Source organism: Podarcis melisellensis (assembly GCF_964234715.1).
Source record: "Podarcis melisellensis genome assembly, chromosome: 6".
In the NCBI taxonomy this organism is placed as follows: Eukaryota; Metazoa; Chordata; class Lepidosauria; order Squamata; family Lacertidae; genus Podarcis; species Podarcis melisellensis.
Window position 1 is genome coordinate 71670932 of NC_138538.1, and position 218175 is coordinate 71889106.

The 218175-nt window shown below is 43.1% G+C and overlaps 1 protein-coding gene and 3 long non-coding RNA genes across 4 annotated transcripts; 2 read left to right on the forward strand and 2 right to left on the reverse strand.

The window, feature by feature from the left end:
• Positions 1–54892: 54892 nt before the first annotated feature.
• On the reverse strand, positions 54893–198037 carry TGFBR3 (transforming growth factor beta receptor 3). Its single transcript, XM_081914167.1, has 17 exons — positions 197882–198037; positions 177224–177400; positions 138727–138911; positions 115459–115596; positions 98030–98213; positions 94244–94412; positions 92472–92619; positions 87390–87579; positions 85773–86083; positions 85034–85183; positions 82833–82973; positions 81395–81565; positions 74460–74756; positions 71417–71537; positions 65730–65771; positions 63362–63469; positions 54893–60490 (listed from the first exon to the last, which is right to left on the reverse strand). The coding sequence occupies exons 2-17, from the start codon at positions 177282–177284 to the stop codon at positions 60372–60374; spliced, it is 2535 nt and encodes an 844-aa protein (XP_081770293.1). The 5' UTR covers positions 177285–177400; positions 197882–198037; the 3' UTR covers positions 54893–60371.
• On the forward strand, positions 62862–64955 carry LOC309371546. Its single transcript, XR_014169177.1, has 2 exons — positions 62862–63267; positions 64741–64955. It is a non-coding gene; the product is annotated as an uncharacterized lncRNA (long non-coding RNA).
• Positions 198038–204949: 6912 nt separating the features above from the next.
• On the reverse strand, positions 204950–208130 carry LOC309372145. The gene is made up of 2 exons (XR_014169424.1): positions 206344–208130; positions 204950–206173 (listed from the first exon to the last, which is right to left on the reverse strand). It is a non-coding gene; the product is annotated as an uncharacterized lncRNA (long non-coding RNA).
• A 3599-nt stretch (positions 208131–211729) lies between these two features.
• On the forward strand, positions 211730–216695 carry LOC309371541. Its single transcript, XR_014169168.1, has 2 exons — positions 211730–214294; positions 216496–216695. It is a non-coding gene; the product is annotated as an uncharacterized lncRNA (long non-coding RNA).
• The last annotated feature ends 1480 nt before the right edge of the window (positions 216696–218175 follow it).

Sequence of the window (218175 nt, forward strand, 5' to 3'; positions counted from 1 at the left end):
CATCACCCTTTTGGTCCCTTCTAACCTATAAGCCCATGAAAGCCTTAAAATGGGGGTGGCATTATTATTATACCAGTATGGATGACATAGGGGATGTGGGTGGCGCTGTGGGTTAAACCACAGAGCCTAGGACTTACCAATCAGAAGGTTGGCGGTTCGAATCCCCGTGACGGGGTGAGCTCCTGTTGTTTGGTCCCTGCTCCTGCCAACCTAGCAGTTCGAAAGTACCTCAAAGTGCAAGTAGATAAATAGATACCGCTCTGGCGGGAAGGTAAACAGCATTTCCGTACACTGCTCTGGCTTAGTGATGCTGGCCACATGACCCGGAAGCTGTACGCCGGCTCCCTCGCCAATAAAGCAAGATGAGCGCCGCAACCCCAGAGTCGGTCATGACTGAACCTAATGGTCAGGGGTCCCTTTACCTTTACCTTTTACGGATGACATATGGAGTGACACCCCAAGAATGACTACTACCACTTTTGGATTTAGCAGCTAAGTTTGGACAGCCAACCAAATCAAGAAACCAACAGCAGAAGCTTATACATTTTTTTCAAATGGAATTTGGGCCAGATGCTTTTTTTTCTGCCTCAGGGCATTTATGAATACTCTGGCAAAAATCAAAAGGCCTGCTGTGCTCATTTCTACCCACAAATAAGACTTTTCCACTGGTGCTGGAGCACTTCCGCAGCGAGTGGAATCTGACGTTTGGCACACACATTTGTCAACAGTGGAAACGCCTCTGGGATCAATTTTGTCCTCCTTGGTTTTTTGCTTCTGAAATTAATTAAACAAAAGACTGTGTTGAAAGTACAGCAAATCGAGGTAAATCACAACAAATGCTATTGCTGAGTAGATATTAGGGTTGCCATATTTCAGTAAGTAAAAATCTGGACACAAAAGTTGCCTTGCTGGCATATGTCCAGATTTTCCCTGGACATTTTGCTGATTTCTGCCCAGACACTGTTTCTGACAGCAATGTTCCGTGTATGGCCGGGAAATTCAGGACGTTTGGCAACACTAAAGAGGCAATGAAAAAAATAAAAATAAAGAGGCAATGAACCAGAGGTCATGATACTGTATATGCCATGGAGTTGCTATCTACCGTATTTTTTGCTCTATAAGACTCACTTTTCCTTTCCTAAACAGTAAGGGGAAATGTGTGTGAGTCTTATGGAGTGAATGCAGGCTGCGCAGCTATCCCAGAAGCCAGAACAGCAAGAGGGATCACTGCTTTTGCTGCGCAGTGATCCTTCTTATTGTTCTGGCTTCTGAGATTCAGAATTTTTTTTTTCTTGTTTTCCTCCTCCAAAAACTAGGTGCATCTTGTGGTCTGGTGCGTCTTATAGAGCGAAAAATACGGTAATAATATATTGAAATAGTGTGTATTCTTGTTCTCCTTAGCACATCTGCGTACGTTTTGAAGCTTGCATGCTTGCTTCCCTTAGGACTCAAGTGACTGGGGCAAAAGCTGCTTTGCAATCAAATTTAGACAATTTCACCACAGAGTGCAGCTGAATCATATTGAAATTAGATGAAGACATCAATGCAAAAGGTTGCCCCAAAGGTTCTGCTTTCTCTTCCTGCCCCTTCATTCGTAAACAGTTCTTCTTGCATACCATAAATATTATATGGTAGCACTGCATGACAGCACTGCATCAGAAATCTGCCCATTTGTAAAGGATGTACCATATTTTTCACTTCATAAGGCGCACCTAGTTTTGAGAGGGGGAAATCAAGAAAAAAAATATTATCCCCCCCCCCCAGCCCCAAAGGGCAGCGGGCAGGCTGTGCAAGGCTAAAGAAACCAAGACAGTGAGGGCGTTCCATCCCACTCGCTGTCTTGGCTTCTGCCATAGCCGCGCACAACCTTTCCAGCTGGGAGAGGCTGCGCAAGGCTAAAGAAGCCAAGACAGCAAGCGTGATCCATCCCGGCCGGGAGAGGCTGCACGCGGCTATGGCAATTCCCCCACTTCCCGCAAAAGCCCACAGGAGCTGCGCTCCCTTTAAGGAGTGTGCGGCTCCTGCGGGTTTTTCTACGAGGAGGCAGAAGGGACTGGCTGGGTCAGACCCTTCTCCCTCCTGGGGAAAAGCCCGCAAGAGCTGCATGGAGCTTGTGTGCGGCTCTTGGGGGCTTTTCCTGCCTGCCTCCCCCCTGCATTCACTCCATAAGACGCACACACATTTCCCCTTACTTTTTAGGAGGGAAAAAGTGCGTCTTATGGAGCGAAAAATATGGTATATTGTACAGTGGAATGTACAATCGTTTAAATATTGTAACTTTTCCCAGTTGGGCGAAACATTCTTCAAGTTCTTTCGGATACTACTGGACCAAAACTGCTTTCTCTGGCTTAGTGTCAAAAAATGTACAAAGAGGAAAAGGGAAAATAAGTGTGATTGGGGGGGATGCATGGCTGTAAGGATGGAATAAACCATTTAAATTGCTCCACTTGCATTTCATTTACTATGAAATGTGTATGACGTACAATAAAACTGGCGAATAAATTAGGTCCAGGGATTTCACCAAGCATGTGGAGATGCCACTCCCTGTGGTCCTCTAGAATATATAGAATAAACATGTCTCTGTTGATTTTCTTCCTCCACCCACCACATGCTGTTCCTTGGAACGTCCACAAAACACCAGTTCTCGTTGCATTTAAGAAAATAAGAAAAGACAACCCAGGTAGAATAGTAGAACTTCCCCTATGTTTAAATAGCAACCCTGAAGAAAGATGAGCTTCTGTCTTCCGGGTAAATCTCGTTTGCCAGTCAAAAGTGAGAGAAATGCTGTTTTAATAGAACACGAACGCAGGGAGAGCTGCCAAATTTACCTAACCCTGATGCTTCTGAATCTCATTTGGCCATAATGGTTTTGTTTTAGGAAGCTTTGAATACGTTCTGCAGCATACATATTACTTCATTGAGTCTTCTTGGGGCGGGGGAAGGCAGCTAATAAGCACTTTGATAAATGAAAGGAAACAGAGGCTCACTCTGAAGGATCAGTTACCGTATTTTTCGCTCTATAAGACGCACCAGACCACAAGACGCCCCTAGTTTTGGGAGGAGGAAAACAAGAAAAAAAAATATTCTGAATCTCAGAAGCCAGAACAGCAAGAGGGATCGCTGCGCAGTGAAAGCAGCAATCCCTCTTGCTGTTCTGGCTTCTGGGATAGCTGCGCAGCCTGCATTCGCACCATAAGACGCACACACATTTCCCCTTACTTTTTAGGAGGGGGAAAGTGAGTCTTATAGAGCAAAAAATACGGTATGTGTTTGGAAATATCAAGTGGTAGAAGACTTCCTGGATGTCGCTTCAAGTCACAAGTGGACAATTGCATGCTTCAGTGCAGTCCCAAGTCAAAAACAATCTAACCCAGAATGATGAACTCTTCAACCCGTTACAATCAATGTGATTAAAAAGGCTTACTTCTTTTCTTTTCTTTTTACATTATGGAAGTGCCTCTGGAAAGCTAGCGTGTCAAGGAGAAGAATGCTAAGTTAATCTTCCTGATGTGCTACATTTCTATGCACATGGAGCTTTTCTTCTTCTCTTACATTTTTGGATGGGACAATTAATTTTGTATCTGTGTTACACTATACATAGCCTGTGATGGTCAGACTGTTTAGACTGGGCTTCTGACTACTATACTTCTTACACAACAGGGGCAGCCAACGTGGCGTCCTCCAGGTGATTTGGTACTACAACTCCCATCATCCCTGACCACTGGTCCTGTTAGCTAGGGATGATGGGAGTTGTAGTCCCAAAACATCTGGAGGGCTGAGTTTGCCTATGCCTGTCATAAACTATGTTGGCTGCAGCTGATGGAAACTGGAGTCCAATAGCATCTAGAGCCATGGTTCCCACATGCCACACAGGGGGGCAATTTGATTTTGGGGGGGCAAGCAATTTGAGAATGAGTTATTAACCGTGAATGGCCTTTTAAGCTTCCTCCACATGAATAGTTCACTTTTTGAATAATAAGAATTCTATGTCATGGGTGTGTGTGTGTGTGTCAGGATTTTAGAGATTCTTAGGTGAGGCAAACTCTCAACCCATCTAGCTTGAGTTTGTAGTCAAGAATAGTTAGGGTTGCCACACGTCTGGATTTTTCTGGACACGGCTGGGATTTGGGCAGCCGAATGGCGTCTGTGTAGATTTTTGCCGAATCGGCAAAACGTCCAGGAAAACCTGGACATACGGCAAGAGGTATTTTTTAAAAAAATCCATAAAAATTATGAAAAGCCCCCAAACTTAATTTTTTTGGGGGCAGATGTTCCCCTCAACAATTTTGACCCCTGTCCAAAAAAATAGCTCAACAACTTTGTGCATATTTTCACCTTTGAGGATATGGCAACCCTAAGAATAGTTGGACCATTCTCACCCAACTTGGCATAAACTTCACCTGACCTTAACTAGTAATTCCCTTCCTATTCCTAGTGGAAGCCCACTTAAACAGTAGCAAGATCAGGAGAGATTTGGGGAAATCAAAAAGAGGAAAATATCTGTGGCTTGCTCCAGCCAAGCACATATTCTTTGAATTATTGGCTAAGTGGTGTCATCCAAAGTTACAATGTAGGGTTTGGAAAAAGCAAAGTCCATGCTTATTATTTTACTGGAAAGCTTAAGGGGTCTCCTGGAATCTACTTTTAATAAGTATGGGAACCTTTTAATAAGGGGCCAATGGGAAGAAAATGCCAGGTAGAACAATTAGAACAAGCTGAACGTGACACAGAAGCTGAAGGGAGAGTATTTATCTTTCAGATGGCTGGAGGCGGAAAGGCTTGAAAATTAAAGACTTCTGCACTCTTTGGCAGGAGCCCTTCACTTCAGAGCAGGAGGCTTCCAGCGATGAAAAAATTGAAGATGCTCTGAGGAACAGGATGAAAACAGTAGATCATGTTGGTCATAAATGTTCTCTCGGTAGGGATGTTGCTATAAATGCTATAAAGTTTGCCGAGAGAGGGTTAAAGCATGTGATGATTTCACTCCTACTGAAGTCAAAGGACTTCTACTTTTTTGGCCAGGTTGTATGGACACAATCCAGTTGAAAATACTAAAATCTACATCACTGAAATGTGTTCCCCAGCCTCTGATTCCGTGGGCGCTCAGAGTAGGTCACGATAAATTGATAAAAGTCTGTATAAAGCAGCAATGACTACAACAAAATCCCATTTTTGCGAAACCTCCCCCCTAAATAAATTCATACATGACTCAAATTTTGGTTTTGGTTTTTGGCAGAATTTAGGCCACTTTATTGATTACAGAAAGCGACTGGTTGCATAGGCTCTGGTTCGACTAGCTCCCTGCCATGCAGGTAGCGCTGACCCAGGGTTCCAGCGTAGGTCAACCAAGGGTGAACACTTGGATAAGCGGAAAGCTGGGAACAGGCTATCTCCACCACCCAAATGTCCCCCTGGACTCAGGCACGGGCACAACCCCCTCACAGGGGTTGACCAAACCATCGAGTCCCTGGATTCCTTTAACAGAATACCCTTCACATAGGGATGGCGAGAGCCTTCTCTCATCCCTCTCACCTGAACCAGAGCCTATCCGCAAGCTTACAAGTTGCTACACAGCAGGCAAAACCCAAATGGCAACAGCCAATCAGCCAAGTGGGGAAAATTCCTGCCGTGCCCCTATCCCAATGACAGATGATACACGATGGCATAGCAAGGTGAAGCGCAAGCCCTAAATATAGGGAGAGGTGGGTGGGTGTTCTGAATGCACATGTCGAAAGAGGAAGCTCTGGGTCACGTGCATGGGCATAAATAGGTCCCTCAAACCGTTTGGACTGCGTCCCATTGGCCAGATTGCATCCACCTTCGAGGGACCAATCGGTTGTTGTGGTTGACCAGTAGTACCCACCCACCACACAGGGTGTCGGTTGCCCAGGTCTCACCGCAATACATGCCCTCTTTAAGGCAGGACCCAATAAAACAATATCCCCTGGAAAAGACCCTGATGTTGGGAAAGATTGAGGGCATAAGGAGAAGGGGACGACAGAGGACGAGATGGTTGGACAGTGTTCTCGAAGCTACCAGCATGAGTTTGACCAAACTGCGGGAGGCAGTGGAAGACAGGAGTGCCTGGCGTGCTCTGGTCCATGGGGTCACAAAGAGTCGGACACAACTAAACGACTAAACAACAACAAAACGATATCAGCTATTGGTCATTTTCAGGTGCTGGGAGGCTACGGCTCAGCTTACTGGTATCTTGCAAAGGGACCTGCAATGACTACCAATCATCCTATCACCTGTATCAGAGACAGCACGCAGCAACAGTACGAGAGAGTTAGTGCCCTCATGTCCTGCTTTTTGGTTTCCTATAAACCACCATGGACAAGAGGATACTGGACTAGTTAGATCTTTGGTCCAGCAGGACTCTTCTTAAATTCTCTCATTTCATGAGATAGCACAGAAACACCATCTTAAACTCCTATAAAATGTAAGGGATCCAAAGCGAGGTCCGTATAGTTCAAATTCCTCTGTTGCTGCCCACCCAGAATCTTCATAGTAATTACGGTGCTGAACCCTAACCCTACACAAAGCTATTCTGGGAAATGTATTTTTGATTCCCCCACCCCCAAATGAATATAAGGAACTGATTTCAGTGCCCCTTCCCATCCCACCCAGTCCAATAACTGTCTGCCTCTTAACTCATCTAGAGAGATGTTAATTACGGTTGCCATAAGTCCAGAATTTCAGTATCTGGAATACTGCAGCTGCAAGCAGTGTCCGGCCAGAAATCGCCTAAATGCTCAGGAAAATGGCAGCCCCAGCCAGCAATTCCTTTGCTCAGCAATTTTGGGCAAAACTCAAAAAAGCTTATCACATACACAGCCCAACGACAAGAATCCACCAACAGCATACAAATCAATATGGCTAATCTGATCCAAAAACACCCACCCACCCCACTCGCACATGAAAACAAAGTTCACCACAGCCCATCTGTTATGTACTGAGTTGAATAGGATCCAAAATGCAGCAGTCTGATTGGTCCTAGAACAATAGGATCCAGAATGCAGCAGTCTGATTGGTCCACAGGAGCCACCCAATCCAGCTCCAGGTGGAAGTGAATCCGCAACCTGATTGGCCTACAGGAGAATCCAGGAATTAGCCAATCATGTGGGGCCCATTGTGTAAATAATGTATATAAAGCAGACATTCTGGGGGAACTTCCATTCCTCCTCACCACCATGAGCTGAATAAAGAGCATGAAATCCACTCTCGACTCCAAGTATATTTCACAATCACAAACAAACAACCACACCCTAGGCCATGGGTAGGCAAACTAATGCCTGGGGCCCGGATCTGGCCCAATCGCCTTCTAAATCCGGCCCGTGGACATTCCAGGAATCAGCGTGTTTTTACATGAGTAGAATGTGTCCTTTTATTTAAAATGCATCTCTGGGTTATTTGTGGGGCATAGGGATTTGTTCATTTTTTTTCTTTCAAAATATAGTCTGGCCCCCCACAAGGTCTGAGGGACCGTGGGCCGGCCCCCTGCTGAAAAAGTTTGCTGACCCCTGCCCTAAGCCAACCTCAACCTCTCTCACCACCAAAAGAACACAAGCGAATAGCAAAGAACCCGCACAAGCAACGCTGACACAAAACCCCACACATACATTAAGTAAAATAGAAATACCCACCCCACCCCCACCCACCATGGTCCCCTCCACCTCTTCCCCCTTTTCTTCCTAATGTAACACTAATGTCTCAACAAATGAAACTGAGCTGTAGAAAATGTAACTTGAAAAAAAGAGGCATTGCACATACTTCTGTAAACCAAGAAATCTTTAATAAAAAATGCATTTTAAAAAAGAGAAAAGGCTCACCAACTTTTCTGTCCGGATGTTTTAATGGCAATACTATGTTACTTGCTTTTTCCCTCTTGCATCTGGTGAGCATGCAAAGGAAACAGGATAATGAGAGCAGGAGAAATCTGAAATAAATCTATCGATTTCCTGCTCCAGAATCTGCGCACAAAAGCATGCTCTAAACAAAGCACTACTCATAATACTTAAGTTAGATTACCCAGGGTATTACATGGGACATAATTTAGATATGCATTCATGAATGCAAGAAACCAGCACAAGGTGTAGTGTGCAAAGTTGAAACCAGACCAGATAGATTCCATATTATTTAAAGCCCTAAAAACTATTTTTTTTAACAAAGGCCAGATATTGAATTGAGCAAGGGCCAACAACCAAAGTCTTTTCTTAATGCAGAAAACAAGACACATGGGCAGAAGACTCTCTTCTCCAGTGCAAACAGCAACTGAGGCATTGGCAGAACGGAGAGTCGGACATGACTAAATGACTAAACAACAACCTTCTTTGATTAACTCATCTCTCACAACATACAATCAGTTGCGTCTGACTAATAATCCTTATGTAGTCTGACAACTGTTGTGGGAAGGGGAATACTTGCATACCCTCCAACATTTCTCCAATGATAATACGGACGTCCTATTCCATAATATTTTTTTTACTATTTATACCCCACTCATCTTATTGGGTTGCCCCAGCCACTCTGGGCAGCTTCCAACATAAGAAAACATTAAATATTGAAAAAGCTTCCCTAAACAGGATTGCCTTCAGATAGCTCGGGAGTCAGATAACTCCATACCCTCCAACATTTGTCCAGTGAAAATAGGGATGTCCTAAGGAAAAGCGGGACATTCTGGGATCAAATCAGAAACTGGGATGACTTCTCTAAATCAAGGATGTCCCTGGAAAATAGGGAAACTTGGAGGGTCTGTACTTGCCTGTAGTTTTTCCAAAAATTGTTTAAGGAGACCAGGAAAATGAAAACACCATTCCACAAATTGTTTTAGAACAAACAGTCCATAAGCTGAATTCTAGACTATGACTAGACTATGCCAAGAAGTAGAATGTTTTTTTGAGTCAGCTGTTCCTGTTATTATAAACCTATAATGCCAATAAAAAACTTTTCGTTAAAAGAAAAACCTTGCCTTTAAGGTGATAGCTGAGGAGTTTCCAGGCATGCTAGTCATGTGATAACATTGTTAATGTTTCACAAAAGTATTGTTTAGATGGCTAGGGAAAGCGGGCGATGAATTCATGAATTTCCCAAATCACCTAAATACATTTTTCTTCCGATTCCAAGAGACCAGAAGAGACTATTCATCTATGCTGCCTGGACTTTGTTAGCTCAGAGATGGAAAGAAAACACAGTCCCTACCAGAGAAGAATGGCAGATAAAACTGATGGACTACTCTAAATTGGCAAAGCTGACCAGAAGATTTAGCAATCACGAATATCTAATTTTTAATAAGGAATGGGGGAGATACATAATTAATATTTTTTTAAAAACCTATTGTAAACAGCTAAAAGTATTAGTAGGATTGATATGAGACTTGTAGCTAAAAGTTGAATGGTGGATTAATTAAAGACAAGATAGAATTGGAATAACAGATGAGATGCAGGAGAAAATGTTGACGTAAGAATCTACACAAGGGGAGAAGGGGAGTCAAAGGGGATTTATTGACTGTCTCTTAATTGTTTTCCTTCTGGTTGTTTGTAACCTGAAAACCCTAAATAAACTTTAAATAAATAAATAAATAATTCTTCCGTGAAGTATGCAAGAGCTGTTTATATCTCTCTATGCGCATGTGTAACCAATCTGGATTTTCATTTAGCTGCGGCAAGTGAAATAAGAAACTTCAGCATCCCGGTAGAATAATCAGTGGGAGTTTCTTCTTTCTTTCGAAACACCTCACACACTAATTTTGCAATGGCTCACAAGACTGGCAAAATCAACCACTCAGAGGTTGTGTGTAAGCTAGAATCCTATGTCTGCTTACTTACTTGGGAGTAAACCCCACTCAACCCAGTGAGTCTTTCTCCTGAGCAGATGTTCATCAGATGGCACTGCCGTTTATTAAAGTATACTAAGCACTTTACAGATCTAACTTTTTTCATCTTCAAACAACCTGCTGCAAAAGTGTTGACCAGAGGTCTTACTCACATTTCTTAATAATTTTATCACTGTAGGGATAATTCACATATGTGAAGGGTTTGCTTTATCTCCATGCAATCTCTCCATTGTGTAGAAAGGCATGCATTTCTATGATCACAACAGATGCAAAAATAGGGTAGCCATATGTCCAGATTTTCCCTGACATTACCAGGATTTCAAAGGCAGAAATGACATCTGGGGGGGAATTTCCGAAATGTGGCGCTTTGTCCTGGATCTTAGGCAAGTCAATTGAAAAATCATGTTTTATAAATGCAACAACTTTTGGGTTTTCATTTAAGAAAGCTCAACAATTTTGAGGCATCAAGCTTTTACCATGTACGTACTTTCACAGACTTTTTTTTCTGTGATTCTCTGCATGTTCTAGAGTGAAAATTTCAGGAAATAAAAGCCCACCTTCCAGCAGTACATGTCATTTTAGTACTTCACTGTTCCTCAACACATTCTGAAATTCAGTGAGAATGGGCTTTCCAAAAACTGGTGGCCCCAACTGGTGAGTTCACAACATAAGTGTTTTTACACATATAATTTTAACATGTGAATCTCCAAGAAAATTTGATTTTTCAAAAATGTGCAATACTTCCACCTCAAAAATGAAAACAGTTGGGGGAAATGTCTCTCTGAAGGAGGAAAGCAGGCTTTCAAGTGTATTTATAGAGAAGCAGAATCTGCTCTGCTTTCAACTGAACTCAACAGAAGGTGGAATAATTTTGTGTGAGTGACCATTAGCATCTAATGTTTCATTCGAACACTAAAAGTATTTTCATACATGGGGCTCAACTCACCTTTTAAGGGCTAATCCAGATGGCCTATTTACTCAGCATGCATCCTGATTTATTTGCACAGAGCCTATAAGGGACGCGGGTGGTGCTGTGGGTTAAACCACAGAGCCCAGGACTTCACAATCAGAAGGTCGGCGGTTCAAATCCCCACGACGGGGTGAGCTCCCGTTGCTCGATCCCTGCTCCTGCCAACCTAGCAGTTCGAAAACACCCCCAAAAGTGCAAGTAGATAAATAGGTACCACTCCTGTGGAAAGGTAAACAGCGTTTCCATGTGCTGCTCTGGTTCGCCAGAAGCGGCTTAGTCCTGCTGGCCACATGACCCAGAAGCTGTACGTCGGCTCCCTCGGCCAATAAAGCAAGATGAGTGCTGCAACCCCAGAGTCGGCCATGACTGGACCTAATGGTCAGGGGTCCCTTTACCTTTACCTATGAAGAGGTTAGCCTCTCTGTGGTCTTTATTGAGCATTCATTCTGACTTATTTTCAGCGTGGTTGCCATACGTTGGGAATACTGCAGTCGGAACCATTGTCCGGGCAGAAATCAGCAAAATGTCTGGGAAAACAGCAATGCATGTCAGCAGTGTCGTTCTGGGTGATTTTTCTTAAAAACAGCTCAAAAACGTCAAAAGCTTTCCCCGAAAGCTGAACATCTTTGCCCGCCCCCCAACAACTTTGCCAAGCTTAACAACTTTTTGGAGCAGATTACCAAAAAAGCAGCTCCAAGGAGCGTTTCTGCTGCATTCCTCCTCTTTTGCATTCCAAACGTCAAAAGGCCTGTTGCTTTAAATTGAGTCGTTGTGCTCGGGAGACAGCGTGCTTTGATCTCCGTTAATTGCACAAACCTATATTTCCAGTATGCACTTGAATCCCTTCTGTAAAATACAGCTCACAACAGCATCACCTCTTTCAGAAACAGGACACATTAACAAGGAATATCGCCCCCAGCTTGTGATGACAGCTTCACAGTGAGGAAATGAACCGTCCTCCAGCGGTTCCCAGGCACTTAATATATTGTGAATAAGAGGCTCGAGGCCAATTTATTGTCCCAGCATTTGCTTCTGCTGCCTTTACCCCTTCATAGAAACTTAATTCAAAATGTTCTTGCTTGATCTGTGACTATATTTTTCAGGCACAATTTTCTAATTAAGAACTTGTATTTCGTGTGCCTCCTCAAGAAGTCTGGAGGGTTGCAACACAAGAACAGGGCCTTCTCTGCAGTGGCTCCTCCATCTTCATACCTTTTCTGGTCCTGGAAGACCAGGGGAAAGGGGAGCTGGTTGAAGCAGGAGCAGGAGACACCCTGGCTTCTTCACCAGCCGGACTCATCTCTGCCTCTGGGCCTCCCTCCTCTCCAGCCTCCACTTCTGCCTCTGATTCTGGACTGCTCTCTGCCACAGACTCTTCCTGCTCACTAAATCCTGTTACTTCTTCAGCTCATCCTCCCAGGCTGCTTCCTCTTTTCCCTCTGACCACCTCACCATTATCCTACCATCAGTCTCCGGGCTTTGAGCCTTCTTCCCTTGGGGGTTCCCCAGCTGGCGCCAACCACCACTTCAGCCAGTCAATGATATCTAGTATCATACACTGTCCACAAGCTAAAGCACCATTTCACTGCATTTAAATGCATACCTGTCTTGGGGTACGCAGCCAAGGTTGATATTGGTCATGTGAAAGGAAATGCCACATGAAAGGAAACAAGAGCCAGGGCGGTGCAGGGTTAAAGTGTTGCACCAGGACTTGGGAGACCAGAGTTCAAATCCCCAATCAGCCACAAAGCTCGCTGGCTGACCTTGGGCCTGCCACTGTCTCCCCATATAGCCTCCCTTGCAGGGATATTGTGGTGAAGTTTTCTGAATGCACGTCCCATGATGGCCACTTATCTTCAGTTACTAAAGTGCAGATTGCCAATGTGGAAGTTTTGTTCTCTTTGAAGCTGTGGACATGATTGTTTCTAAGGCCTTAATCCCCATAAACATTTTCAAATCTTGCAATACAAATTCCCCTCTCCATTATTGAGTGGTTACATATCTCCATAGCATAGATAGATATAGTCATACCTTGGAAGTCAAAGGGAATCCGTTCCAGAAGTCCTTTCGACTTCCAAATATTCGGAAACCAAAGCGTGGCTTCTGATTGGCTGCAGGAAGCTCCGGCAGCCAATCAGAAGCCGCGGAAGCCCAGTTGGACATTCGGGTTCCAAAGAACGTTTTCAAACTGGAACACTCACTGCCAGGTTTCGATCGTTTGGGAGCCAAAGCATCCGAGTACCAAGGCATTCAGGATCAAATGTATGACTGTAGCTCGCTAGCTAGCTAACTAGAGATCAAGATTGGTAATTTTATGATTTTTATTGTATAAAGGCTGAATGAACAAAGATAAACATTGATAAGAGATAATTAGAAGGTTGGTCTTATGTGCCTCTGTCCCTACTTGTGGTGTCTCGTGGGTGGTGCTGTGGTCTAAACCACTGAGCCTCTTGGGCTTGCTGATCGGAAGGTTGGTGGTTCGAATCCCTGCAACGGGGTGAGCTCCTATTGCTCTGTCCCAGCTCCTGCCAACCTAACAGTTTGAAAGCACGTCAAAGTGCAAGTAGATAAATAGGTGGCGCAGCGGTAGGAAGGTAAACAGCAATTCTGTGCTCTCTGGCATTCGTCACAGTGTCCTGTTGCACCAGAAGTGGTTCAGTCATGCTGGCCACATGACCTGGAAAGCTGTCTGTGGACAAACGCCGGCTCCCTCGACCTGAAGGCGAGATGAGCGCCGCAACCCCATAGTCACCTTTGACTGGACTTAACCATCCAGGGGTCCTTTACCTTTACCTTTTTACTACCAAGTAAGTCCCAACGGGACGTGGGTGGTGCTGTGAGTTAAACCACAGAGCCTAGGACTTGCCAATCAGAAGGTTGGCGGTTTGAATCCCTGCGACGGGGTGAGCTCCCGTTGCTCGGTCCCTGCTCCTGCCAACCTAGCAGTTCGAAAGCACGTCAAAGTGCAAGTAGATAAATAGGTACCATTCTAGCGGGAAGGTAAACGGCGTTTCCGTGCGCTGCTCTGGTTCACCAGAAGCGGCTTAGTTATGCTGGCCACATGACCCAGAAACTGTCTGCGGACAAACGCTGGCTCCCTCCGCCTATAGAGCGAGATGAGCGCGCAACCCCAGAGTCGGTCACAACTGGACCTAATGGTCAGGGGTCCCTTTACCCCTTTACCTTTACCTAAGTCCCAATAAAGCAAGAATTGCACTCCTAAAAAAATTTACTTGTTGAGTTAAATGGGGTTGCATTTCACAAGTACAGGATTGCACCTTAAATTATTCAGATTAATATGTTTGGATACAAATGCTAAGGATCTGCTGCCAACCACTTTTGTCAGTGTATTAACTGGCTGACAATCTACTTAGAAATGAGAAATTGAAAGAATTCTCAGTGCCGCAATGGCCTTTGTGCTGTATTTATTTATTGAAAGGCATATTTCATTTTTTGGCTTGGTCTCCAGACAGTTCATATTCCTTGAAGAAACTGATCCAGCGGTAGCACCATGTCAGAATATTTTCACTCCAGTAAAATTGCATCGAATGGATACTTTTCAACTTGGAACATTTTGTTCTGCAGATATTGAAATAACACGGACAGAACCCTAATTAATGATTTTTCCATTCATCTGCTTTGAGTTACATTTGTTTTGAAGGAAGTCATCTAGGTAGGCTTTACAGATTAAAGAACTAACCTCTAATCTAATTAACATACAGCTTTTACTAGCTTTAGCTTTCATTTAGAAAACCTCAATTGTTCAAATAGAGAATCTCTTCTGGGATTTAACAACCTTGAAATTGTTTGTAATCCCAGGATAGGTTTTAAGAGGACTGATCTGTTTGCTGGGTCCAAGACTTAGCTCATATTCCTTGTGTAGCCATCAGAACCACATGATTCCTCATTCTACTGCAGGCAATGTTAAAGAAAATTGATTGCGATCCAGGAGACAGAGGGGAGAGGTGACATCACCCTTTTCTCTTTCACACTCAGGCCTTGCACAATGACACAGAGCACACACATGTCCCCTCCCATCTGCGTGTACACATAGGTCTACGTCTACAACAGCTCACACAGGGTTGCCATATGTCCTCTTTTTCCAGGACATGCCCTCCTTTTCATAGTTAAAAGTCGGCAAATGTGTCCTCTTTTTTGCTCTTCAAAATATGGCAAGCCTACTTAAATAGCTTATCTGACAGTGAGAATTAATCATAATATTTCTGTCTTAAGAGACAGTTAACATAACCTCCACAGGACATTGACAATGACTTAGTTCACCTATAAAAGTAAGTGATGACATAGCATGAATGACCAATGGTGTTGATTCCCACAGCAGACCTTCCAAGTATCCCTACTTTCCAGAGACATTCCTCATTTAGAGAAGCTGTCCTGGTTTCTGATTTGGATCTGGTTCTCAGTGTGATTTCGCCAAATTCATTCATCGAAAGGGAATAAAAAACTGAGATTGCCATATTTCAAAACGTAAAAACCAGGACACCCCAAAAGTTGTGGAGCTTTTTTTAGGAAGACCCCAAAATGAATTTTTCTTTAAATTATAGTCGGCTTTCGGATATCCTGGTTTCCCCCCAACAAACAAGGAACATTAATGACAAACTGAATATCTAATACAACATTTTGCTATCCTTCAGGCTGCACTATCCACTTTTCAGCCTTACAGTAACATTTCTTCATAAAAGGCATTTGGGTACAGGGACTGCATTTAGATTTTAACGTGCAGTACGTGTACAGATTCCACCCACCCACCATATGTGCATGTTGGGAACCATTATTGTTTGGGAAAGCCCTTCCCAAGAACCATTAGATGGTCTCATTTTCAGTGGCTTAAAATAAATTTGTTACTACATTCCCCTGAGTGTGGCCTGATGTCTTCAATTAAAAGGAAATTTTATTTCATCTTCTTTAATTAAATCCAATCATGTCTTTATTGCACAGTGCCTGTCAGCATCTTTCCTAGACTTTGCTGGGGCTGTTTTTTGCACAGTTCATAAATCATTACATAATTCAGATTGGATACTACTTTCTTATTGTGAAAATCTGCATTGTATATGAAACACTTCACTGTCTATAATAATTCTATGGGCATAGTCATTTCATGTTTTTTTCTTAGGACATGATCATGTCACATATTATAAAAGCAAGCATCTTTAAAATACACCTGTATGCTTAATGTGATCTACCATCACATCTTGTTATCCACTCAGCAGCTGAAAACATAGAAGCTGTTCATCTTTGCTAGCAAAGATGGGCAACATTGCATTTAAGTTGACATTTCTTTTTAATTTGTGGGAAATTACCCAACACAGATGCTCTCATTCACAAACCATGTGAGTGTGAGAAACTGCGAATGATTGGGATCAGACCTACCTGGTCTGATAAGAATAAGCCAAGTATGCTCTTGTGCATTAAAGTCCGCACAAGCACCACAACAACAGCAACAATTTATTTGAAAGCAGAACAAAACAGTTGGGGCTATGTGTACTGAAATTACCCAATTAGTCCAAGGTGTCTGAGCTTTTTGGCTAAAGGCCCATCTTTTCTGTTGGCCAACCTTCTGAGGACAACCTGCCATGACTGGTTAGGCAGAATGTGCTGATGTGCCCGTCACGCGCATGTAAAAATATTACCCGAATGACCCATATGCAATGCAATGCCTGTATCTAGAAGCAACCCAAGTCTGTTTTTGGAAAAGATGTGGGACAGAAAGATTTGGGACTAGATAGAAGTGTTGGGATACTGCCGGGGAGACGGGGGCATCTGGCAGGCCCTCAGCAAGCTCTAGCCACCGGCTGGGGGCCGGGCAATGTCCGGTACAACATCAATCAGCGACACGAGCCTCAGATACGTTTAGCGACTCGGCATGCTCTTATCAGCAGAGTGAATAAATCCTCACAACGGAAGTGGCGGACAGAGACACGTGTAAGCGTTATTTACAGGCGTTTATTCAGCATAGTTCAGGAACAAAGGAAAAACATGTCTGCTTCCCTTCGTCTCCAGCAAACAGCAAATAAAGCAAAAGTTCCCAGCAAGCCTGCGCTGGAAGTAAACAGGCATGTGACACACAGCAGTCATGCCTGTTCCCTTTTAAGATGGAACGGAACTATATCCTAACAAGAAGGTCCCAAAGGAACTCGGGACTCTTTAGTATTGCCCCTTAATGAATGGCTGGGTGTTGCCCTGATTAGGGCTGAACAATGTCAGCTTTTCGACACTGTGGTGTATCGCCAGCCAAACATTGTGGTCTGGCAAAATACCGCTACAGTGGTACCTCGGGTTACATACGCTTCAGGTTACAGACTCCAGAAATAGTACCTCAGGTTAAGAACTTTGCTTCAGGATGAGAACAGAAATCGTGCTCCGGTGGCACAGCGGCAGCAGGAGGCCCCATTAGCTAAAGTGGTGCTTCAGGTTAAGAACAGTTTCAGGTTAAGTACAGACCTCCGGAACGAATTAAGTACTTAACCCGAGGTACCACTGTATGTTTAAAAAACAAGCTGCATTGGCCTCAGCCCATGAGGCACTGGGTGAAACTGCCACAGCTCTCACTCCAGCGCCTAGTGAGCTGGGACAATGAAGCTGGTTTGCAAGCCTCCCCATCCCTGGCAGAACCATCCCCGGAGCTCTCCCCGCTTGCACGGGAGCCAGCGCAGGGCTGGGGGATCCTTTAACTGCTTGGCTGAGGTTGAAAGATGCAGAGGGAGGGACAAGCTGTATATCGGTGCCTCACTGATGTACTTGTTTCTCCCTCTGCGCAGTGTGAGGGCAGAGTGGGATGGTGGTTTCACTCAGCTGATGTATTCCTGGTGAAACCGTGCCGCCGGAGGGAGTCAGGAGTCTTGCCAGGAAGAATGGACGAAATTTAAAGATTATTTAGTTAAATATGTTAAGTTAAATTAATTGGAAAAGCTTGCAAATACCAGATAGGCTTAGGATTTAAATACGTAGTGTGATAAATTAATATGCAGAAATTTAGATTAGGAAAGAAATAAAGATATTAAGTGATAAATAAATTTAAGAGAAAATAATGGCTTTGGAAAACGGTTAAAATGATATACACTGAAATTCAACCAAGGGGATACGAGGAAGTCGCTTAACTATGTTAATAAGATTAGTTTTAATAAGGTTAAGATTTATGTTTGTTTGTGTGCTTTCAAATTTGTGGAAAACCAATAAAAAAAATTGGGGGGGGGAAAGAGTCTTTCCTTCCTTCAGCGAGCGTTGCTGGCAGAGGGACTCAGGAGCGGGGGTGGTTTCACCAGCGATGTACCACAGAGTGAAGCCAACATCACTATCTGCTCCTCACACCAGTCCTGGGCGATATATCGTTATATCGCTCAGGCTTAGCTCTGATAGCATTTGAACGTTGGACAAATTGGCACATCTAGGATGCCCAGGGCAACTGGGGGGGGAGGGGTAGGACACTCCATTTCCCCTTTCAGTGGCGTTTGGAAGCTAGTCTCACCAGTATACAAGCCTTGTCCTTCATTGCTGGTCCTTGCCAACTGAGCATCCATAGACAAGATGGAGCTTGAGACTGAGCAACAAAAATGGACGTGTGGAAAGAAACTGGAGGTAATCAGCCAGCTGTCACTCTGTGTTTTGGAGGGAGCAAAGAGCGAAAGGGATTCCCTTTACTTTCCTCCTTGCTTCTCCCTGATGCTGACTGCCCATGGATCCCTCTCCAAACGCTGGAGAAGAAGAACAAGCGGTAACAGACTTTTCCTTGTTCATGAATCTGTTTCAGTCTGTATTTGGAAACATCTAGGCTAGTGGCCATCGTCACCACAACTTCTCATAATGAATCCCAGAGGTTTTCTGTGATGTAATCTCTCTCCGCATCCTGCATAAGTTGCTTTCGTAGCTGGGGGGCTTCCTTAAAAGCACCACGTGTTTTGTTTCTTTCCAGTCGGAAACAGTCCAAACAGGTGGTGTCCAAACAGATATCATAGATATGAAACAAGAACAAATTATGATGATGGTGGTGATGATACCACCATATTGGCCTGAATATAAGCTGCACCTTTAAAATTCAAGAGGGAAAAAGAAAAAAATACAATATCCAAATATAAGCTGCTTTCTTAACATTCCGCAGGCACTCACACCCATTCCATTTTACCATATGTCTGTTTCAGCAGCAATATCATAAAAGCCAATTTTTGCGAGGTTGTGAATTTAAGCTGCACTTTAACTTTTCATTGTCAGAATTGGGGGGTGGGGTGAGGTTTATATTCAGGCCAATACGGTATATGTGTGTAGATTCCACCACTATCTCTTCTTTGGTGTCCATGGAGATGTAGCCATTAGAGTCAAGCCACTCACACACACAACAAAATGGAGGCTGTAATAAGATGCCTCCCATGTGACCGTAGTTAACTAATCACACGAGAGTTATTGGGGAACATTCCAGAATTAAACACACAGTAATGACCGCTCCCCGCTTAAAACGGGGGGGGGGGCGCCCTTTGCGTGGACGTGCGCAGCCCCTGGATCTGGAGCGGCTCCATCAGCATAGACTTGGCTTTGCCTTCCCTCAGGTGGGATACCTGGAGGTCTCCGCCTACCTCAGTCAGTTGTCCAATCCCACCTGGGGGAAGCGTTGCCAAGGAGACCAGGCCAGGTAGGGGAGGGATTACCTGCCCACACAATAGAGGGAGGATCTTACCTGGGAATGCTCACTTGGCTTCAGAGCTTCTCCCACCCTACCCACTCTCAGTTAATGTCTTATTTGGCAGGTTAACTTTTCTTCACAGGTTTTGCAGGTTAACTTTTCTTCACAGGTATGCGGGCGCTGCTACGTTAAGGTCGCTGTTAAAGGGCCGGAAAGGAATTCCCCTGCATTGGCAGGTTTCGCTTTTCCCGTAGCAAAACGTCACAACTTTGGCGGTATCAGGCCTTGGGCGGAATCCTTTTGTCCATCTTCCTCTTTGCGGTGGCGATACCAGGGTTCCCCGTTAAAGGGGTTTCTGTAGGGAGGCTTTGACCGTACGCCGAAAGGTCGTCATTGCTCTCCCCTGCGGCGGCGGCGTAACGGGGGCGGCTATCTCTGCTTGAACATATGTTCTCCAGAGCCAGCCCACCCCCCCCCACACACACACTGGATAACCCTGATGCTCCCTATGTCCCCAGCTGGGGACTGGGGAGGGAGAACGCCCAATGCCTGAGCCAAGGTCTACCCACATTTGAAATTTAATAAAGTTGTGGCCAATTTAATCCCATAGCACGTTGTCTTGGGTTGTTATTCCACATGACGGGGGGGACCGCTCAGGATCTGGGGACTCCGCCTGTCCACGCAATGTGTTTAAGCATTCCCAATTTCAGTGAATTAAATCACTATACTGAACATGTTCTGTGGAGTGAGGCCCTTGATATCTGCCCTGAAGTCCTGCCTTGATGATACCCACTGCCCAAAATTCACCTCAGGATTCCATCTGGAAACAAAACAATACTCTTCTTAAGAAAGCAGCCGGTTCTTGGTCCAGCAAGAATTTGGTTCCCTTGAGGCTATTGAGATGGAAGGAAGCCAGTGGGAATACTGAAGAGCAGGTCCAGCATCTTGGGGACTAAGCGTTACACAACCAGGACTCGAAAATAGCAGCCAGCCTTGTCCAGACATGACATCCAAGCCTCCAGACAGACAGCTCAGAGTTCAAGTGTCTCTACTAAGCCAAACTGCTTTTCCCACATCAAATCTCTGTAAACACAGCTGGATATTTATCTCCTCATCCCCAAAGACGTTCACAATCCTTTCCAAGCTCAAGCCTTCAGACACAGTTACCTTCCAGGCTTTGGAGCTGCCCCATCATAGGGTTCACCAGCTTTATAAATAAATTGAGGCACATTGCAGTCAAATTTAACCCAGGAACCTCTCATTGCAGGCCTGGAAGATGCCAATTAACTCCAAGATAACAAACACTTCTATGGACTAATACGAGGCAATTTAATAATGAGCAAGCAGAATGCTCCTAGCTATGATTTTATGAGTACTTTGACTGATTTTGGAGTGACCTGTTTTTTACTTTTGAAATATGGCAACTGTGTAAATACTTTTCCTTTTGTAGGTGGTGAGTGATTCTATTAAAACACAGAAACAACAGGTACAGTGGTACCTCAGGTTAAGAACTTAATTCGTTCTGGAGGTCTGTTCTTAACCTGAAACTGTTCTTAACTTGAGGTACCACTTTAGCTAATGGGGCCTCCCGCTGCCACCGCACGATTTCTGTTCTCATCCTGAAGCAAAGTTCTTAACCCAAGGTACTATTTCTGGGTTAGCCAAGTCTGTAACCTGAAGCGTCTGTAACCTGCAGCGTCTGTAACCCGAGGTACCACTGTACTTGTATCTACGTCACTTGTTCTCGAGTGTTTAACTCATTTTAACTGTTTTTGTATTTTATGACGTTATAAGTTGTTTTGCAGCAATAAAACTGCTGGCACATTTGCAAAGCTAAGCAAGGTCTGGTATGATTTCAGACTGGACGGGGGACTATGTCTTGGAATTCCTGCACTGCAGAGGACTAGATATCCCTGGGAGGAGAGTGGTTTTTTTATTTAACAAAACAATACAATCAGGTAACATTAACAATACAATAAGCAACTGTATCTTAATTTACACACACAGCTTAACAGATGTCATCCAAATCTCTGAGATACAGTTTTGCTGGCCCATGTAAAATAACTAGTCTGACACGAAAACTTTTTTTAAAAAAGGAAAGAAAAAGAAAACATGCCCTAGGCAACTTCTTATACATTAAAAATCGAGTTTTTCACTGCCATGCTATTTGAAAAATTCCAAGCCATGATGCATTTGTTGCACACAACAAACTCCAGCGTTCATACCACTAAACAAATATTTTATTCACAAATTTCATGGCTGACATGTTTATAGCCTCTCAGAACCGAACGAAGCTGTATGCTTTGCATCAAGTTTTTATAGGAGAGATAACTTATTCCTTTCTGGCAGCGTTCCTTTCTTTTTATACTGTTAGAATCTACAATGGAAAAAAAATCCTCCTAATTGTAAAAAAAACACACACACCCAAACGATAAACACTATCAGAAGATCATACCAAATAAGGTATGTAAGGATCGTTTTTATTTAAATAAGTAACCAGCTATTTTTACTTTTACAAGCATCTGCCCTATTTTAGTAAATATTTGGTGAAGTGGCTTGATAAAAAGAGCAACTTGCCCTTCTTTAAACTTGCCGTAACTACATCTTTCATTAGTTCGATGAAAGGTGAAGTTTAAAAACAGCCATACAACTCTCCGCTATTCAAAAGAGAAAGACTAAGAGCCGTTATGATGAATAGATTAAGAAATAAAGATGGTAAGAGACCGAAAGAGGACTGGATATGATATATGGATTATATGGGGAAATACCATAACTAGAATATAATCCTAACCAGGTCAGGGAGAAATACTCAGCAGTAGATGTTATGAGATTATGCAAGGTAATGAAAATAATTTGGTAAAGTAAGAAAACACAGTTAAAAGGAAACCATGGAAAGAGTGAAAGGGAAGTAAAAGTTAAGATATATAAGATTTAAATAATGTTATTACCGTATTGGCCCGAATATAAGCCACATCCCACACACACACACCCAATTCCGACTGTGAAAAGTTAAAGTGCAGCTTAAATTTGCGACCTTGCAAAAATGGGCTTTTACGATATGGCTGCTGAAACAGACATACGGTAAAACGGAATGGGTGTGAGTGCCTGTGGAATTTTAAGGGAGTGGCTTATATTTGGGTATTGTCTTTTCTTCTCCCCCTTGAATTTTAAAGGTGTGGCTTATTTACGGGTGGCTTATATTTGGGCCAATACGGTGGTATCATCATCATTTGTTTCATATCTATGATATCTGTTTGGACACCACCTGTTTGGACTATTTCCGACTGGGAAAGAAACAAAACACTTGGTGCTTTTAAGGACCCCCCCCCCACACCCCCGGCTACGAAAGCAATTTAGGAATGAAGGAGTGGAGCGTTGTTAAAGCAGCAACCTGAAAGGCAGAAAACATTTTGGAACAAAATGAAACTGACCTGGAAAATAAAGAAGATTAACGATAAAAAGGGGGGGAGGGGAGGCAGTGTGCGCTGTGCTCTCACTGACCTGGGTTGGCGGCTGAGCGTGAGAGGCCACAACAGGCACCCACCCAGGATGGGTGTTAAACACTGAGTTGAATAGGATCCAAAAAGTAGCAGTCTGATTGGTCCTAGAACAATAGGATTCAGAATGCAGCAGTCTGATTGGTCCTAGAACAATGCAGCAGTATGATTGGTCTGCAGGAGCCACCCAATCCAGCTGCAGGTGAAAGTGAATCCACAACCTGATTGGCCTACAGGAGAATCCCAGAATTAGCCAATCATGTGCGACCCATTCTGTAAATAATGTTTATAAAGCAAATATTTTGGGGAAACTTTCATTCCTCACTACTATGAGCTGAATAAAGAGCATGAAATCCTCACTCGACTCCAAGTATATTTCCAAAGGATAAGCGTCCACTGTGGACCTAGTCACCCAACCCTTGTCAGTGTCTATATATGATTAATAACTCAGCGGACAACAATTCAGATTAATAATGGCCGCAACTTTGTGAGCAATTATACGACAACCAGTTTCCTCTTCTCTTATTATACACAGACAGTAAGCTAAACACGGGCTGTTGTAAGGCATTTTCCTACGGTTGCATTAGCTTTTTTTAGGAAGACCCCCAAACTGTTGAGCCTTTTTAAGGAAAACTGGAAAGTTGTTGAGCTATTTTTGAAAAACAAAAACACGGTCTTTCGATTGACAAAGCATCCCTACTGCGAACAAACAATGAGAGGGGTGTGTGTGCCATCCCATCTCCTCCAACCTTGACCCTCCCATGTTGAGCAGGGAGGTCTGAAGCGGGATTGTAAGATCATTTGGTTGATCATGGCTAAAGTCCTGTCTGCAAGTGGGAAGGCCACCTCAATCATCTTGAGAAGATGACACCCACCTGACTGGGCTGCCTAGCCACTCTCCGTGGCTTCCGACACATATCAAAACATAATAAAACATTAAACATCTAAAGCTTCTCTGTACAGGGCTGCCTTCAGATGTCTTGTAAAGCTTATACGGTTACTTATCCCCTTGGCTTGGGGGTAACATCATACCCTCCAACATTGCTCCGATGAAAATAGGGACATCCTACGGAAAAGCGGGACATTCAGGGATCAAATCAGAAACCAGGACGGCTTCTGTGAATCCAAGACTGTCCCTGGAAAATAGGAGCGCTTGGAGGATCTGCATTTTCTGTCACTTTGCTTATAGCAAAAAATTGAATTCCAATCTTTTGAGCAAGTCTCTGTGCTGTTGTGCAAGATCTCCCAGTCAGTTATAATTGTTCAATCCGAATTTGCCCGTCTGTGTCATGACATCCCACTTGAAAATAGTGACAGTTGCAAGTGGCCCAAGGCACCTGGGAGCCAGCCATGAAGAATGCTGTGTTTATTTAGGCTTTTAAAGTTCTCCCCCACCATTTCCCTTGACACACTTTGCCCTGTGCACCAGTACTTACCCTTTGTTGCAAAATAATTCTCCTCCTTCCCCTTGGGGCCATGAAATACTGGATGAACGGTCCTTTCAGATCCTGCTGTGGTCTGAGACTCACGGCACCTCACACCTGGAATCTGTGGGCTCTCATTCCCTGCACCTAAATACCTATACATACTGCAGTTGCAACGAGGCCAGCAGCCTTCCTTAGAAACAGAAGAGCCGGACAAATCTTTAGTTAGTGCAGTTAAAGCCCCATGAAGCCTACAAATTGGAAACATGTTGCTGATACAGTGCTGTTGTAAGAAGATCGGTGGAAATGAGCAGATGATCTGACGAGATCCGGGCTTCGTCAGAAATCTTGACAGCCTTCGTAAGCCTCACAAAGCTCTATCTGCTCTGCTGCTCAGTCTCTCTTGGTTTGGTGGCATCTTGCCAAACTGTCAAAAAGAAATTGGAACATGCCTTGGCAATGTAAGCATCTTCTCTCCCCCTTTGTATGATGATATGAGACACAGATAATATCCCTTACCCTGGGATACTTTGGCCTCCTGGGGGCTTGCACTTCTGCCAAAGGAAATTTGAAACCATTTCCCATCATTCATTTCAATACCTGGGACTCAAACTGAGATGCATTTGCATCTTTGCAAGAAGGGGTGTGGGCAGTGTCCCCCCCCCCATGTTCAAATATTAAGTCCAAAGGGTGGTATTGCTCATGCCTGTTTTCACATCTACTAGATTCCTAGAAAGTAGGACTGCCATAGGTCCGGATTTTCCCAGACATTACTGGGATTTCAAAGGGAGAATTGACATCTGGGGGGAATTTCCGAAAGGTAGCGCTTTGTCCTGGATCTTAGGTGAGTCTGTCGAAAAATCGTGTTTTGGGGGTGTTTTTGTATTGGAAAAGGAAAAAGCTCAACCTATGCTTTTCTACATTATCAAAATTGGCCCCTCCAAGCTAACAGCTAAAATATACCTTTCTGACTGTAAAACGTCTTTCTCTCAAGAAATACTTTAAGGAATATTAATACTAATAAAATGATAAATGACAGAGAAGTTGAACTCACAAATAACAAAAAAGCACAGTGTTCAGACCTATTGCGCATGACCAATTGTAATTTTAGAAGCACAAGTTTCCTAATATACCAGGCTTGCACAGAAATCGTGTCCTCCATCGTGGAGGGCACGTGTTGCGGTGAGATCACCTAAATTGTCTCCCTGTTGTGGGGTGGGACCGTTTGGATAGCCACAACACCCCGTTGGTTGGCCCTCGGTTGCTGGGGCAGAAATTTGGCCTGTTGGGTCGTCTATTGGCTACCGAGGGTCTATTTAAGCTGCTGCATGTTGCTGGGAACTTTCTTTTTCCTACGACATGCATAGGATCACCTGCCCTTCCATCCTATATTTAGGGCTGTTCCTTGGCCTTGCTATGCCTGTCTAGGGGTTGTCTGTTTTGGAGCAGGGGCCCGGTAGGAATTTTGCCATTTGACTGATTGGCTGTTGCCATCTGGTTTTTGCCTACCGTGTAGCAAATCATCACAACTTTGTAAGGTTGGAGGTTAGGCATTGGTTTTGTGGAGGGGAAGTGGTTGCCTGTGCCTGCCCCTCCATCACTGTTGCTAGGGAATTCCGTTAAAGGAATCCAGGGGCTCGCCTTGCTTTTGTCCAAACCCTGTCAAGGGGCTAGGGCCACACCAGAGCCCCTGGGAGCATCTGGGGTGAGCTGTGAGACTGAAGCCAGCTTCTCGCTCCCCCGGATGCTTTCCCTTACTGACATATGTCAGTAACCCTCTAGAAAGATTCCTTAGAGTAGTCACGTACAACACAGCACAGGTTTAGTTGTGCTTGGCGTGGGTGGCGCTGTGGTCTAAACCACTGAGCCTCTTGGGCTTGCCGATCAGAAGGTCGGCAGTTCAAATCCCTGTGACGGAGTGAGCTCCCATTGCTCTGTTCCATCTCCTGCCAACCTAGCAGTTTAAAAGCACACCAGTGCAAGTAGATAAATAGGTACCGCTGCAGTGGGAAGGTAAAACGGTGTTCCCGTTGTGCCAGAAGCAGTTTATTCATATTGGAAATATGACCCAGAAAGCTGTCTGTGGACAAATGCTGGCTCCCTCAGCCTGAAAGCGAGATGAGCGCCACAACCCTATAGTCGCCTTTGACTGGAGGTAACCGTCTAGAGGTCCTTTACCTTTACCTAGTCATGTACAAGGGTTATTTGTTTCTCTAGGACTTAATTGCTAGCAATTGTGTAGCATATTGCGGCCAGTTAATACAAAGAGCCTTTCTCATCTTGGCTAGACTATTTAAAACTTCCACTGAACCGAGGAGATCAGTTCAATAAAAGAAGAGTGTAGAAGTAGCAACAAAGAAACAAACAGCTGTATAAAATCAGACTATTAAAACGGAACCCAGCACATAGGCTGAAGGAGTAAAAAAAAAAAGACCTCTCTTGTGTTTCTCATTACAAAAGTGGAGCAGCCCTGTCACTTGGGGACTAAAATGGCAGAAGAGGTAAATTGGAAGTTGTTAAGTTGTGGGCGAACATAGCAGACGACACAGCGATTCTTCAAACAGCTCTTCTTTATTCAGATGTCAGAACAGAACTAAGCTGAGGGGCTCAGTCAGCCTGCTTATATAGAGCTCCAGAACCATGTAACTGTTGCCATTTTCTAAAACTATCCAATCACTGAATGTCACTTTTCTATCCTTCATTTGCATACAAACTATCCAATCACTGAACATCACTTTCGATCCTTCATTTGCATAACTATCTACAGTATCCCCCTGCTGGCCCAGGGTGAGAACTTCAGTACATAACAGAAGTCATTAGCATTAGATCAGTAAGTCTAGAGAAAAACCAATATCAAGGAACTCGGAAAGTGCCTGGTATGGAAGCTGCAAGGAAAGGATTTCAGGGCTTATGAGGGTTTCATCCGTTCCCTCTGGAAAGATAACAGCTGTCACTTTGTAAACTTTGAGCGGCCATCCCATCTCTCCGCAAGCCTGCAAACATTCACTGATACAGTAAATCACAACTCTTTATAAGATAACTATTCCTAAACAGAACTAAGGATACAGTCCTAATGGGGATTTTGAGGAGGCCGCCTAAAAAAATGAAATACGTGCCTCAGTGATAATCTCAAAAATGTGCAGTAACAAAACAAGCAGAATAGTTTAAATGAACTATCCAGGAGGAAGAGCCCCAGTCAGTCAACTTTATCCCACCTCCCTTTCTCCAACTCATTTTTCTGTCACCCAATGAATAAACACACTCCCCTACGACTTATGGTCAAAGTGCTCGGAGGGGATCGTTATCTGCACCGCAAAACTGATGATGCTTCAGATTCTTCTGAACAACAACAACAAACTATCCGAGGCTCGCTTGGAGAAGGAATGCATTGGAGAGAACGCCGAAGGGCAGAGGGTTTTTGCTGATGCATCCTTCTCCTATTAAAAACCCAAAATACGAGGCCAGTTGTGATAGCAGTAACAGCGCTGCTCTCATAACCTCCCGCATCCTGGAACCTTTGGAGACAGTTTGTGGCACTTCCTCATAAGCAAAGGCCGACTCCAAAAGCCTGGAATGACAGGCCCTCCAAGTGTCCCTATTTTCCAGGGACATCCCTGATTTAGAGAAGCCATCCTGGTTTCTGATTTGATCCCTGAATGTCTGCTTTTCCACAGGCTGTCTCTATTTTCATTGGAGAAATGTTGGAGGGTATGGGAGCGCCCTGGATGTAGAGTAAGCAGTGGTGAGTACACAGCCTGACTTGGGGCTCAGCTACACAGCTGCAAATGAAACGGTTTAAGTGTGTTGTAAAGTACAATATGCAAATGTGACACTAGATGGGGACAGCGAGCTACGGAAATCTGATGTATTTTTCAAAACTTTTTTTAAAAAAACCATTTTCACAGAGGTTTTTTTTATGTGTGTGTAGATTCCACCTTGGTAGAAGTTCCTCTCACTTTATATATCAACTGGCTGCGGCTGGAAAGGAATCTTATATAGGAAAGTATGTGACAGACATTACGGGGCCTACACCCTGGAACAACCATAAAGCCAAGGTGGAGACTAGAACATCTAGAGGGATTTTAAATGACCACTGGGTTTTTAATGGTTTCAGTACGTGGTTCATAACATCGGACCATCTGGTCACCCTTGCACTATACCGCTATGTTTTATATTACCAAACCTAAAAAATGCCTAATAAACAACATTTCTTTTACTCCCCCTTGCTTAGAGTTGAATTCATTACTTATGAAACCTAATACGGAACATGTGCATCGAATCCACCCATTTATTTACACAAAATTCATGTTTGATTGTAAATTCCACATCCCTGCATCCATTAGACACAGGTTCTCTATTTCCTAGGGCACCCTGGAGATGCCGAGGCCCCCATGCTGGCTCATAAAAAGGCATTCCCAGCTTAAGCAAGCTAAGGGCAATAAACTGCTGACAAAACATCTTTTTACACGCAGGAAGCATGCTGCGGCAAGAAACAAACACACCGCATGGGAGGTTTCAGGGAAAATAAACACAGAGACATGAGAGGGTGAAAGAGCAGCCCTCTCCACGCCACCCTCCCATGCACCAGACCCAACCTGTTAAAAAAAAGTTGCACATTTATTTCTTGGTAATCTGCTTCTCTGTATACACCTGGCTGTGTCCAGTTCACAGCATGTTTGATGGCCTGGGATTCGGACTCGGAGGCTGAACCTGAGGAATCCCAGCCTGCACAGGAGTCCCTGCCTCCAGAACCAGCTGAGCCGGGGCTGGGGGCCTGAGCCTGAAGGGTCCTCACCTGTGCTGGATCCTCAGGTGCAGGCACCAGCTGAGTCTGCTCTGGCTCCTGAGGTGATGGAGGACCCATTGCCTGCAGGTGCTCCACTCTCAGCCCCGTCAGGGGAAGCTGAGGTTGCCTCTGGGTCCGGTAACCCTCCAGCATCTCCTGAGCTGCAGAGGCTCAGGGTAGAAAGGCGTCGGGAACTAAGTTCTCGCAGGAGGAGTGCTTGCCTCCAGGCCAGGAGAGGCGAGTCACCTGTGGATCAGGGCCGCCCTATGCCTCAGGGCAGATAAAAGCTGTCCAGCCCCAGTCCCAACTTGTGGGAGCAACATTGTTGGTAGCTTGTTCCTGCCTACATCTTGTCCTGCTCTTCTGCCAGAGTTCGTGACCTCACCCGACTCCCTGCCTTGGACCCAGCTTCAGCTTTGACGGACAGCCTCCATACCGCACCCTTGACCTCAGACTGGACTCAGACCTTGCCGCACAGTTAACCCTCGGGACCAGCACAGCATGTTAGATGTATTTAGCAACAGTGATAAGGATGCCATATTTTGCAGAGCAAAAAAGAGGATGCTATGATGACTCTCCTTTTAAATACACCCACGATATGTAGGCTACAGAGGCTGTGGTGTGGTGATTGAATAGGACGTCCCTATTTTCATTGGAGAAACGTTGGATGGTATGAATACATTGTAGTGCAAGCTTCCTCAACCTTGGCCCTCCAGATGTTTTGAGACTACAATTCCCATCATCCCTGACCACTGGTCCTGCTAGCTAGGGATCATGGGAGTTGTAGGCCAAAAACATCTGGAGGGTCGAGGTTGAGGAAGCGTGGTGTAGTGGTTAGGACTCGTAAGACCAGGGTTCAGTTTTCCACCTAGCAGTAAAGCTCAGGGTGTGACCTTGGGCCAGTCGCTCTTTCCCTCAGCCTAACCTACCTCACAGGGTTGTTGTGAGGATAAAATGAAGAAGGTATAATGAATCCCAAGGTGGCATCAGGCTCGGCCTTGGATTGGCAGGCTATGAAGAACAAGGAGGGAGAAGAGGAGGATGAAATGGGACGGGGGGCTGAGACCAGGGAATGGAGGTGGGGACTCCCCTCTCCAAGAATCCAGCAGCTCTGGGTGGGGAGGCAGAAACACCAGCTCTCCCCTCCCAGGGAGAGGCATTGATGGGGTCTGGGGAGGGTATTAATCAAGGGTGGAAGAACGAGACTCAGAAGGGGAGAATACAGCCAGGTCACTCAGAACCAGGTGGTGCTTCCACTGCTGGGAACAGGCCCATTCTCCCCCATTTGCTTCTGAATGCTTAATATTCCTGCAAGGGACACAAGTCTTTCAAATAAGCTCACTTTGCCTTTTAAAGCTTGGTGGGTGAGCAGAGCAACCTGTTGGGACAACTCCATTGCTTCTGTGCACTTCTGTGCCTTGGCCTGATCTTGGACTCTTTAAACTTGGAGTGTGGCATTTAGTCTGGCTAGGTGTGTCATTCCCATTGCCTACTCCAAGCTTTGTGGGTGCTGTGACTTATCTCTTCCTTACTTCTGTCATCATGGTCTGAGTGGCAGCCAAGAGAGCTAGGGAGAAGCATCAACGGTGCTCAGAACACATTGGAGGAAAGGTGGAATATAACTGTAATAAATAAGCATATTAAGAAAACAATAAATTATTTCTGTTCCAGTCAGCTCTGCAAGGGATAGGAGTCCTGGGCCATAAGGTAAGGATTCTACTAAAGTTGCCATATGTTAGTTAATCAAAAAATTTTGCTTTTTTTGGCAGTTTGTTTTAAACAAACAAACAAATGCACAACAACTTTTGGGTCTTCCTAAAAAAAATCAACCCCATTCTTCAATATGTCTCAGAAGCATGCATTCTCTGGACGATGGGGGAGGGAGGACTTAAATTAAAAATTACTACACCAGCAAAAATATGTGCTCACTCTGGAAAACTCCCCAAACATGTATTATTAGTGATAATAAAAGAAAGCATTCCTCTGGTAGACTCTTTTCATAGCAACAGGACAGTCTTTGACATTCTTTCTGTTCATAGGAGCGGCCTAACCCCAGGGTTCCACGCTCTGCATTGCCTTCTAATACACCAGTGGAATTTAACATCCTCCATGTATTTTCCCATCATTTCATAGTGCTTTTATGTGCATAAATCTTCTGAACTCTAGTGGGAATTCCTCACTCCCTCTAGCTGAGGAGACCACAATAGACCCCTCACTGCTGCTGACCTTTTGTCTGAGATCTGATTTTCAATAAAAGCTTTGCTTGCATGCTTCTATCCTTTCCTTTCCGACAGCTACCAATAACTCTTCAGCGGCCTATTTTTGTTCTTTCCTGTTTCCTCCGTGTGCCCCAGGTGCTGCAAAACCGGTACATTGGCCTCTGGGAGAAAGGACTCCCAGGCTGTGAGAGGACACCCAGGACTCATCTATACAGCTGCAAATGAAATGCCCAGTAGTGATGTATGGAAGTGAAAGCTGGACCATAAAGAAGGCTGATCGCCGAAGAATTGATGCTTTTGAATTATGGTGCTGGAGGAGACTCTTGAGAGTCCCATGGACTGCAAGAAGATCAAACCTATCCATTCTGAAGGAAATCAGCCCTGAGTGCTCACTGGAAGGACAGATTGTGAAGCTGAGGCTCCAATACTTTGGCCACCTCATGAGAAGAGAAGACTCCCTGGAAAAGATCCTGGTGCTGGGAAAGATGGAGGGCACAAGGAGAAGGGGACGACAGAGGACAAGATGGTTGGACAGTGTTCTCGAAGCTACCAGCATGAGTTTGACCAATCTGCGGGAGGCAGTGGAAGACAGAAGTGCCTGGCGTGCTCTGGTCCATGGGGTCATGAAGAGTCGGACATGACTAAACAACAACAAATGTGTTGTAAAGAGCAATATACAAATGAGACACTAGATGGCGACAATGAGCTACGCCAAATTCAATGTATTTTTTCCAAAACGTTTTTTAAAAAAACCACTTTCACAGCGTTTTTTATATGTGTGTAGATTCCACCCCAGTGAGGAAAGCGTGACTTTGAAACATGTATTAGGACAGATTTATCTGCCTCAAAAGCCCAGTGCATGAAGGGGAATTGTGGTTAGAATACGGCTAGGCCTCTGGCCCTAAGGTTGGCTGGTACTGCTTGCTCCAACCCCAACAACCATGAATGTGGTCTTGAAGGCTGTAAGGCAGAGCTTTCCAAACTTTTCATGCTGGTGACACTTTTTAAGACACGCATCATTTTGCGACACAGTAATTCAGTTTTAGTAGCGAACTGGAGGTTAAACTAGCCCCTTTCCAGCTCCGGAGGAGCACAGGGAACATTCGCACGACACACCTACACACTGCAGATGACACACTAATGTGTCCTGACACACAGTTTGGAAAGCTCTGCTTTAAGGGAAAGCCAATGGACATAGGCCTCTATGCTTTCCTTGGTTCTGAAGCTCACCTGTGGGGACCTCCACCCCTTACAGGATGGGGCCAATTGTGCCACACAATCTTGGGGTCAGGGACAATGTGTATAATTCCCTTTTACACGACACATCTGTGAAGTGGGCTAAGGATGCAAACCTTTCAAATACTGACTGTAGCTGCACTTTGAGCAGCAGTTTCATTTTCAGGTATTAGCTGGTGATTTCTGAACATTTCAGCTGCTGTGAAACCTATAAGATCAAAGCAGGCTGGGTATTTCTGCTCAGTTGCCAAAGCACCCTAGCATTATTTTTTCATTTCATTCCCCTCTTGCATTCAGGTAGGGTTGCTATATTTTGAAGAGCAAAATAATAGGATGCTAAAATGACAACTCTCCTTTTAAATACCCCTACTATATGTAAGCTATAGAAGCTGTGATATATTGCTCAAGGGGGCAGGAGAAGAGAAGAGGAAAGCAAGTTTTCAACCACCAGTTATGTCTGCACCTCATCCAAAAAGTATAGCCAGAGACATTTTGGCAAATTTTAAAAATCCACCAGGATAGAAATTTTACCCCTGAAAAAGAGGACGTGTCCTGGAAAAAGAGGACACATGGCAACCCTAACAGGAAATGCAACAGGGAACCCCCCAAGGCCAAATAGGAGGCAGAGTATTCAGATGTGAATGCTTGGGTCTGTTGCTTTCACTTCCTCTTTACTAAGTTTTAGATTAAAAGTTAGCTTTTGCGATGCCACAAGCGCCTTTCTTGATTTCGCTACATGGTGGCTCCTAAGAAAGAACGAAAGAACGAAAGAACGAAAGAACGAAAGAACGAAAGAACGAAAGAACGAAAGAACGAAAGAACGAAAGAACGAAAGAACGAAAGAACGAAAGAACGAAAGAACGAAAGAACGAAAGAAAGAACGAAAGAAAATAATTTCTCAAAGACAAGAACCCCACCAGTGAGAGAAGCAAAATTAATACCAAATTTTCTTCTATGTAAATGAATCCATATTCATGTTTACAAACTCATATTCGTGACCACGATTCTCCCAGAAGACAATAACCAGATGCCGTCCTAGTAAATGTATCCACATGGATTCTTCCTTGTTTTGTTGCTTATCTACAACATGTGATTGCCACATGTTCCACTGTAGGGAACCCACCAGGAGAAAACCGATCAACTCCACTTTTGTGGCGGTTAATGCAACATCGTTTGGGCTCATTCTACTTGGGATCTCACTTTTCCTCCAAGGGACTCAAAGAAGTATTTTGTTCTTATAACAAACCCATGCAGGGCGGGAGGAGGCAGGAAGGCCAGATGGTAGCCTTGAGTTGCCACACATCTGGAATTTCCCGGACATTTCCCTGGCATTTGTCAACAGGGCCTGGGCAGAAATCACCCAAATGTTCCTGAAAATCCAGACGTATGGCAGCCCATGTTGGCAACGCCAATTTTGCCGATTTCCCCTTAAAATAGCTCAAAAGCGGGGGGTTTTCGGCACTCTTCAGTAAATTGGGGAGGTGATGGCGCTCCTCTCCCCCAACACATCTACATAACAATACCCCTACCAATGCCTAACCGCCAAAACCAAAGGAGTTGTGACGATTTGCTACGAGGTAGGCGAAAAACCAAATGGCCGGTGCCAATTTGCCAAGTGGAAAAAATTTCCTACCAGGCCCCTTAACGACGACCAACCGAGGTCCATAGCAAGGGTAGAAGGGGAACCTTAAAGGGCGGGTGGGTGGGAAACCACATCAGCTGCACAGACCAAAGAGGGAGATCCTGGGGCCGCGCTTGCCTTAAATGAGGGGATGACGCAGCCCGAGGATTCCCCTGATCGTGCGGGGGCTGGAAACAGCCTCTGCGTGCAAGATTGGGGGCATGAAGCCCGCAACCGCACCTCCTCCTTATGTCGGAAGTGGCTTTGTGGGTAGAAGGGGCCAGAATGAAAAATCTGGTTCTGCCAGTTCACAGCTGGAAAGGTTGCATGATTTCCTGCTGTTTCTAACGTTCCCAGAATGCCTTGCAGCAGACCATAGGAAGAACCAAGCACATGTTCTTCAGAGCACCGATTTAAAGAACATTTGCTGGATTTTAGATGTGATTGTTGAGCACTTTCACTCCCCACACCATAATTTTTCTCTTTCCCCCATCCTCCATATCTGCAGAAGTAATGTTCATTGAGATATTTAGTGGCATTTCCTCTGTGAATTATAACTAAACGAGGTAGTTTAATAAGGATCAGAGGGTTGGTTTTTTGGTTTTCATACCAGCAATTAAAAGAAAAGAGATAGAAGGGATGAAATGATCTATTGACGTAAATGATTCCCTTTTTTAAAAAAAATAATGTACACCAGCTACAGAGGGACATAAAAATACTGCATTCGAAGGGCTTTTGCATTATTATCTTGTCTGCTTCTAGTTAGCATCTGGTGTAGATATAGTACCATGTGTTTGTCAAAACAGACATTATTGGTACAGGAGAATAAGTCTGCGCACGTATTAAATGTCATGCTGAAACTTAAACACTCCAAGGAGCAGGAGGAACAAGCAAAGGGTTTTCATGGTGAGGAAATATCTTTATCTAGGGTAGGGTTGCAATACGTCTGAAATTGATGTCCGGGGTGGCGAAAAATCATGGTGTTTTTTTGGTGTGTTTTGTTTTTACTTCACAAAGTTGTTATTGTACTTCACCAGATCTTAACCTATTAGAGTATTTGTAAGAATGGATTCAAAAAATCACTGAATTTCTCCATGGCAAGTCTGCGTTTATACACAAGTTGTTCATATATATGTTGCGGGTTTGTATATGTCTTCAATCCAATCGTAGAAGGGAGCCGCATTTTTATTTTCTAAATCTATATTCTAAATATTATTTTTTTTGTTGTATGAGCCTCAATTTAAGGCCCAGAGACAAATTGGTTCTTTTAAAAAAACGCTTAACAAATTTGTGGTCTTTCTAAAAAAAAAAAAAAAAAGTTCAAAAGCTCAACAATTTTCAGTGGGGTATGTGTCATGGCTTTTACTTTTTTAAATATGGCAACCCTGCTTTTCTTGACTAAATGAATAAGGCCCACTTGAGAGACAAGTTGCTTCTGTCAGGTAGAATGGCAAACGGCAAGCTTTGTTGGGAAGAACGGCAAGATGGCTTATTCTCAATTCCACGGGATGCCAAGCTGGTTACAACGCCATACATTTCATTAAGCACAGGGAAATGACAGCCTAGTCAAAACAGCTTTTGTACATTACGTGCTTGTAACATTAAAAGCTGGGGATTGCAAGCTGTTTGTCCACCTACCTTGCAGACAGCCTAGAAATAGCCGTTGGAAAGGTGGCACCCCCCTCCTCCTCATATACCGTTTGAAAAATGAAGCATTTGGGGCACGCTGGGGTCATGTTTTCCATATGGAGGGAAACAAAGCACGGTAGGCTGCCAATTTTGACATTCTGTTCCAAAAAAATAACATTACACTTCATCTGTCCATGATCCCAGGTCCAAGGCAGTAATAGAAGGCCATTCCTAACATTGCATTCTCCTGGAATGTGGGTACACACACACACACATATATATATGGGACCACCTCTCCTGGTATGCCCCGCGGAGGATCTTAGGGTCCAGAAATGACAACATTTTGGAGGTTCCAGGTCACAGGGTGGTTAGATGGAGCTCAAATAGGGCCAGGGCCTTTTCAGTACTAGCCCCAACTTGGTGGAACGCTCTGCAGGACTTGACATCCTTCCGCAGGGCCTGTAAGACAGAGCTGTTCCGCCTGGCCTTTGTTTCGGGCTCAGTCCCTTATGTTTCCTTCCCCTTATGGTTTTGATGAGGCTGCATTTTAAATTGCATTTTAACCTGTACAGTGGTACCTCGGGATGCGAACGGGATCCGTTCCCGAGCCCTGTTCGCATCCTGAATGGAATGTAAGATGCGATGGTGCATCTGCGCATGCACAGGTCACGTTTTGTCGCTTCCGCACATGCGTTCTCCGTTACTTCTGGTTTGCCGCAACCCGAAAGCGCTCAACCTGAAGGACATTCAACTCAAGGTATAACTGTATTTTAAATTGGTCCCCCCCCCCGCCACCCTATTATGTTTTTACTGTAATTTTACTGTTGTTAGCCGCCCTGAGCCTGGCTCTGGCCAGGGTATAAATAAAAATTATCATTATTATTATTATTATTATTATTATTATTATTATTATTATTACAGTGGTACCTCGGGTTACATACGCTTCAGGTTACATACGCTTCAGGTTACAGACTCCGCTAACCCAGAAATAGTACCTCGGGTTAAGAACTTTGCTTCAGGATGAGAACAGAAATCGTGCTCCGACGGTGCGGCAGCAGCAGGAGGCCCCATTAGCTAAAGTGGTGCTTTAGGTTCAGAAGAGTTTCAGGTTAAGTACGGACCTCCGGAACGAATCAAGTACTTAACCTGAGGTACCACTGTATTATTATTATTATTATTATTATTATTATTATTATTATTATTATTATATAAAAACGTACTGAAACATGAAACATTTTTTTAAAAAACCTTCCCTGTACAGGATTGCCTTCAGACGGCTCAGGGGTCGGATAACTCCATACCCCCCAACATTTCTCCAATGGAAATAGGGACGTGCTAAGGATTGTGTTGAAAAGTTGGGCATGGTGGCTCTTCCTTGGGAAATGGGTCATTTCGGCTCCTCCCTGTCACAATGCTAGCGTTGACACAAACCTGTGCTTTCCTTTGCCGAAAACTCTCATGGGATAAAGGATTAGGGCTGATGAGCAGTTGCCAGATGCATCACGGAGGTGACTCATTCATTGTTGCCAGGAGAGAGAGCCAAGCTGGGTGGAGGGGTGGGGAGTCAGAAGGCATTGACTACAGCGCTATATGGAGTTTATGATTACCATTCCCTGTTGGGGATCCCAGTTAATTCACTCCAAACATGTCCTCAAACTAAGGTATGACATCATCTTCAGGGACTCGTCTCCCCGCAGTCCCCCACAACAGCTAGGCATGTGTTTTGCTGCAGAAACCACGAGGGAGAGTCCGCGTGAAGAGAGAGCAGGGAGGAAACCAAACTGGAGGGCTTAACGAAAAACCAGGGCGTCCGAGGGAGACGCTAGTTTATTGGTGTTGAGGGACAGATAAAATACTTCATCTCATCTCCCAGCTGCTGTGTGACCCAAGTCTTGTCTATGTACCATCGCCGGCCTCGAAAAATGTATCCAATTCCACGTTTTTTATTTCGGTTTGCAAACTTAATCCTTCTGCGCACTTTCCCATTTGACGCATGCAGAGCTCATCTATGTTTTATAATATATATGAAGTTTTGTTTTTTAAAGGGCCGGGTACTGACAACCTTGGCAGTGTTCCAAACTGAACCAGTGCCCGCCATAATGCCTGCACAAACTGACTTTGCATCGAGGGAGTTAAGTCGGGAGAATCGAGCCAGCACTTGTCTCGGACGCTAAATGGCACTGGCTTGCATATCCGTTTTGCATGCCGCCATCTGTTCAGTGTTGATCTTCACGTCAGAAAGAACTTTTCAAGCCCCTCTTTCGTTTTAGAGGGCCGTTCTGCCGAAGAAGGAAATGAGCTGAGGTTCCCTTCTGCTCGTGTGCATCATTAGCAAGAAATATTTGCAAATGTAAGCTACTGGGCCTATCAGGTTACGCAAACCGATCTGTGCACCACCCCAAAGAATGGCCCTCCTTTCGATCCAGGGGGCCTACCTTGCAAACTGAAAAGGAAGGTATTAAAAGCATTGTGTGGTATAGTGCTATTCTATGCTAGGTGTTGCAAACAGATGGGGAAGAAAGGATATTCAGTTTTTCTACAAACCAATGCACTGCAGTCATGATTTGGCCAGCTGGATGCAGCCCACCACCTGTGGACTGTAGCCTTCCCAACGTTTCACGAGCCCCTTTCCTCAGCAGCCCTAGGAGGAAAGTGGAAGTGTTATTATTATTATTTGTTGAGTTTATATTCCGCCCTATACCCAGAGGTCTCAGGGTGGTTCATAGAAAACATTTTAAAATGATGTGGTTTTGCTACAAATGCTTTGTCCCAATAGAAATCAGAGGATCTTAATCACTTTTTCCCTCCTGAAAATCTTGTTTGGGTAAACAATGTTTTGTTGCACTAGGGCCTTTAGTCATTATCAGGAGGGGATGTGGGTGGCACTATGGGTTAAACCACAGAGCCCAGGGCTTGCCGATCAGAAGGTCGGCGGTTCAAATCCCCGCGACGGGGTGAGCTCCCGTTGCTCGGTCCCTGCTCCTGCCAACCTAGCAGTTCGACAGCAGGTCAAAGCACAAGTAGATAAATAGGTACCACTCCGGCTGGAAGGTAAACGGCGTTTCCGTGAGCTGCTCTGGTTCATCAGAAGTGGCTTAGTCCTGCTGGCCACATGACCCGGAAGCTGTACGCCAGCTCCCTCGGCCAATAAAGCGAGATGAGTGCCACAACCCCAGAGTCGTCCAAGACAGGACCTAATGGTCAGGGGTACCTTTAGAGCTGGAAAAGACTGTTGGGGTCATCTAGTCCAATTCTCTGCAATGCAGGTATCTCAACTAAAGTCTTCATAGCAGATGGCCATCCAACCTCTGCTTTAAGACCTCCAAGGAAGGAGAGACCACCACCTCCTGAGGGAGACCATTCCACTGTCAAACAGCTCTTAACGTGAGAAAGTTCTTCCTGATGTTTACTCAGAATCTCCTTTCTTGTAACTTGAAGCCATTGGTTCAGGTCCTACCTTCTGGAGCAGAAGAAAACAAGCTTGTTCCATCTTCCAAGTCTCAGCCCTTTAGATATTTGAAGATGGATATCATACCTCCATTCAGTCTCCAGGCTAAACATACTCAATTCCCTCAACTGTTCCTCATAAAACTAGGTTTCCAGACCCTTTGTCATCTTGGTCTCCATCCTCTGAACGGGTTCTAGCTTGTACATCAGGTGGGGCAAACCAGCTCTGAGTGGGTTCCTCGACATCTGCCCCCAAGTCCTGCTCTTATGGCACCTGGACAGTTAAGTCCAGTCAAAGGCGACTATGGGATTGCGGCACTCATCTCACTTTTCAGGCCAAGGGAGCCACCATTTGTCCACAGACAGTGGGTGGTGCTGTGGTCTAAACCACTGAGCCTCATGGGATTTCCAGTCAGAAGGTCGGCGCTTTGAATCCATGTGCTAGGGTGAGCTCCCGTTGCTCAGTCCCAGCTTCTGCCAACCTTACAGTTCGAGAGCATACCAGTGCGAGTAGATAAATAGGTACCACTGCGACAGGTTAAATGTCGTTTCTGTGCACTCTGGCTTCCACCACGGTGTCCTGTTGCACCAGAAGCGGTTTAGTCCTGCTGGCCACATGACCCAGAAAGCTGTCTGTAGAAAAAGGTCGGCTCCCTTGAACTGGAACTATACACTGGTTTGGTGACGTGACAAGGAGCTTGGAATCCTAATTATAGGGTTTGTTGTCTGATTTGATGTATTGATTTGTAAACTCCCAGAGGAAGGATGAACCAAAGGATATCAGGATCTATTGGTAGATCCATTAGCAGGCATTTCTGAGCCCGAATTGTTTAACAGTAGCAAAGAGGATGTGCAAAAGGATGGTGTCCTCAGCCCTGTTCCAGCCCTGTAATCATAAACCTAGACTCAGAATGTGCTCAGAGACACACTTTGCTTTGATTCGGTATCTTTCGCACCTGGTTCTGCATTGTAGAGCTTGGGTAGACCTAATGAAAAGCTGAGAAGATCCGCTAAAGGGCAAGACATTTTGGAAGGCACACGGTTTGTGTCATACAAAAAGCGATATCACGGTTTATAGTGCGAAAGTGTAACATCTCCTCCCAAAAATAGACCAAAAGAGGAAAAGACTCTCCGGCCTTTTGGTATGTCGAATTGTCATGGTTTCCAAAATCAGCAAGGCTGGCAGGCGAGATTTCTCCCCTCGTCCCTTTCCTGTTCTATCCCCTCAGTCCCTCGGCACACGCAGGTGTTCGTTGCAAAACATGGCTTGCCTGTTCAAACAAGATGTTTGTGCCAATCTCTGTTTCTGAGCCTAAAATACTTGTTTAATTTTTTTTAAAGAAAAACAGTAACCCAGCTGGGGGAAATTCTTTACATGCACCTCTAAAAGAAAGCCAACTTCTCATTTGTCATTATGGCAATGTTTCTACTTTGTTTAAGAATACAAAGTCAGCAACCTTCTCTTAATGTTTTGAGGCTAGGTCATTCCTTTCCCGTTGTTATTTATCTTGTGAATAACATCGTTTCCCCCCTAGGATCATTGATCATATTGTTATGGGCCTTTGTGTCAGATTTCTGTGAGGGAGGCGATCATTTTGGGTTGCCTTGAGGCAATACCAAGACAGAACCTTGAACTTGACAAAAGACCTTCCATAGGTTAGGTTCCTGGTGGTCTACACAGAAGACCCTCTTCCCCTTGTTTGGTTAAAAACCTGCCACTAAGAAAACAAACTATCAAAGTCATGAAATGGATATATATTAGGCCACACCAACTGTGCCTTGAATATGACTTCTGTGAGCATTCCGAGCTGAAATATTGGAAGAGAACCAGATTTACAATCTGGAATATTTTTTAGAATATATATATATATATAAATAGAACAAAATCTTCAAAGCGCTTGAAGTAAATGAGCATGTGTTTCGCTAATGCATTTCCTGTGCCAAAACCAAGGACCATTTGCTAGATGGCCTTGGACAAGACATCTCCATAAAAAAATAAAAATACCAGTACTTAGAAGGTCATTTGCTCTCTGTGTGCAATGTCCGTGAGCTTATAAAGCGTGTTGCAATTCGGTGATAATAAAAGCAATGCACAGTTTGGTCCACGAGGTTCACAGCAGCATTGTATTTCTGCTAAAATATTTAATTTTGTGAATTAGCACAAAATTATTCTCTAGCTACACATTGTACTGTGGGACACAGGTGGCGCTGTGGGTTAAACCACAGAGCCTAGGTCTTGCTGATCAGAAGGTCGGCAGTTCGAATCCTCGTGATGGGGTGAGCTCCCGTCTCGGTCCCTGCTCCTGCCAACCTAGCAGTTCGAAAGCACCTCAAAGTGCAAGTAGATAAATAGGTACCGCTCCGGCAGGAAGGTAAACGGTGTTTCCGTGCACTGCTCTGGTTTGCCAGAAACGGTTTAGTCATGCTGGCCACATGACCCGGAAGCTGTACGCCGGCTCCCTCGGCCAATAAAGCAAGATGAGTGCCGCAACCCCAGAGTCGGTCACGACTGGACCTGATGGTCAGGGGTCCGTTTACCTTTACACATTGTACGTGCATTCTCTTTCCACCTTGCACACAATTGGGATTGCCAACGTGGCCCCTATGGGCACAGTGGTGCCTTTGAGGACTTTCCCTGGTGTCTACAAAGCCTTTAAGACACCCCACCCACCCTTGTCACGAGGCAGTGAGGATCGGTACAATTTTTCTCCCTTGCAAAGTACATTGAACTGAAGAGGGAAGATGGAAAGAGGAGGAACAAAGCTGAACGGTGTTACCTCAGGTTACAAACACCTTGGGTCACAAACACTTCGGGTTACAGATTCCACTAGCCCAGAAGTAGTACCTCGAGTTAAGAACTTTACCTCAGGATGAGAACAGAAATCGTGCAGTGGCAGCACAGTGGCAGCAGGAGGCCCTATTAACTAAACTGGTACCTCAGATTAAGAACAGTTGCAGGTTAAGAACAGACCTCCAGAACGAATTAAGTTCGTAACCAGAGGTAACACTGTATGTGCTTTTTAGGACTCAGATTTGGCACCCAAACAGCTGAAGAGAAAACAGCAGCCGAGGGGGTAGCTCAGCTTCTTGAAAAGCTTGTCATTGTCTAACTGCAATAAATGACTATATGAGGACCAGTGGGGTTTTTTCAGGGGGGACGCAGGGGTATGCGTACTCCTAAACATTTTATGAATCTTTGTACTTTTGTCCATTTTATTGTATTTATTTTTCCTGATTTGAACTATAAAATGGTGATTTTATTGAGTCAAAATGAGAGCACCCCTAAACATATATATATATTTTTAGGGAAAAAGCACTGATGAGGACACTCTTCATCCATTGCTGTCATCCTAGGCGCTAGCTGCATAGCAATACCTCTGAAAGCCAAACGCTTTGTCTGAGATCTCTTCAGCCCTTTCTTCTCATTGCTGAATGGCCTCAGGTCTTTTGGGACCAAACGGCTTCCAAGTCGTCTCTTTCGATACAGCTTGATGGTTCCTCAAATGCATTCTGACCGTGCAGATAAACAATCATGGATAGAATTCTACAGGAATGTGTTGATAGTGCGTGAAAACAGGCGAGATCCAAGGATCCGCAGGCACGCACCTCCAGGTGGTGGAGATGACAGGTGCCATCCTGATCCCTGGACATCTTCGCTTGGTTGCAAGTGTTGGATAAAGGGACCCCTGACCATTAGGTCCAGTCATGGCCGACTCTGGGGTTGCGGCGCTCATCTCACTTTATTGGCCGAGGGAGCCGGCGTACAGCTTGCAGGTCATGTGGCCAGCATGACTAAGCCGCTTCTGGCGAACCAGAGCAGAGCACGGAAACGCCGTTTACCTTCCTGCTGGAGTGGTACTTATTTATCTACTTGCACTTTGACGTGCTTTTGAACTGCTAGGTTGTCAGGAGCAGGGACCGAGCAATGGGAGCTCACCCCGTCGCGGTGATTTAAACCGCCGACCTTCTGATCGGCAAGTCCTAGGCTCTGTGGTTTAACCCACAGCGCCCTACCAAACGCTAAACAAGATGGACCTTGTTGTATTCCAGAAAGGCAGATCTTATATTCTCTTGGAAACTTACAGGGAAGCAGAGTAAATTGGGGAGCATTTCTGAGAGCTCTACTTTTCGCCCTGTGTCAAGATTTGCTCACATGCTATTAGGATTAGGGTCTCGGTCTGAACTATTGTGGAGTAAACGAGAACCTTGTGTGCTCAGCTCAGTATTTCGTTGCTGCTGCTGCTGGAAAACAGTCTGCAAGCGATGGAACAGCTCATGTGCTTCTGATTTGCCAGGGCCCATTTTGAATATGAGGCCAAGCCCATTCAAAATTGTTTCTGAATAAGACTTTACTCACTAATTGACTGGCATGCCGCTGCTGCCCTTAACCTGAAACCACACACAGCCCTCAGAACAGCACAAGTGATTCAGGAATTGTTACCCTGTTACACTGGGGTAAACTTCCTTTTGTAGCTGCGTAGGTTCCAGGCAACCAAACTCGAAGAAAACATTTCTGTTTAGAACGTTTTGCAGCCGAATACGGACGTTGTTAAAGAGCAGCAGCCTTAGGTGGAGGGGCTCGCTTGGGTGGGAGGGGGGCAGCCTGTTTGGTTTGCGTCTAAAGAAAAGAAACAAAGCTGCAAAACGATTTAAATAAAAGCAGATGTTTTGGACGGGAACGAGAACATGTTTGGGGATACACAATGCTAGACGAGTACAACATCGATGAGTAATTCGGGGATTTTATTCAGCATGTCTGGACAACTTGATGAGTTACTAATGGTTTCTCAGGCTCAGATTGCACACAGTGGGGGCCAAACCTGATTGCTCAAACCTGGGTGTGCCACAGTTTTTCGAAAGGAAGATGTGGGCCCCAAAAAGTCCCAGAAGAATCTTCAATCAACCTTCAAGGGAGATACTAAAAGAAAGACAAGCAAGCACAAGAACATCTCTCCCACAACCCAGGTTATGCTATGGAGACACATGAGGCCACCATCTTGCTAAGCAGGTCTGGCTCTGGTCAGCATCTGAATGGGAGACTACCTGGGAACCACATGCATGGCCTTGTGGGTTACATGTTCGTAGAAAGGTGGCATGTAAATGTAATAATAATAATAATAATAATAATAATAATAATTTCCCCAGTCACTCCGGGCAGCTCCCAACAGAATATTAAAAACACAATAAAACATCAAACGTTAAAAACTTCCCTAAGCAGGGTTGTCTTCAGATGTCTTCTAAAGTCAGATACTTGTTTATTTCCTTGACATCTGATGGGAGGGCGTTCCATAGCGTGGGCGCCAGTACCGAGAAGGCCCTCTGCCTGGTTCCCTGGTTCACTTCCTGCCGTGAGGGAACTGCCAGAAGACCCTCGGAGCTGGACCTCAGTTTCCAGGCAGAACGTTGGGGGTTGAGGACACTCCTTCAGGTATACCGGGCCGAGGTCATTTAGGGCTTTAAAGGTCAGCACCAACACTTTGAATTGTGCTCAGAAACATACTGGGAGCCAATGTAGGTCTTTCAAGACCGGTGTTATATGGTCCTGGAGGCCGCTCCCAGTCACCATTCTAGCTGCCACATTCTGGATTAGTTGTAGTTTCCGGGTCACCTTCAAAGGTATCCCCAGGTAGAGTGCGTTGCAGTAGTCCAAGCGGAAGATAACCAGAGCATGTACCACTCTGGCGAGACAGTAGGCAAACAGAAGGTTGCAACTCAGTGGTAGAACACATGCCTGTCGAGCAAAAGATGCCCAGTTCCATCCTTGACATCTCCTGGCAGAGCCAGGAAAAGACTCCTGTCTGAAACTCTGGAGAACAACTGCTAGTCATTGTTGGCAACACTAAACTAGGCGGGTGGATGATCGGACTCAGAATAAGTCAGCTTCAGTGTTTGAAATTTGCCAGCTGCATTTTGTACCTGGCTATCAGCCACTTGCAACCAAGCGAAAATGTCCAGGCAGGAGGATGGCACCTGTCGTCTCCACCATCTGGAGGTGCGTGCCTGGGGATCCTTGGATCTTGCCTATAGATCTGCGGTATCTTATCTGCGGTATTTTATCTGCACAGTCAGAATGCATTTCAGGAACCATCAAATTGTATTGGAAAAGACGACTTTGGAGTCGCCTGGCCCAAAAATGATAACTAGGCACTCAGTTTTTGTGACTGTAACCCTGGCTTAGGGACGCGGGTGGCGCTGTGGGTTAAACCACAGAGCCTAGGACTTGCCGATCAGAAGGTCAGTAGTTTGAATCCCTGCGACGGCGTGAGCTCCTGCCCCTGCCCACCTAGCAGTTCGAAAGCACTTCAAAGTGCAAGTAGATAAATAGGTACCACTCCAGTGGGAAGGTAAACGGCATTTCCGTGCATTGCTCTGCCCAGAAGCGGCTTAATCATGACCCAGAAGCTGTGCTCCCTCGGCCCATAGAGCGATATGAGCGCCGCAACCCCAGAGTCGGCCATGACTGGACCTAATGGTCAGGGGTCCCTTTACCTTTTAACCCTGGCTTAAGGAGCCATTTGGTGCCTATCTTATATATCACTGGTCGGCTTCCATTGTTTCCTGCAGACAAGCTGCTTATTTAGTATTCAACCTGATTTGCTTACACAAAACTTGCATGGTGCTTAGCCTGTATCCAATCTTTATGGGGCATTTCTTCTTATTTGTTTACAGGGAACTTATATGACAATGAGCATTCAACCCGCTTTCGTCCTGTTTTGCTTACAGTGGTTTGTATTGCTTATGTTCCTTAGGAAGAAATCTAAACAAAGATGCAGGTTTATAGTGTTGCTCAGGAATGCTAAGAGGCTAATAAAATAAAATAAAAATCAATGCTATTGTGAAATCAGTGGTTAGCAATCCATGGGGTTTTGAAAGGTTCAGTGTGCCATTTTGATTCCAATTGTACCTAAAACATAGACCCAAACTTGCTACTTCATCTCCAAAATAATCATGGTTACTGTATCTTCAGAGATGTCCAAATACAGAGGCTTGATCTAGACACACAAGAAGCGATTCAGTTAAACGCATTGTAAACTCATACAGGGAAATCCGGTAGGGAAAGACAGGACCCTAACAGCGCCATCTGGTGTCACAGTGTTATATCGCATATACAACGCGTATAAAATGCTTTTTCTTTACCAAGCTAGCTGAATCCAGAGAGAACAAAGTGACAATTTCACACACACCCCAAATCAGTGGCGTAGCGTGGGGGGTGCAGGGGGGGCCGGCCTCACCGGGTGCAACATCTGGGGGTTAGGGTTAGGGGGCGCAAATCCATGGGTTAGGGGGCGCAAATCCACAGGTTAGGGGGTGCAAATTACTTGCCTTGCCCCGGGTGCTGACAACCCACGCTACGCCACTGCCCCAAATAGTAGATAAACAATCTCTACAGTTTAACCTGTTTCATCCCTAAATTTTCATGATAGTTTCTTATCCTTGGGAGAGTCTTAGTGTTGACCTAGTGCTGTTATGTGAACAGCCCTGGGACTGGGTGCTGCCGTATTTGGTGGAGCTGATGGAGCATGTTGGACTGCATTTCATAAAAAATGCCCTGGATCATATTTCTTACATTTCTTACATTTCCTGCATGTCCAAGAGATCTGGCCATAGCTGGAGCTTTCCCTCTTCAAGACCTGACAGAAAAGAAACCTTCCAGCCCTTTATTGATTTCATTTTATTTTATTTATGAACGGCTTCTCCTGTGCTGAGACACCCTGAAGCAATTTATCAATAAACACACTGACAATGAAAAACAATTGGGCATATGTTATAGGAATCCCAAGGTCTCAAATATAGTATAAATGTTGGTAATTGCACAAGGTAAACACACATACATAAGTATAGAAACCACAGGTCTAAAATAGTACAGGAAAGCCATCCAAAAGCCATCTTGGCTCTCCTAGAGACTCTCAAAATTTCCTCTGCCTCCTTAATCCCCCTAACCCTATATCTATGAACCTCCTTTGTACTAATTGTCATTGTTTGCCCAGATGTTCTGCATTGAGGGATGTCTGACCGGGAATCCTGGTTGTCTTATCAAATGCTTTTTTTGTGTGTAAACTGTGTCTGGAACTATGTGAAACTTGCTAAATCCTCAGGACCTGCCTGAGCCACAGTAACCCCACCTTATGTGTGATGTAATTTCTGACAGTTTGTATAGGGGGTGTCCTTCTTCTCCACGCCAAAATGCAAACCCTTAAATGAGATGTTTCTTCTTGGTTCTGGATCTCTCTTGCCTCCTGGCTAGGAGGGGAGGGAACTTCTTTTGCAACAGAAAAGTAGAGATCTGCCTTGCTTTCGCTGGATCCTGCCTCCACCCATTCATTTCTGACCAATCGTGGATATAGGGGACTCATCCCCTTGGGGAGTTGGGCAGCAAAAACCAACCACCCCAAATTTTCTATATCACATACAATTTAGACACAGACTGGGATAAGGGTAAAGGCTTGCTGAAAAGGGGAGAAAGTCTTCAATAAGGGTCAAAAAGATAATAGAACTATCCCCTGCCTGATACGTAATGGACCATTCCAAAAGGCAGAAGCCACTACCCTAAAGGCCTGATTCCTACATTGTATGGAATAGACCTCCTGATGAGATGCTATTTAGAAGAGGTCCTCTTCTGCAGAGTGTTGTGACTGGTGAGGTGCAGAAGAGGTGAAATTATCCTGTAAGCATTCTGGTTCCAAGCTGTATAGAGCATTGTGCCTCTTTCCTCACTCTCCCCTTCTCCAAACTTAGGATTCGCTCCTCAAACTACAGCTCTGTCGGCACCCCTGAGAAGGACTCACCACCAACCCACCCTCTAGATGTAGCTTCTGTATGGTACTAAACTATGGCACCATGCTATCTAGGGAGGAACTGGATGGGAGAAGGAGAAGGAGAAGGAGAAGGAGAAGGAGAAGGAGAAGGAGAAGGAGAAGGAGAGAGCCAGCAGACTACCAGGGTATGTCCGAAATAATCTCCAGCTGTGATGATCTGTAATCCTTCCTAGGTTTTCTTGAAATACAAAATGCAGAGAGAAAAAGAAGAAGCCCAGCAGATGGAGGAATAGGAGAGGATGGTCTGTGCACCGGGAGGACAGAAAGTAAATGCTTTTAACATTTGGGAGCTGGCTTCCCCAATACGAGACGTTGATTCAAAATAGATGGCAAATGAGTTAGGAATGATGCGTTGTGCACAGGTGCTGCCAGCAAAACAGAATTCCAAACCCAGTAGGAACGTCTGGTTCCCTAAAGTGCATCTGGAGCTCAAATGAAGAAGGCCATTGTGTTTCCTGAATGAAGCAGTCTGTCAACAAAACCCAGGGAGTGTGTGTGAGTGCGGGGGGTGGGGTGGGGGGGTGGATGCTGTGGATGTTGGGACTTAATCGTTCAGGCCCAGAGTCCACTTCTAGGGCACACTGTCGTTGCTGCATGCTGAAAACCAAATGTCATCTGATTCACTCCAAAGAGGCTCCAAATGCCAACAACAGGCTGCCTGCAATGTTTGTCAGTGAAAACCCCACATATCGCTGTGGCCCGAAAAAAGAGCCTCCGACACCCTAACCTGCGGGTTCACGGTTTCAGCAAAATCCTGACGTCTTCTGACTCACTCCAAAGTGGTCTAAAACATCAGCAAAATGTTTTGCTGAGAAAACCCTATGTTTCACTGCACCATCAAAAGCTCCCCCCCCCGCAACGTTTGGCGGTGAAAAGCGCACGTTTTATGGCTCCCCACAAAATGAGCCCTTGGCGCTCTAACCCACAGAATGTTGGCAAAAGTCTTGCAGCAGCCTTTCGCGGCGAAAACAATGTCGGGTTTAGCATGACCCTGTTACTCTGGTTAGGGTGTCAAGGACTTCGTTTTGGGGCTGCTGCAGAAAGCTGGTTTTTAGCCGCAAAAAGCTGCTGCAAGACCTTTGCTGACTTTTGGCACCATTTTGGAGTGAATCAGACGACGTTGGGTTTTGGGTTATCCTATGATCCCCTGGGTTTGAGCATCCATTTATCCATGGTGGGGGGCACTGCAAAACACATTTATTTTGCTGCGAAACACTGCAAAACGGTTGTAAAAAATTGGCACCAGTTTTGAGGGGATCCCAGATTTTGGGTTTTGTAATTAATGACGCCGTAGGCTTGGGCTGCTATCCTAGAATCTACCTGCAGTGTTATGATGTATTCTCTTAATGCAGCACTTCAAGGACCTTAATTCTCCTATTTCCCTGCATTTCCACAACTTCCTCAATATGCGTTTTAAAGATTTCCTTGCCATAACTTTAAAGACCTCATTAAACAGCTGCACTTGAATGTTTGTATAAAGATGACTATTGGTTAAATGTTTCCTCTATATACTAACGCCATTAGAAAATCCGGTTTTATTCTACTGGTTCAGAAAGTTCTTGAGCTTTTTAAGGCAGACCCCAAAATCCGGATGAGCAGTGAACAGTTTGTTCTCTTGCCTTTCCACTTAACTCAGTGGTGGAATCAGGAACAGACTACTAACCACAGCAGCTGTGCATTGATTTTAAGCATGACGTATTTAAGAATAAAAATATACATTTAGACAGCAATTCCATTGGACCATGGGGTTGTCCTCAAGAAGTTGCCAACTGTTTTATGTTTTAAATGTATTTCTGTGCTGCTGATGCAATCTACTTAAGGGTCAGGCTGTGGCCCAATACTGAGTCCTGACCCACCAGCTAAAGACAGATGGAGCAGTAGTTTTCAAGCTTCCTACATTTGGAGAACTCTGTCTACCAAGAATTCTCTGCTCAGGAACGTCCTGCAGAGTATCAGATGTGACAGGGACGATGTCAAAGAATGGAAGAGGGAGCACAAATTGCTGCAATTTGCATTCACGTCCAATGTCAAAAAACCGAAAGCCACACATGTGAATACAAACAATATTCTTTCTTGGTGGTTTTTGTTTTTATCCAGAAATGCTATGTAAAGGATGGAATTCTTTTCAACTTTTTCTTCTTTTTTAAAAACATTTTCCTCCCGTTGGAGTTAGATTGCTTTTAGCCACAGACAATAGCAAGACCAAGAATGTGGGTTTCAGCAGAAGCCAAACTTCAGCAGAATAAGGTAAATAAATAAATAAAATAAAGGTAAAGGACCCCTGGATGGTTAAGTCCAGTCAAAGGTGACTATGGGGTTGCGGCACTAATCTCGCTTTCAGGTTGAGGGAGCCGGCGTTTGTCCACAGACAGTTTTCCGGGTCATGTGGCCAGCATGACTAAACCGCTTCTGGTGCAATGGGACACCTTGACGAGTGCCAGAGTGCACAGAAATGCCATTTACCTTCCCGCTGCAGCTGTACCTATTTCTCTACTTGCGCTGGTGTGCTTTCAAACTGCTGGGTTGGCAGGAGCTGGGACAGAACACCGGGAGCTCACCCCATTGCATGGATTTGAACCGCCAACCTTCTGATCAGCAAGTCCAAGAGGCTCAGTGGTTTAGACTACTGCGTCATTCTTGTCCCTTCCAGCACAATAGAAGTAGTTTGAGATGAACACAGGAAGGGATGGAAATCGCTGCTTCCTAACATCTGTTCTGGTAGGCATGAACTGACAGGGTGCCAACCCATTCCGCCCCCTGCCAGTAGAAAGCCCATGTCACTCTTTCCTTCACTAAGTACTTACTCTCACTTAGATTGCCTTTAATAGGGTTGCCATATGTCCAGACATTACCCGGTAAGGGGGGAAAAGCTCAAATACTTTGGGGGTTGTCTAAAAAAAGCAATTTTGGTGGCTTCCTAAAAAGAAAGCTCAAATAAAGCTCCTGGTTTTTACTTTTTGAAATGTGGCAACCCTGTGAGTTGCCCGCTGGAATAGACAGCCCTCTCCAAGTTCTTGAATTTCTGGCATTGCATACGAACACAAACACCTCAACACATTTATTTGTAAAGGGCATAAAAGGTAGGCGAATATATTATTTGAATACAAAGGAATCTGAAGAAGTATTGTGACTTTGTGACCAAAGGAAGAATCAGCATCGCTTCCAGTAAAAGCAAATTCTTTGTCATGTGTCATGTCATGTGTCATGTGCAGCAATTGTCTATCTCAGGTCAGGTTTTGAATTTGATTTATTTCATCACAGGATCATTAAAAGACTGCATTTCCATAAGACCAACCAAGACCCTCTGGTTCCCCAACCCCCTTTGAGGCTTTTTGCCACCCAACATTCTTCTTGGTTCTGTGCAAACCCTTTCGAGAAGTTTTGACGTGTAGATTTACTCCCGAGTAAGCTTCAACAAGATTCCACCTGGAATGCTGAAAATTGCACATTATAGAAAATATGGTTTTATGAAGGCCTAGATTTTTCCAGACCCTCCAAGTGTCCCTATTTTCCAGGGATGTCCCTGATTTAGAGAAGCAACCCCGGTTTCTGATTTGAACCCGGAATGTCCCACTTTTCCTTAAAAGGTAAAGCTAAAGGAACCCCTGACTATTAGGTCCAGTCGTGATCGACTCTGGGGTTGCAGCGCTCATCTCGCTTTACTGGCTGAGGGAGCCAGCGTACAGCTTCTGGGTCATGTGGCCAGCATGACCAAGCCGCTTCTGGCGAACCAGAGCAGCGCACAGAAACACCGTTTACCTTCCCGCCGGAGCAGTACCTATTGATCTACTTGCACTTTGACATGCTTTTGAATTGCTAGGTTGGCAGGAGCAGGGACCGAGAAACGGGAGCTCACCACATCGTGGGGATCTGAAACACCGAGCTTCTGATCGGCAAGCCCTAGGCTCTGTGATTTAACCCACAGCACCACCTGCGTCCCTCACTTTTCCTTAGGACACCCCTATTTTCATTGGAGAAATATTGGAGGGGATGGAGTTATCTGACCCCTGAGCCGTCTGAAGGCAATCCTGTATAGGGAAGATATTTTCATTTTTGATGTTTTATTATGTATTTATATATGTTGGAAGCTGCCCAGAGTGGTTGGGGCAATCCAGTCGGATGTGCTGGGCATAAATAGTAAAATTATCATTATGGAACGGGACATCCCTATTTTCATCGAAGAAATGTTGGAGGGTATGAGTGTCCCTATTTTACAGGGACAGTCCCGGATTTACAGAAGCCATCCCGGTTTCTGATTTGATCCCAGAATTTCCTTAGGACGTCCCTATTTTCATTGGAGAAAAGTTGAAGGGGATGGACTATATTGCAGTTCCGTAGTGTGTGACTGGCAGCTCCTAGCCATTCAGGAATCCTGAGGGCCTAGCAATTAGGAGTGGTCCCCCCTGCCCCACTGAAAAATATCCATTATTTTTTTTAATGAAATAGAATCCTGTATTTGTTTCAACAATATTTTTAAAGTGGAGTGTGTGGCTTAGTCACTGGAACCGTGTTGTCAATCTATAATGGAAAACAAGCAACCAGCAAAAGGTTTATAAAAGAAAACAGAACTACAACCAAGTTTTCCCCTCTAAAATTTAGATATAAATACTCAGAGAACTTGATAGTTACACGAACGATCACATGGCAACTCAGTTCACAGGCTGTTAAGCGTTTGTTTTCCAACGTAGTTCGAAGTGATAAGAAAATGACTCAGTGGACAAAATGAGAGGCGGGCAAGATGCAAAAATCATTTGTTTGTGCCATTGCAGGAGAAAAAATGTTGCTTCGGCTTAAACTCCTTTTCCACACTGGCTTCAAAGATTTCCATTATGCTTTCCAGTAAATGAGAAAATCCATGAAAGAGAAATGTAAGCTCTGACATTTTTAGGCAGGTGGGTGACGTAATTGGTTTCTGCTTCTGGGCTCACTATGCAATCCACGTAAAGGCACATAAGTTCAGAAGGTCTGCTCTGAGGTTAAGGCACTGGGAATAAAGAACAAAAACAAAGGCAGCAAGCAGTCCCCATAAATTTCAGCTGTACGATTACGGAATGACTTGTTCTAGAGTTTTATCAGAAAAAAGCATTGGCCTCGTATGTTGCCTTGGTCTTGGCTGTGCTGCTATATATATATATTTGTTTAGAGTGAAAAGAGTCTGGTCTATATTCCTCTCACAACTGACACTAAGTTAATAGTCTTTGTTATCCAAAATGTTGGTTTCATTCACAAGTGTCTGGCAGGAAACGACACTTTTAAAAATTATGTTCTTTTCGCAATATACTGAGGTTTCAATTTATAACATTTTGAGTCACGCAAACAACAAAACTAGCTGGTTGTTAAAATATTTTTTCTCCTTAAATGCACGACACAACCTTTCTTAAAAGCGTAAATGAGTAAGTCTTCAAGATAATTGAAGGACAGGCTTTGTGTTTTATCTCCAACTTGGAGAAGAAAACTATGTTCTAATAAGGAAAAAAAATAGCTCCTTTGCCTCCAATGCTTATTTCGTATATATCTTCCTTGCCTCTGTGAGCTATAACTCTACACAAACAATGGTCTGTGACTTATTATGAAATAACTTCCATGATTCATCGGGGTGGTGGCATGAAAGAATCATTGCTAAGAGCCCTAGATTAAACATTTTAAACGCAGGGCCGAAATGTGGAAGCAAGCTGTGTCGAAATCAGCGCGACTTAAGAGTGACTCTAAATGCAACATGTGGCTAATGGAAAGTGATCTCACAAGATTGTCCCAGTGCCATCTAAACTGATGTTGCCTGGGCTGTACTTGAATGCCCAGCCCCCCAAAAGCTCTAACAATTATCTTTTCGGGGTGTGTCCTGGTTTTTTTTTTTCTTTTTGAAATATGGCAACCCTAATTCAACTCTCTCCTTCAAACAGGAAGATTCTGTATAGGAAAGCTTTTAATATCTAAGAACTATTGTATTTTAATATTTTGTTGGAAGCCGCCCAGAGTGGCTGGGGAAATCCAACCAGGTGGGCTGGAAATAAATAAACAAATCATCATCATTATCATTTTATTATTATTATTTATTATTATTATTCTGTAATGGCAGCCAATCACAGAAGTGACTCCACCTTTCACACGAGGCTCCCAATGACTAGTTAGGAGCGTGTTTTGATGTGCCTAAGGAGTTTCTGCACAAATGGTTTCTCGTTGGCTTGACATGAATGAAGACACCCTTGTGGGCTTCAGAAGTATTAGACGAAAGCACTGTACAGTGGTACCTCGGGTTAAGTACTTAATTCGTTCTGGAGGTCCGTTCTTAACCTGAAACTGTTCTTAACCTGAAGCACCACTTTAGCTAATGGGGCCTCCTGCTGCTGCTGCTGCGCCGCCAGAGCACGATTTCTGTTCTCATCCTGAAGCAAAGTTCTTAACTCGAGGCACTATTTCTGGGTTAGTGGAGTCTGTAACCTGAAGCGTCTGTAACCCGAGGTACCACTGTAATGATTTTTTTTAAAAAAAGTAATAGAAAAAACTGTTGGGAATGTAAAGGGTTGCTGCTGTGTGGTCTTTAACCATACGGTGCTAAGATATGCTTAATTAAAACTCCCTTCTGGGTCTAGAAGGAGTTCAACACAACTCACTAAGGGGAAGATGGCGCCACTCTCTATCCCCTGCTATTTCAACACATTATGGAGTATTCAAATCCGCTATTAACATTCAAGCAAAACGTATGATTTGATAGCCCTCTTTCAGTAAGATAGAGCTCAAAACAGTTTGTTGTTTAGGGAAAAACACACACACACAAAAACCACATTTTATTAATAACTGTTATACCTTTATTAAGCAGAGAAAATCCAAGGTAACATGGCATGGGCATTATCAAAACTGTACAACTTATCAGTTATAGATTTTTTTTTATTTGGAGATACACACAAATTACAGAAACAAAGACAATGGGGTGCTCATACTGGCCACGGGGATTTAGCAGGTATATTTCTCCCGCTCAGTTAAAAAAAGGTATATCCTTGTATATATATAAAAAGGTAAAGCGTATTGTGTTTTGGAAATGGCAGAGTCCGGATAGCGATTCAGTTGCTTCATGAACACCCCAGGACAAATGAACAAAACAGGACAAGAGTTGCCTCATTAAAACAAATCTACACTTATTCTCACACACTGTGCAAACCGAGACAGGCGGCTTCTGTGGCTCCTCCATTCATTCCAAAGGAATACCATTGGAATCCCATCCCATTGGAATGCATGGTGGATGCCAAGCCGCCATACCTGTTGGATTGCACTTACAATCAGCAGTAGGGTCTTCTTTTGAAGCATGAGGTAGATGCACATAGAAAAGACAAGAACACATCATCATAAACATTTCTTTTTGGAGGGGGAATCACCATACAATCCTCTTTCGAAGTAATACACAGAATTCTGGACTCGGCTACATTCGTCACAATAATACGTTTTGAATGCGTTATAAACATCCAACACCAGATGGTGCCAGAGAGCAAAAAATGAGTTTATATGGATTTTTACATGGACTTTTCTTCTTCTCTTGTAACATATTTAATTTTCTACTTATCTATAGCATTTTAAACCTGCTTCTAGATCCACCCTCTGGGTCAACCATACACAATGCGTGACATGTTGACTTTACGCGACCTTAAAGTAACAGCTGTTCAATGCAAAGATGTCTGGAAAGTCAAACGTGAGTGATTAGATACTGTAAGGGCAAAACAAGGAAAGTACTCTGGTGTGTATGCCGGTTCTGGGAGGAGAAACAGCTTGACAAGTGAGAAATCATTTCTCCTGAAACCCTAATCCTGCCTTCCCAATTTTAGTAGCTTAAGTGGGACTGGCAAGCATTGTGCAAAGGCAAGTTGATGATAAGGCAAGCAAACAAGGAATATGAGGAGCTAATTGCTATAGTATAAAAAATCCAATATCTTGATCTGTTAATGTATCTGAAACAGGAAATGAGCTATGTATGTCATAGGGTATGAAAGGAGGAGGAGACGAAAAACAGGATGAATTCTTTCTATCTGTGTCGGTCGGGAAAGTGTTGTGAGGGACATGCCTTGCTTTTTATCGAGGGTGCCTGAAGAGCAATCAATGGCAAATGGTGGTAACAAAAGCTGATGTCTTAAAGCTATCTGACAAATTCCAAATTAACAAGTTGGCCGGGCATTCACCTGATAGTCTGTGAAGAATTCAAATGTGAAATGTCTGCACTTTCAACAAAAATATGCAGCCTATTAAAACCAGCCTTCAAAACTGGAAGGTAGCCGACGCAAGAGCAATTTTAAAAAGGAAACAGGGAGGGAGAAACCAGGAAATCAGAGACCTGTCTCCCTAGCCAAGTAAACTGTTAAAAGATGATATTAACATTAAGTTTGTTGGATATACTGAAGAACAAGCTTTGTCAAAGAAGAATCAGTATGGCTTCTGCAAAGGAAAGTCCTGCCTCACTAACCTCATAATTACTTCGAATTCTAAACCCTGTAGTTAGAGGTGACCCAGAAGCTATGATATGCTTGAACTTCCAAAATCATTCTGAAATGTGAAACTCAAAATGGAAGAAATTTCCTTTCAGACACACTGAACACACCGAGGTGCAGGCTGGCCACTTGCACAGTTTAACACAGGCACCCCCAAACTTGGCCCGCCAGCTGTTTTGGGACTGCAACTCCCCTCATCCCTAGCTAACAGGACCAGTGGTCAGGGATGATGGGAGTTGTAGTCCCAAAACAGCTGGAGGGCCAAGTTTGGGGGTGCCTGGTTTAACACTTTGTCAGTGAGACAATGCAAAGTTCTCAAAAACACTACTATACAACATGAAATAAAATAGCAGACAACATCAAACATGAAAAGAAGCTTGCAGGAAATAATAAAGGACTTCAAAACATAGAGCTTACATCTGTAGCATAAAAATAGATTTCAATGGCACTGGAAGAAACCATTGTTCTCTCTTATGGCAAAGGTATCTGTTCATAAATTCCCTTTCTCAGTACATGCCTGGTTTATTACAAAAGCTTTACTCAGCCCTCCACTGTTGCTAATATAAGGACTTGACAGCTCACCCTGGAAAACAACAGCAATACTTTGGACCAAATGGCTTTGTGGTTTACACCCTTTACCAGTGATGAGCACAGAGGTGCAATGCAGGTATGGAATTCTCTCATTCACAAGAACTTCCTTTTAATTTCCAAGAATGGATCCAAACCACGCATGAAATGCACACATGCCTTTTGCTCCTCCAGTCTAATGGAGCAGCCCATGGGAACCAGAGCTGTGCTTTATGCATCCTAGTGCATGCATTTCTCTGGATGCGTAGACAGCATAAATTTTTTAGGGATATCATTTGCATCTGGCATTTGCTCTACTGTCAATTAACCAACAGGAATTTTCCATTAGCTCCATAACTTTCCATTTAAGTAAGTATAATAAAAAAATCAGTATATAATAAAGTGAGCATTCTGAAGCATTAACAATTAAGTGCATTGCGGTCAATGAATTAATTATAATCTCGAACATAAGCCTAGAAAAATGTCGTTTCTCTGCTTGTAAATATTGCCTGTTTTGGTTTTGTATGTCTGTAAATATAGATCCAGGTTTTCAGAGTCAATTTTGATAGAAATATTGATAATGCAGCATCTCTTTCTCTCAAAAATATACATTTAATTATTTTACACAAAAATGTAACCTTTCATTCCAACAACCAAGTTTATAATACTTCCGATAATATCTCTGGTTTTAATAAAATCTTTGGGGGGGGGGGAGAGAGAGAAGGGTTAGAAGAGGGCAGAGAAAGAGTGTATAAAACCGTAGAATTCACAGTAACTGAAATTAAACATCTTATATAAAGCCACTTATATTTAAATATATATATATTTATATTTATGCCCACATTTAATGTAGTAAAATATAGCTATGATGGACTTAAAAGACTCTAGTCTTCTTTGAAGACATTTAAAGGTTTTCATACATAGAATATGATTATCTAATACATTCAGCTGAAGGTTAGGCAAAGCGCATTCTTTTTAAATACACAGGTAGCATATTGTTTATCCAGATACCTCCCACTAATCCAACCCCGCAAACACTTTTGAGAATGTGAATTATGTAAGTTCAAATTTATTTATTTTTGATATATTCCGAAAAGGCCAAGAGCCTTTTTATCTCTCGGTTCACCAGCCCCTGTGAAGTTTTGTCACCTTTGCCAGTGTAAAACCCAATAGGCTAAAAGGGTGGTTCAGGTTAAGGGCAACAGAGGAAATGGCCCTGTGTTATATCTAGGCAGGGCTTTCTCCCCAGCTGGAACGTGCCACAATGGCGTTCCGCCACCTCTCAGATGGGCCCTGGAAGCGAGGGGAGAGATCTGACCTGCTTCAGCAAAGCCCCGCTGTGCTTCCTGCTACAGCAAGGCCAAACAAAACAAAAAAGCCATATCCATTGAAGGTTATATGAACTGTTTGCAAAGGGAGAATATCTCTTACTTTGTTTTCAAGGAGGAAGATTCAGGAGACTCTGTTTCAGCTCACAAAATGACAACTCAATATTCCTACAGTTTCAAATTGCAACCTTTGGTTTTCATTTGGGAGGTACTTTAAGGCTAGCGGGAGGCGAGAGTTATAAAAAATATTATGAAAATTAGTACCGGCTTGCTCTTTTTTGCATTCCAAATGCTACTTTGGGAGATATCCAATTGCAACGTTGCGATGACTAACAAGCAACTGGATACAAACCATAAAGGGGCTTTTAAGGAACCCTTCCATTCCTATTCATGGTGAGTCATACAGAACAATTAGCTCGATAGTTTTCTCCTCTCGACGCTTAAAAAAAAAGAAATCACCACAAAATTTTGGAAAACTTAGAAGAAGCAAAGAATGAAGTTCTGACCTAAGAATTTTCGATAACAGTAAGCTAATTGTAGATTATATACAGCAAAAAAGACAATGATATCTATGTATATTTTGTGGACCAGTCCCAAAACACAGAGCTGTAGTTGTCTCCACATCACAACTAGAAACACTTGCACTCATTGGCAGGTCTAAAAATGTGCTTCTAGATCACTGTGAATCAAAAACCCCCAAAAGGGTTAGTCCTACAGCAAATAGGACCATGTTTATTTATATTTTCCTGAATTTTGGCAATGACCACATTTGCAGAAGTATATTCAGGGGCCAAAGGTTCAAAACTGGTCCATAACCAAGCCCACCTTGGAGCACACAAGTGCTCACCATTCACATGTGGCTTTACTATTACGTGCAATAACCCCAAGTTACAGCCCCATGGGCTGTACGGACGCAGTATGGACGCAGCACTTGGGGCATATACAGGTACCCCTCATTCACCATAATTTCAGGGAAGGTTCTGCACACACAATGGAAATGCTCGTAGGAAGTAGTGAAAAGAGAAGCTGTTGTATGTGCAGGAGCTGCACGTGCACATTGGCACCATGTGGCTTTGCATGCAAACTGTATGCAAATTGCTGGCCTACTTGTAGCAGGTGGCAGACACTGTACTGTAAAAGACTTTTGGGCTAAGTCCTGTGCAAAGGTTGGTAGCTCCAATTAATAAAAAATAAATTAAGAAACTGAAATGGCACTAAGTGTTGCATTATGCTTCCAAGCAGGCTTTGGGATGGATAAACAGATGTATACGGAAGTCATCAGGCGTCCCACATGCCATGTTATGTATGGAAACATTAGTTTCTGTTTGCTAAAGGATGGCACAGGCAAATCCCTGATGTGGCGGACAAGATAATGGTGGGCCAAACACAGCACTGAGTTAAGCTCAAAAACCACAGAAACGATCAAGATGTATATATTGCGATAATGGCAACGGGTAATCCTCTGCGCTGGAAGCTTTCTCGTTCTGGTGAGGTGGAATCCCCAGATCAAACGAGACAGAAAACAAAACCTTTCCCCCCAGCTTATGAGACTGAAATCCCTTTACAGACACACCTCGTGTCTCCTTGACATTTGCGGAACCTAGTGCTTATGATTCTGTAAAGACAATGCAGCATTTATGGCGGGGGAACCGGCTAGCGTCTCACGTCGAGAGCCTGCAGATGTTTTCTGCGCAATCCACAGCTGCCTGCAAATAGTAGCTTTGTCGTGTGTGAGCCTAGAGCATGCTGCAAGAAGTTCGAGGACCACAAAGGAAATCCTTCCTCGTTCTGCCAAAGAATCCAAACCAATCCTTTCGAAGCGAACGGCAACAAACAGCTCCTTTTGAACCTCTGCTCCCCTACGTGGTTCCGGGGCCTTGCGTCATGTCCCCTGGGTTAGGCTGCGCTGCTGCTGGAACAGGGGGTGCTTTGTGTGCTGCCGATACTATGGGCTGCACTGCTGTTTTCAGAGGCCGGCGGGGATGTGGGGACCGGCTGTCTTGCTGCCGGTTCTCCTGGAGGAGACAAACAGGAGGGGAGGGAGAAAGAGTTAGGTATTACAAGGAACATCTCCACAATCTTCTGGCCATCACAGTTGGGCTGGATGACCCTTGAGGTTCTTTCCAAATCTACTAATTTGTGATTCTAATTTACATATGTGCATATCATTCATATCCTGCTATTGTTTTAAGGAGCTCAAAGACAGCATCCATTTTGTCCTCGCAACAGCCCTGTGTTAAGAATATAGGACTGCCCCAAAGCTCAACAATGCAAACACAAGTCTCCCTGGTACAGACTTTTCTAGGTTCTGTCTGCTGCACTGTATCACAGTGACCCTTTCCCCCATATTGAGTAAAATGAAAAACTGTGACTTATTTCCACAAGAGGCCTCCAGAAGGGATGGGATAGGAAGGAGTAGAAATAGGGAAAAATCTCAGGGGTCTGACTGGAGACATGAGAAGGGCCTCATCTTTCTCGTGAAACACTTATTTGAGGGACTAGATTAGGAATGATCTTGTGGGAGGTGGATATGCCAAAACACTTATTTAAATGTGTTAAGTTTTATTGGCGTGAATCCATAAAAACACCTACATTTCCTGCAATGCAGATTAGAATTTAGTCTGATGCTTTTTTGTAGCATAATGTACTGCTGTGCCTTTTAGCAGAAAGCCCTCTATGAAATTACTGGGTTCATGCCACATTTTGGGATTTTTCTCAAGTTCCTCACTTGAATGGGTCACTTTATCCTGTATGTACTTTATCTAACTGTAGGTCCTTCCCCTTACATTGCAAAAGCCATCTCTGTAAGCGAAAAGCCATTTTTTCTGGAAGCTGGGGGTGGGGAGCTTCCCGGCACTAAAAATTAGGAACATTGAGTGCCGGCTGGGGGGGCGGGGAAGCCACCCTATTTCCATATTAAACACAGAAAATACAGTTGCTTCCATTCCCTTAATAGGGCCCCTGCAAGCCTCTGCCAGGAAAGTGCTCTGCAAACTGCAAAACTGGCCTATATTCCCAGCTGCTGGGTCCTATTACAGTTTTGCTGTCACCCATTCCACTATTACACAGAGCTGTGCAGCAACCACAGCGCACCAGATATGATCTGTATACATTTTGTTTTAACTTTGTGCAGAATGAATACCTTTTCGTCTTCAGGGGAAAAGGCATGCACAGCTGTCAAAGTTTGAATGCCAAAAATATATCGTCTCGTTTTTTCCTCCCCCTTCCCTCCCTTTCGCCTCTTCCTTTCCTCCTTTCTCCGGACAGCTTTTCACAGATGCATTTTCCCCTTTCATGTATGGGGTTATGCCCTCTTGTCTCGGTGGCACCAATCTCTGCTGGAGATTAAATCGTTTCTCCATCCTCCTCCTCCTCTTCCAAAAGGGGGTGGGGAGAGAACTCAGTTTTTCGCTGCTTGTGGAATGAACATTATTTGCCACGGCCTCCAACTGCAGCACCTCGGCCTCCATCCATTCAGACCAGTACACGGAATGAGCCTAGCAGCCATAAATCTACACCGGCTAGTGAGATGCCCACCAACTGGTGGGAAATGGGAAATGTGGCTGGAAAAATGGGTCGAATTTGAATGAGTGGGTTTGCCAGTCCCTTTTCCCCTATTCTCTGTCAGCTTTGCCTTCCTCTCTTTCCTTTGGCACATGCCTCATTCCCTGGTTGCCATTGGGAGCCTGGGATTTTTAAACATACAAACAGGGCTCGAGAACTAATAGGTCTGCTGGCGGTTGCTGTAACAACAGCCCTAAACCAATTCTGAAGGTGGATGGCATTTGAGAGAATCTCCTAGGGGAAAGTTGCAGGTGCCCCTCTTTATTAGCTTCCAGTTCTTTTCAGCTTTCTGACAATACTTCTTTTGCCACTCCACCAAAGCTATTCAAGAGGAGGAACTGGATAGACTGGTAGACACCTGGGGCATGGTTATAATTATTTTTCTCCCCTTTCTCTTAAATTACAGCTTCTCAATGAATGTTCGCTACACGTTTTAGTCTCCCTCTGTCACCTCTGTTCATTCAAACAGATCCTCAGTTTTCAGAGTACAAAGCAAGCCCTCCCTTGCCATGCTTGGCTCAACATGACCTGCTTTGATTTAATACCCTTTCCCGCTGCTAAACTTAGATTTTTATTACAGTTTTATAAAACAGTTAAACATCCAAAATATACAAATCACGCAAGGCACACAACTAAAATAAAACCCAATTGCAAGTCTTTCCTCCCTGCTGCTCACACTTAAAATAAAAACAATACAGAAAAGTCAAATGGAAACCCATTCCTCTTACAGAGTCAGTTCAAACATAAATAGTTTCATTCTTATTTAGCCTTGTCCAAACCAAAAACATAGTTATGGGCCACCAGTAACATAGCATGGGGGTGGGTGGGTTGTCCTGAGTGCAAAATTTGTTAGGGGTACAAAATTGCTGCACTTGGTGCTGCCTCAAGACAGCTAGACACTTCCGTCACTGGGCTCCATTGAAAATGGCTTCTCCGTGTAAACCAGTGACCTCTCCAGACAACAGAATGACTCTTGTTTTCTTATCTCTGTGCCTGTGATCTCCTGGGTGACGTGGATGCCTTAGGCAGCTGAATGCGCATGTGTACTCCATACATTTCCCTCCTCCGTGTGCGCCTGGGTACTGGCAACCCAGGCTATGCCACTGCTCCTCAGCTTTTTTTATCCTCTGCTGGGCTGGTATTTGTTGTGGCAGTTTATTTATGCTTGGTAGGTACCAGACTGGATCCAATCTGACTCAACATGCTTCCATTTGGCTGCTACCAGCAGGTGACCCACAGTCAACGTATTATGTTATTATGCGATCTGCGTGTGTGTGTGTGTGTGCATGTGTGTGTGTGAGATCGAGAATTTTCATGCTCACCTGTGTGAGAATAGATAAACCACAGTGCTCCTGTCAGCAGCGCACCAATAACGAAGGCTGCAAAGGCAATGCCCACGACTGTCAAAGTGTCCAGGCCGTGGAAGACAGCTGTGAAAATGGAGAAAACAAATTAATTAAATCAAGAAGTACTTCTATTTATAGTCCTTTTTTAAAAAAGGAATTAGAGAGCAAGAGAGAGAGAGCACATTCTAAACAAAAAGTGTGCTTCCCTATGCATTTTGATTATCAGTGTTCAGCAGTTAGTAGCCCATGGGCCCAACAGGTGGGAACTCAAATTTATTCTCCTCCTCCTTCCTTTGCCAAAAACAGACCCTGTGCCTCCTTTCATGCCCACCTGCCTTTGGGCCTCTCCCTATGTATGGTAAACAGCAACTATTCTTTTTCTTAACTGAATAGTGGCATACAAATATTTTTTATAAATAAACAGAGTCAAGGCTTATTTTCGGCCACTCCTCTCTGGAACTCATTTCCGGCACTTCTCAGGTGGGTTCCGTGGCCGTTCTAAGAGAACAAGGGAGGTGTTTGCGGTGAGTTCTGGCATCTTTTTTTCCAGAAAAATAGCACCGAATACAGTACAGTGGTACATCAGGTTAAGAACTTAATTCGCTCTGGAGGTCCGTTCTTAACCTGAAACTGTACTTAACCTGAAGCACCACTTTAGCTAATGGGGCCTCTCGCTGCCGCCGCGCGATTTCTGTTCTCATCCTGAAGCAAAGTTCTTAACCCGCGGTAATATTTCTTGGTTAGCGGAGTCTGTAACCTGAAGCGTATGTAACCCAAGGTATCACTGTAATGCAGGGGAAACTGCTAGTAGGCCACTCTGAGAGCAGATAGGATTGGTCTGCCAACCCCAACTGCCTGCTGAAACGAGCCACTGTATTGCACTTCAAGAGTGCACCAATATTTCTGGACCCAATGCCAACTTGAAGGAAAGACTAACTTCCAGAACTCAGCACATCTGGCAGCGTGACAACGGTGCATGAGCCATGGGAACAAAGCGTGGAAGTTAGATGCGGCCGAAAATGTGGCCCTGAGCCACCTAAAGCCAGCTCAAGTTTTAGGCCCACTACATTTCCTGCTAGCTGCCGCTTGTTTTCAGTTTGTAGGACTAAAATAACTTATTTTCTAATGTTAGCAGACTTATTTTTAAATTCTCATATCCTTCAAGTATGTGCCTTTGGGATAGGGAGGGATTTAAAAATAAAAATAATTAAACCAGTGCCCTGCCAATTTTGCTCCCCAGCATCTTCAGCCTATTAGGTGGGGAGCGGAAAGGCTGCTAAGCTGGGAGGCGGTGCCAGCTTGAAAGTCAGCAAATGCATAAATAGAAACAATTGTGTTTTTTCCACTTTTGGCAGATGTTTTCATCATGGAAATCAGTTCCACCCCATAATATTGAGCTTTCCCAACAGGAGAGGCAGGGCAGTTTGTACGAAAGTGCATCTGGTCCCTGAATGCATCGCTCTGAACACATGCTGGAAAACAACAGCAACTTCCACTCATCCTGATCTTTTACTTCTTTCATACAGACACATGTACATGACGCAATCCTAATTAATTTCTTTTAAGACTCTGTTTTATTATGTATTATTTCTAGGGACTAAGGGCTCAGTGACAAAATACGTTAACTACTACATCTGGAGCTAATCAAGAAACCAGAGGCCTTATAGCTTTTAAGTTTGCAACTAGCTTCCCTGAATGGCCACTCTAACGTACGAGTTCCTGTGCCACCAAAGATGCCAGACAGACCATTCTGTGCCCTCAAATGCCATAAATGTCCACATCTATACTGATGTGTGTGTGCATGCGCACCTGAGCATAAAGCAGCACCTCTCAGAGCAGGAATGGGGAACCTGTGGCCTTCCAGATGTTGTTGGACTACAACTCCCATCATCCCTGACTGTTTCTCTCTGATTGACTTCCTGGGAGGGAAGAAGTTCTGTATCCTTGTAGTAAGTAGTTAGGCCCTTAGTTTCAGAACAACTGTGTGTGATCCAATGGCATAAATGAAGCTCATGGTTGAATGGAGATTTGAACCCCAGTCCTCCGTTCCAAACCTAACACTCTTGCTAACCTCTCCAGAATGGCTTTCTGCAGAAGTGCTATATTCCATAAAAACTATTTGCTCTGCCTCTGCTGTGAATAGTTTCAGGACTAAACACCCGTGGGATCCCTCTCCGGTGATAGATAATACAGACACGCAAGTAATTACATCTGATTCCAGGTCCTTTAAAATGCAAATGAATGCCTTATGAAGTCAAAGATTTCAGTTGATTAGCAGTTCGACACTTTGCCACCAGAACGCTCTGGTGTATTGCTGGAGAAGAGAGAGGCATGTTTAACTTACGTGCTAATCCTTCAGGAGGTTTCGAGTAAGAAGGAGGTTTATCTGTTAAAAGAGAGAGAGAGAGAGAGATGAATGATCCTCGCTTCAGCAAATTTTATACACTACATCAGCAATTCCAATGCAGAATCTGCAACATATTATGAAACCCAGTCAGAACTGATTCAGCCTGGATTAGGGTGTGCAGGGAGAAAACCAAGTTCCCTTCAAAACGTGCACACAGCAGTGTTACATAGGTTTAGCAGGTGGTGTGAAAGCATCTCCACCCAGCTGCTATTGGTTTTCTCCTGCAACAGCTCTTCATCCCCTTTTGCTGGCATCTCCTTCCAGATGATGTTGGATTTGGGACCACCATCTTATTCATTTCCTGTGTGCAGGAGCAGGAGCCTCGTGCACCTTGCTCTTTCTAAGCATAACAGGCTTCAAGCGGCAATCCATACCTATTACATAATGGCCGACCCACACAATACTGTGTATCTGCGGAGAATAATGGCGAGATGATTTGTGAAGAACAATGGGACACATCATTCCTTGCAGTGCCACCTCCCTGCTCACTGTGATCCTACAACTTTTCAAATAAACCTTGCCGTAGCCTAAATTTATTTGTCCTATTTAAAAAAAAACACAAAACCCTCAACATGAGCTGTTTTGTCAATCCTGGGAAGTGCGAAGGAATCCTTAAAGTGGAAAGAATGCAGTAGGAGACAAGGTAGCCTTGCATACATTAGACTTGGCCGACTTTTAATTTTGTTTTTTAAGGAGTTAATTCAGCATTTATGTGGATAAGCAAGGAAATGATTGAAAATGATTGAAATGATTGAAAATTCTCATGCTTAAAGGAAAGAAGCTTCCCTTGTATTAAGGGAATTATTGTTGTTCCTTGTATTATGGAAACTGTTCAATAGGTGATCATCACAGCGACAGCTGTCTTTCATTTTCCACCTACGAGAGGTGCCAATTTGTCAAAAATCCTGCATTGTTTTTGCTCTGCTGCAATGTGATTATTTAATTACACTTGCATCACAAAATTATTTGCTAACATCCCATATCATCTCACATGTGTTCACCGCTGCAGTGTGGAATGAGAAATACTAGGATGCAGGAACCCTGCAAAAGTGGATGGTTAAAAGAAAGCCATGGGCCAGCTCTATGTCAGAGGGACCAAACTGCTTGACGAATTCCATTGGGATCTGGTTCCACAAGGCAGTGAGCTGAGCCTGCAGCAAACAGCATTGTAGAACAAAACCTGGCAGGGTTTGTTTTCTCCCAGACATGCGACATACCACCCCATCAGTACTAATGGGTGTCACGTGCGTGACTTGCAGACATCCTGAACTGGACGTTCTGTTCCGACTCCCTGGCTACAGAGCCTTCAAGCCTGGCTTCTGGTGCCGATCTAACAGGAATGGATCCAATAATTCAGTACAACACTACACACAATAGCTGGCCTGCTTTGCATCAAAGTAGATGATAATCAACGTCTTGGAGATGTAAATGCTCTTGTTTAGGAGTTTTGCAGACCTACTATCATTCGTTTCCCAAGGCTTGCTGTTTGCTTACAAGGGCAGTTAACCCCAAGAAAGGATGCTTTGATTCAGGATAGAGAAAATGCACGGCAACAAAGAAAACATTATCCATACGCTACTGGCCACCACACTGGACAGCTGAAAAATTCCAGGACTCATTCCACCAAACATTTCACAATTAATCCAGCCTGACCTCTGTGCACCATGTTCCGTATCACACTATTGTCTTCTTATCTAGTTGCAAAATACATTTAAAAATAGCAAGGAACTGAAAAAGCCCAGCACTAGATTCCTTAGCGAGTCAGAATTGCCACCCAAGTTACTATCCATCCCCAAGTGGATTGTTCCAGTTATTGAAATCAATGGAAGACCGCAGAGCAGGCCTAGAAAGACTTAAACAGCCATGCATTTTTAATTCTACTGTTTGGAGATCAAATATTTTGGCATTATCCTCAGTTGGATTCATTTGCGTTAAGACCAAAAGAAAAGAAAAAGCTGCAAGACTCAGTGCAGCCTCATGCTGCTAAACAGAAACAGTTGCTCCTCAAAGTCCCCCAAGCAATGCTCTATAGTGTCCCATGAACTGCCGAAACGTCCAAAAAGCACGCTCGGCAGGACTGAGGTTAAAGGAGTGCTGATCCTCGGCTTTTAAATTTCCCTGGAAAGCATTCCAGAATTTCAAACAGCCCTAGCATGCAAGTGAAAGATTTTGCTCTCCAAGCGAAACCACTGAAACCCTCTAATTAAACTGCCATGTGAACACTAAACAAGAGCAGGCAAGGCTGATGCTTACTGAGAGGTCTTAAAAATAAGTTTAAATATGCATCCCTGTTGCTGCTGTTGTCAAAGGGGACCAAGGAAAGGATATTTTGCACAAAGGATTATACAGTGGTACCTCGGGTTAAGTACTTAATTCGTTCCAGAGGTCCGTTCTTAACCTGAAACTGTTCTTAACCTGAAGCACCACTTTAGCTAATGGGATCTCCTGCTGCCACCACGCCGCCGGAGCATGATTTCTGTTCTCATCCTGAAGCAAAGTTCTTAACCCGAGGTACTATTTCCGGGTTAGCGGAGTCTGTAACCTGAAGCGGATGTAACCCGAGGTCCCACTGTACTGTTAATGGTTATTTCTCCACCGTTTACCGTACAAAGAATTGATATTGATTTTTGCAAACACATGCAAATTGTACCCCTACATTTCTGACCTGTCTTCCTCTTTTCAATGTCTAAAAAAATAAAATCTATTTATAGCCGCCTTCCCCTGTCAATCATGTTCCACATTCAAGTGCTGCCATAGTGTAAACATGGGATACAATGGGGTGTGGCTGCTGTTGCACGCTGACAGCTTTTAGGAGCCACAGGTAAAAGCTGAGTGCAGAATGGGGACAAAAGGTGGATAAACTATCCCTGAAGAAGCATGACGTGTCCCCCATCAGATGTACTACCCCTCCCCTAATACCCCATACATGCCAGTAAACAATCACACTTGGGATATTTTTAAGACTAATACGAATCGATGGCTCCTCCAGTTTTCCAGATCTCTGGCAAGTTTGGATAAATAGTAAATTAGCAGTTCCATATGTCAAGATGATTTGATGCTGTCGTTTTGAAAGACAGAGCAAGAGCAAAGTGAGGAAGACAAGAGTCCCTTTACAATTCTCATAAGTTCTACCCACACAAACGCTGCATTTTTGCATTTTGCAGTTAGATTAGCTTCAACCAGAGCCAGGGCCTTTTCAACACTGGTGGAACGCTCTGCCTCATGAGACCAGGGCCCTGCAGGTTCTGATTTCTTTCCACGGGGCCTGTAAGACAGAGTTGTTCCGCCTGGCCTTTGGCTTGGAGCCAATTTGATTCCCTCCCCCTTTCTTTTTCCTTTCTCCTCCTGTGATGAGGCTACATTTTAATGTTTTAATGTTTCAATATTTTAATGTTGTATTTTAATCTTGTTTTTAAGTTGGCTGGGGAGGGCTGGGTATAAATAAATAAAAAATATTATTATTATTATTGCCCATCTGAAATGCTGGAAGCTAAATAGCTGCAAGGATTCTAGAATCAGAAAAGAATGCATATTATGAGAGAGATCATGTGTCAAAATCATGTAGCGTATTTACGCAAATCTAATGTGCCATCAAATCAAATGCACAACTCCGTTTTCAAAACCTTGAAACCCAAAAAGTATTTGCTGGCATTATGTAAATGCACCATCAAATCTAATGCGCACCCTAATTTTGGTGGTGCAATTTGGCCAAAAAAGGTCCATTGCATTTGAGTAAAAATGATATTCTGTTTCATAACAGACATATTGGTATCGATCCCACTAAGAGTTAATGAAACTGACAGGTGGCAAAGTAGTTTTTCCATAGCTTTTGGGCCAAGGTGATGACAAGTCACAATCTTCCTCCAATTGCAGGAATGCACTGCCTTCTTTCCAGACCATTTTATGTTTGGGACAAAGCAGTGGTAAAAGAATGGGATCTTGAAGTAACAATTCAACTATGCTTAGCATAAGTAAGATGTATCGGTGGACAGAGTTTCGGTGCTATATTTCACAGTACTATGTTCCCCTCATACTTTAGAATTAAACAATTGGGACTTCCAGGAAAATATGGCATTATTCATATGCAAATGTGTGCAGATTTAATTGACTGCTCAACTAAATCAGCAAAGTTGGTAAGTTTCCTTTAATCAGGCAACAGACCCAGCTGGAATCTAAGTTCTGAGTGACATCACCAAAGTGCCTTTCAAGTGAATGGAACAAAAGGATTAACTTAAATTATCAAAATTGGTGGTATAGAAAATTGGCCTCAGTCCTGAAGGTCATGACAGCAAGTCCCACACTCCTGCCCTGCAATGGGACCATTTTAGGTCAAGCAGGTGGAGGCTATAGACATTCTAACATACAAAGCAGGACAAATTATTCCCTGAACAACCCACAGATGGTCGATTATGGCAAAAAAATAATAAAAAATAAAAATTGAAGAAAGGCCCTGAAGCATGAGTCCACTGGTGAACAATTTGATATATTTGTTATATTTCCCTTTGAGGCCACATCAACCACAAAGAACAATCAGAACATTTAAAATGCATTATCCCAATACTTACCTTCCGCAACTCCAAACAGGCTGAGGTCTTACACATAAATGGCACTTGGCTTGTGGGGAAAGTGTGTGCAGGAGAAACACACATCCAAGACGATAAACTACTTGCCCACTGTAACAGTCCCCACTTGCACACAGTGGACAGGATCCAAGTAACTATTTAGAAGGGCTCAAGGGCTGAATATCTTTTTAATTATTTTATTTGAATCACATCCTACATCACACAAAACTGCTGTTGAAAATCCCCAGCTCATTTCAAAAGCAGCTCCTATAGGGAGAAAAAATGTGGAAGCCGTCCAGGCTCTGGCTGATGAAGCCATGCTCCCTGTGGCTGCCCGCTTTACAACAATATACTGTACCGGTATATTACCAACAATATACTGTACCGGTATATTACCAACAATATACTGTACCGGTATATTACCAACAATATGCTGTACCGGTATATTACCAACAATATACTGTACCGGTATATTACCAACAATATACTGTACCGGTATATTACCAACAATATACTGTACCGGTATATTATCAACAATATACTGTACCGGTATATTACCAACAATATACTGTACCGGTATATTACCAACAATATACTGTACCGGTATATTACCAACAATATACTGTACCGGTATATTACCAACAATATACTGTACCATCCTTTAATATTTTTAATACATTCGAAGTTTCAATGTAATTATGATGCCTAAATAAATATTTACATACAAGTTTTAGGGGCCTCAGCAATAATGAACTGCTGGAAGCAATTGCACAGAATTATTTAATGTTTACAAATCCCATATTGTTCTAAAGCATCAGAAATGCGTTTCTTTCCCAGCCAAACTGTATTTTCATAAATATGTATGGGAGATAAAAGAGCAAGCAAATGTTAGCGCTCAAAGATGATGGCGCCCTGTAGACTGGGAACAATAACGCCATGTAACAAAACTCTATGTGCCTGAAGTCTTTTTTTTTAAAAAAAGGGGGAAAACATTAAATCAAGTATTAACATATTGTCTAATGAAATGCACTTCTGTTAATAGATTCAAAATGTATTCAGTACCTTCTGGCTTCTCTTTATGAGATATCACAGCAAGGGGTTTGGTGAAGGTTTTCTTATTCTGCATCATTGCTAGGATCATATCAACACTAAGAAAGCTGCAGGCTTCATCAGGAGGGATGCACTAGAGGGATGAAGAGAACAAGTGGCTTGTGAGATCAGGGACTCACTTAAAACTGCTACATTATCAGAATAGGCGCACAGCTGCTTCGCTATCAGCAGCAGTCAGAGATGTTTAAGGAATAGTCAACAAAGTATTATCACAACCCCAAGTCACGGCAATCGTGCTCCAAGGAAGCCCCCGCAGCTGCATTTCAAGAGGTAAACACTGCCTCAATATTTAGATTATTTAGAAGACCCATCCGTCATCGAGGTTGCCAAGGTTCTCCTCCATGTAATGCAATCTTGTGATAGGGCTACTGGTGTAGCTTTTTCTGTGCCCAATCCTATGTATTAAGAAACTGGTCCAGATGTTGCTTTAGCAATGCTGTAGAAAGCATTCTGGGATGTGGTGGCGCTGTTGTCTAAACCACTGAATCTCTTGGGCTTGCCGATTGGAAAGTCGGTGGTTTGAATCCCTGCAACGGGGTGAGCTCCCGTTGCTCTTTCCCAGCTTCTGACAACCCAGCAGTTCAAAAGAACACCAATGCAAGCAGATAAATAGGTACTGCTGTAGCGGAAAGTGTTTCCTTGCACTCTGGCACTTGTCAAGGTGTCCCATTGCACCAGAAGCAGTTTAGTCGTGCTGGCCACATGACCCAGAAAGCTGCCTGCGGACAAACGCCGGCTCCCTCGGCCTGAAAGCAAGATGAGTGCCGCACCCCATAGTTGCCTTTGACTGGACTTAACTGTCCAGGGGTCCTTGACCTTGACCTTATCTTAGAAAGCGTTCTGTCCCCTGATTCCTATCAGCATCTTGCTTTTGCACAGTTTACTATGCAAGTCAGGGCAGGGATATTTTACGCGCCCCCCCCAATCTTTGCCAGCTAAAGCTACTGATGTGACTTAAGGGCAGAGAAACTCACAATGCCAGGGTCCCACTCCCATGACGAATTCTACCAAATGACACAACCAGAGAAGACTGATATCCAACTATACTTATTTGAGAAAGGGTGATCTTATCCACTTAAAACAAATGAAAAGCTTTCCTCCTCAGGAAAAAAATCCCTTCTCCACACAGATATGCTGAATGCTTCCACAGCAATAAATTTTCTATGCAAATGCAGGATAAGCAATAAAAGGAATGCAAAAAACAAGTCAAAACACTCATCTATTTCCCTTCAAAATCCTCATAAGGCAGGTCAAACTAATAATTCACACATGGAATTTCAAAAACAATAGTGTTATTATATCTCAGCAGGATCTGGAAAATTAATGCTAATGCATTGTTTACAGCTAATGCCATGAGCGTTTAATAAATCTGGACCACTCCTGTAGTGGAAAGCAAATTCTGTTTATCACCTGTAACCATTTAGTAGAAAATGCTCATTGTGCTGTCAAGAGCCACAGCAGTTCTCACAGGGAAAAACTCAATAAATATTCTCCCAATGCTGCTAATTGCAAAATGAATTAATATTTATATATGGTTGACTGCTACATTGTTTTGGGGTTGCTGCGGTGAAGGGACATGCTTACATTTATATCTAGAATACATACTTATGTGTACCTGTGACACTTTAGGCACAAAAGCTTCAGTGACCATATTTTATGGAGAGCTAGAACATTGGTTAGGAGAATGAGTTGTGAGCTTGCAAGTGCTCAGTTCGAATTTACTGGTCAAACATAGGCATGGAACTAACTCACAGTTTAGCTCTTTATCCTTAGTATAGGGATAATATAATATGGTCCTATTCCACATGTATATGCAGCATTTAGAAAAAGGAAAATATTCTATAGCAACAACAGCAACCTATTGTTACGCGAGGGGGCCAAAGGATTCCTGGCAGCCACAATTCCAATGTAAAGATTTGCTGCAGAAGTGACATTTCCCCTTAAGCAGTCGTCTGTGTCAGCCAAAATGCCTTCAGGAAACTAAATTCCCATCATATGAAATCACACCTCTGTTTTAATAGCCTGAGATCCCAGAAATATAGCTTCACGTGATTATTCTGGAAAGCTTAGCTTCTTAAACAAAAAGCTTTATTTGCCAACATGACTAAAATGAAAAGCTGCTGTAAAAACGACCCAAAAGGGAATCCTTTTGCCAATTTCTCTTTCAGTGACCAGGTGAGCATGTAACGTTCAGCCAAACCATGGCTCTGCCACGATCTTCACTCTGGAAACCCTCACATTTGTTTGTTCACACCAAGCCACAGGTTGGCTTAGTGTTATATGTGAAATGGGCCAATAATTTTTGCAAGCAAGCAAAATAATTTTGCAAGCAAGCAAACAAGCAAGCTATATCATTACATTTGCTTTTCCTTGTGTAACTGTTAACTGATTTCCCTTAAATAAACCAATGCTTAGCTTCTGTGTCCTGGCATGACAATGCCACACCCTGATGCAAAGCAGATGTGTCATATCTACATGGCGACCGATGCTGTCACCATTTTTACAGCAGCTGATTCTGTCAGATTATAAGACTGGGCAGTTACCACTTCCTCACCTCTCTGAAGAAGTAAACCTGAGCCTTGTTTTACTACTGTACTCGTCTTAATTTAGGGCTGCCATACATCCGGGTTTCTGCCCAACACATCTGGGAATAGGGCTGCAAAAATGGCACCCAGGCGTATTTCTGCAGAATTGGCAAAATCCAGACGTATGGCAACCAGGGCTCAACAACTTTGACCAAACAAACAAACAAACAAACAACAAACCTCAACAACTTTGTCCTGATTTTCCCATTTTGGGGAATATAGCAACCCTACTTAATTGGTTTTGTTAGCGATCTCTCCATGCTATACCTCAACCTATAGCTGTTGGATCAACCCATTCAGTCTTTAACCTACATTTGTGTCTTTCAGTTTAGGCCCAAGATGGCCACAGTCTTCCATGTTAAATGCAAGCTGAGTGGTCTAAATCTTAAGAAAATTTATCAAATACTGACCTTGGCCAGCTCTTGAGTATATTTTTCTTTCTTTGTGCACAAAGTCACCTCACAATGAAGAAAGAGAAGCGAAGTGTTGAATACGGACCTAAACATAAAGCTAAACCGCTTTCTGTCCATTTGTGCATTTTGCATTGGAAAATTAGCTGGGGTGTTGTAGAATGTTACGGATTCATCTTTAGGACAAATGTTTTCAATAATAGTGTACTCCGACATCTTATCAGGGTATGAATGTGGAGATATAAAGCAGGTTTGGATTGCAAAGCTCAGGGATTTTTCAGCCTTGGTCACAGAAATCTGTAGCAGGAAGAAAACAGAATTTGCAATTAATATGTTACATTTGGCTTTTTCTTAGAAATATCAACATTTTTAATGCTTTGCAGTGCAGGTGTGATAACAGTAGAAAAGTCAGAGATTGCTAGCCTTGGCTTATAGGCATTTGTTCCTTGGACCCACCTGGAAATTCCAGAGAAAATATTTCCACCTTTGCCTAATCTCCACTTTAGAAATAGCAGAATGCAGAAGCACAGTTAAAAATTTGTTGCATTTGAAATGGTTTCATAGCACTAAGAATCTTTCAAAATCAAGGTGCCTGTAAACACATTTGAATAGCACAATGCAATCAAACTTATTCATGCTAGGAGTCCCATAAAAGGGATTGTAGCAATATATAAAAAGCAGAGATTAGGCTAGGTGTGTTTGACACACACAAACCTTGCACTGGCCTGGTTAACACATAACCCTAAGCCATGGCTTGTTTAGCTTCATTTTGGTTTATCTGTACATCTAAACCCACTGCAGCCAACTATGGCTCGTTTGTGGAGGGCACACCAGAGTCTGAAGATTGGTTATGGATTTTGGCTTATGTTAACCATGGCTTCATGTAATGTCAGAACTTTGCTTAATCCTGATTTGTTTTGGAGGCCCTTTCCAGAGGCTCACATGACTAGGGAGGTGCAAGGCAAGAAACATAACAAAACAAAACAAGCCACGGTTACTTTGTTTGTCAGTTAGACTTATCCTAGGTTGTCTAACAAACCATGGTTAAAACAAGCATGGCTTCGTGTGATGTGCTAATGTAGCGACTGTGCCTTGACAACTGATTCCATACCGCCCCAAATACCCCAACACTGCCTGAGGAATGGCAGTTGTATTGGAGCTACACTCAACAGTGAAACCATACCATTGTAATAATGGTGCCAGATGTGCTCTGGATATGAAATTACCTTCATATGGTAGACATACAGAGAAGAGCACCTAGAGAAAAGTCAGCCTTAAGCTCTATGTCAGAATCAGAATACAAGACAGATGGTTGCTGCTAAGAATAACTAGTTGGCATGAGTATTTGACATGCCACATGAGATGCCCAACTATTGTTTCAAAAAATGGCAGTTTTTCAAAAATAAATTAATCTTAGAAAACTGAAGAGAAAACCCACTCCATCCTCAAGGAAACCTGAGACATAGGATTTAGAAATTATGACAGCTTTTGGCTGCAATCCTAAACACACTAACTAGGGAGTAAGTGTGCCTTATTGAGCACAGCGGCACTTATTTGAGTAAAGTTGCTTAGGATGGCAGTGCATAACACTTAACAGGTTTTAGCCTATATTTACTTGCTTCCTTGTTTTCTTTAAGCACTTCTCTGCAACAATAAGAGTTAGGAACTTATGGTGAGTTGTTTATTTTTATTATTATTATAAAAAAAACACACAAGCAAACAAGAGCCTGAAGACTGCATGCTATCGACCCATTTGAAATAGCAGGTATGGCTAATAAGGGGCCTTCTGGATGTTGTTGGACCACAGCTCCCATCATCCCTGACCCTTGGCCATGCTGGCTGAGGCTGATGGGAGTTGTAGTCCAACATCTTCTGGAAGGGAACACATTGGCTACCTCTGTATTTATTATACCTCTACTTGGAACAGTCTCTCATTGAAAGGCAAATATGGGGTGTGCATTCTGTGGATTTTTGCCTTCATACAGTTATTAAAGGGGCAAAACTACTGTCCTTAAAAAAAATGGCAACTGCCAATTGCCTACTTCCATATTATTTGACTTAACTTTTAAATTTTTACTTTGGCCCAAAACTCTCTGCTCTGTCTCATACAGAGAGTAGGCCCATCAGAGAGGAACTGTACATAAAATTGCTATTACGAATCCTTTGCCCTTGTGACAATTCAGGTTATAAATTTAAATAATCAAATTTTCTCAAAATAAAAGAAATCGAGGAAAGCACATATTAAAGGCCATTATTCCAGAGATAGTGAATTAGAGGTGCCCTGCGTGTAAATAAAGAAAACCAATCTGTTCAAAGTGCCTGTGCAGAGGAAAAAAACCGAGTTCTTGCAGATTATATCACGGACAATTTATTGACTGTAGAGACTAGCATTTTGAAAACAAAACAAAAAAATAATTTCTGTCACTGTGGGATGGGGAACAGATGTCAGGCACAGATATAAATTTTCCACTGTGTAGAAAGACGAAAACAGAGCTTGTGCCAGGACAGGTGATGAAAAAATTAGAACATCTGTCCAACGAACTAACAGTTGGGCCAACTGGAGATCTGGAGTCAGTGGGATTCATCCAATAATGACAAAAGAAATTACCGTTTTCAGTAGTGTAAAAACAAACTGTTTAAAAAACACCCGGCCTATCCGAAGTGTATTTCAGTGCTGCTTCAGTTTTGTGACCTACGGCACAATCCACACACATTCTCCATTGCGCTGGCACTACTCTTTGTGCCAGAGCCGGAAGCTGAGTCCCAACAGAGCCTATTTGCCATGCAACAAATTGTTGGTGCTGATGGCAAGATGGACTTCAGCTCTTGTGACAGGGAAGAGAGCATCCAATATGCAGCTCCTCCCCAGGGGCCATTCCAACTGCTCCCACAAAAGTATTGCTAGTTGCGTGACACAGTGGTACACGCTCCTAATCTCAGGCCTGGAGACAGTGGTGGCTGAGATGTACCAGAGCAGCATTACACAACGCTGCAAATGCCACAGCGGGGGTGGGGGGAGAGGGGTGCAATACACAAATGGCAAAGGAACTCATTTGTATAGCTGGAAGCTGAGGAAACAATTCAAGTAGGTAAATGGGTTGTTTATTGGGTTGTTTACATTTTAATTTTGATTGTGTATTTCATGCTTTTAGGCTGTGATTTTATCCTGTGAACCTCCATGAGACCTGTGGGTATAGGGCAGTATACACATCACCATCATCATCATAGTAATAGTAAGTTAAAAGAGCACCCAAACATAAAAGTGGAAGCGGTCCTTCCTGTGAATATTTTCCTTCTAATGCATTTAATGGCATTTAAAAGGATTTCCAATAAGGGTCACAATTGTGTGTGGAGCTGGTCTGAGCCCCGGGGCGGGAGTCTTGTTAGAATAAAGCTGTAAACTCAAACATGACAGTGTAAGCCTGGCAGGCCCCCAGCAGGGCCGCCAACTTATCCCTCTGAGGCCCGGGGCAAGTGTCCCCAGCTGCCCAGCCCCACTTCATGGGCCTGCCTGGGAGGGTATCCCTGGGGCCATCATGGGAGGATGGTCACAACTGCAAGGTAGGCAGAGCCCTTCCACCATTTCTTTCTGAGCTCAAAAATCCAAAACTGTATCCTCGCAGTGTCTTTCCCCCCCTTGCAGTCGTATTCATAAAAATCCCATCATTCAGCGACTTCTGTCCATTTTCTAATGAGAAAGAGAGGAGAGAGGAGAGAGAGCACTAAAAAAAGTAGTGTGACTGGGAAATGAAGGAGACATCAGACATTCCGGGGGCACATCACTGAGCTAGTGCGAGTCAAGACCACAGAAGTGCAAACACTTGTTTCACGCACACACTTGTCTCATGCTGCCCCTTCCAGGTTGTAGGGAAGTACAGTAGTAAGTGGGACGTGGGTGGCACTGTGGGTTAAACCAGAGCCTAGGACTTGCCGATCAGAAGGTCGGCGGTTCGAATCCCCGCGGCGGGGTGAGCTCCCGTTGTTTGGTCCCAGCTCCTGCCAACCTAGCAGTTTGAAAGCACGTCAAAGTGCAAGTAGATAAATAGGTACCACTCCAGCAGGAAGGTAAACGGCATTTCCGTGCACCAGAAGCAGCTTAGTCATGCTGGCCACATGACCCAGAAGCTGTACGTCAGCTCCCTCGGCCAATAAAGCGAGATGAGTGTCGCAACCCCAGAGTCGGCCACGACTGGACCTAATGGTCAGGGGTCCCTTTACCTTTACAGTGGTAAGAGCAGGACATATACTTGGTTAAGGACTTCCACGCCCAAATCCATAGTGGGCGGAGCCAAATCTGGTATATCGCCTTGTATCTGTTGCCTCTCCAGCTCAGTGCAGCTGTGTGAACTTTCCAACAGCACGAGAGTCAGTGTGGTATAATGGTTAGAGCCAAACTAGGGATGGTTACATCCGCAAAGCCCAGTCCCTCTCCCTCTCGGCCTAATCCATCTCCCAGGGTTGATATGAGGATACAAAGGTGTGAGTGGCAACAGGGAACTCAATGGGGGAAGGGCAGCATTATAAATATCTGGATCTCAATCCAGCTTTGCCTAAGGTCTGGGACAGATAATACCGCTCTCTTGCAGATAGAATTAAGCCACACTGCTAAACAAAATGGATTCTTATGCTTTGCCGATGTCTCTTTGTACTAATGTTAGAAAAATGTTTTGATTGTGCTTTGCCAAAGAGCCAACGGTCTTCAATGGCTGTTCTTTCACAGAAGTTTCAACGAGGGTGACACATGTATTTGCACTGAGCTTGCCCATGCTGAGAGGAGTTTTTGGTCTCTGCTACAAAAAGCATTCTCTCTCTCTCTCTCTCTCTCTCTCTCTCTTTTTTTTTTAATATAATTTTTATTGAATTTTCAAATTTTAATACAAAACAAAGAGGAAAAAAAGAAGAAAGGAAAAAAAGGAAAAGGAGAAGGAAAAAAATAAACACAAATAGATTCTTTCATAACCCTCTTTCATTGACTTCCCCCCACCCCCACCCATGCATCCCAATTATCAAACTTAATTCAGCAAGTTCTTGTTTCATTCCTTAAACCTCTTCTTATTATATTTGAACTTAATTCCCTTTGTTAGGCCCAACTTATTTATCCCATTTTCTTATATAAATTCTTTTTCTAAGATCGATCAAGGTTCTTATACCATAAATTTCCCCATTTTCATATTAAAATATAAGTCAAAATTATAAAACCCAAAAGTCATAAAATAGTTTTAGAACTTTCTATTTTTCCCCCTCCCTCCTTGTCCGGATATCTGTCCCTTCCTAGATATCTGCCCTCTATAACTCCTAGCCCGGATTCCTCACATCTGAGGCTTCTAACACCATTTGAGTCTCTCTCTGCCTGTTTTGTTGATAATCCTTCTTATTAATCTTCAGCTCTCGAGGGATGTCTAGTGCGGTCTCTTCACCTTCTCTCCAATCAATCCTAGTTGAAAAGACTTGCTGCAGGGGTTCTGCCAGATGTTCCCTTAAATCACATTCACCAGTGCCAGAAAAGAGGAGGAAGTCCCAGTTATATTTCTTCATTATTTCAGCTTCCCATCTATAGTGTCCAAAAACTTCCTCCTTTACTTTTCTCTTTTCAAAATCCATAGTCCAAAAAACTTCTCTGTCCCCTTGCTGCATGAAGTCCTGTTCCTGTACTTTTTGCCCTCCAGACTCCTTGTCCTCCAACTTCAAAGAAACTTTTTCCAGTTCAGCTGCAGAATCTTTCAAGGTCAAATCCTCAGTTCCATCAATAGAGTTGCTTGTTTTTGAAATCAAAGTCGTGAGCTGTTTGTCCATAGCTATCTCTTGCTCTTGTAGAATTCCCACGAGTAAAAGGGCTCTTTCTATTTCTGCTTGTAATTTTCCTTCTGCAGCCATTGTAATGTCTCTGGTTTCCCCTAGGGGGATTACCATTTTTTCCCCTTTACCAACAGTCTATTACTTTGTTGTTACTTGTTGTTACTTAATTTCCAGCCACTTCTGGTTAAATGTAACACCTTTAGATCAGAGAGATATAAAGATACAGTTCTTGTCTTGATTCTGCTGTTTGACAGCTCAGATGACAGCTGTCAAACTCCCTTTCTTTCAGGCTAGGCTAATGCGGGACACTCCCGGATCCCGAGTGGGGGTTCCCAAAAATTTTCCAGATACACCTCTTCCTCCAGCACAACTTAAAAAGACAGAAAAAAGCTTGTTTTCCCAAATTGATGGAATCTTTTATCAGTCCCAAAAGACAAAAAGAAGATCTTTTAAATCCGATCTTAGGCTTTCGCTCCTTGCTTCAGATCGTACATGCAGGGGGGGGGGTGCGGACTTCCTTTTGACACAGCCCCCCCGTTCGCCAAATTATAAGGATTAATTTCTTTTAAAATCCAAATTTCGTTTTACTCACGAGGGTATTTGTTTCAGTCCAAATGTCAGGAAGAAAGTTGACGCTCTCCGGCAATGGCTTGCGGCTTCGCTCCACCGAGGTAGCGGTCGACTCTCAGCGCCACGCCGCTCCTCAGACCTTCTCCGCAGCCTTTAAAAAGGCTCTTCGACTGTCGAGGAGGGCGCTTAAGGTGCCCACCGAGTCACCAGGTCCACAGGTATCAGCACCTGTGGTTTCTAAGGGTCCCCGCGTCGCCGGCGCGGCAAGACCCGTCCTCGATGGAGCCGATTCCCTCCGGAGCTCGGAGGGAATCCGCCATTAAACCGATCGCGTCAACCCGGAAGTCCTCTCTCTCTCTCTCTCTCTCTCTCTCTCTCTCTCTCTCTCTCTCTCTCTCTCTCTCTCGTGATCTCTACAATTTCCCTTTTCAGAAACCGCAAGAGAATACATCTGTCTGCCTGAGGCGACAGCGCAGTTGCAGCTCAGGGCAGGCAAGAACAGACTTAGCCGAGCTCCCATGTTCTCGGAGAACATTTCATGGATTTCCATTTCTGTCACAGTTCATTACCTCAACAAAAATCTGGCCGTTCTCTGCAACGGAGAAGAACCCTTGGGTTGGGGTATGGAAGAGGCCTGTTTCGTAAAGTTCCATGCCGAAGGTGACATTGCCGATGCGCGATTCAGGTGAATAGTACTTAGGAGATTTAGGAGCTTTCAGCTGATGGAATGTGCAGTTGAACTAAAGCAAGCAAAACAAAACAAATTAAGGATGCAGAGAGGAGAAATAACATCGTGGCTGTGGGGCAGTCATAGGGACAGAGGGATTCATCATCAGTGAAGTCTTGCGTAGGGACTTCAAATAGCTCAGTTAGCTAGAGCATGGTGCTGATAACACCAAGGTCACAGGTTTGATCCCCATAAGGGACAGCTGCATTTTCCTACACTGAAGGGGGCTGAACTAGAAGATCCTCAAGGTCCCTTCCAACTCTGATCTACGATTCTATGACTTCTGCTTGTGCAATGGGGCTTTCCTCCTCTCCTTCCCCTGTGCACCCCATGGAATGGGCTCTATGGGGGTTGGGGGAGGAGAAGTGGGATTGTTCTACCAGGCAAGCTGCAATGCTCGCACAGACGGAACAACTGGAGGAGCACCACACTGAATTACACCCATAGTGTTTTGCCAATGCATACAATCATCGGCTGCAGCACACTCACATAAAAGGATATAGACAGGTCTATAGAAGTGTGTATTTCAATATCTGGAAATAAATAGTGGTTCACAAAAATAGAAAAATCAAAGTTTTTGCCAAGGCCCAACTATTCCTCCAGTGCTTGATTCAGAAGTGATTCCTTCCTCCTGTTTTGTTTGGCTCTCTAATTTGCCCGTGCCTGGTACTACAATGACCCCCCTCAACCCCCCCCCACTCCTCTACAGCAATCTAACATGGCTATTTCTGACTTTCATGATAAAAGAAAATCACTCCATCTATTCTATACGTACACAGAACAAAGCAGAAACTTTAAGGGTCCTCACTTTCCTCCAGAGCCCAACAATGGACAACTTTTGTTTTTTTGCAGGGAAGGGGGACAGAAAGGAGGACTAAATCAATATGGGCTCATGGCATGCTTTGAGGTTCTTAGGGCACACAATGAAGAGGACAAAAGGCTTATAAAGGATTAAAAATGATAAAATCATGGGGTAGTTGTTACTGCTCACCATGCAAGAAGGGCATGGACAGAAAGCCTCTAGAACTCCTCTGAAAAGGAAGCAAAAAGGTTTGCTTCCTCTGGCTCCTGCGCTTCTCTGGTATTTTTTTTTTGGGGGGGTGGGGGTACATGAAGGCATATACTGCATAAGCATCAGGAGAAGTTTGTGTCTCAGCTCACAACTGCCTGTGCACCACTGGGACAATTTACTCCACACTCTGGAAGTCAAGATCATAGTGAGTTTCGTCCCTGTTCCAAATTTTCTTTATGCAGCCAGACTGTGGATAATTGTTACATACCCGAACAATTTCAGTCCTGCTGGAAATGACGACGTCTGTTTCATCAGTGTCCCCAGGGAACCCATTATCCCCTGATTCCATGTCTTCATAGTCAACCGCCCAACCACTGGCCTCAATTGGTGACGGCACATGGATAACAATCTTTGACAAAGAAAGAAAAGAGTAGAAAATTTGTCATTTTATCAAAACTGTTCGGGGAGGAGTTCCACCTCACTTGCTCCCTTGAGTCAAAAACATGGATCAAGAAACGTTGCTGGTGGGAAAAGCTAATCATGTTATCAGAGCACCCTTACAGGGATTACTGTTTAACCCATCTGCACCCTGCTCTTCCAAGGTGGTTTCTCTCCTGTTATTCTCACACCCTGTGCATAAGTGAGGCTGTGATGTAGTAACTGGCGCGAGATCCCCACTGACTTTGTAGGGATTTGAACCCCCATCTTTCCAGTAAGCCCACCACTGAATCTCTAAAGGCAAGCTTGGAGCAAGTAAAAGGAAATGCCTTCAGCTTGTTTCCAAATCTGGAGCCTGCTTGAGCAATAAAAGTATTGCAGTCTGGGCACTGGTATGTAGATGAAGATACCAGCAGCCCCGGCTCTGCTTCTGGTAAAGCTATGTACTCAGCATTGTTAACAAGCAATGGCTCACTGGACTGGACTGGTATACACCCTACTTTTCAGTAAATCAGCAATTGAGCCAAGAGTTTTGACATGGTAGTTCTTCTTCTTTTTAAACATACAGACATTTCTAACCCTTCCTTTAAAATAGTTCTTTTGCTTTCTAGTTTTCCTTCTCATTTCTGTATCCTGCTACAACTCCCACACTGGGCTGTGTTAGGCATCTCCTGCCCACTTTTCACACACAAACATTCCCCACATATTCCGTTCCTCTGCATTTCCTGACTATTCAGCTTTTCCTTAACTCAATTTCATCTGTTTGCTCAGATGTCGAGGTTGTTGCTATCCAAAGGAGCAGTTCTACTGTTTTCAGGCATTTACTGCGTAATTCTATATCTGCTTTGATGGTGTTGAAACTGGCCTGAGATTCAGTACTCAGGAAAAAAAAATCTGAGCTTTGGATCTTGAGTAAAACTTAAGTCTTGGCATGTTTTGGGTTAACCCACCATCAAAAATGGCGGGGCAACTGCTGAATTGAGATCCAGATGTGCATTTTTCCACAGCCTGTTGATCCATGGTTTTTGGTTGGGTACATCTCTAGATCAACAGCCAGAAGGTCTGGCCAAATAAAGGATTTCTTGAGTTTTTCTCTTTTTAAAATTGGACTAGGTTATGTCTGATCAGGTTGCCTTCACTGTATTTGAGTTGGACAATAAGCCCTTCAGTATATGCCAAAATTGCCACTATGTGCTGAAATCTCATAAGCCAAGAGATGTCCTTTTCTGTTAACCTGAGCTGGCCAACATCTATTCACGATTATAGTGAAAATGTTGAGCTAGTGCTGAAGATAGAAATCTTCAAAGTGGCGTATGGTTTCTTGCATACCTGCTTAGCTACCTGCTTAGTTCTGCTGTGGAAGTGGCACTGTTTCTCTTCACCTCCCTTCTGGGAGCATGAAAAATCAGTTAAGCATGGCCAGCGCGGCACAGAATCTCTCTGTTCTGAAGGCCCCAAACTGGGCTGTCTCTCTACCCATTACATAAATGAAGATTAGTAGTTACTTTGGACCCTCCAGATTTGTCTCTGAAATGTAGTGGGTTCTGTTCTAAACACAGAATAACAGCTAGCAGGTCTTGCCTTGCTTTCTTTCCCAACAATAGGAAGCAGAGCCTATTAGCCCAGTTGAGTTTACCTGGCTGGGCAAACACAGTGAAGTTGGATTCTGCATTTCTGCTAGAATAAGTGGGGCAGAAAGAGGATGCAAGCAGAGATGACTAGCTACTTTTGCTTTCCCATTCCATTAGAGAAAAAAATGGATGCTCATGCTCCATCAATGTAAGTTCATTGCTTTCTATCTACTGTGGAAAGCTATTTACCTCCTAAAGTAGGGGGAAAAGCAAGAAGCCATCACTCAAGAAAATATGCCTGAAATTGCATTCATATACATGAAACGACAGGGACTTCTTGCTGTTAAGCCTGCCTTTCTATCATTACATTTTTTTTTTACAAGAAATAAAGTATCACCAGAACAACAACAACCCTATGATTGCAAGATACAGACAATTATTTCTGCTGTAATAGACTCACAGAGTTCAGATACACGTTATCCAAGGCATAGGCTATTCGTTGAGTCCCACAATCATGCAGCGATGACTCCAAAATAAAATGGGTCTTGTTTGTCTTAGCTCTACATGTAGGATCCAGCAGAGAGAGTTGTGTACCGATGTAACCGCTAGCCTAAAAAAGGGAGAGATCACGATGCAAAATTACACCCCAAACTACAAATCAGGGCTTTAAATGAAGCATTGGGTTTTTTAAAAATCTGACTATTAAGCATTTTTATTTATCATCTTGCAAAATTCTGTATTAAAATATTGCCCTCCAAAAGTGCAGACTAGTCAGTTTATAGGCTATTCAGTCTGGTGGAAAGGTAAGTATTGTATGCACAAAATAACACACCAGAGCACCACTGCAGTGTTTTATTTTATTGAGAGGTCCGCCGAGATGACTGTCTGTAACTTTAAATGATTTATTTTCCAAAGGGAGAAAAGAAGATAATGCATTTTGGAGCATATTTTAATCATCTTTAAGTTTTGGCTCTGACTTAAACGGGAACAATTGCTTCACAATTCCAGCTGCAGTGAATGCAGTCCTTTGACAGCCTTGGGACAAAAGCAGAGGACTGATCACTGGTTGGGCAGATAATGTCAACCATATGTTCCCTTGTAGCTGTGGGGTTAATACGCAACACACTCCATAGTTTATTCAATAGTCAAATCACTCTATCCTAGTTTGTTCCAATGTGAAATTAAGAAATCATACCAACCTCCAGTGAGTCTTTTGCTACAGCTACAATCATGGATGTGTCATCACACTTCACCGTCAGGGCAACATGAACGCTACCCTGAACTTCTTCTGGTTCTGAGACTTTTGGAAGGAGGTGCTCAAAGCCACGATTGGTCCTAATTGTGTCCACCATATCAGTTGACGGCAAGTTTCCATCATGATCTCGATGGAAGTGGAAGTCAAAACTAACGCCTTCGCTTGAGGGCGCAAGTGGAGCTGGCAGTGGGTTAACGCCACGCAGCAGCTCCTTCAGCTCTGGTGGGAAATGGTCTTCCTCATCATTCATCTCTTCTAGAGAAAGACAGAAATTTGGAGACATTACGACGTTCCTTTAGTTTCTTGTGACTCTGAGCTAAGCTACGCATGACATCAGGGGGTGCCAGCCTTTTTAAGCCTGTGGGTGCTTTGGGATTTCTGAGTAAGTGTTTTGTGCACTGCTCCTCCACTCACGTCTCCCCTGCAGGATTACACACTACTTTCCCAAGGGATATGGTTAAAAGTTGGATCCAGTGGAAATAATTGAGCCTTGGAAAACACATTGAGATGTCAGAGGAAGTAAGAAACAGTATCGCTCTTCCAACTTGCTCCTTCAGTTGTATCTACTTTTAAGGAGATTCTAACTAAACATCAGGAAGACCTTTCTGACGGTATGAGCTGCTCGACAGTGGAACGGACTCCCTTGGAAGGTGACGGACTCTCCTTCTTTGGAGGTTTTTAGCAGGGCTGGATAGGCATCTCATGGATGCCTTAGTTGAGATTCCAGCACTGCAGGGGGTTGGATTAGATCAACCTGGAAGGTCCCTTCCAAACCTGTGATTCTATCACAATAAGGGGCAGTGGCAGGGGGGTTCAGAGACTTTCGTGGGTGACAGGGGAAGACCTCAGGGGTACCATCGCACCCACAGGCACCACACTGTCAAGCCCTGCAGTATGTCAAAAATGCTATTAGATCACTCTGATAGGACCTGCCACTTCTCCTTCTTAACAAAGAAGCATGGGAGGCTTCCAATACATTTTAGGACTGCAGTGAACAGGGAGAGTTGCCATTTCTTGCAGAACCTCCCATGCAGCTGCTGTTTGCCCCCAGAAGGTAATACACGCAGCACTTTCAGGGGCAAATAGCAGACGGGGTGTGGGGCAAGAAAAAAGTCTTCAGAAGGTAGCAGATATCCTTGGTTTCCCTAGCTGAAGCTAGTGACCTTCCCAAAAAATCAAATTGCAAGGCTAGCAACTGTATTTCACCAATGTAACATTCATCCCAGGGGATTAGATCCAAACTTGCCCCCCTGCAAATGAAAGGGCTGCTTCTGTTTGCAGAAGGGCCTTCAATCTGACAGGCTCCCATTGGAGAAACAAGGGTTGGAGGCCATTTTCACCAATTTCCCGTTCCCCCTGTAGCCCCCAGCACCAATTTGGAGCATCCAGTAGGTGGGGTTTCTGCTCCCTGGAAGTCTTGATTCAACCTAGTATCAAAGCATATCTCCTATTACAACTCTCAAAGCTTTAGTGAATCCAAGGCTCTTGAGGGGAGGAAAAGGACCAAGAAGAGTTCAAGAAAAGTGCTGCATACTTGATACAAGCCAGCCTCCTGACTTACCAGTGTCCTCAAGGCGTAGATGGAACCTATTAGCAACAGGTGCTTTTGTATAGGAAGTAACTGCATGGTAGCCATGGTCATAAGCCCACGTAATCAAACTCTCATGAGAGGAGGGAATATTGGAAAATATGTTTTTAGTCATCACCATCGAGCGTTCCGTTTCCTTTCCAAAGCCAACACTGTTTGCTGCCTGCGCAGAAAAGGAGATAACATTAGGATTCTGGATGAGGCTTTTCCAAGTCTTGTAAAACCATGTCAGGAAACTAATATTTTTACCCCTTTCTGGGGTAAAAAATAACATGAAAAGGAACTCCTTTCAACAACTTCTTTTCATCATTTCTGCAGCGAACTTTTCTTCCAGGCAGACTGATTTGGCATCCCACCACAGAATTGTGAAAGGTTTGCCATGGATGAGGCTAATTGCTGGGACAGTATAATTACTTAGAGCCACTGCGTCATGTCAAAATACAACAACCTGTTTTTCTCCCCCCCCCCCTTGCTTCTCAATACAATGATTTTTAGATAAGGGAAAAAAGTTCTTGATAATGTGGAAAGATAACAAGGACTGTAAGTAGCTGTAAGAGCTAAAGCATATCCAGGGCTTGTAGAGGCTGACGTGTAACAGAAATTACATGAAAGCTAATTGAAACAACTTCCATGTTGGGATTGTCCCACTGGCCATCATGACATGTTAAGGGGCTCATTGCATGGATGGCCTCTACTCTGCTACTGGATGTAACAAATCTAAAATATGCGCTAGAACAGTCAAGGGTTCTCCAGATGTTGTTGGACCAGTACTCCCATAGGAGCCAACTCCTGGGGCCAAGATCCCTACAGCCAGGCCCACCCAAAGTTAATGGTCATTGCCATTCAAGTGTGTCATGTAATCTACTATGCAGGGTGGGGCTTACCTCCTCCCTCCAATATTTTATTCAAGTTAGCACCCCTCAGTAATCTCAGGGGTAAACTAAGATCATCCAGAAGATAATCGAGTTTAGAAATGTTACACTGAAAACGTTTCAACTTCACACCAGCCCTCCATAGGCAACTGAAATGTTTAGACTGGCCCTTGATTTTACACTAGGGTGGCCAACCTTTTTTTGGTTCCAAGGGCAACATTCACCCTTGGACAGGCTTTCAGGGGTGCATGCAATTGTGGATGTGGCTAAGAAGGAGTGTGGACACTCCACAATCTTACATACACACATGGGCTATATGGAGGCCCATTACTGAATTTATTTTAACTACAGCGATGTTAAGTAGTCAATAAACTACCATATTTTTCACTCTATAAGATGCACCCCCCCAAAAAAAAGTATGGGGAAATATGTGTGCGTCTTATGGAGCGAATGCAGGCTGCACAGCTATCCCAGAAGCCAGGAGAGCAAGATGGATTGGTGCGCACCGATCCCTCTTGTTCTCCTGGCTTCAGCGAAAGCAATGCAAAGCCTCCTGAGCGAAGAGGGAGGAGCACTCCAGCTGGGCTCAAGAGTCTTGGCGTTGCTTTCTTGTTTTCCTCCTCTAAAAACTAGGTGCGTCTTGTGTGGGTGCGTCTTATAGAGCGAAAATACAGTACAGTGGTACCTCAGGTTAAGTACTTAATTCCTTCCGGAGGTCTGTTCTTAACCTGAAACTGTTCTTAACAGGAAGCACCACTTTAGCTAATGGGGCCTCCTACTGCCGCTGCGCCACCGTAGCACAATTTCTCATCCTGAAGCAAAGTTCTTAACCCAAGGTAATATTTCTGGGTTAGCGGAGTCTGTAACCTGAAACGTATGTAACCTGAAGTGTCTGTAACCCGAGGTACCACTGTATATACTATTGCATAAGATGCCAGTATTTTTTAGCACATAGTAAACAGCAATCGTAGCCTATGGGGGATGAATATGGAAGCCAGTTTTATCGAGTAAAAGCTGCAGGGAAAAGATACCCTTTCCATGTCAAAATGCTTTTTTAAGAATCAGGACGTGGGTCAACCCGCAAAACACTAAAAAGGCCATGCCTGATTCTTTGTGCACTGAATAATTTGCATTTTTGTGAGGATTAATGTTAGCAATATGAATTGTCATCTGAAAAAGAAGAAACGGAACCATTCAAAACCCATGCTTGAAAGCTTCCTCTGATGCTCCTACAGAAGATGCAAAGCAATCTTGAAAACTCTATGTGTTTGAATGGTTTGCTGCAGGTGGTACTGAAAGGAGAGCCATAAACAAAAAGGATAGCAAATCCTGTTTTGGGGAGTGGGCGGAGGAGGAGTTTCTGCTCTTGAGCTCTGCCTGCCTGCCCTGTTTCTGCCCAAAATACTCAAATCTGGATACAATTTTTTTTTACACATGTTTCAAATAAACAGGCAAGTTTGGATTGACCTGCGATTATGACGATCCCTAAATTTTCCGGATTTCCTGCCCTCTCTCTCTCTTTTAAATGTTAGATAAAACAGCTGAACAAATATTTTTCAGAATATAATTGTCATAACTGGAACCTGCCTGTTTTAAACAACTGCGTCCCTCTCTATTCATATAGACCCATTAAGATTTAATGTATCCAAATAGGAGCATACAGGGTCTATGTTTATGTTCTGGCACTATTCTGGCACATAATGTTGGGACGCTTGAATATAAAATAAAAATACATATTCTCAAACTCGACACGGATTTTCCTATGGGTCAGATGCAGTTAATTTGAATGTGGAATGTTACTTTTTAAATCTCTCATCTTCCACTGGTATTTTTGCAGATGGGACTGCTTAGGGCTAATCAAAACAAATTTGGAAAGTAAAAAAGGCAATTCAAAATTTGGATTCATCTCTACCCAGCTTCTTGATGCCTTTGCCCTAGTTCTCTCTGTTCTACATGGTGAGCTGAGAGCACCACCTTCAAGCAACGATCAGTTGTGGCTGGGATGAATAAGACACTTTCTTATTCAGCCAAACGGGCATCAATGTCAGCCTTTGCTTGAGCTGTTGGCTCAGGGCTCCTTCCAGGGTACATTCTGTACTTAAGAATTATATGTGATCAATAGAGGAAACCTACATGTGAAATGAAGTTGAACTGCATCCAATTGGGCTCACTTGAAGGTAAGTGTGCAGTGGATCACAACTTTCAGTGAGATCTTGTGTGTACTTGAAGGTGCAACTCACACAAAAGCATGTTTAAGAGCTGTAGCCTCAGTCAAGCCGAAACTGGAGATCACAGGCTCCCTCAAAACTTACAAGAAATGGGACTTTCCTGTCTATATTCTTTCCTATGATTCTATGCATCAGAGCACAACCAACCCAAATTAACTCCTTTAACTTTCTTTACAGGCAACTTAATTTTGCCTCTCAGGACCCCTGCCATTTCCACTGAGTGAAAAAACATGAGCAAAATTGCAGAGGAGTGAAACCGGTCCAGCTAATAAACAAATAATTGGAAGCACAACTTAATTAAGAACGTTAAAAGAAGCTCTGCTGGAACTGATCAAACATCAGGTCTAGCATCCAGTTTCCAACGGTGGCCAGTAAAATACTTCCAAGGTATGAAGCATTGAATGGGGCATCAAAGCAATAGTGCACTTTAGTAATGCATTTTAAGGAGTAGACACCATAACTTGGCAGCATGCCAGCAGGGCCCAGTAATGTGAAGTGGACGGGGGGCGTGAGGGGGGTATTGCTGACCCAGCTTCCCAACACAGAGGTAGCTGCCAGAAACTGAGGGTCGGAGAGGAGAGGCAGTGTGGAAGGATCGTTGATGTCATTAGGTCCCTTGGACTTCTATGATTCTGTAGAGGGAACACGTCAAGAAATTTTGCGTAGCTCTAACCCAGGAGCGAGGAGCCTCTACCCTGCAGGCCTGATTAGGCCCAGAAGGGGTCCTAATTTGGCTCGTGGGGCCTTTTCCCTCAAACCATGCCTACCTGCCCCACCCCTGATATCATAGGTGAGGGCAGGTAGGAGACAGGTAGAGGCGCGGCCTTCACTTTGACATGTGTTTCCAAAAAACACCTGCTTGGAAACACAATTCAAAGTGCTGTCTCTCAGTGCTCATCGGCTCACAAGATGCAGAGGGAATTAAACTGTGAAGTGTGAAGCTGCTTTGAAATGAAACTTCAAAGGCGTAGATGTCAACCAATGCCATTATGACAGGCAGGGTCCCTGCTCAACCGTCAAACTTTGCCTGTGGGGTTTGTGAAGATAAGAATCTTGGCCCACCAGAATGGAAAGGTTCCATGGCTCTGCCTTAACCCATCGGATCTCTCTGGGCATGTTTTTGTTTTTTTAATAAAAGAAACCCTCAGCTAGAATGAGGTGTTAAAGAAAACCAAAAGTGAAATTCTTCACCCAGTGAGATATGAAAGCTAGGAGCTAAACGGCACCTTAAACCAAGATTATGGGTGCAACAATGGAATGTCTAGGTGCGCTTTTTTATAACAAGAAAACAAAGCTGAAAATGAATGAACTGCAGCTAAAATATTATGTTCGTTTTTCACATGGTCGAGTCCTTCCCCTGCCCACCCCCTAATATTCTTAAGAGGGTCTCTTCTCCAGTCTTCGGAGAGTGGCTGGAAGGGAGGAGGCAGAAAAAGGTCCTCCTTTCCTTCCACTCTGCAATTTTAATCTGAAATCTTAGGCGCAGTACTGGACCCAAAGCTGAGAAACGGCTTGTGCGAATGAAATTCCTAGAACAATGGGAGTTTTAAACACTGTCTTCATCTGCCTGTGAAGAACAGCATGCAATGCTACTCTCATGAAACATTTGGGAATGACAGACAGGACTCTTTTTCAGCTGGAACTCAGTCCCGGCACCTCTCAGGTGGGCGCCATTGCCATTATAAGAGAAAGAAGGGAGGTGTTCATGGTGAGTTCCAGCATCTCTTTTTCTAGAAAAATAGCACTGGTGACAGATGCAATGCACCACCTCTTAATCGAGCAGCACATTACTCAGTACCCAGGTTGGGTGGGGAGAACCAACAACCATGATTAATTACAAAAGTTGAGGAGATACTCAGAGAATATGTCTGTTATCATGTGCTCACTTCTTCACATAAAAGCCTGAGCTGTTAACAGCACCCGTGCCTCCCTTACAACAAGTCATATCTACTTACAATTGCTTCCAGTTTCCCCTTCACGTCATGGGACTTGATGACCCAGTTGACAGACTTTCTGCACTTGAGGATAAGTACAAGATCCCTGACAAGTGTGGTGTCTGGCCGAGATGGTCGAATGTCAATGATGATATCCACCTGGAAAGCACTGGTCGTGGAAAATAAAAAAGAGTGAGGCCCCAGCACACCAGAAATTTTCAGCTATCAACCTTCTTTCAATCCATCATGTTTCCAGTGTCTGGCCAGCTGATTAAAACGCTGGAGGTTATCCCAGACGGTACAACATGTGCAAAACAGACTGTTACGCCACACATGCTAAAACAATTTTACATAACAATGGAAACAAAAATGCTTTTTAGGCTAATAATTACTGTCCAGCAGCAGCTTTGCTTTCTCAATTAGAGGTTGCTGGTTGCTCATTGCCACTGCTTTGGTGCTGGTTAAAGAGAACCGCTCGGCGTTTGTTCTCCCACCCCCGCTATTTCCCCATTTCTTCAGGAAATTTTAAATGTAGGTTTCTCTCCAATTTATTCCATTAATTTGGAGCACATGTCACCCTATTGTACCCTAAAATTATAGCTTGGCAGCATTGTTATGGAAGGAAAAATGAAATAATAAGTGAGAGAAATGCATCTGGTCTGCTGAGCTTTGAAAACAATGGGGAATGTGCAAAAAAGCAAAGTATGTTTGGGCAGTGACGAAGAATGGGACATTTTCAAAACGCAGTTATTAGCTTGGCCCGCTGCTCATCTTTAGGATAATGAAAGCTTAATGTAAATGCATCTGTTCTCTTCACATTACACTTTGGGTTAAATCTGGAGTGCCCTCCCTTCCTTTATTCCCAAAGAGTGAGATGAGGTCTCCTGTGTTCCCCAACCTCTGATACTTGCTGAGGTAGAAGTTAATGAGTATTTCAGGGTGTGATCCTGATAATGGGGGGGGGGGGAGCAGCACTTGAACAAGACCTGTAAGCCCATGATCAACTGAGGTATCTTCTCAAATATTTAGGCCAGAGCCCAACTTTATCATAGAATCATAGAATTGGAAGGGCCCTGAGAATCATGTTGTCTGTTATGTACTGAGTTGAATAGGATCCAAAATCCAGCAGTCTGATTGGTCCTAGAACAATAGGATTCAGAATTCTGATTGGTCCTAGAACAATAGGATGCAGAATGCAGCAATTTGATTGGTCCACAGGAGCCACCCAATCCAGCTCCAGGTGGAAGTGAATCCGCAACCTGATTGGCCTACAGGAGAATCCTGGAATTAGCCAATCATGTGGGGCCCATTGTGTAAATAATGTATATAAAGCAGACATTCTGGGGGAACTTCCATTCCTCCTCACCACTATGAGCTGAATAAAGAGCATGAGATCCACTCCCGACTCCGAGTATACTTCATTGTCCAACCACCTGCAATGCAGCTGTCCCGTATGGGGATCAAACCTGCAATCTTGGCACTATCAGCACCACGCTCTAACTGGCTGAGCTATTGTCCTCCCTGTAGCAGCCTCTTTGACCTTGATAAAATTTGCCACCTTGATTTCTAATCTGAAGACAAATTCTGCGACCTGTTTTGACACCCCCATGTGCTAAATAACAGACATACTGAAACTTTTGTTTCAAAGTGCCGCAATCTAAAAGTATTTATGTCAAATAAACTTTTCGGAGTTTTACCTTTCTCATAGACAGAGGATCTGTTCCTTTAAAGCTGCAGGATGGGCTGAAATAAACAATATTCTTGGCTTGGAGAAATAGGAACGGGCACTTTACCTGTATGGGTTAGAGTCTGGTGTGATTAGTTCAATTATGTGAACTTCTCTTTCTTGATCCATGCTGGAGACAATGCATCCTTCTGCAGCCTTGGGTTGCAGGTATCCCGCAAGGTAGTTCAAGGAAATAAAGTTCTTCTCTATATTGCATGTTGCAGGGAAAAACTGGTCTAAAAAAAGAAGAAGAGATAAAACAAATCATCCTTAGATGATCAAATACGGTTGTAAAAGTTAAAGCTACCATGTGCCCTTCCCCGCTGGATCCCAGCTTAAGGGCTCCCCATTCACCAAGGCTATCATTGCACTACCTTGATTCCATTGTTCCTTTCTATGTGGCCTGAAATGGCTTAGAGTTGCCATAGGAGCAATAAAGCAGTAAAGGCAGGAATAATGCATAACCATGTTGATTGGGAATGGTGCAAGACTTCAAATGGGAGGTGGGAGAAAGAAATGTCAACTCCTCACAATCAAAAAAGCATGAGCTCATTCTAAGGCAGATCCATCCTCCTTTGAGATGGGTTTAAGCATAATTTCCAACTGGGAGTTTATTAGTCTTTGGTTTTCTAACCACAAGCACTAAGATACCTAGCAGGACATCATTTGCAGCAAAGCAGAGACCTTATGGGGCTGTTCCTGTGTGGAAGTGGATCTTCCATCACTTGTTACTGCCTGCCCAAGATAAGGCCTTTTTCCTTGTTTGGGAAAAGAGGTTGCAGGGAGGGGATTGATAGGGAAGTGATAGAGAAAGGGTGCAAAATCCTACTTCGAATCGTGCCCAGCTCAGAGGGCAATGCACCCTTACTCTAATGGATTTTTGGACATATCTCTAATAATAATTTGTCTCTCTATATTAAGCTAAGCACACAAAGGGCACATACAGGAGGCAGTAGTTAACCATGGTTAACAAACTATAGTTTGCAAGCCAATGTCAAACCATGGTTTCACAGCCACATCATTACCTTGTCTCCCGATTGTGGAGACGAAGCCAGGCTTGCCCTGGATCCTAGGCTACATCATTTCCTAGACAGGGGCTTGATCAGGCAAAAAAAACAAACAAAACAAAAAAACCCCACAAAAAACAAAACCCAAACCTGCCCCCCATACCTTTTGCTCCACACCTCCCCATTCTTCATTATAAGTGTTCTGTGAGACTCTCAAGTAGCTGTTCTGTAGTCAGAACCACATTCTAAGCCCTTTCTGTACTTTTGTGCACAGCTGATAACTCTCTACGATGTTAATAAATTATAATAAATTGCAGTGTTCGAAAGCTGTCTGTAAAATGCTCGTAAAAGTAGTGTTTTGACAAGTCATGCTATTCTACTTGCATCTCAAATTTTGTTTTATTGTTCATGTCCTAAGGCAAGTTTCTAAAACAGTGATAATTACAGTGTGAGAGGAGTTTACTTATTTTTTCAGTTTCAGCATTTCATTCACTTTTTTTTTTACTTTAGAAGTGATACTTTCACAAACAAAAATTGTGACAAGATTTTTTGCATGATATATGTCAGTTACAAAATTCTGTGTTTCCTGGTGCAGAATCTGAGTTAAACATGGTGCAGTTGTGGGTTGTTGTCTTTTTACACCTAACTATTTAAAAAAACCACAACCTATAGTAAAATATTATCATGATGAAGGACTGGCTGTAAACTTCCCTCTATCCACTTTCTCTACAACATGCGCAATTCTATACAATTCTATCATGTCACCACCTTTTCTTTAAAATAAACAAAAAGCCTCAAACATTACAATCCTTTCTCTAGGGAAATTGTTCCAGCTGCTGGATCAGATTGGTTGCCTTTCTCTGCACCTTTTCCAGCTTCACAATTCATTCATTTATTAGGCTCAGCGAACAGATCTGTACACAGTATTCCCAAAAGCAGTTGCATCATAGATATGTATAATAAAGGCATTAATGGCAGGGGGTGTTCTCCCCCCATCCCTTTCCATACTAAGCGGTATCTGAATGCTCACTTTGCCTTCTTCTCTAGAGGATCCTTCTATGTGAACTATGAGAAATGAAATCTATTTGCGCAGCTTGACGGAGCACTCCTCAAACATCTGTTAAGTACCCTGCCAGATGGGATCTAAAAGCAGTCACGATTCTGCCAACTCCTCCCACACAAATGAGGGAAAGTGATCCCGAGGTTGACCATGCTGAACTCAAACTAATGTACATAAAGATGCCATGCAAATGTAATTTGCCAGTACTAGTAACGTCATTATTGTAAAACTGAGAAATGGCTTGCCAACGAGTTCTCCAGGAAGAGGAACACAGGTTCTAAGGTGAATCGTTAAAAAAAAGAAATAGTTCCTGCATTTGTGTTACGTGTTTCAGCAATCTCTTCTGATACCGTCAACAGCAAGCAAGGGTTTCGACAGCATTTCAGTTTCTTTCAATTGTTCATTTAAACTCTTTGAGATCAAATATTGCCGATATTTTCTAACTTCCATACCGTTTAGCCAACCTGTAGGACAGACTCATAGCTCAGTGGTAAATCTAGGGTTGCCAAACGTCCATAATTTCCCGGACATAGCTGGGATTCGGCCATCAGAAACAGTGTCCGGGCATAAATCATGTCCGGGAAAATCTCAACAACGTTTGTGACTGGATTTCCACTTTTTGAAATATGGCAACCCTAGGTAAAGCACATGTTTTATATCTAAAATGGCCCAAGTCCAATCCCTGGTACCTCCAGGTAGGGCTGGGAAACACTGGAGAGCTACTGACAATCAGCGTAGACAAGACTGAGCTAAATGGCTTTCTTTATTGCACTGAATTGAAGTTCCTATCATAGTATGTAAGGAATGGTAAATAGCATGGTATCTGATTTGGATAGCAAGACAGTAGGAGGAACAATTGCCAGAGAATGCACTAGAATTTTGTAATGTAAATACAGTAATAGATACTTCTGTATTCTATGTATGCTGCCAACTTGCTTGTCTGCAACCAAGACCTGTACACTGAACCCTACTAGTTTATTTGGGTCACACCTCTGTCTTAATAGGGATGAGAGTGTTTTGCTTCATTCTATACAAATTAGGTGTTACTATCAGATTCCCAGCCAACACGATCCAAAGTTGGAGCAATCTTGAGTGCTTTTGGCTTGACAATGTGAGGACACTCTTTATGAATATATCAGAACCATTCATCATGTATCAGCTTTCCTCAATAAATTATTATTGCCAAGGGCTATACATCAGCAGTAAGATTTCTTCCCAGCTGGAACTCTTTTTTTGAAAAGGTTTAAGTCTAGGATAATGGAGAACCAAAGGGATTACTGTCCAGGAGCTACCAAATGTTGAAAGGAGATAAAGTTTCAGCTCTGAAACTGGAACAAGAAGTTAATTGTAGTGGATTTCAGACTATTGTTAACTAATTAATGCTTTGTGAAATCCTTCTGTGCAACAGAGCTTTGGTAGGAAGACAAGGAGCAATGGTGAATCAGAAAAAGCTACAGAATAAATGTGAGAGTAGACAAATAAAAGGGAAAGACCAGCTGATCTGAACGGGCAGAAAAGTGCAGGCAACAATGCAATATGGTAGCTAACTGAAGACTGACATCACACTAATAATACCCTTAGTATGAATTGCTCAAGGTGAAATCTGCCTTGGTGGTCACAAATTGCAAATTGGAAGGAAGAAGCTAGGATCAGTCCTAATATCCAAATAATGAGTCTGCAGCCACTATGACATGAAGGATTGTGTATGGGGGAATGCTTTCTCAAAAACGGACATGATTGCAATTCAATTCCCCATGTACAATCTTACTAGTTTGGAGACACTTACCTTCACCCACTTTGATGTAAACATTCCTGGATATTTTGAGTTCAGTGAAAGATGTTACTGCCCCATATTCCTTTTGGGCCCACTGTAGCAGATGCTTATTTCCTTGAGGGAGAGGTTTTTCCTCTATTTTTGCTGACAAGGAGAAATTTTCTTTCTCAAACTGCACAATGGAACCTGCTGATACCTGCGGAGAATAGAAACACCTTTTTAATGCGACATCCACATGATGCAGAACTCTCACCCCCCACAAAAAGTCATTTAAACCTGTCACACCAAAACCCGTTTCTCACGGGGGTTCTTTCCGTAACATCTGCTAAACAGGCAATACCGTGAACCATTTGTACAATGCGCTTTCACATTAAACGGAACGTAACAACAAAGAACATGAGATTGAATTCTCCTTGTCTTGTTGATAGTGATGAAGAACAAAAGTGTAGTTGTATGGATGAGGCTCTGTTGAAAATAGGAAAAACTATCACTGCTACTTTGACCAAAACAAAGTGGTGTAAGGGTTTGAAACATGTAAGCCAAATTTTTAGAGATTATTCATAGGCCTTCCTCCACCATATGCTTAAGCCAACGAACAAAACAAAAACACACATATACTACTCAACAAAGAAGGTCCAGAGAATATATTTTCACTCATTACTTCAAGGGACACAGGAGATCCCACTTCAGAAGGCCTTTAAGGTACTGTGAAACTGAGCAGTATCTTATGTAATGAAAACTACATGCAAAAGAAGAGGATGAGACTTGAAAAGTATCAGCTACAAATCTAGCTCCCCATCAGAAACAATCAAGGCTCTGAGGCTGAAGAGTCTCCTGCTAAAGAACTAGACCAGGTAGAGGACTCCAGAGCTTGCTGCTGGAGATCAAGAGACCACTAAGCCTCCCATATCTTAAGGGCCAGAGTCTGGACTCTTCCCTTTGGACTAAGGAACCTTGCATAGGACCTCAATTTCTGGCAGCACACCAGCTGGGGAGGTATACAATGGAGGAGCACCAGTCTTCAGGACAGAGGGTTGGCCCTTTAGGAATCTAAGGTTAACAGCAATGCCTAAAGAGAAGTAGTCTGAGAGCAAGAGCTTAAAATGGCTTGGGCTGCCCTCAACCTTTGTTGGAGCAAGTTGTTTACTATTTGTGGTCCTGCAATTTCTAACCTCACCGGCCTTCTCCATGGGATACGGCACCAGACCAGAACATGACAATAGTATTCTAAGTACACCATAGTTTTGTATAACAGCATTATGATATCAGCAATGTTCAGCCCCTTTCCTAAAGGTTCCTAACATGAAATTCACCTTTTTCACAGCTGGGTTGACATTTTCATTGACCTATTCACCATGAATCCAAAATCCATTTCCTGGTCGGTCAGCGTCAGCTCAGACTTCATTAGCATATATGTGAAGCTAGGAGGTATTTTTTGCCTCTGTGTGCACCACTCAAAATGGATTATATTGAATCACATTTTGATGTCCACTCACAGAGAATTTTTTTGATGGCATAGATATGCCAGAAAGGCCCTATTAGGCTATATGTTGCTTTGCTGACAACACAAGAGGGCTTCACTGCTTCCTACCTAACGTGTCACTTCCTTCGCATCTCTGTCAGCCAAGTGATCCTCGAATGGTATAAACTTTTAGCTCATAGTGGATTAAGCAAACAGCTGGATCAGAATAGAAAGGGTTGAAAAAGTACTGGGAGGTAGTGGGCATCAGAGCAGCCCTCTAAAACTTGACTATCACTTTGCGGATCACTTATTTCAAAAGCTAAACACAGATGGACTCAATGGCCCTTGTGGCCTATTCCAACTCTATGATTCTATGATATGGGATTCAAAGGAGGTTATGCACAGGGCACATGGGTTATCTATTTTAAAAGCTATACTGGGAGCTCATTTCCTGCGTTTTCAGCAGTTTATGAGCTATTCAATCCAGCTCCATCCTATCTTGGAGGAAGAAAATATAGGAAAATAGATAAGTTGTCTTTCATGTTGTCAAATCTCACAGAGTGAAGGATTGCATCATAGGAAACTTATTTCAGTGGGAAAGTAGGACCTGTTTTGAACGAGCAGAGCACAGAAGTGACAAAGGAAGACAGAGGGATGTGATTGTTTCAGAAGACACATTTTCTTAAGCACCCTGACCAACTGACTTGCCACGGCGGTTGCAAATATCTCCGGGACAACTATGTCAACTGTGTATTGCTCCAAATAACAACATGTTGCAAACAGATTTGAAAACACTTGGCTGACTTCATCTGGAGAAACACAGATGTATTCTTAAACAATAGATACATTTCAGCAAAGCATTGTTTACACAAAACTGCAGGGTACTTTTTAACTGTAAAAAAGTTGGATGTTGCTGCAGCACAAAATAGTTCCACACAATTAAAAGTCAGGTTTTGTTTAAAGAGATATTTCAATTTAAATTTTTAATTAACACCATCAGCCATTAAAAATGGATATCTATCATTCACAAATGATGTCCCAGAATATGCATTTTTACGATCCATGTTTGTTTGGCTAATAATTAATAATTTTTACCCGACCTCTTTAATGCATATTATCACTCTGCTGTTTTGTCTGGCTTTATGGCTATTATTGACAAATGCCCATAAACTGAAGCAAAGAAAAGGGTTGTTTTTTTGTTTTTGTTTTAAAAAGCTTTGTAGCCATGCTTGTGGGTGGTGTTCATAGCTGGGGAAGGAAGGGATAAATCTCTGCTCTCTGTGTCCTGCAATCCTGATGACAAATTGGGCTCTTAACTCAGCTGTAATTAAACACGCACGAGAAATGATGTTGCACATTACACGTATTTGTAAAGTATAGCTTGACCCTGAGCCTAAGAAAAATGTCAAGTGTGAAATACTCCCAATTTTATACTAGGCACAGAATGACCAAATATGACCAATCCTGCTTAGAGCTTTCACTGGTGAACTTATTTTTTAAAAATAAGAATCCAGCATTCTATTATTATGGGTTGTCTCCACTGGGGCCCTATTGTACAGCTTGTCTTGTGAAGAGATGCCTCTCATCCCAAGAGTTCATTTCACCCAGACAAATCACAGAAAGCAGCTTAAGAACCCGTCGCCTCCTGCCAGAATAGTTCCAAAAACTTTAAACTAACCTCTGTTTCAACTCTCGATGATTCCTTTCATTTGTTGCCGCTGGTCATGCGACCACCATAAAACATGTCATTAAAAAAAACAAAAAATCTATTCGATGTAACGCTTCATGCATCATTTTAACAAGGGAAACTACATAAGTATACCCTGTCTTCTATAAAGCAAGGGCTCCAAATGTCACTGTTTCATTAAACCATCTTCTGGCAGTGCATCACCTGGTAGTCTCAACATGTCTTTCTTAAGCCCCGACAACGTGTGGCGTGAACATTTCTCCACTTACGGAGAGATCTCTGGAATGGAAGCCTTGGTGAACCATTCATTTTCTGTAGCTGCCATCAGGCGTGGGGGTCTGTGAAGGAACTGCACTACTGGGGAGTGGCGGTGGGGAGAAATCATAAGTATGCCTGAAGACCACATGGCAGGAACAGGTACGTGCAGGTCTACATCCCAACATAGAGAACTGCCAGGTATGCAACATGAGTCAACCTGCCTCATCTGCAGCTTCAAGGAGCTCCCCACTGAAACATGGTGGTGACACTTCTTCCTATTTATAATTAGTTTAGCTTTTGTTTCAATTCCACAAATTCCAGAACTTTTATCATGTAGGAAGCCTTTCCTATAACAGGAGGGAAGTGGGAAGCATGCATGGTTTTCCCTACCACGCATTTTGGCACCGGAAATACCCCAAACACAAAGTTTAGGAGAATGTGTATTAGGGGAAGGGGGCTGTTGTTTAAACTGATCCATAGACAACTGTCAAGTTGGAACCTGCTAGAGAGATGGTGGCTGATCAGCCAAAATTCCACCATAAAGAAGAAGTCTTTTATAGTCCGTCCTCTTGAGAAGAGTCAACATCTAGCCTGAGTACACAGAGTCGGTCCAGAACCTCAGCCTTTTGCCGTCTAGGGGATTTGCTCAAAGCTGAAGCCCTGACAGCTAACCACGCACAGTAGCTATGAACAGGCCCACGGCTTTCTAGTTTAGACCTGGCAGCTCCCAACAATTGAGTATGTCCAAATTCTGCTACAGCATCAGACAGAAAGCAAACAAATCAAGTAGTAGCCTTAAGGCATCCAGAGATCCAGGCTACATGCGGCTATAGCCTGAGGCTCTGAGGGAGTTATGCTGGCTGCATAAACCACACATTAATAATAACAGCTTGATCCTGTATAGGGCAATCTATGAGAGCAAACAAGGTTTTAACAAAATGCCATCTAACATTTGCGTTGTATTATGTTACCTGAGCCTACACCTCCTCACAGAGAGCATACAGAAGGAACCACGCCGTCCATTTGGAAAGCAAAACTGAAATATTTGTTTTGCTGCTGCCTAGAAGAGCTGCCTTTTAAAAATCAGATGCCGCAATCAGTTTGGTGTGTTCTTTCGAGTAGTGTATTCTTCAGTGCTTGAAATCCGAGGGTGCATTTTGGCAAAGTTATTTCCGAGCTAAGTGAGCAAGCTCTGGTTGATATTTTGCTAGGACTTCCTGCCTACCATTTGGAGGATTAAGTCTCCCTTGGAAATAATAATTCTGTGGGGTGATTACTCATCTCTTGCTTCATTTACCTGCGCTGCTTCTCACCCTTGGCTGCCCATCATTGACATGGCAGCCCAAGCACCTGCCCTGTCTATTTAAAGATAAGATTGGCAGAAGGAACTATTGGTTTTTGGCCTGTAAGTACAGCACTGCAACACACTGACTGAGCACATGATCCTCTCATTTCACCCTATTTAAAGGGCCATCTGCCCTTTAAGACTAAGGAGAAGAGAGAGAAAACTCCTGCATGCACAGTCAGCGTGGCTCGGTGCTGCTGCTTCCAACCTGGAATTATAGGTTAACTGATGCTAATTAATTATAGCTTCATACGGCTTGCTTAAAAAAAAAAAAAAATTGCACGAAGTGTTGCAGTCTGAAATCAAGCAGAGGAAACAAGAGCAAAGGAGGACTCTGCTGTGCCTGCCAGGTCTCAAAGTTTTACTATGAGGGCTTAAGGCTACATTCAATGAGCCAAGCACGTTATTTTCTTTGGACTGCGTTCAAGAAGCTCTTCCAGAGAGGGAAAGAAAAGGCAGCCGTCACTTTTGTTTCACCACTTTTCGTCAAACGTTAACTGCTTCCTCTATAGAACGGATCTGTTTCAGGAGAGTGAGGCTGCTCTCAAAGTATCCAGGACGTGAAGGTACACGTGAATTGTGAAGGTAGCATTCCAAAGCCAACAACTGGACTTGCCTGAAATAACAGGAAGGTGCTTAAGGGTTGGCTAAGCTCCTGAGCACCTTTTGACAGAGGCGAGGAGGATATCACGTGATGGCAGAGGAGCATTTCTGAATACCTGCTCGAACAAACGACTCAGGGAATTATTTTGTGAATCTCAACGTTAGGCTATCACCCCAAGAGTATGCCGTTGTAAAACCGTGTGCTGGCAAAGAGATAGAGAACTTTGCACTGGGTGCAAACTTGGAAATCTGCAGTAACAGAGGGAGGATGAAACTTCCTTTTTGAGGGATGCAGGAGACAGAGAGACCTGTGAACTCCGCAGCATGGAAGCACAATCTCAATGAACTTTCAAATCCAGGTCTAGTGCAGGCAGTGGGATGTGCAGTCAGTGGGATGTTTTGTGTCTGGAATTATGTTTCCCACCTACCCAAACTTCTATGATCCCCTACCTGCCAAGTAAACAGGTATGAGGGAGCTTATACAACAATAGAGTAGAGAGAACCCTTCTATGGTGTGCTGGGGCTCTTAATTTTAACATATTTCACTTCCCAGCTGGAGCCCAACGTTCTGTAATTCAGCAAGATCCTGTGTTCACCTGCAGACTACCTATCCAAGGCTTCATTAACCTGTGACCCCAAAATTCAGGATCCCCTCCCAAACTGAAACCAAAGTTTTGTGCTAGTTTAGTGCTGTGTTGTGCTGTGAACCCTGTGTTTTGTGCCACCCCACCCCTGAAACTGAGTAACTGACACTCAAACTGGGGGCTATAAGGACACCCCAAAACCCAACCTTGTTCAGCTGGCAGCACAAAACTTTGGCATCAGTTGGGGGGGATATCCTGAATTTTGGGGTCACAGGTTAATGAACCTCCTAGCCAAGTCAGGTGGCTGGCTAACAACCCCTCTGCCAAGGCCTGTAGTTATGAAAATGTCTCTGTCAATCACTGTAACCAACTCCATAGAGGCACCATCTTCACTTTTCTAAATGAGCACATGATGCACCTACCAAATGTAACCACACACCAGTCATCACACTGAGCTCCAGATAAGGGCAGTTTTTACACAGGAAGCAGCTCATGTAAGAACCTCCCTATTCTGCTTTTCCTCCCTATTCTTTTTCCTATTGACTCATTTGATCTTCTCGGAATGATCTTTTGGCCAAAAGTGTTCTCCTTCCCAAATGAGGCAGCTGACCCTTTGCAGACGAGAAATTCTCTAAATCGGAGAACTTTGGCTGGTCTTTGCTGACACAAAAATCTATGAATCAGAAACCTTTGGATGGTCTTTGAAAATATTAATCCACTGGGAAAAAATGGATTCCGTTGAACATGACTAACATGATAAAAACTACACGTTAACAGCAGTCCTTCTACACAAACTCTTTTCTTAGCTCCATGGGTACGTCTTTAGCTAGAAATATGAGATGATGAGTATGTCTGTGCTTCTTATTCCTTTTGTTAACATATGCCTAATACTTATGAGATGCTATGCTCTCAAAACATGACCAATTATCAATGCAAACAGAACATTGCTAAGTGGTTACCCCAAAATGGAAGAGTTACAAAGAAATAAAGTCACTAAAATGATTTTAAGAGTCTCACAACCTGACCAGAATTAATGGGCTTCATATGCACAATTTCGGGGGCAATATGTATTCTTCCTGCTGCTAGATGTCCCCCTCAATTCAGCTGATGCTCTTAACACCTCTGCTGACTGGGGACTTCCTGTTCTTCATGGTGCTTCCAACATTTGACAAGCCTTTGTTGCTGTGTGCAGCTTCAGCTCCACTTGTGTTACAGCAGAGAGAGACACTTTAAAAACGTATACAGGGTGAAAGGTTTTGTCTTTCAAACTATGCTACGCTTCGCTCCCAATTGTACACAGAACTGGAATTATTCTTATATTTTACTCCCCATTCCTATGAAGCGGCCTGAGCTTTTCAGCTAACTGTGGCAATGAGGTTTCTAAAATGCATTTTCCCTCCCCTAAGACATGATCGCTGCTGAAACCAGGTTTGATTTCCAACAATTCTGTAGGTAACTTCTTACCCACAAGGAATTGTGACATCTCCTTGGATTGGCCAGTTTCCAATAACTGAGGCACATAGACTGGACTTTGCTGTATCTGAAAGGCCAAGCAAGCTGGATTTTTATTCCAAGTGTTGCAATTTGAAGTTGCTAAAGCTTTTTAAAGTACAAATCAAATCAGTGCACAGGAAAAGTTCAGGCTGCACAAAGGAACATGTGTAAAGAGGTATTGGTGCATGGCTAAACTCAGGCTAAGACATTGACCCAGCAAGTGACATGGTCCCTGCACCTCTCTTTTGAAGAGCAGGGTGGCCATAGCTCTTAGTGCAACAAGTGGCTGGAGTCTCAGAAGGGGGCAAGGAACTGGGCACTCCTTCAAGTGTGTTGGGTCTTTGAGGTGTCCTGGGAGAAGGAGGCAGTTTCATCAGAGACTCAGCATCTGATTTACTTCAAGTCACCTGTTACAAGGGAGGAGTCTCCTCACTGGCAGGAGGAAGGTGCCACGGGAAGAGATATGTGTCAGAGGGTGCGCCATCTCCAAGGCCCAACTTTGCATCCCCTAAACCACAGGCTTCTTGCCTGACTCGAACACCTATTGGGGTCCCAATTTCACTCCCCTCATCCCACTAGGACCCTCACCTGTGTCATCAAGCTCCCATTCCCCAAACTTCTCCCATTCTTCCACAGGATCTGACCACCCCATCTCCATGATCTTTCCATGGCACTCATAAGGTGAGAGTGACAATCTCATGGGGTCACCAAAACAGTTCTTAGACAAGTAAGAGTGAAAGAAAAGAAAATTTCTCAAATATGTGAAGAAACTTCCTGAGATACACATGACAAATGGGTGCTGGAATGGGTGGTGGGTTGCTTAACAGACATAACCAGTCTGAATAGAAAGCTACAGAAATAAAGGGAAACAATATAGAAATGACTGTTAAGAATTAAAACTAATAGAATTCCATGATCTACCACTTTCTCCCTCCACTAACCAGAAACTCATTGTAGATCCCCGAAAAGACAAAAAATGGCTAAGTTAAATGTTTGTGGAAACAAAATTTATTTCAATCCAGCACATGTTTTCCCCCAGCAGTTAGATATCATAAATTCATACCAGACTGGAGTTCGTTGCTGACTTTTCTTTAATTTCCCCAGAAAGAGACAGAATAATCTATGCCCTTGACTCTATGGTTGTTTATGTTCCTTACCATAATCTGGTTTTAAAAGTATGCAGATGAACAGAAGATTTGCTCTTGCATGACTGCCAAGGCCATTTTCTGCTTGAGTTATCTGATGAGCAAAAGCCTGCTCAAGAAGGTACAGATCCCCTTATCAGGGACAAAGTGAGACCTCATTAGGCTGTGTCCCAAGCACTACATTTGAGAGGGGCAACAAATATAATATTCAAGATGGCCCTTTCTGTAATCCAATTCCCACCCCTCGCCACCTCCATTTATGTTATCTCTGCTCATCCTCCCATCTCTACTTCATTATTACATCTAATTAAACTAAGAGACCAGCCTAGTGCTTCCTGCCAGCAAAGAAGGGGGGAAATAACCAAAGTGGAGCAATTGTTTGTGTTGGCAGAATAGCAGTAAATCTGTTGATTTTCTATATGTTACAGAAATGTTAAGTGAACAAGTCCAGTGCGAACATTCATGAATATCTGATTTGTCCCAGCTCCCAAGAAGTACTGTGTCATATGACCCAAACCTGCAGGTGGTTGCACTAAGGCATGGGTTGACAATGTGGTGTCCATGGGTGCCAATGTGTCTGCCAGTAGCTCTTATAGCACCAGAAAAAAGTCGAAAGAAATATCCTCTCAAAACTCCACAATGCATGAACAATGCTCAGATTCTGACTGTACTCGCTCAGCCTTTCAGACATCGAAAACATCCCTTAACCCTGCCCACATTTCAGTGGATGCTAGGGCTGTGCACCCCTCCTTCCCTCCCTGCTGTACCAAACAGAGACGGGCAAAGAGCTTCTCTCTGTCAGCAAGCCTAGGGGTCATTTTGTGACGGAAGTCCATAGCACTTTCTCAAAATTCCAAGTGCGTCCAGTGACCCCAGAAAGGTGGGCAAGCCCTGCACTAAGGCAACGTCTGACGGGACTGGAGGTCCCAGTAAACATGGATAAGGAGAGATAGATCAGGGCTGAAGAACCTATGTCCCTCTGCTTGTTACTAGACCCTCAGCTCCCATTAGCCCCAGACAGTCTGGCCAACTGTCAGGGATGATGGGAACTGTAGTCCAGCAACATACGTTGTCCAGATGTTCTCCACTCCTGGGAGAGAACATCTTCCTCCTGGCACTGAGGTGGCTTTGATGTAGATATAGATGGTGATTTGGCAATTGGTAGCTTACTGTGACGTGCAGGCAACTCCTTGGTAATCTGGCTGTCTCACTTGTCCTGCTGCGTGTAAAGAGAGATCTACCATATATCAAAATGCGTAGATGTGTGTGGTAAATGGTCTGTTACATATGTAAATATGTAAGTGCTTTATAGTCATAGCACTGAAAGAGGCACGCTGATCTAGTCACATTCATATTTCTAACATGACAGTCAATATTCTGAACATGCAGTACGTAGTAAAAATGCTTGGGGCAATGATAATTTCAGTGCATCAGTCAGCAACAATTGCTTATTTTCGTTTATTTGTGGGTGTGTGTTTTAAAGCAGATAAAAAAACCTGGTGCATCAAATGTTACTTGTAACTGGAACCTAACATAATTACAAGCCCATAATTTCTTGACCATGAACCCTCTCCCCACCTATTCTAGGCAGGTTTAATGAATCCAAGTGCAGAATAAAATCCCAGTTGGAAGCACTTATATAAACAACACCTTCCATTCTGGCATCCTTAGTTTAATGGGAGATATTCAAAATATTGGGTTGTAGCCGACTTAACTTTCACCCAGAGTAGACCCATGGAAATTAGTGATGCCCATTAATTTCAGTGGGTCTATTCTGAGTAGAACAAACACTGGATATGACCATAGTTAGTGGCCTAAGAAAGTGGCTTTTAATTTCACTTTAAACAGGAATTATTTTTACTTTAAACAGGAATTTAAACAGCTAATTCTACATACTCTAAAGCAGCATAAGGTAGTGGGAAGAAATGAACTGACAAATGAATTAAGCAAATAAATAAATAAAATGCAATTACTCTCTGGTTTGGACACAAAATGAACTTTTTAAAAATCCCATAAAATTATTCACACATAAACTTTAGGAAACTTGCCCCCTGTCCTCTTCTTTGACTTGAAATCATATGAAGGTCACTATTTATTCACGTTTTATCACTAGCTCTACATTTCCTACCCTCTTCTCCTCTTAGCCTAGTGCTCCGTTCACATCTGGGTTGATTTAACAAGTGATTGGAAATGTAGCCTCCTGATTTCCCGTTAAATACTAGGCACAGGAAAAGAAATAGCACTTGTTTTTCAGTGAGTTTTGACAGCCATCCAAAATCCAGTGCACACCAAAGAGCGGTCTGTGGTTTGATGGCAAGGGCCCAACATTTCTGAAGCATATTCTTGGGAGAAGGAAGCAAACCAGGCTTCGCCAGAAATAATGACACAGCTTCACTTTATATTTCTAGAAATGGATACAGGACTTTTAATTGCTAGCCTTAAGCAGAGTAACCATTCATTCTTTGCCACAGCACGTGTGTGCTTTGGATCACCAAGCGCACCATGAGCAAACCCTTTAAAGCCAGTGGGATTACTTACCTGTGCAAACATATAGAGTTAGGAACCAATGGTAGATTGCACACCTCTCAAAGGGCTGCATCCTGAGGGACCCAACCCTGAAAAAGCCCTTGTACATAACCTTTCTGGAATCAATACTCATGAACAAGGAATAAGATGTTTTAGTCATGCAGCCAAATGCCCTGATCCAGAATTCTGAGTATGGCAGGGATGCTCATGAATCCCACCTCAATGACATTAGTGACATGTAGGGACTTGCATCACAGTCCTCAGGCCTACAACATATATGAAGCTAATGCGGAGGGGGGTGTAAGAGAGAGACAGAATTTGGAGGTCCCCAAATTCCGGAAAGCCCTCTCCTCCTAGGTGCATCTTGTCTCTGTACAGTCATACCTCGGGTTACAGACGCTTCAGGTTGCGTGTTTTCAGGTTGCGCACCACGCCAAACCCAGAAGTACCGGAATGGGTCACTTCCAGGTTTTGGTGCTCATGCAGAAGTGCTAAATCACACTTTGTGCATGTGCAGAAACACCGAATCGTGACCCATGCATGCGGACACAGCATTGCGGGTTGCAAACGTGCCTCCCGCGGGGATCACGTTTGCAACCCGAGCGTCCACTGTCTACATTTTGATGTCAGGTCAAGGTGCACTTTTTTGCACAACCTTTGGGGATGGAGGAAGTTACACGGCTTAATTGTGTTGAGCTGCATGTAACCTGCCCCGGTCCCATAGGGGGAAGAGTGTGTTACAAAGGCCTTTGAATAAATATCGCTGGCTTCGTGTCAAGAATGTTCAAAATAGTAAACCATTGCACATGCCCTCTGCTGAATGTTTAAACCCACTAATGTCTCTGTGGCCACGGACTGCATGAAGTATCTAAGGAAGATTCATTGTAGTTTCCATAACAAACAGCCGCATTCCAGCAGGAAAGATCTCGAGCCATGAAAGTCAAAGGGCTACCTCCTGAAGCAAAAGTTTCCACCAGCTGAGTAACACCTGCAAAGGCCACCTCTTCGACATTAGAATAAAAAATAAAAAAGCATGGCTTCCTGCCAATACCTTCATGCGGAAACTTGCTTGAAGCGGGGGGAAAAGGAGGGAGAGGAATTAGCAATAGTGCGGCTGGGATTTCCCTTACCCTCCAGGACGGAACAGCAGGTTGGAGATATTTAAAACCTGCGAGGGGGAAAGGAATGGCTTTCTCCCCTGTTGCCTTTGAGTATCTCTAGGGTTTAAGGGCATCGCTAATGAAACCACTTTGTATCAGATGTTTAATTGTTTTCCTCCTTGTGCAAAGACTTTTCTTTTAACTGAAATGCTAAACGGCAAAGAAATCTGCCACAGCTGGATGAGAAGCCAGAACACTGGCCTCCTATGGGTATGTGAATGCAGTACATTATAGATCCTTAATCTGGCAAAGGGTCAGGTTACGTGGTTAAAGTGGTACATGGGAACAGCAGAGGCTTATTCAGTTTGGCCATGCATTCCCAGTGTTGTTTTACAGTAGGTCTATTCAGATTAGACTTACACATTTACATCCACCTCTGCTCCAAGTGAGATTTGGAAAGTAAGGTGGAATCTACACACATATTAAAAGAACGCTGTGAAAATGCTTTTCTAAAAAATGTTTTGAAAAATACATTGAATTTCCCATAGCTCATTGTCGCCATCTAGTGTCACATTTGTATATCACACTTTACAACACAATTAAAATGTTTTATTTGCAGCTGTATAGTCAAGTCCAAGAAAGCAAGTTCAAGGAAGAAATAAGGCAGAAACTGGCAAAATTCCGGAAGGCTCTGAAAGATGTTCCATGGAGGCATATAAACCCTGCGATCCAAACCCTACTTTCAAGCAGGATCCCGTTTACAGGGATCAGGTGATTCCATGCTCAAATATGAATGATATTTCCCCGTTCCAAGTGGTAATTTCTACAGGAATGGAGTAGGTCAGGGGTCTGCAACCTTTAAGACAAAAAGAGCCACTTGGACCCGTTTCCGAAGGAAAAAAAACTGGGAGCCGCAAAACTCGTCATTATAAAAATAACTCTTTGTCACTTTTTTATTATTTCTTTGTTTGACCCCTCAGAATTACTCCTCCTCATAGAAATAAACGTTAAATTAACAAGTTACCTTTTTGTGTGTGTGTGTTCTTCACTCCCCTTCAAAACAGTGACCAACGTACATGCCCCCTTTCAATGTAGCGGGTGGGCGGGAAGGTGACGCCGGAACAGTGCGTGACTAACGTACGCACCGCCCCCATGCGACACCACAGCCAGTACAGCGCCCGCCACAGTGGGGAGTGTCGGGGCGCACAACGTGCCTCCTCCCCTCGCTAGTATCCGCCCCGGAGCCGCGGCAAAGGTGTAAAAGAGCCACATGTGGGTCCGGAGCCACGGGTTGCTGACCCCTGGAGTAGGTGAACAGGCAGCATGGAACAAAGTGTTTTGTCATGGAACAGTGTTCTGTCATGTGAACTAGTACAATCCTATACATTTCTACCCAGAAATAAGTCCCCCTAGGTTAAAGCTAAAGGCTAAAGCTGAAATCCTATGCGCCCCAATTTGGATTGTATGTATGTGTGCGTGTGTTTCATTTCCAGCACTGCTTGAATGAACAAGTCACCAAAGACCTCAAACAATCTACCCTTCACAGTGATTTACTCCTGCTATTAAATTAATCCCCCTAGTAGAGGAGAACATAACTCACTTCCTAACAAGATGTGAGGGGCTGTGGAGGGGAAGGAACAAACCTAAAGCACATACCAGTTTTTTTCAATGCAAAACAGGTTTTAAAAATCCTCCAAAATCATTATGAATTTGTTCCCTCGTGAATCACATTCAAAAGTACAGTTGTCGACAGGCTGTAGTTCTAGTCAGTCCTCTTCCACATTGTCTATTCACAGAGGATGCACAAAAGGGATAATAAGCGCCCGAGAAAGATTTTACGAGCATGGGTGATAAAAATACAAATAAAAGATGTATAAGAACTAATGTCGCTGAAAAATCAAAGATACGATTTGCAATATCGCTAACGGAGGAATTACATATACAGTGGTACCTCGGGTTAAGTACTTAATTCGTTCCGGAGGTCCGTTCTTAACCTGAAACTGTTCTTAACCTGAAGCACCACTTTAGCTAATGGGCCTCCTGCTTCCGCCATGCCACTGGAGCACGATTTTTGTTCTCATCCTGAAGCAAAGTTCTTAACCTGAAGCACTATTCTGGGTTAGCAGAGTCTGTAACCTGAAGCGTATGTAACCTGAAGCGTATGTAACCTGAGGTACCACTGTAGTTCTGTGATTCTTTCCCTCCTCATAACTCTTTTCTTCTTTTTTGCTTTGAAATAATACAGCAGCTGAAGTTACAATTTGAAGGGGGACTCTGGCCAAAGAGTGGAGTGAGGAGGGGGCTTCTTAACCCTCTCCTATCGGCCCATTTCCTCACCCCTTCACCCACTCTTTATTGCTTTAAATTATCTTTTCCATAATATACAAACACATATGAGGCTTAGTTCTCACAGAAGATGGTACGCCTGAAGCATGTCACGGAGGGGATATCATGCCATTGAATGTTTTGAGAATACAAGAAGATCCCCGCTAGACCAGGCCAAAGGTCCACATCTAGTACAGGACTCTGTCCACCCAGTGACCAACCAGATGCTCATGGGAAGCGCACAAGGTGGACCTGAGCACAAGAGCACTCTCCCCACTGGAGATTCCCAGCAACACGCATTCAGAGGCATGCTGCCTCCAGCAGTGGAGACACAACATAGTCTTATATTCTCTTTGAGCAGGACCAAACAACGCTCGCTAAATTCCTGCACTCAGAAAACCATTGTGGGAGGGGAAAGGCTAGCCTAGAGCCATTTTTCTTGTCATCTATGTTACAGTTGGCACCTAGATACAAAAATTGTAGAGCCTTTTTTTTTTCTTTTTTTTGCAAAATCTCCAAAAAGAAAATGAAGTTTTTGAGCTATTTTTTTTAGGAAATTCGCCCCCAAAACCCAACACTTCCAGGTTGCCATTTCCAACAGGCGAATCCTGGTTATGTCCGAGAGATTCTGGATGTATGACAGCCCTAATCTATGTGAAAGGGTTTTGTTTTTTTTAGTGAGATGATCACGTGGCTATGTGAGCCCCCACCTGCAGTTTGGAACAATTTCATCCAGAAACAGGTTTGACCATCTCATTGAAAACCAGGCCACAAAGAACTAGCCTACCTTACATATGCATGTGAAGGACTTTGAACACTGTATCATTTAATTGATATTAACCACGATAACCAAAAATGGAACTTCCACGTTCAAAGCTGATTTCTCTGATTATTTGATGCTAGAGACAAAATACAAGAGAAGCTAGCTGAGAGGTTCCTGAGAGGTACCCAGATGGCCTCTGAGACTGGCTTTCCACTAAGACAGCTCTCATACTGTTATGTGGCAACTTAACTGAAAGTTTTTAATTCGGCTGCCAGTTGCTCCAGAATACCTTTCTTTCAATCCTTAAAGTATAGGTCCTTTTAGTTCATAATCTTTTTATTAGGAGAAGCTTCATCTCAAAATATTGAGTTTTTGATGGAAAATAACCTCTTCACATTTTTGAATGAAAAAGCAATGTCCTTTTACATCAGCAACAGAAGCCAGAAAGTCTATGAATCATCCAGCTAAATTCTTCCATAGAGACAGACACAATAATTCTGACATTAGTACATCATGTAAGACACACATATTTCTCTTTATAAACAATGGACTTTTTTTTCAAAATTAAAAAAATAAAACCGGGAACGTGCAAGGATTCGAAATACTATGTTTTCCAGGATGTAGTGGCATGGAAAGTCTGGCAATCAAGCAAGAAAATATTCAGTACAAGGGTCAGAGTAAGCTTGAATAATTCTGCATCCTAGACATTGGAGGAACTGTGAGTACAGAACAATCCAGCCTGAGGGTAGACATTTCTGAACACTCTGGCTAGTAAGGAGAAATTTTCTATGTGTTTAAGAACTGGCCACACATATTAATCACACATGTATTTTGCAAACTGACACAGAAGTGTGTAGTAAACTGAACTTAATATTGGGAAAAGGGAAAGATGCAAGAAACAAAAACTTACAGAATAGTTCACTTCTGGATCAAATGGCCATCTCAGGGTCAAGATACACAGGGCACTAAACTGATCTTTGAATCCTGTAGTATAGCACCAGAAGGACTGAGCAATGTGATTCCCCCTACCCCTCCGATATTTGGGCTGGGTCTCAGGCTCAGCTCACAAGACAATATCCACTTCACAACTCTTCTTCCAGATTAGCTGCCCCAAACCAGAGTTTTCTGTCCCACATGCTCATAGCAGGAATAGTGTAATACTACACTATAAGCTGCATTCCAATGAGTTTAGTACATGTGGTAATAACATTTGTTCTCATTACTACATTTTGGATTGTCCGCTGGGTTCCAGATGCAATTTGAGAAAACTCACTCTCTCATTCCAATTCAGGATAAACATCGCTTGCCCTATTTAATGTTGTGGGCTGTGCTTTATAAAGCAGGACTGGACCCCATGCAATTGTTCTACAACCAGCAACAGTAATGTTTGTTTCCGAAATTAGGATGTTAAATAGTGAAGCTTTAAGGACACACCATGAGACATGATATCACAGCCTAAAAATGCAATCCAAACAACCAGTCTGCTCAGCTTTACAAACAGCAAATCTGAACGTCCTGGCAAACTGTGAAGGAGTGATTTACAAAACAGTAGGTAATAGCTGGATCTTTCTCCAGGAGCAACATGCCAGTATTTGAGAAGCACATACATGACTTCATCCTGGGCCTAGTTTTTTGTACCTTTAACAAAACCTCAAATAATAATAATAATAATAATAATAATAATAATAATAATAATAATAATAAAGACTTTCCACTGTGCACCAAGAGGCTTGTCTCAAAGTGATTAGAGATTTGGTTGCAGACCACACAGAAAGCAAGTTGTTTGTTAGTTAACATTTTCTTCCATGCTCTTGCCTTTGGCATTGCTCCTATCATGCCTTCCAGGGCTGATGATCTGTCACAAGGCCACACAGCCTCTCAGAATAGGAAGCCCACTAGAATCGATGATAACACATTAAGGGCAATGCCATAAACCCCATTTTAAACAAGAGTTCAAATAAATAACTGGAGAGAACTCAAATTGCTTCCACAAGCCACCAAGAGCCTTTGCTCTGAAACCTGATAACTAGTTAACATTTCTTTCTATCGGCATGATTTTCCCTTCTCCTTCTTCGAAAGGAGTACCAGCTAACTGAGTAGGGTCCATTATGAAGTGGCTACAAAGCTTCATGAAGTTCCCAATACTTACAGTGAAAAACCTCGAAATCTCTGGGGCAAGTCTTTCTGTTTTCACCTTCCATACCAAGGGAACAGGAGAGTTCAGTATGAATGCCAATGGCCTCTGGTGAATATGAATTGAAGAAATTGGATTCAAATGTAAGGTGACCTGTAAAAAACACAAATACACACCAACCAATTAAAATGTGGTCATTATTTGATAAATATTCCAAAAATAATTAATATATAGTGCCTCTTTAACATTTCAAGTGCTTTGTGTACATTTTCTCAGTAATCCTTATACACAGACAAGTTGATAAGATGATGATGATGATAATTTCTTATGTTACAGATGGGACTGAGGAAAAGCAATGTGCTTAAGCCCACCTGCTCAGTTCATGACTGATGTGAAATTTGAAATAGTAATGTCCTAGGCACTGCCCTAGGCTGGGGTGAGGGGTTAGCAATAGTGTACATCTGCAGAGCCATCTCAAGGAATTTTGCTATCTGTGGCAGAGCAAAATAAATAAATAAATCAAATAAACTCAAAGTAGGCACACAGGACTCAAATCTGGTCAAGTTATTTTGGCACCTGAAACACACAACCCCACAAGTTCCTCTCCACCTCCCTGGCAGTAAAACAACAGTGTCTGTTGCTAATAACAACCAACACAACAACAACAACTATCTATTATTATTATTAGCAGCAATTTGCTGCCCTTATAAGAAAACCCAAAATCAGCAGCCTAAGCCACCTTGCTCTGTTTGATGGTATGGCCAGCCATGGGCATCTGCTGGGCAGGGGACCAAGTGCCAACTCCCAGAGCCCCCTAACTTTGCTCCTCCTTGTTACTGTTGCTGCCTGCAACCACCTTCTCCAAAGAAGTGAGCAGTGGTTAGGGTTGCTGTTCAAAGTTTTTGAGCTTTTGGGGGGGAACATCTCCCCCCAAAAACACACATTTGGGGGCTTTTCTTGGATCTCAAAACCTGGATGTATGGCAGCCCTGGCAGTGACAGAAGCAATGGGATGGAGAAGCACCCTCTGCTTGCCTGGCCGTCTCCCTGTGGTTGGTTTGGGCCCAAAGGGACTGGCGAAGAAGGAGTTGCAAGAGCAGTGAGAAGAGTGAGTGAGAGAGGAATCAACTCTAGACTTCTTCACATGTTACACTGAAAAGAGCGTAGTGTACACTCGCTGATTTGTGCAGCTCAACTACTGAGTACACCGCTTATATATTCTTTAAACATAACATGTGAACACCCTTACCACTCACAGGTGGGGGTAGAGTTGTGGCAGAGGCATGCTTAAGGCCACCTACTGAGTTCAGAACCGAGGTGGAATTTGAACCCTAATTTCCAAGTTCACAGTTTTGTATTCCTGAGCCTAATCCTCATAAATGGCAGGGAAGCTAGGAAACCTGTTTCTGACTGGGAGGACCAAACCCTCAGCAGAGTGCCCATTTTCTCCTCAAATAACCCAGTCTGCAAAGAAGTAGAAGAGGCTGGATTTGATATACCGCTTTATCACTTCCCGAAGGAGTCTCAAAGTGGCTAACATTCTCCTTTCCCTTCCTCCCCCACAACAAACACTCTGTGAGGTGGGTGAGGCTGAGAGACTTCAGAGAAGTGTGACTAGCCCAAGGTCACCCAGCAGCTGCATGTGGAGGAGTGGAGACGCGAACCCAGTTCCACAGATTACGAATCTACCGCTCCTAACCACTACACCACACAGCAATTCCAAAACCACTGACAATTCAATACTACATCCCCTGACGCCCACAGATTAAGTGTAGTCACAATGTATTTATTAGCTGTTCTGCACTGCTGGGAAAAGCCACCATTCCAAAGCCACCAGGGGTTCCTGGCTCCACGGAGCTCAATCACCATATGGTCCCCATCATTTCTAAATTTGCTGTTAACAGACTTCTGTGGGCAGGTTTGGAGATTTTGGTTGGATGGGCCCTGGGCAGCCCAGAAAGGCACAAGCCTCGTGAGCCATTGTGAGGAAAAGACAGGAGCGATTCTCCGTTGCAAAGTCTGGCGTGTGGGCTGAACACCCTTTAGGGAAGAAGTCTAGGAGAAGTCCAGCAAGCTCGGGATGAGGTCTGCTAATGAAAACAATTCCAGGAAAGAGATGAGATATTTTGGATCTTGCGACAGTGTTCGGGCAAACTTAGAAAGACACCTGCTCAGCAGTAAATAATACTTCAGTTTAACTATTATCCTAAAACCTCTTCCTTCATTTTAAGTGGGCAATCATAGTTTTCTGGCTTGAACTTATCAATGTTTGGAATACTGGGCATATTTTTCCAAATTCTCTTCCCCCACCCCACAACGTACTAACATATTTCCTTCAAGAGCTGTATAAACAAGATAATCTAACTTCCTTCTCACTTCTCTTAAAAAATCAAGCACACACCAGGTGACAGTGGCCATGAAAAAGAGGAAAATTGAGCAACCCGAAGGTACAGGAAGTGTCTGCGATTCCACTGGGAATGACATTTGGGATGAAAGGTTATACAGTGGTACCTTGGGTTACATACGCTTCAGGTTACAGACGCTTCAGGTTGCAGACTATGCTAACCCAGAAATATTACCTCGGGTTAAGAACTTTGCTTCAGGATGAGAACAGAAATTGGGCAGCAACAGCGCAGCGACAGCAGGAGGCCCCATTAGCTAAAGTTGTACTTCAGGTTAAGAGCAGACCTCCAGAACGAATTAAGTTCTTAACTCGAGGTACCACTGTACCACCAGTTAGTGCAGAGGTAGCCAATATGGTACCTTCCAGATGTTTGAGATTCCAACTACCAGCACCACACAGCAAGAGAAATGGTCAGAGACGATGGGAGTTGTAGTCCATTTGTAGGGAACCACGTTAGCTAGCCTTGGTTTAATGCTATGTGAACAAGCCTAGGCTCCTTTCAGGGTCACACACTCCCTCTCCTCATCCCTTATCTCTGTCACCCAAAGTCATGGTGGCACAGGCACTCTTCAGGGCTATCTTCTGACACTGCTTCCTTCTGAGAAAGGACACAGAGAGAAGATGGCCTCAAGTCTGGGACTGCCAGCATTGCCACTGCTAATGTAGTGGCAAAGTAATTCAAAAAGGCAGGTTAGGGAAGAAGCCGGAGACTTCCCTGCCTCAGGCGGCACAGTAACTTAGGCCAGCTATCATGCAATCCATCGCCTGTATTCTGAAGAAGCACCGGTCAGGAAAACATCAATAATATGTGCTTACAAAACAACCAAAACCCACATGCACCATCATTCAAAGGATGATACAAGTACAGTGGTACCTCGGGTTACATACGCTTCAGGTTACATACGCTTCAGGTTACAGACTCCGCTAACCCAGAAATAGTGCTTCAGGTTAAGAACTTTGCTTCAGGATAAGAACAGAAATTGTGCTCCGGCAGCGCAGCGGCAGCAGGAGGCCCCATTAGCTAAAGTGGTGCTTCAGGTTAAGAACAGTTTCGGGTTAAGAACGAATTAAGTACTTAACCCGAGGTACCACTGTAGTTTTGGTTAAGATGGAAATGGAAGTTTCAGAAAACACTTGTTTCCTCTTTTCCACTATAGATATAGCAGTCAATAAGAAAGAGAAAGGCCTAGTTGTGAGAGAATGTTATAGAGTTCACTGAGAGCATTTTGTAACTAATACATCCAGCACATGAAAAATGGGCATTATCAAGTGAATAATCTTTCAATATAGGCTTTGCATGCCTCTGCAGTTATTAAGACTCTTTCGAAAGAGCGTTGCAGACACATACAATATCAAGGAGGTAAAGACAGCTGCAAACTTTCAGTTTCCCTGGAGATACCAGTTTTTATGGAAGGCTGAGGATCACCACAGCAACCAAACTACAAAAACAGACCAATGGGCTCGTGCCCCATTATTCTGGCAAAGTAATTTGTATTATAGGAACAGTCTGGGGCACAGATATTGAAAAATGATCAAAGAAGAAAGCACTGTTGAAGTATAATTTGGTTTTGCTGACTTTAAGGCCTCAAATCACACGTTTACAAAGACCGTTACGAAAGTTAATGCTCAAGGTTTTGTAATGCTGAACTAACCACTGTAGTGTGAAGGGATCCAGATTAATTTTCAGCACATTTTTTTCCAAAACAACCATTACAAATTTGTGCTAATAAACCAGGGCAAAAATATATCAAGTTACAGTACCCATATTGAGGCAGCTGTTCAGAAAAGCATTAAGAGAGAAAATGGACTTTCAAGATGAATGCACTTTTTTTGCTTTGTATCTTCAGATCACAAAACTACTACAGCACTATATGTCTTGAAAATATAAGCATTTTATAAATTTAAGTAGCTGTTTGGGTTGCCAAACAGAAAGTTAATCAATTGCAATGCTTTCTGGGAAAGTCTCTAAAATTGCCTTCCCCGGCATAGTACTCTCCAGATGTTTTAAACTGCAATTCCCATCAGCCCTAGCAAATGGTCAGGGATGATGGGAGTTGTGATAAAAATTAATAAATCTGAAGGGCATATTCATAAAGTCTGCCACACTTCTTCAACGCCTTTCAAACCCTGTCTTGTTACACTTTGGCAACAATTTCACCGATGCCACCTCCTTTGTCACAAGTTTGCTACGCCACAACTCATAATAAAACATACATACTGCCAATATATCATTTCTATATTCATAAGCCCCATGCCATTCTCCATGACCCTCTCTTTCCTTTTCAATTTGTAACTTAAGAGTTGGGAGGAAACTGGTTTTCAGGGGCTGGCTTTGGTCCTAGCTTCTCCAACTACTGACTTTTAATTTAGCTATACATTAGATTTTTCACAATGATTGCTCTTAATAAGTTATTTATTCAGTTCTTCTTTTTATTGTTGTTTGTTCAGTCACACGTTTTTGCCCTCATAACCTGCAAGTGTACTATTTTATACTGGACAGAGCTGCTGAAAGGTGAACAATTAAAAAAAAATTTAAATGAGCAACAACCATAGCATGGTTTTATCTTCTCAAGTGTGAAAGATGCAACAACAGTAGTTTATATGGATCTGCTTCACAGGTTCTCTATGCTGCCAACTGATTAAAAAAAGAAAACTGATGGTGCATGTAGCCAACCAGAAGCTTCAACTGGGAGCAGAAAGGTTGGCTTTGCCTAGAATGGCTAGGGAGAGAGAGTGAGTGCATGCAGGAGGTCTCTTGCACCTTTAATAGTTGAGGTCCCTCTTCTTCAACTGATTACTATTTTTCTTTTCCTATAAACCCATAGACTCCCACAAAATCCCAGTTTGGAAACAGCTAAAAGGATGGTTGTGCTCCCCCTAGCTGTCGGAAGACCTTTCCTTCCAAGCAATTTCAAGAAGTCTAGAAGGGAGACAGGAAAGAAGACAGGCTATGGAAGAAAGGGTTAGCAGCACCTTCCAAACATTAGGCCAAGGGCATCAACTGCCAACCCTTACTACCCTAAATTGTTCTGTTTACAGAACTTACATAATGTCCTGAATTCATGTCTGCATTATATAATGTGTCACAAATAATTTTGGTTCCATTCATTTAGATCAGGCTTTCCCAAACTTGGGCCTCCAAGCTGTTTTTGGACTACAACTCCCATAATCCCTAGCTGGCAGGACCAGTGGTTGGGGTGATGGGAACTGTAGTCCAAAAACAGTTGGGGGCCCAAGTTTGGGAAACCCTGATTTAGATCTAGATGGTGATAGTAGATTAACAGCATTCAATACTTAAAATCTGCTCTGGGATTGGGTTCCATTTTTGTTGCTGTAGAGCTTCAGGTTATGGTTTTTAAAAAAATATTTAGTAGAATCTGAAACCCCCAGAGTTATGGTATGTCAATGAAGTATCTGTGCACTTTCTTCTAAATCCCATTATTCTCTGATGATTCTTTCAGACACACAAAATACCCCAAAGCCAAACAAAAGGACTCATAAATGTACATGTCCCTGCCCACGCTGTTCATCTTTCCAGCACATGCAACCTCCCCCAAACCAGTCACGGAACAGCAAAGTGAACTGCTAACAATAGTTTAGCCTTGAAAGAATTATAGAAAAAAGTATCTTTCAGTATAGCAAGAAACACATTGTACCACAATGTGAATGCAATTTCCATATGTGGACAGAATAGAGTTTGCATTTAACCTTAAACAGATGGTTTACTGAAAGAAGAAACCCACATTTTGACAAGTGCCTATTGGATAGACAAATTGCACCATGGCAAATTGAAGACGCAAAAGATAGGATAATTATTCCCCCACAATAATTGAAAAAAGAGAGATGCATTTCACACAAACCTTACTAGCGCCTCACGGAGGCAAGGCTGTAAGAGTCCCTTTCCAAAGAGGTCAGTGCAAAATCAATGTCAAGGGGGGGGAGGGGAATATGAGAGAGACCAAAGGCAGGTGTGCAATCAAGATCCAAAAGAAAGCAATTAGAGAGCTTGTGCCAACAGCTGCCAACCTTAAGTTAGTGCCAAGGCCCCAGTGCCTCAGCAGAACCCAGAATGCATGTCCTGGGCCACCTTTAAAATATCTTTCTTCAGCTTCCCATGCCAAGAAGTGCTGAGACTTAGTTGCCCTTTTAATTTTCCAAACTCAAGTCAGCCCTCCATCAGCGACACTGTGAAAAATTAAGACGGTCTAAACCACTGAGCCTCTTGGGCTTGCCGATCAGAAGGTTGGCGGTTCGAATCCCCACAACGGGGTGAGCTCCCATTGCTCGGTCCCAGCTCCTGCCAACCTAGCAGTTCGAAAGCACGCCAAAATGTGCAAGTAGATAAATAGGTACCACTCCGGCGGGAAGGTAAGCGGCATTTCCGTGCGCTGCTCTGGTTTCAGTGTTCTGCTGCGCCAGAAGCGGCTAGTCATGCTGGCCACATGACCTGGAAAAACTCTGCGGACAAACGCCTGTAAAGCGAGATGAGCGCCGCAACCCCAGAGTAGTCTGGGACTAGACTTAACTGTCAGGGGTCCTTTACCTTTTTACGACCCATCTACCTGGCGGTGCTTAGAGCACTGTTGCTGTTACTGCATATTTCCACTAACAGAGATGGGTGACCATCAAGGGGAACTATGCCAAAGGCCCCCTAAAACCTGGAGGAGGCTTTGCAAGGGAAAGGGGAGGATCCTGCCAGGCTACTATTGGCTCCCCCCATCATTTGGTCTGGCAGAGCTGATAAGTTACAGTATCCCACTCTGGCCATTAGATATGCGGTGCTGCAGGACAGCAAGAATCCCTGTGCATGAGAACTGTCTCAGTGCTGCAGGGGGTAAGGAGTATGGGCATCAGTCATAATGAATACAAGTAGCTATTTGAACACCACTTAGCAATTCTTTTTTGGATACAACTGCCAACTTGCCCAAAATTATGGGCCGACCTCTGTATGTGTACAATCCCATCATCTTAAAAGCGGATTCCCTCGACCATTTTAAGCTGCTGAGACACAGCTGGAGCCAAGGTGGATTGTGTTTCCTCTTCTGGGCGCAAGAGGAAAAGGATGTGATGTGATCATGATGGAGTGGTCCGTAACCATGTGATCCCTTCTGCGCACACCCGCGTCCCAATTTAGCCAGCTATTGAAAAGACCTCAAAACTGGTATGAGGAGACATGGCTATATATCCAGCAGGAGGAAGGGTAAATAATAAAACCTGATCCCCTCAAAATACAGCTTAGCTTCCCCAAACATACAGTACCTGCATGACTGGAACCCAAAAATTATTATGACCTGATCTGGATTCATATCTTTCAATGTCCATATCTAAGAACATACAATGTTGACATGCTTTGCAGTTAACGTGGCTGCCAGTGGGCTGCCATGCCCACCACAATATGGGACAATCAAGACAAGTTGGGGAAGGTGCAAAGAAATGAGTCCTGGAGAGCTGACGTTCTAACCATCAGCTGGGATCACCTGCTCTAGAGAGCTCTCTTTTGGGGCTGGAGGAAGTGGCTTGGATTCAAAGCACTATCTCTAGCATTTAATTTTTTTCAGAAGAAGTGGTTTGCATTGAAAGGGCTTTGAATCCAATCTCATTTCTCTGCAGAGGGGGAAATGCTGCTGTTTTAGGAGCATTCCACTCTATGCAGAGACTTCAAAGGTGCTCCCTTGTAACTGACAGTCAGCTGATTAGGAACCTCTTTGAAGGTGTGCTCCTAGTGTCAGCCAGATCTAGCTCCCTACCCATGATCTAGAGAGCTTGGCAAAGGCTACTCTAAAACAGGGTTTCCCAAACTTGGGTCTCCAGCTGTTTTTGGACTACAGTTCCCATCATCCTTAACCACTGGTCCTGCTAGTTAGGGATGATGGGAGTTGTAGTCCAAAAACAACTGGAAGACCCAAGTTTGGGAAAACCTTCTCTAGAATAAGCATTCAGTTGAGAGAGAAGTGAGATGGCCAGCTCTTTTGGGCATCATAATTGAGAATGAGCTCTAAAATGTACTTGGTATTCCCCCAGTGGTACGTTATGGAAAAAGATTGGCAAATGTGGCCTTTTAGAAGGAGGTGGTTTGCCATTCATGACTGCCATTCTCATTGTGGAAGCCCTGGAAACGTCCAACAAATGTCTTAAGTTCCCAGGATCATTCTTTGGAAACTACTTTCCTAAACAGTTTACATCCCACTTTGCTGCCACATTTTGAGTGAACCATCAATCAAAGTTTGGGGGTTTTTTTAAGGCTTTTGTTTTAAATTAAAATTTGGAAATGTTTTAGGGCTCCTATAAAGTAAGGCAGCTAAAGGAACTGGCAGAAACACAGACCTGGTAAGTCCTAATTTTGCCACACAATATTGCCAATCTCTTTAGCCCTCAGCTGCTTTCCAATTTCAAGCACCTGCTCTGCAAAAACTACCAGAGATCTGCCAAATTATACAGTATTTTCACACAGCCTTTTACGTTGGGCACACTAATCCGGTCTGGTATAAAAAGCATGCAAAAAGTAATAATGAAAAAGCCAAAGCCTAAGGAAAGCCACATTATTTATTTGGCCCTGTGCATAGTTAAAGATGCATACAATTAACATACTTGGCATAATTGCATCTCTTTCCAAACCTAATTATTTTAGAGAACTTCTCTTTGTAACTGAGAGAAGGGAGTGGGGAAACTAGAGACGAAATGGAGAAAATGGTAGAATAGGATGCCTAGCAGAAACAGAGCAAAAGTGAGGAGGCAGAAATAATTACCATAACATGAGGATAAAGAGTAAAAATTGTGCTATTATCTGCTCTGAGCACTGGGACTGCTAGCCTGGCCTTCCGCAGCCATTGCCTACATTTTTCTTTGCTTTTGACTGCAACACTGAGGATAAGAAATTAGCTTTTTAAAAACCCTGACATTTCAGTTCCCTGACATTCCAATTCCTCAGCAGATACTATGTTTGCAGATTTACAGAAAACACACAGTCCTGCAGCAGTTCTAGCTTTAGGTTAATGGTTACCAGCTTTTTAGTATAACCTGAGCAAATCTAGAAGCATGCATAGTAAGTAAGACTGCAGCCTTAGTCCAGCTTCATCCAGCTGCCCTTTACAATCATGGGGTTTTTAAACTGAACAAATGCTACATATATATATATATATATATATATATATATATATATATATATATGGCCAGGAGTTGAAGCTGAGACTACCAAATCCATTGCTTCTGAGCCTTAATACAGATATGGATTTGGAAAAGCAAAACAAGATCTCCTGCAAAGTCTTTTGGTTTACAAAATGAGCATATAAAACCCCTAACAATCTGTGTGTCTCGGCTCACCACAGCACACAGAGGTCAAGAGGATTTTTGCACAATCAAAAGCATCCTTGGGAGTCAGGGCCTGCCTCTTTCACATTTTTAAAAAAGAACCCATTAGCTTCTTTTAATTCTATTTAAAGTCACACGGCCAACTTTTGCCAGCTACCCCACAGAGATCAAGAGACTATTCTCTCAAAAGCTACAGCATGAGGCCTGGCCATCTCATTTTTTTTTTGCAAAACTTTTTTACCACAAAACAGCCCTAGCAGTGGACATTCCAGAACAGAAAGGTGGGGGTAAGTTATTTAAATAAATGAGACTTCACTCTGAAAAATTTACTGCACCCTCTCTCAAATAATTGGCAATTAAACTTCAACAAAGATGATACTGACATGAAATCATACTAAGCATCCATGACAAGGAAGATGTAGATATTTCCAGATGCTATTAGATTTAGGTTGCAGCCCTATGCACACTTACTTGGGGGTAAGCCTCATTGAACGCAATGGGACTTCCTTCCTGTGTATAGGTTTGCACTGTAGAGGCCTATGTGCAGTTCTGCAGAACTGTAGTAGTACCTCCTAAGACAGGGGTGGGAAACCTATTCTTCTCCAGATATTGAAGGACTACAACTTGCCTCAGGTCCAGCCAGCATGGCCAATGGTGAGGAATGATGGGAGTTCTAGTCCAGCAGACCCAGTTCCCAGGTTATCAGGTCATTAAAAATGACACCATTTTTAATGACACCAGGCCACAGAATGACACCATTAATAGGAATTATGAGAGTTCAGAAGCTTTCAACATGCTATACCCAGTGACTGTGTTCTAGAACTTGCAAGGCACCTGGTGCTTTCTGAACATAAAAAGGTTGATACATCTGGAGCCTCTAGACCTGGCAGTCTTGTTGTTTATGTGGGGGAAAGGATCTCTCCTTAAGCTGTCTTACAGTTAGATTTGTTGCGACAGAAATACAGGATTCTTTACTCGGAAAACAGAAGCATCTCTGTGAACAGGTATGTTTTTAGAGACAAAAATTCAGACGGTGCTGCCCATTAAGAAACTGTGTAAACACGGCAAGGGAGTTTGTTCCATTTGCTAGTGCAGTTTCCAGTGGTGGCAAAGGGGATGTTATCGTTCTGATAAAGCCAGCTTTCCAATGGCATATCCGAGCCAATTCGGCTTTCCATCCTCTTCGTGCCATGTACGTTACAGGCTAGACACGTAACAAAGTGGGGATAGACACTTACGGGGCCTGCAATGAGAAGTGACTGTCCGGGAAAGAGATCCTGGGATCAAAACTGATAGCTCAAAGACAATGTTGACCCAGTGAGCAGCAGCAGTGTAAAGGGTGTGCTCCCTGTTAGGCGTAATTGGAAAAGGAAAGGAAAGCAAAACTGCCAATATCACTCCACTGCTTTACAAATCTATGGTGTATGATCATACTTGAGTTCAGTTTCCGGTACCACAACTCAGAAAGGAGATTGTAGAACTGGAGAAGGTCCAGAGAAACTGGCAACCAAACTGATCAAAGAACTGGGTCAACTCCCTTAAGAGGAAGGTTATAACATTTGGGGCTTTTATAATTTAGAGAAAAGGGATGAATGCGGGGAGAATGACTGGGGTGTATAAAAGGATGCACAGAAAGTGGACACAGAGAAGTTTTTCTCCATCTCTCATAATACTAGAACTTGGGGCAACCCAATGAAGTTATATGTTGGAAGAGTCAAGTCACAAGACAGAAAGTAACTTTTTTCACACAGTATAAACTATGCAATTCAGTAAAATTCATGGCTGGTGAAATTCATGGCTGCCAACCTGAATGGCTTGAAAAGGGATTTAGACATGAAGGATAAGCTTCCAGTGTTAAAGGCAGTATGTCTCTGAATACCCATTGCTGAGGAGTACAAGTGGAAATAGTACTGTTGAGCCCCTTTCCTGGTTAGCCACTGTGAGAACAGGGTGCGAGACTAGAAAGGCATTTGCTCTGATCCGGCTCAGTTCTTCCTATATTCAATCAGACTTATTTTCAGGGAAGAATGTGTAGCTTTGCAATCTCACTCCATTACAAAGTGTAAAATGCTGAATAATTTAAAGGTTAATTTAACTAATACCCCTTGACAGGCCACTTAATAAAGAGCAATTTTTGTCTTGGGTTAATTGCAAAATAGTGTTTTTAAGTGACAGTCCCATGGAAGAATATCTGCATTTCTGAAACACCAAAGGTCAAGTCAGTCAACAGATTATGCATTTCTCCAGCTGTGTATGAAAGAGGTAGATCGTTTTACAGGTGTGTGTTTCAGAAAAGAAAAACCTCAGTCAAATGCAGGAAATGTCCAATTTAAAATGAAACGCTATGCTGTTAAAATAAAGTACACACACACACACACACACACACTTAGAGCCAGTATGAAAAAGAAGTATATGAGTCATAGGGGACTTGAAAACATTGGAGCTTTAAGAGACTGGGGCCTAGTAAGGGTGTCTATATTTAAGTATTACAGAATGGAAAAAAATGTGGTGTGTATGTTAGAGTAAAAGCCTTGTGCTGCATTGCAGCATTTCTACTGATTCTCTCTCACTTTGGGCTTATCCACACTATTGTTTGCCCTACAGCTTTCCACTGGGATAACCTGTGGTTTAGCACTGGATTGGAGCAAACACCAATCAGGTTTTCAGCGGATTGCTGTTTGTTCCGATTTATCACTAAAGAGCGAGTTTTCCCTGGGGAAAGTAGCAAAACCACTTGGACCAGTGCCTAGAAAGTACAGGACAAGTGGAAAACTGCTCGGACAAGTGGAAGTGTGGATGAGCCCTTTATTGTGTAACTCAAGCTTGGGTTATTTGGAGCTATAATTTTAAAGCATTTCTAGTTGTTCTATGTAACAGCAAACCAGGGTGTGCCGCTATTGGCACTTGCAAGTGTGAGACTGCAGTTGGCACACAGTTTCTGCTTGCCACTCCCCCTTCCAAGACATGCGAAGGGTGGAGATAATCAGAAGTTTCCGATTCTGGTTGGCAGTCTGCACATCCAAGCACAGCAAATATGGTTTCATCTAATCAAGAGTTTGCCTGCAAACAAGCATCCCAATCCATAGCCATGGTTTGGAATGCTGTTTTTGCAGGCAAACTTTGGTTTAAGCAGTGGCATACCGTAGTTGCCAGTGAGTAGAAGCTTCTGGTTTCTTCCCCCTTGCACACAAAGGAAGGAGAGAAGTGAGCACACTGCTTGTAAAGTCAGCAACTGCTTGTAACCATGTTTTGCTTGTGCTCAAACACTTTCCTTTCTCCCTTAGGAAGAGATTATAGGTTTCCATTCTTAGTTTGTTTAAGTAGCAGTTTTTGGTTTTTATTCTGGCTTGATATATTGGCTTGCTAATTAACTGGGTTTTGTACAAACCACAGTTTCCCTAGTTTGGCCAAAGTGGGAAATGGGAATGGAAGCCCAAGCTTCACACGGGTAACAAGAAACCATGGTTTGTTTTTTCAGTCTGAATTAGGCCAAAGTGTTATTTCACAGCACCCTATCATGACTAGATCTCTAATTAACTAATAGTAAATGGATGATGGTAGCGTCTAACATCACTGTGCTTCTCTCAGTTTCACTATATTCTTGTGCATCTTTCAGGTTTAACTTATCTCCTACTTTTGACCAGATCTTAATGTTAGTGCCAAGCTTTATGAAGCAAATCAGTATATGCAAAACAATTTTTTAAAAAATCTCTTTGGGCTTCTGTATGATCCCATACTCCTCTCCAGCATTTTCTTTAAAATATACATGACTCGTATGCAATTTCTACTGCAGATTTTGAGAGAGAGAGAGAGAGAGAGAGAGAGAGAGAGAGAGAGAGAGAGAGAGAAACCCAGCTGGGGTTCACTCTGCATGAAAATAATTGGTTATTATCTCTTTTTGAGTAAACTATGATTAGCTCCATGTTTCTGTTGGACATGAAGCTCTAAACAAATAGTCTTTTGGCCCCCATACAACTTCCTTTGAAAATTCTGGTGGGTAAATATGAAAGAGTTTTCAAATTAAATGACCAGTAATTTTCTGAACAGTCTTAGAAAACAACCCAGAAGAGACTTCAGTCCAGAGTAAATAAGATGCAGATGCCACATTAAACAAGACATAATTTTCTGTGTAGGCAGGAATACTGCAACTTACTCAATGAATAAGAGGGGCTATAGATGGCTGTTTCTTCAATATATAGATGTTGCCAAAAAACGCTGTGAACTAATCAAGGCAATTAACTGAATCACAGGACTAGCTGTTGCTGCCCTGATAACAGCAAAAAACTTAGCTGCAATTCTGAATGAGATCAGACAATATTTCCTAATTACTGCATGAGTGAAATAAGCCATAACACTTTAAAATTAGCTGGATACATTTATGATGATGAGTGCTACAGGATAGGTTTCAACATGCTGCTTCAACTATGATGTTTAGATATTGGAAATGAGTTTTGCCTCCTGGAATTTGGGTTTATTCTTCTTTCTTTTCACTGTTATAACTGATCTGTAGGGTGGCAGTGATTCCATAGTTTCATTATTATCCTGGATCTCCCCATCACAACATACCATGAATGCAAATCGCTTTCAAAAAGTATATTTTCATAGTTTTGCAATTCAATTCCTACCTCAAAAGAGGAAAATTTGTATGTTTTTATTCTGTTTTTCTTTGTATATCTTTCTAGAAGCTCTGCCCTTTTTCTTATTTTCCCATCTTTAGAAGCTATACATCTTTAGAGGAATTTTTAGAAGCATTCCTATCATTTAGAAGCATTGGGAAATCTTATTCACACTCTGAAGATTGCCTGTGTCATTCAACAATATAAAGCTGAAATATTGAGCTAAGGACAACAACACAGCAGCAGAGCAGACTTTGCATGCAAAAGGTCCCCAGGTCATAGAATCTTAGAACTGTAGAGTTGGAAGGGACCCCAAGGGTCATCTAGTCCAACCCCCTGCAGTGCAGGAATCTCAGCTAAAGCATCCATGACAGATGGCCATCCAACCTCTGTTCAAAAACCTCCAAGGAAGGAGAGTCCACATGGCAATCTCACTGGTCGGCAGTTACCCGGGTCTTCCTTTCCCCCCTTTTTGAAGATGGGGACAACATTTGCCCGCCTCCAGTCTGTAGGGACCTCACCTGTTTTCCAACAATTCTCAAAGATAATAGGCAAAGTCTCTGAAATTACATCCGCAAGCTCCTTTGGAAGTACCCTTGGATGCAGCTCATCAGACCCTGGAGATTTGTAGCTGGGTGTTCCCTAACTATCTCTTTTCCTATCTTGGGCTGCAGCTCCCTCCTTACATTATTTATTCTGTTATCACAAGGCTGGGTATCACTTTCCTTTTGGGTGAAGACAGGGGCAAGGTAGGTGTTGAGTAGTTCCGCCTTTTCTCTGTCTTTTCTTCTTCTTCCCCACACAGAGGACCTACCACTTGTTTGCTCTTCCTCTTACTTCGGACATAGCCGAATAAACCTTTTTTATTATTTTCAACCTCTCTTGGAAGCTTGAGCTGATTCTGAGCTTTAGCCAGGCTGACCTTCCCCCTGCAACTGTTGGCTACTCGTATATACTCCTCCTTTGTGATTTCTACTTTCTTCCATTTCTTATACATGTCCTTAACTCTCAGCTCATCTGCAAGCTCCTTATGCAGCCACACTGGTTTCCTTAGATGCCTCCTACTTTTCTTTCTTGTTGGTATTGTCTATATTTGGGCCTTCAATATTTCTCCTTTTAGAAACTCCCATCCTTCTTGGACTCCCTTCTCACTGAGTATTTCTGACCACGGGATCACACCCAGCAGCTCCTTCAGCTTTTCGAAACTGGTCAATCCCTAACTTCTCTAATTATAATTATCTCAGGAAACATGCTAGAAAAGGCCCTTGTCTGGCTAGCTGCCATTAGCCAAAAGGAGACAATAGTGTGCAAAATGAATCAAAGGTCCAACAGTATTAGCTATCTTCTCAAGTTCATATATGCAATATATGGATTTTAGATGGTAGAAAATTTGTCTGTATAGGAGTTTATGAAATAAGCATCTGCTACCTGCTTCACCAGAAATATCAAGGATCAATTCTATTGTTGGCTTTTTACATCCTGTTTGAAGGTGTACATTAAGCATTGTCATGCTGAGGATGATCACAATTCTAGGTAATTCAGCTGCCAACGTTTGAACAATTTCCATATGTATAAGCACATAATTTTTTTTAAGACTGCCCATAAGAGATTAATATTTTTGTTATCCTTTTCTTTTCTTTTCATTTTGATAATAAGCTGTCTGCTTGAAGCTCCAGGCAGCTGAATTTGCTTTTTACTGATTCAAGTTTTCTGTCTGTAATTAAGGAAGATTTAGAAACACATCCTTATGAAAAGAACGAAGAAACCTTTAAATCTTTAAGCAGCTCAGTGGTAAATTTTATTTATGCTCCTGGGTGTCAATCTCCACAGTATCACACTGCTTACCCAAGCATTAAGCAGCTACTGAAAAGTTAAGTGTTATTAGAAATTCCTTACACCTGCCGAGAAAAGGAGGTCAGTAAATCTGAGACTTTAGGCAAGTGGATTGAATCAATACATTCCCGGGCAACATTTCGAACGTGTAAGAGGATTAACTGTTCAAGATTTCTTAAGAAGGCTCACAAACTAGGCATAATGTAAACTATCAATATTCTTCCTACAGAAATAGTGAAGGACTCACTGTTGTGAGACCCAACTCCAGTCAAGTTGGGTGGATAAGGCAAAGTGAGGTAGAGAGAAACTAAGACACAGAGAAGAAAGCCAGAAACAGTACTTGCAGCCACCAGTAAAAGTAGGGTCCCCAAATTGCTCAGACCAGTGGGCAGGCTAGATCTTGAAACCTCTATAGAGCAGGGATGAGGAAGCACCTAGATGTTGTTGGACTACAACACCTAGTCACTGTGGCTGTGCTCTATCTCCAGAGGCAGAGGCAATATGCCTCTGAGCACTAGTTGATGGAAATCACAGGTGGGAAGAGTGCTGTTGTACCCAAGTACGGCTTGTGAGCATCTCATGGGCATCTTGGCATCACCTGTTTTGGACTGGGACATTTATAGTATATTCTCCCTCCACAGCTCAGTTCCCTTTCATGAGAATCCCAGAAGACGCTCCATTTCCCCTTCAGCCAAAACCCACTCCACAACCTATTAAGGTATTAAGTTATATCTAACCATCTGGAGAATGGGCAATCAGAGGGGTTATACCAAGGTTGGGACCGCTGAAAGCAATACAGGCAGAGAAGTGATAGTGGAAAACACATCCTTAACTTGCCAGCTTTCCCTCTCAGATGCGTGAAAAGGGGTGCCTCTAAAACCAACAGAGGCATTACCATATGGGTTCCTATACAGGAAGAAGTGCCTTAATTCTACCTATTCGCATCCCTGAGATCTCAACAGTCTTTTTAAAAAATACGTATACAGTAGTACCTCATTTCGAATGTAATCCGTTCCGGAAGACCATTTGAGTTCCGAAACATTCGAAAACCAAAATCTCAAAACGGAAATCTCAATACGGAAGCTGCGTTTCCAGTTTGACTTCCGAGGCACATTCGAAAACCAAAGCATTTATGGTATTTGAGTTCCAAAACATTCATCAACGGAGATGTTCGAAAACCAAGGTACCACTGTATATAATGTATATCTCTGTAGGCTACCTTTCTGTGTACAATTCATCCAAGGTGGCTTACATTAAAAAGTTCAACACAACATCTACAAGATACACAAATACAAAATAAGTCAACACCAGCCCCAAAGTTACTAAGCCAGAAGCAGTAGCAGTAATAATAATAATAATAATAATAATAATAATAATAATAATAATACATAGTCTGAAAACAGACCCCATTATTTGGGGAGTAAATCGTACTAAATTCAATGGGCTTTGCTTCTGACCAGACATGTATATAATTACACAGCTGACAAGTCTAAGAAATATTTTAAATCTTGATAACCAAAAAACAAAACAAAAACCACTTTTATTCCTCCTCCAAATTGTATCATTTTTTTCAGCACAGCTGCAAAACTGAGGAATCAGGTGGAAAAGACAGTGCTTTAAAATATTTAGCTGGAAAGCCATGCATATGAAGCTGCCTTATACTGAGTCAGAGCCAATGGTCCATCAATACTGCCTATGATTGGCAGTGGCTCTCTGGGATTTCAGACAGGGGACATTCGCAGTCCTACCTGGAAAAGCCAGGGCTGGATTTCCATAGAGTAGATATTATAACCTGCGTCTCAGCACCCAGCAAACATTTTTGATGCAACTGTGCAAATACTTCAGCTATACATTGTACGGGCAAAAATCATTTCCATTAATTTTATCACGACCTCTCTGCTTGCAACATATAATCATCATCACCACCATCATCGATGCCCCCAAGTGGTTACATTTGACAGACTTCTGTTTTCTGCATATTCGGAGAGAGTGTCAAAAAAACGTTACCACAACATGTTGTATATTTATGAGAACGAGGATAACGGCGGAAGAATGTTTAATGCATGAGGCCTATGAGGGATTTGTTGCAAGAAGGCATTTGCACTCCCTCTCAGCATGTAAAGGCATATGTAATTTAGCAGAACCTGTAATGTGACAAGTTTAAGGAACAAACAAAGCACACACTTCTAACAAGACAACTGGTGAAATGGATTTTCAAATAAGAGCGTCTTCACCATGCTCCCGAGATCACCAGGTGCATGTGCAAGCTTGTTTGCCACCACTTTACATGTTAGCTGGGTATACAAAGAAAAAACAGAATGGAAAATACTGTTTATGTGCCAAGATCTTGGACGTGCTGAACAGTCAACTTATAAATCTTTGCCTTTTCTAAACAGAATGCCAAGCAGCAGGAAACAACTCAAGGGATGAAGCATCTCTGTGCTCAAAACAAGGTGATGGAGGCTGTGGTTTTCCTTGAATGAAACCTGGCCACTAAGCCTCAGTTCTTTACAATGAGGGTGAAGATAACCTTTGCTCTGCTTTGTTTTCAGCCTTGTATCCTAGAAGCAAAGAATTCTGATCTAGCTCAATTGTTTACAGCCTTCTGCTTTCCACTGTCGCCAGCCAGCCTTTTCCTAGTTTCCTGTTCATTTTCTCAGCAGCCATCCCTAAAGGCTACAACAACCCCACTTTTAGAAGGATACGGGAAATAAAGCAGAGATTGCGGATGTGGAATGTGCTATGCCAGAGTACACAAGAGGCCACTAAACAACACTCTTAAAAAACAAAACAAAATAGATATGGAAAACACTTCTGGAAAAGCCCTCTTAGGTGAGTTACTACAAAGCAAGGCAGCTGCTTTGTCCTCGATATCAACCTGTGGATTTATAGTTGAATATTCATAAATTGTCTGCTCCAAAGAAAGTGAAATTAAATGGGAGACTCTATATGGGCTGTAGATTTGCTTGAAAATTAAAAGGTTTTGGAAAGGGGCGAGAGTGGCCACATTTGCATCTAATACTAAGCCAAACATTGCATGCAGAAGATCTCAAATTCAATTGCAGGCATCTCCGGTTAGGGTTGGGAAGAACTCCTGCCTGAAACCCTGGAGAGCCACTGCCAGTCAGTGTAGATAATACTGAACTAGGTGGACTAGTGGTCTGGGTGGACTAGGTGGACGCGGGTGGCGCTGTGGTCTAAACCCCTGAGCCTCTTGGGCTTGCCAATCGGAAAATCAGCAGTTCGAATCCCTGCAATGGAGTGAGCTCCCATTGCTCTGTCCCAGCTCCTGCCAACCTAGCAGTTCGAAAGCACGCTAGTGCAAGCAGATAAATAGGTACAGTTGTGGTGGGAAGGTAAACAGTGTTTCTGTGCACTCTGGTTTTTGTCACGGTGTCCTGTTGAGCCAGAACCAGTTTAGATATGCTGGCCACATGATCTGGAAAGCTGTCTGTGGATAAACACCGGCTACCTTGGCCTGAAAGCGAGATGAGCCCTGCAACCCCATAATTACCTTTGACTGAACTTAACTGTCCAGGGGTCCTTTACCTTACCTAGTGGTCTGATTCAGTATATGGCATTTTCCTATGTTCCTCTGCTGTTCTCTCCCTCTCTCTCATCCCCCATCCTTTTAGTATCCTCTTAACATGAGTGTCACCACACTACCCAAGGATCCTCTGGAGCACAGTCTAGCACAGAAATGGGTGTGCTTAAGGCGATCCAGCATGATAGAAGTGTACAAAATTATGCAATGATTGTGGCCTTGGTGTTTTTTAGTATGAGAATACTTGAGAGACACTATTCTGATCAGAAATTAGTAGCATGTCTGGGACCTTCTGGTTACTGATCAAAATGATGGTAGGCAAGCTTTTGCAAAAATAAGTCAGACCACAATTTGGATTGCTTTTCATTCATTCCATTTGTTTATTGCTAAAATTCATATCCACTGTCTCAGCTCACAGAGACCCATGTTGTGGTGTACAAATGTATCATACCAAATACAAGGATTTATTATTATTATTATTATTATTATTATTATTATTATTATTATTATTAATTATTATTATTATTATTTAAAAAGCTACTAAGAGAACAAATCTAAAAGCCAAGTTGGGTAGAATGATGGAATATTTTTGTAGAAAACAAAAGTCAATAAGGGTAGAATGCCCACATGCTGTGGCTCTGGCCTTGGCCCATCTCCATCCTACATATTTGTGCTGGCAAATCTTTTGGTGATACTTTAAAAAAAAAAAGTCCCTGCAACACCAGTATATAATTAATATCCTTGTTTGTGGCTTTGTGCTGGCACAGCATTCCATCCTTAGACTATAATACTAAAGACACTTAATTGGAAGCAAGTTCTCCTGAAGGCAGTGGGGTGCATACTTTGAAGTTTCTCGGCTCAGGGTTCGGATAAAAGCATTTATTTTCGGGTAATGGGCTGCTGAGAATTTTGCTTCCTCCTCCTCCTCCCATTTGATTCTCTCCCCCGTCTACTTTTAAAAACTTCATGTTCAGCTAATACATACAGCTACATCATGGAGTATTTTCTAGGGCATGTGCTAGCGACGTGAGCTGTCATGCGATGAGATATTTCTCTTTCTCTCCAGCAATTCTCTTTTGATCTATTCTCAGAGCAAAACAACACTGAGCAAGTTTAACATCAAGAACATTTCTTCTTTTTGCTTTATTTTTTTCATAGCAACTAGAACAAAAGTTCTTTTGCTAATCCCTCCATATGACGTCTAAATTAATAACTCATTTGCACATTGCACAAGAACGACTGAATTTAGGAGCAATTGCTTTCTGAAAGCCATTCTTCACAGGCAGTGAAGATCCATTACCAAGGCTAAAGGCATATGAACTTAAAGATTTGTTTATAGTGATTGTGGCAAAGCTCCAAGTGCATTCAGGATAATTTACAACATAAGCAATTTGGCTTTGAAGAAAGTAAAATCCTCTTCTTGTTAAAAATCTGTTTCTTGTTACCCTTTCCTTTCTCGTATCGTAAATGAAGTTAAGCATATTAGAAGTGAGGAATGAACTAACTACTCTGCAAATCTGATGAGTTCCAAGTCCTAGAGCATGTAAAAGGAGTTGATTTTTATTTTTATTCTTATATTTTATTTGTACCCTGCCCATCTGACTGGGTTGCCCCAGCCACTCTGGGTGGCTTCCAACGCATATAAAAACATAATAAAACATTACATATTAAAAAGTTCCCTGATACAGGGCTGCCTTCAGGTGTCTTCTAAAGATTATATAGTTACTCATCTCTTTGACATCTGATGGGAGACTGTTCTACTGGTTGGGTGCCACTACCAAGAAGGCCCTCTGCCTGGAAGATGATTGCTGAAGATTTACCAGAGTATTCTCATGTTTTTATTGATTGTTTGCACTTTTATCCTACCTTTCCTCTAAGGAACCCGAAGTGGTGTACATAATTCCCCTCTTCCCCATTTTATCCTCACAACCCTGTAAAGGTAGGTTAGGTTGAGAGTGAGTGACTGGGCTAAAGTGGGGGATTTGAACCCTGGTCTCTCAGGTCTTAGTATGCCACTCTAACCAGTACGCTACGGACTGACTATGGGAAGGCACATAGAAGAGAGCCCAGATCCACTGGGTTGTATCCAACATTAGCCCTACTCAAAGCAGGCCCAATGAAATTAATGGAAACAACTAAGTTGCTTTGGGAACAGGGAATCTAAAGCAAGTAAGTGGTAAGCAGAAGAATGCTTGATTCTACCTACCATTTTTCCTCTCCATCTCCCCCTCTCTTTGCAAACGGACTTCCTCCCCTCTTCTGGGGAGGAAGAACCCCATTTGTGTTTGTGGGAGAAGAAATGGTGACTAGCACATGAATGAAAGCATCCCTCTTCCTTACCGCTTCCCCCTCTACATTCCCCCTTTCCCAAAGCACCTTCTTGTTTGTAAAACTTAATATCATCAGGGCCTCTTACACATCGCTACAGCTCATTGCGGCATCATGAGGATCAAATATGGGGATGTGATGCCATTAACACACCCATAGTTCCTTGGAGGAAGAGTGAGAAAAATATCTTGCTGAGTAACTGTGACTGGCTTCAAGAGTTCTGCTTGGGCCCAGATCAGTTAAAGAGCCAAGCCTCTGAAGGTCAATACTGCCATCTTGGTTTGTACTTGATGCAGTGCACGGCCTTGTGACCTTGCAGAATCCAACATGAGGGGTGTCCCAGAATCCTATGTGATAATGCGAAGATCTCAAATGAAAATGTTACATCGGTGGTATCTAACACCAAGTAAACTGGCAAAAATGTATATATCAAAATTGAGTAAGTGTTGGAAATGCAAAGAGAAAGAAGGTATTTTCTATCATATGTGGTGGTCTTGCACTAAGCTTAAAGTTTACTGGAAAATGATGTATAATGAATTGAAAAAGATGTTAAAAATAACATTTGGTTTTTTTAAAAAAAACCCAGAAGCTTTCCTTCTGGAATTATAGGGGTAGAACTACCTAAACAGTATAGAAATTTATTCATGTATGCGACTACAGCGGCAAGAATGTTATTTGCCCCAAAATGGAAAGAATGAGTCCTGAAGAAGATTGGATACAAAAACTCATGGACTATGCAGAAATGACAAAACTTACTGGAAAAATATGAAATCAAGACAACAAACTTCTTATAAAAGAATGAAAATGGTTTATAAAATATGTACAAATAAATTGTAAACAGATTAGAACATTGGCAGGATTGTTGTAACAACCTGCAATTTCATAAGAGTAAATAATTAAAGTAGATGAATAAAAGAATAGGTTAAGTTAATTTAGAATATGCAGGAAATGATAAATATAAATTTAAGGAATAGCAGAAAGAGGAGGAAGGAAGTTGAGTTTCAAAATGTTAAAATTATTGTAAAACTATTGAAATGTATATAACTGAAAATCACAAATAATTATTATTATTTAATTTTTTTAAGGAGATAATACTAAGATCTCTGGGGTGGTTTCTTAGCTTGCACACCCTGCTCTCCTCTGCTTTGCGCCTGGCTAGCCAGGCCAGAACCACCATACTCAGAATGTGATGGTTGCGTAAAGGGTCCTCGAAAGCGACACATAAGCAACAGCACGATTTCTCCTTCTTACCTCTCTTTCATGGTGGCCAAGGCCTTCCTCGGGGCTCCTGAGATTGAGGACATGAACTTCTTGTGGCAATCCAACGGTCCCTTTGCTTGCACAGCCAGATAAAACCGTAAAGCTCTCAAGCAAGGCTTGAACTGGGTGGGAGCTATTGACAGGTGACAACACACACTCGTTCGTAGGCACAGGACCTGTAAAGTAAATGACAAATGAACAGGATTTGAGGGGAACGGCTAAGCTAGATTAGGGCAACATTTAGGCAGTTCTCTCATTGACTGTTGGATAGCAAGCTCTGTTATTATCCGAGCTGCCGCAAGGTTTCAAAGTGGTAATACACAAGTTACAAACAACAACATTAATATGAATTAAAGAAGTAGGGTGTGATCGAGGGGAAATCAAACCTACTCTTCTTTCATTGAAAGCAATGTTAAGTGCTTAAGGCTGCAGTCCTATGAACACTTTCCTAGGAATAAGATCCAGGGAAGAAGTGGATTCTCTTAGGCCAGTTTAGGATTGTGCTGCCAGGATACAAACCCGAACACACTTTCTTCGGAGTAAAGCCCCATTGCCCTCGGAGGGACTTACTTCTGGCAAAGAAGTACAGACTAGACTGAAAATCATATGTGGAATTTATAACTTAAACGTAAACTCAATTAAAACTACGCCCTATACATTTTAATGAGTTTTACATACAATTATACTTTTAAAATGGTATTTACATAGGATTATAGCTGTGAGTTTCTTTGCATTGTATCCATTGTTACAAAAACAGCCTTCTGCAATGTGCTTTCCTAGCCTAGATCATTTATAGCGAATCAACTTTTAATCAATTCATGGTTCCTCTACAACACTTATGTGGCACCCATAACCTTCCAGATGCGGTCAAACTCCAACTCCCTTCGTCCCTGACCACTGGCCATGCTGGCTGAGGGTTATGGGAGTTGGGGTCCAACAATATCTGGCTGACCACAGCTTTTCCATTCCTATTATAGCCTGGGGTTGATAAATCATGAGACTCTTAATCTCAGGGTCATGAGTTTGAGACCCATGTTGGGCAAAAGATTCCTGCAATGAAGGAAATTTGACTAGATGACTCTCGTGGTCCCTTCCAACTCTACAATTCTTTTCTAAGCTGTACTGATCTTCCAACAGCTAGTGGTGTTCTAAGCTGTACTGATCTTCCAACAGCTAGTGGTGTTCAGCATTTAGGTGTTAGACTAGGACTAAAACAGGAAAGATTAAAGCCCATCCCATCCAGAAACTGACTGGGTGATAATAGCAAAAGCCTTTCCACTGCCGTATCTTAATCTGTAAAGCAAGAATGTTGACCTCTCCACTCTTATGGAAGGTAAGAGTGCACAGCATTCTGTGCAACAGAAAGTAATACAACCTCAGATTAAGGTGTTCTTAAGAAAGAAATGAATTTAGGGCAAAATTCTAGAATTTTAAAAGTGAGTGTTGCAATGTCTAAGATAAATGGTTATTTATCACATAACTTCATTGCAAATTCAGAACAAATAACTGCAAACACACTGTATATTCACTGTCTCGCTTTTGATGTTGCACTGATCTAGAATGCAAAAACATGAGCCAGGTAAGCCGCCTATGCAACAATGCTGCTTTTATCACTAAACAAACGGACATGTCTGGGTGCCTGGTTTATTGAGTCTGACAGCAATTGCCTAAGCTGATAACAGCCCTCTCACCCAAAACTCAGGGTATATCCTTGCAAATAATCTCTACAACACGGTATAGAACCACACACTTTCACGCTGTGTATAGAGCATTATGGCTGCGGTATAGCAAGACAGCAGGACAGCTGAAGTGTGTGGAGGAGTTTGCATATAAAGTACATCTGCAGGAAGCTAAAGCAAGACAAATGTTTATGGAAAACAGCCCCGTGTCTCCAAATCTATGCACAAGCCTGCAGTGATAGCCAGAGATTTTGTATGTTTTTCATTCCAGAGGTCGCTGAAGAAGTACTGTGGTTTGAGCTCCTACCAGGCACACATCAATGTAAATTAGAATTTTATTCAGTATAGCTGAATACAAGTGTGTGTGTGTGTGTGTGTGTGTGTGTGTGTGTGTGTGTGTAAGCCATAGTTGAATCTTAGGAACTACCTCTGCCCATAGGAGCTTCCCATCACATCTGCAGTACTGGAGATAATCTGGAGAGGTCTACTCCACATATCACTTCCAAAAGACTTCTGCTCTTAGAGCATTCAGCTTTTTCTGCAGTGGTGCTTCCAGGATGCCCTCACTCAAGTAGGCATGTTGAAAGATGCAACATTTCTGAGTTTCAGGCGGAAGGCAACAGCAGTCAGTGACTTATCTCTCCCATCCCACGTTTTGGTAGTGGGTAGGAGAGTGGTTCTCAAAGGGTGTGCCACATCACACTGGTGTGGCAGGAGAGGACGGCAAGTGTAGCAGGAAGATCCATGGGCAATCAAAGAAACATTTAAGCATTTCAGTGTACCATAATATCAAAATACTATAATAACACTCTAGTTAAGCTGGTTGGAACATGTGTAGAAACCTGCCCTGATTTTGATTCATTGCAAAATAAATTCAAAGTTCATGTTCTTTGTATTGTTTCACATGCATTGTGACTTTTCTTTATAACTCACTCTCCGATTGATTTGGAGCCGGCTAAAAGTGATAATCAGATAAATATGAAGATACAACACTGTGCCATTTAGTTCCATAGCCTCTGAGTCATCTTCCCTTGGCAAAGCGCATTCAACATCAAAACAAACCATTTCATGCTGTATCAGCTTCCTTGTCCATTGCCAAACCATCAACCAACTACTATGCAAAATGTGCCAGTGTTTTATTTGAACACCACATCCTGGTCTCCCCCCCGCCCACTCTAAACCATCCACAACCACTGGCATCTTCCAAAACATATTCACCATTCATAGAAAACCCTTCTTTTTACTTAGCTCAATGTGCCTTCATGGCTTCAGCAAATCATAACTAGCACTTCATTTGATTTTTACCCACCCATTTCAGTGCGGTGGAAATGGCTTCCTTTGGCTATCCTCAAAAATGTTTGAAGTTCAGCTGCCTGGTTAAAGAAAGAATGTCACTACAAACATGTCACTAATCACCCTGGAAACTTTAGACAAAGGGCAGAGGTTTGTGTGTTTTTTATAAAAATCTATAGAAGAAACAGAAAACAATCATCAATTTCACTTTGCCAGTTTTATTTTAATTAATTAATCAATTAGGAGGATACCTAATACAGGTGTTTTTAAATTATAGAATTTAAAACATGACAAGTGTATTAAAAGAAAAGCCCTGGTGAATCCACTGCCCTTAGCCAAACCCATCTCTTGGTCAAATAGCAGTGTGACTATGATAGGATTTCTTATATAATCTCACTTAAAATTCCCAGCATGAAGCTGCTGCTTCTGTAAAAAAATGCAGGGTGGCAGGCTCCCTCTACCTCTATACCCTTTGAATCCATATCAACTATGCCACAATTCATGCTCAATGAATGAGAAAGACCTAGGGAACCAGCCCTACCTCGCTCTGCTGCTTAACAATGCCTTAGTCAAGCCACTGCTGTTGTTTGCAATAAAATCCCATAGAACTGCCTTATTAAAAAACTTTTTTTTTTGAAGAAAACAAGTTTTCTCTCCCTTCCCGTCGCTATGTGCTTCTAATAAAAACATGCAGTTCTCATACCAACATCTGGAAATTATTGAATTTAATTTTAGCACCCCGATTTCCCATATCACCAGGCCACTAATGTTTAACGTGTGTTGTGCTGTAATAAAGCAACTGCAATGTGGGAAGAGGAGGGATTTTACAACCTTGAGGTCAACATGTAACCGTAGTGGACTTGATTCTAACTCTTAAGAAAGGCCAGTATGCAGTGCGCTCTATTTCCACAGAGAACAAACTCTTCAAGGCTGTCAGCTGAAAAGTGTGACCAAGTCAAACAAATTGCATGGCTATGTGCTGCAACCTCCAGAGCGTGGTAACTATTTTCTACAGGATTCCCCCAAAGCTCCAAGATTGCCCCAGTGAGATCCAGCGAGCACAGGAAGAAACCACAGATGTTTATTAGCAGAACTTCAGAGGAGAGAACATTTGAAATGCCATGCTGTGTGCATCGCATGAAAGACTCAAGAGCTTTCTTTCAGCTGCTAAAGCAAAACAGGAAACAGCAGGCTTCAGGAGCACCAGGGATATTTGTAGTGTTATTTTTTGAAAAGCTACAAATTGCCATCTACCCAATTCATCGGCCTTTGGGGATCTGGAAGGTACTGGAGGCATTTCATGCCTATAAGCCGCCCCTCATCTGCAAACAAACAAATAAATCTACACTAAATGGCAATGATTGTCTAGAAAGATATGCTGGATCACAAGTCATTTTATACTGCGCCTCTCCCTCGACTAATGAAATTGCATATGAGCAACATGGCCCTCTTTTTTGTCTCAGTTCTGCCTTGTCAAAAACATTGTCTTTATATCCTTACATATGTGCATATATGTAATGCTTTCTCCCAGAGGCTATGGGCAGGGTTGGATGTACTCGTGGCTTGTCATGACCCGACTGGGTGAGCGAGAGAGCACTTTACACCCCCGGCAAGAGTGATCCATCTCTCTCCTGGCAGGAGGTGGGGCGGGTGTCATAAGGAGAAAAAGAAACTGCAGGAAATATTGTTTCCCCACCACTTTCGCTAGAGTGGATTCAACACCAAGTCTTTAATACAACCAGAATCAACACCGTTCAAGACCTCACTAACCTTTTTTTTTTATTACAGTGGTACCTCGGATCAAGAACTTAATTCGTTCCGGAGGTCCGTTCTTAACCTGAAACTGTTATTAACCTGAAGCACCACTTTAGCTAATGGGACCTCCCGCTGCTGCCGCACCGCTGCTGCACGATTTCTGTTCTCATCCTGAAGCAAAGTTCTTAACCCGAGGTACTATTTCTGGGTTAGCGGAGTCTGCAACCTGAAGGACGCTGTAACCCGAGGTACCACACAATATCTGCTGAAAGCTAAGGGGAGCTTAATTTTATATGTGCTTGCTTTTATCATGCATGCTTCCCCCAATCTGGTAGCCTCCAGATCTTTTGCACAACAACTTCCATCCTTCCTGGCTATTGGCCATGCCGGCTGGGGCTGAACGGAGCTGTAGTCCAAAACATCAAGTTGGAGAAGGCTGCTTTAATGGTCTGTGGCCATGAACTATGCAATTGTCCAACTCTCTCCACCTACTAGGCTGTCCTTCCCAGCACACACCCTATCAATTGATTGAATGCATTTATATCTCACTTTTCCTCCAAGGAACTCAACGTGGCACACATGTTTCCTCTTCCTCCCCATTTTATCCTCACAACAACCCTGTGAGGTAAATTAAGCCGAGAATGACTGACCCAATGAGGTAGTGGGGATTTGAACCCTGGTCTCCCAGGTGTAACTACACTCTAACTAGTGCACCACACTGGCTCTCAACTCAACTGCAGTCTGTCTCAGGAAGACATTAGCTTTTTGTAATCTCCGTTTCTAACCATACCTCTGATAATGTTTGCCTCCACAGCAGGCCATAATTGATAGGAACACACATGGGCCAGGGTTAAAATGGTCTAATCTTATCAGCAGCTGCTCCTATGCCCTCTTTGTGGAAATAATGACAAATTACAATTTTTTTGGACCTAGAGGAGTTTCAGAATGTTGCTTCTTCTTACCCACAGCATCCCTTACTTACAAAGCGCCAAGCAAGCAAAGTTGGGAGAAGATAACTTATGGACCAAGGTACAACACTATTAATTTGAAAAGAGATCCCTTTCAAACAAAAGGAGTTTCTGCTTAAAAGGAGAACAAACCTCCTGTGGAGGAGCCTGCATAATGCAGCAATCAAACAGCACATCCAAAGAAGGCTTTCATTATATTTTTAAAGGCATTTCTGCTGAAACAGGAAACACTTTGCCAACATACACAGTACAGTACAAACCTAGATAGAAAGAGAACAACTGCAGTTTAGTTGTTTTTTTAAAACATCTGACAACACACACACACACACACAAAATAAGGGAACGAATAAGAAACCTGATTGATGCCACTCCTGCTGAGTGCTGCACATGCAATACAGGCCAAGATGCAACATCTGTAGCAAGTAATTAGAAGTCTTGGGGGGCAGATGCACAGTGCTCCATACTGGGGCACTCCTCACTTTGCACTGTTGTGGAGTCCATAAATTACTTTGAAAGTGCTTGCAGGCTCCACATAAGCATCTGGTCGGTCTCTGCAGCAAACAGAATCCTGGACTAGATGGGCCTTTGGTTCTGTTCTTATTTGTTGTTGTATTTTAAAAACCTGTAATTCCTATGTTCACTAGGCTTCTGCTGGTTGTTTCTCAGGATTATATCCCTGCACTTTCTGTAAATGTGCTCAGATGCTATCTCGCACAGCTCTGCCTTGCCAGCCTAAGGGCAAAAAGTTTCAAAGCTCAGCTCTGCAGGAATGAATAGTAAATTTGAAAAGAATCAGCTAGAACCTGGAAGAAGATTGATAAAGATAACAGATGCAGTAAAGGGATAACTCGAGCAAGAGTCACTCCCTAAACTGAAAAAAGAAAGAAAAAAGTGAGCGAGTTCATCTGAGCTCCAGGGAATGAACAGGAGGCCTATGGGACACGAGTTGGCCCAGATGGCTAACCAATATTCAGATCCATTGACACTTATGTTTCAATAATATGACGACTTGAATCCCTGGATAAGACTATCTCATCCTGGTATTGCTCAGTTCCAACCTGCTGTCCAAGGTTGACAGGTCCTGGGATGAGGATTCACGGGGTCAAGACAACTCATTGCTTCTTTATAGGTCGCAGAAGTAAAACCATTTGCAATGCTGCTCCATAACTCTGTGGCCTCATCCAAGAGGCAGATGGGGGGGGGGGGAGAGAGAAATGGCAATTGCCAGCAGGCCAGAGATGGAGATGCATCTTTATCTAATTTTAACAGGCTTACTCTCTGAAAACAGATGACACACACACATGCTGTCAGCTCTCCTAACGTTGTTTCTTCTGGTTCCATCTTCTCTCAATCCCTTCCTTCAGTGAGATATTTTAGACACACTGTCTCCTAGTGGCTACTCTTTTGAGAGCAATGGCATGCATGCTACTAGCTATCTGTGGTAGCAAGTCATCATTGCCTAAATCAGTGTCTTTTGTCCTGAACCTCCAATATTTAGCTACATTGGGCTTTCCCCCTTACTTGCCTCTCTGTTCCCCCCCCAAAAAAAACCCTTTCATTCACTTCTCCTCTTGACATACTACACTGGACTGCCTGTAACCAAGAATCATGATATGTGCAGGAAGTAATTCCATGTCACATTCCTGCAAATGGAAGGATTTTGGAGACTCTGAAACGCAACACCCATTTACCCTCAAGAGCCCAATAAAAACAAACCGGGGAGAGGAGGAGGCAAAGCATTTCAGTTATTGAAAATATTTTACAGCAATGAATTGGCGAACCAGGAAATGTCAAGAAAGTGAAAAGACTCATAAAAGCAGAGATGCTGGACTTAACTCATCGCTTTGACTCATTGTGTAATATTTGTGTCAAGCCTCCCCCCCCACACACCAAACACAAGCATATAACCCCCACCTACAGATAACCCATAAATCTGTCTTTGATTTGAACCTTCTTAACTACAGAAATGGTAGGAAGCTGGACAGAAAACAATGGATGGAAGTGCTCTGTTTAAGTAACAAGGGCAGGAAACTTTCAGCTAGTTGCACAGTCAAGTTTCCATACTGAAACTCAAGGGAGAAGAAAACTAAACTCCACGGAGCTATCTCTATACAGAGTATAAATAACCCTTAACAGATTTTTAAAGCCATTGTATTTTAACAGAATACTACCAAAAAGCCCCGACCCAATGCGTAGTAGTATTGTTTATTGTACTGCTGAAACTGAGTCATAATAAGCTCATTTGGTAAATTAAAAGACAATAAGTAAGGAAATGCTAGACATTATAAAACCTGCGGCATGAGTCCAGGACTGGATGTGTATTTATTTTTAAACCAAATTGTGCAGGAATTCATAAATCAGCAAACAAAACTCACACACACACAAAAGTAAACACAGATTGAGCTTCAAGTCTCTCCATGTGGCTGCAGAAATAAGCACAGGTCTGTACATTCCTTATCCTTAAAAAGGGAGAAAAAAGAAAGGGAGAGAAAGTAGCTGCTCGCTTTCTGCACTGTGGTTACAGTCCTGCAGCCAGAAGTCATTAACACATGACACTGGAAACTAAAAACAAAAGATAAGGGAAGATCACAGGATTTGTCTAGTTTGGTAAAATGCCCAGCAAGAGTACAAATGGAGGTTGTGCGTACCTAAACCTAACAGCTGTGTATTTCAACCTTCACAAAGTCCCACTCTGATATCCATAATTTCTTTCCGCACAACACAGCCTCTGAGGGGAGGGTAGCCAACATGGGGCCCTCTAGCTTTTGCAGGAATGCAACGGAATACCATCATCCCTGACCACGGGCTGAGGCTGTTGTAGTCCAGCAACGCAGGTGGCGCTGTGGTCTAAACCACTGAGCCTCTTGGGCTTGACAATCGGAAGGTCGGCGGTTCAAATCCCCGTGACAGAGCTCCCATTGCTCTGTCCCAGCTCCTGCCAACCTAGCAGTTCGAAATCACACCTGTGCAAGTAGATAAATAGGTACTGCTGCGGCGGGAAGGTAAACAGCATTTCCATGTGCTCTGGTTTCCGTCAAGGTATCCCATTGAGCCAGAAGCGGTTTAGTCATGCTAGCCACATGACCTGGAAATCTGTCTGCGGACAAATGCCAGCTCCCTCGGCCTGAAGCAAGATGAGCACCGCAATCCCATAGTCGCCTTTGACTGGACTTAACCGTCCAGGGATCCTTTGCCTTCTTTTCTTTTCTTTTTTTTTAGTCCAGCAACATTATTTCAGCAGAGGGAGGGGCAGGAGAGGAGTCAAGGAGAGCGTACTTTGGACCCTACGGAAGACCTCTGTGGAAGTATGTGCACCCAAGTACACCATTATCTGGTAAGGGAATGTCAGAGAAACAGAATAAAGTGCTGTCCCAATGCAGCCTACATGTCATAATTCTGCTACCAAGTTGACAAGTATGGTGGGTTCTTTGGATGGCAAAAGGAGGAGGACCACTTCTCTCATGGCAGTTTTCAGGCGCAGAGAGACTGTGGAAAACCAGTACTTTGCTTTACACAACTTGTGGTTTCCAAAATACAAAGATTCTCCCCTAAGCTATACATCGCCACGTGGGTGTGTGGGTGAAGCCTCCCTGGGTGAACGGGAGAGGAGAGAGAGCTTCAGCTTTCTAATGAATAATAACAAGTTTCCAAGTTCAACTGAAGGCTGAATTCCTATAATTGACCCTTTAAATAGGAGTTAACTCCCATTCGCCAATCTCATTACACCAAACCTGAAAGCTGATCTTGTTTCAAGAGCTTAAACAAAACAAAACCTCCCTCTCTATAATATTCCAAGCTTTAACCTCGTCTCTGAGAAAATGTTTGGCCAAAAGTTAACAAAACAATGACCACCCCCTACCAGCAAATTATAAAATAGATCTCTGCTGTGAAATAAAAGAAGAATTAACCCAGCTCAGAGGTCCAACAGCCCAATCACTAAAGTTAGCTGTCCTGTTGCATTTATTTTGTAGCTTTTTATTTATAACAAACAAGACATGCTATATGCTTATTAACAATTCTTCTGTGTTGACATGTAAGGTTTTAAATTTAAAAAAAAAGCTAACAAAAATAAGGGGGAAGAAAGCTATTTTTATTTCCCCATCCACCCTTACTGCAATGAAAATTTATTTTTTGTAGAAATCAAAACAGAGAAAATGGACCTATATATTAGCCTGAAAGTTGTTTCTCCAATCACTAATAAAATCTGCTTCTCCACAAATTTTATTAGTTGTAATGCCTTCTTTCATCCTTTTATCATAAGTTAATTTATGCAAGCAAGCCCATATTCTACATGCTTTCAAGTACTAACTGTGATTTCTGTTTTATTTAGCTGCTTTTCACACCTTGCTAGCTATATCTATAGTTACACACCTACCTTCAAAATATAGAAATGTTTTTAAAATAAAAATAATTGGGAAATAGAAAAGAACAAAGAATATGTTTGGATATGTCCTTTTCTCTCTCTGCACATGTATATATGTGTATACTAGATGCATTATTAAGCTTGAGGAGGATGTGAAAGGCTGAATTCTTAATCATGGATGGAAACACAAACAGACTCACATTTCCTGAATAAAAATCTGAGACTGCATTCAAAGCCTTTGCTTTGTTTCAAGAGTCCAGAATTTATTGGGCACAATCCAGCTCTATAGCTGCATGTCCAAAGACAGTGGGCATTATTCAACCCAGTTTCATTCAGAGTAGGTTCGGTGAAATTAACGGACCTACCTTAGCCATGCTCATTAATTTCAGTGGGTCTGCTTTGAGTAAAAGTTAGCTGAATACAACTCTAGATGCACAGATGGAAGTGCATGATCTATGCTGGGTAAGAGAATGGTAGCCACATGGGCTGCATTCACAAGTAACACTAGGTCATGAAGTATGGGTTTAGTAAAGCATCCTGTGCATGAGTCGTACTCTGGTGCATTTAGCTCCATCACCCCTGCTTTACTTAGCTACTCCCACTTGTATCTTAGTCCAGTTTTTTTCAACCAGTGTGCAGCGGCACCCTGGGGTGTCTTGAATGATGGTCAGGGGTGCTGCAGGCAACACTGGCTTCTGTCCCTCTTTCCTTCCTTCCCTTCCTCCTTCTGATGCCCTCTCACGTCTCTGCCTCCCAAAGGCTTGCACAGCCGTTTGTTGCAGCAGCCCTGGCTACAAGCTCCCCACATGAATGGTGCCTCTAGGGCTGGCCGGGGGGGGGGGCTTCCCAGGTCGCTGTGGGACAGTGTGAGGAGGCACCTCTCTTTGGGGCATAGGGTAGCTCAGATACCAGTTGCTGCCCGGAAAACTCCCAAGGAGAGAGGGGAAGAGAGGAGCCTGAAGGAACACTCCACAAGGGAGAGTGTTTGAAAAAGGGCGAGAGGCTGCCAGCTCTGCAAACAAGAGGTGACACAACTGGGCTCCTGAGTCCCACAGGGGTGCCTGCAGAAAGAATGGAGTTGGTCAAAGGAGCCATGGACTCAGAAAGGTTGGAAACATCTATCTTAGTTTCTTAGGCTACACAAAAGTGTAGCAGTAGTAGCTATCACCCTAGGAAAAAATAGTGCAGATTTCTGTCTGGCCCAAGCAGCTGTCCCAACTTAGTCATGGACTTTCCAGGTAGCCTCAGGCAAGTCTCAGAGCTTCAGTTTCCCACTTCTAAAACTGACTGGAATTATCCTTTAGTGGAATTCTCTCTCTCTCTCTCTCTCTCACACACACACACAGCTTTGAGCTTCACTTAACCTCAGTGATGCTAACTATTACATAGACTGGTTTATGTCCCTACAGATTTAATGCCCCTGTTTTGCTTTAACACTTCTCCAATATCTTTAGCAAAAAAAGCCTAGCTGAGGAAAAATCACGATGACAAAAATAAGCCCCAAACAAGATGCATAATCCCATGTAAAGTTGGTTGTAAAGTAGTTTATATATAATGCTAAGTTTACGCAGCAGTTCAATGCCAAATAAAGCAGCTATTTGGAATATCATGAACATTTAAACAGGTTCTCTCTCCTGCCCCATGCCCCCCGAAACCCTTCATAATTTTTAAAGTGTTTTAAAAGTTGCACAAAGCCCAAAACTGCAAGGTTTCACTCTGTTCAGCGATATATGCAAACATGCTTAAGTCACTTGCAGATTTGACTGGTCTATAGTTAACGTTAAACAGTTCTATTAACAGGGACCTTCAGATATCAAACCATGCTTGTTCTTTGATACACTGTTCTTGGCCATCTCATCATAAAACATAGGAAAGGGCATTTTCTTAGGCCATATGCTGCAATCCCTGAAACACAATTTAAGCATCTTTGTTATCATTAAGAAGTACTCAGTCCTCACTTTAGGGACAGGGTAAACTGCAAAATAGGATGCCGTGATCTGAGTTTAGAAACACCAAAAACGCGGACAAATATTTAGAGCCACAGCTGTATTTTCCATTTACAGTAGAAGAGCCACGAGAGAAGGAGCATAAACCATCATCGGGTTACTATAGCAATATCCCTTCCCCACAGAATTTACCACCACAGTTTAATCCCCGTGGACACTGTGTGTTTCTTAAGTGCCTGAGCACAACAAACATTGGCCCACATTCCCAGCAAAACCATGAACATTTTGAAGGTCAGCAATAAGCAGGGGTTGTTTTCAATTAGAAAGCCTGCTTTGCTGGAAGGTTGCCAGAAAATATATAGCTTAGCATTGGCTTAGTGTATTCAGAACCGGGAAAGAATGTAGGTTTTCCATTTTGACCTGGTAAGCATTCAGCCATGCTTATTTTAGTAGATGGAAAAGGGGGTGGAGAAGAGACTTTATTTTATGGATACTATATAGGCTCAATTACAGAAAAACCTTATGCCAAGTTAGAGGACTTCAGCCTATCTATTTTAATTCACAGGCCCAATGGGAAAAAATATACATTGTCCAGATATTTGGGGGTTTCATTTGCCTTTTTTCAACATGGGACCCGTTCTTCTTATCACTGTTTGAAATACTGGGCCAGGGCCAGGCTGCCTTCCCTTGCACCTGTTTTGGACAATTGAGCTATAAAACTGCATCTCCCACTAATTGTTAACAGCTACAGCTGTTCACCTGACAGATCGGAAATCTTGTTTCTACCCTAGTAAACATGGTCGCTTAAGCATTCTTGTTAGTGAGCATGTGATTTATGTTACACCCAAGCACATATATATCATTCTACTCTCAGGAGGTAAGCTCCAGGAATCTGCTGGGTGGGGTGGAGTGGGGAGGAATATGAAGTGTTTGGAGCTTTTATTACATGTAAATATCCTTCTGGGAGAATCTTTTTTAATGCCTTCTGGGACAGAACCCCTTCGTCTTAACCTTGGCTACTTTCCAGCATCTATAAGATGAACGGATACGGCTCTTGAGAACAGCATGAGGCCTGAACAGAGTTGGTTTGCCTTGGTGGTGGTTAGTTCCCCCCGCCCCCTCTTAGAGGCACTTTTATTCCCCAGCTTCATTTTATTCCTAGATGCAATTTGCTTGACGTTGACATATCTCATTTTGTAACAAACAGAACACAGTTCCCATGGCACTCCCATTTGCCTCTCTCAGTAAAATGGGCCTCGTGCGAAAAATGAATCCAGACAAGGGACTGATGATACATGTGCCAGAAACAAACAGCTATTGACGAAATATTTAATTGAAAAATTAATCTGGTTGTAAATCCCATACAGATTGGTTCTATTGGTGTGAAATCACAGAAGACTGGCCTTTCTCCACAAAGTGTTTTCCTACTATGGCTTTGGTCAGTTTTGTCTCTGAAAATATTAAATTCAGCCTTAGCAGTGGCAGAAATCTACTGTCACATAATAATAATAATAATTTTTATTTATACCCCGCCCTCCCCAGCCAAGGCCGGGCTCAGGGCGGCTAACAAGCAATAATAAAAACAAGTTGAATGATTACAACTTAAAACAAAATTAAAATACAACATTAAAATATTGAAACATTAAAATATTTAAATGCCTCATTAAAATGCCTCATCACAGGAAGAAAAAAGAAAGAGGGAGGGAATCAAATTGGCTCCAAGCCAAAGGCCAGGTGAAACAACTCTGTCTTACAGGCCCTGCGGAAAGAAATCAGATCCTGCAGGGCCCTGGTCACATGAGGCAGAGCGTTCCAGCAGGCCGGAGCCAGAGTTGAAAAGGCCCTGGCTCTGGTTGAAGCTAATCTAACTTCCTTAGGGCCCGGGACCACTAGGGTGTTGCTATTTATGGACCTTGAGGTTCTCCGTGGGGCATACTGGGAGAGGCGGTCCCGTAGGTATGAGGGTCCTAGGCCGTGAAGGGCTTTAAAGGTCAAAAGCAGCACCTTAAATCTGACCCTGTACTCCACCAGGAGCCAGTGCAGCTTGAAAAGCACTGGGTGAATATGCTCCCATGGCAGAGACCCCGTGAGGAGCCTCGCTGCAGCATTCTGCACCCACTGGAGTTTCTGGGACAGCTTCAAGGGCAGCCCCACGTAGAGCGAATTACAGAAGTCAAGCCTGGAGATGACCGTCGCATGGATCACTGTGGCCAGGTCGGGGCGGGATGTAACACCCCTAATATCTATTTAAAAAAAAAAATGTAACAAGATCTATGGATCACTTAATCAAAATAAACACTACAGAGTTTACATAAAATCACATAAAATGTTGCTAAGAAAATACCAATAAAATCAACAGACTTCATAAGCAGATAGAATATTTTTTTCAAAAATATAGGTAAAATAAACAGTCTTAGAAACAATATAACAATCAGATGAAATGTCTGTGTAGGTTTGCCCGAACAGAAACGTTTTTAGCAGATATTGAAAACAGTACAATCATAGAATCATGGAATCCTAGATTTGTATGGTTGGAAGGCACCCCGAGGGTCATCTAGTCTGAACCTCTGCAAGGCAGGAATCTCAACTAAAGCACCCATGACAGATGGCCAACCAAATCAAGGTGCACTTTCAAATGTTCAGAGTGCTTCAGATGTACAAGGTAAGTACTGGTAAGTATTAAGCCTCATTTTGCAGATGGGAAAAGTGAGGCTGAAATAGAATGGCTTGCCCAAGACCACCTAGTAAGTAGAACTAGAAACTTCTGATTTCTATCTCAGTTGCTTAACATCAGGGGCATCATTCTACCGTAGGGCCTACTTGAGGCAGCTGAAAATTACTGAGGTCCACCAGAGGCTCTAAGTGGAAAAGGTTGTTTTCTTTTATATCTTCCCCTTCCCACCCTCCACATGCCTCTGAAAAATATGTTAACCCATCTCCTCTAATTTCTTCTCCGTTTCTCCTTTCACAGACCTCTCATCCCTCAGCAATTGGTTGCTTCCTCCATCCCTCCTCCCTGGAACTTTTACAGTCATCTCTTCCTCCTGTAACAACTTCCCTTTCTTCTCCTTGTGCTTCCTATCCCCAGTTCAGATGATGATGATGATGGAAGGAGATATCCCTGCCCCCACCTCAACCCTGAACGTCTCTGTCTCCCAGCCACTACTAAGCATGCAAGGAGCCGCTGGCATTGATCAAACCCAAAGGCTATGGCACTGCTTGGCAGGCAAGTGAGGCAGCTTTGGGCAGGTTGTGGCACTGAGGACCACCTGAAAATGGCCCACTGGGTCCACCGTGTGAGAAACCCTGTGCTGCGCTGAAGCACCTCTTGATGGTACCCTACAGGCAGAAATGTTTTGACATGATGGGTTCACTCTGTTTAACGTCCCACCTAACTTACATTCTCAGGAACAAGGTACCACGAGATTTATCTGTGTTTGCAAATCAGCAATTACCACCCAGTGCTTCTGCAGCATCCGCACACAGCTCTGAGAGGCCAAACCTAAATTACTCAATTTTCTCTCTTCTTTGGGGCTAGGGTTAGGCTTCTGATTAGCTTGGCAATTATATCTGCTCTTTAAACAATGGCCAACGGGGTCTGTAAATCCATGTCATTTTCAAAGAAAGCCAAACATTTGGGTTTTGCACATTCAACTTGCGCTACACCAACGGCCTCTTGGAGTGGCTGCCTGCTGCTATAAGCTTATGACTTACGAGGCAAAACTAATCCCAAAATGAGAGCAGTTTCTCCTTAGGCAACTACTTCAATGGTTTTACATTTAAAGACATCCAATTAAATTCCTGTTTACCTAACAGAGTGTGTTTCTTTTTACTGTTATATTAAAAAAAAAAAAATCACTCACCACCTCTCCATAAAACCGGGGGGTGGGGGTAGGGGTAGGCAGGCAGAATACTATTAAATGCATCACATAGTGAAGAAATGGCAGGTGAAATTAGTAGGAGTTATACAGTAGTGCAAGCCAACGCTGTTGGAACACGTAGAGAGTTTGATTGATTATGGAATGCGTACCGTTTATAACCTCGGGACATGCACTGATTGCCCACTCACATTATAGAAAATAATGATGCAGCCATAAAAAATAATGTTTTACCGGGGGTGGGGGGGGGATGACACAGCTCAAGGTCATTGATCTATTATCTATGTAATAGACGGCTATTCTATTATATGATGTAGCACATAAATTCACTGGGAAACAAAGGTTTTAAGACAGGCAGTACAGTGGGGAAATGGCTGTTTGTAGCATAGCATGTTGCCTTCTTTTGAGCACAGTTCAAGTCATGACAAGCAGCCAAACCTATCCCACATGGAGGCCCAATGTTAGAAATAAAGGAATCTTTTTAAACAAAAAGTCACAGAAAGGTTCATGGATTTTTATTTATTTCATGTTAGGGCTTCACATTTACAACTGCTTATTAATAAGTTGATAAGTTTAGTTTCATAGTTATGCTGACCGAAGGTCTCATATAGGATGGATGGAATCAGGTCTAAACTCTCTTATAACTAAATACAAATAAATACAAAATAAATAACTAGACGGTGCAGTGAGATCATAGCTAGATATCACCCTTCACCTACCTGGGTGACAACACTTACCTGGGTGACAATATCACCATCATTCTAAACTGACTCAGAGGAAAGACTCCATCAACCTAATTCCTCCCACAACCTGGTGTGAAGGCATGGGGCTTTCAGTGACAACCTGGATAAGGAAAAGTGGTGGGAGCCCCCCACCCAAGAGCCCCCCAAGGGAGTCCACAGAAGAAGAAGACTTCTGGTAGATCCTGGATCCTGGTGGTTGGACACTGAAGAGCAGCCTGCAGAAGGGATGAGCTGGGAGGTGCTAGAAGCAGGGGGGTTGAGCATTCAAGAGGAGCCAGAAGGAGGGCCTTTCAGGTCAAGGTCAGAGGCTTAGAGTCACAGTGTGAGTGCAGACTCAAGTCAGAGAGGAGTCAGAGATTGCCCCTGCTACACAGCAGCAGGACAGTCCCAGTCCTGCTGGCTCGTCTCTCCCTCTGACACCCCGCTGAGCAATGGGCCAGACAGGCCCAGAGGAGGAGTTCACCCCCTTGATACAGCCTTCGTCTACTTGGGAAGAATCCAGAGGGAAAGTCTAGAGAGGGAAAGACGAAGCTAGTGTTAGTTTCAGCAACATTTCAGCTAGATTAAGGCGAATCAGAGGACTCTGCTGTGTTGTTATTTTCTGTTAATAAAAAGCTAATTGCATGCCATGCCTCCCATGCATATGCCTGCCCTGTGGTTGACCTGGCTTGCTTGACAGCTCCTTTACACAGCAACCTTGCTTAAGAAAAACACAGTCTAAGCCTGGTGGGTGTCTAGCAGGCTGACTAGAACCTCCTGAACTCTAACATAGAAGAAATATACATAACCCAGGGAAAGGGAACCTTTTTCATGCCAAAGGTCACATTTACTTTTGGACAACCTACTGGAGGAAAAAGTAGAAAGAACAAGAAATATGAAATATACCTTAGTACAGTAGGCTCGCTCCTATCCACATTCACACAGCCTTCTATATTCTCCATCCATCCAAGCAAGCAAGAAACAAAAACACTCAGGAAGGATGGAAAGCAGGATGAATTGAGGGATGTGAGCTAGGAGAGTAGATGTGACCTGGGAAGAGTCCCAGGGCCCAGATATAAGCCTACAGGACCACTTCCAGGCCTGATGTTCCCCACCCCTGACATAATAAAGCAACAAATCTGGCTGACAACCTCAGAACCACAGTTGTTTCCGTTTCCACCTAGCCTTTTGGTTCCATAAATACTGAAACAGGAAGATGATTCTCAATCCAAGTGACCAATACGGAGCAGAGCCAAACTTAAACCAAACAAGAACTTAAGGGCTTACTTGTAGATTTTCAAAATGGCGGAGATGTGATAGTTAGAACAGACAATAATGCACATCGGTCCACTCCACCTGTATACTAATTGCATGTATATGGCTCTTTTGAAAATGTGAAGTCTCGTGAACTAGCCTAAATGGAGAGTTAGGTTGCTACAATCCCACTTTCCCTACTAACACACACAGGGTTTGAATGTCTGCATAGGATTTGCAAATTTTTCAGGTCCCAATATAGTTAGTTTGTATTCATTTGCAAGCACTTCTAGAAAACGGTATATTTACACAAAAGAAGCAACTGAAAAGGAAGCCCTAACCATTAAAAAAAACACAGCTTAACTTTAATTATCTCAAAAATCCTTTGGGGGACTGGTCGTGAAATCATGCAAGTAAATTTTTCCTGTTTGGGGATGTGACTCCCTCCAACACAAACTACTTTTTAGAAGTTATCAAGGAAGTCAGATCTTTGAAAAACAAGCCATGTAAGGAATAAACCGACACTCTCTCTTTCCATCTTCCTTGATGCATGTTTTGTTTAGAAATCACTGCAGCATCGATTTTGATACTTGCTGCTAATACCTTCCACAGCTATTAAGTGCATATGAAAGGAGATGTTTGCCTCCTCCTCCTACTCTTACCCACTTAAAATTAGATACATATCGTTTCCATAACAAGATGAAAACAACATTCACAGGAGACAAAAATGTAACTTTAAAAACTCAATCTGATTTTTGTTAATTTAATGGCCAGCTGTTCCCTTTGCTGTAGTGGAACACCTTGTGAACATTTATGGTTAACCAGTTTCACTCTATTTGTCACTTATATTTCCATAACCTTATTAATACACATACTAATGGAACAATGGTATTTAATATAAGTGCTTCATAGAAGATACACATACATACAGCCATTAGTGCTGCATGTGGTGGGGCAGGGCAGCCCTTGTAATCGTGGTGTGGTTTCACCATGGTTATCTCTATGCACTATAGAGCTGGATTTTATCTAAAGAGTCTGACAGCCTTTCAATGTACATCAAAATTGACAACATCCACCCCTGAGGAGGGCAAACTTGGACTGTCGCAACATTAAACAAAACAACTTGGTAGTGGCCATTTCATTCAAGTATAACCTGTTTTCGGAAATGTATGGCTGTCTAAAATTTATCTAAATTGATCTTTATTGATCATACTCTCAGACACACAAATTTGGCTTTCTTTAGGATGCTTGTAAGACAGCAAACCTCTTGGAAAGACAGGCTCGAGAAGCAAGGAAGCAACTTATGTTATGTTAGGTGACATGAGGCCACTCCCTAGCGGTCAAAGTCAGCTTAATATTGAAGCCAATTAATCTCAATCTGAAATTTAGCAGCCTGCTAATCTTAGTGAGCAGGTTTACTCATAAAAACCTACAGACCATTACATTCAAGTCTTCTCTACTTGTACCAGGAAAGACCACTGAACTTCATAATCCATGCAAAGTACCCATGTTGGTCCTAGAGAAAGAGAGATAAAAGCGAGGCACCATCTTCATGGCGTCAACCAGCATTCAAAATGTTGAATGAAGCAAAGAAATCTTAACTTCAGAAACATCAAATTGAGTATTCCTTTCTTATACTCTCATATTGTCATTTTCTCTCACACACCACATACTTTATTGCTCGTGAGGTGGTACAGCATGTTGGCTAAGAGACTGAGCTATGTATAAAGAGGCTCAAGTTGAACTCTCATCTCTGCTATGTTCTCATCAAGGAAAGCTTCTCTCTCGCCCCCTTCAGTTCTCCCCACATTCTACAATATGACTAACAATTATACTGGTTTACCTTATACTTACTCAGTAACCAACAAGGTACCCTCCTGCTGACATTGTTGGACTCCCATCAGTCCTAGTGAGGATGGCCAATAATTATGAAAGAAGGCACCACATTGGCTCTCCCTGCTCTAGCATGTTACAAGGATTAGGTAATATACACAGTGCTGCTTTGAACACTTGTAAGAATGATACAAGGGACGCGGGTGGCGCTGTGGTCTAAACCACAGAGCCTAGGGCTTGCCGATCAGAACTGCCCATCTAGCAGTTCGAAAGCACATCAAAGTGCAAGTAGATAAACAGGTACCGCTCCGGCAGGAAGGTAAATGGCATTTCTGTGCGCTACTCTGGTTCGCCAGAAGCAGCTTAGTCATGCTGGCCACATGACCCGGAAGCTGTACGCCGGTCAGTAAAGCAAGATGAGTGCCACAACCCCAGAGTTGTCTGCGACTGGACCTAAAGGTCAGGGGTCCCTTTACCCTTTACCTTTGAGAGTGATACATTATTATTATTATTATTATTATTATTATTATTATTATTGAATGTAATTATGAACCAAAGTCCGCTTTTCACTTCCTAAGGAATGACAATCACAGCCAGAATGAAGCCTCTTAGTTTAAAAAAGGGGGAGTACCATATTTTTCCATCTATAAGATGCCCCCATGTATAAGACACCCCCTATTTTGGGGGACTCAGATTTAAGAAAATGGGGGAAGATGGCCCAGAGTATAAGACGCCCCCTAATTTTTGACATTATTTTTAAGGGGAAAAACCTAGTCTTATAAATGGAAAAATAACAAATTGCAGAAAACTTTCTTACACTATTTTATTGTAATTCATGAATTATTATTATTATTATTATTTAATACCCTAAGGTGGAAGGACAAAAATAGTCCCGCAAAAATAGACTGGCAGAATAAGCTAACAGATTACGTGGAGCTAGCAATGTTGACTGCAAAGATAAGAAATCAAGATGTTGGACATAAAAGAAGAGTGGGAATACTTTGGTGAATATTTAAAGAAATATAACTATCAGATAAACTTCCAAGTGGGGTTAGATATATGAGCATTAGTTAAAATAAGCAGAAGAAGGGTGGTAATTAAAGAGATGGATCTTAACAAGGACTAAATAAAACCCGACAGAGGGATGTGTGTGGAAGTCAAAGAGTGTAAGATAAATGATGACAATTGTATAACTGATGTACTAAAATACAATGCATTTTTAAAGTTAATTCATGAATTTATATGCTACCTTTCACAAAAAATACACAAGGCGGCTTTCACAACATCAACACTATACAAAATAGAATAGAAATGAAACGTACATTTTCCAAAATCCCCAGCCAAAAGCTCATACAAACAGCTGACCAACATCACAGCCCTTAATAAAGCCAAGGGTAATTTTCACTCATTAGGACGGGAAACAGGGATCCAAACCAAATACAAAACAATCCCTTTTTCACAGCATGTAAAACAGTCCTTTCTTGTTGATTTTAGAAAGCTGTGCTTTAACTACAATGTTGAGCTTTAATGTTCCATGAGATTATCTAAGAGATTACTGGGCCAATTGTTTTTAAAAGACTGTCTCATTTGACATCCATTTAGAGTCACAAATGAATTAGAGGCATTGCAGGACATAAAAACAGGACTCTGATTTCTGTGAAAAATCGGTATTGGGAGATATTTACATTACTTAAGTTATTTACAAATATATTAACTTTGGCAGCAGGAAGCGGAGATCTGCCCCACACTCACATCCAAAAAATGCCAGTGGCGAATATTAACATTAGATATAAAGCTCTTCTTTTTATTAGCTCACATTGCTGTCCCCATCCTGCTTATAACCCCCAACCTAAGTAATTTTGATACACAAAAATGAGGACTCTGTTTAAATGGCAGCAATGAAGATAATGGAAAGTAATTTGAGCTCAGGGTGGGAGGTAGCCATAATGCAAAATCTAAACATTAATTCTGCCCCTTTTACAGCCATCCCCAAACTAGCCTCTTTAAGCAAGGGCCTATCTGTTAAACCAAGGGTGGAAAATGTGTAGCCTTCCAAATTTCATTGGACTCCAGCTCCCATCTGTCCCAGTCAGCATGGCCAACAGTCATGGACAATGGGAGCTGTAGTCCAGCAACACCTGGTGTGTCACAGGTTCCCCACCCTTGCATTATTAGGACAGTACAATGAACTGATGAAGTCATAAAGTAAACCCAGAGTGCTTTGAAACCTATTCACTATTCCCTCACAGCTTCTGCTCAAAATGGTATCAGGAGCAGGTCTTAAGCTCATGCGTGTTCTTTCCCATATCTGCCATGCTGTTCAAACACTAAGTTTGGATCAAAAGGCTAGGGACATTCTGTGTTCACTTGGCTGTGTTCCATTCATTCATTCATTCATTCTTAAATTTCTATACTGCCCTTCAGCCGAGATCACAGGGCGGTTTACAATTTAAAATCACAGTTTCACAGAATTGTAGAGTTGGGAAGGGACCATGAGGATCACCTAGTCCAAACCCCTGTAATTCAGGAACATTTCTATAACATTCTCGAACATTTACATAATGTGGGGCTTGAACCCACAGCCCTGAGGTTAATAATCTCATGCTCTACCAACTGAGCTAGCCCAAGTGAACCCAAAAATATGTATCATAGCAGCAAACAAAAGCAACCCAAACCCCTACCCCCCAACACAGTTATTATTATTTATTGGCAGTTCAAGCACAGCCAAGGAGGAAGGGGAGCAGTGCCCACAAATCTGACACGTGTTTCTGACGGCATCACTTAAGAGACGTTTTCTGGGAAGCTGAGCAAGGAATTAATTTAATCTGAATGTCACATAATAATAATATTCCCCAGGAATTGTTGCCCTGCAGTGGTCTTTTGTCAACCTGGTGCCTCCCGGATGTTGTGGCCTACAATCCTCACCAGCTACCATAGAAACACACAAGAGAGAGTAGCATCAAATTATTGTTCTCTCTCAGCCCCTTTTCTCCCCCAACCAGGAGCACGGGAGAGAGAAACAGTATGGAGGAAGCGTAACAAAAATGTTTTGTGGCACCTCAAAGTAATTTGGCATGAATTTTCATCCTTGCCTTGTTGCACTTTTCCAGTGAGTAATCTCTTTTGGCTGCAGATTGGGCATCCTAGTAAATTCAGGACAGTACTCCATCTTTGGGGGGAATAAATTAGTGTTATGAGTCTTATTCTCTCTTCTTTCTTGACCTATAAATAATCATCATCATCAAACTAGAAAGGGGCCACCATCACAAAATGAACTCATTCCTACAAGCCACAGCGATAGCCACCATATTGAATGGCTTTAAAAGAGGATTGAACAACATGCAGGATAAGGCCACAATGTTCTACTTCCATCAGTAGCACACTAACTCAGGGGCGAGGGAATCGCAAGCAGAGAGAATGTTATTGCACCCAGATCCTGCCTCCAAGCTTCCCATGGGCATCTGGTTGGCACTGTGAGGACAGGATCCTGGTCTGCTCCAATAGGGTTCTCACAAACACTAACTCTGGTGTTGTCTAGGTCAAGAGTCCTAGCTTACACCCTCCGGAGAACTTTTAACAAAAAGTGAATGCAGAGGTCATGTTTTCTGGCAACTCACTCATCATATATGCTCATGTGCAGTGGGACACATCTAGACAGAAATAAACTTACTCCTGGCAGGCAGACACTGTACGATCTGCAAACTTTCAAAAATGGACAAAAAGAAGAAACAGGGGAGGCCTGTTATGCCTTTGCTACATACTATAAGATTTTAACAACACCATTAAACGGTGCAGCACTCAGAAACATTTCATTAGAATTCTTTTCTTCTAAATCATACCAATAAAATCAAGTATCTGAAGAAGTGTGCATGCACACGAAAGCTCATACCAAGAACTAACTTAGTTGGTCTTTAAGGTGCTACTGGGAGGAATTTTTTTTTTCCAATAAAATCAAGGTTGGTCTGGTGTTCATGTGTTGACTTACTCGCATGCTTCTTGCTGCAGAAGTACAGTTTTGATCTTGTAAACATAAGGCATGGATGGAAATGGAAATCATCAAGAAGACAGCATATTGCAGATGTTGAGATATATTGGCTACATTGGTTTGGACTTGAGAGAGGTAGGTCCAGATTCCTCTTTAAGCCACAGGACTTAGTGAGTAACCTTTGACAAGCCATGGCCTCTCAACCTCGCCTGCATGACAGGGTTACAGTGTGAACACAAAGCTAGACTGTAATGGAGCCATGTCCTTGGAATAAGAAAGACTGAATGTAATAAACACTGCTACTGCAAAGGCCAGAACATTTATTATATCAATACTTTGAAAAATGGCTTATGATACGGTCTTGTTTTGATTTCTGTACTGGCTCGCAGCTAAGAGATAACGCTAATAGTTTGCTGGTACCATTTTTCTCGTCATATAGCAGCCTCTCTTTCCAGTACTTCTTTACATTGACAAAGGAATATGTAGCAGGAGCTACAGAAAAAGATGGGAGGAGAACATACTCATTTAACCAGTTACATAACACATCATGCTTAAGCATTTTTAAGAGAACATAGGTAAAACAGTAAGATGGCTACCTTTTTCTTTGTTTTTGCCAAAAAAATAATAATTGTAAAGCCCTTCTAAAAATCTGCAAGGTAACTGGATTGAGAAGAGATTGGATATCAGTGGTTAAAGAACTTAAGAGATGGCAGAGAAGACAATAATGATGAAGGCCCCCGCTATGACCCTCTTGTGCTCAACTCCAAACCATGTGTCCCTCAACAGAAAGGGTTAACACAGCTCCTGTCACTCTCAGACCTCCCCATCCCCAAGTGTCCCTATTTTCCAGGGACAGTCCTGGATTTACAGAAGCTGTCCCGGTTTCTGATTTGATTCCGGAATGTCTGGCTTTTCCTTAGGACATCCCTACTTTCATAAGAGAAATTATGGAGGATGTGCACTGTGAGAATCTGAGACTGATCCTGAGAACAGGGCCTGTCCTTTATTTTATGTGAAGGCGCTCATTAAAAAAAAATCTGAAATTTTTTTAAATTATTATTTTATGACAGTCCAGTCCAAAGTCGCTTGCTAATAGAACCTGCTCTGAAGCAGGAGCAAAGCAACAGGAAGTCAGAAGGTAGAACATCTGGCAGAACAGAGATAAAAGCCAGGCACAAGCCAAAGCGAGCTGAAAGCTGATGTTATAACGAAGTAAAGGCTTCCAAGTGCTTGAGGGGAGATCTGATGTGTTATCAGAGAGACAAGCTGACCCTTGTCCTGAGTGGACCAGCAGACTCTCATTCTCTCCCCCAACTGGACTTATGAGCATAAACCTGGACTCAGAAACGCTTGATATTCACTAGAGACTAAAGACTGACACTGCTTGGCATGTCCTTTCCCCATTAGACAGGTTTATGCCAAATTACAACTCTTCTAGGATCTGATAAGTACTATGCCAAATTCATTTCCCTGAAAGTGCCAGGGTGAAAATCTGAGGTTCCCAGAGGGAGGGTCAGTTCAGTGGTGGCCACAAGCCATGAGAACAATATGGCTGAGAACATTATTTCAAAGAGGAAAATTGTTGGTAGTAATCCAAAAACAGCAACTGGCATGAGGCAGCATCCAATCAAATCACCACTACCACAAAACACAGGCTTTTTTTATATATAAAAAAGATGAATTTTCAAAGACCATAAGGGAAGCCCCAAAACAATTAAATGCTGCTTTAAAATGCATTAGCACCCAAACACAAACCTTCAAACAAACTACCTCCAACATGGTTCTTCAAAGCCAAATTAAATGAGATAACTGCAGCCCCGGGATGAACTGTTTGGGAAATTTTCCACTAATAAATACTCAGATGTCCTAACACTGACATTTATTCAGAAGCAGATGGATGGCCCAGACAACTAAGTCCTCATCAGAATCCTTAATATGAAGCTTAAGCTGGGCTCGGGGGGGGGGGGTGTTTGTAAATCAAAAGCACTGGGACACATTTCAACTTTGTTATCTGCCAGGCAAGTTACACAAATCTGGACAGTTCACTTGGAACACATGCATCCATTAAAACATATCATATTATGGCATTTATGACCTCCAGACTGGGTTCGCTTCTCTCTTTTGCCTATTAAAACAGAAGACCAGGGTCAACTGTAAACAGAGCGTCATAAAAATGACAGTGCATGCAATACATGAGAATGTGGTAATTGCCTTCCTGGAGCATCCCAAGGTTTATCTGGTCCACCATTCTCCTTATAATGCAGCCGCAAACTTTGCACTTGCTCACATTGCCACACACAGTAGAAGGTCAGTTATGATTCTGCAAAATCAGTCTCTGGACATTTTGTGAATGCAGTCACAAAATGCATTTTGGGGAAGCTTTCAACCTACCCTAAGTGCTTTCTTTCTACATTATGCTTTTGTTGCCCTTATAGGTCTGGTTTGCACAGCACAGTAAGCTACTTTCTGGGGCTTGCAATCACTGTACTGAACTCAGTGCTCCCACGCCAAGTGCAGTGAGTTCAAAGGAGCTCACTCACAATCACTGTACTCCTCCCTGGTCATTTTTGCTCCCAAGCCAAGTGCACTGAGTTCAATGGAGCTCACTCCCAGTCACATGTGTATGGCAGCACTAGGGGAACCTCTGGTCCACATACCTTCCAACATTTCTCAGATGAAAATTGGGACATCCTAAGGAAAAGTGGGACATTCCAGGATCAAATCAGAAACCAGAATGGTTTCTGTAAATCCAGGACTATCCCTAGAAAATAGGGACTCTTGGAGGGTCTGCAATTGCCACCTGAACCCAGGCTCATGCTTAAGTTCTCTCCTTGCTAAACCAAAGTGTGTTCCATTGCTGAGCCCCTTCCATCGTGGCAACAATATTTCCTCGGTTTATCATTTACATCAACATTATGAATGGGCAAGGCTAAGTGGCCTGGAAGGAGTTTTCAACACACCTCACCAATGCTGTTTATATTTGGTAAGAATTGGAGATGGGAGCTTTTGCTTTTCACTTGTTAAAATACTTTTTTCCAGCCATGAACCCGTGACTGAATATTACACCAAAATGGGATATTCCACTTAGAAAGTGATCAACAAACAGCATGGGGGACAAATGCTTAAGAGACCAGCATGGTGACAGTACATACGCAAGTAACTGACAGCTTGTAAAACACTGGCTACCGCACAGGGGAATACACACACCTATCAAACAGCTGGACTGTCTGCAGGAGGAATGAAGTTACACATGAAGTAGTGTAAAAAATATAGCCCCAAGTGTGTTGGCTAGAAATGAAGCATCTGCTGTTGGAAAAACAATTGCTGTCCTGATGTGCTCATTAAAAAATGCTATTGAACTCCCACAGTCCTTGCATATGATAAACTTTTCCACTGGAATATATTTGCCTAGGCCAACATTGTTGTTGTCACTGCTCAAGGTTTTGATAATACGGCAAGTATAAAAGGCATCGAGAGCACAGACACCAGCTGTTCTTTTAAAAAAAGAAATATTTTGTAAATATCAAAAACTGAACGCCTGCTTCATTTGTGGATTTAGAACCTAATTTTATCATTAACATTATTGGCTATAATTTTTTTGTTAATATTATTGGCCAGAAATACTGGCTGCTTTCCTTGTACGGATTCTTTTAAGAAGTATAGGCCTTTAGCAAGGAATACATTTATTCATTCTGGATAAGAGCTCTGCACTCCTGCATGAAATGAAATTATTATTACTATTTTATTGCAGTCCTGTATCCACTTGCCTGGGAGGAAGTCCATCTCGCTTAACTAGTCTTGCTTTTGTGCAAAGATGCACACTGTAGCCTCCCAAAATGAAGCCAATCCCTTGCTTGCATTTGATGCCAAATTTAAAACGGGCCAAATGTAAAGCCCATTTGCCAAGGAACAATGAGATGCATCCTTTAAGACTCCCCAATGTTCCTTTGCAGCTGCATCTTTGCATGTCCCACACCTGATGTCATGGGTGTGGCTTGGGGAAAACAACTGCTGTTGATTCCTAAACAATATTAGGATAACTGTCTGCTAGGTCTAATTTTGCCTGTGGGACAGAGGTTCCTGGTGCTTGATGGGTTGCTTTGTAAGTTACATAGGATAAATTGCATTGCAATTTCTGTATTATAAATAGGCACTTTGTAAATATAGTGCTATATTCCAGAGTTCTGTTAAACTCTATGCAAGGGGTGGGGAACCTCAGGCCTGGGGACCAAATGCAGCCCCTCGGGACACACACCTTCTCCTGAGTCCATATCCCTTACCAGCCCTGCTTTGCAGCCTCCCTGAGAGTTCTTGCCTGGTTGGAATGGGTCCTTGAACTCTGATAATGCCTCTTGCTTGCATGGATGGAAGATAGAGATAAAAACATGTAATGATGGAGCCTGGCGAGTCTCTCTGGGGAGAGCATTCCACAGTTGGGGAGACAATCCAGCATTCCACAATTGCACCAGTGGAACTAATCCAGCCTCCTGCCTATGTGTCCGCACTTTACTGACCTCACCATCTGGCCCCTCTATCTTCCCGGAAGCAAGTGTTGCAGCTTCACGTTACCTGGAAAAAGCTGCTCCTGATGGACAGAACAGTACAGGAAGACAAAGTCCTTGAAATGCCCAGGTTCCAAATTGTTTTAAGGTTTTGTAAGTTATTGCTAGCATCTTGAGCATAGCTCAGAAGCAGATTGTCACACACACACCCTTGCTGCCCTTTCATAGGCAGGTAAAAAACTTTTCTATTTCAGCTGACATTTGAAAACCGACTATTTTTGCCATGCCCTATATTGATTTTCACTGTGCTGCTTTCCTGTCATTTGTGGGGGAGCTTTTGGAGTTTGATGGTAAGATTTTACTGGTGCCTATTTTTGTTTTTAACCTTGATTCCCCCTCCCTCCCAAAAAGATTTTTCATAGAGATATGCCGCAATAAATGAATAAAAATGCATGCTCTCTCATTTTTGCTAGTTAACTACAAACCATTTTTTGCAGGAATAACATAATGAAGTACGCATTATTTGCACCTGGGCGTTTTGCATCTTCAAGTGTATCACCTAGCAGAACTATCAAGGAGGGCAATTACATAGTACAAAGGCTTGTAGCATTTCACAATTCATTTCCTCTCTGGAAATCTCCTCTTGCTTGATTTTCAGTAGCACTCAAGGAAACCTCAGCAAAAACTTCTTTTTGGCACAAAGTCATACTTCACACAGTATAGGAAGTGGAACAGAAGAACAGCAGCAAAGTAGGAAAGGAAAACCTAAGAATGCGATGCAGAACATCTTTTTTGGCTTGGTGCTTTTTGGCTTGTGTAATAATACACACTGAATACCTATTTCTGCAGAATTCCAAATCCTGAACATACCCCACTGTAGATGTTCTACTGCCCTGTAGTATCATGCTTTTGAGAATTCATCTAGCACAAGCTAGTGTCAGATTTAACGAAATGCCCAATTTCCATGTTTACTCAGTGAGCATTCTTATTCATCCTCTGCTGCATCAAAGCCCCAGGGGACCAAATTTGCAGGCAAGCTCTGAAAAAATAGAGGAATTTGTCAAGAGCGAGCCATTTGCCCAGAATATACCACTAGCAAACCAGAGCTTTACAAAAGCCAAACAAGACATAACTTGCACAATTCTGACACACAGAAACAATACCAACAACCTCAAATTGGGGGGGGGGGGAGAAATCTTTAATACACGCTTTAAAAGAGGCCAGTGAAAGAACCATATGAACAGGCAAGCAATATCAGAAAACCATGGGGACTCAGACTTAAGAATCTTCATATACAGAGGTCTAGCTTCCAAGGAAAACAAACACTTCTCTATATCATTTCTAAACCTCTTTTCCAACTTCTGAGGATACTTAAGGCAGGTGATTACAGATATTAGAAGTTAAAATAATCTTGGTGATGTGGGCAGATTAGCTATAAATGCTGGATTCAATAGCCTGCAGGTTCCTTAGAGTCTGATGGTTATCGTCTTTTATGGATCTGCTTCAAGATACAGGTATAAGATACAGCCAATATGGTGCCCTTCAGATGTTGCTGGACTACAACTCCCATGAGCACCAACTAGCAGGCCCAATGGTCAGGGATGATGAGAACTGTAGTCAACAACGTTTGGAGGGCATCTTGTTCATTACCTCTGGAGCATTTCTATTGCTGCATTTGATGACCCGATGTATCAAAACTGGCACAATTTGACCCATTCATTTTATCACCATTCAACCTCTCTGTGTGTGCTGTTTTCTTTTGTTAAAAATATACCTCTATCTTTACAGCACCCTGCAAAACATTACTATTTCCTAAATAGTAAAGGGGAGATATTGTTTTTGATTGTTACCTTGTTATGTATTTTTATAATGTAAACTGCCCAGTGATCCTTGGATGAAGGGTGGCATAGAAATTTAATAAATAAAAATAATAAAACAAGCAAACCTCAAGTCTTTACAAGTTGTTCAAATTAAGAAAGCCATGTAAGATCAGTCCACATGCTATTTCCCCCCTCAAGAAAGGAAACAAGTTTGTATCTTTTACTTTCCAATGAAATCTGACTAAATACAATGAAGGAAACAGTGACATAAATTGTTGAGCTTTATTGAACCTGGAAGATGCTCAGCAAGGGGGAGAGAGAGAGAGAACAAGTGGGTGAAAATTTTCTTATCCTCATCCAGTTCCCATGACACAATTAACAATGCTGTTCAAGGGGTTTCTACTATCTTAACTTCTAATTTCTTTTGCAAATCCACTCTAGGAAGCCCATGAGGATTTTCCTTCCAGAAAAGCAAAGCTTAAAAAAAAAAGACATCACAGCCGTAAATGTGATGTTTATTTTTATTGTCCATTTCCATGCCAATCGTCACCATGGTGTTGCACGACTTTAGAACTGAGATGCGACACAGTTTCCTTATCAGGACGAAATAACAGAATTGATGAAAGAGGGAAAACAGATTTCAAAAAGGGAAAGCATTACTATCCGTTGTTAAAAGAACCCTGCTATAACAGATATGATTATCTTTCATACACAGACAATTTTTAAAAGAAACAAACCTTATAAGTGTTAGAAGTAAGGAGGACACTATCCCACCAATTTGGGGGGGGGGGGAACCCACTGTTCAGTATTATTCAATAACACATAGTAATACTATTGCTATTTAATAATAGTAATACTGTTACGATACAGTATTATCTAATAAGACATGAAGGCTGTTTGGTACCTATCGTAATTTGGGGAAATGATGCAACAATGATGTAAGAACACAAGAGCCTGCCTGCTGCATCTGGCCAATGGCTCATCTAGTCCAGCACCCTGTTCTCACAGTGGCCAAGCAGATATCTGTGGGAAACCCTCAAGCAGGCCCCAGCACAAGAGCACTCTCCCCTCCTGTGGTTTCCAGCAACTGGTATTCAGAAGCATTGCTTCCACTGGCAGTGGAAATAGGGCAGAGCCAGCATGACTGGTAGCACTTAGGGAAACATCAGGAAAACTGGATAAACTGCTGCGTGAATGCAGCCAAAGTCTTTTTTTTTTTCCAATTTCCCCATTGCTTTTCTTTCTTTCTTTTTTTTTTTTTAATTTCTCTGTTTATTAAATTTTTTACACAATCATACAATCATCTACAAACCGCAGCAGAACATACAATAGGGGGTCAAAAAAGCAAAGAGGAAAGAAAAAAAAAAAAAGAAGAACAGAAAAAAAATAAAAAAGATAAAAATGAAAATAAAAAAGAGAAAAAGCACAAGAAAAACAGAAAAAGAAAGAGGAAAGAAGAAAAACAAAACCAAAAAAGGATAATAAAACATCGTTCCGTACACTGTGACTTCCATCCTTCCCGGTTTGGGTTGTACAATCCTTATAGTTTACTCGCTGATTACATTATCATTACCAATGTTCAAACATTACAGGTATTAAATTCCATCCACTGAGATTTTCAACATTCCATAAGTCACTTCAACATAGCCCAGAAATTTACTCCAGTCATTTTTTAATTTAGTATTATTTTGAGATCTAATTCTTTGTGTCAGCCTCGCTAGTTCTATATATTGGAATAGTTTCGTCTGCCATTCTTTAACTGTGGGGGTGTTAGATGTTTTCCAATTCTGCGCCAACGCGATCCTGGCCGCCGCCGTGGCGTATTGGAAGAAGTTTTCATCTTCTCTTTTAATCTCTTCTCCTACCATTCCTAAAAGAAACGCTTCCGGTATCTTAGGGAAGTTGTATTTTAAAATTTTCTTTAGTTCCTCATAAATTTGGTCCCAGAATCCTCTCACCACCTCACAGGTCCACCACATATGAAAGAAGTTCCCCACCTTGTTTTTACATCTCCAGCATGTGCTATCACCGGTTTTATACATCTTCCCCAGACTTGCCGGGGTGATGTACCATCGGTACATCATCTTCTCTAGATTTTCTCGGAGAGTAGCACATGCCGAGAACTTCATACCCTTTTTCCATAGTTTCTGCCATTTCTCCTGTTCCAAATTATGTCCCAGATCTCTGGCCCATTTAACCATGACCCCCTTAACTGCCTCATCTCTGGTTTCCCAGCTTAACAATTGTTTATACATTTTAGAGAGGAGTTTGCTATTAGATTCCAATATCTCTACCTGATATTTCGATTTTTTTTCACTCATCCCTGTTTTTTTATGCTCGAGCCACAACGCATTAATCTGATGATATTGAAGCCAGCTGTTTAGTTTTCCTTTTAACTCCTCATAGGGTCTGATTTTCCATCCACCCTCCAGTTTGACTAGGAGGTCCTCATACGTCCATCTCTCCCCCTCTTGGTTTGTTTTTTTGAGCGTTATAATATCTATTGGGGAGATCCACCAAGGCGTACCGCTTTCAATTACTTTTTTATTTCTGTTCCAGGCTTCTAGTAGAGGGCCTCTGATAATATGATTTGAGAAGCTTTTGTGGGCTTTACCTTTATCTTGCCATAAATAAGCGTGCCAGCCAAACCTGGCATCAAAGCCTTCAAGGTCCAGTAGGTCTGGGTTTTTTAAAGTCGCCCAGTCTTTTATCCAACAGAGGCAGGCAGCATCGTAATAGAGCCTTAAATCTGGGACTGCGAAGCCCCCCCTCTCTCTCGCATCCGTCAGCAGTTTGAATTTAATTCTGGCCCTTTTCCCCTGCCATATGAATTTCGTCAGAATTTTTTGCCAGGTCTTAAAACATGATGTTCCTCTTATTATAGGGATATTCTGGAATAAAAACAGTAGTTTTGGTAAGATACTCATTTTGATCGCAGCCATCCTTCCTGACCAAGACAGTTTTAGCCTATTCCAAATGTCCAGATCTCTCTTAATTTCTTGCCAGATCTTGGTGTAATTATCTTCTAATAAGTTTATATTCTTTGGCGATATCCATATTCCCAGGTACTTAACTTTTTTTACTACTTTAATGCCGATCATTTGCTCCAACTGGGTCTTTGCCACTTCATCTAAATTCTTCACTAGAATTTTAGTTTTCCCCTTGTTTAATTTGAACCCCGCCAATTTGCCAAATTCTTCTAAGATCTTTACAGTATTACTAACGCTGTTCATTGGTTCCTCTAAAGTTAGCACCACGTCATCGGCATATGCCTTTAGCTTGTACTCTTTCTCTCCGACTTTTATCCCCTTTATTCTTGATGACTCCCTTATTTTATTTGCCAATATCTCTAGAACCATAATAAAGAGAAGGGGGGATAACGGGCAGCCTTGTCTTGTGCCTTTCGCTATTGTAAAAGGGCTGGAGAGGCTATCATTTATAATCAGCCTTGCCCTTTGCCCTGAGTATATTGCCTTTATCCCTTCTAAAAAGGGTCCCTCTATTCCTACTGTTTTTATACACCGTAACAAAAAGTTCCAAGAAACATTATCGAATGCTTTCTCAGCATCAATAAAAATTAATGCTGCCGGGATATCTATCTTCATATCCAGATATTCGATAATATTCACTAAGTGTCTGACGTTATCTTTTAACTGCCTATTCGGTAAAAAACCCACTTGGTCTTTATGGATGGCTCTCATTAAGTACTTCTTAAGCCTGCTCGCCATAATATCTGCAAAGATCTTATAATCATTGTTGAGCAGGGAAATTGGTCTATAGTTTCTTATATCCGTTTTCTCTGTTTCTGTTTTTGGTATTAACGTAATATGTGCCTCCCTCCATGAATCTGGAATCCTTCCTCCCTGGAGGATGTTGTTAATAACCTCGCTGAGCACTGGGGCTATATGATCTCCTAATATTTTATAATATTTGGCAGTTAATCCATCGGGGCCGGGTGCCTTCCCGTTTTTCATTCTCTTAATGGCTTCCCTCACCTCTTCTACTGTAATACTTTTATTTAGGTGTTTTTTTTCCTCATCCGTTACATGGATCCCTCCACACTCTGCCAGGTATTTTTCTATTTCTACTTCTTCCTCTTCTCCCTTCTCATACAACTTTCCGTAAAATTGGGTAAACCTTCTTTCTATTTCGGTTGTTTCTTCCACTATCTTATCCTCTACTATAAGTTTATTTATCACGTTTTGCTTTTTCCTCCTCCTTAGCTGCCATGCCAGCAACTTCCCAGATTTGTTCGCCGATTCGAAATATTTCTGCTTCATGAATTTAATTTTCCACTCTACCTCTTGATTTAGTAGTGCGGAATATTGTGCCTGCAGCATACTGGAGGTTTGTTTAAGTCTATCATCTCCTGGTCTTATTGCTAATTTTTTTTCACAATCTTTTAGTTGGGTAAGGATCTCTTCTTTCTTTTGGTTTCTCAGTTTTCTCCTGTGGCTATTTTGTTGTATCAGGAGGCCTCTTAGGACTGCTTTACCGGCGTCCCAGACTACGTCAGGGGGCGTACCCTTATTCCAGTTTAAATCAAAATAATTCTTGAGGGTGGCTTTGGCTTTATCTATCACCTCCTCGATTTCTAAGAGGTACTCATTCATCCTCCACCTGTACGGACCTGATGTATCCTTTTTTATTTCCAAAGCTATTGGGCAGTGATCTGATAAGGTTCTGGGTTGTATTTCACATTCCCTTACTTTTGTCAAAATTGTTCTTGAGACCCAAATCTGGTCTATTCTGCCCCAGCTCTGGTGGGGTTCTGAGAAATGAGTAAATTGCCTTGTTACAGGGTTTTTGTGCCTCCATATATCAATTAAATCAAAATTCTCCACCAAATTACTAAAGGATTTTGGCAGCTTCCCTTGATTCACTTTACCCTTCTTTACATTTCTATCCCATTCCGGTGCTAGGACCCCGTTGAGATCCCCAAGTAAGATTAATTTATGGTCTTCCAATTCTAGTAGTATTTGTTCCAACTTCTCAAAAAATTCAGCTTTATTTGTGTTGGGGGCATAAACCGTTACCACGTTGAGTTTCTCTCCCTGACAGTTAAGTTGAATTCCTACTATTCTCCCCTCATCGTCTTTACAGATTAGTACCGGGTCCCACTTTTCTTTAACATATATCACTACTCCCCTTTTCTTATTTATACCCGAGTTGACAAATTCTACCCCTAACTTCTTATTTACTAGGATATGTCTATGTTTTTTTGCTATGTGCGTCTCTTGGAAACAGATTACATCATAGTTCTTATTTTTTAAAGCTTTCTCAATTTTATTCCTTTTCAATTTTTCATTCAACCCATTCACATTCCAGGATAAGAGCTTCAGTGTAACGGCTATTGTTTAACTCTTAAGTGTATTAAGCACTCAGTTCAGTTTTACAAGTTTAAAATCTAGAGTCCTTGTTCCCTAGGACCTCCTCCTCTCCTGCCGCCTCTTCTCCCACCGCGGCATCACTCTCCTCATTTTCTTCCTCAGCGTCTCTTCCTTCCTTTCCCGGCCCCCTCCCCCTCCATCTCTCCTGTTTCTCATCCAGCTCCACCTCCATTGGCCTGTTCTCTATCCTGCCCAATTCCTTCTCATATCTTCTCAAAAATTTCTCAGCTTCTTGAGGATCCAGTAACCTAAACTTTTTATCTTTGTAGAAAAAGGTGATTCCTTCAGGGAATTCCCATCTATACTGTATGTCATTTCTTTTTAAGACCCCTACCACTTGCCTAAACCCCTCTCTTTTACGTAGCAGTCTTATCGGTATTTCTTTATAGATAATGATGGGCCTCCCACCGATTTTCAGTTTATTTCGATAGCTTGTTTTTAGGATCAAATTTTTCATTTCCATTGAATTGAAGATCACTAGACAGTCACCCAGGAATTTATTTGGCTTCAAGTGTTGAGGTCTCGTTTTAATTCTAAATGCATTTTCAATAGTTTGGGTCACCTCATCTTCTCTTAAAGGATGCCACTCTTAAAGTCTTAAAGGATGCCACTCTTCAAAGGGGCTCAAAATGGCATACAAATATGGATTTCCCTTCCCCCTTATCCTCGTAAGAACCACCTTGTAAGGCTATGTTCAAGGTACTGTGACCTTTGTAAATGAGCTGGGAAACTGAGGACCAAAGATTGTACCAGTTAAATGATTACTCCTCCCCGGCAGGCGAGCTCCACAACCTCCAAGATTGTATAAGAGAGGGCTAATACTGCAAATCCTTTTGGGATGTCTCATGGGAAGCAATTCATAAAAATAATGCTCAAGATATATCCAAGAGGTGAACTTCGTCCCCCCTCCCCAACAACCACTAATTTGTGCTGATGAAATGCAACTTCTGTTTTCCAAAATCATCGAGTAAGATCCTTTCTGAGCCAACTAAATCATTTGTTGATGCAATGGCAAGCAGAAAATAATAATTACCGTAAGGCTGGAACCCTAGATATGTCTACTCAGAAGTAATCTCCACCATGTTCAATGGGCTTACATAAGTGAGAATGGGACTGCAGCTTAAAAGAACTTTAGTTGAAATCTCACTTTGGTTATGAACTCAGCTGGTAGCATTGGATAATCTACCAACTTCTCTGAAGTAGGGGATAGCAATGATGGCTAACGTTTCAAAGTTGCGCCATAAGGATAACTGAGATGATGTGTGTAAAGTCCTTTGAGCAGTTAAAAATGCTAAGTATTGCTATTAACCATCAATATCCTGCACATCACCTTCAGACACATTTGGCCTACTTTTAAATATTTATCTGTCACCAAATAAGATCATTACAACATCCAGGCATCACGTCGTGTTAACGAATCAAAATAAGCACTGGCTGGACGCCTTCGTTGAAGTTAAACCCTGGAGAAAGTCCCAGAAGGTTTAAACACATTTTTGAAAGAGTATTATTTTCCATGCAATTGATGAAAAAGAGAGAGAGAGAAGAGGCCAGCTTGTAATGCACTTTATTGGTCAGACATGTCTTTCCCTGCAGCTGGTCACCATTTCCACAATGAGAACATCTCATATTTAAACGAGACATCCATCCACTGTCCACTGTCTCCCCACTACATCATCTTGGACATCTTGGACACTTCCCTGCTGGACTCTATACTTTTGTGCCAGAACAAAAACCACTTGTTGCTTCAGAAACAGCCCACATGGATTAGAAAACATATGAACTTGCTGCTGGTATGTATTTGAGCCGGCATGTATTTTCATAGTTTTGCTCTAAAACCAAGGTATAGTGTCATGTGTGCAAGCAGGAAAGAGCCTGACCAAAGCCACAGGGCTCTCCCCTGCCCTCGCCCTGTTCCTCCTGTCCAGCTTGGAGAAAGACTTTACTAGCATTTACTTTCAGAGATTCCTGGCTTAACATTGCATATGAATCAGACATCATAGTTTAACGCAAAATCTGCTTACTTGAACATGTCAGCTTCATGGGCCCAGTTTGCATATGCCATGTTTTATAAACCATGATGTAATTTGATTGTCAAAACCTGGCCCAGCATCTTAACTATGGTTTATTAACCACAAAATCCACACTCATGAGCCATGGTTTGTTGGTTTATATACCTTGGCTTCCATTAACCTTGCCTTGGTGTTACATGCCAATCAGGCCATGGTTGGGAAGTTGATTGCTTTGCAACTGACCAGTGTTTGTTTTAAAGGCCACTCTCTGGTTTGCACAGCACAATAAGCCATGATTAGTGAAACCTGAAACTATAAACACTAGGAAAGTTCTTCAGGCAGCACAGGAAGGGAGGCAGAAACTCTCACGCCTGGTGCTTCACTCAGTCTCCTTCCTGTTTGTGCAGATAGCACTAGATCTTGGTTTAGCATTATGTGCAAATGTGGCCAACACAAAGCCAACAAAAAGATGAAAATGTATCAGGACAGCGAAGATTAAAAGCTCAAAACCAATTACTTTAAAAACATGAGCAGTTTGGCTGATCTAACACCCGTCTAAGGAGAAATGCCTTGGCCTTCCGGTGGCTCACAATCAGGGAGAGGTCAAGGCAGGCGTTTCTCGGAAGGGAGTTCCCAAGCCTAGGCATTACTACAGAGAAAGGTCTCTCTTGTGTCCCAGGCAAACACAACTCAGATGTTGAATGGGATGTGAAGGGGAGTTGCTCCAACAAATCTTAATGAACAGCAAGCACACATGGGCGGAAATGGACCATTCTAAGTACAAAAGAGCAGTTCTGCTGGATCAGACCAAACATCTATATCGTTCTATATCACATTTCCCATGGAAGCCACCAACTGCCCACAGGCAGAATACGAACACGCCCATTCTGTTACAATTTGCAGTTTTGCTTGTAGTAGTAGACCATAACAAGGTTCCCAATATTATTTCTTGCAAATGCAGTCACACCAGGGAACATTTACATTGGCATTGAACTAAATGCCTCCTGGTGATTAAAAAAAAAATGCAACCTGCAATTAAATCCAAGTGCTTGCAACATTTGGAGGCCCAAATTGACGTTGAGGCCACTTACCTGCAGAGGCTAAACACCCAATCATCAAAGCAAACACTGGAATAATACAACTTGAAGTCATTCTTGCCACACCAGGGGTCTTCGGATCAACTTTCTTTGTAGTTCTTTGTGCCTGGTGGGCACCCTTCTGGGAATATGTTACAACTATAGGTGTTTTGATAGAGAGTCTTCAGTTACCTGCAAAGAAAAGTTTAAAAATAATACTTGTAAAAGCATGTCTTACAGAGAAATGACTTTCTACACAATACTAAACACAGAGAAAGCCAGCACCCTTAAAAAAAGAAAAAGAAAGAAAACCTTTATACTGAGGAACAATGAAAGAAAAAAGAGTTATATTACAGTCACAGGTTTAATTCTCTCCAAGTCGTAACCCCAAACCCATCACTCATTTTGCATTCCACTCACTCATTCACTCTATTTGGCGCCAAGCCAAAGCCTCCAATGCAAAATCCCAAGAACGCCCCTTTTAATTTTTACAAGCACATCTTTCTGGAACTCACTGTTGCGACAGAATAAATCTGATCATAGGTGGGCAACCTTTGGTCAAAATTTAGCACAATCACTAGAGACCAATTCAAGCAGACTTTGAGCCAACTCCTCCTTACGAATCAAACCATGTCATGGTCTTGACTATACTCACTTTGAAATGATTGTGTGCCAAGAAGCTGCCTAACTTTGCCTACCATAAATGATGGCAGCTGGTGCCGCAAAAATCTTGAGAATCACAGAGGCTATACAGAATTATCGGCACTTCTCAGGTTTTCACATACACACATCCCTCCAATACATTTTACAAGATTTGCCTTAGGGTTTCCACCTCTCAAAATGAGATGAAGCCATTATGAGATGGAGAGGAGCATTCTGCTAGGGTGTGAGGAACCCACTTGGGTGTCCTGAAGCTGTTGCTGGGTCTCAACTCCTATTATAGCCCCAGCTAGCAAAGTCAACAGTCAGGGATTGGCTGCCAGTTCAGTTCCGGGCCAAACTCAAGGTGCCAATCCCAGTGCTTCAAGCCCTAAATGACTTAGGCTCCAAACAGCTGTGAGGCCACCTCCTTTTTTTGCTCTTTTGCTGTGGGGGCTCAGCCAGGGCACCCAATGAGGATCTCACAGTCAGAAGCAAGGCAGGCGTATCAGAAGATGATTACGCAGCATGTTGTTGTTTAGTCGTTTAGTCGTGTCCGACTCTTCGTGACCCCATGAACCAGAGCACGCCAGGCACTCCTGTCTTCCACTGCCTCCCGCAGTTTGGTCAAACTCATGCTGGTAGCTTCGAGAACACTGTCCAACCATCTCGTCCTCTGTCGTCCCCTTCTCCTTGTGCCCTCAATCTTTCCCAACATCAGGGTCTTTTCCAGGGAGTCTTCTCTTCTCATGAGGTGGCCAAAGTATTGGAGCCTCAGCTTCAGGATCTGTCCTTCCAGTGAGCACTCAAGGCTGATTTCCTTAAGAATGGTGAGGTTTGATCTTCTTGCAGTCCATGGGACTCTCAAGAGTCTCCTCCAGCACCATAATTCAAAAGCATCAATTCTTCGGTGATCAGCCTTCCTTATGGTCCAGCTCTCACTTCCATAAATCACTACTGGGAAAACCATAGCTTTAACTATACGGACCTTTGTTGGCAAGGCGCAGCATAGGTTTCCCAAAACTTTATGAGAGGGCAGAAGTTACCCAAAGGTCTGTTTGACAGTGAGAGGTGGTGGACTCTTCCTTCAAGGTTGAGATTCCTGCACTGCAGGGGCAAGATGGCTTGGGGGTTCCTTCCAACTATAATTCTATGATTCTAGGTCATCAGTAAGTCCCTCAAGGCTCCTTCGGTTCTGAAAATGGGCCTGAAGCCACAATGAGATGGGTCCAGATTACCCTTTTCCTACAACCACACTTGAAGCTGACCAGTCACCACTGCCTCAACAATCTTGCCCATCCACCACTCTAAATAGTTTATAAATGTATAGTTCCATATGTATCTATAATTCATGGACAGTGAATGAGGCTTCCACCCATTGTAGTGTTGAAAAGCAATCAAGTTGATAACCAACAGCTAGTCCATATTTTGTTGTTCCAGAGTAAGGTTCCATGTGATTAGAAAGTATCTTGGCAAATTTGTCTACCCCCATGCTAGAGTAAAGGAAGACAGATAGGCCACCAGATGCCCGGAGGCTGACCACTGTTGTTAACAGAATGCTACACTGAACAACATTGGTCTGAGTGTTTCATGTTTTAAACTGTTCCTCCTGCATAGACACACACATGCGCCAAGATCTCTTTGCATATGGAAAGCGTACAAGTCAGGAAGAAGTGCTTTTAAGCAAGCCTTCTCCCTGACGTGTTAACCGACGCTTCCAGATTTTCTCTCTCCTTCCTACACACTCATACACAAATTAAAACCACAGTACTGCACGTATTCTGCAGAAGAACACTTTGCTGTTGACTTTGGAACAAAATAATGTGTTCTTTACAATCCATTCCAATGTGTAACCGCAGATTTACTGGAAGTTCATCTATGGGTTTCCAAAAGTAAAACATGTGAGCTACATGTGGCCAGATTCTTCTTCTTCTTCTTCTTCTTTGGAAACGTAAAATCCTCTTCCGTATAACAAGACTTAAAGTCAATCAACTGACCAAATCAGAAACAAATACATGCACATATAGAAGAAGTTTTAAAGTGCTGTCATAAACTTACAGTGTGGGTTTCTGGAAAACAATTCTAAGCCCCTAATATTGTTGTTTTAGACTGTGCATTTTAAAAAAAGATTACTTTTCCTACCCAAGATAGTCATTAGGCAATATATTAAGAAAGCTCTGTGATTTATGATACTACTTGTAGGCTCTCTTGTGTCAAGCATTCAGGGCACAAGCCACAAATTGCAATACTTTGGGTGCCTCCTTCATGGCAGGTCCAGAGGGTGGCAACACAAGAACGGACTTTTTCTGCAGGGGCTCCGTTTGTGGAATGCTCTCCTCATGGATGTTCGTCTGGCGCCTTCATTATACACCTTTAGGCGCCAGGCAAAAATGTTACTTTTCAACCAGGCCTTTGGACACCTGATACCCTGTTAAATGTGTTGTTAAGGGACATTATTTATTTGTTTTTGCTCTTATTTTTATTATGTATTTTGTATTTTTTATATTGCATTTTTATGTTGTGAACCACCCCAAGATTTGCGGATGAAGGGTGGTACACAAATTTAATAAAGATTAATAATAATACAGTAAATTACAAGGAGAGCTGGCAATGACTTTTAAGGTGTTTATAAGCCCAGAAGATAAGCCTAATTTCTCAAACTATTCAGCAGAATAAAGTTCCAACTCTGTGTGGAATCAACTGCACTTACATTTTAATGGGATGGACTTAACATGTTATTGACCACTCATTGCAGGAATGTCTTAATTCTCATCTGAAAACGCACAAGTGTTTCATGGCAGTGATATATCACACCATCAGTAACGTCTCTGTACAAGTGTCACTGAAATTAAAGAACTATGCATGTGATGACCCTATACTGGAATGTAATCATCCATTATCTCGGCTCTACAAAACTCCTGCAAGGCAGAAGGGGAATGTAAATTTAAACTAAAGAGGAAAAGTTGCTATTTTGGAATAATGTTTTAGAAAAGGAAGAAATATATTCAGGTAGGAAAAACATAAGCAATTATCTGCAACGTTACAGTGTATATGTATCTATCTATAGGAGCAAGTATATATTGTTGCTGTTGCTGAATGAGGCAGATTCAAATCTCACCAGTCCCCTAAATCACACTCTTATCTGGCTCCTAATCGAGCACTGATTTTCATGTCTCCTCCCCATGCTTCAGCTGGGTTTTTTGGCTTGCTGTAAATAATAATAATAATCAGACGCCTGGCTTTTTACCCAGTTTTTATGCTGTTCAAAAATAAACCACAAAACGTTGGCAGCAAGAAGGAAGGAGAGATGAGGCTTTGTGATTGCCACAAGGGCCAACCAATCAGCACTCTGCACAGCCGGCGTTTCTGCTGAAAACAGGAAGCATCAGTTGCTCTGTAACTCAATTATATGAGGAAGGCTGTATTCCTTACGAAAGAAAAGGGCAAGTGTGAATTCATAGTGATCTCACCAGAGTGCAAACTCTATACCTTTCTACACCGCCTTACTGGTCCAGTCAGCATCACACTTATAATGAAAGCTATTCTTGCTTGTTTGTAATCCTTGATGTTTTTATTTTGTTTTTAGGTATGCTGTAAGTCAACCCAGAGTGACTGCGAAAACTTTTCAGAGTTTCAAGATGAATGCTGTAGTAGTAGTAGTAATAGTAGTAGTAGTAGTAATAGTAATAGTAATAGTAGTAATATTGCAGCATTCATCTTGAAACTCTGAAAAGTCTAAGCTCTGTTTGAACTAAAAGCATTTCCCTCAAATTCAGCATTCATTTTAAGCTCTGCAGTTTAACCACACACACACACAAAATAATAAAATAAAATAAAATAAAAAGTTGCAAGATGGCAAATGCCATGGACAATTAACTCCTAGGTCAAAATAGAAAGTTATTTCCTGCACTCTTTTGGTTGGCATAAGTTTTTTAACACATGTGTCTGTGGTTAGCAGTATTATTTATTTATTTAATGCATTTATATTCCACCTTCCTTCTAAGGAGATCATGGTAGCAAAGAGTCGCCCAATTTTATCCCTGCAATAGCTCTGAGATAGGTTAGGCTAAGAGAGTGTGACTTGCCTCACGCCATACAGCGGGACTCATTATGAGTAGAAATTTCCGGGGTTCCAATTCGACATTCCAACCGACACAACACAATTCAATAAAGATAGCTGTGTTTGTTACAGCAAAATGCAGGCCTTCTAAAGACTATATATCTACGGTGCAATCCAAATCATGACTGCTGCAGGGGAGGACAAAACAAAATAGCAGGATCATCACAGCATCCACCTGCTGGCAAGGACAGGAGGTGGAAGGACAGACCAATTGCTGCACCAGTCTTCGGTCAGGATTGGGCCCAGTGTATTGGCACTATGGGCAGATTGGAATCCAAGAGATCCTGGCTCAGCCACTCCCCACACCTGGAACACTGTGTTTCAGGGCTTTCTGCAGGTTGGTGTTGTGGTGATTCCTTTGGAGCCATTTCCAAATGCCCATCTGTTCACACCATGGGCAGAGGCGAGCAGATCTGGGTGGAAGGATGCATCTGCTCTATCCAAGGCCTCCCCTGGCCAAGTGCCAATGGGGTTTGGACTGCAGTGCCCATGTGGCAAATGGTCTCATGGACTAGAGTTCACTTTATCAGATACATGGAATGGTGGGCCTTCATGATGCAAGAAGAAAGAATTGTCGAAATGGCAAAGACAAAATTACCAAAGCAACCTTCACAGTTCCTTGAATAATGCAAAAATGCCAGCTATCATACATGCTACAGTCCATGAATAAAGCATTTTGAAAGCTTTTAAAACTGACACCCATGACCAGTTGCCCAGACAATGAACAGAAGAGAACCGGGAACCAAGAATCACTTGATACAGACGCGCTAAACAGGACACCCTGAATAGGAAAATTGTAGCCGTTGGTTAGATCACTCTTTCTTTAAGGTCAGTACATAATCCAGCAATGCTGTTCTTTGTGGTGCGGAGAGCCTGCTGAAATGGTGGACAAAAAAGAGGTCATGGGAGATAAAGCAACTCCATCTCTCGATAGCAAAGGGCACAACCCTGGCAGCAGTTGGCATCAATGGGGCTTTTACTTGTGAATGTGTTTAGGATTACGGCCGAAGTCAGTCTTTCATTGCACAGGAAAGAGAGAGCGCTGGAGGGTTACATAGCTCTCATAAAGAAGGTCTGCCAACCCCATCTCTGACCTGTTCACATGCCACAACATTTCTACAAGAGGATCCGTTCATAGTCCCCAGTGATTTCTTCCCTCTCATCAAACCTAAAGAGTCTGCAATATAGCATGATTAACAAAAAAACCCCACAAAAATTAAGATGTAAAAGTAAGATGTCAGTATCTCAATCCAGTACATATTACATGGCATTCAGCGGCATGGACTACAATGCACCTTGTATTTCTGTGTACTATATATTAAAGGAATCTGCTATAAGCCAAGCGTTCAGGTTCCCCAGTTCCCTGTATTCTCAAGATAAAGTTGTATGATGCTGAAAATCTCATCTTTTGTCTATAGCCAGAAAAAGTGAAAAATGGTGAGGGACCGGTCTACACCAAGTGCTGTCTTACATTAAAAACTTGCAGAAAGGCAGTCTTTCTACCTTCTGAATGTCATCAAGCTCCAACCAACGTGAATAGTATATTCTGTTCTCGTAAACGAAGTCCCTCAAGCCTTCACAGTTTCCTTCCTCTAGTGATTATGGCTACTTGTTCCTATTCCTCCAACTGTTCTAAAACAAAAAAGAACAATAAATATACTTCAGATTACACACTGACCGGACAACCTTTTTTGTCATTTCTAACAGGAACTGGGCATAACTGTCCTACTGGGTCCTTCATTCTCCGCTTTCTGTGCCGTTCCCCAAATGTCACCATCTGTTTCTCGTATTATCTCCTTCCCGTCCCACTTATTTCCCTGCTTTGCTTTCCACCTATTTGCATTCTATCATCTTCTCAGTCTAACTTTTTCTCTACAGCATGAAAAACAGCTTCCTATTCCTGATCTCCTTATCACAGCAAAGTTCCTAAGGCTCGCTTCCTGTCAGTGTTCATGACCTCCAGCCTCGACTGAGAAAATATCCAGCACAGCGCAAGGCTCTTCCCATTCTGCCAGCATTCAATGACAAGCTAAACCAGGGGTAGGCAACTGTGGAACCTCCAGATGTTGTTGGACTACAACTTCCATCATCCCTGGTCACTGGCCATGCTAGTTGGGGCTGATGTGAATTGCAGTCCAACTACGTGTGGAGGATCACAGTTGGCCACCTCTAAGCTTAACATTACTTCAAAGCAAACCCTTCCTCTTAGAAGTCACTCTGCTGAACTCACTGACATTACTTAAGTGACATTGTTGACTCATGGCCCTCTAATGCCATTCTATTTTTTCAAAAATAGAATCAGCTTTCAGCAAAGTGAAGTAGCTGCTTCATACAGAGATTCTGACAAGGTTTTTTGCCTCCAAAGTGATGCCAATCCAAATGCCTTCCAGCATCTCTGACCATTGGCCATCTGGAAGGCATCCCGACCTACGGTCTTGCTCAGATGACCAGCAGGGTACACTGTGTGTGGGGAAGAGGTGGGGGAGATGAATCACAGGGGCAGACCCCACCCCTGGCCTCTGAACTGAGACAATACACATGGGAGGCCTTACTTTTTGCAGGGTTCTTGTGCATATACAATTGTGCGTGTACAGATTCTGCTCAGAGCTTCAGATGATTGCATGGAGGGCAGGGGCAGAAGAAAGCAAAGAGAGCACTGCTGGATCAAACCAAGGACCTATTTATCTAATCCAGCATCCTATTTCCCAAAATGGCCAAGGTTATGGGAAACCCTCCAAAAGGGGACAGGGGAGCTAGACCTTTCCCCCACTGTTCTAAATGGTAGGGTGGCACCGCCATTAATATTTCCTCTTGCCTTTAGAAATAAGGCATTCAGAAGTCATGTTTAATGGCAAGCAGGAGCCACACTGGGGTGGGGGAGATCGGATTACACCAACAGGCCCCTGCCTTGCCACCACATATTCAGTCCAACTTCAGATCCTATGCTTGTATAAAGACCCAATAGGTAAGGCGAGTTCCTGTTAAAAGGGAAAAAGAAAGTTGTTCAGTTTTTTATCTAAAGCAGGGGTGGCTAATGTGTGGCCTTCCACATGTGGTTGAACTACAACTCCTATCAGTCACAGTAAGAATGGCCAATGGTCAGAGATAATGAGAGCTGAGCTCCAGCAAAGTTCTCAAGTGTATTTATTGCTCCAATGACCTTAGAAACTTTTTGAGTTCATGTGCAGAATGCAAATGTTTAGTTGTTTAAAATGTAAAAATGACTATGGAAGGCATTATTTTAAACAAAGAAAAAAGAATGGCTTAGCTTTTGATCCCAGTGTACATCTCCTCTTCCCTACACAGTGCTTTAGATTTAGAAACAAGTTTCAGATCCTGCAGCATCTGACCTATTTGCAAAATTCTTAAAACAGAAAGCCAAATAAAAAATGCAGCACAGTGTGTTTAGGAAAGTTAAGCTTCCGATACACATTCTTGCCATGGGTATCTGATCTGAAAAGTGTTGTCCTGCAGGCCCTATTTTTCACAGATGATGAGATAATCACTGAATGCCAGAGCCAGCATCCAATCCAGTTCCAGCACTCACCTGGGAAATTTAATCCAGATTATCTTCAGAATGTGATTTGCCTACTCCAAACTGGGATTGCATTTGGCATGCCAGTTAGACACTCTTAGTTATTTCAAAATACAATTATTACTGGGAATGCAGATATGTGAATCACCTTTAAAGTAAAAGCTATTTTCCCCCAAAGAGAAACTATTAAAATTCGAAAGCTATTTTGCAGGGCTGGCCCTACCATTGGGCACAGTAATGTACTTGCTTCAGAAAACTGTTTTGGGGTGTCGTGAAAGGGCAGCAAATTATTAGTTACTTAATTTATTGTTTTATTTTTGCTCTCAGGGATGGGGAGAGGTAAAGTACTTTTGGGATTTTCTGCCTCAGGCGCAAAATAGCCTGAGCAATCTTGCTATTTTGACTTTTCTTTGCAAAGTCTGTTTGATCATATGTGTAAGGGAGTTCCCCATGGGATAGTCCCTCACACATCAAAAATCTCCTGGGTGGGCTGCATGTGGTACTTTGAAGTCAAGTCCCAACTTCAGAATTTTAAAGTGCTCAATCACCTGATGTTACTGTGATATCAGGTGACTAACAAATGGGAAACCCTCCCCACTTGTGAAGTTTGGCTTGCAAGTATAGATCCTGATGAGGATCAGGCCCAAAGAGACAAACAGATTCCCCACCCCTATAAAAGGGAAATAAAACAACAGTATTTTCAAATATTACTGGAAGATTCTCAGGGAGTAATAATAATCAGCCCATGAGCCTTATCACTCGAAACATAAACAGATTCATAAGCTCTTGGAAGAAAGACTGAACTTTGGCTTTACAAAAGCATTTCACTTTTAGGGAGCTAAAATAGGTTTTTGGTTTTGCCCGATGAGTTGCTCTGACGTCTAAGAATTACTGACATGTTGCTGCTGCGCATATCAGGACATTTCTACAAATCTCGGCTAAAGGCTATGGGAATTGGAGAAATGCCAAGATTAGATGTGTTATGTCACTCACAGTTGTGCCCCCTCCTACTCCCACGTGACTCTCGTAACTTTTTTGCTCTTTTCTTTTGCTTAATATATTACTATGTGCTCCATCAAATTACAGGAAGCCACAAAATATACATAATCACATCCTGAAGAGGAAAGCGGCTTTCACTTTTTACTGCCTGCAAACAGCCACCAAATCCATCTTGTTCTCTAACACACACTTTGAATCTAATTTGACAAGCCATCCCAAGGACAGTTTAACAAAAGTCTATTTGAAAGCAATATATGGAGGGCAGAGCACATGATCTCCAAGCACACCTGAATTTACCAGTTAACATGTGAGGAAGGGCCATAGTTCAGTGCTAGAGAACACATTTAGCATGCAAAAGGCCCCACGTTCAATCTCTGGAGTCTCCAGTTAGAGCTAGGAAACACCCCAGTCCACTTCCAATCAGTGTAGACAATAATGAGCTAGATTGGCCAATAATGTGTTCAATATAAGGCAGCTTCCTAGGTTCCTAAGGTTATCAGGTGGTAGAGCTGGGAGCAGGCCTGCCCCAACCATGAGGCAGGATGAAGCCGCTGCCTCAGGCAGTGGAAGTCCCTGAAGCGGCACCCCAATGAGCACTGCTACCTGCCCTGTTGCCTGCATGGCTGGCAGAGAAGTGGTGCCAGCATCAGCACTAATTTCCCACGAGATCTCAGCGAAATCTCACAAGATATTGTGGTGGACACGAGAACTTGCTGGGAATCGGCACAAGCAGTGGAAGTGGCAGGGCAGGGCGAGACTTCCTGTTTCGCCTCAAGTGGCAAAAACAGGATGAGCCACCCCTGGCTGGGAAAGACTTCTACCTGAGACCCTTGAGATGCCCCAATCACCTGGTGAGATAACAGGAATATTCAACTTTTTTCAACCTGAGACTGACTTTTAATCCAAGCATTAGAGGAATGAGTTTGATGTTAAAGTCACTGGTTTGATTCGCTTCAGGTCAGGTAGCAAGTCCTAACCTTCTGGTTGAAGAAGAGAGAGCTCAAAGGCCAGACTATAAGGCAAACTTCATGTGTAGCTAGTGCATTTCAAAATGCTAAGAGGAACATCTGCTTTCCCTCCCTCATTGCTATTCTTCCAACACATTACATAGCCATCTTACATAACGGCTCAGGGATGGTTTTGCTGTGGGGAGAAAGCCTGACTCGTGTTCTTAGCTGTGGCTGTGGTACGTCAATACCCTCTGTAGCCACTCTCTCAGTAGCCCTGCCCTTACAAAATCTTTTCAGCAAATGCCTACACCCCCAGCTTGCCCCTCAAAGGCTGTGCAAGGAGTATGACACTGCCTGTCACAGATGTGCTGTCAGGTTTGGTGCAAACAGATGCAAACTAGTAGTCATTATCTCCAACTTAAATGGAACCTACCATTAAATATTTAAATAAATACGTAGACTTGGTGCAAGCTGCCCCACTATTGCTTGAAAGGGTGGCTAGAAGAGAAACTGGATTACACACAACTAAGTGCTGCCCAGAACAGATCTATTGAAATTAATTGCCCTAACTTGGTAGAGTTCATTAATTTTAATGTTTTATACAATGCAATAAGAAGAATGATACACACACACATCCCTCTACCCCTTGTTTCCTATTGCGCTGAAGCAACTTGAAGTTTTGTCTAAAAATCATGAACAGAAAAAGGTTCACATTATTTCCAACTACACCTGCCTTCTACAAATTGCACTACCCTTTTATTTGATTTGGCTCAGAACATGACTGTACACACCTAAATTCGTTAATCACCCAACCCCAGATGCCTTATATTCAGAATATAAGAATACACAGCAAAGGATCTGGATATCCATCACCTTATGAACAACAAAATCAGCAAAGTCATAGCAGCGGGATACAGTTTACTGCTTTTTCTTCCCAGGGTCAAAAGGTCCTTTTTAAGGCATTGCCTCATAACGGTTGATGTAATTAGCTTTCAGAGATAATAAAAGCTCCTTAGATTGTTTAAATAAAGCTTCACTGGAAACTCCCTATCAAAAAACAAACCATTTTAATCTCTACCAGATTGAAATCAGAAAGGAGGCCAGGTTGCTATAGGAATAAAAAGGCAGTAGTGCAAAGGCTCACACAAAGGAAGTTCACAGATGAGGATGAGACATGTGAATTGGATTGGGCTTTTCTTTCTTTTCTTTTTTTTGCAACTTGAATTGGTTTTGAACATGAGCATTGGCAAGATGTGCTGAACGTTAGCATTTGCAAAACACACCAATGTTAGAGGTTTGTTTATGAAACAGAAACATAGTCCTTTCATGCCTGTAACAAATAAAACTGCACTTTATTTCTGTGATTAAGAAGAAGACGCTCAACAATAAGATCAAGCGAACCAACTTTCAATAAAGGTTATAACCCAGACGCTAAACGCACATAAGTGAATTAGGAAACTTCTCCCACACATGTGGAAAAGCCTTTTAAGCACAACACCTCTAAAACAATGAGCCAAAAGGTGCTTCCTCTGCATAGAAGTCCCTCCTCCCTCTAACTATGCTCTGAGCTAATCATTTACAAGCCTGGAAGTGAAACAGGCGCTTTGACAGCAAGAAAAGGAGGAGGATGCTTTTATCAAAGATCGCCCAGAAAGAGGGTTGAAAGGTCTTGCCATCCAAGAAAGAAGGGGAATCCCAAGACAGGAGCTGAAGACCTCCTAGAGTCTCTGCATGAGCATGTCTTTAACAAAAACTTGCCACGGAACTTACAGACCCTCCAAGTGCCCCTATTTTCCAGGGACAGTTCTGGATTTACAGAAGCCACCTAGGTTTCTGATTTGATCCTGGAATGTCCCACTTTTCCTTGGGACATCCCTATTTTCATCAGAGAAATGTTGGAGAGTATGGAGTTATGTGACCCCCCCCCCCGAGTCAAGAAGATAAGTAACTATACAACCTTTAGAAGACATCTGAAGAAAGCCCTGTATATGGAAGTTTGTTTATGTTTTATGTTTTATTATGTTTTTATATATGTTGGAAGCTTGTTGTTGCTGCTGCTGCTGCTGCTATTCTACAAAATATAAGCGAATCAGAACGAGAGAAAAGGGCACTTGGAGCCTCAGAACACAAATACTAAACTATTAGTATGAGGAAGTAGCTTTCTTTTTTGCCTTGCAGGTCCAGTGAGAAGGGACAACCAAGTCGGATCTTCATCATCTGCATCAGCATTCAGAGTTAATCTAAACCAACCAGCACAGAAGAAGCCAACATGGTGCCCTTTAGATGTTGTGGATTACATCTCTAATCATCCATTAACTTGCATGGCCAATAGTAAAATTATCTAGAGGACACTATGCTGGATACCCCAAACTAGCAAGTTAGCTGCTATTAGTGCTTTCCCCTGATGGCTTAACCATCAGCTTAAATCAGGGGCAGGGACCCTTTTCAGCAAAAGGTGGTGGGTGAGTCTAGAGGCAAAAGTGTGTGTGGGAGAAACAATTATGTTATTTCTACCTTCGTACAGTACACTAATTTCTACACGCAGTCACACACCCTTCTCTATCCTCAATCTAGGAAAGTGAGATGCACTATCAGACTTTAAGGGCACATTCCAGCCAGGCAAACATACTTGAGTACAAAGCAAGGCTAGAGGAGGGTGTGGCTTGGGAAGAACTGCCAGGGTCCAGTTAAGAGAGGATTCCTAAGGTACCCCATCCCTGTATTACATGGATACTCCCATAGGCAAGCTGTGTCCTCTCCTCTCGGCTGCTCTTTATGTGTCCTAAAGGTCCTATAGATCTCTGGACACAGATCTTGAATATTGAACTTTGCCTTCATAGGGATTCACTTGTCTCTGTCTAACCACCACCCCAACAGCCACTGGCTTCAATGGGAAAAGCATTTGCAGTATCAAGCCTTCACTAAATCTACACAGCTGCAATGAAATCAGCCAAAGTAAACTCATAGCCGAAACCTTCTCTGTCGTGACTTAACAGTGAGGCAGAGCCTCTCAGAAATGCAATTTTTAAAAGAAAGGAAAAAAGAAAACTAGCTTTATGCAGATCATGACCTTCAGATAAGCTATTCTCTTGCAATCTAAACAGGTCTCCTTCAAGGTCTGGTATAGCAAATTTAATCTCAAATTCTTATCACTAAACCATCCTTGCATGCAGAAACTGAGAAACTGGTCTGGGCCATCTGCTTAAGCTTTAGTTCAATGCTTCCGATTGAAAATGACGTTTATCAGAGTGAAAACCTTTTGCCTTTGAAAAAATACATATGCTGTTGAGATGAAGTGTTCCCACAATGTATATGAAGAACTGCAACTGGCATTAATAATCTACGTATAGTTGAAGGTTAGGGGTTTTTTGCTTATACCGCAAAAAGTTCAGCACAATAACCTTCTAAATGATGAATAAGGGACTTTGTGTACAGCTACACTAGGAGGATACACACTGCTTTCGGCTGCAATGCATAGATTTTTAAACTTGATGCTCCCAAAGAGAAAATAACGGCATTTTTGATGGAAAGAGACCAAGAAACTGATCCAAAGGTAATCCCCAAAGTGCCTTCAGCATTGTGCTGCTTTTCAGTCCAGTGAAGCTATAAAAGAGCTAATTGCACTTAAGTCATCATACCATTGAATGATGGCCACTACAGAGGCACTATGGTAGGGAGGCAAATGTTTTTCCAATCTGTGGTCCCCATAGGTGGTAGGCCATATTCAAGCCCACACAGACACACACGCATTAACCCACAATGATCTGAAGCAACACATATAAACCCACTCAACAACTCCAAGGGAAAAGCTGCTACTTGAAACACATTTCACATAGCCCAGAATACCCAATTTAGCGACAATGACACTCTCCTTGTCTCCTCACACAATCCAGCCTTTGCACTGCCCATCAACCATGCATTTTGGACTGCTAAATGTTTTCACAATCCCCCCATTGTTGCAAAGGGATGCTGCCCATTGCACACAACACACACACATTTTTTATTCTTTTGCGAACTCTCATACACATGCAGCTGTTTTTAAAGAAGTGAAGAAGCAGTGCAAGGCTGCCTCTCTAAACGTTGCTGTCATTCAAGGACAGTTTTTTTCCCTAAGCCAAGAGTGAAACTGATCAGACTAGAATCTCGTTGCCATTCAGTCTTCTCAGTTTCAACAGCCCCTTGACTTGCCAGGCTAGAAGAATCAACTGCAATTAGGATAGGAATGCACAAGCATTTCTTCCCACAGTGACTCTCTTCCCTCCCATTCCATTTCTACAGATATCAAGCTACAAGTGCTGGATCAGCGCTAGTGTCATTGTACAAAATTAAGGGGGAAGCTGTTCCCAGTGCTCTTCAGAAATACAGTAACTGCCTGCCTCTACCCAGAACCCTCAACACATGTGGGGGGGGGGGGGTTCCCTGAATTAACGTGCAATAGATCTATACTATTTCAATTCTCTAGGGAATCAGTCCTCAAACTGCCTTGCTAGCACATTTTAAAGGTGTAGGCCAGGTTTGGTATGTCTGTGATCCTCCATATATTAAACTACATATCCCATTTTTTCTTACCATTGACCATATTGGCTGGAAGCTGGTGTCCATAACATCTGGAGAACAACAAAGTTCTTCACCCCTGGCCTACTCTGACTGCCAGGGGCTTTCTAGGTTTCAGACAAAGGTGTTTCTCGGTACCTGTTACCTAAGAAACTTTAAACTGGAGGTTCTCAGGATGAAGCCCGAGCTCTTACACATGCAAAATATGTGATCTACAACTGTGTTGTACCCCTCCCATTCTAATAACAGAGAATAATAAATAAATAAAGAGAACAACAATCATCGTCAAAGCGGATCACAAAAACTATGTTTTCTAGAATATCAGTATTTTATAGTCAAAACAACAGCCAAGGAAGGGTGGGAGGTCAGGATAGATCTACATGACAAATGATTACTAGTGACACATACCAACATTTAAAGTCAACATCATGTCAGTTCAATAACACTTGATGAACAGAACTGTGGCGTTTGGAGATCATTGTCCTTTTTTAGTAAGCACCATTTGTAGTTTTCAAGATTTACAACACTAGTTAAAATCGTGTGGAATTTTGAACTACATTCAGCAGGGTCTTGAGAGTCTATCACAGAAATCTGGTGGAAAATGTGCTGGCTTTATTACTAGGCACAGACATAAAACATGTTCTGAAAGGAAGAGGTGAGCTACTCTTGGAAGTTGGAGAGACAAAAGCTCCCTCTGGCCCACTACACTCTATGGCTGGATCATGCCAAAGTCAGATCAATCCCTCCCAGTTGATACAAACATAAGGCTGTGTGCAACTTGTAACTAGTGTTTATTATGAGTGCAAGGAATGAACTCTCATTCTACAACTCTTAGATAATGGGAGTTGTAGTCCAACAACATCTAGCAGGCACCAGATTGAGGAAGGCTGGGAACAGACAATGCTAGGCTAGATTGGGAAATAGTCTGATCTGGTGAAAAGCAGCTTTCTATGTTTCCAATAACAACTTAGCTTTTCCAGGTGTCAAGACCTTTGTTGAACTATATCAAAAATATTTGAATAGAGATCTCATTACCCCTCTGGTTACTTGATTACAAGCAATTTCATAATAGGTTGTTAGGTTGATTTTCAGAATCAAAGCAGAGTGGAAATAATTGCTTTAACATAATGGATTCAGCACTCCTACCTTGCTCTTCTATCAAGGCATCCAGAGCCACAATCCTGTACTTAACTATTTTATTTTTTTTAAAAAAATGAGTTTGCTGCCTTTATTTAGTTCCCTGCCCCCCAACAACACTTGATACCTTTTAGATAATATGTAGTAGATATAGTAATAAGCTCACAGTGTTAGCTGTTCTTTACATGTTTTTAAATTTTTAAAAACTCTGTAACATTTTAATTGCAAAAAATATCTGTGGGAAAACAATAGTATTTATTTTGGCTAGCTCCCATTTAACGTGTCCATTGCCAGGCATTCAGTTCCTTGCTGTGGCAGAGATTGCTTCTGTTCCAGTGTTATGGTGCCTCAGTCTTAAAGCAGCTGAGAAATTAAAGCCAATAAGTTGCTGGCTTACAGTGCAATCCTATGCATGTATGCTCAGAAGCAAGCCCCTTTGTGTTTAATGGTGCTTATACAAAAGAAAGTAGGTATAGGTTTACAGCCTTATAGCCCTTGCAAAACAGAAAGTTGTAGCAAAGGATCTTCATCTTTGAACTTGCATTCCCCAGTTGGTCACTAGAGCACAAGGATAGTGACCTTTAGGGCATGCTGCAAAGTTTATCTTTTCTCCCAGGCTTTCTCTGGGAAAAAAGGACTTTCTCTCAATCCCAAACTGCACATCTGCGTGCTTTTTAAAAAAGCAGATTTGCCACAATCCCATCTAAGCTCTGGGGTAGAGGCTCAATTTTAACATCAAAAGGGATGCAGTGGTGAGCCCCCCCCCCCCCGCCCAATGTTAAATTCCCTGCTCGTGGGCCATGTTGGCTGGGCTGATGGGAACTGGGGCTCAACAACAAACATCTGGAGGACACAAAGTTTCAGAAGGCTCCCTAATGTGCAGGCAGAGGTCTTTGCCACTACCTACCTGCTTATTACAATAATTATTTTAACTGGAGAGGCCAGGGACCAAATGTTAAACCTTCTTTATGCACAAAGCCAAAGTCAGGATTCAACTCTGGCCAGACCTCAACCCCCAATGTCTCTTCCATTGATAAGCAAGGAAGCAGGACCCTCCAGAATGTCTCCATACCACCAATGATCCTGAGGAACCATTGCATCCTGGACATCCTTACTCCATACTGAAGATCTCCCCACCAGCTGCCTGGGTTCCTGGCCTGCTCTCAGACTTCCCCTGTGGCCACAAGAGCAGATGAGATGGTGAGCCATGAAAGAACTTAAGAGTGGGTACCAAAGGACCTGGCTAGCTATCTGTAAGGCAATTCAGGAGGGGGAATCACAAGAAAATTCCCCTGTGGATCAGCACCTGACAGGAAGGAGGTGGAGCCTCCAGGTCTGAGCTGCTTCGTTGCTGAAACAATAGCTTCAAGCTCCAGCCTTCCTGACCTAGAGAAGTGGGCCACTATATGCTCTTCCACTGAGTCACAGTCCCTCCCAACTAAAATCAATAAATACCACTGATTGCATTGTCTTCTTAGAGGAGACACATTGCATACAATATACAAGCAGCAGCATAAAAATTTCAGGGATCAGTCCTGATATTTATTAATATAAAAAAAATTTGGAGATTGGACGTGGACCTTCTACACACAAAGTCGTATCACCAAGCTACAGCCCTTACCCATCTTTAAGCATCACACTGAACACTGTTTTCTTTAGGCATCATAAAAGCCAACCTATCTATCATTTCCATCCAAACGTTTACAATCTGACCCCATGCATATTTACTCAAAAGTCAACTCCCATTGACTTTAATAACACTAGGACAGCACAGTTGATATGAATAGTAACTGTGACAGTATGATATTCACTTTGGCATTGAAAGCAGCTGCACTGATGCTGATGTGATTGTTCAGGGGTCTGTTGAGTTGCACTATTATATTTAACAGATGCTAATAGGATTGCTTTGTAGGGATAAGTGTGACATGGTGAGAACAGCTACCATAAATCAGGTTTTCACTGTCAGACAGCTGAAATGTACTCGCTCTTCTCACCTTGACTAGAAGGAAACTTGGCTTGCTGTTCCTCACTGCATGAATGTATGTTGAGAAAGTTAGAGTGGAAATAATGCTGCTTAATAGTAAAAAGTAGGAACAGGGGATATCATGGCATGCACATAGTTGTGCCACTGTCTGTTGCTGAAGCCTTAAAGTACAGTACGTAGAATTTAGTCCCATTGTTTCCAATAGGACTTACATACAGTTAATGTGTGCACAGGACTGCTTCATATTCAGTTCAATGCGGCTTACTGAGTAAGCCCCATTAAATACAATGTGACTTAATTCTGAGTAGGCATACATGGGATGATTCTGTTAATGACTTTGACACACGCCATTCCTAAGCATTTTTAACTGGCACAACAAGGACCAAAACACCACAGAGAATTTTGTTACTGGAGTTTTTCAGCTTTGTTTTATAAAGGAAAGGAAAAGGCATTTAGATGTTGTGCACTAAAATCAGGCAGCAAAGAATGATTGAAACATAGTGATCTGGTTCACATTCAGGCAAGAGTTGGTAATGATTTGACTGTAACTACAAACTTCTTCAACTTCAGTGAAGTTGTAAAAGATCCCAAGGGGGTAGCAAAAAAGTATGATTGTTGAACCTACATTTAGGAGTCAAGTAATAATACAACATACTTAACTCTGATTCAAGAGTACTAACTGTCAAATCCATTTAAGTTTTGTTTTGTTTTAAACAGGAAAACAGTGATTCCCTCTTATGCACATTTCATGACAAAGAAATGGTCTAAAGTGAGGGACAGCCCTTTAAAGAATCAGCTGGTTAAATACAGAACACTCAACAACCATACATTGGCTACAAACTTTTGATAGAAACAGTCCAGACATGCAAAGCTGTATTAACTTACAGTGTTATCCTTCTGCATTGAAAGATGTAGCCACAAGAATGAAACAGCAATAATCAGAAGGATATAATTTTGTACAACTCGTCCAAACGACATATTATGCTGGTTGTTGCTCTGTCCAATTCAGCCAATACCACAAAACCACAAATGGCAAACCTACACTCGAAAATTCATAAACTAAACTTGCTCTTGCCGTCCTGGAATGACACTGCCTGGCAGCCCAGCTGTATGCAAGTTTACCCCAAATAACTCACTGTATTCAGTGGATATTACTCCCAAGTAAGTGAACATGAGACTGAGAGTGTAACTTTCTTGAACACACTCATTTAAATGCCAATATACTAGTGCTCCTAGGAGGGTTAAAAGACATGTCCAGTTGTCCAATCCTATGCAGGTTTACCCAAAAGCAAGCCCCAGCAAGTTCAATTAGGCTTATTCTCAAGTAGGTGTGCAGCCTAAGTTTCTGTCCATCCAGAGCTCTTCAATAGTATTCATCCACTTGATTTCATTTATTCCTGGTCCACACCCGCAACACAAAGTTTACAAAACTTCCCAGGGTCACACAAAAAGCCTGCAACAAGCTGTGAACAAAACTCACCTAACACTGGTGTTTAAAGAAGTAAAGAAAACGCAGCATTACGCTAAGATGTTTTGGCTACACCATTTAAAAACAGTGATGTATTGCTGTTATATGGGAGCATGGTCCCAGAGACTTTTTATCAAAATGTAAACACAGCAAGAGCAGCATAGTTCAGATGCTTCACAAATCAAAAGGGAAATCATAGCCAAAAACTCAGAAGCATAATAGTAGCAGTTGCGCAATAGTAAACAACACAGAGAACGCCATAAGAACTGCTTTGGGCACGTGCCTGAATGCACAACTGCACAGAATCAAAAAGACAATTTTTAAAAAATGAAATTATGTAAAATATCAACTTCCATCACAGAGATAGACAATTTCCTACTGTGAACTTCGCTCAAAAGCTCCCACTGAGTTGATGCACTTTGGGGGGGCGGCGGCAAGGGGGGTTTATTTTAAAAGTATTCCTGCTGCTTTCATGAAAGACCATGCTGCAGATTGTGCAAGGGGACTGACTGATCTGATATGTTGCACACACACACACCGGTTTTTATTTTTATTTCATTTTGTTTGTCGGATCTCTAACTGGATTTGCGATTTCTTTTAGCTAAATCCATTAGTGTGTCGCTGTTGTCTTTTTTACAGATTTATTTTCACGAAAGATTTTCTTGACTCTCAAAAGTGCATGCCTTGTGTCTCTTTTTCAGGTTGTACGATCTTTCTGTTGTTGTCGTGTGTGTGTTTTTAGGACTCACGATCTTTCTGTTGTTGTTGTTGTTTGTTGTCTCCCTCGGATCTCCAATCCTGCAAGAGTTCCTGCGCCAAGGAAGCGACTCCTCTCGGCGTATAAAAAGTCGCCTGGCATAAACCGCAACCGTTTGCTCCTCTCAGAAACGAACCTATATATGAAACTACCCCATATGTGAGGGGTTTCCGATTTTGTTCCCATTAAAAAGAATGGGAACCAGCTACCATGACATGTTTCCCGCGAGGGTGGAAACACAAAACGTGACTTTTCTTCGCGGGAGGATTTCCTCGTCTTATGCTGTTCTCGGGAGGGAGCAGAGACGGAGGTTGGTCGGCTTCTTCCGAGGGGCTTCAGGTCTTCGCGACGGGTTGAAGAAGGTGGGTTCGTGGGCCGAAGCGGACACACCGCGCGGCTCAAAAACGTCTCTATCCCGGGACTGCCCCGCATTTGCCTCCACACGGCGCCGCCGCTTCCCTCCCCAACCCCCCCCCCCATCCTTGCCCCACACTCTCCCCACAAACACCCCACACACGCCGGGCTCCTACCTGGCAAATAACCGAAGTTCTCCTCTCGGAGCGCGATGCCCCTTTTCTCCCCTTTCCTCCCGGCTCTGCCTCCCCTTCAGTCCGGAGGAAGCGGCGGAGAAGACTCTCCGATGAAGCCTCTCTGAGGAGAGCCGGAGGAACGGACGGGAGTGGCGCGCGGCCCCGCCGCTCAGAGCAGAGAAGGCTTCCCATTGGGCGGAGGGGCGGGGGCGGGGCTCGCGGTGGACACGCCCCTCTCGCTCTTTCTCCCCTCGCACGCCTCGGCGGCTCTTTCACTCCCCTTCGGGGAGCCCCGGAGGGGGGACGGGGTGATGGTACGCTCGCAGTGGCGTTTCCTCACGGCCTCCAGATTATTATTATTTTTTTGGGGGGGGGAGAGTCCTCGTGGCGGGAGGAAACGTGGGAAGACCCGGGTCTTTCGGCTTGGGGCTGCGTCTCCGCCGCTACTCCCTCCCTCTCTTCCCGGGTCTCGGCTGTTTAAAAACACGTTGTGCAATATGTATTACATCTCAGTCTTCCTAAATCCGGACAGTTTCCCTAGCTGTTCCCAACGGGATCCTCTCTATAAAGGTCGCCGCCGGACAAGTCGGAATTATCACTTTCTCCTACTCAAAACTTCTGAAATTAGTCACTGCAACATTTGCACCTTCCCCCACCCCCCAGGGCATGTCCGGTTGATGCAGAATTCCAGGTTTGAGTAGAGTTGCCATATTTCAAAACGTAAAAACCAGGACACCCAAAAAGTTGTTTTTAGGAAACCCCCAAAATTGTTGAGATTTTTTTAAGGGCACCCCCAAAATTGTTGAGATATATTTTTTCTTACCAAAACACCAAATTGACTTGCCTAAGATCCAGGACAAAGCGCCACATTTCAGAAATTCCCCCCAGGCGTCATTTCTGCCATTTAAGGAAACCAACAAAATTATTGAGATTTTTTTTTGGGGGGGGGGAGTCACTGAAATTGTTAAGAATTTAAGGAAACCACAAAAATTGTAGAGCTTTTTTTTTTAGGGAACCACAAAAATTGTGGAGCTTTGTGGAAATAACAAAATTCTTCAGCTTAAAAAAAAAATCTCGTCTCTTTACACCTACTGCCCCGTCCCCTGCCAAGGAAATATTCCGCCAGCGATCCAACTCATTCCTGACCAGTGAATTTAAGACTGGTTCTTGGTGGCATAGCACAATCCTATGTATGTCTATTCAGGAGCAAACCTCACTTAAGTTCAAGAGAACTTGCTAGAAAGGCGGTTTAGGATTGCAGCTTTAAAGTCAACACTGCATTCCTGCAGGATTCAATGGGATTTTCATCCTAACTGTGTTGCATAACTGCTACTCCCCCAGACAGGAACTGCACGCAACAAAAGATTCAAATCATTAACAGCTGGATCGTACATGACAATGCAGAACCGAGACTGCAAGTATTTATACATGATTTATTCTTCGCATCCCCACCACCACCACATTAAGATTTGTCCAGTTGCAATAGGGACAGTTAGTTACTCCCAGCACAGAACAAAGTGAATCACCCCCTTGTTTCTCTGTTACAAATCCCCGCTCTGACTTTTCTCTTTAGTTTAATTCAGTTTTTATTCTTTTAAATCTAATACAACAACTTATATTCCCGGAACCTTTCCACATAATAAATCCAATCTTCCACAACCCTTTCTCATGAAACGGTGTCTCTCACCTCTTCCCATCTTGCCACCCTTTCAGACCCCCCACCTCATGATGCCCAAATCCCAAAAGATACAATTAAATTGACAAATAGATAAAAGGAGTGGAGTGATAGGACAGAGGATGGGGAAGACAGGATTTCCTCCTCCCCCCGCCCCGAGATTCTCCATCAGGTGCTTCAGGTAATCCTTAGAATGCCTAACTCATTAACTTTTACACCCAAAAGTATTCAATGCGACCCTGATATAATATAAACTTAAATATAATACTGACAGTCAACCTGTTGATTGCACAATAAAGCAGGGATGGGGAACCTCAGAGCAGGTGGCTAAATGCTGCCCTCCCAGTCTCTCTCCCTGGCCCTCAAAGACCCTTGGCTGAAAATGCATCCTTGAAATCTGTTAATGTCATTCGCTTGGAAGGTAGGAGGTGTGTGGAAACTAGCCTATATTACAAGGGGAAAATTGACATTAGGCCTTCCACTTTTGCCTCTGGCCCTGCCCACCATTGACTTGTGGCCCTTGGAAAGCTGCCCCAAAGGGAATGCATTCCTCATGCTGAAAAAGGTTTTCCTGCCCCAGCTTGAACGGCAGAAGCATGCCTGCTGTGCTCCTTTGCATTCTGCCATAGAAGCTTGCCTCCCCGTGTGTCCCAATTTAACCAGTGTTAAAGTAAAGGTAAAGGGACCCCTGACCATTAGGTCCAGTCATGGATGACTCTGGGGATGCGGCGCTCATCTCACTTTATTGGCTGAGGGAGCCGGCGTACAGCAGGTCATGTGGCCAGCATGACTAAGCCACTTCTGGCGGACCAAAGCAGTGCATGGAAACGCCGTTTACCTTCCCACTAGAGTGGTACCTATTTATCTACTTGCACTTTGACATGCTTTCGAACTGCTAGATTGGCAGGAGCAGGGACCGAGCAACGGGAGCTCACTCCGTCGCGGGGATTCGAACCGCCGACCTTCTGATCAGCAAGTCCTAGGCTCTGTGGTTTAACCCACAGCGCCACCTGTATCCCTAACCAGTGTTATTGCATCCCAATTTATCCAGCGTTAAGCAGTTCTCATTATCCCCTCCTCAAGAAACTCCCCTCCAGTTTATCCCCTCCAGGAAACTCCTGGCCACTTTCTTAGGCAGAGTTTTGAAGGAACACATGCCGGGAGCAGGACCATTTGTTCCTTGCACTTTTTTAACCCCACCTTTCCTCCAAAACTGCTCAAGGTGGCATAACCTAGTTTTCTTCCTCCCCGTTTTATCTTCACTACAACCCTGTGAGATAGGTTATGCAGAGGCTCAATGACAAGCCTAAGGTCACCTAGTTGACTGAGTGGGGATTTGAACCCTGTACCTTGGTCTCCCATGTCCTAGTGCGACACTCTAACAACGACACCACACTGGCCCTAGCTCTGGAAGAAGAATATGACATTAAAATCTGCCTAGGAGGAAATTAACTCAGAACAGCGATTGCTGCCGAAGAGTCTCAAAATCAAGTAAGTATAAAAGCCAAATTCCTGGGGAGGCTCCTGTTTCTAATCAATTCTATGCTGACTCATCTTAAGTGAATGACTCAATGCTCCTATTTTGTAGCAATGAAGGAGTAAATGAGCGGACGTCGTCTAGCAGTTAGAACTTGAGCTGCCAAGCAGAACTCCCAGATTGGGTAGAGAGACTTTTCCCGGTGTAATAATGCACGAAGTCTTAGGCATGCCATGCACAGCCCAATTCTGTGGCTATTTATTTGGACGTAAGGTCCAAACTACATGTTACATTGGAGCTCTGCGTTTGGGCTGCCCAACATTAATTGTATTTTTAAATTCAGAGCCTCCCCACCCTTATCTGGATCAGGTCCACGGTACGGGGGGGGCCAACCTTACCCCCCATGCCATTGCTCTAATCCAGACCCCCCCTTAAATGCTTTTATTAGGGTTGCCATATTCCCAAAAGTGAAAAGTGTTGAGCGTTTTAGGGCTTTGTCCTGGATCTTAGGCAAGTCAGTTGAAAAATTGTGGGGATGGGGGTTAGCGTTTTTATAAAAAAAAAAGCTCAACAACTTTCTGTCCTGGTTTTTACTTTTTGAAAAATGACAACCCTAGTTTTGAATCAGAATCAACTTCATTTATGGCTGATGTTGAGAGAGACAGTGTGGTAGAATAACCAGGCTGCTTCAATTTGGCTTGGCTTTGTTTTGGAATATCTGTACAGAAGGATCATTTCAGGGGGAAGAGATTCTGATGTAGCCAAAAACAGCAGCACCTACAAACGGAGGGAAGGTATCAGCAGGCTTGGAGAAACACCAAGGTTTGAAGGAGTACAAAATTGTCTTCAGTTTAGGGAGGGAACTAGGCTGGGGAACTCCTCACAAAGCACAGTGAGAACTGAGTGAACTCCTCACAAAGCACAGTGAGAACTGAGTGTACACTGTGGCCACGGAAAAGTGAGTGACTGAGCAGGGGAGTGAAAATGGAATGGAATCACAGAATCGTAGCATTGGAAGGGACCACGAGGGTCATCTAGTCCAGCCCCCTGCATTACAGGGATCTTTTGCTCAAGGTAGGACTCGAACGCATGACCCTGAGATTCAGAGTCTCAGGCTCTACTATCCGGAATAAGGCATGACTAGCTGTAACCCTAAGCAGAACTGATGCAGGTTCCACTTATATCCCAATATTTTCCACTCATTTCACGTCTCCTGTTCTGCGGAATCAGCAGGGGAGCACCATCCCAGATTCATACTTCTAAACTCTTAGGTAAATCTGTGGCAAGGAAGACCATATAGCAGGCATGTGCTCAGGGTGTGATTTGTGAATAAAACAAGCCCAAGCAAGAATGCTGCCAGAACGAGGGTCGGGCACAAGTTGGGGCCAATCTCTCTCAACTTTCTGTTTTAAACTTGCTGGAACGTTCTGCATGTTGCAGCGTGCCACTGCTGTGCCTTATCACTGCTCTGCTACTTTTAGGATGCATAATCTTTCTGTGCGACCAGAGAGGTGTGGGAGAGGAACGTCCCTTGAACTTAAAGTGAAAAGGGTAAGCTGCAGCTGTATCTGCACATTTAAACGTTAAACATTTTCTAGCCTCTAGGACCGTAATCCTAGAGTGTAAGCCCATTGAAGGAAATTGGATGATACTCAGAAATCTGATTTGAATTTAAATACTAATTCCTCTGTGTGCGTGTGCCTAAATGGAGACTGATGACAATACCATTGCAAAAATGATGATCCAGGCATATTTTTATTCCATTCTTTTGTGAGTTGTAAAACTGCTATAGCTTTTGGTCGCAGCGATTAATAAAGGGCACCTGTGCTAGCCTTAATTCAATTGGGGTTTGTGGCTGCTCCACTTTGGGAATTTTGTGGTATTAGCTTTATTTGTGCATCAGGGCACAGAACCCAGAGGATGGGAACACAGTTTGCTGGCTTGAAATAGACTTCACTTCCAATACTGTGTCCTAACTGTTACTCACAAAATTCCTGGAAAAGATCCAAGTGCTTGTTGAGAGAAAGTCACGAATGGAAGTTTTTCCATTAATTCAAAACTTGGGATGCCCCAGGTTACTGGAGGCTTCTTGGAATACACAGTGATGGCTGGTGCCAATTGGGAATGGGCAGCAGGTCAGGAGGCCAACAGCAGGTGGCGCTAGAGCCAATGACAACTAACTTAAGTTTTATCCTCGTCCTCCTGCCTGCTGGGTTCTACAAGGGGCAACACAGAGGGCTCATCCACACTTGGATTTGCCCTGTGATTTTGAGGCACAGGTCCAAGAGATCTTTCTTTTTTTCAAATGCTTTCCCTGGGGAAACCCGCTGTTCGCTTGATGATTGTTCCATTCAGCCGTAAACAACGGATTTTCCCTATGGAAAGCAGTGGACACGTGCCTAGAAATCATAGGATAACAACAACAACAACAACAACAATTTATTATTTATACCCCAGCCATCTGGCTGGGTTTCCCTGGAGCTAAGGGACTAAGGAGCAGGAGGAAGGTGACAGGCAGTGCTGCTCCCTAGACTAAAAAGGTAAAGGGACCCCTGACCATTAGGTCCAGTTGTGGCCAACACTGGGGTTGCGGCGCTCATCTCGCTTTGTTGGCTGAGGAAGCCGGTGTACAGCTGCCGGGTCATGTGGCCAGCATGACTAAACCGCTTCTGGTGAACCAGGCCAGCACACAGACACGCCGTTTACCTTCCTGCTGGAGCAGTAAGGTAAAGGTAAAGGTACCCCCGCCCATACGGGCCAGTCGTGTCCGACTCTAGGTTTGTGCGCCCATCTCACTTAAGAGGCTGGGAACCAGCGCCGTCCAAAGACACTTCCAGGTCACGTGGCCAGCGTGACGAAGCTGCTCTGGCGAGCCAGCACCAGCGCAGCACACGGAAACGCCGTTTACCTTCCCGCTATAAAGCGGTACCTATTTATCTACTTGCACTTAGGGGTGCTTTCGAACTGCTAGGTGGGCAGGCGCTGGGACCGAAAGACGGGAGCTCACCCCGCCGCGGGGATTCGAACCGCCGACCATACGATCGGCAAGTCCTAGGGACTGAGGTTTTACCCACAGCGCCACCCGCGTGCCTTAAGCAGTACCTATGGAGCAGTACCTATTCAGCTACTTGCACTTTGACATGCTTTCAAACTGCTAGGTTGCCAGGAGCAGGGACCAAGCAACGGGAGCTCACCCCGTCGTGGGGATTCGAACTGCCGACCTTCTGATCGGCTACTCCTAGGCTCTGTGGTTTAACCCACAGCGCCACCCACGTCCCTAGACTAGTTGCAAGTAAAAAAATCAGGCAGGTGGGGGGCTGGCTGAGATGGATGTTGATGGGGCAGTGCCCCCTTTGTCTTAATGATCCAGGCTTCACTGGGAATATGTAATATTTGTGTTTATTTTCAAATTATATAGGTTGAGCCTAGGTGGAAACATGGCTTACAGACTCTAACAGACAGCTAAAGTCCACTGTTCTGGCATCAGATCTCCAGGGAGACACAGTAGGCACCTGAAGATCTGTACTGAGATCCAGTGCTGAGGGCCTTCTGGCGGTTCCCTCATTGCGAGAAGTAAGGTTACAGGGAACCAAGCAGAGGGCCTTCTTGGTAGTGGCACCTGCCCTGTGGAACACCCTCCCAGCAGATGTCAAGGCAATAAACAACTATTTTACTTTTAAAAGACAACTGAAGGCAGCCCTCTTTAGGGAAGTTTTTAATGTCTAATGCTGTATTGTTTTTAATATGCAGTTGGAAGCCGCCCAGAGTGGCTGGGGAAACCCATTATTAAATTATTATTATTATTACTCAACTCAGTTTGTTGCTGTTGATCTTGAAGCCTTTTTTACCTAGGGATCCATTAGCCACGCCATCCCCTGGACCTCGGAGGGAACAAAAGTACCAGGAAAGCAAAATCTTCTTTGGAGAAAAAGAGTTTATTGAGATCTGAGCACAGAGTCAAGGTCTGTACTCAGAGACAGCCTGCTAGTTAGTTCCTAGAAATACTGGCTGTAAAGCAAGACACTTCAGCAGACTTTCTTATACCCCCAGACTTCCCCAATCGGCTAGCAAATATTGCTTGCTTAACACATTTTATTGCTTGCTAAACATTCCTGTCTTTCTGCTAAGCCAAGCACTCCCTCCCACCTCCTTGTACACGTGTCTTCTTTTGCTAGCTAAGCATTCCCTTCGTATCTCTTCTTATTCTTGCATTACTAAGCAGAAGTAAAGTAGGAAACATCTTGCTAGTGGTTTTCTCGGTTAACAGCAGTTTTCTGGCTAGGCAGGAAGCGACCTTCTGACCTGTAGCTAGCATCAGCAGTTTCAAGTAGCTGGTTAGGCAGAAAACGACCTCCTGACCTGTCTGATTTAGACTTTTGCAAGCAACTGCAATTTTGGGCTGTTTTGACCATCCTAGCAGAGTGCAGGAATTTACTATGTGTAGATAATATTAATGATTAACCGTTCCCCTCTCCCTTCACTCCCTCCTCTTCTTCTGAACAACCTAATACTTAGGTTCGTTCTGGGGTATGGGCCTATACTCCCTCATCACAGCGATGACTGTGGGTCCTAGCTTCCGTGACAGGAGTCTTTGCATCATTTGCTGCAAGCATTGCAATAAGCAGGGTATACAGAAGCAGAAAAGCAATAGAAGCATTATTGGGCCTATTCTCCCCACAAATACGATACCGTTCATGCCAACAGAAATACGAGAGCATCCATACGACAAGGGCGGTACATATCACTCCTACCCACCAAACCCAATATCTCCATGGTTCCTCCCACCAATATTCAGGGGGTGTGCTCATTGTTGAAGAGCCCACTGATATTTGTGCCCGACTACCTGTTGAGCCTCAAGGATGAGAGCCCACCGGTGAGCTGATGCTCCCACTATGTGGGTCAATTTTTCTATTAGCCCTGTTGGGTGGATTGAACTCTCGTGCTGCCTCCCTAGTGACCAGAGCATATGGAAGCTGAAATCCTGGGGTGGCAATTCTTACTGGCACTTGTTTAGTAATTTCAATGCACACCTGGCTAAGGCTCCCACCCCTGCGGTACTTGCATTAAGATAGGTTCCGTCTCATCAATCGCCTGCATTAAGATTAGAACCTGGTCCGCTAGATCAGGTTGGTACAGTGCTCTACCCCCCGGATAACAGTTGATTACCTCCTCACAACAGCGAGAGCAGTCCAGAACTCGATAGATTTCGAACGTCTCTGCAACTTCCCGTATGAGCACTATCCACATGTGCTGGACAGTGGTGTGGAAGAGGAGCCACAACGGGGTAGTGGGATGTCTTAATATGGTAACCTCATCAAACCCCAGTTGCCAATAGCCAAGGAGCACGCCATCTCTTACCACCGGCAAGACGAACCAGTCGTAGCAGAGGCCAGCAGGCCAATAGGGTTGGTATGGTTCGGTAGGGTCAGGGCAATAAGACATAGAGCAAGTCAATAAAGAAAATAAGAGAGAAAAGAGAAAGTCTTTGTAACTGTCCTTGTGATGATTAGTCGCAGGATCTCGTTGCCCGTGGCCTAACGCTTTTTCCTGGTAGCGTCAGACACAAGGTGATGATCAACTTCAGAGGGTCAGCGGGATTTCTTTTGCAAGTCCAGACACCCTTCTTCAGATGCGTGTGATGTACCCAGGGGATCACCTCGACTACTTTCACTGCAGTTGGGGATGAGGGGGTCGCCAGACGCTGTCACTCAGAGGGACTGGTGAACCGGCTCAGCGAGACTGCCACGGGACTGCAGGTGTACGCTTGAGGGAATACCTGGAAAGAAAGCAAACACACACAACAAACACAGGGATTGCACTTGTTCTTGGGTGATGTGATCTCCCATCTGCCCAAACCGGCGGGGATGCCTCGGACGAAAGGGGTTGGCCTGCCATATAGAAGTTCAAAGGGCGATAGTTCTCAGTCTCTTGGTTGGCGCACAGGGCACATTTTGGGATATAGAATATTCTCCCAAGGTGCGCCTTAGCAGCTGGGCCTCCCAAATGGGTGGGCTCGTGGTAATTCTTTACAATTGTGCTGGCCAGATGTTGGGGCACAAAAACACGGCTGTCCGGTCCTTCCTGGAGCGTTGCTCCTTCTTGGCTGGTCCACTGCTGTTCATCAAGGGTGTAACGTGGTTCCACATCGTCTGGAGTGAGTTCTGGTACCAATATCAAAAGTCCTGGTGGTGCCTCTAAATTGGCTGGAGAACAAATGTCTACGTTGGGGGCGCTGCCTGCGGGCGCCCCTCCCATCCAATTCTTCACCGTGCATAGAGATATCAGCAAGGCGGTCGTCACTGGAGGGGATCTTCAGGATGCTGAGACACAGTCCAATCTGAAGCAGCTTTCTTATGTGGTGGACCCAAGGGGTGGTGCCAGCGACCTTCACAGCTGTGGGTGTGGAGAGCAGATGGGCCCTTCCAGCACGGCGGCAGTGGTGCCTGGGACCGGTCTCATCCACACCACGTCACCTGGCTCAAACTGGTCATGCAAGAAGTTCGGGCCTGGGTTGAGAGAGAAAATCTCGAGAGAGAGACTGTACATAATTGTTCAATTCCACATCTTGAGCAGGGATAGGTGAAAGCATGCACACATAAGGAACCGGTCTCCCAAACATCACTTCAAAAGGGTGACAAGTGAATACGTTTCAATGGGAGGCTACAGACTCTAAGCAAAGGCAAGGGCAACATGGACACCCAATTAGACCCTGTTTCTTGCGTCAGCTTGGATAGCTGATTCTTTAAAGTCCTGTTCATTCTCTCTACCTTTCCAGAACTCTGGGGTCTATAAGCAGTATGCAGCTTCCAGTTGATCTGGAGCGCTTTTGCCAGTCCCTGTAGGACTGCATGAACAAATGCTGGTCCATTGTCAGATCCTATGGACCTTGGCAATCCATAGCGAGGGATGATTTCCCTAAGCAGGCACCTGGTTACTTCAAATGCCTTTTCAGTCTTTGTTGGCCATGCTTCGGCCCTCCGGTGTAGGTGCACACTGCCACCAGCAGGTAGCGGTGTAGTCCACAACGGGGTAATTCAGTAAAGTCCACGACAAGATCTTCCATAGGTGCCGTTCTACTGTGCTGAATCCCTGGGGGAGCCAGTTCTTGGGCTGCTTCCTTGGCCACTCTGTCTGCCAATCGGTTTCCTCTGGCCACTTCTCCTGGTCCAGTCTTGTGTCCATAACAATGGATAACTGCCACTGCATCGGGCTCCCATACAGCATCCAGAAGGTTCAATAAAGCTTGTGGGTGGGCCACCTGGCTTCCTCTGGAGGTAAGCAAACCTCTTTCTTTCCATAAGGCTCCATGGGCATGTAAAGTCAGGAATGCATACTTAGAATCTGTATAAATGTTTATCTTCTGTCCCTTTGCCAGGCTCAGGGCTCTGGTGACTTGGAATTTTTAACGCGGATGTAGTAGTAGCATCTGACATTTCCTCATTTTAGCCTGGGAGAGGAAATAGGTGCCTTTCGGCAGATGGCACGCTGATTCTTTCCTAAGCGGCCTCGCCCTCCTCTTCTTCTAACGGTGGACCTCCCGTCTTCAGGGCCATCAACTTCTTTGCCTGGTACTTCTTTTTCTTCTGGGTCTCTTTTCCTCTCTGATTATAAGTGGTTTGGGCTATTTTCTAACATCCATTTCAGGGTGTGGCCCATCTGGATTTTTCGGCAAATATCGGGCGCTGCCTGGGCTACAAAAGCAGTTTTTATGATAGGGGCATTGGCAGCCTCATCTGGGTCCACAGGAGTATACTGGCGGTAGGCTTCCTTCAGCCTCTTTAAGTAGGCTCCAGGGGCCTCCTCTGTTCCTTGTACTATTTCTCTGGCCTCCACGAAGTTGGTGAGTTTTCTGGCTGCCCTCCTCATGCCATTTAAGACATTCTGGCAATAAATGGTGAGAGTATTTTGCCCTTCAGTGATCTGATAATCCCAATTCAGTGTATTTTCAGGATATCCTGCTGCAACAGCTTGATCTCCTGCCCCCTGCGCTCTCATGTGTGCTCGGACTTCAGCATGAATTTGCCTAGCCTCTTCTGTAGTTAGCAGGGCATCCATCAAATATTACACATCATAAAAAGTGGGGTTGTATGTTTTAAAAAAAATTCCCTCAAACAGCTTAATGATTTTGGCAGGGTTTTCCTCAAATGAAGGGTTTTTGGTTCCTCCAATTACAAACATCTGCACTAGAGAAGGGACATGTTGAACTGTATGAGTTCTATTGGGCACCACCCCATCAGGTCCCGCGGGGGCCAGAGGGTCATACACTCTATGGAGAGGCATCACTCTGGCCGCGCCCTTCTCCTGTGCTTTATGTGCCCTATGGAGGGTCACTCTTTTCACTGCTTTCCCCACTCTTTTGTCCACGGGATTGGGGCTGGGCCATCTGTTCCCTGTGGCGGGGGTGGTGCCAGGGCTGTTGCCGGGGCATAAGGCGGTGGGGGCATTAAAACTTTATCTTCTTCCTTCTCTGAATCCTGGAGGACTGGGGGGTTGTCCTCCTGTTTTCCTGACTGAGCAGATACTGCTGCCTGAGACCTTTTGGCAGCATGACTTCAGCCAGGAGGGGGGGGTTCTTTTCCATATTGGTCTTCCATGTGGAAATGTAGGGGATTTGATCAGGGTGGACATTCAAAATGTTCTGATATAATGGATTAATGAGTTGCAAATCAAGGGTCCCAGTGGACGGCCAATTTGTTATTTTGGGGTGGGCCAATCTAATTTACACAATGTCCTCGTCCTCCCCTCTCATTAGCTTGAATCCCCAAAAGCATTTCAAAGGGGTACTTTTACTTTGGCCAGAACCCATTTCTTCCAGATCCTTCGCTACTATTCACAGTAAAAATTCTCTCACACTTCACACACAACAGACCTACAATTGCTCGGCCAAGGGGACACTAAGCCCTGGCCCACACTTGACAATTCAGTCACTGGAGTATCTTGACATGCAACATACAACATACAAAACACACCAATATAATTTCAACATGTAACACACTAAACACACCAAAATAACTTCAGCATGCAATACACAAAACACACCAAAATAACTTCAGCACGCAATACACAAAACACACCAAAATAACTTAATTTCAACATGTCACATGCTACAGTTTGTCAGAAAATGCACAACCCTACAATCGCTCGGCCAAGGGGACACTAAGCCTTGGCCCTCATTCAACAATTCATCCACTGGAGTATCTGACACACAACATGTCAACAAAACACTCAATTCCCTCTGCCCCATTCCCTTTCCCAAACCTTTACCAATTCCTTTCCTGGTGGCATTCTTACTGCCGGGCACTCTACTGCCAACTACCAGGTGAGGCTGATCAGGCCTCTGGCCCTTTCCCTCGGGCCCCTAGCCCTTTCCCTCGGGCCCCTAGCCCTTTCCTTCGGGCTTACCTTTCTCCGCTGCGGACCTGTCCCCTCGGCGCCGTTCTGTCCTCTTGTTCTCCCTCAACTAGATGTCTCCGCTCCAGGACGGTGTGGCAATCTCCCCCTACAAACTGGCAGGGTGTGCACCGGAAATGCGAACGCCGATTGGAGCTGTTCACCTTGGTTGAGCCTGGCCCTCCGGTCCGTATTTGGGGAGGGGGCTGATCCCGGCACGAGCCCCCAAAGAAATGAAGCCTTTTTTACCTAGGGATCCATTAGCCACGCCATCCCCTGGACCTCGGAGGGAACAAAAGTACCAGGAAAGCAAAATCTTCTTTGGAGAAAAAGAGTTTATTGAGATCTGAGCACAGAGTCAAGGTCTGTACTCAGAGACAGCCTGCTAGTTAGTTCCTAGAAATACTGGCTGTAAAGCAAGACACTTCAGCAGACTTTCTTATACCCCCAGACTTCCCCAATCGGCTAGCAAATATTGCTTGCTTAACACATTTTATTGCTTGCTAAACATTCCTGTCTTTCTGCTAAGCCAAGCACTCCCTCCCACCTCCTTGTACACGTGTCTTCTTTTGCTAGCTAAGCATTCCCTTCGTATCTCTTCTTATTCTTGCATTACTAAGCAGAAGTAAAGTAGGAAACATCTTGCTAGTGGTTTTCTCGGTTAACAGCAGTTTTCTGGCTAGGCAGGAAGCGACCTTCTGACCTGTAGCTAGCATCAGCAGTTTCAAGTAGCTGGTTAGGCAGAAAACGACCTCCTGACCTGTCTGATTTAGACTTTTGCAAGCAACTGCAATTTTGGGCTGTTTTGACCATCCTAGCAGAGTGCAGGAATTTACTATGTGTAGATAATATTAATGATTAACCGTTCCCCTCTCCCTTCAATCTGTCTCATTCAAACAGCAATCTTCTTACAGTGGTACCTCGGGTTAAGTACTTAATTCGTTCTGGAGGTCCGTTCTTAACCTGAAACTGTTCTTAACCTGAAGCACCACTTTAGCTAATGGGGCCTCCTGCTGCTGCCGGGCCATCGGAGCACAATTTCTGTTCTCATCCTGAAGCAAAGTTCTTAACCCGAGGTACTATTTCTGGGTTAGCGGAGTCTGTAACCTGAAGCGTATGTAACCTGAAGTGTATGTAACCTGAAGCACATGTAACCCGAGGTACCACTGTATAGGCAAGTGAATAAATATGCCAATATATAAATACACATGTTGAAATGATCGTTTTGCAAATGATTAATGAGTTAAAAAGCAGGTGGTTAGTCAATTACAAATTATCTAATTGCTTGACACACTCAGTTGTCATGAGACAGTTGCTAGATATTGTTTTTATAATATAAACAGCTGCTCAAGTAAAGGTACAGTTTGGTACTATTCTCAATTCTTATTTTCAGTTGAAGCTCAATTGTAGGAATGAAGCAGTTCTTTCTTAGCATGAATGAGTCTCTCCCATGACCTCCTCACCTTTTAAAAAAATGCTTTTGCCGTCTGAAATTAGTAAGGCTATGCAATAGATATAGATATGGTATTTCGCATACGATCGGTTCTGATTTATGGCATTTGCACGGGAGAGTGACATCACTGAGAGGAGAAATATGCACTCGGAAGAGGCTCCCCAAGAAACAAATTAAATGCTCATTGGGAAAGCTGAGCACATTTTGAAACTGGTGCACTTCTCAAGTTCACCTTTAACTAATGAACATGTTCTCACACAAAGCTGCCTGTCATAAATGAGATTAACTGAGAATACTTTAGAATGCCACTGTTTCGCTGGAATTCATAGCATGACAGTGGAACAATTCCTTCCTTTTATATAATGCCTTTCATTAAATGTCAAAGAGCCGATGTTGGAAGAAATAAGAAGAGAGCCGGAGAGATGGATTTACATTCTCATTGCTACTGATCTTAAAAGGTGCAAATGAGTTCCACAAATGAGCAACACCAGCCTGGGAAAGAAAAACTCCCCGAGGAATTCATCCGGAAAGAAAAAAGCAACGAAATAAAGGAAAGGGCTTTGCATAATTTTGTTCTGTATGAACTCGGAATCTGACAAGTTGCTGACCACATGCAAATGACTTGGGCTCTGATGTCGTCCTTTGAGTGCACACATGAATCACATTGAAAAGGGTGGCATGAGCAATTGCTTTGCCAAGATCTGAAGCAAATCAGCACTCCAGCTTATTTATTATCAGGGATATAAAGTCATCCGTTTCATCAGTAGAGCTAAACGGTAAAGGACCCCTGGACGGTTAAGTCCAGTCAAAGGCGACTATGGTGTTGCGGTGCTCATCTCGCTTGCAGGTCAAGGGAGCCGGAGTTCGTCCACAGACAGCTTTCTGGGTCATGTGGCCAGCATGACTAAACCGCTTCTGGCGCAACGGGACACCGTGACGGAAACCAGAGGGCACTGAAATGCCGTCTACCTTCCCACCGAAGTGGTATCTATTTATCTACTCGCGCTGGTGTGCTTTCGAATTGCTAGGCTGGCAGAAGCTGGGACAGAGCTCATCCTGTCATGCGGATTCAAACCGCCAACCTTCCGATCGGCAAGCCCAAGAGGCTCAGCGGTTTAGACCACAGCGCCACCCGCCTCTCTGAGTAGTATGCTATGTGGAAGAAGGCAGATTTTTGTGACATATCTCATGGTAAACTAGCATGTCTGTGTGCATTTAGACCTGACCTTTAGATGTTTCAGCATATGCAGCAAAGGGACAAAATAATAACCTTTCCGTCTCTCTGTTGTGTTGTGGACAAATGCCGGCTCCATCGGCCTGAAAGCAAGATGAGCGCTGCAAACCTATAGTTGCCTTTGACTGGACTAACCGTCCAGGGGTCCTTTACCTTTTTGTTTTTTTAAACTACTCAGAGACAGCCACAGAGGCACACTTTGTCACCTTTCCACGGTTGAAGAAGCCAAAAACAAAGCCAGCAGCCCAACCTTTGCCAACCTGGTACCCTCTAAATGGTTTGGACTACAAAGCCCATCATCCCTGACTATTAAACAGGTTGGCTGGGGATTATGGGAGTTGTAGTTCAAAACCCTTGGGGGGGGGGGACAGGACCAGAGTGGCAAAGACTGCACTGGCTCAACAGAGTATTTATAATACAGAAATGCTCAATTTTAGTGTGTTTTTTTCTTGAGGTAGTTTATAACAGAAATCAAACAAAAAACCCCAATAAAAATCAAACCAGAATATATTGCTGCATACATTAATATACCTAAATGCATAAAATGTGCCACTTTATTTAAAGTAGTCCCACTCATGTCAACTGCAAAAGTATATATCCCGGCATGAAGACATTTTGTTCAGCTATTTTTAACGTGGTTTGTTTCCAAGTGTGAAGTGCTCGCTGACATTTCTGTGAAGGGTGCGAAATAAATGTTAAGTGCTTATTAAAGTATTTCAGTGGGTCTACCGTAGAGTAAACTATTTGAGACCTTTGCAACAACTGAAAGGAATGAGGATAAAAGATAAGACACAGGATGATAACGGAGGACAAAAATTAGATTAAAACAAAAAGCAAGTTGACCAGGTTCCTACTTTACAGAGTACAGTCCCCTATTTGAAGGACTAGCCAAGGATGATTCTCTGATTGAATGCATCATCTGAGTTAGGCGTGGGGAACAATTGGCCCTCCAGATGTTGTTGAACTACATAACCTCCATCTGCCCTAGCAAGCAGGGCCAATGGCCAGGGATGATGGGAGTTGTAGTACAGCAAAGGTTCCTCACCCCAACTGGAGGGCAGTCTAAAGACCAAAAAAAAAAAAAGCATAAGAAAGTAAGAGTTTAAATTACCCATTAGCAGGCAGCTCCTGGAAAGCAGACTATGCAAGCAGAGAGGTTTACCCAAGCAGTATTCCCAACTATGGTAAGATAGTTCTGTTTTATTTCTATATTTCTGCTTTAAATCAGAGGTGGGGAAGCGGTGGCCCTCTAGTTTATTATTGTTTGTTGTTGTTGCTTCTGCTGTTGTTGTTGTTATTGGTTTCTATTGATTTATTGGGTATTTTTGTTGCTCGTATAGTGTATTTTGTTTTTTAACCCGCCACGGCAAAGGTGGGACCCACTAGAAATCCCAGGTGGAGGAAGCCTGGGAGCGTAGGGTTCGGCAGAGCACCATGAGCACCTCCCCTACTCGCGGGGAACCCCATTTTGGGGCTCCGGAGCGAAGTAGGGTGAGCAGCGCGGTGCTGCGAACTGATTGCTATTTTCACGGAGAGAAGCTGCATTGCCATTGCCGGAGAGCGCTGACTTTTTCCTGTCGACAATTGGACTCTAAACAAGTACCCGTGAGTAGAAACGGAAAATTGGATCAAGAAACATCCTAATTTGGCCCAGTTTCCACGGAGCCAGGATATGGAATGACTGATTTGTTTCTAATCATCTTTATTTTTTCTGTATTTTGTGCTTTTTGTCTTTTTTCTCCTTTTTTTCCTTTTTCTTTTTACATTTTTGTATTTTCGTTGAAATCTTAATAAATATTATTTAAAAAAAAAAACAACAGACCGCACCCCCCAAAAAAACATAGTCAACCTCACATAGCAGCTCAGGGCTGGCAGGGCAGCATGAGAAGGAGGCTTTGTGAGGCTGGGATCAAAGGGCGCATGGCTGTGGCGTCATTCTCATGCTGCCCTGCCAGCCTCACGCCGCTTGTGAGGCTGGGATATGATCTGAATTACAGTATTCGCCCGGCAAAACATTAAGATCGGATCCCAGCCTCACAAAGTGGCACAGGGCTGGCAAGGGTGGTGTGAGGAGCCAAATGTGCAGCGCCCCCTAAAACAAATGCGCACGGGGCCCCACCACCATGCTATGTCTCTCCCCCCCCCCCCAGGATGCTGTCTTGTAGCCAGTTTCGAGGAAAGATTCAGCTGCCACTTCAGTTGGTTTCTGTCATGAGGAGGGTGAGAACCATCTGTGTCCAGGGCTGCTGTCTACCAGCTCCATCTGGTACGCAGGCTGAGACCCTACCTGCCCGCGGACTGTCTCGCCAGAGTGGTGCATGCTCTGGTTATCTCCCGCTTGGACTACTGCAATGTGCTCTACGTGGGGCTACCTTTTAAGGTGACCCGGAAAATACAACTAATCCAGAATGCGGCAACTAGACTGGTGACTGGGAGCGGCCGCTGAGACCATATAACACCGGTCTTGAAAGACCTACATTGGCTCCCAGTGCGTTTCCGAGCACAATTCAAAGTGTTGGTGCTGACCTTTAAAGCCCTAAACGGCCTCGGTCCAGTATATCTGAAGGAGCGTCTCCACCCCCATCGTCCTACCTGGACACTGAGGTCCAGCACCAAGGGCCTTCTGACGGTTCCCTCACTGCGAGAAGCCAAGTTACAGGGAACCAGGCAGAGGGCCTTCTCGGTAGTGGCGCCCTCCCTGTGGAACGCCCTCCCACCAGATGTCAAAGAGAACAACAACTACCAGACTTTTAGAAGACATCTGAAGGCAGCCCTGTTTAGGGAAGCTTTTAATGTTTGATGTATTACAGTATTTTAATATTTTTTTGGAAAGCCGCCCAGAGTGGCTGAGGAAGCCCAGCCAGATGGGCAGGGTATAAATAAATTATTATTATTATTATTATTATTATTATTATTATTATTATTATTATCTTGACTTTCACCTCAAGCAGCAAAAAGTCTTCGGTCAGGCAACATCAGGCAGGCAGACACACATTCTTCCTTGCAATGCTTTCAATGAAATCCCCATTTTCCCAACACTGCATTTAATTTCTAAAAAAAAAGAGATCTGGGAAGTGGCACTGACAGGGGAGTAGAAGGTTTTTGCAAGATGCTCCAAGCCTGCTCTCTCATCACCGAAAGCCTCACCCAACTTGTTCCGAACTTTAAACACGCTCCAGCCTTCTACGGGTTTTTATCAAAATGATAATTAACTGAAACTCTCAATTCTACAACAGATACGATGAGAATGTCCCGTGGAACGAGTTGTATCGCCTTTGGTGAATGAATTTTAATGCAATTTGTCCCTACCTAAAGTTGTATGCGTCAAAGGTTAAAAGTTCTGCTTGGCTGATTAATGCCTTATGTTGGATATTTATTTTTCCAGGGAATCTATGTGAGTTCATCATCCTGGGGATTATGATTTCCTTCTCTAACAGGCTGGTGATCAACGCTAAAGGGGGAGATCGCTGAGAATGCATCATATCAGCTTTCAGCGTCATTGGGAGAAGCTTCTGGGAATCTCAGCGCACAACAATATACAATATGTAACATATTATTACCTATTAAATGCCTGATGTCAGACTATTTCTTGTGTGTGCTGTTTGGTTTGGTTCATGATTTCTATATAGAACATTTTATATCTCAACGTCTTAGGGGACGTTAAATTTCATTTGTTCTTGGTAGTGGGCTAGGAAAGGGCTCATAAAGCCTTAGCATATAGGATTACAGTTGCGGAAGACGTAAAGTATTTTTCTAATAAGTGTTTTTTTGTTAAACTAGCTCACAAGGAATTTAAGAGAAACATTGGGTCTAAATGCTTCCCAGGGTTGAACTCTTGAGATTTACCTCTGATATTTAGGATTTCTCTCATTTAGGATGCACACAATCTCTCTCTTTCTCTTCTCATAATGAATGAGTCATGGATGTTTTTATCATGAGGAGGGCCTCTTATTTTCCACACCTTCAATTCCTCAGTGGGGATTTTGCAGTGGGGAGCAAAGACACAGGTCCTGGTCATGGAAACAGTGTGTAGACGGCTGCCACTCAGAAATAATTTTACCGGCTTGAATTGTACCCTTTCTATATCTCTGCGTGGAAGATGATGAGTGGAGGTTCATGATGACACGAAACAGGACCTTTTCAGTGGCTGGACCAGCATTGCAGAAATACTTGCCTCCATGAAGCAATGAGAATAGCCATAGACAAATGTGGCTTGTAGGGTCATCATGGGTTATAGTCAACTGGGGACGCAGGTGGTGCTGTGGTCTAAACCACTGAGCCTCTTGGGCTTGCTGATTGGAAGGTCAGCGGTTCGAATCCCCGCGATGGGGTGAGCTCCTGTTTCTCTGTCCCAGCTCTTGCCAACCTAGCAGTTTGAAAGCATGCCAGTACAAGTAGATAAATAGGTACTGCTGCGGCGAGAAGGTATACAGCGTTTCCATGCACTCTGTCACTCATCACAGTGTCCTGTTGTGCCAGAAGTGGTTTAGTCATGCTGGCCATATGACCCAGAAAAACTGTCTGTGGACAAACACTAGCTCCCTCGGCCTGAAAGCGAGATGAGTGCTGCAACCCCAGAGTCACCTTTGACTGGACTTAACCGTCCAGGGGTCCTTTACCTTTACCTTTTTTACCTATAGTCATCTAACAGTTACTCAATGAATTTAATGGCCTGTCAATGAAATCACGGGTTGCATTCAAGCAACTGAGGCCCATTCATTTCAACAAGTCTATCTACACCAGGCATAGGCAAACTTGGCCCTCCAAATGTTTTGGGACTACAACTCCCATTATCCCTAGCTAACAGGACCAGTGGTCAGAGATTATGGGAACTGTAGTCCCAAAACATCTGGAGGGCCGAGTTTGCCTATGCCTGATCTACACTGAGTAAAGGTTCGTTGAATGAAACTTCGTGGTATTGTATTTTTATGCTGTAAACCGTCCTGTGATGAAGAGTGGCATGCAAATTTAATAAATAACAATAATAATTAATAATAACAGGCAAGTTCTGTGATGGATACTATTACATACAATTCCCAGAGAGATATGTGTGTGAAATGTAAGG

What these genes read in the sequence shown, in the direction of transcription:
- TGFBR3 (XM_081914167.1), bottom strand. Translation starts at nt 177,284, where the DNA reads ATGACTTCAAGTTGTATTATTCCAGTGTTTGCTTTGATGATTGGGTGT. An exon ending in TTACATCAAAGTGGGTGAAG is followed by an intron (nt 94,413 to 98,029) that starts GTAAGTGTCTCC and finishes TTCTTTTTTTAG; the next exon opens with ACCAGTTTTTCCCTGCAACA. An exon ending in GTTTATCTATTCTCACACAG is followed by an intron (nt 60,491 to 63,361) that starts GTGAGCATGAAA and finishes TGTCTCCTCCAG; the next exon opens with GAGAACCGGCAGCAAGACAG.